We start from the raw sequence: 288358 nt of genomic DNA on the forward strand, positions 1-288358 counted from the left end.
TACAAATACAGAGCACCGGGCAGCCAAACTCACGTGTTACATGCATACACACCCATGCAGAAAGAAAGAGTGAGAGAGAAGGGAGGTGGGGGGTTCGTTTCTGCTGCAGCTCATTTTCTTGAAATATTTCATATGAATATTGGCAGCAGTTGTGCTGCAGAAGACAAAAGGAAATGAACCATGCGTGTCGGAGCCAAAGACAACATACAGTGTGAGAAAGTCTTGGTGCAGTTGCTGCTCACAGCACAGTGAGAAGCAATCTCAATCTAAGCTATTAAAAACTGCCAGGGGATATGTGAAACACAAGGGCAGGAAGATGAGCTGGTGAAATGATATTTGGGTTGTTGCAGGAGATCGGCTCGCGTCCCATACAGCAAAACAAGTGAAATATAAAACGCAGGTTGTGTTAATACTACATGACAGTAAGTTGGTATTCTGAGGGGGGGGATTTAGGGGTTGTGAAGTTCTCCACACAAACAATAAGGCAGAACTTCTACATCTACAGTGTTTATCTAATCTCTGTTTCAGTCTTACTATTTCAGGCTTTTTTTGGTTCAGCCATTTCAGGACAGAGGAGTAAACATTCCCTAAAATGAAACCCACGCTCAGTTTCTAAAAGTCAGGAGATTAGCTGAGAGACTGAAAGAAGGATGGGGTGATACACAGAGGTGGGTGGTGGAGAGGAGGAAAGTAGGGTGGGGTGAGGAGGTGGTGTCTTACTGTAAATGACACCCACTCTGTGTTGAGGTAGAGCAGAGAGCGACCCTGTGATGGGAACCATGACACGAAGAAACAGTCCTGCTGTAGACTCTGACATCAGTCTGTGAGTCTGGGAATACAGCATGAGCCCATCTATTCATGCGTGCTCGTCCTATACACATGTCTGCATTGTTATATTCAAATTACTTTCTTAGCATCAAAGGGGGAAATCCAGGAGTTTTAAACATGCTGGTCAGAGCAAAAGTCTGGGGAATGTTGCTCATCTGGTGAACACATTTTTAGATTATCTTGAGTAACTCAGAATGCATTTACTGAAGTGGCATGACTTGAATAAGCTTAATTTGTCCGTGGGAGAAAAGTCTAGGAACCCAAAGTAAGCCTGTACTCTGAAAGTACAGTTTTACTAGGATGCACTATGAGGTCTAAGATATGAAGGTGGCTGATAATTCAAGACTTTTTATATGAGGAGAAGGATTAAATTATTCATTTGTCCAGAAGGCAAGGTAGAGAAGTTAATATGGGATGTATATCTGTCTGATCTCTCTATTGCACGTTAGCACTCTTTTTTTCTTTTGGATCCAATTAGGTTTTTTGATAGTAATGAACTGCAACAGTCCAGCCTCAAAGTAACAAAAGCATGATGTAATATTTCACCATCAATCTGAAATGTCATGTTGCCAGTTTTAGTAATGTTGCAAATATAAAAAAGACAGCCGTGCATGTGAGTAAACCTGAAAGGATATATAGTGATAAAAATTATCAAAGAGTTCCACATGGTAGCAATGGAAACCAAGGCAATATTTGATTAAAACCATGTTTCTAAAACTTTTAGAACCAAAAACAAGAACTTCAGTTTTGTTTTTGGACTAGAAAAGTACAGATTATCCAGGTCCAGAGTTTAACCAAGTAATCTGTAATACATATACCTGAGTATAGCAGTGGAAATTTATGCATTGGCCCTGCAATGGTTACCTCTCCAGGGTGAACCCCGCTTCTCGTGTTAAGAATCGCTGTTTTGCAGGCAGGAGTTGGACCCAAAATGACCGGAACCGAACAAAAAACAAAAAATAGGAGCACAAGGAGTCCAAAAACAAAACGTGCACAAAACACACTGGCGCACAGGGAGCAGTTCATCAATGATTCAGGGGGCCGGCCCGGAGGACGGCAACACAGGAGTCCAAAACAGTTCAGTTCAGGAGTCCGGCCGTGCGGAAGGCAGCGGCGGCCACGCAGTCGAAGGAGATCTGGAGTCCGGCCGCACGGAAGGCAGCGGCGGAGACACAGGTGAAGGAGATCGGGCGGCGACGCAGGTGAAGGAGATCCAGAGGCTGGCCGCGGGGAAGGCAGCGGCGGCAACAGAGCAGGTCACCCATGATGGTTATGATGCCCAGCCAGTGGCCTGGAAAGCGGCCGGCATTGTTGAGGCGCTGGATGTAGCTTGGACAGCGGCATAGCAACCGCAGGGGAACTGAACTAGTGGCTGCTGAGCTGCAGGGGAACTGAACTAGTGGCGGCGTAGGAGACTGAGCTCAGAACTGAACAGGCAAATGAGCTGCAGGGGAACTGAACTAGTGGCAGCGTAGGAGATGAGCTCAGAACTGAACAGGCAAATGAGCAATGGACTGAACCGGTAGGTGAGCTATGGACTGAATAGGCAAATGAGCGACGGACTGAACAGGTAATTGAGCTATGGATTGCACAAGTGGCCGAACTAAAGGTTGAGCTGAACACTGATTAGCAGACTGGGCTAATGGCAACATAGGAGGCTGAATAGCAGGCTGAGTTAATGGCTGAAGTGAAAATAGAGCTAGTGGCGGAGTAGATGACTGAGCTGCGGGAAACACTGGAGACTGAGCTAGGGGGAAACACTGGAGACTGAGCTAGGGGGAAACACTGGAGACTGAGCTAGGGGGAAACACTGGAGACTGAGCTAGCGGGAAACACTGGAGACTGAGCTAGGGGGAAACACTGGAGACTGAGCTAGCGGGAAACACTGGAGACTGAGCTAGGGGGAAACACTGGAGACTGAGCTAGGGGGAAACACTGGAGACTGAGCTAGCGGGAAACACTGGAGACTGAGCTAGGGGGAAACACTGGAGACTGAGCTAGGGGGAAACACTGGAGACTGAGCTAGCGGGAAACACTGGAGACTGAGCTAGGGGGAAACACTGGAGACTGAGCTAGGGGGAAACACTGGAGACTGAGCTAGCGGGAAACACTGGAGACTGAGCTAGGGGGAAACACTGGAGACTGAGCTAGGGGGAAACACTGGAGACTGAGCTAGCGGGAAACACTGGAGACTGAGCTAGCGGGAAACACTGGAGACTGAGCTAGCGGGAAACACTGGAGACTGAGCCAGGGGGAAACAGTGGAGACTGAGCTAGGGGGAAACACTGGAGACTGAGCTAGGGTGAAACACTGGAGACTGAGCTAGGGGGAAACACTGGAGACTGAGCTAGGGTGAAACACTGGAGACTGAGCTAGGGGAAAACACTGGAGATTGAGCTAGGGTGAAACACTGGAGACTGAGCTAGCGGGAAACACTGGAGACTGAGCTAGGGTGAAACACTGGAGACTGAGCTAGGGTGAAACACTGGAGACTGAGCTAGGGGAAAACACTGGAGATTGAGCTAGGGTGAAACACTGGAGACTGAGCTAGCGGGAAACACTGGAGACTGAGCTAGGGTGAAACACTGGAGACTGAGCTAGCGGGAAACACTGGAGACTGAGCTAGGGGGAAACACTGGAGACTGAGCTAGCGGGAAACACTGGAGACTGAGCTAGGGGGAAACACTGGAGACTGAGCTAGGGGGAAACACTGGAGACTGAGCTAGTGGGAAACACTGGAGACTGAGCTAGGGTGAAACACTGGAGACTGAGCTAGCGGGAAACACTGGAGACTGAGCTAGGGGGAAACACTGGAGACTGAGCTAGGGGGAAACACTGGAGACTGAGCTAGTGGGAAACACTGGAGACTGAGCTAGCGGGAAACACTGGAGACTGAGCTAGCGGGAAACAGTGGAGACTGAGCTAGGGGGAAACAGTGGAGACTGAGCTAGGGGGAAACACTGGAGACTGAGCTAGGGGGAAACACTGGAGACTGAGCTAGTGGGAAACACTGGAGACTGAGCTAGGGGGAAACACTGGAGACTGAGCTAGCGGGAAACAGTGGAGACTGAGCTAGGGGGAAACAGTGGAGACTGAGCTAGGGGGAAACACTGGAGACTGAGCTAGGGGGAAACACTGGAGACTGAGCTAGGGTGAAACACTGGAGACTGAGCTAGGGTGAAACACTGGAGACTGAGCTAGGGGGAAACACTGGAGACTGAGCTAGGGTGAAACACTGGAGACTGAGCTAGGGGGAAACACTGGAGACTGAGCTAGGGGGAAACACTGGAGACTGAGCTAGGGTGAAACACTGGAGACTGAGCTAGGGGGAAACACTGGAGACTGAGCTAGGGTGAAACACTGGAGACTGAGCTAGCGGGAAACACTGGAGACTGAGGCAGTGGCGGGGAAGATGACTGAGCTTTAGGCTGGGCAGTTGACTCAAAAAACACGGCCTCGGAATAAACAGTCCCTAAGTCAGAAAACTCTTGATTATTGTCTCTTTCACTTACCACAGCCGGCAACTCAGAAGTCTCGGGGTCCAGCTGTGGCGAAGGACGGCGGCGCTGCTTCTATTTTTATGACAGCACCGATGGGGCGGGCAGCTCCACATCCGGCGAGTCGGGCAGGTGAGCAGTAGCAGCTGGGGGATGAAGGTGGAGCTCGTTTGGGATAAAATCCTGTGCGAGTGGGTGGAGCGTACCCTAGGCACTAGAAACTAGACTCAAGGAAGTAACTAAAGACCAACAATGAGAACATAATTCACAACTCAAAGTGACAAAAAACACAGGAAACTCAAAACACTCAAAACAAACTCAAAAACCCAGGGCCCTGACATCTCGCCCTATGATAGCTGGGATAGGCCCTAGCATCCCCACAGTTGTTTGAATGCGATGGAGTATTGTTGCCTCACAGCAAGAAGGTCCTGAGTTTGATTCCTCCATCTGACCGGGGCTTTATGTGTGGAGTTGTCTCACTTTAAGTTACTTCCTGTTTTACTCTGAAATGTATCTTACTTATATGGTTTGCTGTTTACTAACATTCTCCCCTTGTTCTTTTTGCCAACCGTGTTACTGTACTAAATCACCAGAATCAGAATAACTGGTATGAGCTCTTGAGGCTATGTTTTGTATCACTGCAGTCTTATACCCTCGTTATTCTCACCCTCTATATCTGGTGCTCATTGCAGCATTATACATGGACAATGGTGGTTTAATCTCATTTATCTAACAGCAGCATATTGAATTTCTTGAATTTCAAAATGAGAAACAACCACTTTACGTGCAATACTTGAGTGAAGGTAGGCCTAGTTTTACTCACCACAACTGACAGATGGCTGCAGCAGAAGCCTGGTGATGGCTAATGCCAAGAGTTTTTTGGTGTTGAAGCCAGTGAGCTGCCTCCGACTCCCTTTAACTCACCCCCAAACCACTTGGAATCAAATACTTAGAATTCAAAATCTAGTACTCAGAATTTCACCCTCATCTCAGCTTCTATCCAGGTCACACTTCTCTTGCAGAGGGTAATTCAATTCAATTCAATTCAATTCAATTCAATTTTATTTATATAGCGCCAAATCACAACAAAAGTCGCCTCAAGGCGCTTCATAGATACAGAGAAAAACCCAACAATCATATGACCCCCTATGAGCAAGCACTTTGGCGACAGTGGGAAGGAAAAACTCCCTTTTAACAGGAAGAAACCTCCGGCAGAACCAGGCTCAGGGAGGGGCGGCCATCTGCTGCGACCGGTTGGGGTGAGAGAAGGAAGACAGGATAAAAGACATGCTGTGGAAGAGAGACAGAGGTTAATAACAGATATGATTCAACACAGAGAGGTCTGTTAATACATAGAGAGCGAGAAAGGTGACTGGAAAGGAAAAACTCAATGCATCATGGGAATCCCCTGGGCAGCCTACGTCTATTGCAGCATAACTAAGGGAGGATTCAGGGTCACCTGGTCCAGCCCTAACTATATGCTTTAGCAAAAAGGAAAGTTTTAAGCCTAATCTTAAAAGTAGAGATAGTGCCTGTCTCCCGAATCCAAACTGGAAGCTGGTTCCACAGAAGAGGGGCCTGAAAACTGAAGGCTCTCCCTCCCATTCTACTTTTAAATACTCTAGGAACAACAAGTAGGCCTGCAGAATCTAACTGTAATCACAGTTAGATTCAGCAAGAGAGTTAAGGGTCCAAGATAACCAGGGAGAAGCAGTTTTACTGTAAACCACTCCAGCCCTGTTTGCCAGTAACCAGTCTGTTATCTTGGTGCAATATGAAGTTCAGCTTTAGATGTCGTTCACTTTTACCAAGCATACTCAATAGTACTTCCAGTATTATTCCTATTATAATGGAGCACATAAATGTGGGTCCAAATAATATTTAAGTGCAAAGATAATGTTTGAGAACAGAAAAGCTCACATGGATTTTTTTTTTCAGAGAACTCAGGGAAAACAGCAGAGAGGAGAAATGTTGAGTGAAAAGTTGGGGGAATGGTATGGTTGATACAGTTATTTATGTTTGAATACCATTAAAATAAGCCTGCCTAAAACTTCAATAAGTTCTGTTACTACCTTTGTAAGAAGTGGCTCATGACGGCATGACTACATGATAGAAGAGACTGATTTAAAGCTTAAAAGATGATTGCCCACAAATATGTGTAATGACTGAAGGGAAAAACTTTTTGCTTCAGTAATACATTGTTAAATGTACAGTTTCAACATTTTTATAAAAGTTGAACATAGCCAACAAGACATCATCTGTTAGTTTTTTTTTATTTGCTAAGGTGTCAACTCACACCAGCGACCTCATTTAGCTGACTGTATGAATGCATAGACACAGATACCTGCTAATTAGTGCTAAATACCACACAAATAAAATGCTATAAACACTGACAAGGAGCAGGGTGCAAATCAGCAACCGAAATGAGTGAAGTTGAAGCCTGGCAGATAGCTACCAGCCACAGACACCTCAATGAACTTTTATCCAATTATATACAGTTTTATAAAATTACAACATGTGTATGTGGAGGATTTAGCTACTTTTGGAGCCAGCCTCAAGTGGCCACTCAAGGAACTGTAATTTTTGGCACCTCATAGTTTGTTTTTGGTTAGGTTTTCACATAAATCCCTAATTAACTTTGTATATCATTTGTATATTTTATCTACCCATACTTTCTCCACAGTAAAACATAGAAACATATGTTCATACTGAGAAAATGTAAATGTTAAAGGTACAGTCAGCTGTTTTTTGAGTTTATTTAAAAGAAAAGAAATGCTGTACTGATAAATATACCTCGGTCAGTGTGTAATTATGTTTTCTCGGTTTGTGGAAGTCCCCATGTTGGTCGCCACCTTGAAAACAGTGGCTTAGATGAACTGTTCTGCCTATTCCCTTTTTATGTGTTTGTCTAGAGACCGATCACATATGGAGTACACCAAAGGTGAAGGAAAAGAGAAGTCGTAGGCATTTGCATGCTGTGGAGACAAATGTTACTGAAAAAATAAAAATAATTTATTTATCTTTGTTCTTGTCCTATGCGCACAGAGATTTCTCCAAATCCTCTGAATCTTTTCATGATATTATGTACTATGACAAAAAAAGTGTTTTTTATACCCAGTTATGTTACTGACTTACTGCCAATTAACTGTTTCTTTCGGTACCACTTAGTTTCCCTGCCTTTTGTTGCCCCAGTCCTATGATCAAATTCATGAAATATTAAACATATGTTTGTTTTAAGCCTTTTTAAAGGAAGGAGTCTTATATCAATAATTAACAATTTGCATTTGGGTATTATTAACATATTATTAACATAATCCTGTGTCAAGAATTAAAAAAAAAAAATGTTACAAATCTGCAATCAAAGCCAAAGGAATCAAATTTGGGCTATGAATTTGTGAAGCACATTTTTCAAAACCTGTATACAAAAGAGAGCACTGGGTGGTGGAAAATGTGAGTTTCCATATGAATTTAAATAGTGAAAGTTACACTTAAGATAGATCCGCCTGCAATATTTTGGTGATCTGCTTTGAGGTTCACAGTATTTATAGAGCGAGCTGCAATAGCCCAAATTGGACAGTGAAAGCAGATGCCTTTTAAGATGCTTTTCAAAGACACTGATTAGAAAAAGTTGGACTGGATGAAGCTATTTAAGATCAAACCTGCTCTCGGGGAGCTGCCTCACAGTTGGTCGTCTTGAGGCAGACGCAGATTCTTGGCAGTCCACTGAGGAGCAAACGTGGTCTTGTAGGCAGTGATGAAGAGGCCTTGCAGAGGGCAGGACTTTCCAGAGTAAAGAAAAAGCAGCACAGCATTGTTGAGACTAAGTTTGAGTTGGTGGGCAGACATCCAACTGGCGATGTCAGCAGACCTAATGGAGATGTGTGCCTCAACCTGAGTGTCAAAGAAAAGAATAGCTGTGGAAGCTGATATAAACTGTAATGCAGATCAACTCCACATAAGGTGGGACACCTGTTGGAGCAGCTGAAGCAATGTCATCAACGTCTTTACAGAGGGAGGTGAAAATGGACAAAGGGTTACATAAAACACGGAGAATTTAGTGTGTTGTCTCAACCTGGCAAAGGCAACTTTCTGTAGTGATTTCATGAGGCTTCGTTCAAGCTATAAAATCTAAAATGCAAAACTAATGTGTAAGACTGGGCTGTGCTCAGACTCGTGTGAAAGGAGAATGCGCATAATAGAAGGAAAAAAAGACAGTGATGAAAACCAATGCAATGGAACACATAACCTATACAGTGTCAAAAACCTTTTTTGTTCTTCTTGGTTTTAGAGGATAGCAGACTGGAGCGAGGAGCCAGTTTGACTCTATATTTGCTGGGTGTGGCTGCAGACATGAAGCAATGCGTGTGAAAACTATCACCGGACTGGACAAAATTCCTCAAATATGGACAGTGTAAATATCCACCGGACATATATCAAGAGGAATAACAGTGACTTAATTTTTTATTTTTTGAGGGGACGAGCGAAAGAAATTAAATTTCTTTAATATTTATAACTACTAGAGAGAATGGTTCGTCTGATTATCGTTTGGAACTGTTCTGTGTCACCACGTTTAAACAAAGGAGGAGCAGGTGTACTGGTTTCAAAGATGAAAAAAAAAAAGATATTATGTTATTTATATTATTCAGACTTTAAACAAACATATAGACGTCTTCATCCTCCCGTTTTTTTCTGGGCTGACTCTGTCGTTATAGTGTCGCTGCATGCTGAAGGTCCGCGGCTTAAAGTGCATTTTTAAACTCAAGATTTTTATTGTATCGCGAGAGCAGGGCACGGAAGGGGGGAGTTTGGGGAAAGTTGAGCTGAGCAGGGATGAGGAAAGACCTCAGCTGGAAAGGAGAGACGCAGTGAGTTTTACCATTCTCATCCTCTGGAATGCATCAGCTAACTTATCTGTGCACAATTCACGCACAATTGGATGCGCTCGGGCAGACTTCAAAAGTTGCATCTATTTATAGCCTAGGAGCCTGAGCGACGGTTTTCAGTGGCTTTTCTTCTTTTCCACAGTTTGCTCCTACACGTTTTTTTTTTTTGTTTTTTTGATTGTTTTTGTTTTGTTTTGTTTTTACCTGCAAGTCAAAGTGCAGACAGTCCTCTGTCGAGTCCCAAGCGAATCTCCTATTCGGGAGACAAGGTAAGGAATTGGCTGGTGATGATTTTTTTCTTTTTCTTTTTTGCATGCTTTTGCAAACCTATCACCACCAACCCAGTGACAACAGCAACAGAGTGTTTTTTATTTGTTTTTTTGCCCACCATTTCTTGCAGTCTCCACTGTCTCCTTTCAAAATGTTTTTTCCCCTCCTGCATTTATTGTTGTGCAGCTTTGACTCCAGACAGGAGAGGTCGACGGGGCTGGGAAACTACATAAGGTGATTTTTCTTCACTGAAGTCGTACGCTTGAGAGTGGAAATGATAGAAATTAAGCGTGGAGGACGGCTGCTGCAGTTGGCCGTGACTCTGGCTTTACTGTCGCTCTGTGCCGACGCTAAAGACGCAGCAGAGGTGGCAGATACCGAAATCACTGAGTTGGCGACGAAGCAGACCGACACCAGAGCCAGTAGGGCCAAGAGGAGGGGAGGGACGGACGTCCTCAGAGGGTAATGTGGTTCTAATAATCCGGCAAAGTCAGTTTTGGAAATCTTTTCTTTTCTTTTAAACTTGGAGCAGGTGTCTGTCCTCACATGTTAATTGGTGTGTGTGTGATTTTGTGTATTTTTAAAAAGGCAGACTGGGACCCATGAGTGACATTGTCTGTGATGGGAAGTTTGGAGAAAAGGTTTAGTAATTAAATACTGGCAAGAATATCACATTCCTGCTGACTGCAATAATAAATTACATCCAAACAAAGGAGGCCATTGGTCGTGTGGCTGTGGCAGAGAGAGAGAGAGAGAGAGAAAGAGAGTAACAGCCTAATTCTCTTTCTAGCCAAAAACACCACACCCCAGTTGTGGATAAATCACATCTGCAGCTGTACACAGTGGGTCACTGCTGGAGAGGTTTTGTGTGTGTGTGTGTGTGTGTGTGTGTGTGTGTGAGAAAGAGAGAGCGACAGAAAGGAAAGACAGACAGGAGGAAACCAATACAGAAAAGAAAGAACGTTTGTGTTCAGTGATGACAGCAAACAGCTGATGAAGGTCACACAACTCAATGAGCATTCTCCACAGGCATTTTTATTTGACATGCTTTAAGTTAATCTATCTGAACATCTGGGTTCAGTGCAGGAAGTGCACACAGGCTGCATACTGTGTCATGCAGACTTACCACTGTTTCCAACATCCAAATGGCTTCATTTTTCTGGGTTGAGTTACAGTGTACATTATGTATATACTGACCCCTGGGTCAATGTATGCCAAGTGATTATAAGTTCACATATGTCGACCTGCTCAACATCTGTAGGTGGGAGGACGGACTAGGTGTTCACTTTCATGTCAGATAAAACATTGTTGTGTACAGGTGCAGTAAATTTCTAATAGTGGCTGTGCTCACATCATAGCATGTTCCAGTGGTTCCCTACATTGTTTTACACACGAACACCAGACAGCTTTATTCGATACTTAAAAAGTTAAGAAATGAAAGAATTAGTTCTGTCATTTGTGCAAAGGAATATCAGATCCATGTGAAAAAAGCTTGGGAACCACAGGCACACACAAGAACTTTCTAAGTAAAAGCAATGGACAGCTTGTGGTTTTTTTTGAGGACTGTTAGGATATGATTCAGGCAGTTCCTTTGTACATACAAAAGATTGTGATTAAGATTGTCATTTACTTCTGCAGTAATACATGGCTTATTACTGGCACATGGTGACAAAAAATTTGGTATTAAGTGAGAAACGGGGTGACAATAAGAAGTCGAGATGAAGGTGGGTTGCAAAGCAGTTTGCAGATGTGCAGCTACTGTTTCTGGGCTAAAGAAGCATAAATAGTCCACTCTGTGTGGTTTTTACCAAGTGAAGTTCTACAAAGTATGTTGAGCCTTGTTACAGGTGCAGTGGACTTGGTTTCAGATCAGCTCATCAGGTGATCAGCAGGGATTACAGGTTATCTTTACTTTGTGGCTCACCTGATCTATCACTATGCCTGATTGTTAGTATTTTTGGGAGGGTCTCAGTGTTTGTGTATTTAACAAAATATGGATGCTGTGCTTGGACAACACAGACAGATTCCAACTACTATTCTATTAAAGTGTCCATGAGCAGTGTGCCATTATTCCTGCCACCTGTTTTAAAAGCTTCAAGAAACAGACCATCAGTTTCAATAATATGTAGACAAGTAAGTAATATAGAGTAATTAGTGTTTGGTGTGCCAAATTTCAAGGCCACTTGGACAAATCTTCGATATATATCTTAATTAAAGGACTTGTCTTGAAAATACTTGAGGTTTTTTTGACATGGATCATCACTTTTTGATCGTCTGCAGCCCAAATGTGTGCGGCTCAAGAAACAACGCCTACTGCTGCCCAGGTTGGAAGACTCTGACTGGAGGAAATCAGTGCATTGTTCGTGAGTATCACCTCTATTACTCTACTTGCACTTCTCATTGTCAATTTTAAATCAATTTTTGCCATAAATTTCAGTTTTTATTTATTTTATCCAAAATTTATTTGGTCTATTTCTCTGGCTGTGGTTACTTTTTCAGGTATATTTTGTCATTAATTGTATTGACTCCGCATTTTGCTCTGTCAAACTTCACCCGCCTTCACTCACTTAGTAGACAAGAGAGTCTGAGAAGCTGTGTGATTGCAGCGCTGGCTGGCTGGCTGGCTGGATGCCGGTCGCAGCTCTAATGACATTGTTTAGCAGTGGGGTTCATGGAGTAGGGTTCAGTGGCTGGACTCTACCTGATGGGAGCTGGGGGGGAAGTGGACCATGCCAACAAAAGTCTGTGGGAAAGAGAACAACAGAGCTACACAGACGACACCAACTGAAAACACATAACATTTATGGTTCCAAAACTCACAGAAGAAAATAGCTCAGCAACGTTGCCAGGTCAGCTTCTATAAGTAAAGCACGATCAGGGCAAAAAGAAAGATTTGGCCTTCTTTGGACTGTGGTCTGTTTTTGAAATATTACAGAAGAGAGTTTAGCATGAGGTTAAGATCAGCGCTTTAGCTGCAACAACTGAAATTCTAACCTGAAACCGGCAGCGGACAGGCTGACAAGCAGCAGACCCACAACATCAGAATTTCTCGAACGCAAAATAAAGTCAAGTCCCGGCGCCGTGACGTGAGCGTCGCTTTGTTATTTGGCCTTGTATTTTCTTTGACCGAGTATCATTTTCTCATTTGCAGCCATCTGCCGGAGTTCATGTGGAGATGGTTTCTGCTCCAGACCCAATATGTGCACCTGCCCCAATGGTCAGATCGCACCATCCTGTGGATCCAAGTCAGGTCATTCATTCACCTCCATTTTCATATACTTTCTTCTGAATCAGCTCCATTGAAGTGTTATTAGTTTTGTAATATATAATGTGGGTGGCTGGATGGGAAGGGGTGGGGGGGCAATAGACAAAGATAATTATGATTTATGCAAATAGGAGTATAGTTTTTTTTCCTAAAATTATAGCTCTGACTACACCGCTATCTTTGCATATTTTTTTTTTAAAAAGTGTCTGTTATCTGAAGAAAAACATTTCACCACATGACAAGTCGTGATGACTGATGGATGACAGAAAATATGCCATCTTATATAAATTTTCTTTTATTACAGAAATTGCAATCAAATAGATTTTTTGGCACTTAAAAAAATCACAGTTGTTTTTCTCTCCTTATCGTGAGTAATGGGCACCAGCTTACGTGTACTAGCATATGAGATAGCAGGGCAAAGAACCTGAACGCATCCCTTTTAACTGCCTAAGACTGAAGCAACTGATATATGTTGCAATCACATCCTTGATTTTAGCGGCCGGTCCTGTGGGTTTTGTGAACGGGTGTGTGTAAGTGTCGACTGGGAGTGTGTATGCCTTGGAAGATGTCCATCATCAACATCTTCTCTATGTCGCTCCCTTGCAGCTCACCGCACTTCAACCTGGTGTGCTCATCTGTTTACACACCATAAATTTTTTAGGAAATATCTAGAAGCATAACGCTTAAGAAACATGGTTCAGTGTCAGTTTTGTTGATGTCGTAAATATAATCTGCAGCATGTGTTTGGATACACTGAACTGAACCCTAACGCTGCTCTGTGTTCATGTGTGTGTATCTTTGTCTTGTTCTTCCCACAGTCCAGCACTGTAACATTCGGTGTATGAATGGGGGATCATGTGCAGAAGACCAGTGCTTGTGTCAGAAGGGCTATGTGGGAAACCACTGTGGACAACGTAAGGCTCATAATAAAACACATTACTCTGAATAACTTCATCATTATCTGCCTCCTTTTTAATTCTATTTCTTAGAGTTTCTGTTTTACCCTCAAGCTTGTAATAGCGCTATTTAGTAAAACTTAGCATCAATAACATTGAGGCCCTTTAGAAGCAAGTCTGGCAACTCTTATTTGGGTGGAAATATAGAGCTAATGAATGCAAGAACATAATTTATTGTCTAATTAAAACACTGTGTATAGTCATGTGAAAAAGCCTTACTGCTTTCAAGGGAAATGGGAGAATAAGGAGCACCCAGGTGCTGCTAATCAAATGAACCTGATTAACTGATCATCAGCAAGTGTGAGCACTGTGGAAGCAGAGGTTTTGGCAGATTTCTGTTTTGAGCATTGAGATGTGTGTTAACACAGCGCCACAATCCCAAGACTGGACAGACAAGCAAGCTAATCACAAGGTCAGAGAACAGCACAGATTAAGGTTGAAAATTTGCATCTTAACAAATCAAAGGAATTCTGGAATAATGTCTTTTGTGCAAATGAGACCAGAATGGAGAGGTTTGGCCGTAATTTACAGCACCACATTTGGTGAAAACCAAACACTTAACACCAACTGTGAAGCATGGTAGAGGAGAGGTGATGATTTGGGCTTGTGTTGTGACCTGGGTGCCTTGCAGCCATTAAGCTGACCATGAACTCTGTATATCAAAGTATTGTAGAGTCAAATGAGAGGCCATCTCTCTGACAGCTAAAGCATCATTATTCTGACAGTATACAGCATTGAATCTGCAATAAAATGGCTTAAAAAGAAAACACTTGAGGTGCTGCAGTGGCCCAGTTAGAGTCTAGACCAGCGGTCCCCAACCTTTTTTGCGCCACGGACCGGTTTATGTCCGGCAATGTTTTCACGGACTGGCCTTGAAGGTTTCGCAGATAAATACAACAAAATAAACCAGTACCGGTACCAAAAAAAAGAAGATTTATTCATAACACATGGGAAAAGACCCAGGGAAACCGAGTTAATGATAAAAACGATAAAAAAGTAATGATTTTAAAACGATAAAAACCCTGAAAAACCATGAATTTCACAGCCGAGCCTCAACTCTCGTGGCTCGGTACCAAACAACTCATGGACTGGTACCGGTCAGTGGCCCGTGGGGTTGGGGACCGCTGGTCTAGATATCAGCCTCCTTAAAATATTGCTGCAGGACCTCAAGAGAGCAAAGTATAATCAGATGCCTGCAAACCTCAATGAACTGAAGCAAACACTGTAAAGAAGAGGGGGTCAGAAATTCTACACAACAATGTGAGAAACTAATAACATCATACAGCTTATTTGGTATTAAATCATGAGTTATGAGTCCTGTGAAAATATTCTTTTTCTTTTTCACTAAATTTCACTATAGAAAAGGATCACTGTGTGTAGGTTGGGTGTCTTTTTCCCATGGTTTTAAAGCTAAGAGTATGTGCCTAAACTTTTGATGCTCATTTCTTGCTCCACCTAACCACAACTAGTGACATCATTGTGTTACTGAATTCCTTCACTTTGCATCAGTTATATTTGGTACCCTACAAAAACAAAATCCTGGCCCCGTCTACACAGCGGTGTCCTCCTGTTGTGACATTGTCGATTGCTCTCTCTTCTCCAGCGGTATGTGAAAATGGCTGTCTCAATGGAGGAAGGTGCGTGGCTCCCAACAGATGTGTATGCACGTACGGCTTCACCGGAGCTCAGTGCGAGCGAGGTAATGAGCGCCACACCGCATTACTCTGAATTTTCCTCCTTCACTTTACATGAAACTCTTCCTGTGCTCTACATTCACTTCTCACTGCTGCTGAAGTAGTTTTTAAAGGCACACGTGCTGCTTCTTTAAAAACGTGACTTGATGTTGAGTGGTGGTTGTGTTTTTTTGTTTTTTTTTTGACTGAAGGCAATTCCTGCTTAGTCATGCCATCGGCTCCAGGAATGTGGTTTGTTGTGGAACATTTGCATTTTAAGCTCAAGCTCAGAAATTACCATTATTTTCCACATCTGCTCTGAAACAACGCTTTGGGGAATGTAATGTCTTTCTAAATGTGAGCTGTTTGTTAACTGAAGACCTCCCAACCTCCTGTGGTTGCTCTCTGGCACATGTGAGCAAAGTCTCCAAAGTATACAAGCACACGCAAACCAAGGGCAGCCTGCAATGTGTTTGAAGAAAAATGTGAGCATTTTTTCAGTGTACGTGTTTTGTGCTTGTGCTGACGACCTTTAGAGGTCAAAATGGTGACCTACTAAAACTAATATTTGGATTAGAAGCCGAGATCCTAATTATGCTTGGGAGGCCTGTCAATTAAGTCCAACTGAAGATGTGCCTATTGGTTTACTTTAGTATGTTCATTAGCCTGTATCTAATAACAACTTATCTGGCTGCTCAACACTTGTCTGGGGAGTTTCTACTCTTTGCTGCGGAGTCTTTGGAGTGTTTGTGAGATTTTGTCAATAGTCAATAGTCATATTTTTCAAGAAACACAAAAAAGCACAAGATAGCAGAAAAAACATGTTTTGTCTTATATAATTATTTCTGACAAAATAATTATGCACTGGGAGGGAAGGGGGCCATAACTTTTTTTAACTGTTTGATTCGCCATGTAAGGTGATGAGAATTCAAGGAGATGATGCATTTTTAAATGAATGAAACAGGTATACTTGCGTATTTCAGGCAGCTACTTAGAGACCACCTTCCAATTTCAGTCAGGTTCTTAACATAGTGTAATATACTGTATGGAGTTATCCATTGATGCCATTGCCAGTTCATGTTTAGCCGAAATCTAAGATGACGAAAGCCAGAACAAATCAATAAAAGTGATGATTTTGTAGTGATGAGTATAAATAGTGGAAAAATAAAAAATAATTCATCTCTACATTTTCTTTGATAATATGCATCTTTTTCTGTGTGTTATTGTTAGCTTCAACTTTTGTCAGCACTTTGAAGATGTGCGTTTAGGATATGATTGAAACAGCTCAGCATTACATGCTAGCTGACTGTATTTCACTGAATTAAAATGTATTTTCAACTTTTAAGGGTAATGTGGGATGTGGTATTTTCCTCCATTTGATTAACTTTTTAGTGAGAAATAGTGGATAGAAAATAAATAGAAATCCATAAATTTGCTTTTTGGCTATTCTTCTGGTATTTTGTTGTCCCCAGTCTGGGAACTGTTTGGCTATCATCTGATGATAGAGCCTTAAATAGTATTTCTGGGCTTGTGGTCTAGCCAGGCAGATATCTGACCCGAAACCTTCTTCAGGTAACTTTTTTTTACACTCACTAGCTACTTTGTTTGGTACACCTATTCAGCTGCACAATTATGCTATCTAGTCTGCCAATCACATGGCAGGAACTTAATGTATTTAAGCATGTAGACATGGTCAAGATGACCTGCTGAAGTTCAAACTGAGCATCAGAATGGGGAAGAAATGTGATTTAAGTGGCTTTGTCATGTGGCATGCATCAGAAACTACTGATCTACTGCGATTTTCCTGCAAAACCATCTCTAGTGTTTACAGAGAATGGTCCAAAAAAGAAAAAAGGTACAGGGACTGGCAGTTCTCTGGGTAAAATGTCTTGTTGATATCAGAGGTCAAAGGAGAATGACCAGACTGCTTTGAGCTGTCAGGAAGGCAACAGTATGGGTATGCAGAAGAGCATTTTTGAATGCACAACATGTTGAACCTTGAAGCAAATGGATTACAGTAGCAGACGGCCACACCAGGTATCATTGTTTAAAACTTTGCACTAAAAATCCAGGTAGTTATGAGGGCAAACGAGGCTCCAGTCCAATACTAGCAAGGTGTACCTAATGAAGTGGCCAGTGAATATATATTTATAGAGATTAGGTCATAATTAAGTGAAGCAGAGAAAGTTGGCTGACGCATTCAGTGGCATTTTTGGTTAAGCTACTTTCCCTGGAATTTCCTTGGCTATAATCCATTACCTCCCAAGAGAAAGACATTGTGCTCTCACATAAATACAAACAGATGCATAAAGTACATGTGTACATACACCCCACAGGGTTTTCTTAATGTAGTTTACAGAACTGCGTCCCATTATGGCTCTATCTTATCGCATTAGCAAGAACACAAGCTTTCCACACACGTCATGTGACCAGAAGTCACTAAATTCAGGAGTTTGAGGTTTTCACGGCGTTATCACGTCGTTGTCATGGCTCAAGCATGAACATACTGAGCTGTGTGTGCTAAACTGGCTGGCGATCTGCTGACCAGTCGTCCCACCACCAGGCACAGCTGACTGCAGTGGAAATGCAGTCTGGTACATGAACGTGTTCTTTGTTCGTTGCAAATATGATTAAGGTTGGAATGTGGAATTGGTGATTGCATGCAGGGCTCCGTGCTCCGGCTGTAGAGTCATTTAACTGTGGAGCAATAAAGTCGAGCTTTCAGTATGACACCATTGAGACGGTGGGGAAAGACTGGCCTGAAACGGTGCTACACGTGAGTTACACAGTCAACAAGTCAGCAGCCAGAGCACAACAGGGAAGTCGGTCAATCAGCTGAGGGGCTCTCTTAGCATCTCACTGACACCCCCAAGTGTGTATGTCTGTGTGTGTTTGAGTTCAATTTGTTAGTCCGGGGAGGATGAAGAAATCTGCTGACATGCCATTAGGGAAGGCCCCACCCAAATATTAAGACCCATAACACGTGCAATGAAACGCACACATGCACAAATCTCACAAACATATGCAAATTACACACACATAAAAGCATGTAAGGTGTATGTAATGAACACCATCTGCAAGGGAAAAACTTAGGAAGGGTGGATATGGAGAAGGTGTGCAGATATCTTTGTGTATGTGTTCCTGGAGTTAATCCAGGAAACTCTTTTACCCACTTCCCGTCGTGCTTTCCCTCGTTTCTTTTCTCGATGATGCTGTTATTGTGCATAAACTCGCCGGGCACTGAGGGAGCATTTCTATTGTGTTCTAAAAGTAACCAAACCTCAAAACAAACACTAAAGAGCTAACGAATCAGAGTCAACGCAAAGTCTTGAATCTAAGATACTTTTTTGCTGAAGGAGCTAAAGCAGCTACTCACCACGTTTTTCCAAACTAGGGCAAAAACAAGAGTTACATTTTGCAAGTTTTGCTGTGTTTTTGAGATCATCGCTGGCTGGAGTGGGGATGAGAAGTTGGGACATGGGCAGAATTTTTAAGTGTGTGCATGTGTGCGTGAGTGTGTTTGTGTGTGAGCACGTGCGATTACTCCCAGATGTACAGGACATGGGTGGATCCCCCAGCTGTATGCAGTTCACAGAGAGACAGTAAGATGACGGATGAAATGACACCATTTTCACCCTACAGCTGTCTGCCTCTCCCTGTTTACCTCAGCTGACTGTTTAAGTGCAGTGCTTGGATCTACTTTATCTTGTGCTCAGATCTTTCGCCTTAACACTCACTCACTCTCCTCAGCTAAGAGCTGTAATAAGCAGATATCAAGTTAGATTGTATACTTAGAGCATTGTGAATAAGACATAACAACTTTTTTCTCTTTTGATGAAAAGAGAAACCTGAGTTCTCTTTATACAGCCTGTTGCACTCACTCAGCCTGGGCTCCATGGGAAAACTTTCCATAGCTCCTCAAACTGCTTTGCCTACATAGAGATTTTCGCTTTGTTATTTTAGATGAGGCACACAGTGTTAGATACAAAATAAGGCTCACAGTTAGTTAAAACAGAACATTCTTGATTAGTAGATCCCTTAAGTAAAAGTACAATAATCCAAATTTCTGTGTTAAGAAAATAGAGTGAAAGCAGGAAACACTGGAGAAAATTCCCCCCTGAATATGTCTTTTTTAAAGCAATCTTTGGCTTTCTAGTCTAGATTTTGATAAAAAAAAAATCAAAAAAAATCATTCCACTCCTGTCAGCACTGGCTCTTTGATCACTTGCAAAATTATAACCATTTCCTTCTGTTCGAGATTTCATAGTTCATGCTTTTTCCCCTCTCACCTCGATTATTGCAGTTCTTTTTGTGTAGTCAAGCCTTATCTCTCCTGCAGTTTGGAGACCATATCACCCCTGTACTGGGCTCTCGTCACTGGCTACCAGTGAAGTATAAAAATTGGTTTTATGATTTCTTCTTTTGTTTTTAAAGCATTGGCACCTATCGATACTGATACTTATGAATACTTGTATTGATAACATGCAACATAGGCAACATAGCTGTGATTTTAATAACATCATATAGCTGGTTTTGCAACTCTTGATAAAACCGAGTTAAGCACAACTTTGCCAACTTTCAAGGTGACTAGAGAAGATGATAACATTTGAAGACATTGAAGCGTCAGCAATTTTTGAAGTGTGATAAACAACTTTATTGCTTGACGAGCACACTTCGGCTAGTGGTCTTCATCGAGATCATCATGTTCTCACTCTTGATGAGTTAGCAAGCTAATGTCAAGCAGGTATTGAGGTTTCTTGCGTGGCGCAATGTACAATTTGTGTTTGTAGACATATCCGACAATTCTGATCAAGCTACAACAGCAGCAGTATACTAGCAACCAAAGTAACGAAAAAGAGCTTTTTGCCAACTGGTGCAGAAATACTAATTTTCCCCTCACGACCATTGATTGCCAGATGGTTGCAGACTGGTCTCTAGACCAGTGTGACCGGAGCCTTATTTAACTGATTCTACATTGTTACCATGATTATCACGTGTCCATTTTATAGCAATTCACAGTTGTTGTTAGCTTTTGGCTCCTGACCATACAATACTTTCACAATGCAAAAGAATCTAACTTGACTAGTTGTGTTTGTTCCTGCTTGGTATTGTTTACCAGTTGTGGACAGGTTGGTCTTGACTAAGCTAAAGCTTTAGAAGTGAAGCCTGATTAATCATTACTGCCTTTGTTACTTATTGAAGTTCAAGCTCTGGCTGCCGGGCTGAAGTCTGCATACCTTTAGTTCTACCATCACTCTGGGTTCTCTGCTAGCTTTGTGTTAGCATGCTGTCTTTGCAGATGCTTGCAAAGAGCTGATGTTGAGTTAGCAGCAGTGGAGTTGTTTCTGTCCTGGACTTTTCTACTTTACCATCACATTCTTGTCCTTCTGTGCAATAAAAAAAATAAAGGTTATGTACACATCTCCACTCTTCAGAAATTACAGTCTGCTCAACCATTTTTCTCCTCCAACATATTTTAACAATGACTGCAAATGATGAAATTTTTTAGTTTCACAAATCCGACCCACATTAGAACTGGCAAGCTCTGCTAGAGCAAGCAAGCAAGCTGCACAGCTTCGCATTTACAGAATCTCATATTCGCAAGTGTCTTGTTAGGTTGCTGGTGTAACTTGTTTTCCACTGCTATCTATCTGCAGTCTAGCTGCTTTTTTCAATAAAAATGTTATGAAGAGACATTTATTCAAATCAGATGTGATCGCTTGACTGGCAGCTTCATTATTAGAGGATAACTTGTAAAACATGAATTATGTTAGAAGGGCTAAATATTATAGATGAATTGATATCAGAATTATTTATCTAGGCTTTAATACTGACATGCTTTTCTGCTACCTAGTTATTTCGATATTTCGTTATTTCTGCTGTGGCTAGCCAATCAACTGCTGGAAGTGCTTTAATTTACTACTCACATAGGTGAGTTTATAATAATAATAATAATAATAATGGATTGCATTTATATAGCGCTTTTCGGGGCCCTCAAAGCGCTTTACAATTCCACTATTCATTCACTCTCACATTCACACACTGGTGGAGGTAAGCTACAGTTGTAGCCACAGCTGCCCTGGGGCAGACTGACAGAAGCAAGGCTGCCATATTGCGCCATCGGCCCCTCTGGCCACCACCAGTAGGCGGTAGGTGAAGTGTCTTGCCCAAGGACACAACGACCGAGACTGTCCGAGCCAGGGCTCGAACCGGCAACCTTCTGGTTACATGACGAACTGCCAACTCTTTGAGCCACAATCGCCCGTTTTTTATCAGAGCACTCCTAAAAAAATATTAATAGTATTAATAACTTTTTCCCCCTAACTTTTCTATTGATGACATTACAGGATAGGATGAAAACAGGTTTTATGTCCAGTATTGTTGATGTCATGATGTTACAGTGCGCTCACACAGAGGTGTTGCTGCTTCAACAGCCTGGCTTGTCATTAATCGCTTAATAAGACTTTCATTGCTGCGGCAGAAAGAAGACGAAGACGTAATCTAATCACACAAATCAATGATGCAGATTTAAAACACACTTTAACTGGAATATAGCAAAAGTTCAAACTCTTCTCATAATTGCATTGCTGTGCATATAAAGTGCCTGTTTTGTTTAAATTGTTCTCTAAATAGTGTTAATATTAGCTAACGTAGAGTAAAACATATTTGGAGTTGCCAGCCATGGAGCTGATATACTTTATTACTTTTGTTTGCTAAAAAATGTTCATTCCTGTTCTGATTGAATTGGGCTTCAGTATTTGTTTACAGTACAACTCCAGATCCAGGTGACAGCAAGTTAAAATGATGTTACTTGTCTATGTCCAGCAAAAGCCTGTATTCAGTTTTAATATTGCTATAAACTGATATCGATCCGTTCTGTATGTCTTTTATTCACTGTAATGTTTAGTTTTTGGGTGATAGTACAAAGAGTGACAGAGGAGTATAGAGAGGGAAAAAAGGGAGAGAGCAAAATGAAAATAGCAAAGAGAGAGAGCAAAAAGAAACAAGAGTAAATGTAGACAAATTCACCCAAAATTATAAAGCTGTAGCTTCTGTTTGCCCACATTCATTGATGATGATTTCACAGAACTAAGCAGTGTATTGGATCCACCACTTGCTCTTGTAATAATTACTATAAGATTTATATTTTTGGTATTTTCTAGTTTCTAGTTGAGTGAAGAAGATGGACAGGAAGAATGAGGGAGCAAATCGTGAAGTTAGCTGGAAAAAAAAAAGTTATTTTTCACAAAGTAGTTTTTCATGTACTTCATGGATGCTTTGCATGTTTTGCAGTAGGACATTGTAAACAGAGCGTATTGATATGAATGGTAGCATTTTACAGGACTCATACCACTGTAAACATGGCATGAACAGGATGGTTGCCACTACACTGATGTGACAGACTGTAACACTATTCTCCTGTGCTGATTCTGCATAATAAATGAAGGGTTTGTGTGAATTGGTAAAAGAACTTTGTTACCAATTTGCTTCATGTGCAGGTCTGGGGTGATTTTCCAGTGTCTGTACTGAATATTGCTACTTTATGTGACTGATGACTTGGTGGGCTGCTTCTATGTGATTAAAACACTGCATGTTTTGTGCATGTTTCTCATCTTGTCTCCTTTGGCACAAATGGTTCCTTATCTTCTTTAACTAAAGGCTCCACCCTAAAATAGTTTGCATTTGAAGGTAACACTGTAATGTGTATCTAAGTAAATTTAGGTTTGTAAATGTGAAAAGGGTTGATTACATTTGTAAACAGCATATTCCATTAATAATAATTACTAGGAACTGCTGACATTATGATTGGGAGCTAAGCCCCCCTAAACTTTTGAACCTAGAATCGCCCCTGCTGTACAACATATGTAAGTTATTTCTTTTTCATTATATAGTATTTTTTGCAAAAAGGTGAAGTCGTGTTACAATGTGTGCTTGGATTTGTTTTTATAAGGGTACATGAATGTACTACAGCATGAAAAATTAAACCAATGACGAGGTAGAGCCCTCGTTTGCCTTTCAGATTGCATCTAAGGTGTGGGCTGCAGCCCAGCCTCTCATATCCTATGAGCAATCAGGGAGCAACATTCAGCACAAATTTAAATCAATTAAACTGGAAATTAAAAGTGGCAAAACATGGGAGTGTCGCACTGGGACGTGTTTAGCCTGCAGTCTGATTGTTGACTTTTTGGTAACTTTCAGGTTATTATTGTTCAAGAAAGAGACATTATCCTGGAGTGTCTCATGGAGGTTTTCCAAAATAGAAATACTCAAGTAAAGTACAAGTATCTTCAAATTGGGCTTGAGTAAATGCACTGCGCTACTTTCAGCTGCTTGTTGGAGGGAGAAGTAGACAAAGAATCAAAAGCATTCGGTCTCCAATTGAGCCTGAGCAGGAGGGGAGTGAGAAAGAGAGATGACCCAGTTCTGTTTCACACAGTACTGGTGCCAGAGGCAGAGAGACGGTGGAGGCTGGGGTGCACGTGACGGGACTGGGCTGGGCCCCGGTCCACATGGGAAACTCACAATGTCTCGTTTGTTTTAAACGACTGCGCTGTTGGAACTGGTCTCCCTTTTTCCTCTTACTGTCTGTTGTCTGCTGTGAAATGTGGAAATGATTTTTGTCTTTGGCTCATGTCCAGATTCTTTTGGGAAAGATGTATCCCCCTCCTACCCTTTTTTTCTGTGCCCCTATCTCTGTTCCATCTTCATCTTCCAGGCCTTCACCTGATAAGAGTAAATGATTGTGTAAACTCCTTGGGGACTTGTAAGGAGAGAGTGGAAAAAAGAGGGGTTAGATAAAGCAAGCAGTCGGCTCTAGGAAATCTGATTTGAAGGGAAGGAGAGATGAATAGTCTTGATGGAGGGACTTTCTTTACACTCTGATATTTATTATTAGCCTTTTAGTTTTAATTCTAGGCTGTAGTAGCTAGTGTGGAAATCACCTACTGTGTTCCACAGACACACCCTTACCAGCCAGCCAGCCTCCGGTGGCTTTAGGGATGATGATCTATACCCTAGATTGTGGATTATTAAGAAAATCGCAAAAGGTAGCAAACTGCTGATGGTAAATGTGACATTTTACAGAATAGCAGTAGCAAAGGTAACTAATGAGCCGGTGATCATATAATAGAAGCAACAGACTGATTTTTCTTGTCCTTGCTTGTGTCCGTTGCTCTCCATAGCCGCCCACACAACTTTAAAAGGTTTTCCAGACCTCTTCCCTATCTCTTGTTTTTTTCTTTCACTCACTCACTCACTCACATACACACACACACTCACACAGACAAGCGCGCACATACACACACTCACAGAGACACGCGCACACATACACACACTCACGAACAGTGCACCTGAGAGCCAGACCAATTAAAATGCCAGGAAAATACAATGCATGCTTTATGGAGTGCGTTAGCGTCTGCTCTGCAGGCCCTTTATCACTTATAATCTAAGTGTGTTGTAGATGTCATGTGAGATTACATTGAGTTTGAGCGTTTGTGTATGCCAGACAGCCATTCGCTCACTCACTCAGGATAATGTTCATATTCTGTGATTTTAAGCTCCAGCTTCAACCTTTTTTTTGGCCTAATCTTACAACCTGTCTTTTTGCTTTGGGTTTAAAAAAATCACCCTTTTACCTCTGCAGACTATCGCACCGGGCCGTGCTTTGCCTCAGTAAATAACCAGATGTGTCAAGGACAGCTCACGGGCATTGTGTGCACAAAGACTCTGTGCTGCGCCACAGTGGGACGGGCGTGGGGTCACCCCTGTGAGATGTGCCCAGCCCAGCCTCACCCCTGTCGAAGAGGGTTCATACCAAACCACCGCACCGGGGCATGCCAAGGTAAAGTCTATTCCTCTGTGTCTCTGCCTCCCAGTCTGTTTTCCTATCTTTCTTTTTCTCTGTTACTCTCCCTCTACCCTCTGCTTTCTTTGAGTAGTGTGCTGCTGCTGCTGCTGCTGCCATCTTTTCCTTTAACTCCTTCTCCCTCCTTGTCTGCCTTCACCCCCTCCCTCTGTCACCCCCTGAGCTCTGCCCACCATCCCTTTTCCAGAGGATTAGCTCTAATTGGGTTAAATTGGGGTGGGTGGCAGTGCCTCCCACATGTGTATGGAATGCCCGCAGACGCCCGCTGCGGCGGGACTGTCAGAGTCAGTAACACGGGTCAGTGGTGGTGCCACGTGGGAGAGCTCATTTCTGGTAAGACGGCCCTGTGTCTGCCTGCTCCAGACCCAACAACATCAGAACCTCCGCAGGGGAGGCGGACCTGAGCCAGGACCCAGTGGAACATGGAGTACTCTGAGACAGCATCAGGTCACAGCCTCCTGTAGGTTTCCAGCCTGAGACCTTCGTTTTAGTCTGTCACATTCATTAAATGAATTTCATTTAATCATCAGCGTCACTGACAAAGTAACAGATTAGAAAGCTGCACAAACCTGATGGTCTGGGTCACCTCACAAATGGCGTCATCATGGCCCTCCTTTCAAGCAATATCTTTATGTACATTAGTCTTCATGTGCGTGTGATCATAAATGTATCGAACCTGATGCTTTACTGTCAGCCTTTTTTTTCTATATTCACTTCATTCCTGTTTTTTTTACCAGTTTGGTTGCAGTTTTTGTTCATTCTGCTGGAGAAATTCCTCTCCCCCTGTTTCTTTTCGTTTGTCATGCTGTTGATCTCAGGAAAGTCAGAGAGAGACTGTAAAAACAGACCCATGTACATCCAAGGCTGTTCACATTTGTGCGTTAAACTCGGTCAGCATGTGTATTCACTTCCTGCTCCTCTTCTAAGTTTATTTTACCACAATAACGTCTGTGTCCTTTTGCTGTTTCGCCGTTAGAGTATTCATTCTGTGATATGCATGTACAGATGTGGATGAGTGCCAGGCCATCCCTGGCATCTGTCAAGGCGGAAATTGTATCAACACTGTTGGATCGTTTGAATGTAAATGCCCCGCTGGGCACAAGTTCAACGAGATCTCGCAGAAATGTGAAGGTAAGCAACAGTGAAGCCATGAACTGTCTGGTTTTCGGTGTCAGCTTGAATGACAGAGTAGACTTTTGGATATTTTTTAAATCCGTAAAAGTTGAGACAGTTAAAAGCCACATCCGCCAAGATGTGGTTAACTTCACCTCAGTCGTGGTAGTCTGATTATTACTTTGTAAGGAAAGACCACACATAAGCCACATTTTTGCCCTTCCCTTGAAAAAAGCCTAATTAAAGCAAAGCAGCGCTCTGGTTTCTCTCAGTAACCCCATGTAACACTCAATTTTGATGTTTGAAAGAAATGCTGATGAATTTTGAAAAGAATTTTTCCCCTTCTATACAAATGTTAAAGCTAGACTATGTAAGTTGCTGCTCCAGACTAACTCAGTCTGGTATGAACATTAGATTTGGGAGGCTAATAATGTGTTAGTTTTATTGAAATACTCATCTTTAACTTACGTCTCTTCTTTACAGTACTTCTGTTTTATTGCTTTGAATGTTTCACCATATTAAGAATCATTATTAGCATTAATTATTGCTGTCAGTTGTAATCAACATGGTTAATCTGCACCATGAATCCTAATTAGACTCAGTTTCAGGATTATTTGATAAAAACACGTTTTTCTCCCTCTGCTGTGGGACTCACATGGATTTTAATGCTTTTGCTGGAAAATTTTTACTACTCGTCCACAAATATAGGCCTAAATCAATCCTGTGAAATGTATTGTCCGTTAGACGTGTATACAACAATTTCAAGGCCTAAGCTCAGAGAAAGGTAATTGGGCACTTCTTTACTTTATGTGTGCTATTTTAATGCCCAGAAATAATTACTGGAAAACGTCTGCACTTTGTAAGAAATATTTCAAATGTGTCGAAGTCACAGCGCTATTCCTGCAGACTTTTGTGCTCCATGGTGTGCGCTTGGAGTTTAATGGTGCTAACAGAAGAGGTACGGAGGTCCCTGGATTTGATATCCTGTGACAATGCCTCATTTCCATTGTTCCTGCCAACGCACGCTCTAGTTTTGGAGAAATTCACGTTTCAAGATAGTTTTCACTTTCCTCTCCTCTCCTCTTTCGCAGATCTGGACGAGTGCTCAAACATTCCAGGTATTTGTGGTGTGGGTGAATGCTCTAATACTGTCGGCAGCTACTTCTGCAAATGTCCTCAGGGCTTTTATACCTCAGTGGATGGATCCAGGTGTATAGGTGAGTCCCCCGTCACCTTTCCCACTCCAAAGAGCTGCAAGTTTCATTGTGTGTGATTTGCTTTGGTTTATAGTTGCTGTCATTATTAGGCATGACAAAATAGGAGACAAAGCAAAAGATGCTGCTTCATTCTCTTTCCTTTTTTCCACTCTATTTTGGTTCTTCTTGGCACTGAAAGCAGAGAAAGGAAACTCTCCAAAGTTCCAGCTGGTAGAATTTAGGTCAATAGTCGCTTGTTGAGTTAAACTCTCTTCAAGCTGTGGCGAGCACGTGATGAGAGAAGTAAAATGAAGTCTTATTTCCAGGTGACTTTCTACACAGCTGGAAAACGCTGTATGTGCGTCTTCGTAAAGAAAACTCCTGTATGCTTCCTAGTTAAGCTCACTTTCACCCTAAAACCAGAGCAGAAAAAAAATTAGGTCAGAGCAGCCTCTTACACATACACGTGCATACAGCACACACGCACAAACATATGCAACCATGCAGTCACATTACTCCCCCCAGGAGAGCGTGTTCCTGAGGAAGGAATGTCTGTGTGTTTCGTTTCCAGAAAACTTTTGCCCGAAACATTTTCGTCTGTTTCTCATGCAGTCACACTTCTCGCCCGACCCCCTTAAGACCTCGTGGTTGCTTGCGAGCAGTTCTGTGCCTGACATCTTGTCGAACTGGAGCAAGCGATCTGTAGTTTAGGCTGTCATTTTCTCCACATGAAATCGGCCCCGGATGGTCTGGGTGTGAAACAAAACATGATATATTTATGTTAATGCGCAACTTGAGTGTGAGTCATGCTGGCACACAGTGCCAAAAACTGCAGGATGAAGGAAGGGTTCATATAAATAGGAAATGAGGACTATTGGAAGTGGCTTCCACCTTCCAAATGACGGAAAATCTGAAGCAAAAACAACATTTTTTTTTCTGATTGTACTCTTGCCAATTTGCTCAACACGCAGACAGCACATGCCATATTCCATGCGGCGCGGTTAGTTTAACCGACTTCCTGCTGTGTTGTTTCCCACAGATGCTCGTGGTGGGTATTGCTACACCAGCCTGCTGAACGGGCGCTGCGCCAACCAAAATTCACAGCTGTTGACCAAAATGCAGTGTTGCTGTGATAGTGGACGCTGCTGGTCTGATGGGTCCATCCCTGAAATGTGCCCCATCCGTGGAACAGGTGCAGTCATTCACATGGCTTAAGTATTGTGATCTTTGTGGCATTGTTATTTAATTATACTCAAAATCAGTGCTCTTAATAAAAATGTAATAAATCTGTAAGAATCTATGGAGATTTACAATGAAAACAACAAAAACAAACTTTACAAAGAATAAAATGCAAGTTAACATACAAACTCACTTGTACACACATATTCGCACACACGCTAGACAATTCAGCGCTAACCTCTATCTGTTTTTCAAATATGCTTGTTATAGAAGAGCACCAGAAACTGTGCATTCAGATACCCAGTGCACCGATACCTGATCGTGTCCCAGGGAGCCCTGACATACCCAGCATCTACCCAGTTCCATATCCTGGACCTGACATTCCTCAAATTCCAATCAAGGTCCCTGTCCAACCTGTGCAGCCTGATTATCCTAGACCACCTGTAGAACCTATACCTATACCTAGGCCAGGTATGTCCCAGCTTTCTGCCCGTGATTGCTTCATGTTCGCATGTTCAACCTGCAATTGACCTTGGGTTGCCATCAACGTCCAACTTTTGATATACAAACAACCGGTACCGTTGAACTAAAAAATTAATGGCAGTGAGTGTGCTTTCTCAAAAAAACCATCCTTACCCAACTGCATAGTAGTATTTAGAGTTCTATTCAACATGTCCAAAATCTTTGGCTTTAAAAATTCCGACACAACTGTTTTGCACAACTATTATACTGTGCTAATGTAGTGTTCAGATTTATCTGGCAATGTAAAACTATATGTGCAATATGCCAGAAACAGGTGTGTTGGCTACACTTCCTGTAAATTAAGATGTCGAACTAAACAAAAATAAGATTTTTCGTTATATTACCTCATGTTTTATTGACGAAACGCTCACGTGATGTTGTTCTATCAGGTCCCGTAATTATCCAAACCCAGAATATCACCAACATGTGCCAGGCCTTTCGTAACCTCTGCCTGAATGGCAGATGTATCCCCACGCCAGGCGTTGGATATCGCTGTGAGTGCAACATGGGCTTCAGGCTGGACAGAAGGGGAGAGTGCATCGGTGAGTTCTGACGAGTTTTCTTAACACGAAACTCAAGGTGCATGCGTTTGGCTGTTAAATTTCATGCTTGCTTTCCAGATGATAACGAATGCGAGAAGAACCCATGCGCGCACGGAGAATGCGTGAACACAGACGGATCTTACATCTGTCAGTGTCCTGCTGGATTCCAGTCGACCTCAACCAGAACCGAGTGCCGAGGTTACACATTTACATACATGCAACATATGCGCACTTTAAGAGTGTGTATGTTTATTGTGCTGTCTGTTTCTTTTTTCCCTGCCAGATCTGGACGAGTGTGTGGCCAATGGTCGTATTTGCAACAATGGCCGCTGTGTGAACACTGAAGGCAGCTTCCACTGTGTCTGCAATGCTGGATTTGAAATTTCTCAAGATGGCAAAAACTGTCAAGGTCTGTTAACTTCTCATGTTGGTCACTTACTACTCTATGGAGTAGAGATTCCTTTAGTATTTATGACAAATGGACCATGGATATGTTAGAGGTGGTGGAAGCATGAACCATAATGGGTGAAATCATGCACAATCACTGAAAATAATTGTTACTAGAGTAAACCTCTAGTGTTACTAGAGTAAACTAGGGTAAATCATTTAGTTTCCCTTTGTCCACAGACCTGGATGAGTGTCTGATCAGGAACATGTGCCTCAATGGACTGTGCATCAATGAAGATGGGAGCTTCAGATGCATCTGTAAACCTGGGTTCTATCTCGACACCAGCGGACGCATGTGTGTAGGTACGTTTGTCCAAAAGCCCACAAAGTGAAGCATCAGCAGAATGCATTTTGAGTAAGATATTCTCTTGACTGCATTTTCGCCTAGCTTGGAGGATGACTACCTCTCTGGCATGTTAATTGCTCTGTTATATGACTCTTAACACACAGGGCAAAAAATCCCCCTAAAAAGCCTTGGAAAAATCCCTTTGCTTCCTTGCACGCCAGTTGGACATAGTTGGATAGTTGGGACCCGCCTGTTTTGAGATTTCAGCAGACAGGCCGCCCTAAACTTGTTGAGTGCAAAGAAGAAAAAACAATTTGGCTTTTTCTTGTTACGTGCTTTAATATGCTGTAATAGCCAACAACTATTGTATATGCCAACATCAGAAGCTATATCGAACCTTAGATGCTAACTAGAGTTTCATGGTCTCAGACACAGACGTTTGATTTCAGAGACACTGACCTGGTTAAGTCATTACAGAATAAATAAACAGGAGAGTAGAGTGCGGCTGAAATGTGCCGATGTATGCAGCCATTAATGAAATGTGTAGTCTGAAGAGGCCCTGGGGCCTCATTGTCTCTCTCCGCAGTCTGTCTGTCCTCCAAGACACCCAAACAGAACACACACATACACATCATACACATACGTACATAAACACAGACTTCAGCATGCATGCTTTATCACGGTGTATGCTCGTTATCGTAATTATTGTAACACAGTGAGAAAACAAAGAGAACAGAGAACGTTTTCTTAGCTGGAGTCAAAGCTGAAATTTTAGGAGTTGTGGCTGCAATTTTTTAATCAGTTATTTATTTCCATCTGTTTTATCTTCTTACTTCTTAATATTGTGAAGAGAAAGGTATATAGTTTGATATAGATATTGTTTTTTCTTGTCTCTATTTGTAGACATCGATGAATGTGAGACTCCGGGCATGTGCATGAACGGCCACTGTGTCAACACTGAGGGATCCTTCCGCTGTGAGTGTATGGCTGGGATGGCAGTGGGCCTGGATGGACGGGTCTGTGTTGGTGAGTACATGGAACTAGAGTGAATTGCGTGATCAAGAGTCAAGAATAATCCCACCTTTTTTTCTTCTTTTTTAAAAAATAAAGCAAAAACTTGAGTTTGTACAATTCTAATAAGTCAATATTTGGTGTGACCATCTTTATTCTTCAACACAGCCTGAACTCTCTTATTTAGCTTTCTTGTAATCTCTTTGAGTAGTCTCCAGGAATAGTTCTCTGGGCTTCTTGAAGGACATTCAAAGCTCTTCTTTCAAAGTTCTTCTGCCTTTTGGACTGTACTCTGTCAAGATGATCCCACACTGTTTCAACAGCGTTGAGGTCCGGGCACTTGGGAGGCCAATCTATGACGGTTGTACCTCTTGACGTTTGTACTTACCAATGAACCAAAGAACCTAAAGTTTCAAATTTGTACTCATCACTCCCAAATACCTGTTGCTACAGATTTTTGGTCCAGTTCTTGTGTAATTTGGCATACCTGTACCCCTTCCTCAATAATGACTTCTTGAAAGCCACCTTTTCGCTGAAGTTGTTTCTGTGGAAAGTTCATTCACTTCCTCAAGTTTCTAAGAACACTATGCACAGCATACCAAGATATGAAAAGTGCTTGGCTATATATGGAAATCACCTTGTTGGTGTAGAATAACAGTTTTATACCCATTAAACTTTACTATCTTTCACATTTTTTGTAGATTGTATATTTGATAGACTGCTAGTAACAAGGTGCATAAAGATACACTTTAAAATTGTCTCTTTGCTAAGTTGTCTGTTATGTGTAGACACAACACTGGTTCAACCCTTGAGGTGCATTTTTTATTTAGTATGTGCCTTTTCACTCGCTGGGCCCACGTCCTGGAGCTGCGGTTTCGGTTTTTCGAAGGCGGACTGGCGGCGGCTCTCGGGCCTGGCAGATCCCCATGTACTACATAGAGGTGAAGAAGTGAACGAATCGAAAAGGGGAGGGAGGCTGGGGCACGAAAACCTTGTCGAACTGGGGGATCATATATATAGATAAGAATCGAAAGGAGCGTGTTTGGAGGTCCCGCTCCTGAAATTCAGATACTTTATCTCCAAACCAAACAAAAAAGAAAACAACACATAAACAGGAGTGTAGAGTGAAAAAGAAGCCAATGTTCAAAGAAATCTCTGTAAGACCTCCATTAAGACTGGACAACTACTGCTCAAGAAGACCTTAAAAAAATACAAGAAATCTGGCTCTTTGTAAGAAAATATGAAAAATGATGGTTGGCTCCAGACTTTGTACTGCACAAGTCCAAGAACAGAAAACATTGTCTGAAACTGTTTAGAGCAGACTGAAAATTTGCTTTTGATTACTTGTACATACCATGATGTCAATATTTGAAAATTTGTTCATATTTAATAGGAACAACCAGCACATTAAGAAAGAAATAAGTAAAAGAACTTAAAGTCCTTTGGCGAAGACTTCAGTACATGTGATCGTTTTAACCAACAAAGGACAAGCCGGGGATAAAAGCGTTTGTTCCACTTTTCGAAGAACCTGAAAGCACAGACTGAACGTACTTGTAAGATGGGTTCATCCCACAACTGTCTACAGATGTTTACCAGCAAGCGTACATATTTTTTCCCATTCTGTGCTAAAATTCAGCAAAGATGAACGTGATAAAGCAGAGAGTATTCACGTCACATTAACCGTTACCATCAACCTGTGCTGCTGCAGTTATTGAGCACATGTTGATCAGCACTCAAAGAACTTTCTGTCCCTCCTTCTGCTCCGGTCCCACGGAGGAGCCCTTTGAAAGATTTGTTTTGCATTTTCATAAATGATATCTCTTTGTGTGAGAAATGTCGAAACGCTGTTGTTTGGTCTATGTGAACATTTGTCAGAATGATATCAGTGCGAGAGAATTCCTCAAATCCCTGGATATTGTGAAAAGAGAACGACCATTTGTTTTGCCAGTGTTGTTGTTTACGGAGCTGCGGCCTCTTTCCTCCCTTTCTCTCGCTCTCTCTCTTTTGCTTGGTCTTCGGTCTCTTTCGAGATCTCTTTCCTCATCTCGGTCTCTCACACACATGCTGTCTGTCTTATTTTTGTTTCAAACAGACACGCACATGCGCAGTACGTGTTACGGCGGCTACAAGCGAGGGCAGTGTGTTAAGCCTCTCTTTGGGGCTGTGACCAAGTCGGAGTGCTGCTGTGCCAGCACAGAATACGCCTACGGAGAGCCCTGCCAACCGTGCCCACCACAAAGCTCTGGTACGGCTATTCAAATTGCCCCAACCTTTACACATATAGAACCACCTCCTGCTGCTTGACAGATGCAAACGCAGACAGACACAGTTTGCGCATAATTCGAAACACACCCGTTGATGTGAGGATGACCAAACGAAACACTGCATCTCCTCTGCATGCCAGCTTAGATTTCACAAAAATATGAAGTTAAGTTGTTTGACGGTGATTCCCGCAGTTTGGAAACACTGACAGCCACCAAACACACAAACCCATGTCCACAACCACACACACACACACACATAATCCAGTCACTTCTCATTAGTTGTGCCAATTAAGGTTTCGGTATCAAAAGATGCCAGAGCTGCACCACAGTAAGAGCCTGTTTTGTACACATCTAGGCTAAATGAGAAAGCGTGTAAATGGATAATGACATGGTATTAAATGGCTTTTGGCAAATGTGATATTACTTCTGTTGCTGTTGTTGCTGCTTTTTTCAAGCAAACTGTGGTGTGTGTGTTTGTAGCCGAGTTCCTGGCTCTGTGCCCCACTGGCATCGGAACGACCGGTGATGGACGAGGTAATGTAATACATAAGCTCAAACCTGACAACCTTGAAACCAAGTTGTTGTTTTTTTTTCCTGCCGATATGTTCAGCGGTTTATTGTTTTTGCAGATATTAATGAGTGTGCCCTCGACCCTGACATCTGTCAGAACGGAGTATGTGAGAACATGCTGAGGACGTACAAATGCACCTGCAATGAAGGTTTTGAAGTAGACCTGACAGGGAAAAGCTGCGTTGGTGGGTGGACTGTTCTGTAATGTCCTTGTCTACAGCCTCGATCTCAAAAGCCAGTGTCGTCACGCGTCCCTGTCTGTGATTTCAGATATCGATGAGTGTCTGATGAACCGGCTGCTCTGCGAAAATGGTCAGTGCCGGAACACGCCGGGGAGTTTCTCCTGCCAGTGTTCGACGGGATTTCGCTTTGATCCCGAGACAGACGTCTGCGAGGGTCAGAGACCCCTTCATTCCCTTGTGCGGCACAGTGTAGCTGCATCTGCCGTGTCTCAGATTTGTTGTCTCATTTTTGTGTCCCACAGATGTCAATGAGTGTGAGTCTAGCCCTTGTATAAATGGGGATTGTGTGAACAGCCAAGGGTCCTTTGTGTGCTTGTGTTCAGCGGGTAGCTCCCTGGACAGCACCGGGCTGGAGTGCATAGGTAAGTATTATACCAATACATTACCAATAGATTTTATGGCCAAGCTTTTTTGTGTGTTTTAAAAAGGTACACTGTAGTATGGATTGATTCAGTCCTACCAATTATAATTAGATCATTATAGATGAAAAATGAAAATTTGCTTCACTTTTGTTGAACCTTAACCCAATGCATCGCCCCCTAAATTAGTGCTACGCCACCGCTTGCAAGCCAATCAGCACATTCCTTTTTTTCCAACAATCAAAGGAGATTAATTGAATGTAAACGATATTATGCACTGTGTCATACTGTATATAAAGCCAAATCCAAGTTACTTCATGTAAACTGATTGTCTAGTAACTCTGAGGTCTGTTTGATAAACCAGAGACTATTAAGAGCACTTGCTGGCTGAAGATGATCAATGATCGGTGTGAGGTCAACATCAACGGGGCCACACTGAAATCCCACTGCTGTGCCACACTGGGAGAAGCCTGGAACAGCCCCTGTGCCAAATGTGAAAAAGGTGGACAATCGCTGATTTTTTTAGATATGAGTTTATGTTATATAGTTTTTATTTTAAGCAATGACTTCATTGATTTGGAACGTGTTATGTGCCCTTCTTTGTTTAGATCCAATCTGCAGTAGAGGCTTTGCTAGAGTCAAAGGAAACGTCTGTGAGGGTAAGTGCTGCTTTGATGCTGGGTTCTGGAAAATCAGACGTCCACTCTTGTTCCTGTAATGTTCAGATTGATGATGCTTTTTTTCTCTGCTTACCTTCAGACGTGGATGAGTGTCAGGTATTTCCTGGAGTGTGCATCAATGGCAAATGCGTTAACACACCGGGCTCCTTTTTCTGCCAGTGTCCTCCAGGAATGACTGTTGACATGAGTGGCAGGATGTGCATCGGTAGTAGCTGTCCTTTATACTTGTGCAATCTATAGCGCGTCGTAGTCTTATATCAAATACATGTTAAATGTGTGTTTGTGACATCCAGACCTGCGCACGGAGCAGTGCTACCTCACTCATGAGGATGAGCGCTGCGGGACTCCTATCCCGGGGCGGCACCGTGTAGATGCCTGCTGCTGCTCAGTGGGTGTGGCCTGGGGCCCTGAATGCGATGAATGCCCGGAAAAAGGCACTCCGGAATTTAACCAGCTCTGTCCTCGGGGCCGAGGCTTCTCGCACAGGGGTGACTTCATTAACGGCAGGCCCTTCCTTAAAGGTGTGGCACTGTTCACAAATAGCAAAGACTGCTATTGGTTGTTGCATCAACTACCTCTCACCTGTGTCTTTAATCTCTCTGTTCTGCATCTCAGATATAAACGAATGCAGGATGATAAGCACGCTGTGCTCCAATGGGAGGTGCAGAAACACTATTGGTAGCTTTCGTTGTCGCTGTGATAATGGCTATGCGCTGGACTCTGATGAGAGGAATTGTACTGGTGAGTAGAACTGAAGCTGATTGGTCATATCATTTGGTTAAGGCATGAAAGCAAATATTTTTTTGCTTCTTAATTTATTATTATTGTAGTTTATACAGGGTGGGCCATTTATTGTTTTTCTTGTGACATTACCAATAAGTTTGATGTGTCACATGGCCCTCTTCCTATTGAAAAAACAAAAGTTGTATCCAAGATGGCCGACTTCTAAATGGCCACCATGGTCACCACCCATCTTGAGGAGTTTGCCCCCTCACATATACTAATGTGCCACAAACAGGACTTTAATATCACCAACCATACCCATGTTATTACGGTGTATCCATATAAATGGCCCACCCTGTAGTTTAGGTCCATTAAAGCAGCTTATTTATGTGATATTCAACCTCTGATTCAACCTCTATATTTAAACAGCGAGCGTCTGTAGGTCATTTGCTTATTTAAGCGTTCTGCTTTCTTCTGATTGGCTGCCCCTCAGCTGGCTTCCACAAGCAATACCCATTACTTAAGAGCAACATCTCCTCCTCATTGTAAAATAAACTCTTAGATAGTTTCTTAATGGATTACTTGATGGGCTCTGGTCACACACTGATCAGCTTGTTTCAGTATTTCTCACATATATGAAAGAATGATCTACTGAACATTTTTGACAGCTAATCTGTAATGAAAATAATCTTTAGCTACAATTAAAATTATATTTTTGACTGGAGTATGTCAGCTGCTCCATTATGTCTCTGCAAGTCTAACCATCCTTCATCAGCTCCGCTTTCTCTGAATCCCTCTGCCAGCACTAATTACAACAAAGTGCTGCAAAGACATTGCCTCCATTCATCTCATTCAGTCTAATGGGAGTCTGGCTAGCTTTGGGGACTTGTTGGAGCCGGTCCTTGCAGTCTGGTTAGCTACATTGCAACACTGTTAAAATGTGCACACATCACTTTAGGTTTAAATGCCTTTAAGTTCTATTTCTTTATTCTGAAATAATTTATAGGCCCAGACTGAGTAAATGATATCTGGGACCCTTTAACCCCATATGAGAGAAATCCCAGCCCAAATGGTTTGAGTTAAGTGTTTCGAAATGTGGATTCAAGTCAAAAGGGATCAGACCTTTAGCTTACTTATATTACGATAAATAAATACATTAAATATGCTCTCTTTACTCGTGAATGTTAGTGCAGTTTTATGGATAATATCTAACTTGCTGCATTGTTCTGTTCCTTTCTTATAGACATCGATGAGTGCCGCATCTCACCGGACCTGTGCGGACCGGGCACCTGCATGAACACGCCTGGAGATTTTGAGTGCGAGTGCTTTGAAGGATACGAGAGTGGCTTTATGATGATGAAAAACTGCATGGGTGAGCACTGAATCCCCGCACAGCAGTACCTGAGGATTCAGACTATGCATACCCCCTCATCTTCATATGATCCGGTTCAGTAACATGCAGAGACGACATGCTTTCATGTGAAATCATTTCGTCTGTCAGGACATAACTGAGCAATTTGATGTCCTTAACAGCTCTCTCATATACCCTGTTAAAGGGACAATGTCTGAGTGCAGCACAGCCAGGTTGAAAAGTATAGTGACGGCCTGCCAACTCCTTCACGTTCCCCCCATGGGTCATAATCTCTGGATGAGGTGCCTAGGCTTGTATGCCAGACCAGGACCTCACTGTTGAAGAAGATGATGTAATCTAAATGAAATGAAAGTTTAGTTCACTTAATTTCAGTCCCCGCGGGGTGTTGAAAGCATCTAGTCTGGGCACAACTGCTTGACAAAGCTGGTCCATAAAATCGTAAAAATAATAGCTCTTTATTACATGCTATACTTGACCTGCACGCGAAGTACCCGCACACAATCAGCTGCCCAACCAAAATGAATTTTATTTGAAGCTTCAAGTTCTAATACTCTAGTGAAAAAATGGTCTATTTCTGTTCTGGTCTGCCTTTTGATGCCGTTTGATTAAATATCTTGGAAAAGTCATACAAACAAAATGGCGAGACTCAATAATTTTGTCGGTGAAGAGCCGTAATTAGCCAGAAATTGGCAAAGCAAAATTTACTGCTGTGGCAAAAAAGCAGCTGGAAGTGGAAATAATGTGGGCAGAACTACAATCATAAACTGGTGGCACTGAATGGGTTTGCAGGCTGATGTGAAATAACGTAATCATGCCGTTATATTGACTGAGATATAACAAGTACTTTGTGACTGCCAGTCCCACAGTCTTTGTTAAAATGGAAACAGAACTTCTGAAGTTGTCAGTCCGGTGGGTTTCTATGGTGAAGCAAACATGTGCACAGACTAGTGTTGCCTCGATTGCTGATGGCTAGCGCTGAATGGCTGTACTTGCATCATTGTGTCTACTGTGTGTTCTGCCATCCCCAGACATCGATGAGTGTGAGAGAAACCCGTTGTTGTGTCGAGGAGGTGAGTGCATGAACACAGAGGGCAGCTTCCAGTGCGTGTGTCCGGAGGGACACGAGATCGCCCCCGATGGATCGGCCTGTTTAGGTGAGTGTTGAGAGAGAAGAGTTTCTTCCTCTTTCCTGTTTTTCTCCCTTCATTGATCACTGCACATTAGGCCCTTTCTACTGTATTTTCTTTGGATCCTTGGATTGACTTGGATCATGCTGTGTGTGGGCTCATTAGAGAGCGTTTGTGTCCTTAGATAGACGGGCAGACGTGAACTCTGGGCCAATGTGCTCTCCTATATGCTGGCATTCTTGCAGTTGTTGAGAAATGAACTAATATGATGTTTTTTTGTCTTTACAGACATCAATGAATGTGAGTTGAGTGACAGGCTGTGCAAGCATGGTCAGTGCGTGAATATGATCGGCCGGTACCAGTGTTCCTGCGACACAGGATACAAATCTACTGAGAACAGACTGGAGTGCGTCGGTATGTTCTGACTGTCATGTGACTGTGTTTTAAAGAATAGATTTTATTTTGATTTTTGCCAACAGTATGTGTGTTTTGTCTGCCGCTTAGACATTGACGAGTGTACCATTGAGAACGGTGGCTGTGAGACTTTCTGCACCAACTCAGAGGGGAGTTATGAATGTAGCTGCCAATCTGGGTACGCCCTGATGCCTGATCTAAGAAGCTGTACTGGTGAGTAGCTGCGTTACCCGTCTGTCGTTGTCTTACAGTTGGCATTTTTTGTACACTGCATGCAAAATGTAAAGAAAATACCCTTAATTTTTGTGTTTACATCAAAAAGCCTGCATGTACAATACAAAGACGTGGCTGTGACTTGGCTGGCACATGTTTAAAGAAAGCTCACACTGAGCCGGGTTATGGTGCCAGAATTTTTTTTTGCTTCAAAGAAGTTCTTTTTGGAGAATGAGAGCAGGTTTCAGGCGCTGCTTATAGACTCACTCTTGTGATGCTTATTCCTTTAATTAACAGAGACGGATTTACAGACAGAGATCCAGGCAATAGAGGGGTTAATTGGAGAGAACTGTTCAGTTTCTTGCAGAAGTGCTGTCCTGAATTGAACTTGTTTATTTATGAGAGACAAAGTAAATTCAGTCCTGACTTCCTCTTTGAAGCTGATGTGTGCTTTTCCCTCATTGTTTGCATACCTAGCTTTAAAATATGTTTTTTTTTTCTTTCCCTCTTGTCCCTCTCTTTTCTATTCCTATTTCCTTTCTGCTTTCTCCAATCTGCAGATATCGATGAGTGTGAAGAAAGCCCAGACATCTGTGACGGGGGCCAGTGTACAAACACACCAGGGACTTATCAGTGTCTGTGCTTTGATGGCTTCATGTCATCCGAGGATATGAAGACCTGCCTGGGTAACGGACATTCTTTTTATAGCCCAAATAAAACACTGCAATTGTAGCTCTGCGCTTATTAGATCCAGGGGATTCTCGCATTTACTGAAACTACATAATGAGCATCTTCAGGGTTATCCAAGATATGAGTCATGAGAATAAGTCTTAAATGACTCAGACCAATGAGTCTGTGCATGAGAGAACGGGGCAAGTGCTGTTGTTGATTTATAAAATATTGAACATTGTGTTAGCCGGAGGAATGTGTGACATTTAGACGCCTGGTACCACTGAGTGAGAAAACAAAGAACCGACTTCTAAATGGATCGGCACAAGCTGACTGTTATTGCTGTATTTATTTAAAGTAAATGTTTTAAAGCCTCAGTGTAACTCATGATGTCATTTTTTGTGCTTTCCTAACACCCATGTTATAGCTTATTTAAAACCATATTTTTGTCTGGCTGAACATACAAAAGCGAATTCATCTCGATTAACTGCCATAAACCTTTCCTTTATTGTATTCATTTTAAGCAAGTTCTTGATTTTTATTTTTTTAAATGTCATCGCTCTGTTCTTACCTCACCTCATAGATGTGGATGAGTGCGAGTTAAACCCGAACATCTGTCTGAGCGGGAACTGCGAGAACACCAAGGGATCCTTCATTTGTCACTGCGACCTGGGCTACTCTGTACGCAAGGGAACCACAGGCTGCACAGGTGAGTGAAACAAGCACACACAAGCATACAAAAACCTACCAAACCAAAATGCTCTAACTGTGGGGGAAATGAACAGAAGTGAAAGAACGGTGAGTCAGTCGGAGCCGGCTACTAATTAATCAGTGTGGAAAGAGTGTGAGTGTGTGTGTTTGTGTGTGTGTGAGAGAGACGTTGTTAAACAGCAGCAGTGAAAACAAATTGAAGAGAGGTCAGAAATGAGAAGACCCAAGGAGAATGCCTGTCTAACCCGAAGCAGCTCTAACATTACTCATCACCATTCGAAAGCTGCTGTCTGAGTTGATAAGAAACACGCTCACACACACACACACACACTCACGTGTGCAGACAAACATGCAGCATCGTTAACAGCAGCAGGAGCAGTGAGGTCACCGTCTTCCATCTAATGCATGCATCATTTTGCACCTTTGTTTATTCTTTTGTTGCTCTTTCATTAGGGTCAGTTAAACATTACGTGATGGTTGGAAGAGTTCGGCAGCGCGTAATCACCTGTAACGTCTCCAGAACACATAAATACAATGTCCGTCCGCTAGAGTCTTTTGCTAGTTTGGACTCGCCTCTCGTCTAGAAAAAATTAAGTCTTGATTTATGAGGCTACTTAAAAAGTGTGCGGTCGAAGGCTAGTTGTGACTTTGGCCAGTGATTTCTTTTAATCTAACACACTCAGCAGCAGCAGCAGCAGTGCATTTTCTTCAGACGCAAATAAACAGGTTTTTCTGAACTGTTACACCTCCACCTTCTCCACACACACACTTGCAAACACATAACTCCTGCTCATTCTAATCCCATTTAAATGTTCATACAGTATTTTCCTTGTTTTCCCCGAGGTTGTAGCAAAAGCAGCCGGTTCTGATTCACAGCTTTGGAATTTCAGCCCCAGACCAGGGAATCGAGATGCTAATTCCTCTCGGACAGGCATGATGTCTTCTTATACACAAGAAACAAAACCTGCTACTCTTTATTTTGGAAAAAGGTCTCCACCAAATAAAAAAATTCGGACAATGAAATTCACAAAAAATTGGTTGCTATTGTTCAGCTGCCTCATGCGACCTTGTTGGCATGCAGGGACTAAACCTTCTTGCGCGTGTGTGTGTCTGTGTGTGCGAGTGTTGAGTGAGTGGTGCTCTTAAGCCCAGATATGATCCAGCTGTTTATGTGGCTCCCACAAGAATTATTTCTGTCTTTATTCCACAACATTGAGAACTCAGGGGCAGGGTGTGAGTATCTTGAGTGTACACTCAAGCACTTTTGCGTCTCTACATGTGTATTGGAAAGTTGGGGCCTGGGTGGAGATGTATTGGTAGAGTTTATAAGCATGGAAGCATCTGAAAGGGGTGATCATTATCAGAATTTATGGTCTGTTGTCTTTATCGTCTCTCAGCTAAATGACAAAACAATGAAACAATTCTTGCTTTAACAATGTGTTGAAGCAAGACCATGCAACGTTGACAATAACAAGTTACACTATCTGTCATTTGAAAGTGAGAACTTAGATTCCAAAGAATCAGTGTGAACCCTTGGTCAGTTTTTACTACTGCAGCCGAAAGGTCAGATTGGCTATGTTTGAATTCCTAATCTAATCGCGTTATTAACCATGTATGGTATGACCAGCAGCTTTTGCTGGCTAATGCTTATTGTCATTAAACATGGGCTGCATGCTAGCAAAATGGATGCAGCCACAATTTCAGTTTGTGCTTTTTTCAGTTTGAGTGATAAAGGTTAGATTGGTACTTAGTGCTTTTCTTATCTAACTGAACACTCAAAATGCTTTTTACTACAAGCCTCATTCACTCAGTCACACAATATTCAATTCAATTTTATTTATACAGCGCCAAATTAGAACAACAGTCGCCTCAAGGAGCTTTATATTGTAAGGTAGACCCTACAATAATACATACAGAGAAAAACCCAACAATCATACGGCCTCCTATGAACAAGCACTTTGGTGACAGTGGGAAGGAAAAACTCCCTTTTAACAGGAAGGAAGCTCTGGGAGAACCAGGCTCAGGGAGGGGCGGGGCCATCTAATTCAACCAGTTGGGTTGAGAGAAGGAAGACAGGAAAAAAGACCAGAGATTAATAACACATATTCATACAAACACTATTTTCTATATAATCACCTTCTCTTAACATTCACGCACACTCATGCTCATGGATGAGGCAAATCGAGATTCAGTAACTTGCTCAAGGAAACTTCAGCACACAGCCTGGAGTAGGCGCAACTAGTCTTCCAGTTGGTACCTCCTGAACCACAGCCACCCCAGGAGCTCAGAGATTCTATGGTTTATGGTTCAAATAGATTTAGAAATAGGGTATAAAATAAATAAGGTGCATCAACTTGAAAAGATGAGAGTATCTCATAGACAGTATCAAAGATGGACTCCTGTGATTTCATTTATTGGTTTCTGAAGTCATGTTCTGAAGCCTTGAGAGAAGTATTTCTGCTGTCACTATCTTGGTGAGCAGTAATAAAAAAAACAAAAATAAAAGGAAGTTATTGAGAAGTTATTAGGAGTTTCTTTCCACATGTAATCCTACATTTTAGAAAAATAATCTTTTATTCATTTTTTAAGTCAAAATCAGTGACTGAGTCCGTAATCTCCAGTCTTTAAAGAGGTCATGGTGGAACATTGTTTTCCCTTTAGGACTGGAAATGTTTCTTTTTTCCCCTCAACCACAGGTATCATCGTCTCCTTCAGATAGAGTGCAGGTTTAAGGCTTGGCTTGGCTTGGCCACATTGGCTTCATTTTCCAACCTGGAAGCTATTTCCATGTTTTGTACTATGACGAAAACTCTGGTTTCGCTTTATGTTTTGGCTTCTTCTGCTCCTGTGCCAGTGTTGATGTGGAGGTTTTTACCCTTCAGCTGTAAAAGGCTCATGGGGAGTTGTCGTCGCCCTGCTGGGCGGCTGGCCAACATGAACACCCAAGTTTGTGAATGCGGTACCTTGAGAACGAATGTTACCGCTGGGGTTTCTTTAGATTTATGTGCTTTTGAATGTATAAATGATGGGTCTAAAAAAGGGAAAATAAGAATAGAGCTGCATTATTTTTAATGACCAGCAGGGGCAGACTCTCCTGGTTGCAAAAAAGCTTCTGATTGCATAGATATCTATGAGAAAAAACACCCCTCCGATCATGTGCTCTTTGACTTGGGTAAACACTTTCCCAAAGACTTTATGAGCTCATAACCAATACGAGTTAACAGTGGCTCTGTCTTTTGTACTGTGTATGGTCTGACGCAGCTTCAAACAGCCGATGATGGATGGCACTTTTGGCACTGGTACTTCTGCTTTGGCATCATTATTCCACGCTGGCTTTAGTTTAGTTTTAGTTTTTCACGACTCTTATTTTTTAACATGATAATATTTGTCTTTGTAAGTGATTCCCTTGTACTCTTGCTTTGATTATTTGACTAGTAGATCATGGTGATTAAAACAGTAAAAAGGCTTCAAAAACATGTTAGTGGTGGTACATAAATTAGAGGCAGATCCTTCAAATGCAGTATTAAGTATTAAGAGAATGCAGCACGTTAATATGGCAAATACATAAATGGTAAATGCTTGACAGTTGTCAAAACATGTTGGAATAAAACGGGACAAGTGGACACTCAGATAAACTGGCAGTCAGGCATGAAAACACACTAACAGCCAGCTAAGCAGCCATGTATAGGCAAATGTGTAATTCTCAACTTTTGGTGTCCATTTTTTTCATCTGTCAAACACTGTCCTAGTTAATTCAGCCTTCTTTTTTGACCGATGACACGCTTCTCACATGCAGCAATCTTTGTTTGCATTGTGTGTGTGTGTGTGTGTGTGTGTGTGTTTGTGTTCTTTCTTTCATCAAAGGCTTGGAGGAGCTGATCATTAGTTTTGCCTGTAATCCAGGGAGATTCGTTTGCCGCAAGCCCTCATATTAACCTTGTAATCAAATGTAATGAAAATATGCCATACCCTGTCCTTAGGAAGACTGTAAACCAGCAGCGCTAATCTCTAATTGACTGCGTCTTGAATTACTACCCTCACAAAGACAGACACACGCAGAGAGGAGTGTGTCTCATTCCCTGATAGGTCGTAAAATCTTGAGTACTCAGCATGGTTTCCCTTGAAGTACACGAAGGGAACGTGAACTAACTAACTTGCACGCTCTTGCTATTAAAGCTCCACCTCTAGCCCCAGGCCTCAGTCTTTGAGTGAGGCTACAGCCACACTCAAAGAGATCCTTATTGGTTCCACCCCACAGGATTTAATCAACTTTATGGGCAGGGCAGATTTTAATAATATTCACTAATTGCTCCCATGAATTTTTATTGCTCATTTATTAGAATCTTGAGTGGCAAACAGTAGGTCTGTACATTCAGAGAATAGATTTAAGTACCCCGAATATTTCATTGGTTGGGAGATATTATTGTCATGGTTTTGCTGTGAAGGAATGTTTATTTGTAGAGTTGGCACATCACACTTTTACCACATCACATTTAAAGAAATTATGCTTTGGAAAGATTACATTTCCACACTTGACATCTGGGGCGGTGAGAAACCCAAACATGACCATTAAAGGGGGGGCGGGGGTCGTAATGTGCTGTTCCAGAAGCTTCACATTAGAGGTGCAAAGTCTGTGGGTAAAAGGAGGTATCTTTGCCTAAAATAACCTGCGAGGACTAGTTCAGACGGTGCAGACAGAACAAGGCCTCAGCGTTAGGCCTTCGTTCCACCTCTTAGCCGTTTTATAGCTCTCAGGACACACTTGAATGACGAAAATCCAGAGACTTGCTGCGCTCATTAAACCTTTGTAGCAAGGCCATTAGTATCAGAGATCATGAGAATGCCTCGTTGCCTTGTGCTCTGAAATACAGAGACAGTGAGCCAGAAAGACTTAGCCCTGTCTTCTCCTGCTGCTATCTTTATACAAATCAAACCAAGCATCAACTCACTCTACAGCGCCAAGAACCCCACTGGAATGAGAAAGCAGACCTTAATCATTGGACCATCAGACCTGTGTCTATTTTTCTTTATGTTGTTTCTCGTTCTCTCTTTGTCAGATATCAATGAGTGTGAAATCGGAGCCCATAATTGCGATAGACATGCAACCTGCACCAACACGGCCGGCAGTTTCAAGTGCAGTTGTGCTCCGGGGTGGATTGGCAGTGGTCTCAAATGTACAGGTAAGGCTGATGGCCTGGAATGCGCAAGTAAATGGTAAAAATACACTAACCATCTGAAATGAATGAGCTTGTGTATGAGATGCGCAATTGCGAAAAGCAAACCTGTGCTTTTGGCTATCGTCTTTACTTTGATATTGATTTAATACTGCAAGGCTTATCCTCAATATTTGGATGAATTTGTTTACGTTTGCAGGAATGTAATCGTTTGTTGTGTTTCAGACCTGGACGAATGCTCAAATGGGACACATATGTGCAGCAACAATGCTGACTGTCTCAACACCATGGGCTCTTATCGATGCGTGTGCAAGGATGGATTCTCTGGAGATGGATTCTCTTGCTCAGGTCACACATACAAAATCAATTTCTTAATCCACACTTCAGCCCTTTAAAAGATCCACGAATGTGTTTTGTGCTTACTGACTCTGTGTGGGTGTGTGACTGCAGATAGCGATGAGTGCGCAGAGAACGGCAACCTGTGTGAAAACGGCCACTGTCTGAATCTGCCAGGAGGCTTCCGCTGTGAATGTGACATGGGCTTCATCACCACTCCTGACGGCAAGGCCTGTGAGGGTAAGGCAATACAACACAGACTATCATAGTTCCCAGGATTTGAATGGGTGCCCGCATCCTAAATTATGTTGACAGTTTCAAAAAACAAAACCCAAAAATCGCCCGGTGCTATTTGTTTGTTTTGTTTTCCTGTTTATGGAAATAGCAGATCCAAACAGACGCTGCCTACTAATTATATGGATGTTTGGACATCAAAGAGCACAATATGCTGAGCATTAATGTGATTTAGGCTGTGAGAACATTTCGAAGGACTGACAATAACAGTGGAACTCGCCTTGATTTTCTGTTCACATTTGCTCGATAATTTAGTGTTTCAACATCATGCTTCTGAAACTTGAAGCACACATCACAGCGTGCGAGCTCGTAACTACGAGATGTTTATCCAACTCAGGAGTGTATGTCAGTTGTGCAACTGCTACAATTTGGTTAAAGGTTGTATCTAAGCTTTGTGATGGAGAAAAAAATGAACTGGGTGGAAGGAATTCTTTGAAAAAACCAGTCCAAACATTATTTCCTGCTTACAGTGTAATTCCTCGTAGCATAAAAAGGCTACATATTAGAGTTGTAATGAAAGGCTGCTCTAAAAACAGTCTTATTCTTAAAATTAGTGCTTGAGTGTTGCTTACACAACATACAGCTGTGGACAGAATTTTACTCATCGTAGGCATAAATTGTAATTTTGAGCTTTTGACGATTTCTTTGAACGGTTCTTTTGCCAGGGTGGAATGATTGTACAGCGTACACCTTTAATGACCCAAGCAAGAATTCGGTGCACAATTTTCAATTTATTTTTTTGTTTTTCTAATACACACAAGGCCAAACTTATACATACAGACCCAAGACCTTATACATAGACCCCCACTAATATCTTGTTAAATGTCTCTTAGCAAGTTGCAACTTGACCAGATGCTTGTCAAAAATTGGAAGAGTTCATTTAAATTGGTTGGCACATTCTTGACTTTTAAGTGTAGTCCATATACTTCCAATAAAGAGGAGGTCAGGGCTTTGGGAAAGACATTCCAGAAGCCTAATGTCAGCCTGCTTTAGTCATTCCAAAACCAGTTTGGATTTATGTTCAAGATCATTGTTGTGTTGAAAGAAACCATTGTGTCCAACTTTCAATGGTCTAGCTGTTGTAGTCCAGCTTCTTCATTATTCCACCACTTTGTGCAGCATACCAGTACCATTGCTGGCAAAACATCTCCGGAGTATGAGCATTACGCTACCACCACCATGCTTAACAGCTGTTTCCGTTTTCTTAGGTTTGAAAGCCTTAGTCTTCCAAACATACCTCTTACCATTACGGCCAAAAAGCTTAAAGATTTTTCTCCAGAAGGCAGTGACACTGGTGTTCCAACAGTTTCCAGTTCATGACACACTTGAGCCGGGGAAGTTCCCAGGTTGTTCTTGAAATACTAACCAATTTACAAGTTACAGAAGTGGTGACAAATCAGAATAACTTGCATACAGTTGTTTGAACTGATAATCTTAGAGTCTGCATTTGTTTAGAAATGGCTTCAAGAGACCTTCGCAACTTGTGTAAATCTGCAGTTTTCCCTTTTACATCTTCACTGAATTGCTTGCACTTTCCCATTTTTCTCAGTTTTAAATGAGCAGTGTCAAACAAATGCTTTTTATGCTGGCAACTACCGGAAACTACCGGTTGCATTAAATTACAATCACTAAACAGAAGATAATGTGCCAATTTAAAAGACATGGTAGAACCTTCAGCACCACTCATTAAAAGATATGAGTGAGTGTATGTATATTTTTTTAAAACCCCTCTGTGGATTAGAGTAAATCCCAAAAGAAGTTAAACCAGTGAAACCAGTTATTGTTTTTTAAAGCCATTAAAGATGTGTGCTGTACAGTCATTTCATACAGGAAGAACAGTTCCAAGAAATCATTAAAAGTCCAAAATTACCATGACACTCATGCCAATGATGAATATAAGTCAGCTTCTGACCACAACTGTATAAATTCTGGATTCCTAACCTTCATAATATACTGACATATGATTCAGATTTGCCATATGTGGGAATCTCAACTGCAGGCTCTTTTTTAGGATGTTTTGATTGGGATGTAGTCCATTTACTCAAATTCTGAATAAAATATTAACTTGTTTTTAAGATTTCTTGTAAGCTGCGTATGAACACATTTATAACTTGTTGCAGATAATTGCTGAGTGCAGTGATAATGCACTGCAGGATTCAATTGAAAGAGCAGACTACACTGATGTGTCAAACATCCTGAAATAACCTGTCCAGTCCTCCCTCCATCAGCTCAGTCGGAGCTGGACAGTAATGACTTGTGCAGAGTGTAATGATGTGGAAGAGCACAATTTCATAACCTTGGCTACAGTTCTGATAGTGTATGTGTGCGTATGTCTGTCTGAGTATGTCTAGAGCTGTCATTCTGTAGCAGAGGTGAGTGGCCTTCGCTTCCTAAAGCCCACTGCCAGTTTTCCACCGTGATCTCATGATCCACTAATCACTCACAGCTGGCTCGCTCTTTATCTCTCTTTTTCACAGACATAGACGAATGTACCTTTGCTGACATCTGTGTCAACGGACAGTGCCAGAATATCCCGGGACTTTTCAGATGTAAATGTAGCATTGGTTATGAACTGGACAGAAGTGGAGGCAACTGCACAGGTAAGACTAGTCCAGCTCTCCTCCATGTTCCTGTGTTTAGGCCTCAGCAAACAGGGGAAATATATGCAAGTGCAAAAGAAACGCAACACACGTGTAAAGATAAGCGCTTTCATATTCTGTGATCCATCCAGTTGCTTTTGTATTGGCCAAAAAATTGAAAGCGATCATTTATATATAAAAAATGTACTTTTTCTTTCTCAGATATCAATGAATGTGCAGACCCGACCATCTGCATTAATGGAGTGTGCGTTAATATCCCTGGAAGCTACCATTGTAACTGCCCACCAGACTTTGAACTCAATCCCACTCGAGTGGGCTGTGTAGGTGAGACTGCAACACTAAACATATTTAAAACTGTTCTTAGCTTGTTCTATAACTAATTGCAAAGAAAAGGCTTAACCAACATAGCTGAAAATCTGTGTCTGTTTACGTGTGCGTTTGTGTGTAGACACTCGCTCTGGTAGTTGCTTTCGAGATGTTCGTTTGCGAGGAGACGCATCTGAAAATTTGGACTGCTCCAATGAGATTGGAGTTGGCGTCTCCAAAGCGTCCTGTTGCTGCTCCATGGGCAAGGGCTGGGGAAATCCATGTGAATTATGCCCGCCTGTAAACTCAAGTGAGTCATCACATCATCCCTTGTAACCACACATTATGTACTTTTTGTTTTCAGTTCAACTGCGAGGAATGTCTACTCTAGCAAGCAATACTTGTGCATGACGCACCTCCAGGAAGCCACAGCGTCTATAGCCCAAATACAGTGCATAGTTAGCTAACCTTAGCGTCTCTTTTTGGAGCTGATGTACTCAGTGGCTTGTGATAGTACATGAGAAGGTAATTTATCGCTAGCATTACTTACTTTGATAAAAATTTCCACGATTCAACATTTTTGTTCATTTCAGCTGTAGGCAGGCAACACAAAGATCTGATGAATGACGGCATGATAAAATTGGAACCATGCAGTGGGTTGCATAGGTGCATCACACAGATATAGTACCTGCTAATTAATATATACAAATAGAATGCTAGGATTTATCAAGTAGGCTACAGTTGTGCATAAACCAATACATGTCATTTGTCAGATAAATGGATTAAAAAGTGTTCTATGAGTCTCCAAATCCATAAGCAGAGCAAGGTGAAACACACCTCACAGTCAAACTACAGTTATGGGATAAGGCATAAGGGATAGATTAGCTATGGATTGCAACACCATTCTTTGTACCAGAATGTCTTCTTCTTCTTTCAGCTGCCCCCTTTAGGGGTCATTACAGCAGCTCATCTGCCTCCATCTCACCCTATCCCTAGCATCCTCCTTTGTTATACCAACCCTACATCCATGAAACGTCTCTGCGGTCTTCCTCTTTTCATCCTCCCTGCAGCTTCATACTCAGCATCCTTTGTCCAGTATCTCCACTATGCCTTACTGACTTTGTCTGAAAACTGCTCAACCTGAGCTGGTCCCTCTGATTTACCATCTTATAAAGCTTCCCTTTCATTCTTGCTGCTATCCTTCTGTCACAAATCATCCCTGACATGGTTTCCACCCTGCGTGCGCTCCCTTCTTCACCTCTCTTGTGTACACATTTATTTGGATGCCTGACCCCAGGTATTAAACTCACCTACCTTCACTACCCTCTACTGCATGTTCACCTTTCCACCTTGCTTCTACTGACTCCTCTTCTCTCTTGTGCATACCTCCACCTCTCCAGGATGTAAACATTTTTATATATGCTCTTACGCTCTTAAGCTTTTGCACCCTGGTCACTCCTGGAAATGCAATTTTTGACAGTTCCTTGTTGGCTTGACTTTTCACCCTGTATTCTTGTTGGTGGGATGGGTTGGCTTGTTAGCTGTTGGCTGTTTTGAATTGTGGTTTAGAAATTAGATTTGAATGTAGAGGAAAGAAAAAGATTTGGTGTTTATGTTTAATCAATAACCCTGTCAAATCCATCTATTTGCTGCAGGGTAAACAAAACAGACCTTAATTTCCTTAAACCAAACCTTAATTTCCTCAAATTAAGGGCATCTGTAAACTAATATGAAAAACCATATCCAAGATCAAAATATATTAATATACCAGAGTACATCAGGAGTCTTAAGGTGCAAACTAGCTGCTCTGCTTACATGCAGACTCACATGCTGGCTTCTCTTGCCATGCGATTAGTGTGTTTACTGTAATTGCTGTTGCTGGTAAAAATGAGACAGCTTTGTGCAACTTATTTGGAAATTGCCAACAGATGTTTTAAAACATTACAGGGAATGACTCATCCTTTTCAGCTCAGGGAACTGTTTGCTTCTGTGACAAGAACAAAACCTTTTTCTTTTCGCTTTGTAATTCTGAGTAGCTGCAGTCATGTCCGGTCCTCTGGGCTCTGTGGCTAACGCTGAGATCAGAAAAAGCACGACAGAAAACGAAAGGAAACAAGTGCATGACTAAAAATGGCTTTTTCAGGCACCTCGATTCATCGCAATTACTGGCAAATTCTGCTATAACGCACACCCTTGATGCAAGCTTGTAATTCATTTCTGTGTTTTGTGTTACAGCTCAGTACAAGACTCTGTGTCCTGGAGGGGAAGGCTTCAGACCAAACCCCATCACTGTCATCTTGGAAGGTTGTAGCAACATGCTATTATGCCTTTTTTTGTTTTTGAGGTCGCCCCTGGGTATACTTACAGAAACACCAGCCCACAGTGGTGCTGAGTTTTCCCTTTCTCTCTCCCACAGACATCGATGAGTGTCAGGAATTGCCCGGCTTATGCCAGGGAGGACGGTGCATCAACACGTTTGGTAGTTTCCACTGTGAATGTTCAAGAGGCTTTGCCCTCAACCTGGACACCAGAGTTTGTGAAGGTATTAAGCACACACATGCGCAAATGAACAAACAGGTGACCCATCCATCTCCAGCTCTGGCCCTGGGACATTTCACTGGGGAGGAAATTGAGTCCAGCCGTGGAGATGTTCTTTCAGTGACACATGGAGAGAGAAAGAGAGAGAAAGAAGCACTGGGAGCAAAAAGGCAAAGAAAATATTGGACCCTGTTGTCCCATAGACAACACTGCAGCTCAATAAGTGTCTGCTCTAGTTCCCGTTTGTTGCTAACCCAGCAAAGCTCAGCCAGAATGATGAGACAGCTGAGAGCGCTAACTGTGTCCAGAGGAGCGAGGCTCTGATGTGGTCAACTCTTTCCTTGGGGAAGTACGCAGTGTCCCCTGTAGGCACGCCAATGATGACGGAGAGAGGAATGAAAGGCGATAAAATGGTGTTTAAAAAAGAGAAAAGGGAACAGAGAAAGGAGGAGAGCAGGAGGCTTAATGGGCTTGACAGTGACACGTGACTGGTGGCATTTTAACTCAGCCGAAAGCGTGTAATAGACACGCCGGTCCACCGTGCACATTTCACGCTTTGCCCCCCCCAAAACGTGAAATGCACACGCATGCAGTAAGTTGCAGTAACAGCAGAGGGGGATGTTTTATTTCAAGCCAACATGAAAATAATCATGGGAAAGTGTTTAAACAGACATTATTAACACGTTTGTGTGTATATAGATGCTAGCCCCCTAGCTTAATCGATTCTGACAATTAAGGACCCTGGAATGTACTTGATATGTTTTTTGCTCACTGCCGGTAATGCATTACCTGCATGTGTTTCCTTTTCACGCTTTGGATAGGCAAAGTGCGAAATGGACACGGTGGACCGGCCTGTCTATTACATGTTTTGCCATCTAGGTTGTTTAATTAGTGTGTTTTTGTTGGCCAGAAGTACAAAACCAGCTGCTCTGTAAAGTCTAACACTGCAAGTCCTACTTGATTGTGGTCAATGAACTGTTCAGCTATGAGCTGGGCTCATAGGCACGTTCATGGCTTTTTAGGAGTAATGCTGATAAAGAATTTAATATATTTAAAGGCGTGGACCAAAATATGTTTCATAGAAGTAGCTGGCACCTTTACTGAAGGAATGTTTTTTCCCCCGTGCTGCTCTCTCTGTGTACAGATGTCAATGAGTGTGAACGGCCAGGCATCTGTGGCCCCGGCCAGTGCTACAACACCATCGGGAACTACACCTGCATCTGCCCTGTGGATTACATGCAGGTCAACGGAGGGAACAACTGCATGGGTAGGTAGACTTGCTGGGTTTTCACGATTGTCGCTGTCGTATTTAGGGTTACCTGCAACTCTGCATTTCTCATAAACGCACCACACACAGACATGAGGAAGAGCTACTGCTACAGGAACTTTTACTCTGACAACGGAACGTGCGACGGCGAGCTGACCTTCAACATGACCAAAAAGATGTGCTGCTGCTCCTACAACATCGGCCGTGCGTGGAATAAACCCTGCGAACAGTGCCCCGTGCCCAGCAGCGGTGAGGTCTAGAACAGTAGAGTAAATACGTAGTATATACCAGCACGCGGAAGTGGCGATGAACTCGTATAAACTCGTGCCTCCTGTCCATTCAGATGAGTTTGCGATCCTGTGTGGCAGCGAGAGACCGGGATATTACATCGACATCACCACTGGACAGATTATTGGTAAAGATTTTCACACTGGAACGCTTACGCGATGAGAAGGAACGCTTCTCTTTTCTCACGCCGCCGTTGGTCTCTCGTTCATTTGACAGACATCGACGAGTGCAGGGAAATTCCAGGAATCTGTGAGAATGGAGTGTGCATCAACATGATCGGCAGCTTCAGGTGCGAGTGTCCCATTGGCTTCATCTACAACGACAAGCTGCTGATTTGTGAAGGTGACGTTTGCAGTCTGCTGTAGAATCCCTGTGTTTTACTTTGGTCTTTTTATATTTATGCCTGCTGTATGAACATCTCTGTCCCTCTTGTTGTCAGATATTGATGAGTGTCAGAATGGACCGGTGTGCCAGCAAAATGCAGACTGTCTGAACTTGCCAGGAAGCTACCGATGCGAGTGTAAAGCTGGGTACCGCTTCACTCCCACTGGGCAGTGTCTTGGTAAGGATGTGCTGGTTATTAGCTAAAAATGTTTGAGGTTTCAACGGCACTCGAATTACACTGCAGTTGTATAATCAGCCTCCAGTTTAGTCGTCTCCTATAATGGCATAAAATGGAAATAGTACAAAATTAGTGGACAGATGGAATAGAATTATAGAAAACATTAGCCAAAAAAAGAGCAGCCAGGAATCCCTCTGTCATTCCCTTGAGAAAAATGCTAACTTCACAGGGTCTTTCTGTGGCCTCACGCTGATGCTGTCTCGCTTCTTCCAGCTATTTTATCAAACGCGGTTATGCGAAACTCTTTGAAGTGCACATTCTTGCCAGTTATTTGCCAGCGATAAAGCACACAAAGAGGCAGCACAGTTACAGTCAGCCTGAGACTGAATTCTTCATGGTGGGCTTGTTATTAAGGAAGAGAGAATGTGAAGCAGGTGTTGAGCTGCTGAACATGTGCTACAGCATATCTAAATCATGTTGCTGTCAGTCTGGAGAGTCCTAAACGATAAGTGAATGTTATGCCGGCATCCTGTTTTGCTTCCTGCTTTTCATGCAAGTCCTAACACCCAGACACGCTCAGGCTGTACTTGATGATGTTACACTGGTCTCATGCAGTCTAATTATTGAGTTATAGTGCAAAAGAATTTTTGGTCAGTTTCATGTATTATGAAGAAATATATGAATTTTAGTAACTGTTTGAGGATAAAAATATCTAAATACTATTTGAATATGGATTCAAAGTGTGACATTTGTTTTTCTCTTTTCTCTCAGACCGTAACGAGTGCGACGAGAACCCCGGCATATGCAATCCAGGCCATTGCATTGACACACTGGGGAGCTATCGCTGCGTCTGCCCCAATGGCTTCAAAGCAACTCGGGACCTGTCGATGTGTGTCGGTAAGCTGCGCTACTTCCCATCAGTCTCACCGGTGTTCCTCTGCCAGGTGATAAAACTGTGACGCTGCTCTCTGGTTTCAGACGTGGACGAGTGTGAGAGGCAGCCCTGTGGAAACGGGACCTGCAAGAACACCGTAGGCTCCTACAACTGTCTCTGCTATCCTGGCTTTCAAAACTCGCACAACAGCGACTGCATAGGTGTGTGTGTGTGGACGTGAGTAAATAAAAAGCGAAAAAGAAGAAGAGCAATAGCATCTGTGTTAACTATTGTGTTGCCTGTGTGCCGAGCAGATGTCGATGAGTGTGCGACGCAGAGGGGCTTGTGTCGAAACGGGCAGTGTGTCAACACGGTGGGCACATTCCTCTGTGTGTGCAATGATGGCTATGAGCTCACTTTAGACGGCAGACTGTGTGGAGGTAAGGAAATGCTGTTTGTCCTTTTTTATATTGATCTAATTATGATATAGATATGTTCTATAATATGTACATTTATATCATCCCTTTTCTTCAGATATTAATGAATGTGCAGTGAATCCAGGCACATGTGGTGCAGGAACTTGCCTGAATTTGGATGGTTCTTACAGGTGTATCTGCCCACCTGGCTACCACCTTCATGAGGAAACCTGTGAAGGTAGAGCGTCATAAATCCCGTTCATTCTGTGTTGTGGTTTAAAAAAAACCCTGAAATGTGAAAAACAAGAATTACTGAAGCAATAAAATGCACATAGAGGTGAATTTCTGCTAACATCTAACTTAGACTAGCTTAGATCAGCTCTACTGGAGTGCACCAGAGGAGGGGAAGCTTCGTCAGACCCCCTTTTTCTTCCTTTCACATGTGAGAATAAGGCTGAGCCAAAAAACACGGATTGTTTGTATAGTGGGGCTGATGAGGAGATATTCCGGAGACTTCAATACATTCCTGCTTTGTGCCGAGTTCCTAGAAGAAGGGAGGAACAGCTATGAATTCTCAGCATCAGAAGCAGCCACAGCAGCTGGTTATTGTGATAAGTGAACATGTAACAGTGAGGCAACTGCCTTCGTGCAATTATTCACGTGCTGACATTTAGATGTGCAGTGACATACTGAAATGCTTCTAATGGTACAAAATAGGGGCAGGTTTTAAACAACTGGAAATGTCATTTAATGAGGTTCACAATGTTGTTTCTCTCTTTTATGTCAGACACCGATGAGTGCGCCCAGTCACCTGAGATCTGTCAGTATGGAACCTGCTCTAACACTCAAGGAAGCTTCACCTGCTTGTGCCCTGAAGGCTTCCAGCTCTCTGCGTCTGGACGGAGATGTATAGGTAATTGCGTGTGCACGTGTGGGAGTGAGAAGGATGGGAAAAGAAGCTATGAAATTATAGCTTTTACAGTGAAAAGTGAGCACTAGTGGAGACTAAGCAGCAGCCAGTGGTGTCAGGCTTTTCCTGCTCTTTCATGATAGCACACTGTGTTCCAGCTGGTTCTGCTGCTGCTGCCTCAACAAGGCCAAGGGTGGCTCTGAACAGATCACTTTTCCATTTCCTCACTTGTGTGTGTGTTTATACAGTATATGTGTGTATTTTGGATTGGGTGGGGGTGCGCTGAGTCCTCTGCTAGGGAGTTCCCTCTCCAAACACTGAAGTGATGACATCACCAGAAGCGTTCGACTGAAGGTTAGGGGATAAACAGGAGGAGTTTGGTGGAAAGTGAGTAACACTGGCAGTAAATTAGTTTATGGTTTGTGTGTATTACTGAGGGTGGCTGTAGCTCAGGTGGTAGAGCAGGTCATCTACTGATCGGAAGGTTGGTGGTTCGATCCCTGGCTTCCCCAGTCTGCATGCCAAATATCCTTGGGCAAGATACTAACCCCAAATTGCTCTCCGATGCATCCATCGGAGTATGAATGTGTGTGTGAATGTTACTTAGAAAGCACTTAGAAAAATGTGCTTTTGCGAATGGGTGTGAATGGGTGAATGTACAAGTTGTGTACAGCGCTTTGAGTGCTCAGAAAGAGTAGAAAAGCGCTATATAAGAACCAGTCCAAAACACTGATGATGGTGAAATTTCCAAAATGCATGTATAGTTTCTATAGCTGCATAACCTAAAACAGCCCTTTAACATATTGAGAAATAACATTGTTTTATTTTAGATTATACTCTTTAGCAGACTGGAATAGATGTACATATTTAGATTTGACCGCAAACCCTAAATTTATTTGTGCTAACCGCTCTCCTCCGTGACATCTGTGTTTTACATGAATGCTACAATAATAAAGACGTAGTTCTCGGCCACAAAAGGGATTATGGCATTATGCAATATAGAGTTAAAGCAGCACAAGTTAAGAAGAGTTATGCAGCCTGCGTATGCAGTAACAGAGAGTACTGACGGGGACAAGAACGAGTAGAAAGACTCTCTGTTAAATCTGAAACCAAGTTTAAAATCCTTCTACTCACATCCAAAAACTTTCCTTTTTGATAAAGCTTTTAGGGTCAGGTGACCCTGAACTAGCTCCCTTTGATCGGCTGCAGTAGGCTTAGGCTGCTGGGGGCTTCCCATGATGCACCGAGTTGTTTCTTTTTCACTCACTATTTGTTTTCAAACTCCACTTTGACTTTAATAATTATTAATCTCTAGCTCTCTTCCACAGTGTGTCTTTTTCCTGGCTCCCTCCCCTCACCCTAACCCATCGTGGCAGATGGCTGCCCCTCCCTGATCCTGGTTCTGTCGGGAGGTTTCTTCCTGTCAAAAGGAGTTTCTCTTTCCCACTGTTGCCAGGGGGGTCGTCTGATTGTTTGGGTTCTCTCTGTATTATTTTAGCGATTATCTTGCAGTATAGAGCGACTCGAGGTGACTGTTGTTGTGATTTTGTGCATTGCTGATGGTCACTGAGGTTCTTTGACATCAATGATTTATTAGTGATCACTGTCACTTGTCCTCTGTGCAGTTCTAAATTTAATCTATATGTATAATGTGACAGATATTGTGACAGCATAGGTGCCACAGTGATGCTTTTGATGTCATTCCCATTGACGTCTATTGATTGGCTGGAAACAGGGAAAGAAAATGAGGCCACCCATGAAAACAAAGTCAGCTTCAGCACTGCAGTTAGTAACATTCCCAGAAATGAACCTCACAAGTTTAAAGTGGCTTGAAAGAACAAATGTCGAGATAGGGTGAAGGATATCAGTAGTTTCTCTATTAGCAGGATGTTTGTTTAACATTCTTTGGTAACAGAATCATTCACAAAATGCAGATATGTGGTGAAGAAAGAGGCTGTGAATTTCATGTTTTTTCTTGCATCACAATAATCGATACTGGTAGGAAAACAGAAAGAGAGGATAGGAGGGTGATGACACGCATGATTAGTCCTTGGATGGAACCATTTCAGTGATTAGGGGAGTTGCATTTGCAGTATTTGGTATGTGTCTTAACCACTTGGCTACCAGCGCTCGCCAATTAATGATATGTTTTAAATTATAATGCTTCAGTGGTTTTGCAAATGAACATAATTATAACTATTAAATATTTGTCACCACACTTCAGACCGTTGTCCCTGCTGTCATTGTTAGCCAAGAGATGATTTATTTAAAAGCTTTTTTTTTTTTTATCAGGCGACTCTCTTGTTGATTTTAAAAAATTCTTTATTTCACAATTTTCCTTTTATAAAATACAAAATATGAAGGAGATATGCACTTGGAGATTCCAATGCACCCGTGCATATGTGTACATATACTTGCAAGGGGCTGTGCACAGAGCTCCATCAATCTCTTTCGCAGAGAGGCTGACAAATCGGTTTCATGGAGGAAAGTAATGTGACACTCTTTGACATTCTCCTCACAGCACCAGGTGTTCATGTATGTGATCTTTGCTCCTGAGCCAGGTGTGTGAGTGATCTACGGTGGTCAGAAAGCTTATTTGTGTTGAGTTCACTGAAGGCCATTGTTAGCAGGAGAGCGAAACCATATGCTTCCTATTACAAGTAAGGAGCTGCTTAGTCCTGGAGTAACCAGACACACACAGATTGGTGAGTGGAGATAATTATGCAACTTCAGTCTGTACAATTAAAAAATGGTTGAAAACAAGAACACTTTTTCTCATATCGAGGTCTTGTTTTGTAGTTTTGATGAAATAGCCCCTCACACTGATGTAATAATCAAGTCGTAGGTACAAGCACTACGTAAGACTTTACAGCTTTTACATTGTGGCCGCAGAATACATAATACTTCAGCTGTTTCTAATTCTGAACTTTTAACATGGTTGTTGTTCAGGGGCCCGAAATGAAGCTTCCTTCTTTTTCATTTTCTTCTTCATATTTTTCATGTAAAAACGTAGGATTTTGCCACACTGATTAGGAATAGTTTATTCATTCTTTTGTGTTAGTTTCATGTCTTGCCCTTGAGCACTCTGGCACCACCAATTGCTCAAGCTCAGACCATTTATGCGCATAACTTTTGAACCTCATGACTGATTGTTTTCCAAACTTTTCCCGAATTGTCACGGATGATTTTCGGACTAAGCCTGCTCATTATTCATTCATGTGGAGTTTTGATTCTCAAGCTCTTTTGTCTGTTACAGCCAATTGTTTGTGGCAAAGCTTCCAGAAAATGAAAGGAGACTGAAACCAACAACAGAAACAAACAATCGGGAAGATGGTGATCACAGCGATTAACTTGCCATAACGACTCAAGACCCCAGTTTGAGAAAGCACAAAAAAATTTGAGTTGTTTGAAAAAACAGAGTTTTGTCATATTTGCCTTAATCAAATAATCTTTGTGCCTGGGAATATAGCAGGATTTCTTCAGGCTGAGGCTATAGTGAACCAACCAGCTATGGATTTATTTATTTATTTATTGAATTATTCAGAGGCAACAAACTTTTCTTACAATCTTTACGGTTGTCAAATAGTTTCTCGAGTTATCTGAAAGGTTTTAGATTTTCAGAACCAGTTGTCCTCTGCCAAAACAAGCCAGACAGGATCCTGACTTGATATAGATTATTATGACGACATTGCGCTTCTAGATATTTCATCCATCTGTTCACCATATCACCATTCACTGTTCTTGCCTTCTCTATGTGTGTTATCCCATAGATGTCCGTGTGAACTACTGCTATACCAAGTTTGAAAATGGGCGCTGTCAGGCTCCAAAACCTCAAAACACTACCAAGGAAGTGTGCTGTTGCATCGGCATGCCAGGTCAAGGCTGGGGAGACCCCTGTGAAATCTGCCCCATGGAAGGACAGGGTGTGTATTCTACACATAAAACAGACACTGCTGCGCAAAACGCATCGATGCGAGAAACCGCTCATATTCATGTAAGCTCATGATCAAAACCTTTGATGACTTTTGACATCTGACGGTTCCAGAGGGGTATCGCGATCTCTGCCCTAACAAGGGATATCAACGTGGACCAGATGAACATCCAAAAGGTAAATAGGCTGATAATAAATCTGCATTTTTTTAATATCTCTGTTATGGTTGTGCCATTTAATTTCAATCTGTGTTGACATTTCTGATTGTAGATATTGATGAATGCATCAATAGTCCTTGTGTTAATGGCCAGTGCATTAACACAGACGGCTCTTTCCGCTGTGAATGTCCCATGGGATACCGCCTTGACATTAGTGGAGTCACATGTGAAGGTCAGTCAGGTCATTTTCTTTTTCCTTATCCTCCTGATTGCTCTTTTAGTCATTCTGAGTCGCTTTTTTCTTTTTTTCTTCAATACAGACACTAATGAGTGCGACATCGGAAATCCCTGTGGAAACGGCACATGCACTAATGTTATTGGGGGATTTGAGTGTGCGTGCGATGACGGCTTTGAGCCTGGGCCAATGATGACCTGCGAAGGTATCCGAAGCTGTATCTGAGCCCCCGTTTAGGTCATGGGTGTCTTTATGTGTAACTTGTGGTTTTTCTGTTTCCGGTCCAGACATCAACGAGTGCGCCCAGAATCCTCTGCTGTGTGCCTTCCGCTGTGTTAATGTAGTGGGTTCGTACGAGTGTAAATGCCCAACAGGCTACGTGCTGCGGGAGGACAGGAGGATGTGTAAAGGTATAACAGTAAAATGACTCACCCGCGTAGTCAGAGTTCGCAGGTCCATTAACTGGAAAGCTCTGGTAGAAATTCTCACAAAAAGCCATGCCAGCACCGTCCATAAAGTTACATAACGCACTCTCGCACTATTTCTGTGAGATCCTCAAGGGTTCTCTGTCTGGGATGAACTTAAATCACTCTGACAACTGTAACCCGCCGAGTGTCTGTTTACACCTCTGATCTCTCATATATTTCGCACGCCATAGCAACAGTTGTATTTGGAGGGAAGCGGTGAGTCAGGAGGAACATGTCAGTGTCTATAACGTCACTGTTTACATTACAGCTCCAAACAGACCACCAACTACCCCACTACAACCCTGTTATCAATCCAGAGCTCAGTGTTGGATTTAGTGGTTAGATTAAACTCTGGCGTACTTTGTCTGAGTGTCTGTGTTACGTCACCTGTTGCACAGGCATGAATGCACGTGGGCTTCTTGAGGCTTTTGCATCCACTTACTCTTACTATGGTGTTTGTCTTCCAGACCAAGATGAGTGTGCAGATGGTATAGATGACTGTGACAGCAGAGGCATGACCTGCAAGAACCTGATTGGTACATATATATGTATCTGTGCACCTGGATACACACGGCTGCCCAGTGGAGAGGGCTGCATGGGTAATTATCATGGTGGTGTAGGTGGTTTTACCTTGAGTACATTTAATCTAGTATGCCTCTTTACACTGTGTGTCTGTCTGCTTTAGATCTGAATGAGTGCATGGCCAAACCGGGTATCTGTAAGAACGGCCGTTGCGAGAACACTGTCGGAAGTTACCGATGCAGATGTGACCAAGGATTCATTCCCAACCCCACTCAGACAGAATGTATTGGTATGTACACTGTCATCAATTTAAAAAGGCTGTAAGGTTATTATCAGAAGAGAACCCCTTTATTTAGTATCTTCTTTATAGATTTACATCTTTAAATTGCTGCCAGATAGATGAGATTAGGAGTACATAATTAAAACAAGTGTTTGCAGTGTCTAGCCACAGAGACAGTAATTGATTAAAAATCATCCATACTACTTAATAGTTTATCAATATAAATAATTTAGACATTAATGTATTGTATGTGTTTTGGAAGAACAGAAAATGCTGAAGCTGAATTTAATGCTTCCATGGGAATTGAACTTTACCATGATGGTGTCCAAATCTTCCTAAAATAAACAAGGGTCTGTTACTATCAGCAGAGGAGGAAGCAAGGAAATACTGCTCAAAGCCTTTCTTCCTAGTCTAAATATATAGTATAGCTCTGGATAGCTGTTATGTGTTGAGCATGGTGAGAAAACCTCCAGTGGGACTTTGTAACTGTATGGCTATCTTCCTCTTTATAGACAGTAGTGATAGAGCAGTGTGGCTTATCTATTTATGTCTGCTGTGTGAGGCCAGGCCCTGTCTGGGTGGTTTGGTCTGCTTGCTGTTATTGTCTCGCTCTCACGATCCTTTCTGTGCGTGTGTGTCTCTCTTACCCTGCAGATAACCGTGAAGGCGTCTGCTTCACCGAGGTTCTGACCACTCTGTGTCAGATGACTTCTACTAACAGGGTCCCAGTGACCAAGTCAGAGTGTTGCTGTGATGGGGGCAGAGGATGGGGTAACAACTGTGAGCTCTGTCCCCTGCCAGGGACGACCCAGTACAAGAAGATGTGTCCTCTGGGACCTGGGTACACCACTGATGGAAGAGGTAGCTTAATGAGTATTTAGTAATCCACATTTACTTTCTGCAATTCAGAGGCGTTGAGCTGGAAGTCACCAGATTTGGACGACACCGTGAAGTTATTAGCTAGTTCTAACTAGCTTTTCTAGCAAGGTTCATCGACTGTAAACAGACACAGACACCTTCTAATTAGCGCTTAAAATGCTAGATTTTCACTCACCAAAGCTGAAGCACTAACTTCTAGGACACTTTGTGCAGTTAGCCAAACAATAAACAATCATCATTTGAAAGATAGTTGAATTAAAAAAAAAAACATCCAAAAGGTAAAAAATCAGATGGACAAAACATCAACACAGCTGTAGAGCCCATCTGTTCCTCGTGCTATACAGTTATCACTTTACTGCTACTAAAATATGAAGACACTGATTTGATGTCCTGCTGAAAATGAACCAATTTTTGTGGTGAAGAAGATCAGGGGAATGTAATCAGAGATATTTAACTACACAACACACACTGCGGTGAATAAACACACCATTGTGCCATTTTTTCCTTCAGTTACCAAGGAGATTGGTGATTTTTTTTTTAAATATTACTCTGTGGTTTATAGTTACTCTGTGATTTCCACATTGAAAACCACAAACATGGTTCGGCGCTTAAGTGACTATAATTAGCTGAGGTGAAGCCTAGCAGAAAGCTTCCGCTTACAGCGGTTTATGTTCATCCACCTATCAGTCACAATAGACATGGGCTTAATAAAGCTTAACTTTGAGTCTTAATACAATCTAAACAAGTAGATTATCACTAAATTCACACCCCATTCAGTGAGCACAGAGTAGAAAATTAGCTATGACAGATTCTTTTTTTGTACCAGGTGCTAAATGTGTGTGTGTGTGTGTGTGTGTTTTCCCCCAATTCTAATTTTAGGCATTTTAACACGAGCTGACTCCATTTTGCAGCCTCAAATGGTCTAATAGAGGAACTTTTTGACACTTTGACTCAGTTTTTCAGTCCAGAGAAAATAGTAATCAAACATCAATTGATGAAAAGAAATACTATGTATCTTTTTATCTGCTTTTGCATTAAGTATTCCTGTTGGTGTGAGTATATGCCAGCAGGCAGTTCCTCCCTCGCTGAACTCCCTTGACATTACAAGGCACAAAAGCAGCATTATTTTAATCATTCCCTATATGTCTGTATTTGGTCAATACAGATAACAATGACAAGGTCAGTGATCATTGTTTCTAAATTATAAGGCTTTCTGTCAATTTTCAACCAGTAAATTGTTAACTTGACCTTGACGACCTTAGTGGTTGTAAGCCAAATTTTAATGGACTGTTAACATGATCTCATTCTACACTCCTACAAGTTTTATCAGAAGTCATTCAAAACTTTTCAAGCTATCGTATTTACAGACATAAAGAATTACACACACGCACTCAAACGCTGCAAAATAGTGCAAAAAACACAATACGGGACACAATACGATGAGTTGAGGCCCTAAAATTGGGGCCAGTGATTAATTTTTCTAAAACTGCCATTGCGTGTATGTAAACCAGAAACCAGATAATTATGAGTAGTGAAGGTTAAATAATATAAGATGGTTGTTGTTATCTGTGTTGACATCACTTGCAAAGCATTAACTTTTTTTCTGGTTAACAAAATTTGTAAGATCAGTGATTTTATACCCAAAATACATGCATACGTGCGTAAAAGAACGCATAACAGATATTTCCTCCAACTTTTGTGGAACTATTTGGTCTTTTGATATGTAATTATTGTCAAAATCTGAAAGAAACCAAATCTTGAACTAACTTGAAGTAAGCTGGGGTTTCTCATTTCTGTCCAGATATTGATGAGTGCCGTGTGATGGGGAACTTGTGCAGGAATGGTCAGTGTATCAACAGTCTGGGCTCCTACAGTTGCATCTGCAAACCTGGCTACACTGCTGACATCACTGGCACGCAGTGTGTGGGTAAGGCTTAAATTCACCTCCAGTGTTTACACGGAATTGAAACCTCTCGTTCTCATTCCTGCTGTCTAGTAAAGAACCCAAACTATGTGGGTGGACTGCCCACACCACTCCTATGAAAAATGCAGCTCGGGTCTGTCTTTCTCATGATCTCTGTTTATGGAATTTCAGCTACAGGATCTGTTTCTTTATTTTGAATCATTCTGCCTCTTCCTCTAGATGTGGATGAGTGCATACAGGCACCAAAGCCTTGTAACTTTATCTGTAAGAACACGGAGGGAGGGTACCTCTGTTCCTGCCCCCGAGGATACATCCTTCAGGAGGATGGAAAGAGCTGCAGAGGTAACTTGCACAAGCACCAAAAGAAGCCCGCAATTAAGCCCAGTGGTTGTCACATCACTTGAGTTCAGCGATTTTCATGCTTGATTTAGTTTCCAGGTTGGAGCGGCTACATTCTGCGTTCTGCTTGCTGTCCTAAGATGCTCACTTTTAAATGCTCACTGCAAGTGTGCCCTTTGCCTTTGACACAGTGCATCTGTCTGTATCTGTGTTTATCAGGCGTGTTTATACGCCTAAACAAATAGTGCTCATAGTGTTCTTTATTTACCATAGTTTTAGCTTCCCCCTCTACAGTACCCCTCTATGTTTCCGGTGTCTAGTTCATTTGTAGGTCAGTGACTGTAGAAGGACTGGAATTTGCTTGAAAAAGAGCAGTCCACTTACAGTAGAGCAAGTAGTAGTCTTAGATGACTGCGACCCCTGTATCTTAACTATGAAGTATGAAATAGGTTCAGTTGGGAAATTCATTCTTTATGTTGTTCTTGTTTACAGATCTGGATGAGTGTTCGACCAAACAGCACAACTGTCAGTTCTTATGCGTCAACACCATCGGTGGCTTCACCTGCAAATGTCCTGCTGGCTTCACCCAGCATCACACTGCCTGCATTGGTAAAAACACATATACAATCTATACAGGTGTATACAACATCCGGTGATGTTTTTCCCTTTAAATTCTGAATTGTCTTTAATCAAACTGCCTGTGTAGCCCAAACAGGATTTCACACAGACTGTTGGTCTTTTCACAGAAGAATTTTTTAAAGTGTCATCCTGCCCAGCTCATAATAGACACGGGAAGCACGGTTTTGTCTATTTCTTTATATACCCATTAAATGTTAATGGACTCTGGCGGATATCACACTGATCTTATTAGGCCGGTCTGGTTTGTAGTCATGGCAGCTTAACAATGCTTGTTATGGAACATTGCAGTAGATCGCCATGACAACTCCAAGCCTTTTTTCCAGACCATAAAACGGCACCCGAGACCTCACATCAAATCAGTGTCAGGGAATCCTCGGGTTTGGCTTTTTTTAGAGTGTAACCCAAATGGCACACAGCAGGTGTGGATGTGCTGTTAGTCTACGAGTAATGAGCTGGGAAAAACATGACTGTGACGTAAAACTGTTGTTCCAGTCATACTATGATCGCTGTTTGCCAATATTTAAGAGAAAGTGGTACAAAATGAACCTCTGAGTCATAGGAGGATAGTGTAATTTGGCTGTAGATTCCAAATATGCTTCAAAGTTGACCTAAATTGTTTTTCCTTATTTCAGTCATATGTGTGATTCACTAAGGTGCATGCTCATCAAACAAGCTGTTCAGTGGGGAAAAGTAGTGGCCGTTTCCAGACATATTATAGATACTACTCTTCTTCTCTCTGCAGCACATCTATTTTGCGCATGTCCATCATTTTTTTGTTCTTCAACTCTGCTAGACTAGCTTGTGTCATTTCACGTGTCGACACAATCTTTGTTTTAAATGACCCCTCTTTCAATCAAGCCATTTTGATCCTTTCCCTTTAAGCCATCTTTCCTGTAATTGGCTGCCCCTCATAAACAGTAGGTGGGTGTGTCTGCTATAATCACCGACCAAATTAAGAATATCCACTGTCCTTGACATCTTACAGAAACAAGAGTAAATAAAACCGTTTGAGCATTTACTAACATGCAGTTTGCTTGTACATGCACAGATCTTATTATGTGAATCTCTACCCATGTTTAGCATGAATCCACAACTGTCATACTTTACATCCACTGACACCAGTAAGGAAAATCATGTCCACTTTAAATCAGCTTTGAAACCCATAGTTGGGTTGCCTGGGGACAAAGTAGACTATCCTGCTATGCTTTAGCATTATGTCCCACGCACTGATTGTTTCTTCAAATGGAAAGCTAAACTGCGAGTGTGTTAGCAGTCTTTCTAAATCTCAACCAACTGTGAAAAATAACAACACATTTAAAAGCTGAGATTTAGAGATTACTCTGTTTCCCAGCCTGAACTTCAACGTTGTGTTCAGATTTACACAGATTCCAATCACAACAATCAAACCTGTTTCTCAAACACCCACTTCTACATTTTTTTCCCCGAAAACTTGTTAATGAGCGCTGGCTTTTCTTTTATTCCCAAGGTCAGGAATCCAAATTTAAATATTTGTTTTTGCCACTTCTGATCTGATCTTCGTTCAGCTGATTAGGGATTTTATCCTTGAACCCCTTTCAGACATCAAGACAGTTTGTACCAAGAGTTTACAGTAACCTGACCTATTTTTAGAGGCCGGTGCCAACTGTGAATGAATTTTTATTGACTCAGCAAGTCCAAATCAGGGTAATGAGCCTTTATGCCATGTTTCCAGTTTTACCCTTGTCTGAACCTTCCCTTTTTGTCCATGCAGACAACAATGAATGCGCAACAGACCCCAATCTGTGCGGCTCCAGTGGCGTCTGCCAGAACACGCCAGGCAGCTTCAATTGCGATTGCCAGCGGGGATTCTCATTAGATCCTAGCGGACAAACCTGTGAAGGTCTAAAAACAATTTGTTCCAACCAAGCATCAGCTGATTAATCACAGGAAAAGACTGAGTAATTTTGTTTTGTGTGTATCTGCGTTTGACAGATATGGATGAGTGTGACGGCAATCACAGATGCCAGCATGGCTGTCAGAACTTAGTAGGTGGATACAGGTGCAGCTGTCCCCAAGGCTACCTGCAGCACTATCAGTGGAATCAGTGTGTTGGTAAGTTATACCGCTGTCCTCTTTGACAGCAAATATAACAATTCTTTCATTTCGGAACATCCTCATGAATTGGTTGCTGAAATATCAACCATATAGCCTTGAAGTTCTCCAGTGGAGTCTATTTTATTAGAAAATCTTCTCAATTTATTGTGTTAGTACTAATGAACGGTTGAAGTAGGTAAAAAATCAAATAAAAGGTAGGGTAACATCAAAAATGCATTTGGTATGTAAAATAAGTAGGAATAGCTAAGTTATCGAGAAAGCAATTATATGTACTGTGTGTGTCCTGATGTGTGCACCGCCGAATAAACGAGTGGTGATTAGTTAAATCTCTAATTTTAGTTTGAATGTCTGCACATATTTACGACATTCATTGCAGGCTTTCCCAGTATTGTTTGTCTCTTTTAACTGGAATGACCCCGTGTTTGTTTACTTCCCGTCAACTTCCTGTGACCCAGATGAGAACGAGTGCCTGAACAGCCAGATCTGCGGGGGAGCGTCGTGCCACAACACCCTGGGGAGTTTCCGTTGCCTTTGCCCCACCGGCTTTAACTACGAGCAGACCAGCGGAGGCTGCACGGACATCAACGAGTGCTCCACGAGCCAGAACCCATGCAAGTTTGGCTGTTCAAACACGGATGGAGGCTACTTATGTGGATGTCCACCTGGGTACTTCCGTGCAGGACAAGGGTAAGTAAATGAGCGACTGCGGTGGTAACGTTTCCTCTGTGTTTATAGGTTACTGATGGCTTTACTTTTGCTTTCAGACACTGCGTCACAGGTTTGGGCTTCACAAGTCCTGGACAGGGAAGTGAAATGGAGGATAATTCCCTCTCTCCCGAGGCCTGCTACGAATGTAAAATTAATGGCTATACCAAGAAGGGACGCAAACGTCGCAGCATTAACTCAACACAGGAAAATCCTCTGGAAGACATGCAGGTATGTATGAAGCACACTGTCCCCTGTTTTTTTTAAGAGAAATTGAAGGTTTTGAAAAGTTGATGGATTCTGTAAGAGACACTACGTTTATATTTGACTACTTTAAGTCTGAATAAAATAAATAAATGAAGGTCCCTGATTTCTTCCAAAGAGTTTTCCCCTCTATAGCAGGGAAAGGCCTTGTAACAAAAATGGGACCAAAACCTTCATGTAAAAAAAAGGAACAACTTTGTGTAAATCAGTATTAAATGACAGATCTACCAACCGATTACAAGTCTTTTTTTTTTTTTCATAATGTCTCCAGCGTCTAGTCAGACTTTAATTAACACTGATTCACAGATTCACTCGACTTCGACTTTACTATTGGACATCTTTAGCCTCTAAACTCAGCCAGACCACATTTTCTCTTTGCAGCTAACTGAGACAGAGGCAGTCAGCCTGGCCAGTGTGGACATCGAAGACACTCTCCAGTTCCACCTGAACATCAGTGACCTGAGTAACCGCGACCACATCCTCGAGTTTACCCCGGCCTTAAGCACACTGAGCGACCATGTGCGTTACAGCATCGACTACGGGAATGAGGAAGGCTACTTCAAAATCAACCAGAGGGAGGGTGTCAGCTACCTGCACTTGAGCAAGAAGAAGGGCCTCGTGCCAGGCGCATACCACCTTCAGATCAGCAGTATGCCCCTCTACAAGAAGAAGGAGCTGGCTGAGCTGGAGGACCAACATGATAAAGACTACCTCACAGGACAGCTGGGAGACATACTGAAGATGAGGGTGCAGATCATGCTCCATTAACCATCACAAGACTGAGAGAGGCAGATGTTGCCAGCAGCTGCTAATCCAGTGTCAAGCTCACAGTCCCCCCTGAAAAAGGCCAAACATTTCTGACTCTGGTTCAGCAGCTAAGCGTTAACGTCTACTCACTCTAAGGGCTCGCCACCAAAGCGACAAGACGGGGGTGGGGGTGGGGGGGATGGACTGTTCTGTGTCATTTGATCACCAAAGATGATTCTGCATATCATAGGTACAATTACTGTGGAAAGTATCCACCGAAGGTGTGAAAGATTCCAGTCGAAATAAAAAGCATATCACCCCGACACACCACTCCAGCTGCGTTTAAAGCACTATTGAGGGAGTGGATAGGGTTTGTAATTGTATGGTTTAATCTTGTATAATGATATGTGGAATCGGATGCCACATTGAAGGGCTTGTGGACTGCCGAAAGCTCTAAGGGCCAAGTTTGTTTGTTTTCTTAGAACTCAGCTTAAGTGGCGGGGGGATAAAAAGAAAGAGGCGAGTCCCAATAGTCTGAAATAAATTCATGTCCTCCCCTCAGGTAAATGACTATCGAACCTGGATACACACATTTCTTTGTTTCCCCAAATAAGGCTTAGGAGAGGAGAGGAACCCATTGTGGACTATTGAGATGTAGCTATGTCGGAGCTTGAACAACTCCTACCGCGTATTTGAACTATGCTTTTCCATTTTTCCTACTGACTAGAATAATTCATATTTACTGGTGCTAGCAACACATCCACATAGACTTTTGAATGCACTCAGTAGTGAACAAGGCGCAATCCCATTGGCCTTTCTGAAGGTTTCATGTCTTTGCAACAGTAACAGCTAGCTTCATAGCCTGCCTGCTCTCCTCTATACTACATGTAAATTGTGTTTATACTGTAATAATCAATGCCACTTTTAATCTATGAAGCTTTTGTAAACTAGAGGAAGCCCCTGGAATAGAGGGGAAGGGGTTGTAATGGTGCTTATAATGACCAACTACTTCCTTTGTAAACTGTGTATACATACAGACACACACACACACACACACAAAACACATTGATGATGCCAAACCTGGGCCTTCATGATTATGCACTGAGGTCTTCATGGCCACATATTCTCTCACAAGTCAAAAATCAGTGCTGCATTGCAATGGACCAGCCTGACACCAGTCTGTGTTCCATGTTCACATCAGTGAGGGTTTAGATGTAAATTCACAATAAAAACATTTTTGGAGTACATGTACTTACTGCTGTGTTTCCCCCTTTATCTGAATTGTATTACCATTGAAACCAAGTTGAGCAGGCACCTATATGTCCTCTTTCTGCACACGTCTGTATTAAGTAAAGGGAAGTTACCAAGTCTCTGGCAGATGAAATAGTTTGAGCAGATTACATTCTTGTGTATGACTGCCCCCATGTGGCCATCTGGAAGAATAGCTTTGTTGAGAATTTATAACTTTAGTGAACTTTTACTAGGAACACATGGTTTTCAGTCCCAGCAAAACTCTAGACTCAAATATAAAACAAAACTTTATTTCTTATTTTATCAAAGTTAAGACTAACATATTTTAAAAACACATGAGGGTTTCAGTTGGTTCCAGTTGATCCAAAACCTCCAGCGCCACGGTCTGTTTCATCGAGTGTCTAAAACAGAAAAGATAAATAAATAAAGGCAAACACTTGGATTTAAAGACTAAAACTAATCTGAAGAAATACACAAGAAAACAAATGCATTATTAAACCGTTATTATTTCTACATAGTTTTCTTTTTCCTACTCTGAACACTCAAAGCGACTTCTTTAAGCAACCTTAAAGAAGACTAATTTTCTGGTTCTGAAACTCAGAGGATGAGATTCAGCTTTATGACAATTTCTGTGTCACTTGTAGTGCTGTTCAAGTTCATTTTGTTTCACAGACATAAGCCTAGACATCTTTAAGTAGAGTAGCCTATAATAATTCAAGAGCAACAAAAACGGCAGCTTCTAATAGCCACAAAGCTGAAGCTTCGCATCTTTTCATGACCATTTATGTTGCACCGGTTTTAATTAGATCTACCCAATAAACTCAACTTTGAATTTACCTCTTGCTGCACCAGATCTGGGTAGCAGATCCTCTCACACACCAGCTGAGCAACTCTGTCGCCCTTTTTCACTGTAAGATTAAAAGGAAGCAGATGAGATAACCTTTAAATCTGACTGATCGATAAAAGTCTTCATATCAAGCGTTTATGTGTACACTTTCATTATTAAGCTCCAATGAGCTCCAATAGGCTGAAAAGTGTCAACAGTAAATATATTATTTATTTTTGGCTTAAATGAAATATAAGCAATATATGTGAAGCTCAATTTATCATTCTCAGATCACTTTTAGACCTTTTTTTGGTCTTCAAAGTGAAGCCAATAGCTTAAATAGTCTTTCACACAAATACCAATTCTTTTTTTTTTTTAAATCACAAATTTTACTGATAAATAAAAGCTGATAATTGCATCAATCTTTTAAAGTATCCAAGTCTACTTTTGTACCATACTGCATCTATATTGAGTGGAGCGCATGGATGTCATCCCCTAATCTGATTACTTTCACTGGTTACTGTGGTTATGAAAGACTGACAATATACATTATTGTCACCATAACTCACCTTCAAACATCTCTTTGCCAAAGTTGAACAGCACAACACCCACATTTCCTCTGTAGTCCTCATCTACAACTCCAGCTGAGGAGAACATGCGACACATAACACAAATTAAAATGTCATGTCTGTACACTACTGGGGTTAACTTGCAATGATTAGGTCAGATAGCTAGCTAGCTCACCACCAACATCAATGAAGTGTTTTGCTGCCAGTCCAGATCTTGGTGCTGGGGAGGGAAAAAAAAAAACAACAACACAAAAAGACAGTTACAGACGACCTGGTGTTTTACAACTGGTGCACAAACAGGAAAGACTAACACGAGTTCACACGACAGGTAACTCAAATTTAAAAAAAAACCAAAAACCCAAAAACAAATAAAAATTGAATAGCAGAGAGACACTCACCCACTCTCCCATAGCAGCCATGTGGAACTGCTATCTGAATGTCTGTCTTTACAATGGCCTTATCCATAGGAGAAATGGAGTAATCATACGCACTGTTAAGTAAAGACAGTAAAGGTAAGCTTATCTGCATTTTTAAAATAATACTTTAAGTTAAAGGTACAACCAGACTTAAATATACATGCACACACATCAACAGTCACAAATTAGGCATCTAGTGAACCTAACACAATTTCAGTTTAAAGAGTTACTAACCTGTAGAGGTCATAACCTGCTGCTTTAGCTGAGCCTCTGGTCGGGGTCGTAGCATGCTCAGAAAGTTTTGCAAATTTGAGGACAGGTCTTTCCTGTGCAGGGTTTGTTTCTGTCTTTGTTCTCTTTGATGGAGAAACTGCAGAAGCATCTGTGACTTCTAGGACGGGCATGTTGGCAAAGTATGCACAATTAAAAAACTACAGTACAATAAAAAATTAAAACCTACTAAAAACTAAGTAATTGATAATTAAAGGACGACACTACAAACTTCCACTAACAATCTGCTTCAGCGTGTTCCCGGGTCTGCGAGATCATTTGTATGAGATTCGCGCGTTCAGTCAAAGTAGTTAACGTGAGTTTTCTCGCGAGAGTTACTAATATAAACATTTCTAACTTCCGGTGGAAAAATATATCAGCCTACAAAAACAAAAAGGAAATCGTTGACATAAGCCTTATACATTATATATCCGAACAAAGCAGAAGGACTGTTTCGCTTACGTGGTTCGAACACGACAAACAAGAAAGAAAAGAACGTGACCAAACCAAAGCAGACAGTTATAAAACGCTAGGCAGGCTAGCAAAGCTAATGCCATTAAGCACTTCCTGGCGTGTCGGTCATGGTGGTGTTATCGCTCGTAATTTCTTGCTTGCCTTTATTTTTAGTTGTCATTTGAAAGTGCAGTTCTTTCCTCAAGAAACGTGGAGCGGCGTTAAAAACCCGCGAGCATAGTTGAAAGTCCTTTAGCAGTATTCGAGCCATACTGTTAATAATTTCGTTTGGCAGGTTTCTGAGGTTCACGAACGCCGCACTCCCCCCCGTGTCTCGGAGCAGCTCTAAGCTTCAGCAGCGTATAAAGTACGCAAACGATTTTATAGGCTAGAACCAAGGAACGAAACACGATTGATATACTCTTCGTCGTATCGAGTCGCAACCCAGTTCTGGTTGATAGGGTATGTTTTTAAATATAAATTTAATTTGCTGTCACAGCAGCTGGGCTAGTTCAAATCGTGGCATCAGCACCGAGATTTGGCATTATCCCCAAACGCTGCTGCATCATACCCAAAATGCTGTGCAGTCATCTCCAAATAGCAGGACAACATCTCCGACTCCATATGCCACAGCATGACCCCTACATGCCGTCATAGCATCTGAACGTGCTGGTATCACGATTTAAATCAGAATCAAAATATTTTATTAATCGCCAAGGAAATAATGTGGTTACAGTTGCTGTAAGACAATAACAGTAACAAACTGAACTAAATTTAATAATGTAAAAAGAGCATGTGCAAAAGAGTCTAACTATTGCACTGTGTAGTGTGCATTAGATGGGCAGGATTACGGTGGCCCTTAGAGAGTTTGTATATGCTTTGTCTCTAGGGGCAACCGTACAGGATTGATTTCTTGCATCGTTCTTTGGTGCATTTGGGTAATTTCAGTTTTTCACTGAATATTCTCCTGTGACTGGCCAGCGCGTCATGGAGAAGGTGGGAGGTATTATCCAGCATTGTCCTTATCATGGACAACATCCGCCTCTCTGACACCACCTTAAGGGAGTCCAGCTCCATCCCCACAACATTACTGGCGTTGCGGATCAGTTTTATTGAGTCAATTGGCATTTGCGACTGACCACAATAGCAGGATGGTACTGACCACAACAGACTCGTAAAAAATCCTGAGCATTGTCTGACAGATTTTAAATGACCTCAGCACCTCAGAAAATAGAGACAACTCTGGCCCTTCCTGTAGGCGGGGCTGGTAAGCAAACTGAAGGAGATCCTGATGTGGCCTGACAATAGGTCAGAGTTGGTCAAGGATGAGTCTTTCCAGGGTCTTCATGACATGGCAGCCAGCTCTTTTCTCCATCACAGTGCAGATCTGTCTTAATTGTGTTAAAGTCAACACAAGCCAACCCTCATTCTTTATATTTTGCTAGCAAAATGGGACATACAGATGCAGTAATTTATATACTGAGAGACAGAGAGCGATATAGATATATATTTATATCTGTAAAACAGGTTTTGTACAGTTCTAGCAACCTTGAAATTCACTATTTGGTATGATTACCTTAATTCGTCAACACAGCCTGAATTCTTCAGGCATTTTGAAGCTGTTTTTTGGAAACAGCTTCGCTCTGTTCTCTAGCAAGATGATTCCGTGCTGCTTAAGTAAAGTTAAGGTCCAGGATCTGGTGAGGCCAATCCATGACCAGTGGTGCTGTTTTTCTATCTAGGTATGCGTTTACTGGATTGGCCATGTGTTTGGGATCTTTGTCATATTTAAAAATTAAGCTATTGGCAATCAGATGCTTTCCAGATGGTACTACATAGTGGCTCAAAATCTGATTTTTCTTGGTTCTTGAGTGTATTGATTTTGACAGGATCCCATATATCACAGGCTGAAATGCAGTCTTAAACCACAGCCTACGGATGGCTATAGACACTCATTGTTGGGCTCCTTGCCTTCTCTGTATACAGTGATGATTTGAACCAAAAGTGTCAAATTTGTTTCTTCAATCCATAAGGCCTGGTACTACTGATTTGCCCTTGTGTCATTTGGCATACCTCCACCTGTTCTCCCTGTTCTCAACTGAAAGGCCAGATGCATCTCTCATATTCTAGATCAGCTCTTTAGGAATTAAGTTGTCTGTTACAGTCTTTTTTATGCTTGAATGATTCATAGATCACTGTTAAACAAGTTAAACAAACAAACAAACAAACAAAAACATGGTCAGGTACAAGGACTGGCCTGAAAATGACTGAAAAAACAGCCGATGTTCAAAGATCATACTCAGAGTATCTATATCTCTTTATCTGAGAACAGAGTTGAAGTTTAAGATTTTCTCCTTTGAATATCACCATCAGTTGAAAAGTTTGTGTTGGATCACAAATTTTAGCTCTTTCTGTGGGTTAAAAGTGGTTAAGAGGGGGATTCACATTCAGTGTAATATATTCATAGACACATAATATGATCAGGGAGTTGTGGCCCAATACTGACCAGTTATGCCTGTATAGGTGTGTTTTTTTTTCTTTTTTTTCTTGTTTCTTTAAACTGCAAAATTGCAACTACAGCAATTAAAATAATAGTTTTAAAGTGTGCTAAATTATGTTTGAACTCTGTATCGTTGATGTGACACAACAGATAGACTCTGGGTTATGGCTACTGCCAACGGTAGAGGTCGTCTTATTTGCTGATAGCGAAGGCTGATCTTGATTTGGCTGATATGTAGGTGTCATGTGTAGCTTTACTTTTAAGTCAAAAGATCTTTTATGGTTTGCAATGAATAAATATGTCTGATGAAGGGTAAACGTCATTATTATTAAACCTTAGGTTCTGCTGACTACTTTAAAAGTGTGCACACTTTTTATTCCCAGTGTGCCAAACTGTATAGAATAATCATCATAAAATGAGAAAATACCCAAATGATGTCTGTAAGGTACCAAGTAAGATACTATACATTTAAAACGAATAGACATCTAATTTATATACTGCAGCAAATACCCCATTTCCCCCTCCACTGACACATTTCTCTGGACAAAGAACATCTGACACTATAAATAAATATAATATATTCAGATAAGGAGACATCACAAATGTTTTTAATCTTTATTTCAGCTGATTAACATTATGTGCTTAAATAGATAGACTAAAATAGGAAGGGTAAAATTTACAGAATAATCTGATTTATAATGTTCTACCTTATTCCGTTGCCCTTAAAAAGTGTACTATGAAAGTAACATGAAAAATATTGAAAAAATGTCACGTGAAAGGTAAACATCTGTATAATGGCAGCAGTGTATTTTACACAGTGAAAATAACAAGTGTTTAAAAAAGAACTGATAATAAAGTTGCCAATAACAAGATGTTGATCATTTCTAGAATACACACATCTACTATATACAATTATTTTACAGTCTGACCATTGCACAGCCGTGGTTGTGTCTCTGCCTTTGTTTATGAACTGATTTGAATTGATTTGACTATGTGTTCTTCTAAGCTGCTACATTCATATTCAGACACATTCACATTTACAAATTCAATTTCGAAAATACAGACTTGTTGTGTGTGTGTGTCCTTTCTTAGAGGACATATATATATATCTATATATATCTCTATATATATATGCTTTCAACTGGAGTTATCCACAAATGCTTGATTGTATTACACTTTTCTGCTGGCCTGGAAGACTAAATATTCTTGTACATTTTATTTAAACATGGCTTGTCATTATGGCAACACCATTCCTTTTCCTTTCTAGCTATATCACACTCGGATTGTTGGCATGGAAAGTGCTCAAGAGTAGAAAGTTAGCACGCTCTTGTGGTTGCCTCTAATGAGCAGGGTGGGTGGAAGGTCCTTTGTCAGGATGTCCAGCCAGGCCATGTAGAGGAAATCAGAGATCGTTTCTTTCCGAGCTATGGGCATGCTCCTACAGGGGGTCAACAGTGTAAACAAATATGTTAGACATTGTTCTTTCCACAATGGATTAAGCTTGGTAGTGTTATTCAGACAATATATACTTACACAACGATTAAATTGGCTGATCTGGAGTGTTCCTTGAGGAGCTCATTCAGTCGTACCTGGAGGTGTGTCTGTAACCAAGCGACAGTTATTTTTTTTTAACAATAAATTTTTTTATTTTGTTTATATTGATATGAAGATAATACGTGATATATTCACTGTAGCCTGTGTAAGGTTATTACTTAGCGTCAGTGGTTTTTACCTTCTCCTCAAACTCGCTTAGCTCTTTGTCGGTGACCTTCCAGGGCTGCTGTTTCTGCAAGGCTCTAATCTGATCAGCGTCTTTGGACCCTTCATGCAGACGGAAAGGCTCAATCATCTCCTGTAACTCCTTCAAGCTGGAGAAATGCAAATAAGAACATGAGCTTTCTCTATAAATGTTCTTTTTCTCCCCTAAACTTGTAGCATGCTGATATTACAATGTGATTTAATTTTACTATTACTACTTCAGCATCTGGTTCGCTGTTACTTGTGCATGTGAAAAGAAATGGCAGTTACCTTTCAGACCTGGGCTTGATATGTAGGTCATCAAAGACATTAATGTCACTGCAGTTGATTCTAAACTTCTTCAGCAAGCCCTTCATCCTGCAAGTCAAATCACCACGCACTGATTAGCTTTCCTATACATGTACTTCATTATGTTGGTGTTAATGCTAAATAGCATTCCAGTATCGTTAGCAGCACATGAATTTTCATATCTTGCCAATTAAATATTAATTAGTTTACTCACTCCTCCTTATCCAGATCACTGCGTCCAGGCTGTCCTGCGATGAAGATCCTCATTTTGCAGTCTTTCCACTTCTTCCTGGTAGTGAGGATGTAGGGGAGGAGCAGTGTAAGACCTGAGAGAAGAGAAGCACATTTTTTTATTTATTGCTCCATGTTGCATCTTTCAGAGACTTCTACTTTTTAAAGATTTGGCTTGTTTCATATATTTTTGTCTCCAGTGACATCGAGGAGAATGTTATGGATTTGTGTGCACCTATCTGTTACGAACTTCAGGCAGTGTTCATAAAAATGATCCAAGAATTACCTCCGTCATCAAACAGCCACCACACATCAATGGTGCCTTTGGGCTGTTTCTTCTTGAACTGAAGACTGGCTTCCACCAGCTTCTCATTCATTTTGGCAACCTGTGGCGGTGGAGAGCCACACACCGACACTGGGAGAGAGAAAGAAAGGGAGAAAGATATGAGAGCAACAGCAGGAGGGAATATGATTGACTGTAAAGTTGGATATGAGAACTATCACAAACCAACATTAAGAGATGACTCTACATCACCAGAAATGGCCGTCTCTCAAGTTTAATGCTCCAATGAGTAGTGTGTATTTGGTATACTAATGACTGCCTTGTCTCGCTGTCTTGCCAAGATGCAGCTCAGGGATGAGTGTGTGTTGGCGTGTGTGTGTGAAACAGAGAAAGATTAAGCTACAGGCTGCAAGCCTCTGCTGTCTGGGTTAAAGGAACATTCTTAAAAGATGCTCTTCAAAGTGGACGAAAAGGAGTGTATTATTGGATTACAGTCTCAGGGGCCTCTTTAGTGGGAATGGCGGATTCAATTATGTCTCAATGTGAGCATGACCCTCCCCCCCAAAAAAAAAAAAAAAAAAAAAAAGAGTAATTGGTTTCATTTACTAAATGTAAGCTATTTGAGTCTGTGTGTGGAGGAGACTGAAAAAGAGAAACGTGCTTCCACATATTAAGAGATCACATTCATCTTTCGATGCAACGTTTTCTTTAATCCTTTCAGGCATAGTGGTCACTACAGTGGACGGCTATTCAAAGGCTGTTTTCTTATATTTGTGTGAGTGTTGATGGTTTACTTGCACATAAACCACTACATTAGACACTAATGTGTCACTCCATCCCCTGCCACCCACTGGTCGTTTAACGTTACTGTAGATATATGACGTGTTTCATTGTAATTATTGTTATTTAACTCTGTCATGCACAAATTATGACAATCTCAATCTGGATTTTTTTATTAAGTATTTTTATTCATCTTTTCATGTCTGAAGATGAATGTAAATGTGAGGTTGTGATAATTGGTGCATGAAAGGGTTAAATAGGAGCTAGAGACAGTCGTAAGATGGGTACCTCTGGTCGTGAGCACTTGCTGAGATGACTTCCTGGATTTCCTGAATAGTCCTTTTCCCTTCCCTCCATTTGGCATCATCTCATTATCCAGAGCCTCTTGCTCCTTTGCTGCCCTTAACATCTCCTCTGAAAAACAGAATGGGAAACATGGCTGTGAATATGTGTTACACAAGGTAGGATCCCTTTTCTTATTGGAAAACAAATCTGCAGAGACACAGCTATAAATTGCATTTTTTTTAATATCTTATCTGTGAACTACCTGACCGTTGTAAACCTTTATTAAAAGCTTCTAATCTACAGAACAAAGTATCTTGGTTTATCAGTGTTTTTATTATTATAAAGGGCTCTTGTGGGTTGTTGTGACACATGTACAGCAGTTTCTTACAACAGTTTTTCTTAATTTCTTGGTGGTTTGTTTTCTCTACCATGGGTATGTTGATGCTGGAGCTCTTGCGGGTTAAATAATTTAAAGCCTAAAGACAATATCATACAGACCTTCTGCCTCGACAATGTGAGACACATCCAGTCCCTGGTTCACCCTCAGCATTGCGGTCCCATATTCAAAGTCAAATGCATCGCTGTCAACAAGAGAATAAGAATGCTAGTCCAAACACAGATCTCCTGTTTATGCTTAATTACCTTTATGCTTAATTAAGGAGGTTGTGCTTTCAGTAGTCTGTGGTGAACATGTGTGTCATATACAAATACAATAGCTCAAAAACTTTTGAATGAATTCTAATGAAAAAAATAAAAATTCTGGCTTACATCCACTAAGAACTTCAAGGTCAACTTCATGATTAATTCGCTGAAAATTGACAAAAACCCTTATAACCCAGAAACTATGACACTTACATTTGGTGTGTACAGTTGGTGTGTGTGAAATGCATAATTAAAAATATGTCACATTTGACCTATGACCTCCCCTTTAAGGTCATTAGATTGATCTGAAGGTCAAAGTGAGAATAATGCTATATAGAGTTATTAAATGCTAAGTTTCTAATTGCCATTTGCATTAACAATGTGTAAGCATATCGGGATATATGGGCATTTGAAATATCACATTATTATGGCTTTGTAATGTACATTATAGGAACAGGTTATAAATGTTTAAGAACATAACAATGTGAATACATCCACAATGTTTATTTGTATGTTCCTAAAGATTTAAATGGAATTTACTGTGAAATAAATGCTACACATGTATTATAATGACATATTAAAATAGATTTCAAATGATCAAATAACAGAAGCCTACACTTTGCACTGGTTTTTTTTACTGCACTGCAAACTTCATAAAGTACGTTTAAAAAGCACATAGAAAACAAAATAAATGAAATGATAACTTTCAATGTGCTTCCCATTACCGAGTGTGTTATTGTTATAAAAACACACTATGTGTGTGTGTTTATTCGGCACTTACTGAAGTATTCCCACGTAACTCTGAACTGCTTCTGCCCCGGCAGTCCTCCAGTTTTTCTTGAAGCCTATCATTAATGTGTTAGGCTTCATACGGCCAAGACCAGAAGCCTATGAGGAAGATATAAAATGCCAAATCACAATGAGCTGTTAAGTGAAGCAATACAGGCACCATGTTACCCTGGGGTTATAAAACCGAGTGTAAAACCTTGATTAAGAGAGGGAGGGGGGAATGATTTCTAGAAAGCTTAAAAATTTCCAAGCGAAATAGACTGTAAGGCTGTTTTACTGTCAGATCACTCAGCAGACCTCACTTTATCTTTGCCGGAGCTCATCCAAATGCAGTGTTAATCAGTTATAGCTTTAATCTGCTGTGTTGTTTGAAGTAAGCTATCCGGACAATCATAAGAGGCCTTATCTCGACGGTGCAATAGTCTGAGCCATACCACTGTTTTTCCCCTCCGAACTTTTCTACTGCACATATGTCCTGGCCAGATTTTTAAGACAGCTCTAGATCAACAGATGTAGGGTGTTGTTTGGAAGACATGGGCCAATAAAACCTGCTTCTGTGAATCTGCTATCATATTCTCATCAAAACTCACGTTACACATTAATACACTGGATTATTGTGCGTTAACTAGATTTTTTTATTTACCTCTTAAATAAATTATGACCATACTGACCTGCAGCAGACTCTCAGCCCCTTCTCTGAAGTTGTCACAGGCCACGGCAGCGTAAAATGCCTTGCGTTTTTGCTTCTTAAGCCACAACTGGTTCTTCTCCATTGCATTGTTCATCTCTTCAACGGTCTCTGATCTGGGGCCCTGAGGGGATCACACCATACGGCTGAATGTAAGCGTTTTTGTAAAAGGGAAAAGCGGTCCATCTTTTTTTATATTCAGAAAGTGCACCTGACCCTAAACTTTAGTCTCAGGCGCCCAGACAGTTGGCATTTCCCTGATCCCTACTTCACATTCTTTTGAACACCCACTGCATGCTAAGTCTGCACTCTGATGAATTACATTTGCTTGATTTTGCAAATCTTAATATAAATGTGAGGTTGATTTTTTTAAATCAAGATTTTAAGACTGTCTGAGATTGCAATATTACATACCACAAACGCTTCGCAGGTGATGCATAGTCCATAGTTCTTAGAGAAGGAGTGAGCCAGGTCAAGGAGAGCCGGCCTGCTTCGTGTTGAACCCGTCAGAACTAAGATCTGAGGCCTGACGATGGGAAATAAGAACATTATCTCCTTTTGTTTTTAGGTTTCTGAAAATCTCCTTGATTGAAAAGTTTTACCTAACGTAAATTATCTTTGAAACTATTATGATAATAATGTTTGTCATGTGTGCTTGCAGGAATTGAGTGCAGGATTTTACCTGAAGTTCTTGACATGATCCTCCACGCCTGACAGAGATAGAGCATTGCTGACTGCACTCACAAACGTCACCGCTTGCGTGGACGAACCCCAGTTTACATCTGAAGATAAAATCAGTCTGGACAGATTAGCTCTACTTCTCCTGTCGCACAGCAAAAATCCTTCCAAGCAATCAAATAAGCTCACCGGGCTTCTTCACTGTGACATATATGTAGAGGAGGAATTCAATGCCATATGTGAGCAGAGCAGCCCACCAGTTGATAACAAACATAACAACGCAACAGAGCAATGCTCCCATCAGGGACAGCCACATGTTATAGTATTTATATGCCGGTCTCCAACCTGCATTAAAACAAAGAACAATGTGAGAAAAGTGATGGAAAACAGACTACATATAACATTAAACATAATCCACTGCTGAAACAGCTCGGTTTGTCAGGTAGTGCTTTATTTTTAAAATATTTGAAGTCACTTATACAAAGTAATGGATTACAACACTAACAGCAACAAAAAACGGTAAATGAGGATAGGGACAAGCAGAACTACCTGATTTTACTAACAGAATTTTTCCTTTATAAGCTACTTTTTAGACACCCACCTGGAGATTTGGCATAAGATGCATGGAAGCAGGAGAAATTGATGAGGGCATAAGATGCGAGGAAGAAGTTTGAGATGATAGGAGCGATTGTGTTGAGGTCACCTGCACAGACAGAAAATCTCTGTCACATTAAATTCTTTCACAGAGCGGGAATATCAAACTTAAACATGAACCAATATGTATCTGAAACAGGTTTGTGAATATACACAATAAGCAGATTGCTAAGAAGGAGTTTTAACTGTATCACTTTGCATGGACACCACTTGTCAGATGAAATCTTCCTTTAGTTGTTTGGCTTGTTTAGTTTATGTCAGTGATCTGTTGATGTGTGAACGTGTTTTCTGATTCATTCAAATTGGAAGACTTTGTTAGCTATGTGGTTTGAGACAAAGCATGAAATGTTGGTTTAAGGTTGGTGGTATGGTACAGCAGCAGTGGGCTCACCGATGAGAATGAAAGCAACAGAAATGATGAATGTGAGAACATAACCACGGATTGGCTCGTTGTTTTTGCCGTGTCCTTTGGCAAAGAAGTGCAGGGCCCTGTAGATGTTGTCTTTACACAGTGCCTGAGGAGAAAAGAAATGATGTGAAGAAAAATATTTTCAGAGGTTAAGAACAACATGTTTGCTTCTCTAACACTTTGCATTTTATTGTAGTACATTAAAAAAAAACAAACAGTGGCGATCTACTGACCTGGAAGACTTTAGGCGCACTGACAAGGGAAGCCAGGGCTGATGACAGGGTGGCTGAAAATGTTCCAGCAATAATGAGAGGACCAAACCCAGACACCAAGGTCATGACCTGAATCAGAGGTGATGAGAAGATGAGAGCATTACAGATGAAGAAATTGAATTCTTCTTAAAAGTTTCTTTATTTAGAAAGTTGTGTACCTGGAAGTTATTCATCAAGCCAAACTTGCATTTCTCTACTTCACAGGAAGAGAAATCGTAGCCGAGTTCACAAGCAACCGCTGTTGAACCGTTGCAAATTACTGGTGTTGTGTGATTTATGATGCTGGATGAGTTGCCTGTGGCATCACGGACAACAGTAGCAGCTGACCAGTCGAAGAAAAGAACAGATGGATTGATAAGCATTTTTTAGATAAAATTTGTGCTTTCAGGACACATTTCTTTCACTGGAGCTGCATTTAATCAAACATGTCACTTACCGACACAAAGAGCCATTGCCAGATAGGTGAGACCAGTGATCAGGATGGCTAACAAGGTACCTTTGGGTAGTGCAGCTTGGGCATCCTGTGAAATAATAAAGATTTGTGCTAAATTATGCAGATCTGTGCTTGACAGTTAAATACAATGACTTTAAAGAAATGTATTTATGTAAAACAAATAGGTTTGAATTAAAAAAAATATCAAGACAGTTAAAAACTCTTTATTCAAGCCTATGTTACGTAGCAGTTAATGACCCTCATGTATTACTCTTCTCTGTATGAAAAAATTACCCGCAAGTCTCCAGAGATGTTAGCTCCAGCCAGGATCCCAGTTGCCGCGGGGAAAAAGATGGCAAATACTGAAAAAAATGTCTCACCGTCCCTAAATTCTGGAGTAAAATTCTCTAAGAAGATTTTGGCTGTGAAAAGAGAGAGTGAGGAGAAATGGCAGGGGTTAGCAGCACTTTGTGAGTGAGTAGGATTATTTGTAATGAAAAATGTGTATCGGTTTGGAGCGGATGTCTCACATCTGTAATTGAAAAACCCTTGGGCTTTCTTTTCGTTGGTTGCAGGAATGACTGTGCCTACAAAAACATTCACTATGGCCACCAGCAGGATAACCAGAAGTAGAATTTGCGCCTGCGGTGAGAAACAAATGCAAACAGTTTAAGCTTTTGTACAAGTAAATGAGACTGTTGAACAAACAGCACCGTTTTTTCTCTCTAACCTTTGCCTCCCATTCCATCCCAGCAACTGATATACCCAAGAGCAGCACAATAGTAATACAGCCAATGATCCTGATGTCGTTCATTTCATCCACCATGATAGCAGAGTTCTCCTGTGTATGACAAAAAACCCCCCAAAAAACAATATATCTATATCTATATCTATAATATAATATAATATTATATTATATATATATATATATATATATATATATATATATATATATATATATATATATATATATATATATATATATATATATATATATATCCTTCTACAACAGCCTAATCAATATAACATGTCTCACCTTGAGCAAGTCGACCACTGTCTCAGCAAATCCCACCACATACATGGATACACCCACTGCATTGGCAAATGCGAAAATAAGACCAATAGAACCACCGAACTCTGGTCCCAAACTGCGAGATATCATGTAGTAGGCACCTCCTGAAATGGCAATGTAACGCACACAGACACATACAGTAGTGAATGATTAATAGAAAATTTAGTGACTGATTGATTTAATGTCAGGATAAGTTAAATACAGCTTTAAAAAAAACAAAACAAATAAAAAACGCTTCAGGAGATCATATTCAGGTGTTCTTTGGAACTTTGTGCCTTTATTTTTATCTTGAAATTTCGCTGCCTTACCTCCTCTCACCACACCATTAGTACAAATAGCAGACATGGAAATGCCAGTGATGGTGGTGACCACACAGCTGAGCGCGATGATCACAATTCCCAGACCTGAAATGCAAATATGCAAATAATCACTTTTGTAAAGTCCACCTACAGCACTGCTTAGTTAGGTGTAAAACACTGTGTGTGTGACATGAAAGCTTCCTCCCCACAGTTAGCTTTAAAAGTGCTAAACTTTAACATCTCATGGGAACCCCATGGGTTACCTCAGCTGATCTACAGTGGGGCAAAAAAGTATTTAGTCAGCCACCGATTGTGCAAGTTCCCCCACTTAAAATGATGACAGAGGTCAGTAATTTGCACCAGAGGTACACTTCAACTGTGAGAGACAGAATGTGAAAAAAAAATCCATGAATTCACATGGTAGGATTTGTAAAGAATTTATTCGTAAATCAGGGTGGAAAATAAGTATTTGGTCACCTCAAACAAGGAAAATCCCTGGCTCTCACAGACCTGTAACGTCTTCTGTAAGAAGCTTTTCTGTCCCCCACTCGTTACCTGTATGAATGGCACCTGTTTGACCTCATCATCTGTATAAAGACACCTGTCCACAGCCTCAACCAGTCAGACTCCAAACTCCGCCATGGCCAAGACCAAAGAGCTTTCGAAGGACACCAGGAAAAGAATTGTAGACCTGCACCAGACTGGGAAGAGTGAATCTACAATAGGCAAGCAGCTTGGTGTGAAAAAATCAACTGTGGGAGCAATCATCAGAAAATGGAAGACATACAAGACCACTGATAATCTCCCTCGATCTGGGGCTCCACGCAAGATCTCATCCCGTGGGGTCAAAATGATCATGAGAACGGTGAGCAAAGATCCCAGAACCACACGGGGGGACCTGGTGAATGACCTGCAGAGAGCTGGGACCAAAGTAACAAAGGTCACCATCAGTAACACACTACAACGGCAGGGAATCAAATCCCGCAGTGCCAGACGTGTTCCGCTGCTGAAGCCAGTGCATGTCCAGGCCCGTCTGAAGTTTGCCAGAGAGCACATGGATGATACAGCAGAGGATTGGGAGAATGTCATGTGGTCAGATGAAACCAAAGTAGAACTTTTTGGTATAAACTCAACTCGTCGTGTTTGGAGGAAGAAGAATACTGAGTTGCATCCCAAGAACACCATACCTACTGTGAAGCATGGGGGTGGAAACATCATGCTATGGGGCTGTTTTTCTGCCAAGGGGACAGGACGACTGATCCGTGTTAAGGACAGAATGAATGGGGCCAAGTATCGTGAGATTTTGAGCCAAAACCTCCTTCCATCAGTGAGAACTTTGAAGATGAAACGAGGCTGGGTCTTCCAACATGACAATGATCCAAAACACACCGCCCGGGCAACAAAGGAGTGGCTCCGTAAGAAGCATTTGAAAGTCCTGGAGTGGCCTAGCCAGTCTCCAGACCTCAACCCCATAGAAAATCTGTGGCGGGAGTTGAAAGTCCGTGTTGCTCGGCGACAGCCCCAAACATCACTGCTCTTGAGAAGATCTGCATGGAGGAATGGGCCAAAATACCAGCTACTGTGTGTGCAAACCTGGTAAAGACCTATAGTAAACGTTTGACCTCTGTTATTGCCAACAAAGGTTATGTTACAAAGTATTGAGTTGTATTTTTGTTATTGACCAAATACTTATTTTCCACCCTGATTTACGAATAAATTCTTTACAAATCCTACCATGTGAATTCATGGATTTTTTTTTTTTTTCACATTCTGTCTCTCACAGTTGAAGTGTACCTCTGGTGCAAATTACTGACCTCTGTCATCATTTTAAGTGGGGGAACTTGCACAATCGGTGGCTGACTAAATACTCTTTTGCCCCACTGTATTGGTTCTGAAGCAATGAACAAATTAATGAAGTCATACTCAAAGCCCCACCCCTTTTTTTTTAAATTTCTCTCACTTTCTCTCTTATCCACACATACAAACACTATTATCTACCTCTACCTCTCCCAACAGACCTTGAGCAGGTATAGATCATTAAGGGAGCTCATTAATTATCCTTTAATTATCTCCAGTCCCTGCAATTACATGGAACAGCATCTGTTTTTGCCCCAGATTATACATTTTCACCAGGTAAATGGATTATTTTTTATTGCGTTCACTGTTTGATAAGGGCTGGAGTTACAGGCGGACTCATTTTCAGCAAAAGTGCTCACACACACAAAAAAAACATTACTGTGGGCTTAGTGGCTATTTATGTGTGCGTATGTGTGTATCGTTGCCCCACTCACCCCAGCCTGCTTGACCAAAAACCCAGGACAGACGGATGAACAACATGACACCCCAGATGTTGAGCATGCATCTCACCTGTGGAAGAGAGCAGTGTAAATCTATTTTTCTCACTGTGTTTCATGATTTATTGTTATTTCAATTTATGGAGTAAATGTCACTGAGCATAATTTGGCTTTTAATTACAAAACAATCCAATGAAAAATATGTTGGGGGCCTTTTCTGACCTTTGTGCCCTTGAAACACAAAAGCAAGATCAAAATCATGTCCTGAGCAAATGCAAATCATTCCCAGATTCTGATCTCGAAAGCGCCACTGGGCCTCATTGTGTTATCGAAACCCACAGAGCGTCATCTTTGGTTTAGTGAGCATGGTTAAATAAAAAAGAAGTAGCTTACCATGACCTAAAATAACTTACCAGGACTCCTCTTATCCAGCCAAACTTTACCATGCCCTTCATATCGTCAGTGGGAGCAGCAGACTCTAAATCGTCAGAGGGGGTTCCACTGCTCCTCTCGCCATCGTCCTCCAATGTGTCTGGGACAGAGATCGCCCCGTTCTGCAGGAAGAATGAAAACACAAAAGGAAACATACATTTTCACAGTAACTAGATAGCATTTTTGGTGTTTATATGCATAATCTGCTGCAAGAAAAGGGGCGGCATTATAAAAAGTTGTGGTTTTTGTTTTCTTATGGCAATAAATAGGTGGTAGTTTTTTTTCCATTCTCTGCTGGCAAGGGTACTAAAATATCATTTTTTTTAAACCATCCAGTGGTGCAAACCTAATGCAGCCAATAAACCTAAATAATCTTACACATTTCTTTGACAATGTAGCCTTATAATAATTAAAAAACAATAAAACTTAAGTGTGTCAAGAGTGCTGGTTGTCATTCAGTTGTAAGAATAACTTTTGTTGTCCTTTTTAGTTTCACACGTTTTAAGATAAGGCTCTAATAATTGGACGGTGGCTACTGCACGGTTGTTTGAAAGAATAAACATCTGTAAAATATATCACTTCACTTTCTAATGAAGTGTGTAGCACAGGAGGAAAAAAAAACCCTGCAGTTAAAACGTCACTGACTTGAATTTGGAGAAAAATGGGTGCAAGCTATTTTCTCCAGAATGGCGGGTTGTGGACAAAACAGGCTTAACAGAGGAGGAGATTGGGTGCCAACCATAGTGGAAAAACAGAGAGATCTCACACATCTACATTCACTCACCTTCTGAAACACATCATGGAGCTCCTGCAGGGAGGGTCGCACAGCTCTGTGGCCACTCATGCTGCCTGCATTGCGGTAGAAGTCAATGTGGGGCACGCGGTCCAGAGTGTCATGACCGAAGGCGCTGATCACGGAGGGTCGCACTGTCCTGTGGTCATCGTTGGTCTCCTCATAAACTGGAGGTTCATCCAGGTTGGAATCATAGGCAGAGTTGATGTGCCCCCCCTTGTTAGAATTGAATCTCTCCATCAAGAATGCTGAAGGAGACTCTCAGATTTAAACCGTCAAGGATAAAAGAACAGTCTAGTCTTCAGACATCCAAAAGTTTCAAAAGCGCAGAGAGCTGGATCAACTTGGTGTGGTTGTCCTTGTTTACTGATGACTAGGCTATGAGCTATGATCAGACTTGCAGAGAACTCTTCTGATATTCTCAACTCCTTGCAAATGAGCTTGGTTTCTTTCAGATGGCTTACCTTTATACCATGTATCCCAGGGTCATACACTGGCTGTCAGCTATTGGCTAACTTACTGGATCAACCCTCAGAAATCCGAACAAGGGGTGTCAGATATGTCCTTGCTCCATCGTAAGGGACACAAAGACATTGCTTAACTATTAACCAAGTCATAAACACCAAACGAGAGATAAAGGTGCTCATTGCCTGAGTGCTGGAGAATTGATTACTAATATTATTGTCTGAAGAGCAGGGTAGCAGCACATGCTGTTCTGTGGTTGAAGTTTAAGTATAGTATTTCCTCAGACCTATGGATGAATCATTTGGAAACATCCACATGGAAGTTCTCACTAAACAGGTTTCAGACCCATTATGATGTGTATATTGTAAAGCGTCTGAAAAAGATAAGGCTAGTGTAGGCCAATAGAAAAATATACATTTCATAACATATGTTTGCAATAAGATATAATCCCGAGGAACGGTGTGATAACGGGAGAATCTATGTGTGACTAGTATACTGGGCCCAGAGTTGTATAACGGATTAAATAAATGTCTCTAATGATTCTCTTTGCTGCAAATTGTTATGGGGGAATGTTAGTGAATTGGTGAGCTCAGAAGAAATGGCCATATTAATGGGGAAAATGGGAGTTAATATAAGACCATGAATTACAGGAACATGCCGGAGGCCTTTCACCAGAGCCACATGACTTCTGAAGTGCCTTTAAAAGACCTTTTAACAGGTAAACTTCCTTATTACCGATACACCACAGTGATTTATGCACCCAGTGAAAGGGTGGCTAACGACTTGAGATCTGACCTTGGCTGTATTGCGGGCTGACAAAGATACTCCAGCATGTGTTTCTATATCTAAGTTGAAAGGAGACAATCAATTGTTCATTGCCTATCAAATCAGTGTTTCAACGTTTTTATGGTTTAACAGATGAATGATACTGACTGAGTCATGCTGGAGAAAAATTTCCATGCGGAGTGTAAAAATCTGCACACTAGATCTCTCCTCTTCCCTTCTGCCTCCCCATCTCGTTTTTTTTTTTCTTAATCAGACTCCAAAAGGCTTGTACACCTAATAAATAATAATAATAATAATAATAATAATAATAATAATAATAATAATACATTTTATTTAAGAGAGCGCCTTTCAAAACACTCAAGGACACTGTACACAAGCAATAACAACAACAAACATAATCATTTACAAAATAGTAAAGATAAAATGTAGAGCAAATAAATAAAATAAACTAAAGTAGCAGGATGGAAAGGTTTATGTGGATTAGGCTATTGTGAACAGGTGAGTTTTGAGTCTGGAGTTAAAAAGAGGGAGGGAAGTGAGGTTTCTTATCTCAGGAGGAAGGGAGTTCCAAAGACGGGGGCAGAGCAGCAGAAAGCCCTGGACACTTTGAAGCTTATGGATAGATTTTTGACTAAGACCAAAAAGAAGAGAGTTGCAGTAATCGACCCAACTAATACAGATATTAGTCTTTAGCTTTGAGACACATGTTCATTCCCAGGTTTACAGTGTTTTTTGTGGTTAAACAGACCCAGGCCTTGTCTCATTTTACACTGCGGCTTTCTTATTAGAGTCAGTGATCCTCAGGCCTTGCTGACTCTCCCGCAGCCGGGACATGAAATTGCTGTGATTCTTTTTTATTATCCAGGCTGCTTGACTTTTGCCAGATCTGCTTTAGTAAATTCACAGTATACAGCTTTCCTCAGAGAGCTGTTGAGCGGACACTGTGAGCCTGTGGTAGCAGGTGCATATGCACCAATTTGTACAGAGAACAAGGGAGTCTGCACTCTCGTTAACATCCAAATCGCTTGAAAAAGGCAGAAAACCCCTTTGCATAATCTATCAAGCCTGCAATGTGAAAATATTAGCAGACAAGATTCTCGGCATTACATCTTAAACAGGAAGCAATAGACTGCAAATGAAAGAGTGGTCAAACCTTTTAGCTCCACTCATCTATTGTACTAATTGTACTGCATTATGGCATTCAGAAACAAAAATAAGTGACCTGGACTCAAATATGGCCTATTTAAAAAAAAAAAAAAAAGACAAGAAAATTTTAAGTGCTGGATAAATGGTCTCTCTTTTCTATAATCTAACAAAGACCAAATCCTTAAAAATGAAAAGGAGAAAAAGCCAAACGCGAAATAACTTGCAACTTCTTGCTTTGATGGCTGTAATGTAGCCTTTGATCCAAGAGTAGCAGCACTTCTCTGAAAATTCAGCCTTTTCAGAACCATTATTTTACATAACTACTACACATAGAAGTGTTTTCTTGCAATATTAAACTCAGGTAATATATACCGTTTCATTATCATTAATAATAATGATAAATATTCAGGTAAAATAAACTTTCTGTATATATATTATCTTGTATGCCTATTGAATCAAATCAATTCAAACCACCCTGGTTTGAATTGATTTCAGTGTTAGCATTAACATTAACTTGCAAATAACTAAGAAAAGGGTATCCAAGAATCTGTTTTTTTAATCATTTAAAAGTAAATTATTAAAGAACCTTTTAATCATTAATAACCATTATTAAACAATGATATATATCGAGGTAGGTAATCATTGATATGTTCATTCATACAGGCTTCCACACTTGTTCAAAGCACTTATTTCAAGCCTGTCCACATTAAGATTATACATGCAAAAGCAACCCAGCAAACCCAGCGTGAACTGTGAAAAAATAAATAAACACCTTGAAAACTTTTATGATTTTGAGTTTTCTATACAACGTGCCATTTTTAGCACCACTGCTCTTTATCAGAAGCAAATGCAATTATGGGGAGGCTTGTCAAATTATGTAACTCAAGTCACGAGTCTAAAATTAAATAGTCTTAGATAAAGCATTAGATCTGACCCCAAGGGCACTGACAATAACCAGTGCCGTGTTAAAATGAGGCATTTAAGTTACAGTATTCACCTCACTAAAATGATTTCCTAAAGCTCTTGTACTAAAAGCAGCAGATTGTGTTAAACTGCTTTTGGTTTAAACAAAAATGTAACTTTTTGGATCTTCTGGCCTTATTGCGACATCAAGGTCATAGCTGTGAAGTCTGAAAATCGCAAGTTCTAAAACTAATGATCGATAATCAGCAACGCTAAGGTACGTTATTCAGCGATGCCATCAACACATGATCTGTGCAATAATAATTGTGTAATCACTCAGCTCCTATTTCCATCAAACCCAGGAGCCAAAGATCCAAAGATCTGTCTCCTTGTTTTATTCCAGTCAATGAAGGGATAGCGATTACGGTGTTTAAACGAATAACGGACACCGTCGGAGCTGACAGCAGAGTGACATATTACAAGACAGTGCGACGCAGAAACGTTTCGAAACACTTCCTGGGTAACCTTTTTTACAATGTCGGGTTCGTTTTTCTTTTAAGTGGTCTTGTAGGATTGAGGGCAAATTGGGCCTTTTCCTGCTAAGAATAGATTTCAGATAAGGATGTCACGTAGGTGACAGAGATAATGGCGCAATAATGATTGCATTCCTGACAAATGATGCGTGTCAGAGGGGATGAACAGGGTGGCCTTTCATTGTAAATTGCATGTGGGTTCTGCAGATCTGCTGTTGCATTAGCCACCATTTCTCTTTAGACCGTACCATACATGCACATGCATATCATCAATTTCTGCATGAGGACCTATTTGTAAATGTTTTATTTAAAAAAAACCATAAAAGTCTAACTGCTTCTAAATCACTGTGATGGCATCAGCCACACAGGGGCGTGGCTGACTCTGGGAACAAAATGCCTGCTCAGAAGGACCAACCATGGGCTTACCAAGAGCAGGGGTGTTTTAGGTTTAGTTAGGTTATTCTGTGCTTAGTTAATATTAGTGTGTGTTTTTGTTTCCCCCCTATTGTGTGTAAATGGTTTGGCCAAATCAATATAAAAGCTACCCTCACGTGTCTTTGTAATTAGGTCCGTTTGTGAGTTAAATTGTGTCTCACTTTGTTTTATTTCTGGAAATTACTTCTCGTAGAGTTATATTTAGTTGACCTCTTTTATGGGCCTGCTAAGTATGTTTTTGAATTTTGTTAATTTTGGACTTTTTGAGGGTTAAAATAAAGAAAACCCTTTTTGAAGATACTTTTTTGCCTGTGTCCTCTTTGCTTTGGCTGCTTGGTCCCTCACAATCTCCAATATTAGCCTGTGGCGCTCTCTTGCTCCCCTTCCCTCTGTTGCTGCAGCAATGTTGCAAAACTGCTCTCCTAGCTTACAAGCGGGCCATGTAAAAAGGCTTGAAATTTTGTAGCGTGTAGCGTGCTCACATGTAAAACAGATCTCCCCGCATAAGAAGCAAGAGGCACAAAACACAGAGACTTTGCAAGCAATATTTTAAAGTGAAGAAAATTCTATTTATTTTTACATCATTGGATCCAACGAAAATCAATGAGAAACCTCCACCACCAGCTGAGCAAGCAACAGGCCTGTCGTCATGATATGACACTCAAGCACACACACGCACGCGTACGCGGGCACGCACGCACAAACAGGTGCTCTAATGTTTTCTAGATGAAGGCACATAAACCCATTGAAGGTCACAGTAAGGCAGAGTCACAGCGCTAAGGAGAAACCGTAGACCATAGAAATTAGCAAAGGAACACTCCAGACTTTGAGCAGTGGGCCGAATTACAGAATCTCTGTTTAGGACTGTTCTCTCTTCCTCTGTCTGGAAGAAAGACTGGAGGTGAGACCGAAACTACAGGAAAAAGATGTTCAGGTGCAGCGGGACGCACATCCCACACCTGTTTTCCATGTGACCTTTTCCTATGCAGGCAGGCGAGCAGTGAGAGTTTCTCCTTGTCGTCAGAAAACTAGCAGTGCTGAGAATGAGGAAGTCCTTCCAATTTATTTTCGTCCTCATTTCGCTTGAAAGCTAAACAATGGAAGTAATGCTTGACAATAGAGCAACACTGCCACATGTATCAAAGTAAACAGTTGGGGTTGTTTTTTTTGTTCCTTTCACTCTGACACGTGATTGTGGCAGGATACAGTATACCATCATTCAAAAAAAGCAGCAGTACAAACTCTTGAGAGTTGATTTTGCATCATTTAGAAACAGTAACACCATAATGTAAATCACAGTTTGTCGTGTTGCCTTTCATTACATGACTTCAGAGAACAAGACACCACAGAAAGGGACCGAGGGGCACACACACAGCAGCAGCAGCAGCATCCATTTGGATCATCCACAGATCGGATTTGATTAGTCTACAAAGCACTAGTTAGACATATTACCCTGTATCCACTCGTATACATTCCTGTGCAGAACAATTTAGCTGTGCAGAGTTTCAAACACTCTCTCTCTTCCATTCTAAGTTCACATGAGGAATCTTGTCCCTGAGTCTTCAAACTATATCTGAAAAGATCCATTGCATCCTAATCTCCCACCCACTTCCATGAACATCCATCTCTTATTATCTACAGACATTCATTCATCTCGCAGGTATGGGTTAAAGGGAGCTTCAGCCAAGTTCTGTGTAAATCGATGATTTGAAATACACACCCCCTGGCAGAAGGGCGGACAATATGACCACCTCGCACACTCACACGCACACAACAAACATGTAGTCGCACACGGACACTGAACAATTCACACACATTAAACAACACACGTGGCTTTGCTGTTGGAGTTTGGTATGCCACAGTAATGTCTTAATGGCGTTTCAGCGTGCAATGGTTGTGCGGAGCTTGTGTGCGTTCATGTTTGCAAGTGTGTGTGTGAATATGCATATGGATTTCCATGGACACTTCTTGTTTGCCAGGACATCTACTGATGCGTGTGTCCCTGTGTTAAGTAAGGGCGTACTCAAACGTCCCTTTCTCCAGCCCCTCAATGCCATCAGCCCAGTTGGAGGAGGGCATACTGCTGTAGGGGTCCAGCAGGATCCTGAAACACCTTACTATTAGCAGCCCCAAAAACACCAGTAGCATCCCCACGAAGGCAAAGGCTGTCTTCTGCTCCAGAGTCAGAGAGTGCGCCATCATGTCGTTTCCGCTCATGGCAGCAAGGGAGTGGTTGTAGTGGACGCTGCTCATGGTAAACCAACATCTAGGTGCCTCATCTCTCCTCTGATAGGGTCAGGCGTTTAGAAGCCTGCATGTTACCTGGACAGAGTTTAAATGATGGTGTCAGCTATCGGCCATCATGTCTTGTGAGCAGATCCATTTCAATCAGCCTGTTTAAGTGCAACAGTTAATGCATAGACTGTAGAGAAATTCATTCAAGGTTTCCTGTATCTACATAAATGCCTCTTTTGAACGTTCGAAGATTGATCTCTCTCATTCTACAGATCACCCCCCCCCCTGTAAATTTTGCAAAGAAATTAAAAAAATAACAACCCCAAAACCCAAAGAGCATACGTGAACCGAGGAGAGAGACAGGCTCGACTCACTGAAAGCGAGGCATCACTACATGTCTTTAAGTCAGGTTAGAATTACAGTGTGTCGCAGTGCATAGCCAGCCGTTACACATAAGCAAAGCAGTGAGGAATGAATGACTACATCGCATCTTGCGAAGATGTGACGCTATATATGTTCAGCTCACAGGAATGGAATCTCTACCTGTTGCATGTAAGCAGATGCCTGCGCGACAGTGCAATTCCATTAGACGGTGAGAGGGAAACCGTAAATGACCAAACATAATCAAAAAATTGGTGTGGTCACGCAAGTGGAAGTCTGCACTTTCCCAATCCCCCAACCCCAAAATCTTTCACATGAACACAAGCAGCAGGTGGCCAGAGTGAGAGGACAGGAAGGGGGTGAGGGGGTAAAAGAGAAGGGGGATACATACAGATAGGAAAATGAACAGGAAGGACAGGGAAAGACAGACGAGGAGGAAGGAAGCAGAATGATGAGGAGGACACTGCACAAGTGTGGATGGTGAGAGAGAGTGAGAGAAGAGAGAGCGAGGCAGTGAGGTAAGGTAAAAGAGAGAGGGACTGCATTGACAGATTCTCTAGTGAGGATGTCTTAGGGAGAAAAAACAGGCGTCTCACCATCATTATCGTGCCATCCTTACAGACCTGTTGCTGCTGTCTCTTCCGAACAACTCCTCCTTCTTGAAGCCTTCAGATGTATATCCATTAATTCATCCATTGCTGGCATTCTGGATGTGCTAGGCTAACTGCTCATCTAACCAAAAAGCCAGAGGTGAAGAGATTAAAATAGAGGAAGGGAAGCGGAAGGCTGGATCTAGCTATTATATGTCTATTCTGAGAGATAGAGCTCCTGTCCTCATGCTCCTTTACTTGCCGCCCGCTGCTCATTATCATTCTGTTTCTCTAGCTCTCTCTCCAGAAGCACGCGCGCTTGCTCCTGCTGCATGGCAACCACTTGTTAGTCTCACTCAGCTGCTCTGCTGCCTCAGTCATTCACAACATTCCCTCCCACCCCAACCTCAGCAGCACCAGGATGAATGCAGCAGCATAAACAAGCAATCTGCCTAATCTGCTTCTTCTCTCTTCACTGTTCCTTCTCGGGGCTTATTTGGGGGATTTCTCCAAAAAACAAAACGTCTCCAGCAAAAATCAAACAGGGATCTCCTGCTTTAGCAGGCAGGGGGAGTGCTCCCTCTGACTGCCTCTGGGCTGTAAATGCTGCTGCAAAGGTATTTTTGGTACAGCACAGCACTATCCTTCAAGCTGAGTTTGATGATGTGTCTTTAATTGGTGCAGTTGGCTGTGGCCAAATCGAATTAGCCCCCTCTCCTTAAAGGCTTATCTGAATGCAAGCTGCCCTGACACGGCGAAGGAGAAAAGCCTGTCATTTTAAGAGATATTAATGTAGTGAATGAAAAGCAGTTTTGCACAGAAAACAAAAAACAGACCAAACAGCAAGTACTCGATTATTAACTATAAAGGAATGCAACAGTGAAGCATCTGGCCATCTGTTTCATTGTTATTCAGTAGAAATTCAGATGAACAATGTTGTTTGTTGTCACAGTGGTGCAGTGGCTCGCATGGATAAGGCATGTCATGAGGGAGATTATCATCACCGATGCAACCTTAGATCGGAATAGTTTCTTCATATTGGATTCGTGCCTCTGCAGTATAAATTTTAGTATTGCTTTTCTTGGATCAGCAGCTATTTTTTAGAGTTATTGTTAATACTTTGCTGTATTCAGGTAGAAATAGGCAGCCTGTTTCAGTATTTCAGACAGTGTTTCCAATTTAGATGCCACACTGCACGGGCAGTTTCATCATTAGTCTTTTTACCTCGTTGTTCTTATCAACTTAAAGCCCAAAGGTTAAAATGAGTCTCTTAAGAGGTGCTATTGTGAAGATACAGTGGAGTAGTGTGTGGCTATCAGTGATGAAACGCATGTAAACTGCATGTTATTATCAATCCATTGATTGATAACAAATTTGCAGAGAGGATTTCACAAGTCCATTCATGTCAAAATTATCAGAAGTTCAATTACTTGCCTTTGTCATATCATTAAATGCACCTTTACTTGTGCGTCAAGGTGAAAGAGGAACAGCTGAGGCATTAACTTGTTGCATAAAGCATATTAGAATATTATCCAGTGTTGGTTGTACATATGGATAACGGCTGTTGGATGTTTATCTCAGTCAGACAAGCGATCAGGGGAAAGGCTGATACTGAGAACTGTAAAACAATTATTCTAAACTGTTCTAAGAGAAACTTTAATGAATGTCTTTTTGGGGGGTTATACAGTCTCACAGTCTCAGTACAAAGACTGATTTGCAAGGATTGTAATTACTCCAGTTGGCTTTCCCGTCAACCAAAACTGCTGCAAATACTACTTCTCCAGGGAGCTGCAAGTTAATCAAAATGACACTGAAAATTGTATTTAAAATTTAAAAAAAAAGAGGTCTGGTACATTTTTGCACAAATACACAGGGCGATCGTGGCTCAAGAGTTGGCAGTTCGTCTTGTAATCGGAAGGTTGCCGGTTTGAGCCCCGGCTCGGACAGTCCTGGTCGTTGTGTCCTTGGGCAAGACACTTCACCGACTGCCTACTGGTGTTGGCCAGAGGGGCCGATGGCACGATATGGCAGCCTCGCTTCTGTCAGTGCGCCCCAGGGCAGCTGTGGCTGCGACTGTAGCTTGCCTCCACCTGTGTGTGAATGTGAGAGTGACTGAATAGTGGAATTGTAAAGCGCTTTGAGGGTCTCAAAAAGCGCTGTATAAATGCAATCCATTATTATTATTATTATCATAAATAATATATTTGTTGTGTTGAGGTGGTTCGGTCATCTGACTAGGCTGCCTTCTAGGTGTATCTAGGAGGGCACTGCTACCGGGAAGAGGCCCTGGAGCAGACCCAGGACGCACTGGAGAGACTGTGTCTCTTAGATGGATTGGGAATGCCTTGGTATTTCCCTGGAAGAGCTGCCGGAGATGGCTGGGGAGAAAGGAGGTCTGGGCATAGACTGCTGCTCCTGCAACCTGGATAAGCAGCAGAAAATGGATGAAATACTATTATAGAATTATTTTAGAGGGAGACACTAGTAAAAGGTCTTTCATTTTAGGATGTGCAGATGTGACTTTTAGCTGCTTCCTTATTCACAAGGGGTCACTTCACATGTTTGATTTGGCAAAACTGAACCAGAGATCTTTTGCTTGTTAGTGTAAACCACTACACATGAACTACTTTGTCGTCGTTGTTACTTTCATTTGGTACTCACACTCCAGCTTTAATTTATAGGTCTTGCTCCAATAATAGTAAAAGTAAATGTGATTAGTGATTGTTCAGCAGGCATGGTATGAATCGTGCACCAATCATTTGTGAAATGGATGTTATGCCATCAAGGAAATGAAGGATCAGTTTACTGATCTGATTTTTCATTTACAGAGTGATGCATGCAATTCACTGTATGTTAAATTTTAACCTATGTGCTCAGTTACAGGTCAACCAGACGTACGGTTGTTTGCAACTTGTACTCTGTCACTCCTACGTGTAGCTGAATGAAGTGAAAGTGTTTTTTTTTTTACAAGTCAGTTTTTGAGTTAGCGTTTAGTATGCCAAAACCAAAGCAGTGAGGTATATATATATATATATATATATATATATATATATATATATATATACAGTGTTGGGGAGGTTACTTTTAAAATGTATTCCATTACAGAATACAGAATACATTACTCAATGAGAGTAACGTATTCTGAATACTTTGGATTACTTAATATATTATCATGCTGTTTACAACTACATGAATGTACTATTGCTGTGATTTATTACTGTTACTGAAGGTCCGCGGCTCCGAACCGTAGTAAAGGGACCTCTAGCTAATACGTCGAGTTCGTGTCAGGCTCGTAGCCGAAAACTAGCTTTACTTTGTTGTCTGGGTCAACTTTGCTAGCCAGAGACAGAGAGAGGCGTTGAAAGGCTGCTCCAACGGAGCTTATTGTTTTCGGAGGAAAACACGAACACGGTGTACAGTCGAGTCTTAATAGCTTACTTACAACTGGGCTCGTCAGGCACTCTTCTTGGCTGCAGTGGTTATTATTATATTTACATGCTTCCAGCTCCCGTTTTTGCTTTATGACAGCTCGTACTTTTCCTTTTTCTCCCTCCCTCGCTCACAGACACATAACGAGTATGGCAGTCCATTCTCCCTGCAGCACGGACTACACTGCCTATGATGCTAGCATTCTTTGGAGCTATACCGGTAGCATTCTGCCTATTAGCTTAGCACAACAACAACAGGCGCTCTCTCACCCAGGAAACACGCAGAGAGAGAGCGTCACCCTGTAACCATGGCAACCGTAACGCTGCCGCCTGGAACAACAGAACGTAGCTGTCAAACAAAACCCAAACAGGCCTGACCCGCCGCAATATGAAACAGGGAAGTACCGCCGTGTAATCCATTTATTTCAACAAAGTAACTGTATTCTAAATACCAACGTTTTAAACGGTAACTGTAACGGAATACAGTTACTCATATTTTGTATTTTAAATACGTAACGGCGGTACATGTATTCCGTTACTCCCCAACACTGTATATATATATATGTAGCTGCTGAACCAAAATGCAGAAGCAGTGTGTGAAAAACAAAGTACAACCCATGATTGAGTAGCTTGTAGAACCACCTATAACAGCAATAACTAACTTGTGTGTCTCTTCAATTCATTGCGGTTAGCAAGGATTTCAATTATGCACAGCTCTCTTAAGTTCCTGCCACAGCATTTTAATCAGGTTGAGGTCTGGGCTCTAACTGGGCCATTGCAGCACCGTGATTCTTTTCTTTTTTGGTCAGGCTCTTGTAGATTTACAGTTTTGCTTGGAATCATTGCCCAATTTCAGCTTCATTTGTCAGACAGACAGCCTCACATAGTTTGGCTTATAGAGGAGTTCATGGTAAACTTAATGACTGTGAGGTGCAGGTTCTGTTGCTGCAAAATAGGCCAGATTATCACCCCTCCACCACAGTGCTGTGGTGATTTGCTGCGCTTGGTTTTCACCAAAAATTGTGCTCTACATTATGTTCAGACATCTCCACTGTCTGGTCTGGACATGACAAAAGACATGTAGACTCTGAGATGCTATTACTGTGTATTGCATCGTCTGACTTTGGGGTGAATTTACTGGGTTATTCACTCCTGGGAAGATTGTCACATATCTTGCAAAAGCAAACTGTGAAAATGTTTGCAGGTGCTCACATTTATTGATGATCAGTTGATGATCAGTTAATCAAGTGCATTCGATTAACAGCACCTTGCTGTTTCTATAGGACTACAAACCTGCTGGGCAAAGAGTTCTGTACAACTGTGCAACTTTAAAGTGTGATGTTAAAAATTAGCTTTCAAAGTATTTCTCCACTGGTGGAATCTCCTCAGGGCTCGCTGAGCAGATTCCCTTCAAACGTTAAAGCTGATTGTGTGATGAAATTGAAAGTATTCCTGCAGTGGAGTAAAAGTGCATTAATCAATAGTTTCAGGAATGATGAATAGACTTGGCTCTAAATGATAATCAATAAGATGGGACGTTTTAGTCGGACACTGTGAGTGTGCTGCCTGGAATATTGTAGTTTATAGATAATACTGGTATTGCTTTATGAATTACAATTTCTGAAACAGGAAAACAAATGTATTATAGCACTGGCCTTTCTAACCAGCAAACAGATATAATAATAATGTGTATGTGTTAGTCCCCATAGGGAAATTGCTCCTCTGCATTTAACCCATTCACCCAGTGGGCAGCCACCAATGCAGCTCTGGGGGAGCAGTGTGTAGGGACGGTACCTTGCTCAGGGTTACCTCAGGGTAGCCGTTCAGTGGAGTCGAAACCCCGACCTTCCGATCATGGGGCCACCACTCTACCTACTGAGCTACCCACTGTCCTTCATTTTTAATAAACTTAAAGCAAAACAAACCAAACAGTTTGAGGATGGAAAGCTGCCATAAAGATGTTATGGAGATCAAATTAGTGGAGCAGGCAATTCTCTGGGACCTGATGTGCTTGATGGACCTTGGAGCTTTATTGGATCATATTTTAAGAAAGTTTAAACAGATTCTATAACACTGAACTTCTGTATATTCTGTACCCGAACATCACCCCAATTTATGTTTCTTTTTTGTTTTGTCATTTTATCTGGAAAGGGGACAAATACGCATATAAAATAGTTGTTGCTCTATAATACTTTATAAGAAATCTTTTGCACTATATTGTTAGAAGACATTTTCACAGTATCCAACGATTTTCATTTTAGTAGACGCTTGTTCGCACGCTGTTGTGTGGATGTATAAAGTGGCTTTGGTGGACAAACAAAAGTTTGCTCATGGTTTTGCTCAATTTGGAATCCTTTTTACTGCTAAAATAAAGTGGGGCACATAAGAAAAAAAAAGGTAAGAATCGCTACATTAGAAGCGTTTACTTTCTTCACTTCTCAATTTAGAGAGAAATCGCGTCCACATTCTTTTTAAAGGATTTAATTTTTTCTTTTCACCCGTGTCCATTGACAATTCTCCCACGATGCCTAGCAACAGCGCCCAAATCTCGCGTTGGAATCACATATCTTCCCAGCACATTTTGAACTGCGTAGCGATCGAGTTATCCTGCGTTGTGTGTGGGGAAAATAAACATCAACATGGCAGATGTTGAAACGGCTAAAGTGGAACCACAGGAGGAGGAAATTTCTGAATCAGTCAAGTCGGAACCCGACGAGACATCTGAAGAAACACCCAACGGTGTGAAAATGTGAGTTAAAAAGTTGTAATATTGTCTGGTCCTTCTGCGTCGCTGTTAGCTAGCTTAGCTAAAATGGAGTCCTTGAATATTAGCTATTGTTAGCAAAGAATCCTCTAATCTCTTGTAAGAAATATAACGTCGAAGTATATGTGTTAAATTTAAATATAATGTAAGACTTTAAGGTATATATGCATTTCCATAAACTGTTGCCACAATGTTACAAGGCTGGTGCAATGGGTCATTCTCGGTTAGGTGCTACTCTCCATTGTGTTGTGCTTTCATATTTAGCTAAAGCTAACGAAACTCTGAAATTCAGCGCTAGTAATCAACAAGCCAGCCTTACTTTAATTAAATTAGTTAGGTTAACCACAAGCAAAATAAGCTGTGCTTTTACTAGTTAGCAACCTATTCTAATCTTAATGCAATTGTTCATGGTCATTTCACTTTGCTATGCTAACAAACCTGCGGTTAGCTGCTAATGGTCGCGCTGTTGCACAAAAATTAGACCGACTCAATACATTTAAAGTGCTCTATACGCATTAAAGCATGCGTTCATTTAAAATGTGTGCTGTATTTTCACAAGGATTTATAAAATGTCACATTTGGTTAAAATCCTCATTATGTTGGTCTTTAGCGAAATCAGAAGTTGCATGAATACTTTTTCTTTTAATTTGTTCATGCATTCATCTATTCACGTAGTTGTCATTTACACGCAAAGAAATCCAAAGTTTGTCTAGCACGTATGCATGCATATTGTTGGCTATTTTAGATGATATTATTATTATTGTTGTTGTTGTTATATTATTATTATTTTAGATCCATATTATAGAGTTTTTATGTATGTATAATGTTAAAAAAGGTATAAATTAAATTTGTAAAGCAAATCACAAAGGATGAGTCTGCTATTACAAACAAATTTATTAAGGGTAGATTTTTAATTTGATGCCCCAGTGATCTGTGGAAGATGTTTAGAGATGTTGACCTGCACGTCTCTGTATTTTGTAGGGAAGAAGAAGGCAAGCCTCCCAAAGAAAAGCATGATGGTAAAGAGAAATCCTCTGGAGGCAGAAGAGGAGGCCGCTACCATCCCTACAAAGACAAACATGGTGGAGAAAAGAAGGGTGCTCATAGGAACAGAGTGTTCATCAGCAATATCCCGTATGATATGAAGTGGCAGGCAATTAAAGATCTAATGCGTGATAAAGGTAATCTACCCAGTGATGGGTATGGCGTCTTTCCCTCTGTCTCTCTCTTCAGCTGAAAAGAAGATTTTGACCTTTTGTTCTGTTTTGTTACAAGCTTGAACGTCTGCTTCTAACGCCAGCTAATTTGTGTGTAGCTTTTGTGGATATACTTAGTGCAGATATTAAGGAACCACCATATTGTGATTTAAGGTTATTGGAGTTTTAATTCTTTTATTTATGTATTTATTTTTGGATGGGCACCAATTTAGCTTGGGCTGATATGTATGTGAGGAAAAAGTAGGATTTATGTAGTTACATTGTTACTTGTTTTAATGGATTGTCAGCTCCAAAATGTAACCTCAATCCAGCAAGGAATATTTTGATTGTTGAATGTTTTTGTTGCATCTGAATTAAGGTGAATCTTGCTAGTATCAATGAAAATTATTCCAATGTTTTACTTTATGAAATACAGAGTTCCCAAAAAAGATATTTTGAAAGGTCAAAGGACAGCTTAAACATCTCAACTGCCTTGAATGGAATTTGTTGCTAAACTGATCACGTTGAAGTCTTTTGATTTGAATTTTGAAATCCCCAGGTTTAATATAGCTGTGTTTTTGTTTTTTGCTGTTTTTGTTTTTATTTTTCTGGCCTTGGCCTTTGGGTGTCTCAGTCACTGCCCAGAAAGGCATGGTGTTGTCTGGTGGGATGTTGGTCTGGGCTGGCTGTTGATCAATGGGGACATCTCCATCTGTAGCTGTATTGCCAAGGCCAGCGGTGATTTGAAGACTTGGTGACTTAAATTCCTTTGTTCTTTTGGTATTTTCCCTTTGTATGTCTCATGTAGTTGGTGAGGTTACATACGTGGAGCTCTTTAAGGATGCTGAAGGAAAGTCAAGGGTAAGTGATGTGGCCAAATTGCTGCACGAGGTTTTAAATGCCCTCAGCAGGCTCTCAATAATGTAGTGCTCTTTTAGGCTCTGATCCTTTGGGTTAAATGAACTGGAGACACTATAGGTTGTGTTTAGAGCCTGAAAGATGGCTAATGATTGATTTTTCATTTGAAAGGGAGATGTCCTGTTGACTTTTGGAAATGTAGCCAATGAACTCATCTAAGAGTATCCTTTTGCTTTTGTTGTTGTCATTTCAATTGGTTTAAAAGTTTGTTTGTTTGGCCATTTTCCAAAGGGAAATGCGGGGTTGTGTGATTGGTCTTATTGATTGACCCTCATGTCTCAAAATTTTATTTTACAATTCTGTTATATGGCAAAGCTTTCTGTTTAATGGAACAAAGCAGTTGCAAAAGACCACGTAGTTGTTTTTGTTATGTCTTTATGTTAAATTGCAACAAATGATGCAATAGATTTAAAGATGAACCACACAATTTTTCTCTTAAAGTCACAACTTGTTAATCCTAAACAATGTACTAAATACATTTGTTGTTGCTTTTTTCATCTATCGTGGTAATCAATGTCCAGTTCAAAACCTAAATATTTTCAGGTAAAATAATAGAATGTTTAAATATTACTGACAAATGTGTTTTGTTTTTTTTAACCGCAACCTTTATATTACTGTTTAGATATTTTTCTTCTTGTAATATCTTTAATTATTAAGAAATGTGATGTTTGTTTTTGTTTTTTTTTTCAGCATTTTTTCTTGTTTGCAGTAAAGTTAAAAACCAGCCGGCTCAAGCCAGCAGGGAAAATATGGCCAACATGCATAAAAAAACATATTAAAAACTAGTTGAGATGTTATATTATGTTTTTGTTTGTAATATCTTGTTTTTAACTGTATTTTGTTCCCTCCTTCTGTGACTCCTGAACTCCTGTGATGCCACCTTCGTAGGGGTGTGGGTAAGAAACCCTATTTTTCTCAAAGAAAGAACTTTTTGTTTTTATATGTTGTGCTCGCATTGACTCATGTGGCGTCTCCGTTTGCCTTGTTCAACAGTGTGGTGGAGTTCAAAGATGAAGAGTTTGTGAAGAAGGCAGTATTAACTATGAATAAACATGACCTGAGTGGAAGGCCACTCAACATCAAGGAGGTGTGAATCATAGATTATATTTAGCTGTTCTTTTTTTTTAAGAAAAGCTGATCTTATGTTGTTATTTTCTGTTGATTGTGGGCATATGAAGCAGTCATAAAAAGATTGTGGTGGTAACCATGATGTAGCATTATTACATTACATATGTTTTTGTTAACATGAGATCTGAAAATATCCAGTGATGTACCACCAAATTAAAATGACACTGTGCATTTTTCTAGTTTTAGTTGTTTTTCTTAAATGTTATCACAAATTTAGCATTTGTGATAATGTAGAATATTGATTAAATGGTAATGTTTTCTATTTAAGGACCCTGATGGAGAGCATGCCCGCCGTGTGTTGCAACGCATGGGAGGGGGTCAACAGGGAGGCCGTGGGCAGGACATGGGGCCTGGTGTGATGAACCTCCCGCCCTCCATTGCTAACAACCCTAACATCCCACCTGAAGTCATCCATGCACTGGAGGCTGGGCGACTTGGCAACACTGTGTTTGTAGCTAATGTAAGGAAATGTTATTAAACATTAATTACCACTGTGCAATTGTAGACATCTGCAAAGCAGACTCGTATACATAGTGAAGGCTTTAAAGTAATTTAATAGCTTGGCACCAGAGATTAGTACTACTAATTAAATATTGGACCAGCTGTGAAATACATCCACAATCATATGTTTCTACAGGATTTGTGCCAGTCTGTTTTAAGCCTGGCAGCCCACCGGAGTTTAATGGACCTTCAACTGGGCCTAAACATTGTGTAATTTAAAAAACAAAACAAAAATGTTTTTTATGATATGTGTATATGCTGTAGCTACAACTGTTTAGCAAGCAAATCCACTTTCACCATTACAGTTACCGTTAACTGTTTACACACAAACATGTAATTTAGAATTATTGTTGGGGGAGGGCGGTCAACCTGGAGAGAACCCACACAGGCACTCGGAGAACATGCAAACTCGACACAGAAAGGCTTTAGCTGGCCGGTGAATTCATACCCCTTTTTGTTGTGAGGTGACAGTGCTAAACCCTGCACCACTGTTCTACCCTGACCAAAAGAGTTAGTAGACCCCTAAGTAAGCAAAAATAACTAGATAACTACTGACATACGGTAGTATTGTTTTAACCCCTTTCATGTGATATCCATCCACTAATGTTTACTATTTACCATAAGCAGTAGTATAATCCACTTTACTTTGTCTTCGTACTGAAAATGGGAAATGAACTCCCCACCGTACCACCGTCACCACCCTCCATAAGAAACGGCTACAAAAGCTCTGCTTTGCCATCTTTACCACACAGTGTGCACAGTATGGCTGTCACTGATATGGAGGTATAGCAGTTTCCAAATCTGTGTAGTAATCTTTTTTTTCCTGTTTATTAAACGCACTGGTGTCTTTCTGTTGTTCAACAGCTGGATTTTAAGGTGGGGTGGAAGAAGTTAAAAGAGGTGTTTAGTATGGCCGGTGTGGTGAAGCGAGCAGATGTAAAGGAAGATAAAGATGGCAAGAGCCGTGGGATGGGAACAGTGACTTTTGAGCAGTCACTGGAAGCTGTGCAGGCCATTTGTATCCTTTATAATTAAGTATTAATTAAAAAAGAAACAAAAAGAAAAAGAACTTATTCTGTACAATATTTACCACAGCATTCTCCTTGATGTTGATTCCAGCCATGTTCAATGGGCAGATGCTCTTCGACAGGCAGATGCACGTAAAAATGGTACGTGTGTGTTGTTTTTGTTTGTTAAGTTACAATGTGCTTTAAGCTATGCAGAGGATGTGAATATGTGGACAAAGAAAAATGCTTGGTCTTGCAGGATGAGAAATCTCTACCCGCTGAAGACTTCCGGCAAGTAGAAAAAGCACCTCAGTTACCACGTGAGTTTGCTGTTATTCCCTCATCATAACCGAAAAAACTTAATTAAAAAAAAAAGTTTTATTATCATTAATCAAGTAAACGCGTCTTACCAGAACAGGAAGTGAACAGCTGCATTTTAACAAGATGGTGTGTGAGTGAATAAATAATTTGTTCACCAAAATGGCAGTGCGTCTTTAGTATGTATGAAGTATGTCTTGAGCAGTTCTTGTGGTTGGAGACAATACAGAAGGAATTTTTCTTCTTTGTGTAGGTGGTCTAGGTGGTATTGGCATGGGATTGGGGCCAGGAGGTCAACCCATCAATGCCAACCGCTTGAGTGGTGGAGGCGGCATGAGCGCTATGGGACCTGGAGGTCAGTCACCTTTTGAGATATTAGGTTTAAATTATATTCAGTACAAAGTGTGTCATATATATGCCGAGTTGCAACAGTTTGTCTTTACAAGCCAATATTTATCAGACAGAATTACATTTCCACTAGCTGATCATCAAATTAGGGTCTCAAGGCAATATTAACGGTGTTCAAGTTAGACTGACATATATGCAACATACCAGTGTCTGTTTTTCTATTAGCCTCGATGTGCAAAGAAATGAAATGAGCAGAGCTCTGTCCAGATAATATTTAAGCGCTTTTACGTTGTAGATTTTATGGAATTACATCAGTTTCTTGTAATTCGATATTCCTTTGTCTTTGCCAGGTATGGATGTATCAGGTTATGGTGGAATGAACAGACTTGGGGGAGGTGAGCGTTTTGCTACCTATGAGTTTCTTTCCTGTTGAATGACCATGGTTACCTGGGTGTTAACAAAGGAGATTTCTTTTTTCTCTTCTGCTTTTGATAGGAATGAGTAGTGCAAGTGGAGGCTTTGGAGGCATGGACAGCATGGGCAGTATGGGTGGCTTTGGAGGGAGGGACATGGCACCAGTTGGCAGAATGGGAGGTAAGTCTGTGTTTTACCCTCAGTGGGCCAAAAAAATCAGGTTTTCTTGTTTGTTATTGGTAACTAATGTGTCATCTCGTTTTATTGTTGATTTTTTTTGTTTCTCTTTTGTTGTATTTTTGGTGTTAAGATATGTACCGATCAGGAATGGGTGGAATGGATCGGGACTTTGGGCACGGTGACATGCCAATGAATCGAGGATTTGGGGATTCTTTTGGAGGAATGGGTAAGTTATACTCTCACTTCAGTGAGGCTGTGAGTTCTACTGCATCGTGGTATAATCGGATTTGCATCAACTTGCACTCTTCTTTAGGTGGAGGCTTTGGAGGAGGCATGGGCAGTGGTGGCATGGGGCACATGGGAACTGGATTAGGCACAGGTTAGGAAAAAAAAATCTTAATACACAGTGTTTCCAATTATCATTTTTATAGCAGTTCTTCGGTAATTAAAGGTACATGAGACTCCATAACAGAACTCTTACTTAAAGTTTGGGCTGCCCCCAAATCATCCTTTCCTTCCAGTAGTTAATATATTTAGTCTTTTCCAAGTATGACCCTTTTGGTAAAATGTAACTCTTTTACTTGAATTTAAACAGTGTAAATTGATAAACATGGAAAAATTAAAAAATGAAACAAAATTAACAGGATTTCCTGCTATAACATAAGTAACATCTCTCATATCATGCTTCCTACCTGTTTAAAGCAGTAGCCTTGTTGTTGCTGAATGTTTGCTGGTAAGCTTTACAATGATGTGGGAAGCATAGAGTCATCATCTTTGCAGCATTGCATAAATTGGGGCTCTGTTTTCTTTCTTACAGGAAAGGATAACATTTGAATAGAGAAACAGAAGCTTAGATCTTTATGGCTGATTACAGCAATCTAATCTCCTGAACTGTCATACACTTAGCAGTGGGTGTGGAAACGTGTGGTCATGGTTGTCACACAGATTAAGAAAGTAGTGTATTAATACCTCTTACTTATTAAGAGTCACAACAGACTCAGTCACCACACGCATTTTATTTTTTGTAAGATAAATAAAGAATAAGATATAAAAGTTTTCTTGTATGAATTAGATTACTCTAAAACAGTGAGGAGTTAAAGAAAAATAGAAGAGTTAAATTCTTTCTTTGTGTGTGTCACTCATATTTGTGGAAATGTATCGTATTTATGGGACCTTAAGGCGCACTGTCGACAAACGGGTCTGTGTTCATACATAAGGCGACCGCATTATAAAGCGCATTAAACAAAACAAAACAGTCAGATAAGTCAAACTTTACTCAACTCATTCCTCTTGCTTCCTTCACTTCCGTACCATTAATTCATTAATGTTGAATTCTCTGGTAGCTGCTCTATAAACACCAGAACAACAGTATGTGTTATTCTAGTGTTTTTCTAGTTTTTGCTATGTAACTTTGCACTGTCCGCTTTATGCTGTAACAAATTTCCCTCGTGTGGGACTAATAAAGGTTACCTTATCTTACATTAATGACTAACCTCATATTGTGCCTGGAGTATCTCAGTTGTTCCCCTCCCCTACTGAAGTTTGGTCTGTTTTCCATGTGATTGCATTTGTCAAAAAAAACATTGGGAACTTTTATCAAGTGGAAAAAGGTTAGCGTTCATTCTCCAGGTTCACTGTTTTATGCTTGGGTATGCTAACATAGCGGTGTCGCTAGCGACCACTAGCACAGCGTTATATACCATCTAGCCCAACTTCAGCAGTGTTGGGGAGGTTACTTTTAAAATGTATTCCATTACAGAATACAGAATACATGCCCCGAAATGTATTCTGTAACGTATTCCGTTACATTACTCAATGAGAGTAACGTATTCTGAATACTTTGGATTACTTAATATATTATCATGCTGTTTACAACTACATGAATGTACTATTGCTGTGATTTATTACTGTTACTGAAGGTCCGCGGCTCCGAACCGTAGTAAAGGGACCTCTAGCTAATACGTCGGGTTCGTGTCAGGCTCGTAGCCGAAAACTAGCTTTACTTTGTTGTCTGGGTCAACTTTGCTAGCCAGAGACAGAGAGAGGCGTTGAAAGGCTGCTCCAACGGAGCTTATTGTTTTTGGAGGAAAACACGAACACGGTGTACAGTCGAGTCTTAATAGCTTACTTACAACTGGGCTCGTCAGGCACTCTTCTTGGCTGCAGTGGTTATTATTATATTTACATGCTTCCAGCTCCCGTTTTTGCTTTATGACAGCTCGTACTTTTCCTTTTTCTCCCTCCCTCGCTCACAGACACATAACGAGTATGGCAGTCCATTCTCCCTGCAGCACAGACTACACTGCCTATGATGCTAGCATTCTTTGGAGCTATACCGGTAGCATTCTGCCTATTAGCTTAGCACAACAACAACAGGCGCTCTCTCACCCAGGAAACACGCAGAGAGAGAGCGTCACCCTGTAACCATGGCAACCGTAACGCTGCCGCCTGGAACAACAGAACGTAGCTGTCAAACAAAACCCAAACAGGCCTGACCCGCCGCAATATGAAACAGGGAAGTACCGCCGTGTAATCCATTTATTTCAACAAAGTAACTGTATTCTAAATACCAACGTTTTAAACGGTAACTGTAACGGAATACAGTTACTCATATTTTGTATTTTAAATACGTAACGGCGGTACATGTATTCAGTTACTCCCCAACACTGAACTTCAGTAATCCTACAAACGTCACTATTGTGTAGTTTTCTCTCTACATTCATGTTGGAAGTGATAACAGAGCTGTACGTTTTATTTTTTTCCAGAAATCTTTCAGTCAGAACCTGATATATCATGTTTAGGTAACTAGCGAAACCAGCGAGCTAACTATCTGCTAACTTCTAACTCTGTTTAATTTAATAAATTCTATTTTCTTGGATGCCTGGATGTTAAACTTAATTGTTAAACCTGGTAAAGCAGCAACGCTGATCATTTTATTAAAGATGAAAGAATTTAGAAAGTTTTTAACTCTCAGTGATGCTGCAGTGTTCGTTTGACTTTGGGACCTGAAGCGGATGGAGTTTTGGGCCCACTGTGTTATGCTTTGTTATGCTAACATCTCTGTGTCGCTAGCGAACACTAGCACAGCATCATATACCAGCTAGTCCAACTTCAGTAACCCTACAAACGTCACTGCTGTGTAGTTTTCTGTCTTCATTCATGTTGGAAGTGATAGCAGAGCTGTATGTTTTATTTTTGCCCAGAAATCTCTCAGTCAGAACATGCTATATCATGTTTAGGTAACTAGCGAAACTAGCGAGCTAACTATCTGCTAACTTCTAACTCCGTTAAATTTAATAAATTCTGTTTTCATGGATGCCTGGATGTTAAACGTAATTGTTACACCTGGTAAAGCAGCAACACTGATCATTTTATTAAAGATGAAAGAATTTACACAGTGTTCGTTTGGGACCTGATGCGGATGGAGTTGTGGACCCAGATTACTATGAGCCGTGAGGCTCCTGATTACGGTAGCCATACGCTCAGACAATCCATCAAGCAGTGCGGCTTCGTAGCTTAGTCCTACTAAAACATTTTTTGACTGATTTTTGAGCGCCGTGTACCACATAAAATTGGTTCGAGGTCAGTAAACACAACCAGAATTCATAGATAAAGCGCACCAGATTATAAGGCGCACTGCCGATTTTTGAGAAAATTAAAGGATTTTAAGTGCGCCTTATAGTGCGGAAAATATGGTACTTGGAGAAAAGAGATGCATTTTGAAGACCAAGAAAAAAACAGCAGAGGGCCATGTGCCTGGCTGGCCACAGCAACCCACAGAGAAAATATGCACTTTCTCTGTTTCATGTATGCCAAAAAACCCACACAAACCTGAAAACCTTTACAGTTACAGTGTAAGGCGGAATCTATGATGGAGTTGTCAAGTTTTGGTTGACCAGCCTTATGGTATTTTTCCATTTCATCCTGGGCTTGTTTAAATTATTCGACTGAAAGTATTCAGAACACTGCTGCCTGTACTATAGCAAATGCTATAGTATTTATTTTCCCAGAGATCGGCAATTACTTGTTAGAGACCAAAAAGGGGTATAGTGGTTTGTCAGTAGTTAAAATGTTTTCTTTTCACAAAAGAATGAAGTTTTCCTATTGATTCTTCGTGCAGTGTGGTGACTAATTATTTAAACTGGTACAGAGTCTGCACCCACTGTATAAACAGTGTCATGGCGACATTGGCTTCTGTGATAGCAAGTTCGGAAGTGGAAAATCAATCCTCTTCTGCACTGTTTAGATACACTTCGGTTACATTTTATTAGAATAAGTTAATAAAAATCTATTCATAAAGCGGTGCAAAGTGTTTTTAAAGTCCCAGTTCACAGAAATCTGTCATGAGGCTTTGTAGTTCTGCAGCAGTGCAGGAAACTGCAAACATGACCCTGTTAAAACCTAACTGTGCATTAGGTTAAATTGTATTGTGTGCGCTTCTGTGTTTGTGCTCAGGTGGGGGAATGGGAAATATGTCGATGGACCGAATGGGCTCCAGCTTTGACCGTTTGGGAATGTCAGGAATGGACATGAACCGTGGCTTTGGTGGCTATGGCGGCGGGGGGCCGGGCCACATGGGTGGTGGCATGTCGGACAGAGGCTCAGGGTCCAAAGCAGGTTGCCAGATATTTGTGCGAAATGTAAGCAGAAATAAAACCATGTTCATTTATTCTGATTTGCAGAGCTGTTACATCTGTGGACATCCTTATCTTCCTATACAGTCAGTTGTGATAGTAGTCACTATAATATGTTGCCACTCAAAGTTTAAAATGTTAAAGGGGCATTCAAAGGTCCAGGTTTAGCAAACACTTGTGTTAGAATTTCTTGTAAACACCCCCCCCCCCCCCCCCCCCAAATTTACTGCTTCTTTAATCAGTTCGCTGTGCTAACATGATCGGTTAAACTTTAACGTGATAAACGTTCATTAGATGTCATTAAATATATTGTTGCTGGGCCTTTGATTGGATAGCTGCATAAGCACACAAAGTTATTAATAATATGTGGTGTGCTTCGATGAATCGTTAATTTTTGCTTGGAGGATTTATGATCAGTTCAATGTCATCTTTGACATGTTTGATTCCTGTACAAAGATCCAGCTATAAATGTGTTAATGCTGACTAATGTAATGACTGAAGTATATTTTTGTTTTATAGCTGTCCTATGATTTGACATGGCAAAAACTGAAAGACAAGTTCAGTCACTGTGGTAAGTGTTTCACTTATTATAGACCACTGAATTAAATATTCTCTGTTTAATTCATGAACCACTGGAGCACTTTTAGCATTTCACCACAATTGATTGCTGAAAACAAAGGCCAAAATCTAAGATTTAATCAGCACATTGTTAAAGATTCTGCTTTCAAAATTCAGCCGTTGCTCATTCTTTTCTGCTACAGGTCAGGTAATGTTTGCAGAAATCAAGATGGAGAATGGAAAGTCGAAGGGATGCGGAACGGTGAGATTCGACTCTCCAGAGAGTGCCGAGAAGGCCTGCAGGATGATGAATGGGACCAAGATAAATGGCCGAGAGGTGGACGTCCGTATTGATCGAAACGCCTAGATCCTTTGTAGAAGTGAAGCTAACACGTACACATTCAGTCCCCTTGCCAATGATCTTTTGTTTTGTTTTAAAAACACAATTACTTCATATCTTCACGTGTATACTGTTTCTTTCTTTCGTCCTTTTTTGTTTAATGTAAACTACATAGCTATTTTGTTTTATAAACCCTTTTTAATTTGTGAGACAGTTTATTTGACCAAATAAAGTTTGTAATTTTTAAACTTGGTGGTTGTAAATTCTCCTGAGATCAAAGTCTCGAAGTTGTTCTTCATTGTGTAAACTTTTGCTGTAGTTCTGCCCCCACCCTCCAAGAACAGTGTTCTACATTGGCAACTTCAAATCTAAAAAATACCACAATAGTCCACAGATGAAACTCAGTATGAGCTTATTTTATAGGAACAAAAAAAATTCAAGTATTTAAACCTTCAAGCTTAAAGTTATTAAAGTTTAGTATTTTTAGTTAGATCGCGGAGTGGGTTTGGCATAATCCTGACAAACTGAGTTACCTGCTGTGGCGACCTGTTGTTATTAAGAATACAGCCAAAAGTAGCTGTTTTGTTTAGATTTGTTTTTTTTTTAAGTTATATTATGGCACGTGTATGTCGGGGGAATACGATACGGACACCTAACTAGACATCAGTGCTGCAAAAAAGATGCATAACAGTGCGTCCTCAAGCTGTTAGAAAGATTTCATCAAAGCTACAGATTAAAACGGGATTTTAAACTATTTTTATTTGAATTAGGTTTGCTACAGTTTTGAACAAATTCTTTTTTTGGAATGTTTTTGTGCTTAGCTTGAACTAAGCTTTGTTGGGTTTGTTCTGGGGGTAGATTAGTGTCTAAAGTCCACGTAAGCATTGCAAACTTGGTTGTGGAAAAAAAATGCGTGACAGTTTTAGGGAACTGAAGATGAGTGGAAAGTTTTTCTTTCTTTCTTTCTTTCTTTTTTTTTTTTTTTAAACTATTTATGGCTCTAACCCTTCTTTCTCGCTCATAAAAGCTTATCAGAGAAATAAGTCTTTGTTTTAGCTCAACCACCCTCTTAAAAAAGAGGACAAGGCCAGATGAGTTCAGTTTAAACCTTTTATTTCTTTTCTTATTGGAAATCTGCAGTAAACCTGTGGGAGCAGTAGCTTTTTGTTCATGACCCTTATGTAAGACAGGGAATGTCTTGCAATGTGAAGATGGGCCTTGTGATGATACTGGTCTTGTCTGGATCTTGGTGTACACGCCCAAAAGAATGATCCTAGGAACATTGCCACCTTTGGTAAAATATATTACCAATAGATCATTCACTGAGGTGACCATCACGTATGCGTGCCGTAGCAACTTGGTATTTGTACATTTTTAAAAGCTTAACATTTTTGTTTTGTCTCAGAAAATATGGCTTTAGTCCTGAGAAGGTCAGATCTCAGTCGCTGCACAGCCTTAGGGGATTATTCCCAATAATTCCCAGCTCATACAGGATGGACAGAGTGGCAAAGAGGATGTAGCAGATGAGAGAAACGATTCCCAACTTCCAGTCCAACTTCCATCCGTTGATGTGCACGGCTACGAAAAGGAAGACAATTGAAAGGAGAAGTGTGCAGGAAATAAACACCAGTCCGGTGCTGTTGACCTCTACAGGCTTGTTGGTGTCCACAAAGGCAGTTTTGATGAACCAAGGCAAACCCAGGCACAGCATGTCAAACACGTTAGAGCCCACAATGTTGGACATGGCCATATCGGCTTTCCCTTAAGAGAGAGAGGAAAAAAAAAGTTTACATTGAAATTTTAAAGAATTCAACATTCCTGTATTTTGAGTGAACAAGCTGTGGAAGTTTAAATGTACAGCAAGCAGTTGTTCAGGAATTTTAAATGAAGTTAATGAAACTGGAAATTAGTGTTACCTTCTCTGGCCACCATCACACTGGCCACGGTGTCAGGTATACTGGTTCCAGCAGCAAGCAAAGTAAGTCCCATAATAGTATCGGGGATAGCAAGGGTCTCACCTGCATAAACACAATGCCAACACAAGGTCAGATTACCTTACCAATAACTTCAAGATACAGTGTTGTGCAAAAATATTGAACTTCTACTCATTTTTTTATGTCTTGCAAGGGAAATAGGTGCAGAGATGAATGGAAATGCAGTATATCAGGCAAAAACAGTACAATTTCTGTCTAACACACCTGACTGAAATGAAGCGCCAAACCCATGACAGAGCCTCCTCTGTGTTTTACAGATGGCTGTGGAGAATTTTCTCCATTTTCCAGCCTTAAGAATAGCTTCTTGACATTCTCAACTAAAGAGATACCACTTCTGTAGTCAAGTCAGTGAAAAATGTGAACAAATTAAGTTTTGCGACAGGCTGCTAGTAACAAAGTGCCTAAAGATACAAATTAACATTGGTTCTCTGCGAAGTCGTCTGTAATGTGTAGACACAACACTGGTTCTTCCCTTAGGTTGGATACTTTTTTTGTTTGAATGACTCATACGTCAGGGTCAAGTTGCTCAACAGAAACATTCCCTTGTAAAGGGTCAGGTAGAAGCGCTGAAAATGACTGAAAAAGCAGCTAAGGAAACCCTTCAACCTGAAAAAAACTGAAGGAACTATTTCTCAAGACCAAAGCTAAATATCAAGAAATGAGGGGTGGCTCAAAAGTACATAGTACTGTGGATTTTCCATAAAAATGTGAAATCCTATTATCAAGTTAAGTAAACAGCACATCTGCTCCTTGTCTCTTTTTGAAAATTAAGTGAAATTAGACATTGTCCATTATCCAGAATCCACATTCATCATAGGAAAATAAATAGATTTCAGGCAAAGTGATCCAGAAAATAACTCGCCAATATTAATCACCACCTTAAATGAATCCTTACAATCCTGCCTGTGAACTGTGACTGAGTTCTCTGTACTGTCCAATTCAGTGCAGAGCCTACATGCCTGGTATTTCCTAAGACTCAACTTTCCCTACATGTGAGCCTTTCTGAGAACTATTGGATAATAATCTCATTATACATTAAGTAGACCTGCCACTGTCACATGATAATATTGCCTTTTAACCCTAAATGTGGATCCGTTTTATAGTTCATTCTTTTCTAGATGGAAGGTGGAGGGGTTCTTGAAGCCCTGTATACACCCGGTCCTCATGTGACTGTGTTTCCCTAGGGGTGAGCCCCCTGTTAATTGCTGTGGCCGGCTAGGCACATGGCCCACTGGAGCTACAATAGGCCCCCTCTGAACCTGCCTAGACAATGGCATCCCAGGAATTAACCAGCAGACCAACATGTGACTGTACTCTGCAAATCAAACATTTTTCTCACAAGTTTCAACACTTGTGATCTGCCGTGGCTCAGTGGGTGATGAGCTAATTTACACCTGCAGCTAATCTGCAAAAGTTTAATGAAAACTGAAAACTCAGAGTTAAAACAGCCATCTTACCAACTACAGTGACCATCCACACCAGCACATATGTAAAAGCTGAGATCCAGACTGCTGACATGAGGAAAGTGATCACGAACCACTGCTTCCAGAACCTTCTCCTGCAGTCAGGGATGGTGAGGAAAAGCAGAGTGATGATGGGCAGGGACAGTACCCACAGAATCCGTTTCAGGTCGCTCTCCGGGACGGCAAAGACACTTTTATGCTCTGCTGGTATGAGAGAATATACATCATACATCTCTCGTAGATCAAACACGAAGGCGAATGACTCAAAGTGGTGTTGAAGGAAAGCAGTTTTACTGTGCCACTAAGAAGTGCGCCTTACCTTCAGGAATCTCATTGAGTCCATGTAGGCTGAGGGACAGGTGAGAGTATCCTGACTCATCGTGGAAGATCCCACTGTCTGTTCTGGAGCGACTGTGGACTCGCAAACTGGTGTCGTCATTCCAACCCAGCAGACGCTGTGTCTCAATCTTTTCACACGAACCTGACCCCAGACACGTGCAGCAAGGGCTCAGCTTCCTCAGGACAAACTCACTGATGCGAAGGTCAAAGCACAGAACCACAATGTAAACGCCGTAGACCAGCAGGAGACAGGCAGCATCATACCTGTCAACAAATTACACAGTTTGAGCATTAATAGTTCATTGACATACTGTAAATGAAAAATATTGTAAATAAAACATACAATGCTGTGAAAAAGCATTTGTCCCCTTCCCGAGTTTTTAGTTTTTTTGCATATTTGTCAAACTTATATGTTTCAGAACATAAACAAATTTTAATATTAGACAAAGATAACCTGAGTAAATACAAAATGCACCTTTCAATTATTATGTCAATGTAAGTAATAGCAGTGATGAACCATGGTGAGAGCCATTATCCACAAATGGAGAAAACATGGAACAGTGGTGAATCTTCACCAGAGTGACCGGCCTACCAAAAATACTTCAAGAGTTCTTCGATGACTCACCCAGGAGGTCACAAAAGAACCCAGATCAACATCTAAAAAACTGCAGGTCTCACTTCCCTCAATTAAGGTCAGAAAACATACTTTTCAGTGGCTTTTGTACCACTGGATTATTTCAACATATTTTCCATGTGTAATTCTCCAAATTGTTGTTGCTTTTTTTTAGCCATGGATATAGTTAAGACAGTACCATAAAAAAACAAACCTGTAAATACCTGCACTGTACAAATTGTTTTGTGATCTCTTTTCATTTGTTTTTCTCTACATCACAAGAGGCAATAAAATGCTGTAAATGACTTTGTATCTTGTTACCATCCTTTGGGTTATAAAATAGAGTCTCTTATAAAAGGACAAAGTCTTTTACAACCCAAATTCAACCCCTGTTTGTATGTGGTGAAAGGTCTTAAGATGATTCATGTAATGATGAGTCAGTACACACAAATACACTCACCAGTAAACTTTGTTATCTGAAATAATCCCAATGACAGCAGCAACACTGATCCCATATGCCAGGCAGTCCCTGAATAGTGGCCAACAGGTGAGACGCCCAGCCTGATAAAGCGAACAAAAATAAGAGGTTTAATGCTCATAAAACACAACGATCCTTCTGTTTTGGCTGAGCAAAAGTGCAACTGCTACACACAAGTAGTTAGCAGAAGTGTAATGTTTGTCTGTATCTTATGTGTTATCGTGTCAAAATGTACCATAGAGGCTAAAAGTCCACAGGCACCACAGATTCCTAGCAGGTTGTAGACAGCCGATCCCACAATGGTGCTGACCCCAATGTCCCCTTTTGTCACAAACACACCTGACAGTAAAGAGCACATTTTAGCTTTGAAGCCAGGAGCAATGAGGAAGCATGGCAGAGAAAAGAAATGAAGAGCTGAAAGTTAAAATAGCCTAATTCAAGGACACTTTCCCTTTTTGTTCCCATGTGGTAAAGTCACTGTGTCAGACTGGGGAACACCACAAGGACACAGATGATCATACTGGGGTCATCGTTATCATAATTAGGTTTTTTACTTAATTTGCGATTACCTAGGAAGACTGTGACTAGTTCAGGTGCAGAACTTCCAGCTGCCATAAACGTGGCTCCTGCTACGTCCTGTGACAATCCCAGACCTGAGAGAGGTCCAAAATAACAACAACAACAAAAAAAATATATAATGCACAGTTTTGTTCAACAATAGCACAATCCCTCCTCAAATGGCCCATTAAAAACAGATTGATATATTTATTTTAAGGATTTGTCTGTGATATTACATTTTATATCCGCCCACTGTGGGCTTGTTTAGTCAGTCAGTTGATTTCATGATTTGATCGTCTATTAAAAAAGGATATGTTTTTTTTTTTTTTTTTGAATAAAATATACTTAGGTGTTGGAGGGATAGTTGCATAAAGTTGAAAACTTTCACAATGTTTGTAGACTTTGAAAAAACCAAACTACTAGTTTACATTAACTATACCAAAGGATTAACTGACTAAAAGCGTTATTTATTACTTAAAATGTTCGGTAAGTTAAATATTTCCTCACACTGTATGTGTAGATTTGGCTCCCACTTTGTAAATCAAGAAATTGTTTTAGAATCTGTTGTTATAAATCCCGATTACTCTGATAATCATACAGTGCAAAAATACAATGAGAACATCCACCCAAGCCTACACCTACACTTTACACGCAGATGTTCTACTGGAAACGTGTGTGTTATGCAGAACTTACGTTCACTGATTACTTCTAATGATGGCAGAAAGTAATCGTCGCAGACTATAGAGACAGCCAAAAGCATGTAGAAAATAAGCATAAAATAAATGATGAGCCCTCCGTCCTTCCTCTCCTGCACTGTGAAGAAGCCTTCAGGAAACTCGGAGGACTGTGGCGGGATGCATTCCGTCTCGTTCTCTAAAACAGCAGAAACAACACGCACACGCGTTCAAATCAAGGCTGTTATAGTAAACTAATGCAAAAAATAAGGGAGAAAAAAATATTTTAGAACATTTTAGTAAAGTGAACTAAAATCTAATTGTACAGAAAAGTTTCAGTCTGGCCATTTTGGTCGAATACGTCAGTACAGAAAGCCTGAGGGAGATTATCTTTATGGAGACTGGGATGAGGATGAATCAGTCGCCTCTAGTAACGGTTGTGTGATAATACCTATTTTCAACTTCTTAAATCCAGCTCCTGACAAATACACGCGAGAATATTATCAAATAAAAGACGAAAGCACCGACTCTAATAACGACAATTAACAACTCATACACACAAATTGTCACCCCAAGAAGCCAGCAGTTGCTAGAGCGCTCTGCCAAGATGGTTAGATCTCTTTTCATGGCAGTTACACGGTCTTTCACGCCGATAACACACGACGATTAGTAGAGCAAACATTGCCACAGTTGCTATGCCACATGATTCCGCACACATTATTACCGTGACATAACTCATGACACACTGAACAGATTGTCACTATAAAACAAAACTCCCTCAGATTATTGTGGCAGTTCTAAAATGTTACAAAGTAACCCAAAAATCCCGCACGCACTTGTTTCAGATATGCTTACCCACAGCCCGACGCACCCTGACAGAGTAACTTTCCTGTGCTGTTTTTGCTGTTACTGACAGGAGACTGACCGTGCAATACAAAAATATTACAAATCCCAGAAAGTAAGGTATAAAATCTTTTCTCTTCTTTGTCTGCACAGCTACAGCAGTACCCATGGTCATTTTAAAATTAAATAAAACAAAAATAAATAAATAAATACGAAATTAGCGATTAATCCAAGGACGCATGTGTGTCTTTACAAGCTTGTAGAAATGTACTAAGGACTAAAATTGGTTGTGAGCGCTGCATCTAATACTACATACGGCTGCAAGCTGCAAAGAGAGATTATTGGGAGGGGGGACATTTTAAAGTCTGGTGCTACTAAGAATGGGGGATCACGAGTTGCGAGTCATTCCAGTCAGCTTGAGCACAATCCAGCCTGAGGCGCAGCAGGGGTGAAAGCCAGATTTCTTTAAACACAGTTTTAATGCAACTTTACAATTGGAAATGTAATGTTTTCTTGACTAAATACACATTTAAGCAACACACTTGCTGAATTTGGAGATGATCATCTTCACGTCAAACAGTGGCACTGTGCGTACATGCAGGCCACTCAACTAGGCCTTTGCGCACATCTGACTCGTGATTGTAGACAGAACATAACCATAAACATGATTTAGTGTAGTTTTAGTTACACCGTAGACTGATACCCATACTACTCACATGTGAGGAAAAAAAAAGGGGGTGTGAATATGTGGAGGGACGGGGTGCCAGGGCTTGTTTGGACATGCCCCAAAGTTTCCCCCGGAGCCACAAGAGCGTCAGTCAGGAGTGCTCTCTGTGTGGATCGCCTTCGTGCTCCAAAGACATGAAATGAATGGATATTAAGATGATGGATAGTTTATCCTGAGTCCAAAAAAGATGATTTGAAAAAAGGTGAGTCAATTCAATTACTGGTTTTCTGAGAGGCTGCTCTGTGTCTATTGCACGTATTTCATTAAGCAGAAGATTTAACATTATGCATTTATATTATGAAAGCAACTTTAAGGTTGACAAATGCTTAAATCATCAGTCTGGCATTTCTGTTGCACCAGTGAGCAGTGCACACTAGCCGAACTAGCTGAAATTGCTTGTTTTGTTGTGCTAATTGTGATGAATGATGCTGAGCCTAGCTGTGAGTTAATGGCGCCCCTGTGTGGCATTGACTGGGTTTGTGGTTTGCTGGTCATCTTGTGTAGACTGATAAGAGCCTAGCCTGGAAGTCATGTAACAAAGAAATAAGGCAATGTTAAAAAAAAAAACAACCTAAAACAAAAACCAACACACGTATTCTGGTAAATAGACGGTATGCTTGGAGATATTTTTTTAAAACACTTGCTCTTAAAGTTTTATTTTTTTATTTTTATTTTTTAATGTTTATTTACAAGATTTTAACTTAAAATGACATAAAATCAAATAAAAAACAATGACATCCAAGCGCAGGAAGTAAGGAAAAAAACAGAACAGGAAAACAATAAAAGAAAAAAAAAACCCCACCAGTTAGCCAGTCCAAATCAAAAATTAAAGAGAAATGCTAGTGTCCAAAGAAGATGATCTTCTGTATGAAGTTAGACAGGGCAACAGAGTTCAAGTCCAAAAGATATGGGCAACAAGTCCAGGAAGGGATCAGGGTCCGGCAGAGATGCGGTTTCACATAAACACAAAGTGCAGTCAAATGGGTTAAAATTTATGTTGAATCCCCATAATATGATTAAGAAAAGGGCCCCAGAATTCAACAAATTGTCAGCCAGACGATAATGAACCTCTTCAATATACAATCATGCAATCCTCTCTCATAGCCAAACCCTAAACAAGGGAGGAGATGGTGATTTCTAGGCTCTAAGAATAGCTACAATAGCTTTTAGCTACAATCATGTCAAACATTAAGGGTTTCTGAAGAGGACGTCTAAGTGCCAGTGAGGTTAGAGAGCAGCCTAGCACTGCAAGTATACAATCCAGCTTTAATTTTAAGTCATAAATCCAGTTATACATATTAAATATCTCGGCCCAAAAAAGTGTAGGGCAAGACCAGAAAAGGTGGCCAGTGGTTTCTTCCATTGCTTTGCATTTCATGACACAATGAGGAAATAGATGGAAAGATGCTGCCTAGCTTTATTTTAGAGAAAAGCAAACGATAAAGGACTTTGGACTGCGTAAATTGTAATCTGGCATTAGCAGAGCATTCTTTAATCTTCTTTAACCCATTGGCCCACAAAGTGTCCGATATATCTACTTCCATGTCCTTAACGCAAGCATCCTTGGTGAGGTTTGTAGGTGGTTTAAATGTAAAACGTGTAGTAAACTGGCTGATTAGGTGTTTGGGATTTCAATCAAATAATCACAGAAGTCACTATGAGCAGATAGCTGATTCAGATGGGAGAAAGAGTGTTTAACAAAACTCCTGATTTGTAAGTATCAAAATAAATGAGTGGAGGGAAGCATAAATTTTGATTGCAACTGAGCAAATGAAGCAAAACAACTGTCGATGTAGACGTCCTTAATAGTGCGGAGACCTAATTCTGACCAATGCTTACACACAGGGTCCATCAAGCCAGGTAAAAAAGAAAGGTTTGGAGTTATGGGGCATAAATGGATAGGTCTGGCACAAAGCACCCCTAACTTGTTTTAGGATCTGATGAGAATTGAACTAGGACAAAATCTTTGCTAAAAAAAATTGGTAGGTATGTTTGGCTTAGAAAACAGAATAGCATCAAGTGACGTACAAAATATGGATTTAGCGTTGTGCTCCTCTATAAAAGGGCAGGAAGGACCACAGCCCTTCTGAACAGCAGGAACAGCTGAAACACTGTTCCAGAAAACCCACGTTCTGGTATTGCAAGCCCAATAATATTGCCTGAAAACTGGGAGGCCTAGTCTGCTCTCAGAGGGTTTCTGCAAGTGTGCCTTTGAAATTCTATGGGGTTTATTTACCCAGATGAAAGACATAATGATAGAGTCAATAGTTTAAAAAATGATGATGTGAGAAAGATGGGTATGTTTTGGAAGAGATGAATACATTTAGGAAGTACCACCATTTTTTTAAGTTTTATTTTTTTTTATCATTTCATTTACACTCATAGACCACACCTGTTCAACAGCTCCTTAAAGCAAATATCTAATCAACCAATCACACGATAGTTACTGCTGAAGTTCAAGCTGAGCATCAGAACAGGCAAGAAAGGTGATTTATGTCATGGTCTGGCTGGCAGACCGTGGGGATACGGGGGAATGAGGACCCAAAACGCATGCTTCTGCGATGTAAACAGTGCACTTTATTTACAGTGAAGGTAACAGATGCACAATAAATCCCCTTTGCTCCCTAGACTCCCATGTGTGTGTTCCCCTCCGACGTCCGTGCTCGTGCTCCCGGCAGTTGTGTTTCTGCACACCCTGTGCGTGCTGCCCTTCTGGTCCCTCGTTCCACCTGCAGGACAATAACAGAAGCAGCCGTTAAACACCGAACCCACGCGCACACACGATCCGCACTTCCTACTACTACGCACACTGACTTGGTCTTAGCTTAATGATCCCACGCCGGTGGGAACTCCAACACTCTCCTAAGTAGCTCCCCCGACGAGCCCTGATCACCAACAGGTGTGTGGCAGGAACTTCAGGTGTGACCAGTCCTCCTGCAGGGCCACACCCATCAGGCCTGCATGTGGCTGCCCTCCAGCCACACATGTACACACCCTGCCTCTACATATGAGTGGAACACCGAACACAGCATAGTGCAGAAAAACACACATCCCCAAATAACAACAACAACAACAACAACAACAACAACAACAACAACAATAATAATAATAATAATAATAATAATAATAATAATAATAATAATAGTAATAATGGTCCATCCTGCTCACGGACCCCCGAGTCCTCCAGAGCCGGGTCCGTGACAATTTAAGTGACTTTGAACATGGCATGGTTGTTGGTGCCAGACTTGCTGAACTAAGTATTTCAGAAACTGCTGATCTACTGGGATTTCCCACACAGTCATCCCTAGTGTGCAGCATTTCTCTGGGAGAAAATCCCTTGTTGGCCAGACTCTTTTCAGCTGATAGGAAGGCAACAGTAACTTAGGTAACTTTTTATTACAACCAAAAGAGGAGAGCATCTCTGAGCATGCAACATGTCAAACCTTGAATAAAGGAGCTACAGCTACAGAAGACCACACCGGGTCTTGTCAGCCAAGAACAGGAAACTGAGTTTGCACTTCACACAGAATCACCAAAATGCTCCAAGAGAAGATTTGAAAAATATTGCCTGGCCTGTAAAGTCTCAATTTCTGCTGACACAGCTGAATGCTAGGGTCAGCATATAGCATAAAAAACCTGAAAGCGTGCATCCATCCAGCCTTGTATCAGCGGTTCAGGCTGATAGTGGCGTAATAAAAACTGAGTGTCATTAAAACACCTCAACCTAGCTGTTGATGACCATAGCCATCCCTTTACGACCGCAGTGACAGCATGTTCATTGCTGTCAAATGGCCTCCACAGCCACCAGATCTCAATACAGTAGAGCACCTTTGAGATGTGGTGGCACATGAAGCCAGCCAACATATCTGCAGCAACTGTGTGATGCAGTCATATCAATATGGGCCAAAATCTCTGAGACATTTTTCCAGCACCTTGTTGAATATGCTACGAAGAATTACAATAGTTCTGGAGGCAAAAGGAGGTCCAACTCAGTGCCAGCAAAGTGTACCTAATAAAGTGGTTGATAAGTATCTATCTCTTTTAATGACTCTGTTCATTTATTGGAATAACAACTTAATACTGTTTAATCTTTTATTATTTAATTAACCTTTTAGGAGTGAATTAGTACAAATTCATTTCCCCCGTAATGCTTCCAATAATTTCTTTATAATTTAATTTTTTTTATTCTTTTAATTTTTTTTAAGTAAGTGAGTTTAAGTTCATCATCAAACTAACATCACTGAATACTGTTGAAATCACTATTCTTTTTCGGATTATAATATAAGCAAATGCACACGTGTCCAGTGCTGACAGTTTGAACGTCTGTCTCACTCACCTAGCTTGGTGGAGGTTTGTCTTTTCCTTTGACGACACCACTAACCAGCCAGCAGATGCCAGTATTAGATCAGAAAGTCTCAGGATACCTTTAGAATCTAACACCAAACTTCACCTGTACAGAGGAATGTCTGTTTTTATTAACTTGAACAAGACATGAGATCTTTTTTGGAGTGCGTGTTCATAACTTGACAGGGTAATATTTCTGGGATTTAAGGGTCAGAGCAGAACCATTGTTCCTGTTATCAGAAACTGCGACTTCTAGCTGTGCTAAAAGGAAATATCTCACAGTCTTTTATTTACAGAGCTAGCCCCAGTCAAATGGATTATTTAATAGCGCATTGTGTACACATTCTTTGTGTGTGTGTGAACTAAGGTAAAAATGGCTCAATGAAATAGAGCAGATCTCAATCCAGTCTCAATCTCAGGTAAACTATCAAGCTGGACAACAACCTCACCATCGAATTTGTCATTTGAAGCCTTTCTGTCTCTTAGTGTTTGTGTGCTTTCACTTGTGTGTAAGAAGATACAGCGGAAACTTGACAGTGCCTATTTCAGTTGTCACTGGTATGCCTGCAGTGGTGGATGAGTCTCTAGTTACAGTATCAACACAATGGAAAAACATTACTCTCATGTGCAAAAGTCTCATCCTCTTCACTCAGTTTTTTACGTAAGCTTGTAAAAATATTCAGCAACATTAGTCTACTGCAGTAGAATATGCAGTAGACTATATTTGTAGATTAGAGACAATAGCCACAAGGCAGAGGTGCAAAACTTGCCTGTCACCTTAACAAAACAATGATCGCAGCCGCAGATAAAAGAGGAAGGAAACCAGTCAAACTAGAAAAACTGGCTGAGTTGCTTTTGTCATCATTATGCAAGGAGAATGCGGGAGTTTTTACTGCTGTCACAGTCCTGCCTTATGAAAGTCTCGTTATCATTTGCTTATCATGTCTTTCCTTCTCGAATGTTGTTCCTTGGCTCTGGAAACAGCATAGGTCTGTGCGTTTTGTGTACTTCAACTTGTTGAATAGCAACACCCTGCCCTCTGCGGGGAGTGTTCAGTGTTCAAGGTTCAGGAAGATAACGAGAGGTGAGTGGCTGACGCGTAGCTTGTTTTATGTTACCAAAGGCTCGTCTCATATTACTGAAGACAGCAGGCTTGGTGAAACTATCGCCGGATTGAGACTGCTGAGACTTGAACAGACCAGGAACTGGGAGGTTTTCTTTTTTAAAAAAAGAAGTTTTGAAGAGGCTAAATAAGCCTAAGTAAGAGGACTTCCTCTTGTTCAAGAACAGTGTTACCATGGGTAAGAAGACACAACCACCTCTGCTGCTTTTGCTGTTTTTGTCAGGGCTTGTTCACTGTTCAGCTACCTTTGTATTTTGGACTGCCAACGTGGAAATAAGCTTTGTGAACAGCTACAATGAGACTGAGGAGAAATATTGTGAGTGTGGGTTGTATGGCCGTAACTCTCTGAGGACAAGAGCTTTTGGCATCGTTACGCTTCCCGTGGGAGACCCCAAAGGCTGTGGCCCAGATCCTGTGTACAACCGCAACGAAACCTCACCACCGTGGATAGCCCTGGTGAAGAGAGGCAACTGCACCTTCGGTGAGAAGATCAATGCTGCCAAACGCCTCGGAGCAGCTGCTGTTGTTGTGTACAATGTGGACGGCAGTGGAAACAGCACTACACACATGGCACACTCAGATGCAGACGAAATTGTGGCGATCATGATTGGTAACACTCAGGGCATGGAGATTGTCAGGTTGGTGAAAAACGGGATTGATGTTCAAATGATAATTAGTGAAGGCATGGCTCACGGACCCTGGATGGACACATACTGGCTTTACTTTCTGTCCATTGCCTTTTTCATTGTAACCGCAGCGTCCATCGCCTACTTTGTGTTCATCTCCGCAAACCGTCTCTACAATATGAGCATGAGCAAGCGCAACGAGAAGCGACTGAAATCCGAGGCGAAGAAGGCAATTAAGCGTTTGCAGGTACGCACGCTCAAGAGAGGGGACGAGGAGACCAGTTCGGACTCCTCGATCTGTGCCGTTTGTATCGAATCCTACAAGGTAGGCGATGTGGTGACCGTGCTGACGTGTGATCACATCTTCCACAAAACCTGCATCGAGCCCTGGCTGCTGGAGAGGCGAACCTGCCCTATGTGTAAGTGCGACATCTTGAAGGCCCTGGGCGTTGAGGACGACAGAAAAGAGAGCTTCTCTGCTGAGTCACCGCCAGATGTCACTGTGATCACGGTGACAGGAGACGCCCTGTATGAAGTCCCACTGACTGACCCAGGGAGCCTCGACCCGGAGAGACAGCAGCATCGCTATGACAACAGGGCCTTCGAGGAAGACTCAGAGGCTGCGAGGGGATGAGCAGCAGCAGTGGAAACAAAACAAAACACAAATCAGGACACAGTTAAATTCCCTGTTTCAAAGAGATATTTTTCTGGCACACGGTGATCCAGTGGAATCAAAGTTTAATCTATCAATAGAGGAGACAATGTGGACATGATAAAATGATTTAAAAAAGAATCCAAGGATTTAAAATGTCAACGGATGTGTGTCATTAACTTAAATGTCAGTACACCTTTGTTTTCTGTTCTGGTGGGTGTGTTCATAAATCCGCAGCTCATTAGAATAGAATTGAGCAGTCGTGGAGCGACACCAATGTCAGATAGCTGTTTTGCATAGGCACAAAGCAGCTGATGTTGGTTAGGAAGGAATATAAATATCAGAAAGTGGGGCCAAATTTCTTCCAATAAAAGGCTCAATATTGGGCTGCTCGCAGTAATATACAGCAAACGTTTCTTTTTCCTTTAAACTGAAATACAAATGTATTTCTCATAATCCGCTTTGTCCTAATGACTGTCCTTTCTTTTTCTGAGTGTTTTCTTTTCCATTTGCATCTGGGTTGTCATTCTGGATTTGCAAACACACCCTCACCCTCACGCCTTTGTCTGGAAACACTGCATGTCATGCATTTCTCGGGCAAATAAAACACCTGAGGGCCAGAAGCTCATAGCATGACAGTGTGCTGAAAAAAGGATTTTCATGTTCAGTCAGATCACAACCAGAAGTGAAATGTAATGCAGTCATGTTGTAATAGACATATCTACCTATCTCTCTATCTATATATATCTATATATATGTATAAAGCAGGCATCTGCATTGTAGATAATTTTCTTCCAAAGATGTTTTCTTGGCTGCTGGACGGGGGAATTACTGTGTAATTATTGTGATTATTTTGTGTACTATCTTTTTAAGTAATATACTGAGACTGGCTTATCACTCAATCAACTTTATGTGTTAATATAAAGGTAACACACTATGGAAAGTACAGCTGATTTTCATTCGCAGACATAAACTGTTATTGATGAACATGTCTTCCAGGTTTTGCCCGTGCTCTACCTCTGATCTATCACACGGTTAAATATAGGAACGTGTTTGAGATTCTTCCACGATCCAAAGTGTGTCCCTCCATAAAGGATAAAGCTAAAGAATTGCTTCACTTCTTTGTTTTCTGGTGGGATGTGCCGACCATGGTACTAAAAAGATTTTATATCGAATCATTTTCATGGCTGTTTTACAGATTCCAGGAGTCTTAAATTGCAATGTAAAAAAACCCGAATATTACTTTCTGTATTAAATCACATTGATGCTTTTTAGAATGAAATAAATCCCTCAAAATGAGGCCAACTTAATGAGGACACATACTTGTGAAGTGGTGTTTGTTTGCGTGTGTGTTTTGCGGGATATATATACGAACATGAACGTGAAAAGTATGGTAAAGGAACCTCTCGCTTTCAGAGATGTGTCTCTACAGAGATAACTGTAGGAGAGAAGTGAAATTGTAATTACTCCTGCATAGGTGGGAGCTGATACACACATACACACCTTAAGCGTCAGTGGGATAATCATTATACCACATAAGTATACGGGCTTGAACGAACAAGCCGAGCAAGCTCAACTACTCCTCAGGTGATCACATTTCCTGAGTTGGAAAAATCCAAACATGGAAACAAAACGGAGGCTCTGGGAAGATGTGTCATATTTTTTTGCTCAAAACAAACAACATGCTGATAATCAGTCTGTTTAGCTAATAAATAATGTCAATAGGTTATCAAAATGGACCCAAAGTAGCATACTTAATACTGTATTACAAGCTAAATAGTTGCACAAATACATAAAAAAAAAAAATGCTGTATTTGTTCCATTAATGAAAATGCTTTCACTGTCAGTGGTTTGGGGCCCGAGTGAGCCGAGGTCCAGTACACTTAGCAGCGAGCTCTTTCTGTTGAGCAGAGATTCCCAAGCTTTTGGTTTTGTTTTCGATTGAATTCCAGTAATGACCGCATGTGACACCTGATGAAACTCAGTCAGTCAGCCTTATAACTTTACCACGGACCGTGGCTTCTGCGTGGCTGTGAATAAGGTTGAGCCAAAAAGTACGTGTTTGGGTTTGTTTTTTCCTTTTCAGATTGCTTGATTTTAGAACCCAGAGGTATCCGATAGTTGGCAATAAAGCAAAATCAGAAAGATATAATCATGAATTTGAGTTCCCGTGCATTCTTGAGCTTGTTGCTTGCTTTGCGTTTATTTGCTTGATTTCAAATGTTATGTTTTAGTTTTCTTTTTAAATATTCTGTGCCTCTGGGCTTTGCCTTGTTTTGTAGTCCTTATGATCAGAGGCTACACTAACCTAAACAGCAGTGAGTAATTAGTCCTTGGTGCTCATATTTTTCTCTCAGGCAAGCAAGCAGCATCTGTTTATGTCATACTTTCCACTTGCGAGGGTCAAAGTGCGCATTGTAAAACTAGCTTATAACACACCCTTATAAAAAATCGAATACAAAAACTAAAACGAGCTTTAACGTCTATGTGTTTTATTATATTGTCAGAGAGTGTCAGAATTTCCGTGAGTTGACCAAAGAATTGATTGATTTGTCACAAGAGGAGTTTTTAAAAAAGAGAAATGTAAGAGTGGGGTCAAGTTGTGCAAGGCAGGCATGGTTAGAAGTGCAGAGACTAAAGCAGCGATACTAACAGGGCATGAGCCAAGGGCAAGCGTTTTCGGTGAAAGTCCTGCAGTCCTAAGCCCAGAGGGTGAGCTAAGTGTTTCCTCACATGGCGCTCCCTCTCCCCTTGGAGGGCAGTGTGTGCTGGATTTCAGGCCAGTACTGTGAGCTCAGCTTTCATAGGTCAGATGGTTATAGTGGTATAACAGCACGACAGAGAATCAATACTGAACTAACTGGCCATGTTGGGAACAACTGGCTGGCTTTGGGTTAGAGGCATGATCTGCTCAGCGGCAGTGCTCTTCTGATTTATTGTAGTTGTTCTGAGAAAATTGAGTCAGAAGGTTTTCATTTAATGGCACACTAGTCGGTGGCTGTACCCTGGTACCACACTTGACCTTCAGTTCCAGATAAGAATCAAACAATGGAATTAACTACCGTAGTAGCCCGATAGCTTATCTTCTCCTGCGCAGCCTAATCACGGTAAACATCTCGTGTTTTTCTATGGCACCAAGTACACTTGGCTGGAGGCCTGCAGCTGGACGAGACAGTGGAAGGTGTTCGGGCCTGCTGTTTGTCGCAATTAAACAAGAACACACTGCTCTATGTTCAGGCATGAATACAATGCTTCTCTGTAAGTCTCCGTCTGTCCTTGTGAACATTAGGATCGTACTGCAGCACCACCTGGTGGACACAGTAAATGCTTGCAGTGACTTTAAATTGCCTCCCAGAGAAGGTAAAACTGCATGGTTCCACCCTTTCATATTTGATCTTCAGGTACTTCAGGACAATTTCCTGCTTGAGTGGAACATACAGAGTAATAAATCCTTTCATAATGAAATACAGCACTTACTTGGCAGTGTGCTTTAATGGCCCAGTTGAGGAGTTCTGCTTTTCCACTTATTGAGGCATTGATATGCCAAACACACACACATACACACAAGTTCAAACACTAGGATTTTGGATTGACCTTAAACTAGATCTACACTACACTACACTATCTATCTATCTATCTATCTATCTATCTATCTATCTATCTATCTATCTATCTATCTATCTATCTATCTATCTATCTATCTATCTATCTATCTATCTATCTATCTATCTATCTATCTATCTATCTATCTATCTATCTAAGAAGCTTCAGTGGAGCAAAAGAGAGTCTCTTTAATCAAATTACAGTACTTGGTGGTTGTCCATGGCTCTCTTGTCCCAGACTGTCTGAGTAATTATCTTAACGAACGAGAGAAATTTAATTATAAAAGCGCACTAAGAAACAAATGAATCAATTTAGCGAGAGAAGTACAACATAAAACGTTTCTTATGTTGTGCTTACACAGACAAATAAATCACAAAGCCCCCTTCTTAACATCTCACTGGCTCCGTGATGAAGTGAAAATATTGAGAATGCTAGTCACAGCTCTTCTCTGCAGGTTTATGTTCAAAGTATTAAGAAGACTCAGACTCTTCTGTTCAATAAAACCTACTTGATATTTTACTGGTGACTGATTTGGCTCATGTCTGGCTACTTATCGTGTTGTGCATATATCTATACTCCCCACCCCAGCGGCACTGTTTCAGGTTTGTGCAGGTGTGAGTTGTAGCTGCCGCTCGATGTTGTCAGGCTTTCCTTCCTCTTGTTGTCCCTCTGGTAGATCAGATAGTGCTGACTGCGCCCGACTAAACAAATCCAATGCTGTGGCATTGTTACTTCTCTGTCATGTCCTTCCTGTCCGACATGTCGGCTGGCTCGCCATTAGTCGCTCTCTTTCCTGCTTGCAGTAAAGGGCAGACAAGCAAGGTCAAAGGAAGAGAGATCACGTGTGGCTAGGAAACATTTCTTTCCCTCTGACTCAACGGAAGAAAGCAATGTCACACCATTTTCTGACCGTGTTACACCAGGAACAAACAACTCATCGGATCTATGGATTGCAGCTAACAGATCATCTGCAGAGGAATGGTTTATTTGAAGAGTTTCAGTCAGGTTTCAGAGTTCATCACAGCACAGAAACAGCTTTAGTGAAGGTTACAAATGATCTTCTTATGGCCTCTGACAGTGGACTCATCTCTGTGCTTGTCCTTCTTGACCTTAGTGCAGCATTCGATACTGTTGACCATAATATCCTATTAGAGCGATTAGAACATGCTGTAGGTATTACAGGTATTGCACTGCAGTGGTTTGTATCATATCTATCTAATAGACTCCAATTTGTGCATGTAAATGGAGAGTCCTCTTCACACACTGAGGTTAATTATGGAGTTCCACAGGGTTCAGTGCTAGGACCAATTCTGTTTACATTATACATGCTTCCCCTAGGCAGCATCATTAGAAGACATAGCATACATTTTCACTGCTATGCAGATGACACCCAGCTCTATCTGTCCATGAAGCCAGATAACACACACCAATTAGTTAAACTGCAGGAATGTCTTAAAGACATAAAGACTTGGATGGCCACTAACTTTCTGCTTCTTAACTCAGATAAAACTGAGGTCATTGTACTCGGCGCTGAAAAGCTTAGAAATATGGTATCTAACCAGATTCTTACTCTGGATGGCATTACCTTGGCCTCCAGTAACACTGTGAGGAACCTTGGAGTCATTTTTGACCAAGATATGTCCTTCAACGCACATATTAAACAAATATGTAAGACTGCGTTCTTCCATTTGCGCAACATCTCTAAAATTAGAAATATCCTGTCTCAGAGTGACGCTGAAAAACTAGTTCATGCATTTATTACTTCCAGGCTGGACTACTGCAATTCATTATTATCAGGATGTCCAAAAAACTCACTGAAAAGCCTTCAGTTAATCCAAAATGCTGCAGCAAGAGTACTGACAGGGACTAGAAAGAGAGAGCATATTTCTCCTGTTTTGGCTTCCCTTCATTGGCTTCCTGTTAAATCCAGAATTGAATTCAAAATCCTGCTCCTCACATACAAGGTCTTAAATAATCAGGCCCCATCTTATCTTAATGACCTTGTAGTACCATATCACCCTATTAGAGCACTTCGCTCTCGCTCTGCAGGCCTACTTGTTGTTCCTAGAGTATTTAAAAGTAGAATGGGAGGGAGAGCCTTCAGTTTTCAGGCCCCTCTTCTGTGGAACCAGCTTCCAGTTTGGATTCGGGAGACAGACACTATCTCTACTTTTAAGATTAGGCTTAAAACTTTCCTTTTTGCTAAAGCATATAGTTAGGGCTGGACCAGGTGACCCTGAATCCTCCCTTAGTTATGCTGCAATAGATGTAGGCTGCCGGGGGATTCCCATGATGCATTGAGTTTTTCCTTTCCAGTCACCTTTCTCACTCACTATGTGTTAACAGACCTCTCTGTATTGAATCGTATCTGTTATTAATCTCTGTCTCTCTTCCACAGCATGTCTTTTATCCTGTCTTCCTTCTCTCACCCCAACCGGTCGCAGCAGATGGCCGCCCCTCCCTGAGCCTGGTTCTGCCGGAGGTTTCTTCCTGTTAAAAGGGAGTTTTTCCTTCCCACTGTCGCCAAAGTGCTTGCTCATAGGGGGTCATATGATTGTTGGGCTTTTCTCTGTATCTATGAAGCGCCTTGAGGCGACATTTGTTGTGATTTGGCGCTATATAAATAAAATTGAATTGAATTGAATTGAATTGCATCAGTCTTTTAAGTTTTGACTTTGAATTATCATTTTACCTGTTCAGTGTGGTTCAGTGTTGAAAGACTGAAGGGACCGCAAGCCTGCCATCTAGTGGAGAAATATTAATCCAACATTATATTCACTATCTGAGAAATCAGGGGAATCTTTGTCATTTATTAGATTCTAGAGAAGCTGTGCTTTTTGATTTCTTGATATATGTGTTAATGCATTATGATTGTTAATTGTTTTTTAATTAAGACAGTGTGCCGAAATTTAAAAGCACTAATACAAACATTTGTCGGGTCCACCTTTTTAAAGCTGCAAAATTAAGTAAGATTGCAACTCTTTAAATACTAAAAATGTGTCAGGGTTTACATGCTCGCTTAACAAGCAAAAGATCCCCAGTTCAATCCTGGGAGGAGACACACATCCCTTCGGGGATGCATCAGGAAGGGTATCCGGCATAAAAACTCTGCCAAGTCAAACATGTGGATCTGCTCACAACGGCGACCTCCTGTGAATAAGGAAGCGGCCGAAAGTAGCTTCCTCTTCTTCCACCATGTGAATTTGAAGAATTAACAGCTTTGATGTTATTACTGATATGTCTGCATATGTATTGCATATGTATTAACATGCTAAGCAGCTCCGATAATGCTTCGTGCAGGCTGAAGCATTATGTGGTGGAAGATTTAAACATCTGCTGCTCTGACGGGAATGTGCTGCACAAATTTACAAATGTCACTCACAGAAAAAATAGTTCTTCCTAGGATGTGTGCATGCTTCTGTAAAACATCTGTGACCCCACCTAGTGTAAGGGATTCTACTTATTGCACCCTAAAAATGGGAATTTCTGTTTTTCCTAGACCTTTGTAACAGCTTCCACACGACCAAATACATGTATAGCAGATTGAAGCTGCTACAGTTGAATAAACTTTATCATGGGTCTTTAAAATTCCACCATGCGGTGTGGGATCTGGTGATGGTTTGGTCTTCTTTTCTCTTCTGCATATTCCAAAAGCAAAATCCCGTCAGTTGTTCATGTTATTACCAGAGTGCCACCCATCACACATCTACAGCACAGTTGCACACGCAAGACAAAGGGGAGAGAAACAGAAAGACAGATAAAAAGGGATGGTCTGCGTGCCCTCAGAGAAACCAGCGTTTAAATTAGAAAAGGGCTGAGAAACACGTCTGCATTCACAATCAGCCTCTGTCTCCAAAGCTTAAGTGACTGCTTAACACTGAGCTCACACCTGTCTGGATACGGGCCGCGTACTCATCGTATCAATTGGCCCAGGGCGAATCAAGCATCCACAAATCCTATGTGGTTTTCCCATCAATAGTTGTATTTGTAAATACTTCATGAAAATGATTTGTCAGCAGTCTTCAACCTCGGTGATTGGGCCGCGCACCATCACTTGCTGGAAAAATATCCTCTTGTCTCCCTCTGAATGTTGATGGCCCGAGGCAAGGATTCAACCGACGTTTCCTCTTGAAGAAACTGCCACTCAGCACAGTTTGACAACACGAATCAATGATCAGGCCGCTTTTCATCAGCTGCTGCCATTTTGTGTAATTTTATGTATGCGCGTCTTACTGGAGGCTAACTCTTCAGAAATGTCAATAGCTTGTGAAAGCGGGCATGTGCTTCTGTGAGCAGATACATGCGCCTGTGCGCCGGGCTCCTTGCAAGTGGTCCATCAATCCACTCTGATTAACTCCTCGTGTGTCCTGTTGCCCGTGGCGTTTAACTAATGACCCATTTGCTTAATTGCAAAGAGTAAGCAGGACAAAGAGAAATGCAAAAGAGCCTTTACTTTGGGATTGATGGGAGGGCCAGGATGTCTGGTTTGGATTTGGGAGTAAGGGAAAATGCATATGAGACTTAGGGAAAAGCTAAAGTAAGGCCATTAAACAAAGAACTGGTATGTGCAAGTCTTGTGGTACTAGTGTTAAGCGGGCGCTGTTTTGCTGTGCCGCTTGTCTTGTTGTGATAGCAAGGTATTATACTGAGTGTGTGTATCTGTGTGAGCCTCCATCCATTGTTGAGTTTCCATATGTCTAATGTAGCACAACAGAAACTTCAGGTTCTTCTCTGTTTTTTTTCTTCTTCCTGCCATGCGCTGTCCCCAAATACAGCACACACTGTCAACAGTCACCCGTTCACTCTGACCATCTGTTACAGGCCTGCCTGGGCTTCCCTCAACAGTTTGTCCACAAGCTGTGGCTGCCATTTGGTTCACCAATAAAAGTCACTGGAAGAGGTTTGTCCCAATTTTTAAATGCTAAGGGTCATTGCTTGGACATGGCTCAATTTCAGTTGGATTTTGCAAGAGATGTTTGATGAAATGAGAGCAAATCTGAATCACAAGAAGTGATGTTTATTCCTTCCTTATCATGGAGATAAAAAAGGATAAACTCTATTTCATTGTTAGTGTGATACAGCCTTCTACTCAGTTTTCCAGTTCATCTGCATTCCCTGCTGCCTGTGTGCTCTGCGTCCACCATGTGTCTCTTACAGCAACACTAGGCTCTTCTCCATTTATATTCATGCAAAGTCTCCATGCCAGTGTGTGTTCTGTCCATTGGCATCCACATATATATATAGGTATATCTCCCTCCCTCCTTCCCTCCCTCCCTCCCTCCCTCCCTCTCTCTCTCTCTCTCTCTCTCTCTCTCTCTATATATATATATATATATATATATTTACATATTTATTTGCCTATGAGTAAGTTTCCTAATAATGTCGGTTAAACCTAAGAGAAGCAGTCAGCGTGCGTGATTACATTGCTCCGCCCATCAAAAAGCTGCACCTGCACTGTCCTGATTATATCGTCTATCGTCGGTTATTGGACGGACGGGTTGTTGGTTGGAAAGATTTTACGTATCGCCCAACATTATTTGGAACTAGCTTGAACAAAAGTAGAAAAGTGTATTAAGTTCAAAGGCTGATGTGCCGAAGCCCAAAGAAAATACTTTTATGAAAACGACTGCGCAGAATTGAGCTGTTTCTCCAGATTATTACAGCCTGCATCTAGTTTTATGACTTGAGCTGTCCACAATAGTTGACCTGACACACTGGGGGAAAACAAGGGGGAAATGTGTTCCCTAAATGGTTGAGGTCCTGGCTGTTGGTAGGTGAAATTGATTGGAAACAGGGTGCGAAAATCTTCTTGCATTTGCTTTGGTCACTAGCAGATTTCTGCGGTTGCCTGTAGATTTTATTGAAGATGCCGTTCTGCCTGCAAACTACTGACTATCTAACTACAAACCAAGTATCAATAAAACTTAATAAGAGCACAATAGAAAATGGAAACCAGGAATGTTTGCCTTCAAAGCACGCATTGAGCCTCAGCATCGCAGACAACGCAACTTAAAGAAAGAAAGCTCTACTTTGAAGGCAACAATGTCCTATTTCCATTTTCACATTTCACTATCTCTCTGAAAGTAGTGGACAAGTGTTTGTAGACAATTTAGCATGCTCCACGAGCAACCGTGGGAACTTGCATGCGAACAACGCCATGGCAGGGAGGTTTTTCATAACTTAACAGTGAATATGCATTTCTCCCCGGCAACTGATGGTTGCAAGGCCTGGGGTCACTAACCACTATCTAGGCCCATATAACACTTGATCTTACATTGTCATATCCAAAATAGCAGACAGGTTAATGTCACATAGATAACGATCACGCATCTGCAAAGCCTTAGTATAACAAGCATGTGTTATCAGTCAAGTCTCACGTGTAAAAAATAGAAAAGATACAAAACGACTGTTACTTCTTAAGAACTTATGACATAGAAAACCTGCAAAATAATTGCTTAAATCAAAATTTTATTTCAATACTACACACAACTGGTCCTGGCTGGTGTGGATGAACCATGGTTGTTTTATGGGGTTGTTTCTTTAAAATGTTTCTGTTTCGAAAGCCCTTATCTTGTTTATGGAAACAACGTTATGATCATACTGCTTCCTTGTGACTGTTTGTGTGGTGCAATGCAGTTTTACAGACGTTAGGACTCCATCAGATAACTAGCAAGCAGAAAACAAAAGTCTGTGATATGATCTTAATTGTAAAATTTGGACAATGACTTCTTTTTCTGTCACGCTATTCAAAGAAACATTCACAGGATATGACTTAAAAGTGTACCTGGTGCAAAGTGATTTAATTACTGTTTTAAGTTTTTATGCCAGCTAAAATAACAGAAGGCTATTAAAAGAAATAAATCAAAATATTTTTCATGGTGTATTTGGCATCTTGTAGTTTTCAAGACAAGAGGCGCTATTGTTGCTAGAGGAGAGTTGAAGGCTTTGTTCTGACTGTATGTGCAAGCATGAGTTACATCCCCGTGAAGCTGCCTTTGTCCAAGCAGTGGGATAGCTGGCCTGTGGCTAAGCCAAGGCCTGAGCAGGGGGAGGGATGCAGAGCCGGAGCTGGGAAATGGATACGAGCCCCTAGCTTCAGGTAGGGTCATCTAGGACATCATGTGATGTTACATAAACAAAGAGGATCTTGGCCTCAGGCTGGAAAAGGATTGTTACACTGATGAGAGAGAAAGAGGGAATCGCTTGGCAAAGTTTGCGTTCACCTTCTCCAAACCGCAGGCAAAGCTCTTTGTGAGAGTTTGCTGTGTGGTCTAGAAAGAGCTGTGATTTGTGGCTTAGGAGAAGCTGAGATGCAAACAAAAAAAACAAACTCTCCTGATGTCAACATTTTCTCAAAATAATGACGTGTGAAGTAATGAGTTCATGATATTATCATGCGTAATTCAACATATATGCTTTGATCCTAAGTATGGATATAAATTAGATATTGTTTTAGTTATTGTAAAGAATTTGTAAAGCGTAGACTGTATCCAATAACAACTAATACTTTACAACGAGAAGAAAAATGTAACCTGTGTAATAATTATGTATTATATAAATATAATTTAAACTCTAATTTATATACAAGTAAATATATGTGTGTATACATGACACAAATAGTGAGATATTTTCTGATGTTGAGTGGCTAAAATATGGAAGTAGAATATGGCAAAGTGCAGTTGATGAATATCGATAGCATGACAGAGCACAGACTAATTGAAAACTATTGCACACTGGACCCCACTGTGTGCATATGCGTATACATGTGTGAATTAATACATGTGGTTTAGTGCTGGTCTGACAGCAGCTGGAAGGAACAACCTTGCTATGATGTTTTTTAAGATGATATAGGTGCATAAATACTAAAAGCTGACATCGTTATGTCATAATATGTGATATAGATAATAATCTTCAGGGGCCTGAGATGCACCTGTGTGCCAAGCTTGGTTGCTCAGTTCTTGAGTCTAGGAAAAATGGGCCATTATGACAATGTCATAATGTCTGATATTGAAAAGAATCTTCAGGGGATAAGATTACAGCATTATGTAAAAAGTACTTTTAACCCTTTAAGACCTACCATAGAACCAAGTCCGCCAGAGCTTATATTATATTTTTACATGCTGTGGTGCCATTTTTGGGAGCATTTCAAGTTGCTATACATCAATACAACCATTACAGCCTAAATTTTAATAATATGTATGCATTAAGTGCATAGTAATTACATAAATTGCAAAAAAGTACAATAAACTACAAAACAATTGAAAATTGTTTTTGTTTTTTTAACATATATTTCTAGTTAGAGAAATTTAAGAGGCTTATCCCTCAAAACTGTAAATACAAAAAAGTTGCACAAAATAGTTTCCCACCACAGGAAATTTATTTTGAGTACCTTCATAGTTTTATTTTTGAAATATACCAATTGTTATATACTGCAGGAAAAATGAAAATAAATATTATAGTGCAAATTTGCAAAAAAGCAGCATATGCATCAAAATAAACTATTTCCAGCAGTGCAATATGAGTCCTAAGCATCCCAGAAACGACACAGAAAGTCATAAAGTCAAACATAACTTTTAAAAACACCAGTATAGGCTCATAAGGCCCTGATGGTAAAAAACTACATTTCTGCGAAAATGACGTCACTTCCGGTTTCGGGCAGGTCATGGCGGACATGCGATAGTTCGCGCTGACGTCTATTCCAACATAGGAAGTGTTATGTACAGCTGATGGATCGGCAAAGCGTGTTTCTGGAATATTATGTTTTTGTTGCTGCAAGTGCTTTTTATGCAGTTTTTGCAAAGCTATATGTGGAAGGAAACTGTGACCGTCTGACTGTATTGGATCTGCTGGTTGTTGTGTTTTGCCAACAGGGAAGTTACAGAGTGCCCTCTGGTGGACAAGCTATGCAACATCAACACTAATAACATGCTTGAAGGGTGTTTCTCTTTACAGCTGCACAGACTTTCCACGGATGCTCCACCTTACCGTTCCACATGCTGCAGACATGCTGCAGCGCCTTTTACAAGCAGCTCTCTTCTCCACATGGCTTAAATGATCACCAAATCTGTTTTTCACTGTTTTTCACAGAACCTTCATCGAGTTGCATAGAGCATATAAGGAGGGCTGGAAGTCAGACACCGAAATACCATAGAGTTTCCAGTGACTTTTCAAAATAAAAGACCCTGTGCAGACTTATTGCTGTTTGCAGAATGGAACAAAACTGCTAATCCACGCATCTGGCTAACTCTCTTACATTATTAGTATTTCTGACAAAGTAACTTTAATACGAGCAAAACTGAAACATCGGCAGATGGTTTTCATATGTTGGAAACCACAAAGTTATTCCATTAATGGTCTATAGCTCCAGCTTTCATACTCTTTATAAAGCAACTTATTAGAAAGAGTTACCGACTGGGTTTGGACAGATGCAATGTGAACATAGATAAAACACCCCCACATTTTTCTCCCTCTTGTAAATAAATGTAATTTACAGCCACTGAGACAAATTCCCCTCAGAGTTTTAGGTCCGCCAAGCTCAGCTAAATCAACCTCGACAAGAAGAACTCTAACAGCAGGTTGGTCATCAAGGAACTGTTTGGAATGCAGGATCAATGAGAGGGGACGCAGCAGTGAGAGCAAGAGATATTGCTCAACACAGGGAGGGATATGCTTCCTTTAGTTACATGCAAGAAGATATACACACACACGTGTGCGCACATACATGCACACACACTCTTTTAGTCTTATCTGTAGTCTGAGGGCGTCAGTCAGAGTTAGTGAGGTCCCCTGCACAGAATCAGTCGCCACAACTCTCCATGCCTTTTGATTACTCCTTTAGATCTCAGCAGGTGGAGGACAATATTGTTCAGGCATTGTATGAGGAACCTAGCTTCAACCCCACAGCTGTACCTCACATTTGCATTTGTTTCTTTCCTGCTGAGTTCATAGCCTGTATGGCTCTGCACTGAAATCTCCTAGGAGCATATATGTGGATCATTATTTATAGGAAAAACATTTCCTGGATTTAGCTTGATTAGATCAAATGATGTGTATATATACAATATACTGTATATGTATATATCTGTGTGTGTGTGTGTAAATCTGACATTAAATGGAGCAGTGTTTATATCTGGTCATGCGAAGTGATGTGTGACACTGGTAACTGCAGGCTATGATGGGACATTTTCCTTGTGAGTGACCGAACCAACACACCAATCTCACTCTCTGTTTTTTTTTCTTTTCTTTGCCCTTCAAGTAGATGCGTGTCTGTGTGTGTGTGTGTGTGTGTGTGTGTGTGTGTGTGTGTGTGACATGCATCATGTGTTTGTATCACTTCACTTGTGTAGGTGCTTGTTTGCGTGTGTGGGTGGTGGGGCTAAGAAATGGGCTTGTCAGAAGTGAATGATCAGATTAATCAGGTGGAACATACCAGACAGCAGGATTAAACACAGCGGAGAGAGAAAGAGCTCAAATAGTCAGGATCAAGGTGCACCTTGAATGTGTGTGTGCCAGTAGTGCTATGTTTTCCCATAAGATTTTTTTAAATTAGTTTTTTTGCACTATTATACGGAGCCCCGCAGGGGACATGGGAGAAAAAAAATAAGACGGACTTTTGCGAGATCTCGCAAAAGTTTTGCAAGACCCCGCAAAAGTTTTAGCCGCATTCTTCGGAGGCCGCCAGCTCGAAGCCGACCGGGAGGTCGAAGCACGATGTGCCCGTTAGCTTCGAGCTAGTGGGTGTCAGATCTCCGAAAACGTCGGAGCACTTTTGCAAATATGTGATGTCTTGTAAACCGAGCAGGTATCTGACGTTTACACAACTACATTCACACCTCAAAATATCTTAAAAGTGTATTTTGTGACCCAGAAAGAATAATATTACAACTAAGTAGCTGCCGCCATTGTTGGAATTCAACTTTTGCGAGATCCCAAGTTAGTTTTACGAGATCTCGCAAAAGTTGAGAAGTCCGTCTTAATTTTTTTCTCCCATGCCCCCTGCGGGGCTCCGTACTATTATGCCATGGGTGTCTGGAAAAAAAAAATCCCTTTTCTACTTCGCTTTGTGCAAAGCCTAGTCAGGTGAGCATATAAAGGCACACAATCAATCAGCAGCAGCATTTATAATGACATCCTTTTGATCACCCTTCCACTTAACAAACAAGCAAGTACTTCAAAGACGAACCATTTCACTAGCGGGCCTTAATGGCTCCGACTACTCATTCTGTTAAGCAAAATGAGTTGTTCTGGAATAAGACTTGACACGTTGTTTACCTCCTATAACAATCAACCCATTTAACATTAATGAACCTTACAAGCTTAAACGGATAGATCATCAGTAGAGGAGATAACAGCCCGTGTTTATCTCCTCCATATATCCATTTAGCTACCCAATCACTGATAAACGTACATTCTCGCTCTCATTTGCTCTGACAAATATTGATGTTGCTTCGGTTTGTAATGCGTTGGGATGAAAACAATCATCAATATTAATGGCCACTTTATTTGGAGATAATGCTCACATTCATTATCATCCATTAATGTTTGTTTGCCTAATTTGATTGGACTATAACCTCCACAAAGGCACATCATGCCCGTTTGTGTGAGGATTCCTGAAAGAGTTGAAGATTATTGATTTGAAAGTCAAATGCACTCTGGGAAAGTTACTTGTATTAGCTTCTATTTCCAATCAGTGCCATGCCATAGAGATTCTCATAATTCTACCAGGCTAATCTTTATCATATCTCACATCATGTTGCTATCGTGTACCTCATTACGCTTCCAATCAGACTTGCACAGCATTGCCAAACGGTGTGAATCCAATTTTCGTTCCTTTCCCCCTCTTTCACCCACAGTTATGTTTTTTTTTCAGAGTTAAATCTGACTCTTTCTTATATTCATTGCTCGTGTTCTTCCCTCTCCAGGCTGTCTCTCTAGAGCTGCTCTAATTAAACATGGGGTCGGTGGTGGTACAGAGTCTTCCAGTCGAGCAGAGGAGAAAGCCTCTAATTCCAGCTCTCAGGATGGAACTATGACACACAATGGCCCTGCCATCCTCTCTGCCCCCCATAGATTCCCAACTGAAAGCCCTCTCCTCAGGCAGCTTTTTAATAGGCCTCCCCTCCCTTCGCACACACCCACGCGCACACAGATAAACACAAATGCACAAGCACACGCAAACATACGTGCACCTATGCAGCAACACACATGTACACAACGCACTTACACACACAAACACACACAAGCCATTGACCCCCTGTGTGCGTCTGTCACTTGTGCTGCCGCTCACACTGCTATGGGCCTTTTGAAGTGCTCCTAAGGCCAGACGACGCCTTTTTACTTTCCAAATCATGCAGAGGTGCAACCGCTAAGCTAAAGCTACTACTCTAACTAGCCAGTATTATAAGAGCTGCTCTCAAGGGCAGACCGATGAGGACTAAAGGGTTTTGGCCATTTTCCCCACATGATGTCGATTTTAAAAGCACTTGATGCATGAGGATTTACATGAAAAAGTAATGTGAAAGCAGGTTGTTCCAAATGGATGAAGATTCTCTGTGCTAAATGGATTTCAGGCTGTATGTACTAAAAGAAAAGAAAATCACCACATCTGATCTGGGGTTTTTCAGAATAGTTGAGATACTTAAGTATATTAGCTATATATAGACATTTGTTACAACAAAAAGTCTATATTGATTTTTTTGATATGATTATAGATTAGTTTGGAAGTCATTTTCAAAACACGTAAACAGGAAAGTACACCCTCTTTCATTTCTCAGGTTTGCTCATCAGGACATTATAAAGAAATTATTTATTCCTTACCAGGTCTTAAAATCAGGTAAATACTATGTCTGACGTATTAGACCATGTCAAGATTTATTTAACAAAACCTAAAGCAAAATGCAGAAGCAGCTTTTGAAAAACTAAATGCTTAGTAGCAACCAGATGCTCTTAATTAAATGTATTCATTTAACTGATCACCAGGAAGTGTGAAAACCTCTATATAGAAGTTTTCCTCGTTTGCTGGCATTCAGGTGTTAGCGTAATGTCAGCTGAAAGACTTCAGCCGTGATCTTAGATCAGCTGCTGCACTTCAGTCTGGGAAGGATTACAAGACAATTTTCTACGCAATCTGAATTCAATCATTCTACAGTGACAAGATTATTCAGAAGTGGAAAACATTCAAGTCAGTTTCCTATCTACCCAGAGTGGATGTCCCACCAAATTCCCCCCAGGGTCAAACTGCGTAAAAATCGGAGAAACTCCAAACAACAAAAGGTTCCATCTGAGCCTCAGTTAGCATGTTAAATGTTAATGTTTATTAAATTATACATACAATTGAAAAAGGAACGACTTGTTTGGAAGGGCTTACAGGAAAAAACTTCTCTCTATAAAGAACAGCATGGATTGCAAGGTTTGAAATATTGCATCTGAACAAGCCACAAGACTTCTGGAACAATGTTCTTTGGACAGATGAGACTAAAGTGGAAATGTTTGACCATATACCATGTACTAGATACCAAATTTGGTGAAAACCATACAATATCAATCACAGTGGTGAAGTGGTGATGACTTTGTTTCTTTTGAAGCCACAGGACCTGGGGGCCTCAACCATGAACTCCTCTGTATACCAAAGTATTCTAGAGTCAGCTAAAGCTTGACCAAAATTGGGTCATGCAACAGGACAATGATCCCATGCTTTATGGCTTTAAGAGGGCTGTGTATAAACGGATGCCAGCAAACCTCAATAAACTGAAGCAACGCTGCAAACAAAACTGGGCCAGTATTCCTCCATAATGACGAGAGAGACTGATAAAGTCGCTTTCACTTCAAGTTATTGCTGCTAGAGGTGGCTCTAAAAGCTACAGACTAGGTTTCACACACTCTTTCTGCATTCTGGGTTAGTTGTGGTTAAATAAGTAATGACTGCTGTCGTTCATCTGAGGTTGTATCTGAATAATTTTAGAACCTGTTAAGGACCTGATGACTTCTATTATTTCTGAATAGTAAAACTTTAGATCTGCAAGAGTGTGAGCTTTCCTTTCCACATGAGTGCAACTGCTTCTTTGAGTTTGAGTAACATTTGCAAACAGCTACAGCCTTTCCCGCAATATTACAGAGCCACTTTTTGCTCGAAAGAATGAAACCATACGTTTTAGACATCGTTAGAAGATGTAAGTCTTTAATAGTAAGGAATGGTCTTAGGGATTATTCCCACCAGGGAAAAAACAAGGAAACCCAAAAGCCAAATGAATAACTTCATATCCTGTAAGTGCTGCTATAACTTCAAGGTTATGTGTGGGTATGTGCTGCCGGGGATGGGGGTGGCGCTAAGCTGTATCCTCCTCGTCCAGGGTATTGGATCTTTGTTGATGTGTTTTTGCCCTGAATGATAATTCTGCCTGTTGGAAAGACTAGGGGTTGTTGTGCAACATCTTGGCACTCATCTCTTCCCTCATTTTCGTGCCATCTTCTCCCCTCCGTCACACTCTGTCCTCACTCCTCTTTTCCTTCAGTCCTCTGCGCCTTCTAAGACTGTAGATGTGCCTTAACAAGACAAAAAGACAGTGTTCACACAGGGTGGTTAGAGTGTGAGAGAACACGAGAGAGCTCATCTGCTCAGTGTGACGCCCATTAGGTATTGATCTGTTTAGGGCAGGAAGGGCAAGTTTTATGTTTGTAACTATACGCTGTAGACGGAGGAGAGGAGACAACAGGAGAAGTTTGGCTCCACGTTGGCCTCTGTGTGTTGATCTGATTTCTTTTCAATGATAAACAAGGTTGGTCGGGGGGGGGGGGGGGGGGGGGGGGGGGGGGGGGACTGTGGAAGAGAGGGAGAAAATTAGGCAGCTGATACATCAGCCTGCTTGTGAAATCGGTCCGTGCTGATGTGTATAGACTATAAGCCCATTGATCTGGAGGGAGACTTAATTTGCTCTGGCACTAATGCAGGAGGGAGCTAACTTCATGTTGTTAGCCAGCGTCAGAGCCAAGCTATGTTCAATTAAACCTCGTAACAAAGGCAGGGAGCAGCATTTACAACTGCCCTGTATAATCTGATCCATGAGACAGACTCGTATTATGGTACTTTTTAGTCAGTCATGACTTTTCTTTAAGCAGGTGCTCAGTTATTTATGTCTGATTTTGTATTTCTAATGTGAAAAGTAATTAAAAAGCTCTTTGTTATATGAAGACATATTGCTGCATGTGGTGCAAGCAATTTATCATTATTATAGCTTTCTGCTTATTCAGACAAGGTGTCTGCCTGGGGGTAGATGCAGGCTGTTTTTGTGTGAGCATCAGGGGCTTTCCCAGGCTCAGGGCTTCACAGGTGATGAGGGTCCCACTGGGTGCCGTGTCACCCCTTGGGGATAGGGTGGGTGCCAGGGTGTGTAATGGGTGCGTGTCTGGGAAGATGCGATTTCCCAATGACAGAGCGCTGTAATAGTAGGCTTGGCTTTAGTCATAAAGCAATTGTGCTAATCCACTGTTTTACCAGCAAAGCTATGAGAACACCCACACTCTAAAAGGGTCTGAGTCAGGCTTCAAAGGTGGGGGGGGGGAGTAGATAAAGACCGTGGAAAGATCCAAAACAGAAGAAAGAGAAGAAGAGAAATGAAGTTATTATGCAAAACAGGTGGAGGGTTATTTAGTTGCCAGATGTACACTTTGTTGTGATAATCCCTAACCTGAACACACAGTATCCACGCAACAAGAGTTAGATTCAGTCAGGTGTTTAGAGTCTTGGTAAGTGAATGTACGCTCGATAGGCTTGCTACAACTTGCTCCACCAACCCAACTCTTCTCCAAAACACACTCTTTTATCCGCACACAAGCACACAGCCCGGTGAGCAGATTAAATCTGACAGATAAGCACCTTTACTTGGAGGTGTTGGAGCAGGGTCTATGCATCTTAAAGAACCACATTGGGCAGATATTCATCTCACTCTCTCCTTTTGCTCTTAGCACTGTTGTATATCTGTGTCTCTAGACTCTTTCTCCCAGACTATCCTGCATTACTGACTTGATGCTATGCATGGTAATACCTAATGGCATGAATCTAGATTCAGTACCATGTTGCACTATCTGGGACTGAGACGCAACCCAGATGTGGCAGTAACCCTTCTGTGATCTTAATGAGACACCTGATACTCCTACATCAAGTTTAGGTGGAAATAAATCTCAAAGATTTATTTTGCAGCTTATCAGCGGGTGGTATCTTTGAAGGTGATTTCAGAGATTTGTGTAGCTTGGAAAGAATGATAAATTCTTTCTTTGTTTTTTTTTTTCTAGTAACATACAATAATTGCAAACTTGATTTGATTTCTTTCTTCATACCATTACTGTGACCTCAGAGCAGAGTGTCAGTCAACAATTTCTATGTTTATTGCCTGAGTTTAGCATAATGATGGGTTATTGTAGATAAGGGTTATAAAGGTCATCCAGTAATATAAATTGGCACAATTGGCAAACATTGTAATTGCATAATTTTGTTAACCAAGTGGATGTATCAGATTTACATACTCTAAGCTTTTATTTACTTCACAGCTCATTATTCTGTCATAGACTGCATATGAAAGATTGATGGTCCTCTGGGTCTAAAGAGTAAAGTCAGGTAAATTAGACCTGCAGGTGATAACTCCAAAAATGAAACCAGAGGCACACAGGTGCATATGCAGAAATCTATGAGAAAATGATCCTACTGCTCACTTGTATTATGAGCTAAGTAAAAAGTCCTAATAAATGCAGTTTGATGTCTCTTTTGTCAATTATTGTTCCATTTAGAGTGACATAAATAATAAAGGAGCGTGCGCTTTAAGGTGTACCTACCTTGTGACTGAACAGTATTTGTTGTATGAGTTGCTATCCTGCAACCAGGATAGCAACCACATTTAGAGATGCTCTACTATTCAATTCAGTTCAATTTTATTTTATTTATACTGCGCCAAATCACAACAACAGTTGCCTCAATGCACTTTATATTATATGGTAGACCCTACAATAATACATACAGAAAACCCCAACACATGACCTGCGTACATTAATTGTAACAAGTGGTTATTTGAGTTACTAATGCCTCGTATCAGTTTGAAGCAATCTCTTTTTTAAAAATTTTTATTATTTAATAAGGAACGTAAGATAAAATAACCTATGAGAACACAAATAGACCGAAATAAACTAGTAATCGAAAATAAACAAACGGTGTACCATCTAGTCATATATACATATATACACACATATATATACATATATACACACATATATACACATATATATACATACATATACACATGCATATACATATACATACCTATACATACACACATATACATACCTACATGCATTCATATACGCCTATACATACTTGCATACATACAGACATACACATATATACACATAGCAGTTCAAAAATATAGCATACAGAATTACAGAGATTCAAACAAAATCGAGTCTCCTTGACGAAATATAATGTTTCCATTTATCCCAAATCTCAATGAATATGTCATATTGAAATCTGTTAAAGAAGGTAATTCTTTCCATTTTAAACAACCCACAAACAGTCTCATGCCAGTCATTTAGTGATGGAATTTTCACACTTAGCCATTTCTTAGTATTAGTCTTTCAGAAGTTCATCCCATTTAAAGGGGAGTTGCAGTTTGAAGCAATCTCGCCAGTCTCCTCTGACATCAGCAAGGCATTTTTTTGCCTTAAGAACTGTTACTCACTGGATATTTTCTTTTTTTCAGACCATTGTCTGTAAACCAGCTGTGTGGGAAAATCCCAGTAAATCACTAATTTCTGAAATATTTAGACGAGCCTGTCTGGAATCAACAACCATGCCAAGTTAAAAGTCACTTTTCTTTCCTATTCTGGTACTTAGTTTGAACAGGTTAGACCTTGACCATGAATAAACGCACTGAGTTGCTACCGCAGATGTTTGTGTTAACAAGCAGTTGAAACATGTGTACCTAAAAAGCTTCTGTGATTGTGTATTGCTGCTAACAAGCTTAAAGGCCCTACTTGGCTGCTCTGTGTTGCTGAATGCCTCTCCTTTGTGCTCGTTGTGTGTAAATGTGATTTTTACTTACACTAAAAGACATAAAACATAATCACATCAATCACGCTGAATATCATGGCTAATTGCACTATACAGCTGTGATGTACTTGAAACAAAAGCCATCCAGTGCTAGGAACAGACTGTGAAAAAGATGGTAGATATTCGTTAAATTAATGGTTCACAATCTGTGGCAACAAAGCATCTGTGAACTGTAAGAAAACAAAGACAAAAACTTATGAGTGAAGTTCTATTTTAGTAATTAAGCAATTTCTGGACATCTTTGCATATGTTTCTACAAAGACTTGGGGACCTCAGAATAATTGTTCCCATATGTTTCCCAGTCAGTATTCCTCCCTAATTAATATGCCCCTAAATAAAACACAGGCGGGAGTGCAGATACAACAAGGCTGTCATAGCACATTCTGGATATTTATGAGAACGCAATAACTATGGACCATAAGTACATCATGGTAACTATTATATAATACACAATAAACTAAAAGCTCTGTCAACAAGTTCTCTTCCTCCTGCCATCTCATCACACAGCTCTCACCGTCCTTCTCTGAGGTGTCAGTGTGATCTTGATTGTAGAGGTTGGCTGAAGGTCACTGGGGAGAACTGGGAAGCCATGCATTTTTCACCCATCACTCTATTTTGTTCATCTATGATCCAAATGCCTGTATTTACTCGTAAAGGCGGGGGAAATACCGGTCCTCATCTATCTGCGCTTCCATTCCTCATATTTTAACAACCCCTCGCTCTTTCGTCGCTTTTGCCTGCCTGGCTTTTAAGTTACTTTTCAAAGCAATGTGTGCCATTAACCAACTGTTAATGTAAGGTCGTTTGGCGCACAGATTAGATTTCGATGGCTTTTCCCGAATGTGGAGGCTGTACAAGTGTCAAAACTTTTTTCGATCCAACTTGGAGAAATTTTAACTTCCTCCCTGTCATTTAGTTCCATTTTCAAATGAGTCAGTTCCTGGACACTGGGTCAGGTTTTAATACATCAGAGAGAGTGCATGTACTCGCTAAAGCCCACAAAGAAACCCCGTGAGCACCTTTTCCATGACTGAAGCTTGCAAATGGAATTGCTGGTTTCACCTCCAGGCTTTTAGGAAAAGAGGACAGGAAGGCATACAGATGGATGATTTTCAGTCTAATCACTATCCTTAAATTTCTAAAGAGATGCTGCAGAGAAAGCCAAAAAGCAGAAAATGGGCCATATCACTCTGCGTTAGTGTGTGTCTCTGTACCCGCTGCTACTGTTTTAAATCAAATTTTCATCTGTACCTTCAGCTCTAGCAATTTACGTTCATCTGCCTGCATCTAGATGAGTGGCCTCGCTGTGTTCCACTTAGACTTAACCAAGATGTATTTTTCTTGTTTTTTTTTTTCTACCATTCGCTTCCCCATCCCACGAGAGATAGAATAAACACACACATGCACACAGACGCGTCAGTATGACAACAAACGCTCGCTTTTTGTCCGAGAACAGTCGCTGTCTGTAATGAGACTAAGTGTGGCCAGGCGGACGGACAAATGAATGAAACGGCTACAGAATCATTGGCTGTGTTTGATTTGCCTCCACTAATTCAAAGAGACCATCTGATAAATTGAGAGGATGGGATGTACATCAGAATAGCAAGAGGTGCCTCTTTGTTGTTCCCCATTCCTAACCAAATCACACCCCAACCCCCGCTAGAACACCCAGAGGGGAGAATGTTTCCCTTGTGTGTGTGTATGTGGGAGAGAAAGGGTGGGTGGGGGTTGCTAGGAGGTGTGAGTTTTCTGGAGGTCCTGCAGAAAGCCAATGAAGGAGTACTTGTGTCAACATTCTGCTGGCAGTGATGAGCCACAAAGCCTCCTAGCCAAACATCCAAAGGGCCTCATCACCTCTCTGCAAAACAAAGCAGGGCCCGCGCTCTTAGAGCCCTCCTACACAGCTTCTTTATATGCAGATTAGTAAGATGAGTTGGCTTCAGATGATTCCGGTTATTGATTTGAGCTTTAGTAGGACGTTAACACTTGAAATTGTGGTTGTATGTATAACTGATATTACATTACTGTATGTGTTTAAAAAAAGAAAGAAATTAGAATAAAAGAGAAGAGAACGCCCCCGGGCGTTGGATGGCTGGATGGCTTTGGAACAAGTGAGGAAGGGCATACATTTTGGACATTTTTGTTTCACAGCTTTTCCTGCTGAAAAACAACTCCCTCATGGCCTTTCATACCACACTTGAGTATTTAAGTAATGGGTAAAGATTTATATGACAGAAAAGTTCCTGTTTTTTTTAATCTATCATCTATCAACTATAGATATTTCTGTTCGTACAGAAGGAAAAAAGTAGGATATTTTCTGTGTGTTTTATAATTACAGGACAGTCTGGGCAATGAGCTGGCAGAAAATGTTCACATTTATTTATTATAATTTCAGCCCAAAGAACTGTGCTGACATACTTCTTTGCTACAGCAGCATTTCTTTATTATGTAGATAAACTGAGACACAATGTTGGAATTCAACTTACTGTTCTTATATTAAGATATCTCAGGACTTTAATGTGTAGTTAAACTTGTAACACTGACAGAAAATTCGCTGATCTGGCCCATTTAAGATCAAAGTAGGCTGTATGCGGCCCACGATGTAAAATAAGCGTGACACCCCTGGTTTAGAGAGCATTTTTGCCCAGCTGGATTCAAACCGGGGATGCTGGCGTTTCGTGATACGAGTTGGACTGTGACATCTAACGGCTGCAATAGATTCCCCTGCATCCACGCTGTCACGTTTCAACACTAAATCCTATGATAACACGTTTTATTTATGAATCTTTTTGTATTTTGATTGTGTTCATTTTGCAGTTCTAGACTTATTACTTACTTATAACTTACTGTTATTATATGTGCATTAGTTTCATATATTACATCCTTTAAAGGTGAATGAATAATCCCACTTCAAAAGACAATCACATTTTTTTCGCAGTTCAACAAACTGGATAACATGAACTCGTGATTGCCTCTTATCCAACCATCACTTGTTTATTCTTTGTTGATGTTCCCCACAGCTTTATCAGTGCATAACATAAACGAGATGTTTGCGCTGCATGCATCCAAATGTATGTGGGTGCTACTTTTGTGTGCATTCCACCACAGCTCATTGGTGGCTTAGATCTTATCCCCTGGGGAGCAGTTAGTCCAGATGTTCGGTGTCTACAAGAACATACTAATTTGGAAACTTTCCCACATGCTATCTGGTGTGGCTGACTCTGTGCTGGCCCCAGACATCTAAAAATAGTCTTAATCATTCTACAGTCTGCTCCCAGAACCCAGCTAGCTACTTCCTTCCCAGTCATGTTGCAACAACCTACTACATTTCACCACCAGATTCACAAGGCCCTATCTCTCAAATCTGAGCCTTCCTCAGTTGTCCAGAAACACGATAAACAAAGAGATGGCTTACGAAACCCAGCTCTGCTGAGTTCATCAGCAGTTTGTTGTGGAAAAACACCACAATGCCACCATTTCTGTGCAGTAATGTTTTATTTCAACTATACATGCCGTGTTAAAAAATGGAGAAAAAAAACAAACAAAAAATATCATGAAACAAAGACCATCATTATTATTTACACATTCACAGTACAATTTTACAACATATCTACACGCTCAAATACTCTGGAGATCAGCTGGCCTCTCATCGCCACGTTGCACAGTATTTAAATTAGAATTACATGACAAAGTCTGGTTCATCTGCACGTACACCAGACTGAAATATAAAGGCTTCAATTTAGATTGCAACTGAAAGACCCAGTTCATATTGCAATGTACAAGGCAGTTGAACAGTGTATGCTGAGTGTGTGTCTGTGATGTCAGTGTGCATGTGTCGAGTAGAAAAGAGACAGCCCAGACTCTGGTTCGATGACAGGCAGAAAGTCTTTACATACAATCATCACTTGTAAACAAAATGTGGCTTTGGGCTTGAACAGGCAACTGACGCTCGAATGAGATTTCAGAATTCACCCCCCGCCCTCACAAAAGGAAAAAAAAAAAATTAAAAATAAGTACCCACTGCTACGAGAAATGATCCCTTGGTCGTCACTGCTGGCCAATAGAAACAATTCCTGTCCTGCAATCCTGGGGGAATTACAGATTCCGGGCGGCCATGCCAAAAGACGGCTTTTGTGTGAACACTGTTTTAATACATCGGCTGTGGGCAGGATATGCTGCGTTGAGCTGACTGCTCCACAGTGCAAGGTCTCACCACCCTACCTACATCCCACGTTCAAGAAAAATACATTCACTGCATGGCACCTTTACCTGGTGGATTAACACCACTCATTTCAACACCGGCAGTAAAGGAGGAATGAACCGATTTATATCCCAGTAGGTGTTTTTGCTTTCCCTTTGTGTGACTCGCATCCACAAATGGAATGTTTGTCAGTGTGTTTTCAGTATCGCTTCAGTTTAGATTTCCGATGCGCATCCTGCTAAAATTTCAATTTGCTTATGTAAAAAAATCACTCATATAGCGAGCATATGACATAACATACAGAGGACCAATTGACGTTGCCAATATTATATACTGTATTCGTGAATAAGGCACACAACGCACAGATTCGGGTTCACTTGCCTAAAAATATTTATACTCCTTATTTATAGTATTTTTTAGTATATACAGTATCTTGTCATTCCCAGCATGACTCATTTGGACACATTGATAAATGTAGTGTTGATTGTACACGGGGCCACTCGCAGGAAAATCTGCACAGGGAACATGGGCTGCAGAACTGGACAGAAGACAAAGATGGTACATCCATGTATTGTTCTAGGTTCAGTTAAATATGTCGCAAATAGGATTTAAAGTGGGAGGAAAAAAAAACTAGCATTCTTCTATCAGGGGACACGCACACACAGACATTTAACAGAATAAACCTGCCTTGAAATGTTGAATTCAAATATATGGGCTAAACCATTGGTGATGCTTTAGTTTCAAAATGGTAACTTCTTTAAATAAAATAGTAAAAGATTATAAAAGCAAGTCATTTTGTTGGAAACCCAGTTACAGAATGAGATGAAAAATGCATTTTCTTTTAATACCATTGCTACATAAAGACAGAAGACTCTTGAACCACTCTTGAATTCTTACAAAGGGGCAGTGGAGGTTAGAGGAAGTTTCAGTCCCAGAGAGAGACATCTTGCTTCATGTATCAGTGCGTTTGGTTGCTTAAAATTACTCCTTGGCCTCTGTCTACAACACACACACACACACGCACGCACGCACGCACGCGCTATCCTCGACTGGTAGGGGGAATACATGCATCAGGGACAAACTCCTATATCTGAAATCAATAGCACAAACCAGTGAGCAAAATTTGAGTTGGCCATTTCTGTGTACAGCCAGCATGACCAATTCACCACAACCTAATCTAATTACTAAGTACACAACAGAGTGACAAAGAGGTATGACCTCAGCTCTGTCCAGGGGGGTTTAAAGAAGATCAAAGAAAATATGTTGTTTTAATGAAAGACAGTGACTTAGGTCTTAAATGTCTTAAGGTGCATTCTTGGGCAAGTGGCACTAATATAGTTCCTGCATTTACACAAATCTGCTTTCCTGTCAGCCAACACACACACACACACACACACACACACACACACACACTTTCTCTTTTCTTACAGTTTTGATCAGCTGTTTACGGCCACGTGTATCTTAAAACAACACACGCGCTATACGTTTTGATCTTCCCCTCCATCTGCCTTATGCCATCTTACAGCCAAAGTTATGGCCTCTGGCTTCTCTCTGTTCACTTCACATTAGTGGGAAGACAGTGCTCAAGGGGAGTGACAAATGAGGCCCATTCTTCAAGTATTCCACTGTTTTTTTTGACCTGGTCCCACATACACCATCGTGGCCTCTGCTGGTGTCCTAAACCTCGCTCCAAATGTGGTAACGGGTGAGACCTAAGCCCAGATACACTGGGCAGCAGCAGATTCACCACTGTCCACTGATCATATCCTGTGGCTACTGTGGCAAGGGAAGGAGGTTGGCTTGCGGGGTTGCAAAGAGGCCCCAACGAGTATCTTTGGCCATATGTATGACTTTCTGGTTTTAGTGTGAGTGAATGTGCATATCATTTAAAGGGGAAATACACCTCAAGTTGATACACAAACACACACTAGGCCTTATCCCATCTGTGCTCCCTCCCCCAAGCCCTCAGGGCTCAAAGCTCTACAGTCAAGGCCAAGAACTCACTTTGAAGTGTCCATGGTCTTTTAATAGCTGTACTTGTTGACTACTCGCATTTGTGGAGTCTGTGGTGAAAACCCATTGGGTTTAGGCGGCACATCTGGCTTTATTGAAGGGGTCCGTTTAAGCCCGGTGCGAGGAAGTGAGCCATGCCCACTGTAGCTGCTCTGTCTGGATACTGAGGGTGGGTGGGCTGAATGCATTCCTGGTGCCATAACTCCACCATGTGAATCAAGTCTGGATGGGGGTGTCGGAGGCATGTAACCCCCCCTGTTCATACTGTGTTGGCGAGACACAGACACCCCCATGGTTACCCCATTTGGTGAGGTGGATAAGGAGTGCCTGTGAGATGCACTCCGCTGGAGTTGGTACCCCCCTCTTTGCCTCTCCAGGGTGCCCCCCATGCTCAGGCTTCCCGTTGGTGTAGTGGGCATGGGCACATCAACCCTCTTGGTGGGGCTGTGCCTTGGCAGGGAGGAGGAGGGAGAGTACAAGGAAGCTTCTCGACTGGGCACCTTGGGGGGTATTTCAGTCAGTTCCTCCATGGGCTCGAGTGTGAGGTGCTGCCTCGGGCGGGGTACTGATCCCTCTTGAAGAATGGCCTTGGGGTTGGCCACAGAGTCATTGAGGTGCTTTAAAAGGTCATTTAGGGTATTTCTGGCATCCACAGACCTCTTCTGGTCTTTCTTAGTTCCTTTAGAATCTGGATTCTTAAGCTTCTTTTCAGATGAATGTGGTAGTGTATCTTCCCCATTTTCATGGCTGGGGTGGTCATGTGTAGCGTTGGGCAAGACCACGGCGCTTGGGATGTGCGAGTGTCCCAGGGCGAGGTGAGGGTGGTGGGAGCTAGAGTTAGCAGGAGTAGGAGAAGAAGGAAGGAACTGAGGACTCTTGGCAGATGAGTTGGACTCCTTATGGGACCCACTGACCTTCCCATGTGCCCTCTCCCACTGGTTTTTAATGGGCTGTAGACCTTTCTGCTGAAGCACAGGGGTAGACTCTGGTGTGGGCAGAGCAGCCAACTCAGGGGGCTGACATCCATCCCGCAAGATGACGGTTTTAGTGTCACCGTTGGGCGCGTTCAGGTCTTTGCCAGTGCTGAGAAGATTGGTGTACAACTTCGGAGAATCATTGTTGGTTTGGTACTCCTAAGAATGTGATAATAAAACCAAGAGTAAGATTAGACAGTTTCACATCTTGTTCAATGACTCTTCTCCACAAAAGCGGTATGATTGAAGCTGCTTTTTAGTTTGTAGTTTGGCTGTACCTTTACGGGGCTATCGAAGAGGCCATTGAGCTTGACAAAGCTTCCAGTGGAATCAGAGCAAGATGGTGCAGACTCTGCATCCTTGTGGACATGTCTTGGTTTACGGAGGAATGAGTCTCGGTAGCAGAACACAATTAAACCTGCCAGTAGGGCACCCATGAGAAAAGCAGCAAACACGCAGGTGATCAGGATGTTCATGTGGACCATCTGGTTGGTCTCACCAGCTTGTATATCCCACACACCTACAAAACAGTGAGGCATCAGTTAACCCTCTGGCGAAAGGACTCCGTGACGTGTACCCACAGCAGAAATGATATAGTATTGTGTGAACACAGCCATGCTTAAGCTTCTGCTTTTCAACCTCCACCATACAACGTAGTTAACCACAAATATTGTTACATTCATCCTAATCTAAGATGAAGAAGAAATATGGTGAAGAAGTTGTTATGTACCCACACCCAATTTGTCCTTCTTTAAGAGGAAATGTTATGTTAGTTCAGCCGGGAAGACTCAAAGTGTGGCCTTGTCCCACATTCCAAGACACTTTGTCATGCATGCAGCACTAAAGGGTTAGGAGTGCGCTCTTATCTCAGATAGAGAGCCAAGTCAATCTCTTCCCGCAGGAGATCAACCAGCAGGAAATTGATCAGAGGAAAGTGTTTTCCATCCAGGTGTTCGGATAGCTGCTGCTCTACAGAAAGTTTGTTAGTAACCACAGACATTGAAAGAGTTAGTCATCCACCGTGCGGCCATGATGTGGCAGAGCTGGTCCAGTCAATGATTTACCAGCCAGGGTAATCTATTACTAGAACTAGGGTTAGAAAGTCTAACCTGCAAGAGGCCATTCCTAACAAGAGCTTTTAAAGAAACTACATTAGAGCAGTGTTGCGTAAAAGAAAGAAAGAAGATGAAGGAAATTACCATTTAAGTAAAGAAAAAAGTTATTATGAAAATAAAATATTAATCATAATATAAATGTTTAATGAAAAGACTAATATCTGCCATGCTATCTAAGGGAAAACCGTATTAGCAACCACAGTGTGTTTGCATATATGTGTACTTTCACATTAGCGTGGCTTAGTGACATTTCCTGGCAGCTATCAGATCAGGCTCAATGCAGCATGCTGGCTGCCTCCCTGTGGGCCTTACCCTCTTGGCCCCCTGGGATAGAGTCTAAAGAACGGGAGGTGGCTGGGTCATCCTGCAGCACAAAGCGTGAGCCGTAGAGCTCTGGATCAGGCCCAGAGCTGGGGCTCTGACTGGGTATGAGTACTGGGGGGAGTATGGGCCCACTGGGCTGGATAGTGACTGGCGCTGATGAAAACTCCATGTCTGTGGTGACAAACAAACTGTTAAACTGTGCAGACGAGTGAAAAGCATACTGTTATCATCCCAGTTAGTAGGCATCGGTAGAGTGTATGGAAAAACAAAAGAGTAAACTTTATCACAGTTTAAATGATTGTGTTTTCAAATACCAATAAATGTACATTTTGAACACAATTTAAAAAGGAAATAAGTGATGGTTAAAAGAGGAGTTGGTACACAACAGGAAGGTTGCCAAGGTATAGTGGAGTAGGCATGCAAGAGGGAGGATGGATCAGAACAGGAGGTGATGGGTGAAAAGGAGGAAGTCAATCGTCGCCCAGTTAGAGTGCTGATGTTGCGTGGTGGTTCGGTTATTGATGGCGATGAAAATGAACACAGGGAATATAAGCATTCGAGAGGTGTTTGATACGAAAAGATGAAGGGAAGCAGGGGTTGAAAGAAAAAGGCAGGAGATGCTGAACTCAAGGAAAGAAACCATTTGAGTAAAAGATCAAACTAACCAGAGGTAGGATCGCCAAATGATTTGTAATCTGGCGCTGAAGTAGTGCCCAAAAATGCTAAAAGAATTAAAAGGGACAAGAAATCATTATAAGGAAACTCTGAAAATTAAAAGAAAAGAAAAATAAAACTCCTGAGAGACACTAAGAGTGCAGATTAGTTTAGATTTTAACAGGAAGTATATTAAGCACTCGGCCAGCAGTGTCATTTTCTTACTGGAGGCACTCTGGTTCTGATCAATACTGTGGTTCAGCCATGGGTCATGTTTAGCTGATACATATGAAGGGACAGGTGCAGTGAAATCAGTCAATGTACATTTTCTAGCCGTGACATATCACAAGACCTCTGTCATTTGCACCGGCTGAACATGACCCTCAATTGTACATGTCCATGTTTCCGCCTCACGGGCAGTATTAGTTACAGGTGGCCATGTACTCTGTGTAGATATGTGTGTTAATACTGCACGTAAGACTAATGTAGGGACAAGTTACTGGAGTGGTTACTGATGTGAGTGTGCAGGCTCATGGTGTATGCAGAGATGAGTTTGTGTACAGTGTGTGTATAGCTGCATGTGTGTGTTTGTATATGTCTGAGGACAAATAGCATGGCATGGAGATGAGATCGATACCTTGACAGTCTCCGAGGTGGGCCGTGTTTCCAAATTCAACATCCTGCTCATATCCAGCCCTGAAAAGAGAGAGAGGGAAAGACATAAGATAGAAACAGATATTAATCCAAAATAGCAACAACAACAAAAAAATAAATAAATATTCTTGTCATTTTCTCATCTGTAATATTTGCGCTTCATATTGCAGGTGGGCTGTGAACTCACAAAACACCCGGCTGTATCCTCTCACAGGCTCCGTGAGGCTTCCAGCCACAATAAGGATCCCTTGATGCAATGCAGGACCTGGTATGGCAAAAACGTACACACACACACAAACACACACATCAGAACGCCAGGTTTAATCATTCTGGAAAGAACGCTATAATCACTTGTGACTGACTGAACATTAACCACAAGGCACAAGGTAAAGCTGTTATCGTTGCTTTTATGACATTTAGCCGAAGAACAAAACAATAAAGCTATGACTGGCTGTGCAAAGGACATTTTTATTTAACCTCCTACGTGTGCAGCAGTGCATCACTTACTTGTGGCAGGAGGAATGCCTTTCACAGCGGCTCAGGGGAATACGGATGACACAGCTTGAAAAGGCGACATAAAGGCTGTGTGCGTCTTTGTCCACATGCAGCGAGAGGACACGCTTGTCATCCTCACGGTTAGACAGGCACCTGGACAGGGTGGAGAGAAACCTAATCAGAGGTCTATCAGATCCGTCTGTCTCCCGTTTCAGTCTCGGAAGATTTAATCACTTGTTAGGTTGACGACTCACAGAAGCTTCTTCTTACAGTTTAACAAGAATTTAACCCCTGACTCCTGGCAGTGTGCATTTTAGCTTCCACAAATCACACACATACCAGACTCAAAAAACACAAAAACACACACACACACACACACACACACACACATGCACATGAGCACAAAGCTGACAGACACTGCCATCTGTGCCAGGAATCATCACTGTAAGAGTTGCTGACTCCACAGCCAAAAGACAGAAAGGGAGGAAAAGAGGAAAAGAGAAGAGGGAGCAGACAGAGAGAGGGTGAAAAGTGCATGTGTGCCTACTTGGCCCTGTTGAAGATGTCTATTTCCTCCAGGAGCAGGCTGTCATTCAGAGACACGGTGGAGGTCTTGGCTAGAACCTTGAGGACGACCCCCGACTCAGCCCCGATGAACACCACTGTGTAGTTCTTGTGGGGTCCTGCTTCACTGTCCACAGCCAGCGCTGTCAGCCTGTACCTTTATACGTAGCAGAAGGCATGTGTTACTCACAGCAGGGGTTATTTCATGCAAAATAGGAAAGACTATTTGAATACACAAATCCCTTATGCTCACTGATCAACATAGGTAAGGCCTGTTTTATATCTTTGTGTCATCTATGAATACTATTTACCAATTTTCCACTGAAGGACTTACTTCATCCACATTTGAAAAATACCAACAGATTCACAACAAATGCTCAACTATCATATAGATCTGGGTTGTGAAAGATCTTGGCAAGATTTTTGATTACTTTTTATTTTTAGGACTTTACTTGGTTATCCTTCCAATAAAAGGTATGATCTGAAATCACAAGTTTCAAATGTAAGATATATGCTCTTTATGCGTTTACCTGACCCGTGTCTTGGTGAACCAAGGCTCATCTCCTATAGAAGGCACAGCTGTGTCCATGAGGGGGTGGGACTTGATGAACTGCAGGGTATCGTCCGGGAACTCGACGGAGCTCTTAAAGGACGCAGATGGACCGTGACCTGCACAGCTCCCGGGTCTAGGATAGAGAGTGCCATTGCACGGAGGGCAAAAGGTCAAAGATCAGCCTATATGATCGCACACCAGGGAGTAATAATAATGTGTTCTGAGATGGATGGAAAAGTGCCACGAGAGGGTGGGGGAGAGTAGCAGGTGCTTATTAGGATCACAAAAAGACCTCAGCTGGAGGCATAAAATATACATATGCATGGTTATCCTCCCATAAATGATTTACTGGGGTAATTACGTGCTTCGTGGACTCTGTGTTTTGTACGCAGGGCAGGGCTGCAAATATAGGCGCTGACTGTAAACAGGTTAAATATGCAGCGCATCTAATTATACTAAATTAATTATTTAATCGTCAGCAGATGGTAAATGTGTGTGCTGGGTCAAAACTAATAACCTGGTGCAAAAGATTTCATTTCACTGGGTTTAACCTGGACAAAGAAGGGTTAAGACAAGGTGAAAAATGACAGGCGGTAAACAGCTGACGAGTCCAGCACCACATCTGCTCGAAGACGTGCCACGTTTAAAATCTAAAAAAAAAAACATCTTTGTACATCGCCCTCTTAGTTTAGTTTCTTGGTTCCGCATTTGGATTTGGAATTTGGATATTATTCTGAGGTAGAGAAAAGATGAACCGTTACCGAGGTTTGGGTAACTTCTCCTCTGGGAACGGAGTCCACACAGAGTCAGGGGTCTTCTGCTCCTTGAACCGGCCCAAGAATACTTTTTCTATATCAGCCATGGAGAAGGCACACACCGCTGACCCTGGAATACTGCAGAAAAGGAAAAATATCTAGATAAAATCCCCCGTTTGTTTGAACTCTTAATTCATCCCGCAGCAGCAGCAGCTACGGCTCACCTGTTCATCTGCGTGGTGAACACACCCACCACAGAGGGAACCCCGTTGATGTCGATGATGTCGGTGATGGACTGGAGCACATCAAAATAGAAGAAGGACTCCCCCGGCACGGAGCAGTTCAGCCTCGCCTTCACGAAAGAGGTCCAGTGCTTCTCCAGCACCCTCTGTGACCCACCCACGTCATTTTTACAGATTCGGGCCACGCGGGAATACACAACCTGTGAGGTGCAGAGGTTTTTTTGTTGTTGTTTTTTTTCCCCCAGAGAGGACTGAGGCGTGTGGATGAGGAGGGCATCTCAGTGAATGCCACTAAAAACACTTCAACATGCTGAATAATGCATCTCCCCATCCTGTAGCAACTCAGCACAGATGACTTAACAAACAGACTCTCTCATATTTAACTTGTTCACTCTGACTGGAGCAAATATTTAAAAAAAAGAAAGAAAAAAAAAACACATGCAATGGGCCTATACTGACTTAAAGCTGGGCCATGTGTAAGTGTGTCGGACTGCACATACTGCCAAGGCTTAAAGCATAAATCAAGTACGATAAAGCAGTTGGCTTGGATAGCTTTAATTATTTACCAGTGCAAACCTCCATCAGAGCCCAGGTGTCACCCCAGCATTAGTTGGGTTGAAATATTCATAAGCTGGTGGCTGATGGAGGATGCCGGCTTCCTGTGGCCCGGCCAGCTCAGGATGAGGCATGGTCAAATCTGAGGTTGGCCTCAAACCTGGGACATTTATAATGCCATCTGCGTGTGTGTGCCTCACACGGAGAGGCGTACACAAAAGCGTGCAATCTCTGTGAGACAAATCCTCTCCACTGTGTAATGGTTTTACGTTAGTAGAACATCCCTACCAAACACTTGTCGTGAAATTTCTCGGGTATTCTAATTTCATGTAGTGTCAGCGCCTGAATGGGCCCCCATTACCACCGGGTCCATTTGTGGCAGAAACGCAGGCACTGAGGGAGGCGTAAAGCTGTAGTCTTGGATAAAGGCATGCATATGCTGTCTGTGTGGAATATGTGATGCATTATAAACGGCAGGTGCACGGTCTTACTTTTCCCAGATTGCTGTGCTCCACCGCGATCTCCCGGTAGAAAAAGTACACATAATTCCCATACTCTGCAGCATGCAGGAAATGAGGTTCTGAAAGAGAGACAGAGGCAGAGAGTTGAAGTGTATTTCTGCATTGTCACCACCACTGTGCATGTTGAATATTTCAGGGATTTGTACAAGGCTGTATATGACTGGGGGTGACCTAGATTGCCTGTGAGAGAACAGGCCATATCCTCCTGGAGCTTGGCAAGGCAGGGGAGCTCTCTATCCCTCCAAAAACAACCCTGACAGCCAGCGCACATACATATACCACGCAAAGGCACCATGAGCATCGAGCTAGCTGGCAGGTAGACACATGTATCTCAAGTGAAGTAAGAGGAGAGAGAAACAAGGATTACCTTTCAGCCATTTGGAATCATACTTGATGGTTCTCAAGGCTGATCCATCACCCATACTCCGATAGATGACAGAATCGCTGGCCTGGAAGTCAGCTACAGTTGCAGAATACAGCTTCCCTTCTAAGAACAAAAACAAGAAGGAAACAGTCACCAAAAAGTAGGATGCGCTGCTCTTGGATCCTTTGTTGTTTTGTCTTCTTTTATAGAGCTTAATTGGCCGAGTTGCTAGCGCTGCAGGCACAGTTTTACCGTGGCAAAGACACAGGGGTGATAATGAGAGCGTAAGTAGGAACACATTAGTTGTTCTTTGGCGAGATGAACTGCGTGCGTGGGCGGGTGTGTGCTTGACCCTTACCAGCGAAAAGGGCAACGTTGGTTTGCTTGGAGTCAAATGGGCACCGTGCCAGTCCATTGATCTCTTCCCCATCAAACTCTAGGTTATCCAGCTGAAGGGAACGGAGCGATCACCCACACATTAAAAAGAGCTTTCTCAAGAGGCACGGTGCAAACAATCACACACAGAAGCACCGGTGCACACATAAATCACTGAAAGAAATCTTGCCAAATTTCTTAAAAAAAAAAAAAAGATAGTACAGGAAGTAAAACATTGCTGTTTATCTAGTAACAGTCCACATTTGGTGTACAGTGGTCCCTCCCTATAACGCGGTTCACCTTTCGCAGCCTTGCTGTTTTGCAGATTTTTTTGGTACAATTTTGCATTTTTTTTCCCTCTTTTACTACGCGGTGTTCTGCGTCCTGATTGGCTGTAGACTGTCAATCAATCTCGTGCCGTGTCTCCTGTACAGTACAGAATGCATTCAGCTTGTCGAATTTACATAAATCTTCGATCGATACCAGTGTGACTCTGAAGTGCTGCACTGTATGTTTGTAATTTTTCTCCAAAACGAACACAACAATGTCGACGAAACGTTTTGCACCATCAAAGGCGACCGCGTGTGCCTTTGGCTTCATTTGATAATACTGGATTTATTTTTCTACGAAGGTTTGAACTGAGAGTGTTTAAACAAGAGAGAAAAAGTGTGAAAATGTTCATGCCTGTCTGAGAAAAGGGTATAAAGGTGTTGTGAGGGGTTTTACTGCCTTAAAGCATCTATAATAATTGCAAAAAATAAAGTTGGCTACTTCACAGATTTCACCTATCACAGGTTGTTTTTTGAACGCAACTCCTGCAATAAACGAGGGACCACTGCATGCTGTTGTACACAGCCTGCATGAGCTTTGACTAATGAATCACAGGCTCTGACCCTGAATACTGACCCTGTAGTATCTGCACATTGGGTTGAAGCCATTAGTACCACAGATGAACACCAGGTCATCATTTCTTGGAACCAGAACTTTGATGAAGTTGTGGCACTCGTCCTGGAGGAAAATGCACAACATTATATTGTGTTTTTAGAGGTTCGCAGTTTAACTTTCTGTCCATGTCATGGGTGACCAAACAAAAAGTGTGCAGGTTAATGATTTTTTTCCCCCTACTTACTCTGTGTTTTCCCTTCACAGCACACATCTCTCTGTCAGCTTGGCCCGATCGCCATGTTAGTTTCTGTAAAAAAAAAAAAAAGAACAACAACATGAGGTATCAGACACATGCGTGCGACATAACAAGCAGGCACGCACTTTTTCCACTCTCTCATTTCACCACCTGTCCACTCTGTGATGAATGGTTCAGTATTTTCTATGAAGCCCTTTCAGTATTTGCGGATTGAGAGAGCAGCTTGTGGTGAGAATCTTACCCGGTAAGGAATGATCTCATTCCTGTAGGATTCTCTCAGGCTGACTAGGTACACCTGATCTCTGTGGACGAACAACAAAACATGCAGCTCAGTGACAACAAGGAATATATACTTACTTACTGGGTCTTTGTGTGTGTACATTAATCAAAGTATTTTCTTATTCTCCCAATTATGAGAAAATTTTGTGTCCTTATCATTAGAAGGCCTCATTTACTATAGAATAAATAAATGAATAATCGTGAAATTTTACATTCTTGTCAACAAATACACAACACAATTTCACTTCACTTTCAGTAAAAACACGCACATTTCTAGCATACCATCTGACAACACCGATACATGTGGTGGTGATTACAGGGGCTCCAGAGGGGGAAGGTGTTATACTGTTAGATGTCAAAGTGATTTCCTGCTACAATATTACAGTAGTGCTAGTGGTCAGATTAATCCCACTGCCCATAAATAGCAAAAAGAAATGTAAAGATGCCAAGAAATCCCTGACAGCGCGTCAGGCCGGGAAGATAGACGCCTTTACTGGATCAATACCAGCCATATACATCAGATGCACGACCAGAAGCCAGAGATCCAATAACGCTAAGAGCTCACCCTCCCCGCATCCCACCCCTTTATGCCACTGTTTACCTGCCAAGGAGTGACTGAGTATATTGGTGAGGGGGAGAAGTGTGTGTATGTGTGTGTGAAGACAGTATGTGTGTGTGTGTTGGATTTACCTGCCAGCGATGAACAGAGTGTCCTGTATCGTGGTCATCAGCTGAAAGTCAAGGCGATGCTGGGACTCGTTGCCAGAGGGCCTGCCTCTGAATACAGGGTACCGCCGTGAAACTGCAGTGACAACAAACATGTGCTATTACCGGGAGGCTAATGGTAAAAGCAAACAGTGATACGCTGATAAACCACCCTGTTCTGATTAAACATATAGTTAGATATGGGAATTATGTGTACGTAGACTCAACTACAGTCTCTCCAATCAGACCTGTGCGTCACTGTAATGTTTTTGTGTGTTCGATAACAGCTGCCTGTGCCAGCATACCACTCTGTTATTCCATTACATCACAGCAGATTGATTTTATTACGGTGGATATGGGATGCTAGCGTCTAAAGTATGGACCCGATGAGAGGGAGGAGGCGCTAGTGTTTGTCTTAAGTTTTTGTAACAATATTCTGAGTGGAGCAAGTAAAAGGTTTACATGGGGATTTATTTATAATTTTTGAGTGACATTCAAGTAATTATAATCTCAACCCGGTCTCTGTTGAGCTCATTTACGAGTGTACTCACAGTGCGCGTCAACGACATCGAGGGGTACGATGTCCTCCGGGAAGCTGACTGCGAGGAGAGTGCGCGAGACTGTCAGTAACAGCAGCAGCAGCTCACTGAGCAGAAGCGCAGCTTTCTGGCCCATGTCTGCTCACAGACGACACTTCCTGTTTCACACTGGCGGAGATGTTACCTGGAAACGCACACAAAAAAAAAAACATGACATGCTCTCGTTACTTGACATGTGCTAAATATAATCTTTTGTACCGCTGTGAACTACGCGAACCGAGTCCAAACCCTTTGTTAAACTCGGAGCAACAACTGTCTCTTTTTCAAGCTTTTGTGATGCAAACATACAGTAAAACGCTCTCGTGTTTATTGATGACTGAGCTCTCAGTGGCAGCGCTTGGCACTTCCCCTCTACCTTTTCCTGCATCTGTTGTCTAAGGGAAGGTCAGCCAACTGACCGGTGGGGTGTCTCTGTGTGTGTTGCAAAGAGCGGAAGTCGACTCTGTTAGAAACGTGGCAGGCCTGCTGTCTCAGTACATCTGTGCTCTGATTGGTTTGTACTGGGCCAGGCTCAACACTAATCAGCACATTGCAACTTCATCATCATCACAAGTGTAGCCTCTGCTCTAACCTTAGCACGCCTCTATCAGCGCTCTAGTTGTGGTTATTGCTCGAGCTTTTCCTTGGGGTCGGTGTGCTTTATTGCAGCGCAGTGATTCACTCACAGTTGTATTATGAGCTCCTACTCATGTACAGCTGTTTTGACATTGTAGTAATTTTTGTGGATAAAAGCTTGTACAGGATCTGATTGTAGACATGATACACCAGCAGTTACTTTGGCAATAATTTATTGTAGGAGTGGCAGGGGTTTAGTGTGTATGTTAGTGTCTGAAGGAGTACTTTAGAGACAGACTGTGTCTGTGCATATTAATGATCGGTGTACATTCAAATATTTATAAGGCAAACAAATTATTCATGCAGGCAAAGCCTGAACGGATATAAACAATTTACTGGGAGACGTCACACAGGCAGAGGGATGGATTAGCCAGGAGCGCACTTGGATGCGCACACACGCGGCTGCACATACGTAATCACTCTTTCAAATGGTGTAATGCAAAGACTGATGTGTGTGTTCCACGCGAACACACACATGTGCGCGCGCGCACACACACACACACACACACACACACACACACAATATTGACTCATTTTTCAATTAGCCCCAAAGCACACCTGCTCCAGTGCTGTCTGTGAGCCCTGCCTGCCAAGCCATTAGTGCTTTGATTGATCCACACAGGAAACATGGCAGATCAGCAGCCAGAGAAGGCAATCCATGGACTTCGCCATATTCACTGTAGCCACGAGTGCTTTGTAACTATAAATCGAGCCACTTTCATCTTGATATTTTTTGAAGAGCCTCGAGCTTATGAAAAAATGTCCAGAAGCTTAGTTCAAAAACACTAAATAAACTACAATGCATATGGCAGTTAAGTGAATTAATTATAAACAAACATGGCTGTCAAGTAGAAAATGAGCCGCCGCGAGGTGTTTACCTGACAGCAACAATCAGCATGTCATCTTTTTGTTAGAATGTAGATGGCACAACTAATATGTTGCACAACCTTTGTGCCAGCATGTTGATGTAAAGTGTGCTGTGTGTGTGCGTGTTTTATTTTTTTTCCAGGCATTAATAATCAAATTTTGGTCTAAACAGCTACTGTGTGATGGCATGTCACTAAAAAGAATGAAAGTAGTGGTGAGATGGAATCGGGGTAATGCCAACATGTTTTAATCATCACCAGTGTGTAATCATGGCTATTCAGGACTCTGTGGGATACTGAGGCCTTTCAAAGAGCAATGTCATTATGACTGGATAATGTGAAGCATGGATGAGACAACGCTTAATCTCAATTAGTCCACTTAGTGGTTAAATTACGGGTTTGATGTTTTGGCAAAAAAAGGGGGGAAAGGGAAGATTTTATGAGGACCAAAAGGGTTGTTTGCTCTCTCTATAACTACAAACATTAATAATGTTAAAGCAGGCAGTAATTCTACTGTAGTCACCAATGAATCACTGGGCAGAACCCATCCACAGATCTATGGATGCAGTTTCCCCGATCTGTGCAGAGCAGCAAATGTAAGAAACTTGATCCTAACGAGGACTGATGACGCGACTCTGAAAATCCTTAAAAGCATCACAGCTTTTTTGTTTTCTTTCTTTTTTTACTTCCTCATTCAGACGCCTCTCACACCAGGAAATCTGCTGCGTTAAAACGCAGGCAATAAATAGCTGAATTTCTAGAAGCCGGAGACAGAAATAGATACCAAATACTCGACGGCTGAAAAACAGAGGCCCTGTGAAAGTAAATAAACCGAGCTCCGTGTTTCAATTCTATAGCGCTATCGTACACACTGCAGGCTGTACCTGTGGTCAAAAACCTGGCTGTATTCACAGGTAAATGGTTTCCTTACCTGTCAGAATTTTGTCCTGCTTAACACGAGCTCTTCAGAAGCACTCACATTCATGCCACTTTTGCCCCTGTACCATTCTCCCCCACTAAACAATTCAGATGAAAAGAACGGGAAAAAAACACTCTAAGGAAGGGCGAAAAGCTCAGTGCCAATCTCCCATGATTCCTTGCATGGTAATAGCCTTGCTGTGGAAGGCAAAGGCTTCCCTCAGAAACTTTAATGTAAAACAGCAACAGAAGACATTCAGAGGTCAGTGATCTAAAATTACTTCTCAATCTCTAGCGAGCCCAGCATGTTTTCTATTGACTATTCCTTTACGCTCTCTGGCTCCTGCCCTCCTGCGTGTCCATGTGTGTGTGTGCATGCACACATATAGGCCTCAACAAGCCTGGAGACGCTGGGCTTGTCACGCATCTCACTGCCATTCAGTCTTGCCTTACTCTACCTCTGTTATTACAGGCTTTGCAGTGTCCTACAACCACGCACTTTCCCTGCTGATGTTTTTGGCTCAAACCCATGGTGTTAAACATGGGGGGAGGAGGAGGAGGGGGGGGGAATCAAGTGAACTGCTATTTCTGCTGATGGTGGGTGTAGGGGTCTGTAGCCCAATTCTGGTAGTTACAGGGGACGCTTTAGTGCTCCTTTAGCTTAAAATGACAGATTAACACATACCCTCCTCTTAGCTGTGCTTTCGTTGGCATACAGTACGTAAGCCATAAAATCTCCTCAATTGCAGCACTGGATGAATGTGTTTTTGCAGGGAGGTCCTATTGGGAGAATTTAGGGATAGTAAAAGGATAGCAAACAACAGTAGTGCGTGAGGATTTTGTAATTGCGTGTGAATGTGAAGGGCGGATGTAATCCCAGCAGAACAAAAGGCTGCTGCTGCTGCTGCTTGAGGCTGCCTGACTTGCACAACGGGAAATCGGATGACCCGGGAGTTCTTTTTTTATTTTATTTTTTTACAAAGTTAAATTATTTAACTATGTTTGTCTAAACTGGAGTGGAACAAAATTTTGTGCTGCTATATATGGCTTTGATTCCTCTTGTGACTGATTTATCGAGGCGCTGTTGGCAATTGCGGCCACTTTGAATGGTGAATTGACCTTCCAGAGTTACTACTTCATGACCACTTGTGTTGGCACTTATCAATGAATGAGGTTGAAGTAAGATTAAGTGAACTGACTCATGGTGGCGAAGAAACTTACAGACAGAAAATGGTGGACAGAGATGGAAGGAGAGCTATTTGGCTAACTGGACGCCATAAATTTGAATCCTGATGAAAACACACACACACACTTATTACCCACAGTGATTTTTATATTTACAAGGGTGTTTTTCTCCTTCGTATAACTTTAATATCATGCCATAGTTGATTACCTAACAATATATCATGTAATGCATCTTTGCCGTGTCAGTTTTCTAATGATTGGCTCCTATCGTGACCTAACCTGTATTTCTGCACCATCACCTGTCCATGTATGACTGTCTGTTTCAAACCCACATGCGTCCAGTGACACGGCTGTTAAAACTCTCAACTGTGGCCCTTGGAAAGTAATCAAGATGCAGCCACACAGGAGATTGAGCCAGCCAGATGATTAGAGCAGCTCCCAGACATGCCCACAAATGATTAATACTCCTTTTCCCCACTTGAGTAATAACAAGCACCCCCTAATCACAGGCTGTGTACCTAAGGATCCCTTCTGAGGGGCTTGGTTGGACTTGTTGCTTCAGAGATCTGGCTGAAGGAGAAGGCTGTGCCACCCTAAACCGTGCTTCCCTCCCTTTTGTTCTCTACCTTGGCGAGAGGAGGAGTGAAACAGGAGAAAGGCTGTTCTCAGCAGTAGTTCTACTATTATAGAGCACAAAGAGCCTGTGCTGCAGGTGTGACCAAGAAACAAAAAGGGCTCTGAGCAAGTCAACACAATAGAGCCCCACCCCCGGTCCATGGACCCATGTTCCGAAGAGCTTTTTCGAGGCTGCAAAAGCGACTAAGAGGGAACAAAGCAAAGTATAAAACCGTACCCACACTGAGCGCATCACATAGGGTCTAACTTTCATCTCTCAGCCAATTAAGTATGGAACAATTTGATTTGTGAACAGCAGTTTAGGAACCTATAAGGCTACAAAGGGTTAATACTGATCACTGTATGGTTTAATGGTGGTTGTTCCGGGGTTAAGGTCGGCTGTAGAGGAGGTCAACGGTGATCGTTCTGGTCACTGAGTTCTAACCCTCTGGAAAGTGAAGCGAAGTGAGACACACAAGCCAGCTGTGCTGTCAACAAACCCATGGCTTGGTTCTGATGTCTGACCCGGCCACAGTCTGATGGCCTTGCCGATATCTCAAGTTTGTCATTTTAGCAGTTAGGCCGAGCTCTCTGATGTCTGAGACATGGTTCAGCCAGCTGAAAGTTTCCAGGGAAATGCAAACATCCTCCTTTATCCCTTATTTCTATAAAAACTTAAAGCCTTTGGGAGAATTTATAGCAGCAACATTTTGACCACAAACCAACCATAGTTAAAAATGAGTGAACACTTCTGTCAATAAAAAAACATATGTGAGTAGAGCAGGTTAGTATGGCAACAACTACAAAATAAGCACCTTTTGCTCTTTTACTTAATTTATCCACATGTTCCTAAACCTTAAGACACAAATAATTAAACTCATCACGCCTGGATAGCTCCTTATGAAACAAAAGAACTACCTCGACTCCCTTGCTTTCATCATTTTTCCTCCGTTTCATTTTCTATTTTTCAAGTTTTGCCTTTGGATCCTCTTCTCCTGTTTTACGCACACAGTCCACGCAGCAGCCCGGGCTCGAATGCATGCATTATATGGACTGGAGCATAAAGGCATTCAAGTTTGGTCCGTGGTAAATCATTTCAGACCCCTTTTAGTCCACATGCACAACTCATACAAAAGACAACAAAGACGCGGGGGACATCTGTGAAGTGACAACAGTGATGGGGCTTCGTTTAACTGCCTCCATAGCACTTAATCCATTCACAGGGCAGGGCTTCCGTGCCACTCTGCCTCCAGAAAGGTTACGAGCGCTTTTGCAATTTATTATCCAATATGTGACTTTAGTAATGGATCAGGGCATGTATTATATGTTTGATGATATTATCCCAAGTTGTTTTTTTTTTGTAAAGTCAAAATGCCAGAAAACACTTTTATTCCTGCTCTGAACAGTTTAACAGTTCAGACTAGAAACGCTTTGTTATTGGGACTGAAATTGTAATAAAAACAGGGACACTCGCCTGCACGAAAGGTTAAAGGAAAACGTTTGCGTGGCTCCAATTATATTTCTATCAGCATGATTATAATCAGGAACCCATTTGCACTCGTGCATTCGATAAGCGGGACGTTTTACTCGGAAACGTACTTGATACTCTTTTGTAGATTATAGTGACTAAGTATAGCGCTCCGGATAGATTGGCCAGTAGCAATAGGCTATGCCCTTTATTCAATCCAATAATATTAATACCAACATTTAAAAAAACAAAAAACACGTATTTTTTTCTAAAAAACGAAAAAAAAAGATGCGCTTTATCCATGGTTTAATTGCAAAAACAAAACACTGGGCACACCTACCTCAAGTATCCGATTTCACACATGAACGGGGCAGTCCAGCAGAATGTCATATTCCTTTGGTAATCCATTTGCGAGAAAACCCCCAGCATGTAATATTCCTGTTATTTTGCGCTCCATCCGGACCCCACTTTTCTCTTTTATCCAGTTGCGCACAGATTTCAGCTCCGCTCGCCACACATTATTGTGACTCTTGCCTCTGATGAGTCTGTCTCCGTCCCCGGGCCCCTGCACTCTGATAAGTGAGCTTCAAAGCTCTGCCACGACCGCACCAGCCCCCCTCCTCCTCCCTCGTACACTGTTACACCAGCCCCTTTTTCACTACGATTAACTTTGGAAACCAGAGGGAAAAGATATAAACATTAACGATGCGATATCCTTACTACGCCTCTCTCTGACTTAACTGATCTAAAACAACAGAGGGTGCGCGGAGAGCGAGATAGCGCATGTGGGATTTACGCAAAACTATCCTCTGTGATTCTTCTTCTTTAAAAAAAATAAAAATAAATACAGATATTGATCGCAGAAGTTTGAAATCACCGGTTTCATAGACAGTTTTAAAAGATCGGAGGAGGAACTGTAACAACTACAATTTTCCCCCCTTTACTGGGAGTGGAAAGCTTTGGAGCTGGACGGATTCATTTTGCCAGCCCTGTAAGGAATGAATGAATAGTGTGCTGCACGAAAGCACTAGTAAAAATAGTCCGGACCTCAACTATTTCTGTCCTGCAACCATCGGTTTTGCAGAGCAGCATAGCGACGTGGTCAGAAGAAATATTTTGTTTCCCAGCAAAGACTTCTCCTCTCTAGTTTTTTCTCCCCCCCCCCCCTCGACTTTCACTGCAAAATACGGGCGCAACAAAGAAGCCTGTGTCCATATAGCTGCAAGGAACTCACCTCATCGGAAATGATTATTTTGTATCCTTTCGCGTTGCCGTAATCTCCCAAAAAAAGATTCTGCGCGTCTCAGTGAATCAACTTCTCCAGGCTGGGAGAAAAACAAACTAATGCACGGCAAATGGTGTAATTCGACCCGAGCCCTACCAATGAACAGCGCTCTTCCTCCAGTCCCTCCCCCAATCATCCATCTCTCCTCACTTGGTTCGGGCTTCTCTTCCTTGCTAGGGCTTCCTTCCTTTCTTTTCCTAAAGCATAGAGAAAGAAAACAGCGACCCTCCTCCCTCTTCCATTTCTCCTCCTGTGTGACCCCATATTCGCCCCCCTTCCCTCTTCAGTTAAAACCCCATCCCCCAACACCAAGTCAGCAAGAGCTTCTAGTTAAAATCTTTACAGCTGAGTTGTGGCAAGTGGACTGCTTAGTAAAACACAGCATTAGCCATGTTTGGATTTGAGGAAGAGATTTAGCTCAAATCTGTGCTTAATTCAGCAGGGCATGGTGAAACTCATGTTTTTTTTTAATCATTAAAGATTACAATATTTTTGCAAAGTAGCATAAAAGTTTTACTCCTGTGCAAATGCATGCAACGCAGCCAGTTCAAGTTTTGCATGAACATTATTCTTGTAGGGAAAATAAACAGCGAACCTTGCTGCATGCACAGCAACTCTGTAGTGATGTTAAAGTATCTTTTCTGTATATGCATATGCAAATATCATCGTGAGCGTCTTCCCCAAACTTGACATACATGTGAGAAGTCATTCCGGCCAGGTTTGCAAACCTGCACAGAAGAGGCTCATTTTCACCCCATTAGAAAAGCAGGTTGGCAGATGTGTGAGGATCATTTCCAAATGAACATCCTCACCCACATACACACACACACACAGAGTCCTGACAGGCCCTATTATGTTGCAAAAGTTAGATCTGCATCTCAATACTTGTGTAGGAAACACTACTTTGCACTTCTGATATGCCCGATCCTGCACTTTGGCTTTCGTTGTGCGTCTTTGTCCGTGCTTGTCTCTCACTCGCTCTACCTGTTTCTGTAGAAATATTGTTCCTCAGTATTGCGACCTTGATTCCATGGAATTTTTTTTCCTTTCCTTTTTTGTCTTCAGGCGTTCTGCAGTTTTTGCCCAATCTAATCAGTGTTATTTCAGCTGAAACACATTTGTTATTTACGTGACTTTCATTCCCCTTCTTCTTGTCTCTCACGCCTCAATTTCTGCTCTGGGTTACTTCTGTTAGCAGTCCCCGTGTCCTGTGGGGACTGAATCAGCACGAGGATCTACGTGAGAGAGGCACAAGATGGATTGATCAATGTGTCTAAGGGTTGCCAGATGCAGGTCTTGAGTGTCATGGTGGATGAATAGATATATGGATTTGTCGGCGTGTGGTGATTGGTGGGCCTATTGATTGGTCCTTTTTCCTGTGAATTGGCAGTTTTATTGATAGTGTAATGGCTATGTGACACCATTTCAGGAGAATTCGATGGCTTTTGATGCGAGACTGTTAGCCATCACAGTCAGCTTTTTCTCATAGTTTCTTTAATTTCTGCAAATTCAGATTAATTTCCACCAACGCAGTCAGATTTTTAAAAAAAATACTTGCAGGCTTTATGACTCTTTCCATCTGAGTTAGAAAAAGGAGCATTAAAACTTTGATTGGCCTACTAAATCTTGGCTCTTACTATTGTTTTGGATGAGACAATTCCCATCTTTGAGCCACTGGAGAATGAATGATTTAATGGAAGCACAATGACACTGTCAGCAATGAAAGTGGAGCAGATGGGTGAATGACAAAGATCTTTAAATTTTGGGAGCATGTTTGGGTTGGATTGATAGTGGGAATGGTCAGATGAATGGTCTGTTTGATGGAAGATGGAAAGATGGATGGCGGGAGAGAGTAGTAATATGTGTAGGACGTGGGTGGGGTGGACAGAAGACAGAAGGCCTGCCTTCCTCTTAAATTTAGACATGTTCCCTTGGGGACCTTGCAGTGTGTAGGTCAGCCTCAGGGAGTGTTGGTGGGTGGGCCTTAGGGTGCAGAGGAGAATGTACACCCCTGGCCTTAGGCTGGGCCTACAAGAGAGGTGCACTACCCTCCATGCCCTTATTTACTGCCTGAAACACTGGTACAGATGGCAATGTGACAAGGATAGAGGCCGCAGGGTTAAGCAGGAGCTGAGGCCAATCTTTTAAAGCAACATGCGATTGTTCTCCAGGACCTTCAAAATAAAAAATTAGAACATAAATGTGACATGTTTAAAATAATAGGTACACAATGAAAGTTTAAGGATTAAATCTTTAATTCAACTATTTCAACTTTCTTCTGTTGTAATAATAAACCATAAACTGAAGGACAAAGATGTCTCTGCACTGAGCTCTCATGTTTTCTGAAGTGATGAGCATGGCAGCAACAGTGATTCTGACGAGAAGAAAGAGCCGTGTGCTTCTTGGCTTGGCATTAAGTGTTCCATCAGATGGCTGCCACTCGGGGTGGAGGCAGTCTGGACTCAGCCTGCACGCTGACCTCTGATTGATTAAGAGGCCATTCTTGGCACTCGACTGGCCCGGAGCACCATTTGTCACCTGACAGCGCAGTCCTGTTGAGGAGCTTCTTGTCCCCCAATCTACATTCAGACTTTTTTTCCCCCTAAATCCCCCCAACTCAGTCAGCTCCACCAAGGTCACCCATGTCAAAAAATCTGTTCAGTCACTCTGGTGCTCAGCCTTTTGGATTAGAGTAAACACCAAATGGCATATTAGAACATAAAGAAATGCACATGAAAGATTCTCTCTTCTGTATTTGCTTCAAGTGACAGACTTTTGAAAATCCAATTTTTAAAGTTACATTTTTTTAGTTTACTATTTCTGATTAAAATTTAAGGTCAGCATATGCAATGATGAGGTAACGTGACTTCTTGTTGTGATCTGTTTTAGAGACATGCATCATTTGCCATCCCCAAATGGGGAGCACATGAGCACAAATGAGGGAGAACGTATTGCGTACTGTAAAGAGAGGGTGAAAACTGTGCCAAGTGTGCAGGAGCTGTTAGAGCACTGGTTCTCAAATTGCAGGTCGGCTGTGAGCGGCCAGTTTTAAATTTTGAGCAACTATGGAAAGTGAACATGACTCATTCAGGGAAATGAAGCAAACAGGGGTTTTCTGATGTTGTTGTGCTGATGTTTATTTGATTAAAATTCCTGAATTCAGAGTTGACGGTCTTTTCTCGATGTCTAGTCATGGTTGAAAACGAGTTCAAAAATGAAAGTTGACCAGGGGATGTTAGGTTGTGGGTTCAAGGTGTGTCTACAACACTGCCTTCACATCCTTGTTGGACTTTCTAGCAAGCGAAAGTTTGTGTTATAGAAATGCTGCTGTCTCATTATCGACTACATTGAACATAAATAAACATTTTTAAAACGTTTCTTGCTAAAAAGAATAATAATAAAACACCTCAGTGGTGGCTTAAACTGTATTATCACTTATCCTAATGATTCATTTCGAGTTGTAGCATTGCTGAGTTTATGATGCTAACATCACGACAGAGAGGTGATATTTCAATTCAATTCAATTCAATTTTATTCATATAGCGCCAAATCACAACAAAAGTTGCCTCAAGGCACTTTATAGATACAGAGAAAAACCCAACAATCATATGACCCCCTATGAGCAAGCACTTTGGCAATAGTGGGAAGGAAAAACTCCCTTTTAACAGGAAGAAACCTCCGGCAGAACCAGGCTCAGGGAGGGGCGGCCATCTGCTGCGACCGGTTGGGGTGAGACAATGTTTGACAAAGTCCAGTGAGTTCATGCAAGAAATCAAACATGTGTTAGATGGAGAAATCATAAATATCTTGAAAGTGTTTTTTTTTTTTAAGAAACAGGTTCTGGTATCACTAATTTGTGAACGCGGAGAAAGAAGATGTTGTGTGGACGTCTGTTCACGACCATGTAAATACCAGACAATGTTTGAAACAAAGCAACAAAACAAAATTCCTTCTTTCGCTCTTTGTAAGAGAAAATCTGAGTTAACCTCGTTGACCTCGTAAACCGTCTGTTCACGGTTCAGTTTTTAGCGTCACTTTTGAGTGGGAAGATTGATGCTGGGGTTTCAACCATGTTTGCTGGGAACATTTATATTGTTTACTGTTGATAAAAATCACGAGTAACCTGTTTTTCCGGCTCTGATGTCCAATATTCACCTACTTGATAATCAGCATTGCTAAATATGTGAACGGATAGTTGTGAAGCTCTAAACCACCAACTTTTCTTTCGCAATTTAATGAATAAAGAGCGAGCAGAAATTGAAGTATGCAGGCAACTCTGACATATAGTCCATGACTGCTTAGTAACCGGCAGAGTCCAACTCATATAATTACTGCTCTTCAGATGAGCTGTGTGTCACGGACTGTCAAATTCATGATAATGCCATAAAATTTACCTCGTCGGCTGCTTTTATAGAATGTTCACCTGTTCATCAAAGGTCAGAGGAAGGCGGCACGTTTTATTGCCAACAGTTTAATGCACCGGCAGAGAATAGGTTTGAAACATATATTAGTAATTTGCAGTGAAATGACCTGTGCTCTGTTTGCACATATTGCTACTTCAGCTACTTCACGAGATCACACCGGAGCAGATCTATTTTGTCACAATGTGTTTTCTGCTTTAAATTTAAGGAAATTACGATATGTGGTTGGCTTTGATGCGGTCCAGATGATTGCTACATTTGCACAGGGAAATGCTGTGAAATAAGTGCTGATATAATACAACTGTATTTATTAGAATTTTCTTGGGGAAAATGAGAATGCTAATCATATTCATAGCCGGTGCTGTGGGTAATTTGCAGCTTCTGATAAGCTGCTATATCGGTGTGAAAAGCAGATGATTGAGTGACACACGTGACATTTTTGACTCATTATTTATTGATCCCATTTCATTTCCCATCTAAATGGTTAATTTGCTTGGCTACCGAAGCACTCACATAGGGGCTGTATGAAGCGCTCCCAGATTTGTGCTGATGATGACACAGTTTCCTTCTGTCTTGTGTCTGAAATGAATGATGATGTGCTTATAATGCAGTGCCACCTTGACACCATTAGGACAATGTTTTCACCAATTAAGGTAGCCCGAGCCTAACACTCACATCCACCGGCGTGGGTGGAAGCCCATTGTTAAGGGGCAAAAGTTTTATTACCTCTGATAATGATAATAAATGCTTCCTCCCACACACTGTGCCCTTCATTACAACATTGATCCCCTAACATCTCTGTTAAAATCCATCACTGGAGCTCTGTTAATGAATGCTCCAAACATAGCAGTGAACCATGCCGATGTTCCAAGGCCTTCTCACGTTCTCCGTAATGAAGTTAATGAGGTATTGGAGAAGTTAACATTTTCAGCAGGAAGGAAGGGTATGACTTTATTCGAGGTGGAAGAGGATAGAAGTGGGATTTAGTTGGTTGAGATGAAGCGTGAACGGAAAAAGAGAAACCAAGGAGGTTGCTCCATTCACACGCTCCAACAGGTCTCGATCACGTGTTTAATCTGACTGGGATGCTTACATACACACGCATGTGCGCAGGCACATATGCAGACAGGTGCTGTGTGGGGTAGTGACTGTGCGGTGAACAGCTGTGTGTAGGAGATTCTGGGCATGCTGGGAGATGGCTGTCGCATTCTCCGACTACTGCCGGATGCAGCATTTGACGCTCACATGTGCAGACAGAGGGCAGCTGCGAGGTGCCATTTTAGCCCACACACACACACACATACACACACACACACACACACACAAACACACCACACAAGAGTGATATTGTCTCTTTAAGCTAACATTGAGGTAACTCTTTCTCTGCTGTACATCCCAGAAAAGAAAAAAATAATACAGCGAACGTCCTGCGGGCATCACCTGTAATCTAACCAGCTAGCCAAAGACAACTCACCAAAGGGAGCTTTATACCTACAGATGCTGGCATAAATATTTAACTGCCCCTTACCCGACCTGAGCACAGGCCATAAGCCCCAGCATCAAAACCCCGTCCCTCCTCCCATCCTGGCTGTCAGTCGCCAGCTAAGTCCTTCTTGGAGCTCGAAGGCTATCTGGGATTTAAGGGAAAAGCCTTTTATCCTGGACTTTCTCTGGAGGCTGGGGTGAGCACATGTCTCATGTCAGCAAAACACCATAAATGCTCCAAGTATCATCTTTTCGGCTTCTCGGAGGTAGCAAACAAAACTTTTCCGAGAGTGCAAACACACGGTGTCGTTTGCTAGTGCAATTTAAGCCATTAGTGGGCCTGCGGTGCTTATGGTTAATTTACACATTCGATTTTTAAAAAATGCATGTTTTTGAACCCTTTTTCATATGCATGCGTTTCTACTTGTGTGGGTGTACATAAAGGTTGCTCTTGAGGGATTTGATGCTAGATGCTGATTAACCCTTAGGTGGATTGTATATGCTAATCTGGGGAATTAAGCTACCAGCTCACAGGAATGTCATTAGTGTCTAGATCCAGACCAGGTGTCCCTGGCTACAGGGGGGCATTGTGCTTATACCCATTGTGTGTGTGTTTGTGTGTGTGTGTGTGTGTGTGTGTGAGTGTAGAATGTATTAGTGAGGAAATGACAAGAATGGCTTGCCTGGATCACAATAGCAAATGGAGGGTATCACAAGAAGGACCAGTATGCTAGAATTCACTGGACCGTCTTCAGCTCTTATCACATTTACATCAGCTGTTTATATGAATGCAGATGATTTCAGCGATTGCTGAACAAATGTTTATGCTCACACCCACATGTTCTCTCTTGGCAGCTACACAGTCACTTGCAATGGACTCTGGCCACTGTATAAGCGCCATTTACTGTTTTATCATTGCCACCGTGGCTCCTTCACGTATCCAGTGTGCGCACGAATGTTGGGTATAGATGCTGACTCTTCCAGATAGCTCAACTGTGACGAGTGGGAGATCGAGCAAGCATTACCTGTCCCTTTAATAAAGGTGGCATTAGGAGAGGCAGCAGGGAGGACAGCAGCTGGAGAAGGTAATCCTGTCTCTCCAGGTCAACTATCAGACAAGCTATAGCAGGCCCCACTAACTCTAGCCTAATTAACACACACCAAGAGGGAAATCTTTCCCTCTCAAACCCATAGAATAGCAGACACACGCACACACACACATACACTTCTCCAACCAGACACTTCAGGGTTAACACTTTCCAGCCTCCACACTCGGGAGTTTGACCGGCTCCAACATGCTTTGGCTCCTACTTCTTCACTCTATATTACATCTCTTCTGGGAATCAAGAGATTAGTAGATGGAATTAGATTGCACGGTAAACCATATAAGACTTTTGTTTTGGCATTTTATGCCATTTTATGTTTTGCAAATGCCAAACTGAGTTCTTGCAAAGTCTTCCAAATGGGCTAAACAGTCATTTTAATAATAATAATAATTTCAGCGACACAATAAATTTATAAAATGTGGAATACTATTTCTACAATGGGGTGTCAATGAAAATTGATTAGTCTGTGGGTTAATTAGAGCACTGAGAGGTTGGAGCTAGAGTGAAAGATTGCATAGCAAGATTACAGTATGCCACTGGCACCAGGTAAATATGTGTATTTTGCAGCAAAGCAAAAGCTGATACTGGCACACCAGTAGTGATGGATTTCATTTCAACTGGCAATGTGGGGTGCAACCAGATTGGACTGTAGGAACTAGAACTGTTGTCCAAGGAAAATTTCTGATATTACAGATAAAATAAAAATGTTAAGGTCTCAAAACAAAACTGGCCATGAGAACAAGATTATTGTTGTTGCGGTTTTTCGTCTCGGGGACACAAGTCGTAAATACACATTTACTGTGTTTGTGGAATTTGTGGAACAAAACTAAAACCTAAGATAATGAGATAAAAGGAAGCTAATGTAAAAGCCTCAAAAAACTTCAGTTTCTTGAAAGACCTCTTGGGATTGGGGATAACCAATCCCCATAGACCATCATATAAAAGGTCCAACTTTACAGCAAAGACGTTTGGACAGCATTTTGCAAAAAACAACTCTGGTCTTATAGCTAATCTCTCCTTTTGTATCAACTGGACATAGGGAATTAAAAAAAAATCTAATTAAATTATGTTAAAGCTTAAAGTTATGCAGGATATGTGACAGGTGGATGCATTTAGGCCGCTAGCTGACTGATAGGTGTCACCTCAGCTAATTGGAGTCACTAAAATGCACCTCTTCACTGTGTTTCTAGTGTTGGTGCCTTTTGGAGGATTTTAATACAATTATCTGACAAATTACATGGATTGCTGTGCGCTTAATTGCGCTAATAGCCCATCCAAGAAGAGAGAGAAAGATGAGCATTAGCTGGCTGCGTAGCGCTTTGCATGCTCATCCAAATATGGTCACTTTTTACCTCCAGAAAGGTAAGATGGCATTTCAGGCTTGAAAAACAGAATACATAAACCTGTGCATAATATACTACATCCATTAAAAAAACAAACCCTATCAATGGCGCTCTGGATGCACCACTTGGCTGTAACTACCAAAACAGCCAGTCTGAGACTTTCACTCCGAGTGTCACAAGCCAGGAGGCATGTAACACACACTCCCACAAACACTTGGAGACAGTCGTGGGTGTGCGCGGGACAGGGGTGTTGCAACCTCGGCGTCTGACCCCTCATCTGCAGCAGTCCTCCTCCTCCTCCCATGCACACCCCCTCTTCAAGTGTGTCTCTGGCTGAATGATGGTAAGGGGGCACTGGGGGCGTGATGGTATCAGGTATCATTTAAAAAAAGCAGTTGTCAGGGCTGGCTGAAAATGGAGCATGACTTTATTCAGTCTAAATTGTAGCCTGGTGAAAACAGCGTGGCCTCTCAGTGCCCTCCCTGCAGTGAAGTGGCCATTTCTGTAAAGCTCTAAGAGTCAGTTTAATGGAACTCTATTAAGTGCTCTGTTTTTATGGGATTGATTTCTCCTCCCTGTTGCGCCAAATGAATATTTCGATAGATTTCTCTGCTCCTGCTGGATGCCAACTGCCATTGAATAAAAATAACATCCCACAGGTAGATTTAATTTAAATGAAGTAAGCCTCACTCATTTTCTAAGTCATCTGGCTTTAGCAGCCTTACAAAGCACTGCGCATTCACACAGTCCACACTTATTTTCCCCCCTCTATTAGTCTCACACATAGAAGTGCATGTATGCACATACACATGCAGCTGGCGGGGATTAGAGGAGAGGAAGCAGCGTGAGCACACAGGGTTTCGGAGTCAAAACAACAGAGCTGGACTTGACCTCTGGCCTGTATGGCCATTCATCTGTTGATAACATCAGTCAGTTCTGTACGACAGCTCCAGAGTGTGTGCAGACCCTTAAGTGCACCACAGACAGACAGACAGACAGACAGAGTCTTTAGAAAGAAAACCATATCTTTGACAATTCCTCCCTCCTAAAGGATTTAACTTAAGATAGTGATGACTGGAAAGCATAAGGCTATATGATAATTAATGGCTTCCATTAGAGGGAAAACCCTTCCTCTGCAGTTTTCCTGGTGGATGGAGTACTGAAGTAGCTTAGCTCTGTGTTTCTGCCCTACCTGGAGCTACACACAAGTGCTATCCTGCATGCTAAATAAAGTCTTTCCCTCTTATGAAATCCCTCTCTATGGTCCCCATAGCTCAAGTTAAATCAAGTCTCTCCTTGCTCTTCACATCTCTGCCTCCTCCCTCGTTCTCATCCAAGCATTGTTAATGGGATCATTTCTTGAATTATAATATCCCAGTGTTCTACATCGCACATTCTCCCAGTTTGCGGAGTAAGGCGATAGAACTGGGGCAGTAAATATTGCTCTGATGATGACTGATGAATGTTGTCTCTTCATACTGCACGTAATGTGTGTGAGTCTATGCTAAAATTGTGTGTGTGTCAGTGCACTGTTACTGTGGGATGTTAATTTTATCTCCCATCGGGGTAGTGGCTGGGTCGTGGACTAAGTAGAGCCATTTACCAAAGGTTACAGCTGCAGTCATGGATACCAGCAGATGATAAGTCATAGCAATGAACCTTATCCGAGGCAATCACGCTTTATATTCAGGGCTTCTCTCCGTTTGATTGTTTCTCTCGCTTTCTCTGCTGTCCTTTTTTTCTTTTGTCTGTCTGTATTTTTACTTTATTTCACTCTTTTTTCATCTCCTGCTAAGTCTCAAATCTTTTTGCCTGATAGAGAAGCACTAACCAGCATGTAGCTGTCAGTGGGTTGTTATACCGTCTGCCATCTTCAGTGCATCATGGTATCAGTTCTCCTATATCATACCCACTGCCATGGGGATATGGAAATGAGACAGCACCTCTCAACAGGAGATCTCAAAACAATTATCTATACTTCATACACAGGGATGGTGCTGGGCCACTGCCCAGTGCCCTGAGCTTTCTCATTTCACTAAGAGGCAAAAGCTGCTGACTTGCTGCATTGCCCCAACACTAGATGTTGCCATGTGATGAGCAGAGCTGAGCTACAGACTTTTTTTTTTTTTTTTTAGTCTGTCCTTGTGTTTGGAGCCAAACAGCAGAAAGAATAGGTATTGTGCGACAGTCCAGAGTTTTAGGAGAATTAGCTTACAGTTTGTTTTGCTGAGTGTCACCCTGCCATCTGTTTAAGGAAGCATCCGGAAGTATGATCACTATATTTGTCACTTTATTTGTACAAAACTATTTCTATTCGTGTTAGATAGGTTCAAGAGCACGTTATGATACAGCTTGTAAACTGGCAGTGTTTGCTGTAATTCCAAATTTGAAAAGCTATTTTTAAAGACTTTATGTGGGCTTTAGCCAGCGTTATTACCGAAGGCTGTTTGGTGTCGGTGCCAGCCTTCTGAAGCACTTTCAAATATCTATTTTACTTGAGTGTGAGGTAGCACGGCCAAACTGGGCCTCTTAGACATACTCCTAACCTTTTGGGTGTGCCCCCGTGCTGCTCGGCCCAGGTGAACTCGTCGTCAGGAGTAATTTTGTAACATATTTCTGTTTTGGTGTTTATTTCTCTGCTTGTCTGTCTGAGCCTGTGTGTGCACGTAGGGCCGTGACTGTTGCGCTGCCAATCCCTAGACTCTGGGAGGATAAATGTAGGTGAAAAGTGAATTCAGTAATAAGCACTCTGAGCATGTGTGTGAGAAAGATTCTGACTCTTTGCTCGCAAACCGGTCTCTTGCCCAAGGGGGTCTGGTCTGTGGTTTTTAGGCTCCTGAAAAGAAGGAGTGATTAGACAAGCGAGTCAGACTGAGCTGTGCGTCAGTTGCATGACATACCGTGTGTGAGTATAGGATGAATGTACTCTGTGTGGTGGCTGGAGTTCCCCTAGATCAAGCATATGCTGTTTTCAGATGACTGTTTTTAGCAACAGCTGTCAGCCTCTGCTCGGGACATAAAAGTCAAAGATGGAAGGCAAGAAGGACAAGATCTAAAGACTAGGGAGACTTCAAGTAATTCCAGCTATTCTGTTTAGGATTGACACTTTTGATTATGTGGGTAGAGACGACATTGCTGCCTCAGCATGCCAAAGCTTTAGGCGGTAGCACACTGACACACCTGCCTGAGTCAGCTGAGTCAGGGCATGTGTGACAAGAGCATGTGGGTGCGTATATCTTTATTCATGGGAAGACTGAACGTGGGATCAAAAGTTTTTTTCTGCTCTTTGGTCTCATGCCCTTTCTTTATCTTTCTCTCTCTCCAGATAGTTTTTTCCTCTAGATTGTTTCCTCCTCCTCCTCCTCCTCAGGCTGCAATGTGTTTCTTGAGGCTCTGTAGGAGGCAATCAGCCCACCTGTCCTCTCTGTTTTTGTCCTAACAGCCCCATCCTGCCCTGCACACTAGCTCGTCGCAGGCAGTTAAAGAGAGCGCTGCACTAATTGTGCAGGTCACTGAAGTTTTAAAGTCATTCAGCTCTTTCTTTGATGTGTTCACCCACCCCCTTCCCTCCCACCCCCTACTCAGTTACTGTACAATAATGCATGACATCACAGTTTACACTGCCAAATAAATCCTGCTCCGTGATGCCTCGAAACTGGAAACTTACACCGCGTGTCTTCCTTTCTTGCACGCTAGAGGTTAATTATGTAGGGAATCCTTGAAAGCTTCCACATTTTTTTCCCCAGCACCACTTCTGCTCATCTAAAAACGTTTAAAGCTTGTTTTGTTTCCTCTCTTTTTCCCCCCCGCTGTGTGTGATGTAGGAAATGTAGGAGATGTTTGTCTTTTCAGGCGGGTTCCGTTGTCTTTTGTGTGTCTTGTCTGAAACAGCATGTCAGCCAGGCGGGGCGGCTCTGAGAGGATGTGTGTGTGAGAAAAAGAGGGTGTGCGCGCTGAGCGAAATGTAAAAAGCAGTACGCCTGCCTGCACACACACACAACAGCCTTTGGCCTAATGGGAGCTGACACTCTGACAGGCTCTCTGAGCTCTTTATCTGGGCCTCTCGCCTCACAATTTGTGTGTCTTAGTGCGTGTTTGTAAATTGTGTACTGTGTGTTTTTCCCTGCCCGTGTGTGTGTGTGCATAGATGTGCATGTGTGACCCCAGCGGTGGTAGTCGCCAGGTCCCTAGAGAGTTCTTTAACCCCCTAACAGAGTCAGACTCATTTACATTGAAATGGGAGAGTGGCAGGGCCTCTTTATGGACTGTTTGCTTTTGCTCTATAGAAAAGCCTCAACTCCACCTCTCTCTCTCTCTCGCTCTCTCTCTCTCTCTCGCTCACACACACACATACACACACACACACACACACACACACACACACACACACACACTTTGCTTGATGTTTCCACCCACATGCATATACACACATGTAGAGTCATACTATGGGAATTTGCTCTAATGAAGTGCATACAGTTGATTTTTCAACTGTTGAGCTGTCCTGAGCCTGTGTGTGTGTGTGTGTGTGTGTGTGTGTGTGTGTTATGAGGGATCGAGAAGGGCTGCTGGAACAGGTCTGTGTGACTGGAACCATGTGGTTGTTAGCTGAGTGTTTTTCAAATTACACTGGAGATCTCTTACTCTCATAATGAGAGTTGAAAACAGGGATGATGTGAAGTTCACCAGAATCGCCTCAACTGGGTGGCTCCATGAAGAGGAAGTTCTAAATCTGAGCCCAGAATAGCGTCTGTGTCAGCTCAAGGCAGAGGGTTTCCAAAGTTGGTGGTAGCTGCTAGAGAGAGAGTGCAGTTCTAATTATAGCTAGGCAGGAAATGAGTGGAGAAAAGTCCTTTCATGATACATGTGATTATAATGTTGTAAGGAAAGTACAGTGCTGATCAGACAGCGCACAACTCCTTCTCAAGCCTACCTCACAGCCTCTCACATATTACAAGAACTCTGTCTTCTTTGCGAGTTCACTTCAATGTTTCTCCGCTATCTCCCTTCTTATTTTTCCTCTAAGGGCTTTCTATAAAAAAAGGAGAGAAGAGTGCGCTGTTTGAAGTCAAGTTGCTTTGGTAAAGAGCAAACAGAGTCGATGTTTTCCACCTGTCTTGTTCTCTGTTCTTTAATTTCTTCCTGATAAATGTTAACTTATACCAAGTACCCATCTCTGCGGCTGCAGCCTCCACCTTCTGAGTAGGCAGGAGTATTTCTTTTAGAGATCACAGAGGATTGTACAGTGGAATCTATATTTAGTCACTTTCTCTGTGTATTTTGCATGCTGTAAATGAGCACAAATGAATATGCAATTGTGTCTATGTTTCATTTAAAAGCTGCGTGTTGGTAAACCTAAAGAAACAAAACTTCTTGTGATTTTTGTTGGACAAATGTATGTTTGTCCATAAAAAGTACAATCTAGTAAGTACAAATTGAGTGTGACAGGATTGGGTGTCAAAAGACCATCTTGGAGAGGCAGAGTTTCTCAGAAGTAAGATTAGAGGTTCATCAATCTGCAAAAAGTATATTTACAAATAGTGGAACAATGTTGGAGCTTTGAGAATTGAGAAGACATTGAATATCTCATCTGTAGCACATAATATCATGAAAAGATTCTGAAGAAAATCTGAAGAAATCTCTGTACGCTGTAACAGTCACAATTGCGTGGTGTCTTGTCGTTGGCCAGCTGCCGCTCCCGATCCTTTGATTCTGACCAGGTGAAAACACACGACTCGAGACAGACTTCTTCATTTCAACAGCTTCTTTATTATCCCATGTACAAGGGGGAACATCACAGCGTAAAAGCCTCCTGCAGATTTGAAGGGCAGTCCCTCGATCTGTTACATTAATACTTTTTCAGAGGTCCTCATTTAGCGCCTACTTTTCCTGTTATTTAGTGCTCTGTGTTTCTGTACCCTTCATACACAGTTTTGATCAAAACATCTCCTCCTTCCTTTAACATGCTTATCTGTCCTTTGTTTGGTCTTATACATCAATTCATGTCTCCTTCTCTGCACTTCCTCATTTTCTATGCACGTGGGTGGCTGCAACCCCAAGATCTCTACCTAGTTCGGCTTTTTTGATCTATACTTATCAAGATGTGTTAGATGGCAGTTAGTGCTGCCCTTTGAACCCACTCCTGTAATGCTACTTCTTTACCCTTTGCAATGCTGTTTTGTTATAACTATTTCCTCCTGCAGTTACACAGGGGCCTGCTAGCAGTATAATACTATCTACAGTTCCACAGTCTCTTTACGAAAACCTCAGTTAATGCTAAGTGATGTCACAAGTGTGTGTCACTGCCCTCTGTTAGAGCATGGGAGAAACATGCTCGCAAGTGAAGGTATGGACTGAGACGGACCTTAAATCTTCACCTTGCTAACTCAAGGTAACGTTACAGGTTGTAGGAACACTGCGCTTCATGTATGATAAGACAGCAGCCGTTCAACCAAGCCTTGTAAGGTTGGTGAAGATAGTGTGTGTATTAAAGGACAAGCACTGTGGAATTCCCATTACAAATGTGGTTGTGAGTTTTTGACTGTCCTGCTAAGTGTTTCTGCTGCCTCCTCTCAACCACTGATTACAACCCACGTTGTAATACTGAAAATCTACATTGGACGCCTGTGCACTTCAGGCCCTCAGGAGGGTACTGCATTAAATACTGACATGACTCTGTCATGGACATGACTGCAAAGGCTCAGGAACGCTCCTAAAAATCATTGCCCGTGAACATGGTTCACCATGCCATCCACAAATGCAGTTAAAAGGTCCACTATGCAAAGAAGAAGGCATATGTAAACTAGATCCAGAAATAGTTGGGGTCCATTATTGTCTATGGAGCTAGAAGCTTGCACATCTGGGAAGGCACCAGATCTCACCCTGGGTCAACACACCTGAATCGAACGATTAGTTCATTACCCAGCCTCTGGAGAACGTCATGACATGTTGAGGAGGTAATTTAGCCATATAAATTAGCTGTGTTGGCTCAACGACACATCTAAAGCCTGCAGGACACCGGCCCTTGAGGCCTGGAGTTCCCCCACCCCTGGTTTAAAGCAACATATGCTCCCGTTCAGACATCTTTTTCAGGGAAAGGCTTTGCAGACTTCAGCAAAACAATGCTAAACTCTATACCACAGCTAACAACTAACAACAGTATGGTTTAATAGCGCAAGGGTCTGAGTGTTGAATTAGCCTCTGTGCAGTCCAGAGCTTTCACCAACTAAAAAAAATGTGGGCATCATGGAACAAAAGACACAACAAATAAGACCCAGGACTGGTGAGCAGCTAGAATCCTATATCAGAGAAGACTGGGACAACATTCCTTTCCCAAAACTCCAGTAACTGGTTTCCTCAGTTTCCAGATGGTTACTGTGGTTAAAAGAAGAGGAGTTCCTACACAACATGGCCGTACCACTTTTTGAGATATGTTGCTCCTCAAAATGACCCCATTTCTTTTTTAAAATATCGTATTTTCTCAGTTTAATCACTTGATATGGTTTCTATGTTCTGTTGTGAATAAATTATGGCTTAATGAGATTACAAAACATTGCATTTTGTCTTTATCTACATTTTACTCAGCATCCCATACTTTTTTGAAATTGGTGTTGTAAATCTTTGCCAAAACGAACATATTCCAAAAATCTTTAATGACGATAAAGTTAGGAATAAATATGCTAAGGAGATAAAGAGAAGGAATAAAAGCATCTTAATTCAGCCTTAAGCTCCTTTGTTTTGGTAAATTTAATAACAATGACAACTAGAGAAAATATTCAAATAAAACAGATAGCAAAGACCTAAACCCTAATTTCCTATAATGAAAGCATGAATGAAGCACCTGTGAGCCCCTTACATGCTCTACATCAACAGCCACACACTATACGAGAGGGACCATGCCCCTCAGAGTAACATCTATGGCTATATTGACTTTTAAGTATGGTTTTAGAATGCAAAAATTAATTTTAGGTACAGTTTTACATGTGTGTACCACTTCCTTTTCCCTCCTTAGATGAGTCATCGCGTGTGCACGTGTGTGAGTGCATGTGTGGTGAGTTAGTCACCGCAGCAAGAGCAAGGCACTCTCTTGCCTCCCTGTGATGAGATCCAGATGGAAATTTTCAGTGGATTGCCCACTCTGCTAACCATTATAGTTCCTAAAATGTTCCCAAAATATTTTTCTTCTTTCTCCAGAAGTCTCTTGTGCCTTAAGTTAGTTTTATGCTGCAACGGGCGGTTTTCAGCTGGTTCGTGCACTTCATGAACATGCGCTACTAAAGCCAGCAGTGACATGTACTAGATCAAAAGGTTATTTCTTGTTATAAAGATCATCCAAACATTACCTGAATCCACTCACATCGAGACAAGGAACCATTTCTGTTTTTTTCCAGACTCTCCCTCGGATGTTTCATTTGCATCACCACAAACCAGATCAAAAGGATCTCTCTATATCCACAGTCTTTGGTTCTAAGGAACTCATGCCAGAAGCTTAGCGTGCACTCACTCACACACACACACACACACACACACACACACACACACACACACACACACACACACACACACACACACACACACACACACACACACACACACAATCATACTGTACATCCAAACAGAGTCAAAAAGAGTGTTTTGAGTGGTGACAAACAGACCCACCAGGGACCAAGCAAGAAGGCTTTCAAGTTTGGCCAAGTGGTCTACCACTCATCCCATCCATCAGCCCCCCTCTGGGTATGGGACACAGATCCAGGGTCAGCTAGTATTCACAAAAACTCAAAGCCATACACAACAATAGTCCGAGATGTTATCCAAACTGTGTGGTGATAGATTTGTTTTCTGTTTTGTGTTTGGACTTCCTGGTTGGGATTTGGTGTTTTTGGCTGTACTCAGTGACACCAACTCAGGAAGAATAACAAGGGTAGTACTCTTTATGCTTGAGAAACAAGAACCAGGCGTGGGGAGGGCTGCCCAGAGATAATACCGTGTTTCTGTATGAGTCAGAAAAGTTGAAAGACAGGGAGAGAAAATTGCTACATATATATTTGTGTTAGTATATTAATCATTTACATTGCCAAATGGTCAGGTTTGGACTTTGTAAAATATCAATATCAACAACATAATTCTATTCTATTTCGATTATATGATGTTCTGTATGTCTGAGTCTAAGAAAATTTTCAATCAGGGTTCCTCAGCTGTGTTTTGATGCTTTGTTTCTGTGGTTAATATTGTACATTATGCTTAAATTTGCGAAACTGTGGGAAATAAACCTTTTGTAAGTCTTTACACATTCAGATAAATATGCAACGTGTGCTGGTACTGAATCTGTATATATTTATGAGCCACTATTATTGTGTGGCATTGTGACCTCTGAGCAGAGCTTCATGTTTGCATAAAAGAAAGCTCCTGCTGAGAAAACACCTACAGCTCATGAATTCTTTCCCAGTGCAGCAAGGTCAAGCAGTTACTTCAGCAGTGTTCACACCTGGCATTAACATGCATCCTGGGTGATCTGATCAAACTCAAAGTACAGGTTCGACTGCTCAGGCCACATTTGGAAATTGTGTTTGTGACATATGGCTAGATTGTTTTCTCCTGTAATAATTAAATAAATAAAATATGATGCCTCAAACCCTGAATTGGAATAAGCAAAAAAGAATGGCTGGAAGATACAGACACTTATTTATGCTCCAGGTTTGCAATCAAGTATGTACGCTTGGTGCTGGTAAGTGGAGAGGCATGCTTCAGGATCGGCTGAAGTCTTGGCCAAATGAAACACAGGGATCATAAAGAATGAGATTTCCCCACCATCGGCCTAGTGGTTACTGGTGGGAATCTGTGCTGCCGCTGGCTGAAGACAATAAAAGAGGAAGGCGTGTTAGAAGGCAGCAAGAGAGGAGGAAAGGCAGTAATTTGGAGGAGAATAGGGACTTGGATGGTGCGTTCCTGAATAAGTTGCAAGTGGGAAATTCTGAATTCCCAGTCAAAATCTCTTTTGTGGATCACCCCCTCAATTCGGATTTCCCACTTGGAAAATTAGAACAGAACAACATACCTGAAGTCAGCAGTCCAAGGTGGCAACACTGAATGTAAACAGTAGTAAATCTGTTCACTTTTAATCTGTGCTGCCACTGTTGTGTATTTTCTGTTTATGGCTGATCAAAAAAAAAAAAAGCACAAAAAAGAAGTATTATTCTGTATTGCTAATGATACATGAATGGCTAAACCATGCTAAGAACCAAAACAAATTCTGTTTTTCCTTGTTCTTTCTGGAATACACTGCTGGAACTGACATCCAAGTTCCATGGTATCTGGAACGCTGCATAAATGGGTTAAAAGCATAAAGGTTAAAACAAAGATGAAAGTGATGACCCCTAAGAGGAGCAGCAAAAAGAAGAAGACTGTTAGTAGTTAGCCCTGTGATAGACTGGCAGTCTGTGCAGGATGAGCCCTGCCTCCTACGATACCTGTAATATTCTCTTTTGGAAAAGTTAACTAGAATTTCTTAATAAACTGAATCTCAGTAATTTAAACCAGTTATGCAAGAGTGTGTTGGCAAGTCCCCCCATAAATACAGGTGGGTGGCTAAAATAAGAATTTTTCAAATTAAAATAAAATTCTGCCTATTCACATACCTGACAAAGTAGTTTGAGTGACTAAGAATGATCAAACATGGAGTAAATATATATGTAAGTTAAAAGTCTAAAACTTTAACCACCCAAGAAGGTTGATCACAAGTCTTGATCGACATTCTTTGGGCCTACTGTCTGTCTTTTTATTTAAACAGTCTGTTTATTTAAACATGCCCCTTGAAACATTTTATAATCCGTGGTCACACTGAAGCACCGCCTACTCAAATGACATCTGCTTAAGCCCCATTCATCTGGCAATATTATCATATCAAAGTGTGAAAACAAGCAACACATAGAGTACCCCCCAAAAATGCTTTCACATCAATTAAAATGGAAGACAGATACATTGTGCTTTATCTTTGCAAATCTTTTATGTTTTTTGCATATAGAGAAAGGAGGTATCACAAAATCTACTCAAGACAAAGGCCGAGATGCATTCTAATGTCAGGTGTGAACAGTCACACGCAGAACTATCCTCTTCTGTTTTACGCTTCATTTATGCTACGTGCTCCCCTGCAGCCTTTCAAACGCCTAACTGCTTGGTGCTCGGTGTGAATGATGCTGTGGATCAGTTGAATGCTGATTGGTTGACAAATAGACCGCTAAGGGTAAGGAACTGCTGAGTTTACCAGGAATGGGAGAAGTGCCAAAAAAAACCCCAACCCAAACCTAAACCCCCCCCATTAAAGATTAAATAACATTGTAAGGACAGCACAGAGAGTGGTTGCAGTCAACACTTTACGTTGTTTTTAATCACTTGATTCATATGTTACAACTTCACAAACAAGACCAGCTTAGAGACCAGTTGAACCACCCATTTTTGACACTTCCCCCATCTGCCAACAGACACTCTCTGCAGGTAGACGGGCAGTCTAAAGCTGCATATACACTGATAAATCCCCATCGGAAGACCAGAGTGAAAGTTTAAAGTTGAACATGTAGGCAATACATCACTGTTCCACACAACAGCAGGGTTATAAAGCTTATTTTATACCTCTGTACTGAATCTATGTAGAGCCTATCACGTAGCTTCAGCAAGCAGCCACTGCCAGCCTTTGTACCTGAGCGGCTGCATCAGAGGCGTCATGCAGTTGCATTTGGAGGGAGGTGCACGGCAGGTTATGCCATAAACTTTCAGGAGGGTGTGTGGTTATGGCATACGACACAGGTTTAACACAAAAGTATAAATCATGACTTTCGGTGGGTTGAACGGGGTCATCATATCAGCAGAATCACAGACAGCCACCAATGCTAAAATTTACAGAGAGCAAAGTGAAGCAAACAGAAAAATGAAAGCAACACATGAATCTGTCTTTTATCTCTTTTTTACAGCCAGACTTTCTGCTTATCTCCAGTCTGTTTCACCTCTCCCCGCCTTTTACTGCCTCCTAAAAACTGCAGCTGCAAACTTTGCTCAAACCACTTTACAGTAGTGACCTCAAATCTCAGCAGGCAGGCAGGCAGGCGAGGCACTTGAGTTGAGTTGTTGCGTAAATTTGTGTATGTTTTTTTTTTCTCGTCAGACTTCACTTGTATTGAATAATTCACTGGCAGTCCATATATAGGGTTAAGACTGCTGAATTCTGTATTTTTAGCTAGCTCCAGGCTCTTTATGTAAGGCTCTTTATATAACCACAAGGTTTAATGGTACATTTTGCTGTTAGACCTTCCTCATGATGAAGAGATAGAGGGCTCACTGCCTATCATTTTTTGTCACGGCTGTTTATATTGTCACATCAGTGGTCGAATGGCACGATAAGCACAATCTTTTTTATAGTTTCGTAAATTTATGCAAAATTGTGTTCCTTAAACATGTCTCTTGCCTTTTAATACAAGCTATACACACCACTGGAATATCACACCTCTGCCTCTTCTATGCTGATGAGAATGAGTCACCAGCCAGCGGGCACTGAACAGCCTGAATGGAGGCTGTGAAAGAGGTATTAGTAAACACATTTATCTTCCTGATGTGCCCTCTCTGAAAAGGGTCTTAAGTCTGCATGTACCGGCATCCAACAGTTTCTTATCTGGAGCTAAATGGAAGTCGTGGTGACAACCACAATTAGGCAGGACAGCACAGGATGCGAGAGGGTCACACACATAGTAATTACTTAGTCACTGCAGTGAGGCCAGTGACACCAAAATACTGGCTACAGCTCATAGCGACACACTACTGAGACAAATATATGCATCATTAAGACGAAAACAAAGCACGCTGTTTCCAGATACAGCTTCACCGAGAGGGCGTGCGAGTGTGTGTCGGGTACCAGCAGTCAGTGATGCGTTTTGTAACGTGCAGCATATGAAATGGGCACATTTTTCTCATTAAGCTACAGAGTACAGTTTGCTGATCGGCTTCAGAAATAAACTCTGAATGACTTGTATTTAATTAAAATGGGGTCTGAATTCTCGACTTCCAAAGCAGCGACGCGTCTCCCACCCCGCGATACCTTATACTTGGCCCTCTCGTTCGTTTGCTATTCGACGGCGGAGGTGAAAATATTGAAAGTTATCTCAAGAGTGAGTTATTATTGCAGCATGGGTCCAGGCAGGTCCTCAGAGCCAAAACAACAGTGCTGGGTGGAACGTCCTTTGAAAACAAACCTGAACTCTCTCTGGCACAGGACATTTATTTATCCCGCAGACACAGGCTCTATTGCTCCAGGGAGGGCCTGACACAGCCACGCTCCATACTTCATACATTCACTATGGATAAACAACACTGACTCTGATGGTCCTACTCGTACCCAAGTATGTCAAGATGTTTCTGTGCGTGTGTATGAGAGCATGCATCTACTGTATGTGCATGATAAATCTGTGACAGAACAGCTCTGCCTAGAGCAGTCCTCGAGAAGCTGCTACTTTGTTCAATGATTGAACTCCCAGTTCAGTTTTTTTCTATATCTTCCCCTCATCTTCACCCAGTGTCTGTCTTACTTCTGAATTTCTTTTGTTGCCCTCCCCTCTTCTTTGCTTGAAACCTGGTACGGTGCTCAGATTGTAAATAAGAACCGCACTCTAACTCCTTGGGCATATTGATCTCACACATCAGTCAGAAGCCAGAAAAAGATTGCAATTAATGGCAACTAGAGCAGTGGATGCGTTTGACAGAGTTTGTGAGTTGCTGTGTCTGGATGTGTGTTTGTGATGCGTGCACATTTTCCACTGGGCCCAATATGTTCTCTAGGATATTTACACCCGGAGTTGACTGATAACATAATTAAGGTCGTGTAGTGATCTGTGGCGGCTGTGTTCCCACTACACGCCAAACCCGGTCAGTAAATAAAGCCCTGGCCCAGGAGGCGATCCTGTGACACAACATATTTTCAGTAGAGCCACACATACAGCCACACACCGATGCACAAAGGAAAAAATGAGGAGCTCCACAGTCGTGACACAGAGCCAAAATGTAGCTGTTAGCTGGTGAGATGCAGGCGCTGGTGCTAGTTTGTAACAAAACACGGCCAACAGAGACCGCTTTTTAGCAATGGGCACTCTGTTTTTTTAGGCGCTCTCTTGAGTATGGTTACTGATAAACAAGACTCAGGTGAATAAGTAACTCACCAATGTGGTGTAAGCAAATATTTTTTCAGATTTTGTTTTTTAATTTAAACATATTTGTTGCTGTTAGCGCATGAGCGATATGATTTAAATACACATGTGCAGTTTTTATTATAATAATTTGTGTCTACTTGGGATGAGACAAGAATCAGTACTTTTTTAGTATGATAAATAACATTGCCTGGATTAGATACTCATTTGTCGCAGTACTGATATCAACACTGCCCTCCAGGAGAGACAAAAGTTAACAGCAGTGCATAGAGACTGGTAGGAACACAGCCCCTCCCCTCACTAGCAGCTGAACAAATGAGCAGTAGCGTAACAAACTTCTTAGAGCATCTTAAAGACTGACATGCTGGTCTTGATGATGGATTTTTGTGAGATTAGTAAAGCTCCCATTTCAACACCATTTAAGTATTTAAATAGTTATAAATGTTACCTGGGCAAATGCACATGCCAATGTTAACCACAGCTATTACCCGATTTAACCACTGTCACTGTCTTTGGAAAGTACTTTGGTCAACCATGTTGTTTTTAAAGTGCTTTATAAATACAGTGGGATTAGATTGGATTGGACTCTAGCAGGGTGTGGTTCGTGGCGCAGCTGCGGGGGTGGCAGACACACCTGAGCTCGACCAGCTCATCACGCCTCCCCTATTAAACGTGCTGGGACCTGAGGAGTTTTTGTTATTGTGTATGTGTGGCTGGCATCTGAAAAGCTACAGCCGAGGTGTGTTGACTAAAGAAAGGTGTTTGAAAGAGTGAAATATGTGGTCGGGTTCATCATTACTGCCACAACCACCTTATGCAGGCGCTGTCTGTTAAATTATCATGAAATTTATAAAAATCCAGTATAATGGTAATGTTTGTGTTGGAACTAGGCAGCAAGCCTTTCTGCATATCTGCAACATTAAGTGTTAATTTACCAGGGAAACAGTTATTTCTCTGTAAAAAGTGTTCTTGTAAACTCCCAGATTGAAGTTGATGGACGTTTGCCAACAATTAAACAGAAATAGTGGTGACTTAACTAAACTCTAGGTAATCAGCAACGAATTGTGGAGCCAGTCCACAGAAAATAATTAGGGCCTGTAGCTGAATACACTTGCATGAATCAGCATTGTTCTAAGCCTCTTATTTTTGTATTTGTTTTTCAAATGGTATTTAAAATTATATTCAGTATTTTCCTGTATATCTTTATTGAATTTAAAATTCACCCAGTGTATATCAAATGTTACACGGACCCTGGATGACTTTTCACATGAGGCTACTGTCTAAAAATAATGACAAATAATTCGAACATTTATTGAAGACAGATTAAAAGTTTAGTTGGTAGGAGCTTAGAAAAACAACATTACACAAAATATTACACAGTTCTAAGAGCTTTTAAAATAATGGTCTTTAAGCCTCTTGGTTTGACTTTAATTACCTTCCACCAAGGCAGTCATGTTTTTAGTGCTATTTACATGCGTGTGTGTGTCTTTAACATGATAGCGCAAAAGGTTCCGATAAAACATTGTAAGGATGTAGAGTAAGGTCATGTTAACAATCCATTAAAATTTGGCTTTCATTCATAATGTGTTTCACCACTGGTGTGAAATATCTTTTTCTTCAGAGGTTTTATCAGCATAAATAGCATATTATTTATCATTTAGCATAGGATTTGTACAGATTAGATTTGTTTAATCTGTACAGTTAACTTTAAAGTTGTGTCTCAGGCACTTGGACTTTCACAGCACTAGGGGGTATTAGCTAAGGTTTTGCCTATTGACACATCCCTCACAGGAAGTATGCACTTTATATGAACTTCCCTGTCTGGTCTAGATTTTGCTGTTCTCTCACTTGTCCTGTCAGATATGTGACTTGAAACTTGCTTCTCTTGTTGACTGGTCAACAAAATCCAGTGAGTGCTTGCTGTAAGCCAGACTGGGTGGAAACTAAGTCGCTGAGTGGTACACTCAATGATGTATTAAGCTGAGACATTGTTTTAGGTAGTAGGTAATATTTTAGATGAATGGATTAACATGAATAATGTCCCCAAAAGAATATTTTTCCCCTTCACAACGTTGCACAGATGAGAAAGTGTTGTGAAATGTATAGTTTGGATCACTTGTGGATGTGTAATGGTTTTGTCGGCATGGTTTCTCTTCCAGTAGATCTCTGGTTGTTACCCAGTGACAGATCCCTTCATTATTCCCTTCAAGATTAATTACACAGTCCACTGCAACTAATAGAATATATGAATAAGTGAAGATTTGGTTCATTCAACTTAAATGAGCTCCTGAACTGTAAGAGAAAAATCGCCACGCGTTATAGACACTGAGCATGTCTGCCTGACAGCCAGCACTCCATCAAAAGATCAGAATAGCATTTTAACTTGCTGACGGCATAATAATTGTTTTATAGCAGAGCCTGTACTTGCCCCTAAACAATCCCTTGTTAGCCATTTTTTTGCAATCCAAACTCCGGACATTGTCAGAAGAATTAGGTCAGGACATTATCTGAAGCTGCCAACACAGGAGACAGTTGCTGTCTCATGTTTTTAGTACTTAAAATGCTCTGTTTGGTCCAACCTCAGTAGAGTGTGCAAGAATCAGAATGCAGGTTTGGTGTAAATCAAGCTTAATCAGATATTAGACACACTTCCAGTGGGTTCTTAAATTCATAGCTCTACCATGTAAGGGCTGCACGGGTGGCGTGCATGTGAAAAAATGTCTTAACTACTACCCACTTAATGGGGCTCTTAGCCTAAATCCACATCTGCATCATCAAAGAAGTAGACACATGACCAAGACTGACCGGCCAACTGCTTTCAGACTTGTTAGAGGATTAAAGTCACTTTCAAACTAAACACAAAACCTCCACATAGGCAGACAAGTAGGGTGGAAGTGTGGGCTGAGCTCTCTGTCCTCTCGGCTGGGAAACCAAAAGGGAAACTAGGCAAGAGAGGCCAGAGGGGCTGTGTATGTCCACTCTCCTTTGTTACGCAGAGAGATGATTTTGCTTATGTGGCTACTGACAGGTCTAGAATGGATTTGTCAGCTACCACAAAAGTGTGGATACATAATGCCACATTGTGCTCTTAGCGATTTAGCTGTCCTCACTGAAAGACGAGCTCTGGATTACACAAGCCTTCAAAGGCAAATTGATCGTGCCTACATTCACAGGAAGGTGTAGAAATCAGACAACATAAAGATTTCGATTTTTCTTTTCAGCAAAGCCAAAATAAAAACAGTTAAATCTCTCCTGTTGAGTGGCAAACGACAAACTTGTGCATCAGAGTCATCACCCAGTATAGAATGGGACACAACTGATTCTGCTGAGCTTTAAAACTTTAGTCCGCTGACTCCTGCTTTCCATTAACAGTTTGTATGTTTTGGTCTTTTCTTGGCGTGTATGTAGGTTTAAAAAAAATATGTAATACTGACTGCTGCATTGATCAATAAGTAGTCGCAGAAAGATAAGAAGGTGGCAACAAGCTTTGCACTTGTGCGCCTGTGCTTAAGCACGCAATAATCAGTGTTACGCGCCTGTTTTGCACATTTATTGTAAAATTTAACACATATGCTTCAGATTGTTTTCAACTCCATTTTTGTGTGTGAAAATGTTGGTTTGGTGGGTGTAAATATAAATGGCAACTAAGCAGCGAAACATGACATGTTTCTACATTAAGACTGCTTAGCACAGCATTTTTTCAGCAAACTTAAGCAGCCGCAGTTTACCACAGTGGAAAACTCATTTTACCAACCTTTACTACTACACAAAACTAGTTTTCCTTCAACCATAACCTGACCGTGAAAATTTCAGTTAAAGGTGTGATCAGGAAAGGATCGATAGGGTTGCATTAAGCAGTGCACATCACAGCATCGCAAAAAATAACAAACTAACAAATAAAAAAACATGTTACAAAGACTTTAACCTCTGCACAACATAGTAATCATGCTTCTTGTTACATACCATTCACGGTTTAACAATGAATGTTAAAGTAAACCGTCAACACAGTGACTTCCTACCTTGTTTATAAGTGTCTGGAAAGATGGTTTCCAATGCCACTGGAAATCCAGCATTTGATTTGAACATGTTCCTAATCCTGCCTAAGTCAACAGATACATTTTTAACATCAAATCTATAGTCATATTAACTCGGAGTGCAGAAGCAACTTCAACAAGCAGCACCTTTACCAATTTGTCTTCTTCATAAAAAAAAAAAAAAAAAGCACCTCGGTATTAAAAGCTGAGCCGTTAACCGAATATTGACATCTTGTTTGTTTCTTCTGTGGTTACATCACTTAAACTCTAAGCCAAAGCTACTGCATGAAGAGGACAAAGTTGAATTTGTAATCTCATTATAGCTTCAACCCTCCCAGATAAAGCCTTCAACTGAGCCACAGCAAATCCATGTATCCACCGCATTGTCCTCCAGAAGTCAAACACTGCCTTTCTAAAGAAAGACAATAGGCCTGCCAATTGAAAGGAGGCATTCTGAAGTTTTGAAGGAGGCCCTCTGTTAGCACATCTAGTTTTGTGAGACCTGTCTAGAGCTCAATTCACAGAGCTTGAGGGTCTTTCATCTCCCTGCGCCTATCACTCTAAGCTGGGAAACAGGAGCTAAGGGACCCTCAACTTGTAATGCCCCAGCCTGGCTTCCTTGCCCTCAGACCCCTCCTACTCCTGCTTGCCGTACTGGCCCTCTCAAAGGAGTCTTTCAGTATTGTGTTGAGGCCCAGTTCCAGGTCAATGGGAGCCCAGAGATTTAGAGTTGCCATCTGAGTGGGGAATAAATGGTTTGTTTGGTGAGCGGTCTGAAGTAGCTTTAGAACTTCCATCAGACCAAAGGTATTGCTGACTTAAGTATTTAGTATTACTGCAGCAGAGCTAATATGACTGTGATGACAGAGCTGTTGGTTTGTGCTTTAAATCTTATCGCTTGGTTGCAGGCAGAGGTTGGTGGGTCGGTCCTCAAACAAAAGTTCACTTAATCTTTTATTTTTTTATTGATATAGCAAAACTTATTCAACACGTCTCCACAAAATGCCACAGAATGTCCGAGATAAATTAAAGCCGGTGACACCTGCTGTGGCATTTTCAGAAACACAATTATTCTGACCTGCAAGGGACTGGCATTTAAAAGAAACACATTTCCACCCATCAGCGGGATTACTGCAGCAAATCCAGTTTAATAGACATACAAATGTATCAAGCATTGAGGAAAAACAATTTGATTGCCACAGGGACCATAAGTATGGTTGAATCAGCTTGCGTCCATCAGTCGGCTCTTGTTTTTGTTCTGTTGCCATCGTAGAAAAGCTTCAGCATGTGGAAGGTCGTATCCTTGTGCGGGGTGTGTTTCGTCTTGTACACCGTCTACCCTGAGTGGCAGCTCGGCTTCATTTGGGAGACATCACCTTGTACTCTATCTCTAGCTGTCTCTGTTCTGGCCTTTGTGTGAGTCTGAGCCTCTGATTGGGCTGTATAATGTGACTGATGTCCTCTGGGCAATCTGCTGTTGGGACAAGGACGTGCTCAGGTGATCCAAAGGCTGATTGGCGCCTGGCTAATGGAGAGGACACTGTGACCTCTGAGACTGTCAGGTGCCAAACCAGCCTGTTAATTATGCATCGAGATGCTCGTCTGCTGTTGGAACCAGCCTGCCGCTTGCATGGCGTCTAGACTTGTAAAACCCAGCATCCCAAGCTTACCAGTCACTGGGCATGTGTATGCGCACCAGCATGTGTTTGTATGTGTGTGAGAGAATTTTGAACCATCTGGTCTCCGGCTGAGCTGTCTCTGTATTTTTGTGTGTGAACATCAGGGCAGGGGATACTTCAGTACTGTTCATAGGTGTGTGAAATGTCCACATTTCCCCAAGTTAGGATTTTATGGTTGAGCAATATGGACCACCTGACCATAACATTTTTTTTTCTGTAGCACTACACCTTGTCATCCCTGTATGGAAGAGTCAGCCAACACTGATATTGACTAGCGCATTGTTTGTGCTCCTTATCACCTTCCCCTCATAATCCAGCCACATCTCTATCTTTAACTGGGATCCATTGTGCTTCATCTACCCATCCCCCTTTGCCCGTGTCCTACAACTCCTTATTTCCTTTTAGCTTCAGAGGGTCTGGTGCGTAGGCTAATTTCTCGCAACTTTCATGCTTACCATAATCAGACAGGCGTAAAGGAGTCGTGTTCTGCCAAATTACATATAGTATAGTGTATGTGTGTGTGGCCTGTTTGGTTATTGCCTCGTTAGAGGCTCTGCCTGCCAACACAATTTCTTTTAGATAGACAAAAGCCTTGTTTTGGATGTGCCATTTTTATTGTTCATGCTGACATTGCTTTTATGACAGAATGACTAATGATTACAGTCTGTGTGTGTGTGTGTGTGTGTGTGTGTGTGTGCGTTTGTGTGTCATAGACAATATCACAAGGCGCATTTGGTAACGATCCAAAAATCCTAGCAAAGTGAAATTCATAGTTTGAGTGTGGTATGCATGTGAATGAAGGGTAACTGAAGGACTTCAGCGTGCTGCATCCTAACAGCTTTAGTGAAGCTTCTTCTGAAAGCGCTCATTATTTTGCTGCAAAAATGATTCATTTTAGCGCACAGCATCATCTGTTGATTGAACAATCACTTTTTGTCTACATCAAAAATACAGATTTTTGTTGCCTAAAATTCACACTGTTAGAAACGCAAACAAAACACAGTCACTCACCTGTAAAAGTTAGGGTCCATGCTCCAGTCGACAATGTAGACGTGTCTGGACTATCGACAGAAGAGAATTGAAGGTGGCGTCAGTATTGCCAGCGAGAAAAAGCAACAGTTACATGGGTCAAAATCACAGCACTGTAACAATATTGTAAATAAAGGAAACATGACCCTGCAGCTTCACTTTGTACGGTGTGTGCTTGTAACAAGTTGAAGACTGCATTGCAGGATAGAGGGACTGATTATTTACGGATACTGTATTTTCTTAGTGGCTAAGCTGGAGGGCGCATAAGGGATATTTTGTAATGTTTAAAGACATCTGAAGGTCCATTATGTCCCTCACTCCCAGACAGGATGATGTCATACTTGAGGATGGTTAAGATGGCTGTAATGCCCTGCTTTTTTTCCTTTTATATTCAACAGCAGATAACCTGCAATCGATTGTATGTTTATATTTCTAACTTAATATGGCGAGTTCGTTAGAAAGAGAATATTAAGTGCATATATAGTTCCTGTTGTTCTTATAGGGAGCGTCCCCCCATATCTCCCCTGATCTCGGTTTCTAATATTAACTCTCAGAGAGGATGAAAGAGATGATCTCAAAGACGGTGCTTAACTAATAAAAAGTTGTACTTTCACAGAAGTAAAGCCCATAAACCGAGCCAAAATCAGCATCTCATACAAAGTATCTATGTACACCTGTTGTTGCTTCATATTGTTTTACCAATTCAAACTGCAGCGAGGGTGTACTCGGGGTGAGCAAAGATTAGAAGGTAACTGCAAACCGGGAAAAACAGAAATAGCAATGTCAGAAATTCAGTAAAACGGCGACGACTAAGGTGAAAAAAGAAACGAAATGCCCCAGAGTGATCTGCAAGCCGCCGAACCATTATAAAGGTGCTCGTGTATTTTAACAAGTAGTAGAACTAGGACACTAATCAGAGATGCAGAAACTATATCAGCCGGGGCATTTGTTCAGTTGGCAGATCTTGAAACGAATGTAAAATGTTCTTTCATCACTAGTGCTCGGTACTGTCGCGTGGACCTTTGATTTCACAAGTTGTATTTTGTGGTCTTCGGGCTTTGAAGGCGCACGTGCTGCTCAGCTCCTCTCACTGAGCCACTCTTTACACTCTGTCCTTTTTTCACTTAATTTCCAATTTTGTTGGCAGCTCTGTGTGCAGCTGGATGTTAGTGAGCAGACAGCAGGCACTAGAATGCATCTTCTGATGGTAAAAGAGAAGAAATGTGAAGAGAGTGAGGGAGCCAGTGAGAGGCTGGGAATTTAATATTTACTGCTTTATATACATTTAGATGCCTTAACTGCAGTGTGATAGTGTCAATGCAGCAATACCATAGTGGTAATTACTGAAAATAATCGGAATTTAAAAGTATATGAGCCTAATGTCAGCATTGGGAAGGTCCATATCTGTTTGAATTCATTTACTTTTAGATATCCTTGATTTTTTTCCCCAGATTTGGAAAATTCTTTCATTGAAGACTTCTTAAATAAACTAAAATAGGAAAAAGTGACGCTAAAGTTACAAACTGAATCATATAGTTCAGTATCATTTAAATGTTCTAAACCAAGGTCATGAGCTTGTCCCTTTTAAAATTTCTGTTAATGAATTAAAAACACAGGGCTCAGCAGTGAAGTGTGCGCCTGTCTGTCTGCTTTTAGTGTGAGTTATTACACAGGTCTGACCTTTCTACTGGTTAATGCGCTCCATCCACTTAGACAAACAAAACCATAAATATAAAAAATAACCCCCGCCACATAGTGAAACGCCAACTATGCCACCTTTGTTTTATGCAGTCGGAGTGGCAGATGCATTTTGTGAACGCAATCAAAAAGGGACAGCACTAAGCTCAAACTAGCCAATATTCCTCCCATGTCCACGTCTCAGTTTGCTGATGATCTGTCCACCAGCTTCCCACTTGAATTTCCTTCAGATAGATATAAATATGAAATGCAAGTGTACATGCTTTAGCTAGACACCTCAGTAAATATGAGGTGTTTACACAGTTTAGTGTAGATTAGTTCATTCCAGCAACTCTTTCATGGTCTGTTACTCTGTTATTTGGATGTCTGTCCCAGATTCAGTGTGACGTGACAGTGGCCTTTTTGCTACTTTGTTAACACGCTTCAGAATCTGTGTTACTGTCACAGGATATAAGGGTTTGTTTGTGCTTTGTGGAACGTACCCGAGCAGAACCAAAGACGTTCTATTTAAGAATTGCATAAAAGCTTTGAGTTTGTGATCAGACGTGACATAGGTTAAGCTAAACCCTCCCTCTAACTGGAAGCATTGGCTTGTTTGGTTGATCTGACTTTAAGTCAGGTCCTGCAAGCATGCTTTTTTTTTATTGTGCTTTTCCATCTGTGTCTCCCACAGTCTCCGTATTGACTGATTACTAGGGGGAATGGTCCACCCAGCCTCTTTAAATTTCAAATGAGGTTGGGTTAATGATGTCATCAGGAGATTGGATTCTGGATAGCCAGACAGACTCTGCAACATTTTCTGAGTGAAATCGCAGAGGACAAATAGAAAATGGCAAAAATTAGGATTGCTATGGAAAACAGACAATATAAACACACATTATTTAGTTGAAATAATGTTATTAATAAAACCTACATATTATCCATCCACTTATTTCCCATAACTACTGATTTCTCTTTTTGGGGTCATGCTGAGATGCCTCTAATTATAGCATGCAGTAGGTGAAAAGGAGGTGAATTACGTTTCTTTTTAATTGCTCACAGCACTTAGTGTAGTATTTAAAAATTCAACATCTCTTTCCAGAAACAGTGGCACAATTATTTCTAGATAATCCAGGGAACACGCTTTCAGCAGTTTTCATTATTTCATCATTTGTGGGAGCATACTAAATATCCTAAACTTATTTTTGTTTTATTATACCAATTTTTTAAAAAGCTTTTTGCAGTAGAAATAATACTTGCTGCTTTACATTACAGTTTAACACTTTGTCTAGGGTTTACACAAGAATCAACTCATCCTTTTTATGTATCATTTATTTATCACTGCTTAAACAGGGTGTACAACAACAACAATAATAATAATAAGAGGTTTCATGTAGTAGTTTTAGTTCCTCATTAACTGTCTTAGTCATTCCCAAAAGCAGGCATACAGTCTGCAATTTTCCCAGGTCAAAAAATAGTTCTTCAGCGTATGCATATTGCGATGGTGACGTAGAATATGATGTATGTATTGTGCAACCATGCATTATGAATTCTTTTAGCGCCCCATCACTACTGCTGTTTCAAAATATACCACTCAGGAGGAAAAAGCTGTCCGCGTGTGCGAAAGCTTTTCCTGTGATGCCGAGAGCTCACGTCACTAGAGACAGAAATAACGCACATAATCTGATTCAAATAGTTATCCTCAGGGGAGACAGGAAGAAGTGCTGCACCGTTCACCGGCACCGCTGGAGTCCTAACATGAGCTCTGCTCCATTCCTCTGTATCACTCTAACGAATCAACAGATTTGGCAAATATATGTGAAAATGATTTCTAATGGTACTTGTAAGGTTGTGGATATTTCCAATTCAGTTTCAACTACAGTTTTGCAGTTTACGTTAATAAAATAACAACCAAAGCTGTTAAGAATTCCAAGAAATGAGAGGAAAGCCAAGAAGGTTGTTTTCAAGGACGAGTGAGCAGGAGGGATGGCGTACATATTTGCGAGGTACGCCTCTTTCTCTCTTTTTCTTTCTACTTCTTCTCATCTGTCCCACACACACACACACGCACACACACGCACACACACACACACACACACACACACACACACTGCACCTCGCCTCAAAAACCAGGGCAATCTCTTCCTGTCTGTGGAGATTGAGCTGCTCATCAGAGCCCATTAATTACATCGTTCTCTAAAGGGATGACAAGTTAAGCCACTCTCTTTTTCTGGTTAGGTCTAACGCGTGGAGGCGGACCTAAAAGCTAATCTCGATAATCCATTGGGTTGAAGAACACTGTCTTCTGCCATCAGTCATCAACGATTTCAATGCATCGGTGGAAAATAACTGTGTCTGTGTTCTGCCAGCTGATACAGGAATACAAGGAAATATACCTGTCCTTACAGGGAACTTCACACTCTGACCCAACACACCTCCCTTCACCTTAGTGACTATCCCACACACTCCCCTGTATCCTGATCTATTGCAGCATGAACAAGGACATAATTGCAATATAACACGGTTACAAGCACAGAAGAGCTATATATGTCTCATGGTACTGTGGGACTCTCCGAGGTCTCTTCCCCTGACAGGAACAACATAGCTGACATGGCAGCGCTGATGTGTGTATGACTGGACTACCACAATAGAGTATGAACATGCTTTGCTTGTCTTACATGTAACACATTATATGTGGTGCTTCCTTTTTCTGCATGCTGTGTTGGCCTGTCATTAGGAGGACACCATGTTGCCACCATGACATGTTAATATTGTTTACTGACACTCAGCATTTGTTGGTATGCTATGATGTTTGAAAAAGGTCAACAGATGCTTCTGCTTAAACTAACCTTTCACCAAGAGCTTCTAATTAGTATCAGTGTCACTTAGCATATGGTGTAGTTTGTGTGAATGTGGACATGTCGACGAGCACGTAGAGAACCGAAGGGGCGACGTCATCAACATCGGCAGTCTTACCCGAATCCTTATACTAGTGTTTGCAAATCAGCTGGAGCAATGACTCATTGTTTGTGTTGTGATGATGGTGTTGGCGATATGACTGTAATAGTGAAAGACAATGAACACAGCTGCGTTTGATCTTCCAAGGTCTTTAAGTTGGTTGAGATCTGGAACTGAATCGGTTTCCATCCATTATCGTAACCACTTTTGCAAAACGATATCTACTACTTCCCTGTTTTCCTTGAATTATTACCCTTTCATGTGAGGTTGTTGATCAAATTTTAGGAGTGACAATGGATAATGATATGGTGAGCATACATGCTTATCAGAGCGTGATTGTGTTTACGTGTGTGGCCGCTCATGACTCGACTCGAGAGTTTGCCTTATCGCCTGGTACACCTGACAGTGCTACAGCATGTTTACCACTGGTTGGATATTAGTTGGTCTGATAAGAACAGCAAAGAATAACTCCCTGAGAAAACAGACCAACCCAAATCACCCCTTTTTTTCCCCAAACATACTCCGATACTCTATTGTCTCGTATTGTCTGAGGTTTTGCTTTTGTGCCATATTTCAGTGATTCATACTAAAGAACCTGCACATATGGCCTTTTTATCCATTTTGTTATTCTGCTGTTAAAGTTGAAAACTTTTCTTCCATTTTTCCCTTCTGTTTTTCCCTCCTTACATGATGAAGTTTGTCCACTTCAGCCATTTTCTCTATAACACAGTAAATATCAATAGCATCTGGGTGATATTTACTGGTGTGGGGAAGATGAATGTCCTGCTCTAAATGCTTCAACCTCATTGCCTAGTGGAGTATTAGTCATGTAAACAACGTCTGCTTATTAATGGTAAAAGCTTTCCCTAATGATCCACACCTCACATGAGTCTGAAATATCAAGTCAGGGCATAAAGAGCAGCCATTGATCATCATAATGAATGATGGGAGGCTAGCGGAAGGCTGGGGGAGGAGACCTGTCCCGATGCTAATTCGCTCTCTATTTCCCTGCCTGATTCATATGCTATTTGGTCATAATACATCAAGGCTGTATGATTCTTCCATTACAGCAGCAAGCTTTGCCTTCACTTCACCGCAGAGTATTTGTCAGCATTATAGGACACTTATGTATTTGGAAGTGATGCCAGACCTTCTAAAAGTAAACTGCAAGGGGGATGCACACGTCACTGTTAGCGCACACAAAGATAGAATCACAATGTGACATATTTGCATGTCAAGTTGTTCCATATCCTGAAGGCAACTCCACCAGGAATGCAAGTAATTTACGAACCTAATCAAATGTGTTCAAAAGAAGTGGTATGTGTCTTTTAACTAGTGTTCTGTTATCTGGCTGACATGATCAGTCCCCTGAGAGAATCCATCAAAGCCCTGTTGTCTTTAGCACGCCGGATGGTTTCAAAGAAAATTGGCATGACTGTAAATTTGTTCTTGTCAAATGTTGAGTAATCAAAAGCCAGCCAGCTGTAAATAAACAAATTCACTTCAGTACACCACAGCATGCTAAGTAGCTTCAACATAATATTGTTCATAATGAGGTGTGATTATTATTTACGGCAGCGCTGAATGGCCATTGACAACATTAATTGCATAATGAGTCAGAAGTGTACCTGCGAATTTGCTCTAAATGCTTCTTCCACTCATTTACCAAATCTGTGAACATGTTGACTTTAATATGTGTAAAAAAAGAAAACAAGCAACTGAGTTCATATAACATCAGTAGGATAATGAAAGTGCTTCAGGGAATAATAGTTAGGGGTTAAACCAGGAGCGGTGCATTAACGTCGCTATAAGAGCGTAACACTACCCCTGATGCAGGTGCGTGCGTCTTTTGAGCCTCTTAAATCGTATTATTTGATTCACCAATTAGGTGTGAAGGTTTAAATGGAGGGGCTAATGGATCGATGACTTAAGTGGTGCTAAAACCTTCTGACGCTGCTGAGAGACAACCCTTCAGCACATGGTGATAAACATGTAGGGGAGATCGCATAAGAAAGCATTTATTTCAAGTACTCTATTTTTACTTTCTATATAAATCTCTGTGTGTAAGAGAAACTTTGGGTGTCATGTTTGGTTATTCCCTCGCTGTTCCTGGAGTTTACTCTATTTAAGCATAAAAGCATAGTGTGAATAACATGTAAAGAACAAGAAAAACAATTTTTGTTTTTCATATGTGATTAGGTGGGCGACCCACTGCTCAAAACACAGAGGTCAGAAGCAACAGACTGCTGTGTCTCTCAGAGAGTGCAAAGGTGTTCGACTATTCATCTCAGAGCAAAGCCATAAGTAAATAAATTACTGAGTGTTTTGGTTGGTAAAAGTGGTTGCTACTTCTGTTTAATCCATTGGAGATTTTCCCTCATTTGCATAGTTTCTGACTCGCTGCAGGGCACTGAGACAAAGCCTGCCAGTGAGTTTGTGTATTAAATTTTCAGTTAGAGATGATATGATATTTGCATGTTCTTGTGTACTCTTGTGGTATAACTGTGCTGTATGAGAAGATTAACAACATGAAAATAAACTCTTTATTTAATGACTAGACCAGGGGTCGGCAACCTGCGGCTCCGGAGCCGCATGCGGCTCTTTAGTCCTTATACTGCGGCTCCGCGTGGTTTGGGAAAATAAATTAGAAGTATTTAGCTGAAGTGTATTTTATTTATGTTAGTTCTTTTTTAACTTGTAGTTCTACATTGGAAGATTATTGTAATATTGAAATATAAAAATAAAATTATATTCTATTATTTTTTCATCTCTCAAAATAAGCGTCACACTCACAGAAACGCTATGCATTTATCGAGACTTTCGACCCCAGGTAGGCCAATTATGGATCTTCGGATCCACATTATGTCAGCAGCTGTTCTCCACCGTGAACTATGTTAAAAACAAACACCACTCACGCCTCACAGATGACAGCTTACAGTCCTGCGTAAAGATGAAAGTTACTTCGTACAGCCCCGATTTGCAGACGCTGTGCACAGAGGTTCAGGAGCAGAAGTCCCATTGTAAACATATCACGGCAGACCCGACGATGTTTGCATGAACACGCTTTTCAGCATCTCTTTATTGACCACTTTTCACACACGGTTGCTGTACGCATACAGCCGGCTGTAGCTTTTCAGCTCACAGCCCGACACACACCAACACAACAGCATAGATAGCACAGACGTTAAGGCAGCGAGGCGTGATTGCGGGTGCCGCTCAGGTGCGTCCGCCTCTATATTTCTTCAAGAGTTCAAAATGTGTTAATTACATAAATAAAATATGATTTTCTCTGTAGCACTTCATGGATTTCATAAGCAACACACCTTAGTTGTTCACACAAAGGTAAAAAAAAGGTTAAAAAAACAATGCTGTGTACAGCGTTATCTTCATTTTAGATGTCAAAAAGTATTTGCGTCTCCCAGTGTTTTCTTTTGCGTGGAAACTGGGTCCAAATGGCTCTTTAGGTCTTAAAGGTTGCAGACCCCTGGACTAGACTTAGACGGTGAGGCGTTTTGTGAAGATGTTACAATGTGTGTTAGTGAAAATGAACTTTACTAATTGAATATTTTAGTCTTGCTTTTAGCGTATTAGCATTAAATATAGCATTACTTGTAATCAGTGTTTTTAGAGGCACAGCATTTTTTGGAGACAGTCTCTGTGTGTGTGCTGGCTGTGCTGCTCTTCAAGAGAGTAAATGTGCAGATGTTGACTCCTGCTGTTACTGCTCTTCTTCAGCATGTAGAAATATTACAGCTGGTCCATATGGGCTGCAACAAATAAGGGTTTTAAGTTTCCACATAGCAAAGTTGTTTATAAGGTGTAATTATGTCAGGGATTATTTAAAAGATAATCTCAGAGATACCTGCCACTTACTAGCTAGCACCTCTAAACTATGATTTGCTACTAATAGGCTATCAGGTGGTATGTATCACACAAACAAATGGAAATATGTAGCATGGCAGGCAAGATCCAGGCCTGCTTTAATAGTGGGTGACACAAAGGCTTGGTGTTTGTATGTTTCTTGTAAAAAGTTACACCAAACAGATAATTGCCCTTAAGCACCAAATTGCCCATTATTCTCCCCACATTATAGACCAAGACTAAGTCTTTGCAGCAAACTAGGCACATGATCTTAACATTTCTGTTCTTATTAAGCACATAAAAGATGTCCTTACAGTACTTTTTGAGCTAGTGACTCATAGTCAGGATATTTAAGATTTGTATTAAGGTTGGGAGACTTAGGTTAAGAAGGGAGGACTATTACTCGAGGCATTTTCAGAAATGCACTGTAGCCCTGAAATGTTTTAGACATTACCTGCACTGTTAAAAAAAACATCTTAAAAAAATGGTAATATTCCGGCAGCTGGGGCGCCAAAATACTACCGTAAAATAACAGAAAATAACTTCCTCATGAAAATACGGTTATTTCCAGTAATGACAATACAGTTTGTTGCGCTAATTTTACATGGGATTCTGCCTTTTCAAGTGATTTTAAACATTAAATTTGGAACATGTTAATGTGATTAAACAATGAAATTATCTATAAATAGGAAAAAACAAATCCTAAAAAAACAGTAATATTCCGGCAGCTGGGGCGCCAAAATACTACCGTAAAATAACAGAAAATAACTTTCTCATGAAAATACAGTTATTTTCAGTGATGAAAATAGAGTTTGTTGTGCTAATTTTACATGGGATTCTGCCTTTTCCAAGTGCTTTTAGACATTAAATTAGGAACTTTTTAACGTGATCAAACAAGGTCAATGAATGTGGCAATATGGATTATAATATGTAAATGTACAGAAATATACAGTTAACAGTTGGTTTAAATAATGATGGATTGCATGCCCTGGGACAGACTGACAGAGGCAAGGCTGCCATATTGCACCATTGGCTCCTCTGGCCATCACCAGTAGGTGGTAGGTGAAGAGTCTTGACCACGGACACAATAACCAAGAGTGTCCGAGCCAGGGCTCGAACCGGCAACCTTCTGATCACAAGGCGAACTGCCAACTCTTGAGCCACGATCACCCTAAATAGCAATGATAACAATACTTATGTGATGTAACACAAGCTTATAGGAATCATGTTATATACTTTTCCATGGCATTACATTTGAATTCAACAGTTCAATCTTTCAAATAACGGACAGATATTTGTGAAATCGTGATACATTTGTGAATGTATTTTAACAATCTAAATATGGATATGTACAGACAGATACATTTAATAATCATGAAAATTATGTTTTATTACATTACAGTGATTTAACGTTAATTTACATTTGAAATGTGAACTCACAGTCTATTTACGTAACTTTAATGATATTCTAGAAGAACAGTAAAATACTTTTATATTAGGATTTTCCTACAGTGCAGCCATACCCGCGACCTTGTGGTTGTTAGTCCACATTCATTGACCGATGCTTAGCGTCATGTTATTATGTGTCCCAACATCCATTGGCATGTCACATTGTTTTCATGGCCACACCCTCACCCCAGGGACAGGGCCCTATTTCTGTTCAGGAATATTGTGAATACTTTGAGATTTATATTAATTGCAATTCCTACCTCTACATTTATTTTTTAAAATATAACATTAGCACAGCGTGGCCGTGCAATGTTTTATATGTTTTTTTTTAGTTTTTATTCCTATTAATTATATTTTCACTTGTTACCTCTGAATTTATTTCTGTTCAGGAATATTGTGAATACTTTGAGATTTATATTAATTGCAATTCCTACCTCTACATTTATTTTTTAAAATATATCATTAGCACAGCATGGCCGTGCAATGTTTTATATGTTTTTTTTTTTGTTTTTATTCCTATTAATTATATTTTCACTTGTTACCTCTGAATTATTGAATCAGACCTAGATGACATGACATTTTCAGCAAAATTATAATTCAAATACTCCTTTAATTATTGATTATTCTCATTAATTTTTGATCATTTTATATATTTTTCCATAGTATTACATTTGAATTTAACAGATCATTCTCTCACATAACAGACAAATATTTGTGAAATTATGATACATTTCTGAATGTATTTTTACAATCTAAATATGCATATGTACAAAAATATATTTAAAAAAACAAGTAAATTGTGTTTTACTATATTTACAGTGATGTTATGTTATTTTACCTTTGACATGTATAATCACAGTCTACTTATGTAAATTTAATGATATTCTAGAAAGACAGTACAAAACTGTAAAATATACAGTAAGATACTTTGACATTACTATTTTTTGGAACAGTGTGGCAATGGTGAATTTGCAAATGTCTGATGCTGTTGCGTGGGACATTAGCTGGTCTTTTACAGGCCAGCTCCTGCAACGTCTGTGCAATACTGGTTTGTGCCAATTTGCAAATAGCACGGGTAATACTACATTCACCACCAGGAAGTGGGCATCATGTGTGCTGCCTCCTGATCCAGGTATCTCTCTCCCTTAAAACACACTGGAGTATTTCCAGTAGTGCAAAAATGTTTGAATCCAATTTTTTCCAACGTGGTAAGAAAGAACAACTCTGCAAAAATATAGCAGCAAATCCTAAAGTTTAGGTATGACAGTGGCCTCTATGACTGAATGTTAAGTTGAAATGGTAATAATAAGTGTCTGCAAGTAACTTCTGTGTGTGAAGAAGCATTGTAGTGTGTGAATGTAGGAGAGTTCAGCCATAGAATTTGTTTTAGAGTTGTAGACAAACTGTGGTTTATTAGTCATTGGTTATGAGCATGGCTTTATGTTTCAGATACAGTTACTCGGTTCACTGAATCTGGATCTTTCAACTTGGATAATCATCATCAGCTCTGGGTGCTGGAGAGTCAGCGTGAGCAAAGAATATTAGCTGCTCACTGAGCACTAGATCTTATTTCAGTGTCACAGCTAAGTCGTAGCTCTGATGTAATTCTGAATATCTCTGACTAAATATGGACTTTTAGCTGAAGCAGGTATGTATCACAAAACCAAATGTAATATGTGTATGCAAGTTATTATCATACTAAAATTATCAGAACTCTTAAGGCTGGCTTGTTTGTTTAACCCAAATATCTACTTTATTTATACCTGTTTTTTGTATATAAAACGAAAACAGGTATAAATATCCAGAGGTCCACAGTGTATTAATAGTATGGCATGGTAAATGGACTGATCTTTAATTAGGCTATAATTAACCAGAGAGAGTCCTGAATATATAAGAACTAGGCATAGGCAGACACTGATGATTTTAGAACAGTTTCTTAATTATAAATATAACTGATTTAACTGTAAAATCTTATTACTCCTTTATAGTTGTTCAGCAACACATTTGAGGTCATATTCTCATGCACTTCAGGACCATTGTCACTATTCCTGTTTGTTGATCCCTCAGGAGAAGATCTTTTTCAACGTGCTGTGTGTCAAAATAGCATTGTTCACTGTGTTTTTTCAGGAAGTGTGTGCATTTGCAAGTTGGAGAATCTGCCGAGTTCTCCGTGTTTTGCAAAAAGTTTGAATGTGAACAAACAAAGTTTCTGAATTCTGCTGAACGTTCGATGTTGGCCGTTGTCTGGAGATGCCAGACAACATAATCTCAAACAAGAAATTGCCAAATTTAAGGTAAGGATTCTTAATCACATCTCATTCAACCCTTTATAGGTTAGGTTCAGGGTTTGCATCATGACTACAATTTCGTCTTCTTACATTATCTAATTGCCTCTGCTTTCAAGTTTTTAATAAAATGCTATCTGTTGTAAAGATATTAAAACAACTGTGGTTTGAGCTAGACAACCAGTGCTGATCCTTTTTTAACCTCGAAAAGGACACTTTTTTATTGTAATTTTGCCTCTGTGCAACCCTACAGAGGCAACCACTTAATGTGATTGAAGGAGTTTAACAAGAGTCCTGAATTCAATATTTGGGAATTACAGCCATTTTTATAAGTATTTTCAGAAGCTCATTTGTAATCAAACTTGACTGACAAGTGAGGTGAGGCCCGCTGCTTCATTTTGCCTGGAAAAAAAAAGAACTTAAAATATCTGAAGTAGAATACAAGTGTTGAACCTGTATTTTGGCACTGTCAACTTCTCAGCTCCAAAGAGATTCCAATGCTATTGAAGAAGAACATCATTAGACTTACAAACCAAACTAAATCAAATTATCTGGCATATTCTTAAAAAGAAGGACTGCACCGGCCAGTTCAAAAAGCCCCGAAAAGCCATAGAGCAGGGCCAGTATATAAAACGTTCAATAACAAATTGTACAATAACAAAAATAAGTACAATAACTGCAAACCTTTTTTTGGTTAAGACTCTTGACGGTAGTCAAAGTCTACAATTAAGAGACTCCTTTGTGAATATACATACAGAAGGTTTATGACAAGAACAGGGAGGCCAGATTAGACTTTGCTGAAAAACATCTAGAGAAGTCTGGACAGTTTTGAAAAAAATACTTATTTGGACAAATAAAACCATGATTAACTTGCACTAGCATGATGGGATGACAAATGATCCAGGGCATACCAGCATGGTAGAGGCAGGATCCAACTTAGTAGATAATTTGTCATTAGATAATTTCCATATGTTGCAAGGATAATTTTTCAAATGATTTTCAAATAGTCCAAGAAATCACCAGATGAATAAACTTGCAGGTATTTCAACTTCAGACCAAGTTGTGCAAAAACTCTGGTTCACAGGAGAAAACTGCATTCACAAAAAATGTTACTATTGTGGGATATAGAGTTAAGAAAACTCTGCACAACTTGCAGTTCAGTTCACTTTTCACTTTGGTTCAACTTTTATCAGTACAATTTGAGCCTAAGTGCATCCTGAAGCACTTAATTCAAGCAGCCACTGATTGCAAGCTATTAAGTTAAAGCTAGGATTCCCATGCAACCTGACATCTTGACTGTGTTTTTCTGTGGCTACGAGGCCAACATTCACCGGTCAGCTGCCCAGAAAATAATGCCACTCCTGACCTGGGCATCATTTATTATTTCTACTCTTACACAACAAGAATCCTGCTCAAGAAGGGCTATCATCCCCAAGAACCCAGATCAAATCACCCAGACTTTCACATAGTGCATTACGCATGACACAAAAGTGGTCAAGATTATTGCTTTATTTGTGGCAAGAGGATGTCATTTGAGATGCAGCACAAGTAGCCAAGCTTTAAAAGCACAGTGGCTCTCAGATTCCCACTTGTAAAAGTGCTATCAGCCCTGTACAGCCATCGTTGGCGCCTGGGCTCTCCTTGGCACTGGCACTAGGCTAGAACTGGGGCATGCCTGGGGCCGACTGCACATAAAACGCAGGCAATATATACTTAGTGGAAATACAATACTGCAGCCCCTCCCCCTCCACTTTCTCCTTTACCAGCCAGTGCCTGGAACTTCTCTAGTGAAAGTGTAGCTATAGGTGTTGGTATGCGTGTGACTGTTTATGCAATTGGTTTCAGGGGTTTCTGTGTGAGACTTGTTCCTGCATTCCTTTCATGCTTCTTAGTAATTATGGAACAGTTTTCTTGTATGTATGCATTTAGGGGCGAGCAATCTGGCCAATGATCTGATCTGAATCACAGATTGTGATCAACAGATTGCGCATATGGTTGCCTGTGACTTCAACTCAAGGCTAAAGGCCAGAATCACAAATGTCTGTTTTGTATCTGGCGCTGATTGATGTTTTCACCGCTTTGACAGTTGAAATTTTTTTTTTAGATAATATAACACTTTCACCATTATTCAGTTTAAGCACGCCCATCGCATAAGATCATTTGATTGCCTTCCTTGTAATGCATTTGCCATGTCTATCACCTGTCAAAAGAGATATAGCTGTAAATGTGACTCTATCTTTGTTAAAGCCTTACAGCATGCTGATCTATGGAAAAGCAGAGCTGAAAGTGATGACACAAGATGACTTTGTTTCACCCTGGAGCTCCAGCCTGACCCAGGGCTGTATCACAATAATAGCTCTGCCTGACAGCCATACTGGTCTGCTCAAAGCAAATGCTAACTGACAGTTTTTCTTGCGTGTGAAGTAGTGGGCGCTGGTTGCTGCCAGTGGCCTCTTTTTTTTTTTCTAGCTCTGTTGTACTGTAGGTACCAATACCACTGAGTACTGTGCCAAGGCCGATGATACAACCCGGCCAGGTCTTGTACACAACAGCCAGTGCAAGATGTGCCATAAATAATGCAGCTGGGCCAAGGTATCGGGGAAAGGATGTATTCAAGGCTGACTTCACCCTCCAGTGTATATCATATAAAACTCATATAGCAAGGTCCTTCCTGGTAATTCTATGGGGTTAATGAGGAGCATGCTGAGCCAGGTGTGTGGATGCACAACTGGTCCCATGTCCATACATTTTCTTCATGATAAGGGGAATCCCCAAGCTTCAAAGGAGCGATCTTGTTCACTACGGGCTGGCCAGGTCTGTTGGCTTTGACAGGGTCTTTGTTTGTAATATCCATTTTGTGGTTGCAGGGGACGTAGGAGGGTCGAGTATCAGGCCGCCTGGGCAAACAGTTACCCCACTGTTCTCCATCAGAGAACACACAGAACAGCCTCAATTAGTTTCTCCAGTAATCTCCCTCCCCTGTCACATGATCTGGGCTGTTTGTAATAACACACAGGGGGCCTGGGCCGGCCCGGTCAGGAAATGAGATGATCCATGGCTGACAGCTTAGACACACAGCAGCCACTTATCTGTTATTTCTATGCTGCAAAAACAATCTCACTCTCCCCTGTGTGTGAATATGTTTGCGCACGTGTTTGCCGATGATCGCAAGGATACAAACAAAATAAAATGCGATATCAGAGCAGATCAGAGATCGGAAAATTTGCAGTCGAGGCTAATCGGAGCTTTATGTGTGGGTCTGCGCTCTGCCCGTGTGCACAAAATTGAAACATAATCGCAAGTCAGTGCTCAAGTCACAACTTGTTGATACTCCTGCCGACTTGACAGTGATTTAGAGGCGTATGAAGGTTTTTATAAGGATGCTGCTGTTAAACCTTGAACAATCGTTTCACTGTAATGGGCCTCAGTCAGCCCACCAGAGGCCCAAAGTCCCAAATAATAAGCATCAACATCTCCAGTGTCATGTTCTATGTCAGTGATGTGGATATCCTGCTCCTCCCTGTACCATCTCTTCAATGGTCTGCTGAATATGTAGGCAGTATCAGTTGTGCAGCATGATTGCAAATGATGTGTGGAGTGTACCGATCTCCATAAGAGGGAGAGAGAGAGATACCTCATCTGAACAGCCTTAGTTCAAAGGCTGAGATTTGCTTCTTTTTGGCTTTTGGCAGAGTCAGAGATCAAAGCTAAACGCTGAGCAACAAATGTGTGTTTCTGTCACTGGCGATTTGTCTGTGTGTTTGATCAGCAGCCTCCCTTATCTCGCTGCCTCACTCCACTGCTAATATTCAGTAATGGACTGCCTTTCATGAGACAAGAGACGAGGGGTTGATGTGAAGGATGTGACTGAGGTGAATGGAATAGATGGGAAGACACTTTGCAGACAAATCACACAGATCCCTGAAACCTCAATAGTGCACACATAGGCTCCATCAGTGCATGTAGACTGGGGATAATTCATGTGAATCCGAATTAACTCCGACAGCGCGTACTCTATTTTTTTAATTGAATATCGAATATCCCTTAAATAGAGATATGCACACCACCTCCTTACTGACTCCAGATAGCTATCCTTAACACTAACACCCTCCCTCATCCTCTGTTTCTTTCCCTCCCTTCTCTGTCTTAATTACGACTTTGCATATATTAAGACAGCAATAAATAAATAAACCACATTCTCTTGGTTATTTGTGCAAAAGAAAATCCCAGCTTTGACCTTCTTATGTTAAAATCCATGTGGTAGTTGGTAAAAGGAATACATTTCCCACAGGACGGGCTGAAAGGCCTGTTTATTCTGTCCTGGCTGCCTTTGGTCTTGCAAGGGAGGAAATAGCTTGGCTTTTCCAAGGGCTATGTAAGCACTAGAAAGAGTGTGCCACTGTGCTTTAACAAAAAAACAGCATGCAGTTTTTACAGTTCATACTTAACTTCACAAGCTCACACAGCTGACCCACACAGTGTTTCTTTTGCACTCACCCTTTTTGCTGGATACAGATTCTAAAATTTCAATGTTGTTCACTGTTGTTTCTCGTATTGACTTAATTTAACATAGAAGCTTTCACATCAGGAAAGGCGGTGGTTCAAAAGTGTCTACCGGACATGCGGGGACAACCATAATAGCTTACTGCCCCAAAGGTAAAATGTGACTTGGTCAGACTTTGTACCGATGTCTTGTTATCTCTTACCTTTAGAAGTTGAATGATGCACCTGATTAGAGCAGTTAGATATAGCTACAGGTAGGATTTCCTTGTGCAAATGTATTGGTTTGTGATTTTGGAGAACAGTTCCCAGAACAAATTACCCGTAGACTGCATGTGAAAGTGCCTTGCTGATAAAATGACTCCAGTAAACTGTGTTTAAGATGCTAATTCCATGGCCTCTACTGAGAAATCACCTCTGCGGTCCAAGTCAGGAAGGATCCAATGACACCAGCTGGCTGGCTAAAGTACAGACCACAGGGTATTGGGACTGTCCACCTCCTTCTTCTCTTGCCAGCTTCACCTCACACTGTGCACAGCTGGGCAGGAACTGGATTAATGTTGTTTGTGGGGCCAGCGTTAAATGAGAGTTCAGCGGCGCTGTGAAGGAGGATGGGTTTGTTGTTGTTGAACCAAAGAGGTAATAAAATGCCGCTTCTAAATGTTACTGCCGATTTGTGTCAAGGTCCTTGATGGTTAAATTAGAACTACCCCCTCCCCAAAATCATTTCCTTTTGTTTGGTTTCTTTTAACTCCAAACAACCACTGACATCTCAGCAACACGTTACAATTCATAATCTTTGTCACCACAGCAGTGCCCTTAAACGAATGCGCTGTGGTGTCCACACAAAGTGGAGCTACATCATTACAACAACAATATTTTTATATAATAGAATTACATAGGGCTGTGCGATATGATGAAATGAAAACATCTATCGTTTCAAATAATACGTTATCGTTTGTTTCGTGGTGTCGCAAAATACACCGTTTATGGCAATATTTTTTCATCAGGGCACAGAGAATTCCAGCATAGATGCTGAAAATGAGGCAGAACCAGGTAACTCCAAACAGAAGGACTAGTAAAAAAGTTCCCCGAAGCACGCCATGTAATAAATACTCGCAAAGAAGATGGCGGCTGTTACAACTTACATCTAAAAATATATCGTTTCATGCATCGGTCAAAACACTCGACTCCAGGTACACCAGCTGAAAACACTTCACACAAGTCTAGTCCGAGATTCACAGAAAAAGCACTATTTTGTAGTATATATCGTTATCGGGATGAGAAACGGCTTATATTTTGGTCATATGGTACAGCCCTAGAATTACGTCTCAAATACACTCATGGTACAGTGTAACATTATATAAACAATCTAACGTGAGAACTGGCTGACTCTACTGTTAATCACACAAATAACAGCTAACTTGAACATATTTCTAACCAAGTTTACTTTTACACTGACTCATATCATGAATTCAATGAAATAAGCAATCTTGCATTAAACATGGCTTCAGTACATCTCAGATATCAGTGTGCTCATAAATCCACACCTTGTTTGTTTTCTAGGAGAAGCATTTCATTTAAGCATAAACGGGCATCTAACCTAAGGAAATAACTAGCGTTGTGTCTAACATGACACACACGTTAGCAGGCACTTTGTTACTCGCAGCCCATCACAAAAACGTCATTTGTTCCAATTTCATTAGTTAAATCAATGAAAAATAGCAAAGCTAACATAGTTTGCCAGTCATAAAATAGTATCTTTGTTCCAACACGATGATTTGTAAAAAGTTATTAGGTCAAAAACTATCTACAGCAGATGAACAGCATCTGAAAGTAATAAATAAGAAAAGCTCCAACACAGAGCTGACACGGGAGCTGAGAGATGGATCGAGCCCTTCAGTTGTTCCAGCCTGACGTATTGCAAAGTATTCAGGAACTGGACTGAAAATCAGTGGCAGCAGGTCTTTACTCTCTTTATGTAGAGTTATAAATCCAAATTGTCATCAACATATGATGCAACAGTGTCTACAGCCATCTGCACCACACATTGGAGGCTCTGGTGTTGAGAATTCTGTCAAAGTTGTTGGAATTCTGAACATTATGAGTACTGTCAGATTTTTATTGACCGTGCAATATAATCTGGAAAGCATCTGGTTGACAGCAGTTTTATTTTTCAGCATGACAGTGATCACAAACACACCGCAAATGCAGTAAAACAAAATACCTTCATAGAAAAACGCTCTGAATGTCCTTCAAGAAACCTGGAGAACTATTCCTAAAGACTACTTAAAGAAATTACAAGAAAACTACCTAAGAGAGTTCAGACTGTGCTGAAGAATAAAGGTGGTCAAACCAAATATTGACTTTCAAGCTCATTAGAATTGCACAAACTCTGCCTCCTATATTACATTTCCACGTATATTTTTGCGTGTTTTGATAAATCACTGCAACAGAATTTAATATAGAATTTTTAATAGAATATAAACTTTTAGGCTACATTAAATGTCATGTTTTTTTTAAAAAAACCTGCTTATAAATCGCTGCAGTATATTTAATATAATAGTTTTATTTATTATGTTGCTTTTGGTTTCATTTGTCTTCTCCTTCCTTTTTGCGCTGTTTCAGAACGATTGTATTCAATCATTTTTCACAGAGCCCTTGGAGAATGCCGTACTGCATTTGAGGACACCTCATGAACGTATTTTTATTCGAGTTCTTTTGTAATGACAGTGTATTTTTCATTCATGAATGAAATGACACTTTTTTTCTTTTTTTGCTGACATGGTATTGTTTTGAATAAATGAATGTTCGGAGTAATTTTTGTTATAGAGAGTGAAAATAGTGGAAAAAAACTGTAAAGGCAGGCATGAAAAACATGGGTAACTATTGCAGAGTGGATTACAAATAATGGCATCAACCTAATGTTTCAATGGACAGGAGTTAAAAGCAGTGATTAAAGCACTGAGATTTATTCTTGAGATATCCTCAACATTTTTATTCCACTGTGCATAATAACCTTTGCTTTTTAATAACAAGGAAAAAATTACTTTTTTAAATATTTTATTATTATTTTTGCCCTTATGTGGGTATGATCTGTTACAAACCTCTGCACGGAATAAGCCTGCAATCACATGGCCCAATTTTTTCCATGGTACAATGGATCTGTGCCTGATATCTTTGATGGTTGAATCTCACTCTGCTGGGTTTTCATGAGATTTCCTAGTAAACTGAGTGTCTAGTTCCAAGAGGGAAGGGGACAGAGTTAGTGAGAGTCCCAGGGGGGATAGGATAACAGGTGGGCTGAGTGCCATTCAGAAGGGTCAGACAGCACAATGCTAGCATCTCCCTTTGATGCTGATACCATCTTCTGTGTGTCTGCTCAGCCCTGCTCCCTATTTCACTGCTCAGCGACTTTACATCCAGTTGCCTCCGACTGTGTCTGCAGAACGGCCCCCGGATCCAATAACACGGCACCGCTGTAAGACAATTACCCGCTTTAATAACGGCCATCATTACACACCCAGTGGATTGAATATAATATACGAATTCTGAACGCGAGTGTGCGCATCTGTGTTTGTGTGTATGCGGCAGTGGTGTGAGCGGCATCCAATCCCATCTGCACTCTCTGATCATTACAGGAAGTCTTTATGAGTTTAGTTTCATTAGACCCTTTAAAGTTCTCTTTAATGACAATGTTTAGGTGGGAATGATTTTCATTATGTGAGTGATGACTAGTTTATCATGCCAGAATCCCCTGTTTTATTATTTGCAGAGAAAACGCATTTGGCTACCTTCTTAAATGTGGTTTTGTATAAAATCCAGGTGTCGTGACACACAGCCACTCCAACACAAGCACTACCACGAGCATCAAAACAAACCATTCATTAGCAAGTTGGAATAGCTGTAGAACAGGTTGCATTTTCATTGGCTTCGTGAAGTGCAGACCATCCATAGCGTGCATGGAGCCATAACATAGAGAAAAGCAACTGAGAGATGGAGAAGGAGCTGATAAGTCATTTATGAGACATGAATTATTAATAAGCATCATGATGGCAGAACAGAGACTGAAAACACACAATGCCATCTGGACTATGAGGATGGTTTGTCAAAACTAAATGGATAAATGAAATTTTGATTAAGTTTATTAGTAGATGTAGATCTAATTTACAAAGTCATTTGTTGCCTTTTCCTAGACAGCGTTAGATTCAAGACAGCAATTAGCATTCCAGAAGAACCAAAGACTCTGAGCTACTATGTTAAAAGTATGATCATTACAATATTATGATAATATGCTTCACTTTTATTATATGGTAAAGATTTAATGGAGCTGGGTGGGGTTTACGAGATCAGTGAGCACCATCTTCTTCTTTGGTGCAATAACAATGCTGGCCAGTGACTTAGTCCATAGTCTAAAATAGTATTAGTAGAATTACTCTAAGGCAATAATACAGCCTACTTTTTTATTGCTCTTATAAATATGAGCCTGTGTTTTTTAGCACCATGTTAACTGAGTAGAGCACACCTCTCATCATTTTAATTGCAACACCTTAAAGCTGTAGTGACATTAAAAGTGAGACACAATTAGCAAAAAAGTGCATTAGTGAGATTTTGTTTCTAAAGGGATCCTGTTGCTCGCTGTTGGTTTGTGCAGAAACGATCGTGCCAACTCTCAAACTAATCAGTAGTGAAATGCTCCGATAGCACTTATTCTCACTTTACTCACAAGCAACTGCAGCATTAGCAACTATTCAGCTGAAGTAAGCAGGTTTGTGGACTGGTGCGATGAACATCATTTGCACGTCAGTGTGGGAGAAAACAGCAGGAACTGTGTCACATCCTAGATCCATTGAAGACCATAGTTCTTTAACCAGAAAATGGTTATGACTTAATGCTGATTAAGGGACACATACAGGGTTTTTTTTTTTTTTTTGATGCATGCTTACGTTTTTTTGGGGGGGTTTTTTGGCTGGAGTTTGTATGTGGATATAGATACGTGTGTTTTTATGTGTGTGTAAAAAATAGGCTTCCGGAAATCCTGTACAGTGAAGGCAAAGTTCGGTTTATCTGAATGAGGTGAGGTTGGGAAACACTGCCGTCCACTATTATCGTTTTTGTTGTTGCTGTTGTAGTGATTCTTTTGTTTCGTATTTCAGCCAAATCAATGGGTCTCTGCAGAACACTGGATACCCTACAGTGTTCGGGGCTCGTCTTGCTTGTGCAGGTGTTTTACATCTGTAGGAGAGCTGGCACCCACCCAGACACCCAGAGAGAAAACGAGAAAGTGAGACTGAGAGTGAGAGAAAAGTGAGAGATTCTGTCATGCACTGGGTCAGTGGAATGCCTAACTATAATCATCTGTGATGGTATAATCACAGCTCAGTCAAACTCTACTCCAGACTCCATATATCCCTCCCATCGGCTCTCTCTCTCACTCTGATCTGAGCGAAACTGGCAATCTGACTTTACAGAGCCAAGGCTCAACTTCGTCACAAGAGTCTTTATCATTCCAAGAGTTTCTTTTTTTTCTGGGCTAATCTACGAATGCTTTCCCCATTTTAATCTGTGTCTGTGTATGAAGAGTGTCCCAATGGAGCTGCCATACACTGGAAGATTAATGAACCCAATTTGCAAAAGTGACCTTTTGGCTGCTAAAGCACATCCGCTGCTAAGCCTCTTAATGCCTGCCTTTTAAAAAATGTTGTTATAGAGAACAAGTCTTCAGATAAGAGCATGGAAAATAAGCATATCGGAAGTTAGAGGAGGAGTCTGGATTAAAGTCAAAGTGATGTGGCCACCACCCTAGTCCTCAGTCTCAGTGAAGAAATGTATAACGATCAGAGCATTAAATAACCGAGTCAGGAGTTTAAATGATGCCGACAAACCCTGTTAATATTTAAAAAAAATGACACTTAACCCAGTTAAGAAAATAAACAGGCGCCTCGGGTTGACGTCATTCCAAATGCTGTATCCTTATAATACGAAGGACAAACATAATGCTGGTATTAATATTCATGAAATGTTCAATATTTAAAGGACCTCCTCTTTCATTTCATTTTTCTTTTCAAATGGAGTGACAAATGGCAAACATGTATAAATGAGCTCCATGGCACTCCTGTAGGAATGTGTATCTCACTGGTTTTTAGATGTTTTGGCTGTGCTTTAAAAGGAAAAAGGTGAAATCACACAATATGATTGATATTAATCAGACAACCAAAATACTCAATAAGGTTATGCAGTTGGCTTCATCCAAGAGACACCATTACCCAATCTAGTTTTTTTTGTCTGTAAGCTGAATTGTTATACCATCTCAGCTGCTGTCTTGAAAATTTGAGAATTTAACAGATTGAAGCCTATCTTTTATTTTGCATACTGCACTTTCAGCCAAGTTAAGCCATTAGAATTAAAGATTACTGGCACAAAGCCCAGACAATTTGTCGCTGACAAAACAAACAAATGGACTGGATCGCAGACAAAGTGAAATAGGAATTTTACAAATGGGTTTCAGTCTTTTTTTTGTCCCAAAACAGATAAATGAGCAGACTTTGAATTCACTTGGAAATGCGGTCCTTTCAGTGTCCAGAATCTAAAATGAATGTGTTGCCTTCGCTTTTTGAAGCTACATTTAACACAATAATATGGATTTCTCAGCCTTCTGAGCAAAGAAAAAAAAAAGAGATGGAGGAGGCACCTTAAAGAAGCATTTTAGTGTGAGCATCTGGCGTTTCAGGTTGGTTTAAAGGTTTGCAACAAGCAGTCTCAAGCTGTTCTTTCTACCCCAAAGTCCCACGAGCCATCACTCTTGCTGTGCGGCCATATCGCCCAAGCTTTTAGAGGAATTGTAAGTGCACTAAAATATGATTTAGCTTTGGAGCACAGCTCTAATTCTTGAGTCATTTCTAGTATTCCCTGTCATATTTATTCCGTTAAAAGGAATTAAATGCATTTAAAGAGAGTAAAAAGAGCAAAGAGGTGCTGTGCTATTCTCCAAATTATGAGGCTTAGTGGTTATTTAGCAAGCCCTTTGTCTGATAGTAAATAGCTGAGTTTAAAGAAGCAATGGATGTGTGTGTCATTGGCAGAGAGATTGATTGTAGTGTTATTCATCTGACACAAATGTATGTTTTAATGCAAATGAGTGAAACAAAGTCTGTGAGGAATATAGATGAGGAAGCTGTCACAGAGTTGGTCTGGAGCAGATATATACCACAATCATGGGAAGTATTTTTATCCCTCTTACAGGGGTTGTTCTTACTTCTTTGCATGTTATGTGTGGGTTTGTGTGCATGAGTAACCAGACCTTGTCACTAAGGAAAGAAATTTTGGCAGCACAATACTATGTCAAATATGCGAAACTCGGTCAGCAGACGGCATTCTGTCCAAAAAAAAAAAAAAAAAGAAAAAAAGAAAAAAATAATATTAATGCTCATCACTGTTTCTCTGCTTCTTTCTTTGGCTGTCTGTCTTGAAATTGTGAGCATCTCGTAAAATCTCATTTTCCACTTAAAATGATTGAAAATTCAGCTTATTTTCCCAAATGTGAAATACACTCACTATCAGTTTAGGATTTATCTGTTTCCCGGAAATGCAGCATTAACGGCTGTTCCGTCCCCCCTACCAGGGTGGAGGCATAGGTAGGAAGGAGACAGCAACACCGGGCAACCACAATCAATGAAGGAGGAAGACAACAGGACAGTTAAGAATCAGTGGGGATTTATTGGAATCTATAAGAAAAAAGGTGGGGGAGGAGGACTGGGCGGTTGAGCCCAATCAAAGAAAGTAATAAAACAAAAAGAGGTCGAGAGCTCCCAGGGCCTAACTAAAAGAAAAATGCAAAACACAAGGTCTACCTAGCTGCTCGACAAAAGGTCAGTGAAAACATACAAAAGTGGAATCAACCGCATAACCTAGTGTGTCTAACAGTTTAAAACCTGCAACCAGTGTATAGGGTACCCCAGCTTACCTGTCCAGCCTCCCACCACACATAATACAAAGAAGCCTGTTCACAAATGTTTGTCATAGCAGAAGCCAGCAGCCACCAGCTGGCCAGGGAGCTGCTCATTTGTAGTGATCCTTGGAGTGTGATTGGCCAACTGTGCCAAGACCAGCCAATAGACACATGCCAATCAACTTTGAACTGGCCAATAGGTGGAGGCTTGACACCTGAAAGATAAAAAGAACACCAGCAAAGCCACATCTCTTGGCACGTAACAACGGCGCATTAAAAAGCGTAAAAAGTGACCAGAAACAGACAAACACAAACCAAAAAAACAACAAAATCCAGGTAGCTTTGCACAATTTTGAGCGTTGTAGGACCAGCCGTGTAAAAAGAAAAGCACTGTTTTCTAGTGAAACCATATTATTAATGGATCTGATCAGGTCATCCCACAAACCAGCAATTAATGGATACAGCAAAAAGGCTTTTTGGGGGGGAGGGGCTTGGAAATAAAACCTGCGCAATGACATGATGACTAGTGTGGCTGTCCTGAAGCTGTGAGCGTGCCAGCATGCAAGTGTCCCGAGTGAGCACTAAAAACCGTGTGATCGTCCCCGTCAACCAAGCATGATTAGACGCTGTGCTACACCTGTGCCCTCATAAGCACCCTCTGCCAAACTGCACTACACTGGCACCTGTGGTGAACCAGGTGCAGCCTTATATACACAATGACAAATAATATAACCCCAGTAGAGATCACACAGGCAGAAGATCACCATTGTAGCATATATAGACTCGTAAGTACTCAGGAAAGTGTGCGTTGGTCTGTTTTTCTACCTGCGTATGTGCTGGATTAATAAATTCGTATAAATATAAATGAACATTAGTTCACTTAAAAATGTCTGTGATGGTCTCTGCACTAAAAGTGGGGGCATCGAGGCTAATGCTGCTATTGGTATTGGATCTATACTAGCACAATAGGACAAATTCTTTGTTTGTAGCCCCTAAGTTCAGTATATAGTGTTAATTTTATTTTTAAGAAAAAAATATACCTTAAACATGGACTGTGAAAAATGCCTGAATGTGTTGTGTTGAATGTCAGGTGTATATTATTTATAGCCTGTAGCACATTTAAAAAATATAAGTTGATCCAAAGTGCTTTAGACACGGGCACGTTTACATTTCAGGTCTCCAAAAAACAAAAACAGTTTCAAAATGCATGAAAAACTGAAAAGTGTGATATGTAGTGTTAACTAGTTATTGTAGAAAGTAAAAATCACAGTGATTTAGGGATCATTAAATTCTGTCAGAATTCATCTAGCTGTCAACTTCGTCTCATAAATCACGACGCACAAAGCTTCCCATTGAAGTCAAAAGCATCGGCATTGGTATCAGCAACACTGGCTCCATATTTGCTTGGTGTCCGATCAATACCAAACTTCGCTGGATTGCACGGCACCACGCCACTGTTGGCAAATTTCTCTCATTTTTAAAAAGTAAATCACCTAAAAAAACATCCTAAATGAAATGAATTAAATCAAAACAATATTTACTGACGTTAGTGTGATTTTCCCTGAGGGCCATTGCATTGTTAGTTTTTTTTTCACATTGGAAAACATCAGACACATGTTGAGTGTTAGAGCTTTTCAGCCTGCCTATTGCGGTGTGTTTGATTACATTGAGGAAGTAGCATAATGTTTTTTTTAACTGGACAAGAGCAGTCTGTTGAGAGTGTGGTCATTGGGTGAGGACATTAGTTACCCCCGCCTCATTCACACAGCGTTCTCGCAAGAGCTGAAGCCATCACCTAGCAACCAGCCAAAAAAAAAAAAAGTTTACGCAAATTCCTGTGTGTGGTCATATTCAGTCAAAACAGAGGATGATTCATGCGTCTGTACCCTCTCGCTAGGTAAGGTTTGATCCAAGAATGGATGTAATACATTTACACTTCTGTTCACCGATCGTAGGGCAGTAGTCTGATTTAAGAGACAACCAGTGTGTGCAGTCTGCTTGTTATTTAAGTATTTGGCATCTGTCTCTCAATGAGAAATGCTCAAAACTAATTATTACCATCTGAGAACAGCGTGCAGAAATGCTCCCATGTCCTCACAGTTTGAGGCTTGTTCACAGTGGGGATGGGGGACTGAGAGACTGAAAATTAATTTGAGACAGGGGCGTGCAGTGGAGAAAAAGGAAGGAGGGGCAAAGACATACAGAGAGAGAGAGAAAGAGAGAGAGAGGTAGAGAAAGAGTTCAGAGAAGCAAGCGGTCTGGCCCAGGCGGGGTCCCTGGGTTCCCCCTCCCTCGGTCCTCTGTTTACACACAGAGAAATTTCGGACAATTTCACAGCTCCCCTTTCAGTGGCCATTGAAAAGGGACAGATTCCTTCCTGGTTACTCACCCTCTATCCAGTGAGAGTGGTTGCTATCATGGGAAAATCCAAACCTTTGGCATCCTCAGTGGGTTACCTCTCTGCGTTGCGCTATAGCCTCAGTGCAAATAGCGGCCCTGAGTAACGCCTGTGAAATCTGTGTGTGCGTGAGGTTCAGAGCGCAGTGCTGGGATTAAATCAAACAGGACCCCTCATTCAGGGGGTCCACTCTGCAGTGCCGGGGTCTGTTTGCATTCATGTGCTTCTTTCAGTAAGGTCCAGTAGGAGCGTCTCTCTCTGTTTGCTCTGTTCTGGAGAATGTATACGGCATTGTTTCTCATATTTGGACTGACCCTGCCAGATGCCATGGCCACAAAAACCTCTTTTCCTTAATCAGACAAGGTTGCTCAAAGGGCAGAGTGGCATGCCGCCATCCATACCCAATGGAAGGGAAGAAGTGCTTACAGAGAGACAGGAAGCTGGTGAAAAGGAGAGATAGTTGCGAATGGATGTGGTGGAAGGGAAGAGTCATGAGAGGATGGAAGTCTAGTCGGGAAAAACAACAACAACAATACTCGGCATAGATCATATTTCAAGTAGATGGAGGAGGAGGCCCGGCTGGCTTTATGGTCCCCTTAAATATGCGTAAACTAGCTCTGGTCTCTTTGCTCTGCCTCACTCAGACAGGAGCTATGGGCCTCTTTATGCCTCGTCCCAGGTGTCTCATCACACAGCCACCTTAACACACACCCGAAGAACAGACTCGTATAGAGTTATGACCATCTTGCTGGTGTAAGCTGAACTATTAGAATAACATTAGGGCCCAAGCACAAAGGCAGCCACAGAAATTTCTGTGGCTCTCTGTATTTGTTATAAGGTTATGGAGGCACTTAAGTGTGCGAGACTGCATGCAGCAGGGTTTCAGCTGAGGGTGAAAGCTGCAGGGATCCTCATGTAAGTCCCGCCGATGCAAAAAAAAAGAAAGCACTTGGAGAGTGCGTGAAGGTTTATGAGTCGTTCATGTTTCCATGCATGTGAAATGAGCATCTGAATACGAGTAATCAGGTGTGCTTGTCAGTGGCGTCGTGTGCTTTCATTGCCGAATATGGTGAAAGTTGGGGAGTTATGTTTGTGGTTAGAATGAGACAATTTGAGGCGCAGCTTTGAGTTGGGTATATCGATCGTTCCTAGCATCAAACAGAGAAGGCAGCTGGGAGACGGCGGGAGGGCTCGGCGTTGTCGAAGCCCACTAGTTTACTTCCTCTTATATTCCGCTTTGTTCGTGCACTTCCCTCCAGCACCCCGCCCTGTCCCGCAGCACCACCTCCCCCATCTCCATCTCTCTCAGCAATGGCCACTGAGAGGGCAAGAGAGATTGGCAGAGGAGGGGAGGAGTGGAGGAGAGCGCAAAAGAGAGCACTTAGTCTGTAGGGCATTAATAAGCATAGCTCTCGGCGAGCAAGTGCTTCCTACACTCCCACACAAAATTCACACGCACAAACACACAAGCACATAGCCAGTCACTCGCACGCTCAGTGATGGTTGGCCACTTGCCAGCACCTCCCTGGGGCTGAAAAGAAGGGATGTGTAGTGCAGACTACTGCCGGAGCGTCTGTCTGAGGGAACGGCAGAGAGTGTGCAGAGCACTGTGCCACTGTGGGACAGTCCATTATCCATACCGCTCGGCCCGCATTTCAATGGTTCCTGCCAGAAAATGAAGAGCCAAAGCGTCAAGCAACAGGCAGAGGCTTCCTCTCAGGAGATTCATATGTGTCTGCACATTCACATATCCAAGTTGGCTGCATGATTCATATTCAGTCCGAGTGAGAGAGTTGATGTTGTTCCTGTTTTAATGACCTCCCCTGTCATTTGTCTTATCTCTAGCCACATGTAGATGTGGCATCCTTTTTTGCTGGCAAACACTCGACTGGGCTTAGATGGCCCGCTTGACCGACGTGAACAATAAGCTGCTGGCATGACCACAAGCAGAACAACACAGCGATAAATTTTGCAAATAGTGTACCGTGCCCTCTGTGTCAGCCACGCTCACAGATGCCAATCCCGACACCGTGCTACGTCCACCTAACCCAGCATGCCTGCTGTCATCTTTAGCAAGTGACATGACCCAAGAGAAGGCCAACGGTCACAGCGAGTTACACAAAACAAGGCTGCAAAATAAAGACGCAGTCTGGCACTGCAGAAAACAGGGAGGAAGAGAAAGAAACACACACACAAAAGGGTCAGAAGAGAAAGTCGGCACAAACAAGAGTGAGTCAGGGATTTATTTTGAGTGACTGAAGATGTAAACACTGAGCTACTATTTGCATTCAGTTTTATCCTTCAATGACGCAACCTAGTGCGCTCAGTGCAAATGCAGCTTCTGTTCAGTTAAAACAAAGGGGGAATAAAAAATAAAACCAAATTATCTGCTTTTTAGTTAAATGTGTGTTTGTTAAGTGTGTGTTAAGTGTCACGAACCAGCTGAGTTCACATGGATAATTAAATTCCACTAGAAATCTGAAGAAGAGCACAATTATGGCAAAAAAAAATAAAAATAAAAAATGGCTCACTGAAGCATCCTGTGCTGAATAAATGGTTCCATTTCAAAAGGTTTTTTTTTCGTTTGAATTCGTCCCATGAAAGAGTTAACTACATGTCATGTCATGACAATACTGTTTTTGATTGCTCTCTTTTAGGGGAAATCTGTACTCCCAGTACTGCACATGCTCACTCGCTCCCTTGAGATGGTAAAACACTTTTGCGCTCATTGTCTGTTATGGAACACCGTCTACCACTTTTCAGAGTTGTGTGTCTTTCTCAGGGGAGCCGCCTTTGAATAGGTGATGTTTCCTGGTTTTGGGGAGATAAAGAAAAAAAAAGAATTGCATTATGTTTAATAACTCCAGAAGCATCACGGATTTACCTTGGAACGCCAACACAGTGAAGGAATAAGAGTGCTCCAGACAGGATTTTGTATAAACGTCATCAAACATTTGCATATTGGAAAGTGCTGGATTCTGTGTAATGTGCAATTACTAATTCTTTAGTGAATTACAGGTAAATGAGACAGCTTTTGTATTATTTACATAAGAAATTCCTATGGAAGTGATTCAAAACTGTTTTTGACCCAAAAAAAGGCTTTTGGAAACAGGATTATAGAGCTTATCCTTTTATCTTTCTTTGCAATAAGGGCAGCTTCTTAGGAGAGACAAAGAGACTTTGTTGGCATCACCTCTAGGGAGCCATTTTAGTGTGAAGTGTCTGGAGCAGTATTTAATTTATTATTGATCTTCAGGTTCGATTAGACCAGTCCGTTTGAACAATAAAGAAGCTATGACTGTCCTTCAAAACATCCCGTGTGACATACAAGACATTAAACTTAATGTATTTTTTGTTGGATACATTTCCAGTCAAAGAACTGACATCTTATGAATATAGAGACAAATAACGGAAAAGTCATTCTGATTGTTGTCAGTAGTACTGTACTGGTTTGACTAGAGATTTATTTTATAACACACAATCCTATTTCCTCACACAACGCACTATTGTGAACAGGCCACATTTCTTATCTCAAATTTCTACCAGAGGTCATGTATTTCCAGCCCTGAGTGTCAATTCTCCACTACCTGTCAACCAGGGAAACCAGAAATCTTCAGGATCTCCAGTGAAAATGTGAAAGCATAAAGGTGCAATAAACAACATTATGCCTGAAGGCCGTGTTTGCGTATATTAAGGTCTGACCTCTTCCTTTAGATGGGCAGTTCCTATTACTAATACTTGTCATGTTGATGAGCTGTCTACCTTGATATGTTGCCTTCCCTGGAGCTGATTAAGAGCACCAGAACCAGAGCAGCTGAAGCAGATGTTGAAGACATCTCATGTACAATGAAAAAAAAAATGCTTAGGGTCATCTTCATTTTGAAATCACAGCCTTCGCTTTCTGTACATTTGCTGCATAACACAACTTGCTGCTTTTTGCTGCCTGTGTTTGCTCCAGCTTTCCTTGCCATGCCTTAGAGACTGCTACTCAGTGTGCCTCAGGCCACGGCACGCAAACAACAAATTTTATACCATGTGTATCCTCCCCCACAAAACAACCTCATAGTTCCAGCTGTTACAAAGACTTATGGTTATGTTTTAATATTAACCGAACTCTTGCGGCTATGTAAAGAAATACATGGAAAATGTGTGACTGTGTCTTCTTAAATGTGGCAGTAGTCTCTAACCTAGTAACCTTGAAAGCTTTCTAAAATGTGTTTGAAGTTGTTAAAGGGTGTAATTTACTCAACCCTTTTCCTAACAATAACCGACTAATTTTGGTGGCTTAACTTAACCGAACAGTAAATAAAGACTAAACTAAACGCAGGGTGAAAACCAAATGTAAAAATGTGCAGTCTCCTGGCTGAAAGGGGCATTTTTGCCTTCTAATATGAAAATGAAAGCATTTCTACATGCCAAAAACACTTACAAAGGTTGAGAGGCATGAATGAGCCTCCCCTGAAAATTGTGAAGTGACCTGAGCCTTGTTCTGCTGGAGGTTTCTTCCTGTTAAAAGGAGGTTTTCCTTCCCACCGTCACCAAGTGCTTGTTCAAAGGGGGTCATTTGATTGTTGGGGGTTTACTCTGTATTATTGTAGGGTCTTTACCTTACAATGTAAAGCATCTTGAGGTGACTGCTGTTCTTATTTAACACTATATGAATAAAATTGAATTCAAATGAACAATTCTGACTCTTTGAAACCATGGCCCACAGAGTTCATGGTTTGTAATATAGAATGTTTTTAATATCTGTGGGTCAGATATGGTATGGCAACAACAACTCGTGGGGCCTTTACACACTGGATGCATATATTCACGGGAATATTATAAATATGAACATAGTATTTAGTATACTGGTCTAAAATAAAATAAGGGAAAATGACTACATGTAGGTTAGATTGGCTTTAGATACGCTATAAATACACTCTATAATATATTGTGCTTTATATGTTTATCGTTTGGCCATTACATGCTTCATAAACCTGCGTCACCAGGCTCTACAGATTACACAGAGGGATGGACAGTTAACAGACATCGGTCTTGTGGAGACGTCCACTGTGGATCATTTAAAGATCTTTCTATAGACACTAGATAGCCTTACATGTGATTAATATGAAAGGAACCCCATTAGAATCACTTCATTACGCTGTATATCATCGGACAAACATAATCACACACATTCTCACATGTTAGAATTTTAATTAGACGTATTCCTCTCAGTAGTCCAAACATGCAGCACTTCATTAACATACCACACTGTTTCAGAATATCTGACATGCATTAAACATAGCTCCTAATGAATCTGGCCAAATTGGTGCCGGCTTGCTTTGATACATGAAAGATCTCTGAACATAACTATTCATAATCTCTGTTTTGTGTGCATGGGTATGTTATGTGTCTGTGAGTTGGACCATGATCTGCTACATGCGGATCTGAGCTCTGGTGAGACAGAGGCACTCTGTCAGCTCGCATCCCTTGCCCCCCTCCTCTCCTCACATTCACATGGAGGGGTGTTTGGAGGCCAAGCCATCTGCCTGCTCCTCACCCACTGTGGAATTCATCATTTATGGCACCTTAGATGACCGAACAGGCCAGGTAGCCACCAGAAATCTAGATAGTCAGCCAGCCAGCTAGCTACCGCGCAAACAAGCATGTCAGCCAGCTTAGAATACATCCAGCCAAGTATTTGAGTTGCGGAAGCAGCTGAATACATTTGGAAGGAAGGGATTTCAGAAAGATAATCATTGTTTTTCTGTGAAAGGGGAGCAGAAGGCCAAGCAGAGGGTCTGGCTGAGAGGGTAATGGGGCTAATAGGGCTGGTAAATGAAAAGCCAGATGATGATAGCTCTGCAGCTGATTCTATCTGCGCTCGTATGTAACCCTCTTTTATGTATGTGTGTGTGTGCAAAGGAGACGCTGAGTGAGAGAGGAAGAAAATAGATGCCAGGAACTCAAGAGGAAGGAGTCGTACGAAGGCCAGAGACCTCCCCCTGGATTTGATGAATCCTTCACAGTTCTGAGAGCTTTATGAAACATTCATGATGGACATCATTTCTTTCTATTTCTCTATCATTGTTTCCATCCCTTTATTTGCTAGACTCGCTGAGTCTGCCTATCAGATGGTAGCATGAATTTCTAAATTTACTTACCTGTGTGTATCTTTGGATTTTTATTCCTTAGGAGTCAATCAGATTTCCTTTTCTTACTGACTTCCAGAGATAGAATATGGCCAATGAAAATTAATAATTCATCCATGCATTAACCTCACAAGTTATGAAGTGCAAAGCCTACACACACACACACACAGACATATATATATGTATATATATATATATATATATATATATATATATATATATATATATATATATATATATATATATATATATATATACATACATATATATATATATGTATGTATATGTATATATATATATATATGTATGTATATGTGTATATATATATATATATATATATATATATATATATATATATATATATATATATATATATATATGTATATATATATATATATATATATATATATATATATATATGTATATATATATATATATATATATGCATATTCCCCTTCTCTCACTGTCTTACACACACCCAGGCACAAATAAAGAAGAGCGCAGATCTGACTGGGCTTTGCTTTGGATTGACTGAATTGTTTATGATTTATTTACTACACTACCGGAGATGGTTTATGATGTGAGGTTTCACACACATGCACACATACACAAACATCCACATTTGAGTGCACTGTCAACAAACAGGGGATCAGTCTCTGTCCCATCTGCTGAGTGTGCCAGTTTGCCGCAGGCATTAAGACACCTTCAGATGCTTCAAGCACACATGCACGCACACACACAGAGACTCATGCACAGCAGTCAGGAAAAAGTCACACCACAATAGCATTCGCTTCAAAATTGCAGCAGACAGCCCAGTAAAAAAAGGCATAAATTACACCACCTTCCCATAGGAGACAATCCCGAATAAAGATGTAAATCCGATTCCATTGAGAGAATGCAGTTTTCAGTAAAAATGTTGCAATGACTTCCTCTAAATATTCCCGAACTGTGGCTGCTTCTTGAGGAAGCCCTTTTTCTTTGATCTTGCTACTTTGCGACTTATTTTTAAAATAAGACATAGAGTATTTCTAAAAAGAATAATAATAATAATATTACAAAGAAGAAAAAAACGACACACTAAAAATGAAGTTGCTTCACCTCAAAAGACAACCTCATATAATCAGTCATTTCTGACTTTGCACCACTGCAATCCTGACTTTGTACTCAAGCTGCATCAGATGGTACTGTAATGATTCGGAGGGAGGCCAGCTCAGGCTGTGTGGCGATAATTGTGGCTGTTTCCTTGCCTTGATCTCATTCCAGCTCATATGCATCGACAGTGGCTCTAGCCTCGATCCCTGAGTCAAAATGGGATATGACATCTCTGGTGCCATGACCTCTGTTCAACTGAGTATAATGGTATTAGTGTTAGCATTAGTGTGTTCCCATTAGTTTATTTAATATATGGATTTTTCTTTGAATATACAAAAGTTGGCTCTCATTGTGTGATACTGAGATACTGAGCTAACCCCTCACTCATCGAACACTGTGAAAGCTCCCATTCTGTTTGATTAGTTCCAACCATCATCATCTATTTACAGATTGATACATTTACCTGGGTCTGACTGCTGTTTTCTAACATCTAACACAACATTTTCAAAAATCTTCTAAACATTTTCATGTCTTTGCTTCAGTCCATGTCCGAGTTCTGATAGGGTTTGGTTTTACAGACAACTTTAAAAAAAGTTAAACAAAACAAGTTACATCGTTTAAAGTACTCATCAATATATACACTTGATCCAGAATTACTTTCTTAGTCAAAATCACTGATTTTGCTGTAAAACTAGAATGCTTTTTCACACAGGTTTGCAATTTCACGTGCAAAGTCAAGGAGGAAGTTGCCATATATGGAACCGATTACTGGACTGTTATGCTGTTACATTTTTGTTAAACAGTTTAAAATGAATGTATGACATGTATATAATTTAAGGTGAGCAGTCTTCACCTTTGAAACTAATCTTACATCTTTCACCATCTCTGTGTTTTTTCCTATTCCTGGGAAAAAACGCAACTGTACATTTAGCTCACAGACACATTTTTGACAAACTGTGTGGAAACCATTGTGTGCTTGGTGATATCTGTTGAGCTGTTTGAAAAGTTGAATTTGAAGTTTCTCAGCAAATAAACAAAACAAAAAACTATTTTTCCATAAAAGCTCGCTCATTTTCTGTAGCTAGATAGATAAAGTACTGCAACCACAACTTTACATCTAGACCATGAACAAACTGATGTGTTTACATTGCAGTAGGCCATGGGATGTCATTATTTTCTTAATACTGTGCAAGCGTCCCTTTGCCGTTCAGTAGTAATATTATTAACCTTTTTAACAGACCTTATTATTCATTAACTAACATAACATTCACCCCTGATTAGAAACAACAAAATTAGACAGCACACTTAATTTGAACTCTGCTGTTGATGTAATATGAGCACCAGAGTCGCCAACTTAATATTAATTCATTATTTAAGACTTTATAGAACAACTGTAGGAAGTCGTGATACTGCGTTTTCTTTTTAAGGCTTCTGAAAGGTTTTCCATAACAGAAAGTTTTCTTACTTATTAATCTTGCCTGTAACATCCTCAAAGCTCACCAGGTGATGTGCTGAGAGGGCTTATCAGCTGTTTAACCGGTCAGGCAGCAAGCTAGTTAAGCCCCTTAGCTTGTGACCACAAGCACCCCTGACGTGATGCGACTCCTGATACTGACATAGATAAAGCTTAGAGCACTTACAACGGAGGGCTAATTTAGACTTCTACAGGGAGTCTTCCAGAGCCTATGCGTAACCTACATGGGTGCTCAACACCATTATGTGTTAATTACCTTGTTGCCGTGATTATTATTCCTTATACTGAGATGATTGTTTATCTCTTATTGATCATTTCAAAAACTGAAGAGAAAGATTAGCAGGAAATGCACAGGAGGAATGAACAGTACTGATCAGGCCAGTCACAATAGTTGAAGGCTGTGTTGACCAGATGTGTGGTTACATTTCTCTGGAGGTACATGGTTATTCTGTAGGTTACAAGGAAGGGGTTCAGAGGGGTTTACGGTTACGACGTAGCTGTGGTGTAGATTTTCCGCCCAAGCATAAATCCCCAGTACTACCTACACTGCAGGGCATGTCTGAATGTACGTGTTTATGCATATGATGACAAGAAGGCAAGTTTGTTATCCATCTGTACCGTGTATGCATCACTGCCCACTTAGTATTCTCAGGTGTTGTCTTTTATGCTGCATGTAGTTACAGAAGAAATAACAAGGGCGAGCTGGCAAAGAGCTGTAAATAATGCATGTGCTATTGAACTACATCTTGACACAGTTTAGAAAATTTACAGCTAACTAGAAAGAAACCATGAAGGTCTTTGTGCGCATGCAAGTGCATGTGTGTGAAATGGTGGGTGGTTGCAGGTAATGGTGTATGACATGGAACAGCTGACAGTGCAACAGGGTCCATAAAGGGTGCCAACAGCAGAGCAGAGGCCACCGCTCCATCCTGCTGCAGAGCCTGCAAGCATACAGCCATTTAATTTACTTACTGCACTAATGCAATTATTGCCACGGCAATTTACAATGTCCAAGAGGGCTCTGTCTTTGTGTGTGTGTTTAATTAGTCATATTGGAGCTGCTGCCTCTTGAGAGAGATGTTGTGTTCCTGGATCTTTTTGAGTGTGGGATGAGATAGCGGTGTGTCTCGGTGTGTTTGCTAGTGTGAACGCTTGTGCATGTGCTTTACAGTCTCTTGAACTGTACATCCTGTGTGTATTTCACTCTGTGTGCGCATACACAACACCATCTGCCTGTAGCCGTGGAGCTAAAATCTCTGATAGCCTCTTGTTCCCAATTCAGAAACAGCTGATCAGTCATCCAACTAGCTGGCTGGCAGCTACATCAAAGACAAAGTTGTCCCTGGTGAGTCACTTGTTATACACCCAGACACATCACCTGCAATAACACATCCACTTGTACAATATGATTTCAGTGCTGGTAGCAGAATAGCTTTAGTTATAGCAAAACTGCTCTGAAGTGAAGCCAAATGATGTTTAATGAGGTAAAGAAGAAACTGAAGGATAAGATCAGAATTAGGACTGGAGTGATCAAAGGTTGCTGACACTGTCTCAGTGTCACTTACAGTGAATTAAAACAAAAATATTTTTTTGATTTTAAGGAGCTGGAATCTGCCCAAACTTGTCCTCTGTCACATTTAAAGACAGTAGTAAAGTATCCGTGTCAGTTTTGCTGCTGGAAATATTCCCTTTGGCTTGGGCGAGGGTAGTGCCTGAGTAAAGAGAGCAGGGATCAAGACACAGAACAGCCTTTCTCGAACTCTGAATTCACTGTACGTGCTTTTATAAAATCCGTGCAAAGTGGTGCAATCAGAAAATATACAGACTCTAGTAGTCCTTTATTTTCTGGACATTTCTGCTCTCATAAAAGTTCAGGGCTGCAGTGGATATATGGGAATGGCTTAAAATGGCTCAAATGAGCTCTTCTTTTGTCTTTCTGTATGGTAAAAGCTATAATGTTTAAAGATTGATCAAGTTCATGCACCAGTCATAATTATTTGATAAGGCGTATCGCTAAAAATAACATTTTGCTGGTTTTGGTCACTCATCTCCTCTAAAGAAAAAACAAACGGAGCCATAAACTGATCTTTGGTTTTGGAGAATTGAAACTTTTTTATAAGGTTAACTGTCAATATTTAGAATGCCACGTGTCAACATGAAGTGCAAAAGCAACCTTGCTTCCAACCTACAGGAGGAGGAGCAAAATGTCTAGATGGGTGAAAAACCAAACTGAAAAATATTCATGTGAATTAGATCATTTTCCCATCTATTCTTGGCTGGTTTCTCCCTACTTAGAAGCATCTGTCCATGCAGAAAACTTAAGCCACCTAGGCTAATACCTTTCCGCTGTCTTGTGCATGAACTTGGCATGCTAACCCTGTCTGGCCATTAATGAAATGTGACATCCTGATTGGGAAAGTTAGACTAGTATCTCACTGTTAGCTCTCAGCCTAAACTGAGCAGAGGCCTGCTGTAGTCAGAGGCATATTATTAGACCCTATATTACCCAAGTCTACCAGCTTGCAGTGGAGACTTACCTCGCCCACACCACGCTAAATAAATCTCCCAAACGCCCGGGCTGTTAATAATGCCTGATATGACAGCTTGGCCTGCGCATTTCAGAGTGACCTAATAACCCGGAAGCTGACTTGTGTGTTTATATTCATGTGTGTGTATGTCTTGTGAGTATTTGACATTCAGGTTGGGGGTCTTGACATCAGGGGAAAGGGCAGGCACCTGTCTCCGGCCCAAAGAGAGGTCACTTTCCCAGGGTATGGGAACAACTGTGACTCAGCAGCTTTGCTGCAGAGGGCAGCTATATTAGCAACACAAATCATACCCAGGGGAAAGGATCATCTGATGATTTTTTCCCCTCATTGGCACTTACTGTACTTTGTATGGGGAAGTGAGTGTGGGCATTGATTCTTAACAAAATATATTTTTCTTTCCAACTTGAGAAGATCAATAGCTTTTCATACTCTCAACAAATGGAGACTGCAGTTGGTGTGCTATTCAGTGCCCACTTTCCAGAAGAACTTCATTGAAAAGCTGGATGGATGGATGGACATGAGCAGTGACTCAGTGGTGACATGAATTTAAGCCAACCAGTGTGGTGACATCTGTTAGAAAGAGAAACCTTCTAATCAGCTTTTGTGGATCAACAGCAAATGGTTAAACACGGTTAGCATATGGATAAACAGTGTGTGTGTGCGTGTGTGTGCATCAGTACTTTTAACCACATTTGGCAGAGTCTATTGCAAGGCTTTGGTCTTGTCATTAAAAAAACAAGCAGAGTTTGATTTAGTAACACAAATATTACGTTTGTTGTACTTGTCCTAAAGTCACTAGCTTTATACAACTTCCTTTGTGAGAGATGTGGGTGTGGGTACCATTTTGTTTTGTGTTATATTTTTAAGTTTTCTTAAAAACTATTTCTTTTGAAAAAAGAAATAGTTATCACAGTGATTTTAATAGTGCTATAACAGCGATTAGGTCTTTTGAAGGCAGCAGTTATGAATATTCATCCCACTATACTGACCTGGATAAGTGTGAATATGATTGTATATTCACTGCTTAAAAAAAAAGAAATAAAACAAAAAACATTCATATGTCAAGGACAATAAGCAGCAAGTCATGAATGCATTCTTTACGAGCAAATTAACTTCATTACAGAAGCATCTTTGTGCTTATGTTTGATCTCGTTTGCATGTGTATTTATAAGTCTATGGAAATTTTATAACAAGTGATAATTAGTTGACTCACATTTGAGCATGCAATAATGGTGCTGTGGAAAAAAACTAGTAAACTGGGTTATGTGCTATAAGAGTGTGCTTTGACCTATATTCAGCTGTGTTTAATAGAGCAACTCTTCCCAAACACTTGTATGTTGAAATGCTTATTATGCCACTGGTATGGGCCTGTTCCTCCATCTCTGTCTTGTTCTCAGTGCAGTGTGATTTAGTTTTGTCATTTTACTTTTGAAATTCAGTGTGTCCAAGACAGCCAAGATAGATTGCTCTGAATGGGAGTCTGTGCTCGCAGAACCCATTCCAATCAAGCCTGGCTGCCACACCCACAGCTGTTGCTCGGGGCCAGTGCAAGAACAGCAGGACAGAGTAGAGCGGTGGTGAACTATGGCTGCACGGGGCCAGACTGAGAATATAGGTCATTCAGCCCCTAGGATAAAAGACGCATAGCACTGACTGCCGGGGTGGAAGCAGGGTGGAGATGGAGTAAATATAGAGATGCTTCCAAATGCTCAGCATAGGCATTTTAGATGACCACAGGGAGGGAAAGAAAAAGGGCATGTGCAGGGTATTGGAAGAAGGGAGGATGGAGGATGAGAATATAGGAGATTTAGTGTAGGGAGAGGCATGGGTGGGGTATGTGCTGTGGGTAAAAGAGATTCAGAGAAAGCGGAGTGCGTTCAGTGTCTGTGGGAAATAGTATCGACTTCTGGTTGCAAGCAGCCTTCCTTGGTGCAGCTGCGGCTAGCGCACAATATCATCCTCTGTTCGCCTGTGGCTGGTGGTGATTGAGGGGCAAGCATAAAGATCACACTCACAGTGCACATATCCTTTTGTTTTCTTCATGAGTTCAGATGGATGAGCGGCCTTTCATTGTTTGTTGTATTGTAATCCCAGTGACACTATTCATATATGACCCAAATCAACAGTACGATTTGTCTAATGTGTCAAATTACAGTTTTTTTGAAGGAATTTTGGTCGTATGCAACGTTTTCTTTTGCCTACACAGATACCAAAAGCTCTGTATCTAAGGAAAACAAATATTTGGATCTAACTGAACCAAAATTACAGGTATAAAACCTTCCAGAGTGCAATCCAGACTTTACAAGTTAGTCTTTGTCTGTCAAAAAGTGTTGTTATTAAATGAGGTCAAACTAAAACTAAAACATGGTTTATTTCTAGTATTAAAACATTTTTGGATGGTTCACATTTACAGCCCATTTACATGATAGGAGACATATTGTGCTCATTTTGCATGCTTCACATTTTAAAATAATCCTCACTTATTTTATACTGGGTCTTGGTCATTTTATCTCCCTTTTTCTTTTCCCTCCTTCTTGCTTGCAGCTGGGAAACAAAAGATCGGAACAGCAGGTGTGTAGCGCTGCTACAGAGCTGTGCACCTGAGATGACTATATTAGGGATATCCCATCTCTATGACATTATTAAGGCTGGACAAAAACATGGAAAACTGAGCCTTTAGAGCAGCCTGAAGCATGAGCTTCTTCTGTTAGGGATCACCCTGTACCTATGCTGACCTCATTATTTGAAACACTGGTCATTGTTAATACGAGCATCTACCAGTGTGTATATATACGTACATGATAGAAAAATGTAATACTTTATTAGGTAGTCCAGATTGTTAGTCTGGAAAAAAGAAAAATGAGCTGTGGTAGCAATCGGAGAGATGAGAAAACCACATTTCCACTGAAATATGGATCCACAAAGTCATATAAAGCCAAATGGAAAAACTCATAAAAATGCCGACATTTACCAGGTATTTTTGCGGAGGATGACAGAGAGAGGATATGAGAGGATGAGAGAGGAAGGCCACATCAAGATCAAGACACTGCAGCAAGTTATATACAGACCATATACAAAGAGGTAATAAAAGAATCTGTCCGTTCATTTTCCTGCGTTCATTCAAAGGCGACAGAGGTTACCAGCTACCCCAAAGTGGCAAAACTCTGAGGTCTGATGCTCAAAGTTTACAAACCAAGCAATCCCAAATGATCGCAGCCTCTCTAGGTCATCAGTACAAGGAGTAGGTATTTTCTGCAGAGCTGTGTCATGCACTCATGTAATTGTAAGGTGAAACCACAGCTAAATGGATGAAATATATACTACTTACTAAGTATATTAAGACAGGTTAAGCCTTTCAGATTACCGAGTGTTATTTCTTAAACCTACCCACAGTATGTGAGATTTTCAATCTCACTCTCAAGTTGTCACATGCTGACTCTCTGTCTGGGTCTGTAAGCAACACATGGCAATGCACTAGGTTCACTTTTTGCTTCATTTTTCAGTGCACAGGTTAGTCAACAGGAGTTTGTTAATATCTGAAATAGACGTGATGAGTCACGCAGCCGACATTACTGTCACGGGAACCCACTAAAACAAAGCTTCTGCTGCCACAACTAAATTAGATTTTCATCTTTGTTGGACCCGCAAACATTTTGGTTTTTAAGTGAGTTTGTTCCTGTCACCTTGATTTATCCAATATTTCATGCTGGGTTCCTATTGGTGGTTTGTTGGTGTAGGTTGTAGCGGCAGATGGTCATCTTAAAGGTCTGATCTTTGATTACAAAACCTAGAACAGCCCAGTCACACAGCTTATCCAGCTTAACATACTGTCAGCTGATGTCTTTTCTTTGGCAGGGATATCATTGCCTGGAAGCAGTTTTGTAGCTTCTTTTTGATGAAAATTTCCACATATAAATCAAAAACCTCACTGAAGTGACAATGCTAGGGCTAGAAAAATCAGCTATCCATCCATCGATTTTCTTAGACACCATTTCAGGGTCATGGGAGGGCTGGAGCCTATCCCAGCTGTCAGTGGGTGAGAGGCCATAGTAAATACCACCAGAGGTAAAAGCATAGATATATGTTCTGTTATTTAGGGGAACAGCAGTGAAAGGAAGTAGCTGCGCTTAGAAGACGAACATTTAAGAAAGTTTTGTGTGTGAGAAACAGTGAAAATGCAGTCCACCTCAAAGTCTTGTGAAGAGAATTCTTGCTTGTTACTTTGTATGTCTCCCTCTCCCAGCAGCGTTCTGCTCCACTCGAGGTCAAACTTAGGCATGCACTCATGATAAGTGGGCTTTTGTTAGGACAAATTCTTCAAGAGGTGCTTGTCAAAATGTCTGGTTCTAAAGGCAATGGCTAATATATGTGCATAACCAAAGAGAAGGCTCTGCAATCATTCACCAACTGTACGTGCGCAGTTTCCTTATTAAAACATAATTATGCTCATTATTCAATCAAATTAGTACCCCTCCATTGCCCGTTGTCTATTAGTCCCATAAGATAAAGTTTGAAACGACCTGTAAATGTGGGACTGGGATAAAGCGTGGTTATTATTTTTCCCATGATAGTCAATCATTCTGTTATTAGGCAGCACTTGTCCTCAACACATCATCCCTCCTCCTGCATCCAAAGCCGGTTTGTTAGATGGGCAAAACAAAGAGATCAGTCAGTCCTTAGCTCAGTCCTCCACCCCTGCAACCCCAAAGAGATAATGATGATCATTTGCCTACCTTAAAGACAAAGAAAAATGACTGAGAAAAAAATTGGGTGTGCTGTGACCTTATCATTTAAATGGTGACACAATTATACTCACAGTTATACAAACTGAATAACTGAGTGAAGGTTTTTTTTATAGACAGAAAAAGGGTCTAAGAAAGGAATACATCTTAGCCAAATGACACCCAATTATGTGAACAGTGAAGGCTGTTACAATGGGGTTGGGGAGGACGGAGAAAAGTGGGGCGACTTTGTGACGGATAGAGAAAGAGCAGTGAGAACAGGCCGGTGACTTGAGCATGGATTTGCGCAATTTTGAGGGGGAAACGAAGGTATGAGTGCATGGTGAGAGGTTAAGAAAGGGTCGTTCTAGGAAAGACTTCATGTGAAGGGTCATTGCTGAGCGGGGAGCAGTGCCTGCTGACACAGACAGACTGTCTGAGAGTTTAAGTAGCCTCAGAGACTTTGCTGCTGGTTTAGGCGACAGTCGGAGATAGCAGAGGCAGACAGGGAGAACTCTTTCTAACCCCCACATCTAGGCTCTTACTGCAAGTGCTTATGCACACAATAGGCAACTATTTAGAAACCGTATACATCAAGCAGCCTCAGGAAACAAGTCCTTTGCAATGCATCATGTCACTGCATGTCCAACCCTGTCCCCTAAGATCAATCTCTGAAAAACTACCAAATGTGCATGAGCATTTTTTCTTTTTTTAGGAAACATAATGCCACAATTGCTTGTTCAGAAATCAACCTGAGGAAAAGAACAACAGCGTTCTTCATGCTGTCACTGCAGCTAAAGCAGGATTTGTCTCTTTATGGTCTTTTTATGGATTTTTAGACAAACAGAGGGGGGAAAGTGGGCATAGTCAAACACGGATGAATGTCATTGTCTTATTTTGAGTACTTATGTAATCCAGATCTAGTGTAGGTAGAAATAGACAACCTGACAATGAGAAACTGTGTCAGTGTCCTCAATATAAGTTGAATGTTGATTAATTTGTAAGTCACATCTTTACTGGCACAGCCACTGCCTCATCTGTTCTTGCTGCTACCTCCACGATGACAACCATATGGGTCTGGGACAGAGGCCAAGCTCTTAGTTTTTTGACAACCGTTTTAAATGATAGTGATTATTTTAGCTCTGTAAGGACAAATACTGAAAGCAAATTCTGGTTTATTTTACAAGTTTGATTTTCTACCCTATATTGTTTCAGTGGGATTAGGGGAAAAAAAGAAAACAATTCGTTGGGGATGAACAGGAGTATCTTATTCCTATCAAAGAATAAGATTGTGAGACTTTCTTGCCTGCCAGCTGTTTGCTATCATGACCCGCACCTGCTACATAGAGAGAAGGTCATTGTCAATCGAATCAGTGTAATTTAGGGGCTTCTTTGTGTACCCATGTGAGAACAACTAAATGTATTACGTTCAGCATCCTGCTGGGTATGTGGGTGTGTCCGCCCGCCTGTCTGTCTAGATGTCTTTCTCATTGTGTCAACCAGAGTCTCTTTCTGTTCGTCTTTGTGCGAGCCAGCTAGATGCAGTGGCCCACAGCAGATGAGCCACTGCAATGATTGGCTGGTCCCTGCTGTGTGCTGATAGGTCGTTGTCTTTTTCTGTTCAAACAGGGGTCTAATCAGACACTTTAACAGGCTGCCTTGTTCAAACACACCATGCTCTGCACTGGGAATCTGGCAAACACAGACTTGTATTTATATGTGTGTGTGAGTGTGTGTGCGAGTGCATGCTGGGGGTCAGTATAATTAGTGTTGTCGAGGAGATAGAAGTAGGATGTAGAAATCTGTCTTGCTCAATTTTTTGCAGCCCGGACCTCATTCTCTCACACCAACCTGTCTTGTAATTGCAGTTCACTTATTTCATCTGATAATGAAGTGTATAAATGTGTGACTTAATAATCAATAACTCTTCCGAATACTTTTATATCTTAGAGTCTTAGATATGGTACAATTACAGAAAGTTGTCATAATACACCTACTTTAGGATTTCATGAGCTGCTGTTTGAAAACACTCTTGGGTTACTGATAAGAAAAAGAAAACGCACATTTGGACTAACTGCCTCCCACTGCATCATTGCTATAATAGCCAATTAAATGCCCCCTTCTATGCCTCAACTGTATTTACCAATCTGATCTTTTTTTTTCTAATTGCACAGCTCACCATGATCATCTTTTTTTTGGCCCATTTTCTTTGTTCCACCCTACTTATCATGTTGACTGACAATTACTACACATGTGAGGATGCATGTGTATGTGTCCTAAATGTGTCGTAATAGTGCGACACACCATACACGATACACCTAAGCACCTGTTTTGAACTTTAACTGAGCAGTAGGGGAGGCACATCTTTCTGTCATAAAAGCTTTTTGTTTTGACTTTTCTGTAAATGAGTAGGTTTGGTTACTAAAGATGGTCTGTATATATGTAGTTTGTGCTTGCTTGTTTAGGGAGCAACAGCCCATGGTCAACGTGAGGAAAAAGTCATGTTTTTTCAAGAAGTCAAAGCTTGAGATGGGAATTTATAAGAATTTAGGGATTGCGATTCCAATTCCAGTATCACTATAATTTATCTGTATCAGTATCATTTGATTCCTTATTGATTCTCTCATCGATCGGCTTATTTCCCCTCCTTGTTAAGATGAAAGCTCTGCATGTGCTTCATCTTTTCTTGTGAAATACAACCATGTTTTAGAGAACTTCTGCCTCTACACCATGTTGGATACGTTCTGAACCAAAATATAGACCATGTGCATGACGCCATCATGCAAGTGTGTCCTGACGCGTTACTTGTAACGCGTTACTGTAATCTGATTACTTTTTTCAAGTAACGAGTAAAGTAAGGGATTACTATTGCAAAAACGGTAATTAGATTACCGTTACTTTCCCGTAGGAACGCTGCGTTACTGCGTTACTAAAACCGTGATTTTTTTTGTGAGAATGTCTCATGACATTGACGTAAGCAAGTGCGACGTTCGTGACAACAGCTGTGTGCAGATCAACAATGGATAATATATCGAGTGCGGGAGAGAGTATGAGCGTGCAGCATTTAAAGCGTGGAAGTACTGACCTTACTTTAAGTTTGATTCCATAAAAAGTGACAAAAACATTAGTGTCCGTTGGGAAGAAAACTTCTTTTTACAGCAAAAAACCCCCCCTAAACACTGCACCCTAAGCAAGCTCCGAGTGCGTTACGACATAATGGGAAATTCACAGAGAAGCTCGCGGATTCTTCCACTGACCGCTGCGGCACACCTGCACCAGGGTAAACCTCCGCCTACCCAACTCCTGCTTTACAGGTGAAAATAGAGCAAAAGGACCGCTGAGTCTTTGACTTTATTTATTTTCTGCTGTGTTTTACTTGCATCTATTTGAAAGAGTGAGTGTAAACACACACACACACACACACACACACACACACACACACACACACACACACACACACATATATATATATATATATATATATATATATATATATATATATATATATATATATATATTATGTGCTGGAATGTGCAGAAAATAGGTTTAAATATTAAACAAATTTCTTCCAGTCAGAGAATGTTGCATATAATTAATTTTTTGCTTGATGTATAGTTAAAAGATTAAAACTAATAAAACAAGTTTTATACTAAAAGGGATTTTGTATGATGGATTATGTAGAAAAAGTTGAATTGGGCTGAAAAATCTATCGCTTTATCACCTATTCAGGTTGTAAATCGTGTTTTTAAAAAGTAACTAAGTAACTAAGTAATTAATTACTTTTGAAAATAAGTAATCAGTAAAGTAATGGGATTTCTTTTTTGGGGAAGTAATCAGTAATTAGTTACTGATTGCTTTTTTCAAGTAACTTGACCAACACTGGTCCTGACATCAGTGGAACTGATGAGTGGAATCGTCGGGCAAGCAGACTAACAATTCCAAGGAACTGAACTACTGGAATTCCCATCCCTGGTCAAAGCATGAGACCCAACTTCTTAACTGTGACAGTGACCAAAAACCACTAATCAAAGTGCTTTTGTTGCCTTAGCTTTGATCCCTCTCATGTTGCTAACCTGTATTTCACTGGCAACGGCCAACAATTTTTTTTGCTGCTTCCTGATAATATTAAAATGCCATACAATAATCGAGACAACACATTAGCCATATATAAATGTCCTTAAAGAGATAGGATTGCAGCTGAAACAGTCCGAAGAAGATGATAAACAATCTTTAAGTTACTTGGGCTAAATTGTCAAACGTTAATACAACAATTGCTACTGCGTCACACCGCTAGAGTTGGTTACACTGCAGACAGCAGCAGACACGTCATAGTGGGTACCGAAGCATCTCTCGCATCCACGCCAGTAAAAACTGCGACGAGTATTTTTTTTCACATCATGCTGCAAGGACCATATGAATAGAACAGGAAGTCAGACAACAAGTCAACAAAGAGAATCTTGTCAAATTTCAAAAAATATTCCAAGCAGACTAAATGTTCTGTTTCTGAAATACAGTGAAGGACCGAAGAAAACATGCCTGATCGTGACATCACAGACACACAAGTTTTCATAATTTGTCCTTACTTCAAAAGTGTTTCTGACTTGTGTACACCAGTCCACAACATGTGCATTGTTACTTTCTTTGGGAGCATTTTAAATGTTTTAGGACTTTTAGGTAAATAGCAGCATAATTGTCAACCTCTAATAAAATACATTTGTTATTTGTCTTTTGTGGTTAGAATAGGTTATATCAGTTTATCTGTAACTTTCAAAACATCTTACCACCATTTCATTGTGTAAGTCATCACTTACATAATAGATTTTCTACTTGTCGAAATCTGCTGAGCCCACCGGTGTAAGTCATAACTATGAGTAATGCAACATATTTATAGAACTGGAAGAGTTACAGCAATTTGTGAACCTAGAGAAACCTGCTGGGATAAATGTTTTATGGAGAAAACGGTCAGTCCAAGGAGAAATATGTGTGGTGTGTAAGAGAAAGACAACATAGTATAAAAAATGTATTCAAAGAATTGATGCACCACCATGATTCACACCATATTTTGTTAATTTTACTAACTGGTTTGCTTCTACATTAATGTTCTTTGGTGTTGATTTTTCTTCACGTAGGAGAACAGAAATTTATGTACATTTGGAATCAGTATCTGAAAAGTTTCACAGACAATACAGGTCAGTTAACCCTGGAAACAAATGGGTGTTGTTAGTGGGCATGCCATGTTGGTGAAAAGAAGTAGAACGATACTTTGAGGAAGTCAGAAGAACAAGAACACACAAGAGTCCGCTGCTATTCTGACAAAATAACGAAGCATTTTCACTTTCTAGGTTTACTTAACTTAAAAGAAGTTGCCATTTTTTGTGGCACTGACTTATTCAGTGGAATTAAATATCAATTTTGACACATGAAATGAGGTTTTATGGGGAGTTAAAGCAGAGTTTGCAGGTTAATTCTACTGCTACTGAATTTATGAGAAAAATCTGTGAGGTCAAATGAAAAAAAATAACATAATTGTAAACTGTAGCTGTAAATACCCTCAAACTTCTAACCTAGCTTGTACAAATGTACAAATCTTTTTATACTGAAATACAGTCTTTCAATGGATTTGTCACATAGTCAAATAACGTTAAGCTCGCTGTGCTGTGTGAAACTGACATGACATTACAACACTGAACCCAGCAGAGTTTTTTGCATCAATTGGCACCATTAGCGAGACCAGGACTGTATCTTTGTGAGATAATAGATTGTTCCTGAATGAAATCAGGGCAGGCCATTCAGAGCTCTAAAAGCACCATCTGGAGATGAAGTATCGTTCTTTTTTTCATGCAATGCTATTGAACACATTATTTAAATTCTAATCTTCCTTGGAAATCAGAATTTATGCCACACCGAAAAGCTGATAATATTTAACGCATTAAATGTGTGTGGCCCTTAGACATTAACTTAGTTTTGACTCACTCGCTTTAATTTTACATGTGAATTGCCTTGGCACTAATTGCCTTGGCACCTGAAGCATTTATTAATTAGAGACATTTTTTAGTTATGAGAATGTTAATGCTTTAGTGAAGTGGCAAGTCTTTTCTCTTTAGCTAAAGCCTATTTCTCTTCCTCTCTTTCTTGCTCCGTTTCACACTTCATATAAACATAGCACAAAAAGTAAGGAATTTTGTATATGGTTAATTATTTCTTTGTTGTGATACTGTTTCTTGGCAATAAATCTTAAATGTTGGAAAGCCTGTTTGTGGCACCATTTATGCCACATTTGTAAGAAAAACACATTTGTGGGTTGAGCAGCAGAGTTGAGTATGTGGGTTGCTTGGTGTCATTTAATGGATTGAATGATTGGAGTCTAAAGAAGTAAGACATATTGGTAATTTAATACATTTAACAAACAGTGGCCCAAGTAGCACGTGGAAGAACCATAGAACAGCCTAGCACCTCCTCCTCATGCTGTGGGATGATACTGCTGTGGGATGACATCCCATTCTTGAAGCAGCAAATGTGGACCATTTAAGGGGAACTAAACAGGATTTCCAATGGCATGAGATTTATTGGTAGATTATTTCTTGGTAATAACGTCATTATCACCAAGAAATAATCAACCAAACACAAATTTCCTCACTTTTTGTGTTATTTTTATATACATCAGTGTGTGTACATGAAATTGTTGGGACACAAAGTGAATGTTCACGCATTGTGAACTTTTGGCTCTCACTTGCAAATTGGAGACAACATGTTGAACTAAGGTACACAGTGTGGACAAGTGTCAGGCATGCTGTCTTCTAAGTGTTCATTTTAGGTTAAGCTTGAGGTTAGAATTAGGACTGAAGTCATGACTAGACTGGAGAAAGTCTTCGGGAAATCCAGCTTTTTCTTTTTCATTTTTCGGCCGCTCTCTCCAGGCGTCACCACAGCAGATCATTTGCCTCCATGTCATCCTATCCCTAGCACCCTCCTCCGTCACACCAACCCTCCGCACGTCCTCCTTCACTACATCAATAAATCTCCTCTGAGTTCTTCTTCTTTTCCTGCTCCTTGTCAGCTCCATCTTTTACATCCTTCGTCCAGTTTATCCACTAACCCTCCTTTGCAGATGTCCACATCATATATGAAGGCAATAAACAAAAGTGTTGAATGCAGTATACTAATAAGTAACAAAGTTAACAAAGTAACAAAACAAAAAAGTGTATTTCAGTTATATCAGATATTTCTGAAGAACTCGTATAGAGTGATGGCTCCCAGGAAAAACATAACTCATGTCATTGATGGGGCAGATGTGTGTGGGTGTGCAGTGTGGGTGAGAAAGGGAAGATAGCTCAGAGATTTACCTGAATCAGGTAAAGTCTGGACTTCGGAGTGTGTCACTTAAAGAGAGGTAACTTTTGTCTGAGCCCACAGACTCTCTCTGTCTGTCTTTCTCTCCTTCTCCCTCTCTGCCTCTTTCTGTATATCGTTCTCTTTTTTTCCTCCCCATGCTTAGGTTCACACACATGCATTCAGTACCCCCCAAAGATCATACGTGCCTCTGTGTGCTAATCCCTCTGTGCTTGGTGCTTCAATTCCACAGAGGTTAATTAGAGATAATCAGAAGGAACCAGTGTTCTGCCACAGAGCAAACTCCACTAATTTGTTATCACTGAACCCTTTTCTTCTTCACAGCCTCCTTTTTCTTTTTCCTCGCCTTTCTACCTGTTTGTGTGTGTGTGTGTGTGTGTGTGTGTATGTGTGTTTGAAGGAGAGACAGTGTGTGTCGAGTGTGTATAGCATAGGGTATTGTGGGATGGGGGAGTGGGGACGATTGCAAGTAGAAGAATATGAATCTGTTTCGGTCACATTAGCAGCCTTGAAGATATTTATACCAACGGATGCACCTCTCAACATTTTTTCCCTTTTTCTTTTGTGGTATTCAAAAGGAAAAGCAACAAAATACAAGTAAATTTCCAAAGCTTCATAAAAAATATGACCTCAAAATAATTTAACATAATGAGCTATCTGATATATGACACTGTAGGAGGATTATCTTCAAGTCCAGAAAGCAAAAAATGGTATGTTAGTTTACGACATTTGAATGACTGAGGGGAAAATGATGCTGGTGAATGATAATGTTGCTTCCAAATAGTTACAGGTCACCTGGATGGAAGACAGAGTGACAAATTGGATAGTCTGGACATCAGTGTGACTTTTGCAGACATGGGAACTTCTAAAGTCCTGTCTTATTACACCACAACATCACAACATGAAAGGGTTGGTTATAGAGAGGGTTGTCCAGCTAGCACCGAGTGTTGGCACTGAGAGATACCCAAGTGTATAGAGAGGGTAAATGCTACTGTGCCTTTCATTCCTTTTATTGTGATGAATTTGCCCTTTAGTCTGACACGTAAACACAACTTTAATTCTTGTGAATTAATGTTGAGTCAAAGATTGTCGTTGTGCTCCCAGCTGAGAATCTGTGTAATGATGCTAGGTTGTAGCAGAGTTTAGCTCTGAAATAACAAGGCACTAAAAGCAATATAAATAGAGGTTAAAAATATCCCTGAGCATGCTTCTGTTCTGTCATTACGCTGCCCATTGATTGATGGCAGTATGCGTCATTCGTATCACTGTTTCTCTTCTTTTTTTTTTTGAATCCCTTCAGCTATTTCATGACAATATGTTAATTTCACATTCCAATTAAGAAGAAGTCACTCAGTGGAGGTGAAAGGAGGTTTAATAAGAAATTACTGGATATTTTTAGTGCTATCACACAAAATTCAAAGGCATCTTGACTAAAAATCAAGTCAATCAAGTCAAAAATCAATCATTCAAGTTAATGAAAGTCACCCATTGCTGCAATGTAAACAAAAACATGGAAATTCTGTAACCCACCACATATTCCACTGTAGATTATTGATAGACTTATACTGATTGTGTGAGAGCTTCATAGGTTTAGAGACAAAACAGTTCACTTGAAATCTCCTGTACAAGTCACAACTATATCAGATAGACCACTGCCCACCAGGACAAACTGCAGGCAGTGATTTAGGAGATGGTGGGCACGTCTGCTTTCTTCCCTTTTGGCTTCTGTCTGTGCTGGACAAATTAAAGAATGTAATGCAACCAGTTACATCCAGAGCAGAGTGAGCTTTCTACAGCAATTTAATCACTTTAATTCAATTCAGTTTTATTTTATTTATACAGCCTCTGTTCAGAAGAAGATGAGGTTGGCGTTTTGGGAACAGAAAAAACAGAAAGCATCACTGTCTACTCCTATTTGAGGCATGTATTGTGAAGGTGACTCAGAATAGCTAACATGTCTCTCTCTCCTCGCCAAACACTGGTTCCGACAGATTGCTGCTCCTCCCTGAGCCTGGTTCTGCCACAGGTTTTCCTCTTTTAAAATGTACCCTTTTCCCATTGTCGCAAGGGGTGGCTCATAAGAGGTTGTGTGATTGTTGGAGTTTTCTCTGTATTACTGCAGAGTCTTTAACACCATTTTCTTTTTTTTTTTTTTTTTTTTTTTTTTTTTTTTTTTTTTTTCTTTTTTCTTTTGCCTGTCCCGTTTGGTTCTTTTGCCATCAGAATTATTGTCTAAAGGCGAAGAAAGATGCCCAACGGATTTTCTTTACCAAATTGACCATCCCAGCTTTGCCGTAATGGTCCATTTGATTCACCTTTTATTCTTTATTTTATTTTCACTTGCTGAATACGGGACAGACTTGACTGGGGGAAAGAAAAGGGAGAAAGAAAGAGGGGAAGAAAAACAGTTGAGAAGAGGGACGGGGGAGAAGGGCAAAAAACAAAAACCAACAGAATAAGCAGAAGAAAAAAAAAAAAAAAAAAAATACATATATCGATCACCTGGATCACCTGTTGAGAAAGAAAAAAGAAAACAAGCAGAAGAAAACGAGAGTAATACAATAAACCACATCACAATGATATATGGGAATATGACAGTAAATACTAAATATTAAACATTATTGTGCAGCACGTAAGATCGACAGCACAGTGTGCATTGAGGTAGGAGCCAAAAAGGGTGTAGTTTGTGTGTGTGATCACCCGTGTGTACACCTGTGAGCATGGACGCGCTTGTTTTCTTAAAAGGTTCCCTCATGTAATGATCTGCTAGAGGGTGTGGGGGGCCACTGCCCCGTCCTCCAGGGCATGAAGCAGGTATGGAGGAGATCAAAACCCCAGACATCCAGAGGCCCCCAGAACACAAGAGACCAAGGAAGACCAACAGAGGGGCAGCCGCGCCACTGTCCCAGAAAGAGCTGAGGAGAGTCCCAGATGAGGGGTCACCCAGCAGCCACGGAGCAGAAGCCAGGGGGGGCTGCAGTGACGTGCCCGTGAGCTCCGCCGGCAGCCAGCTGTGCCTGAGTGACCGAGCCCCAGGCCGAGAGGCCGGGGGCACCCCACCTCCGAAGTGGCCCAAGCGAGCCCCAGGCTCCAGGCCCCGATAAGCAGCCGCCAAGGAGTGAGCCGGTGTGTACCCGGACGCCCACCCCCGGACACAAAGAACCACCAACGCACCGACGTCTGAGGGAGTCCGCCCCCGGCAGGGGAAGTGGTGGGGGGAGATAGGCCTCCAAACCTTGGAGGGCCTGAGCTGTCCTCAGAGAGGTGGCATCTGATATCCAACCTGACATACAGACACAGACATACAGGCACACACAGATACAAACATCCATTCCCACCCTCATGCTCTCATATGCACTTACTCCACACTCAACCAACGTGGAGACAGACATAAAGAGACGCTGTACACACAATCACACTCCCCAAGCGTACTCTACGAACCGGGTCTAGGTACCCTTGCCCCTGGAGGGGGGAACTGCACCCAGACCCAGGTTGTGTTACCCTTTTCCCTGCAGTGGGGAGAAGCAGACCGCCCCGACTCCGCAGCAGCAGGGAGGCCCCACACTCCGGACCCCAGTCGGACGGCCAACTCCTCCTCCTAGCCCCCCTGCTCCAGCAGAAAGCAGAGAACGAGGGTGAGAGAAGACTCCTAACCTCCCTCCACCCGCTCATTGTAGTGTTGATGTATGTGTGTTCTAAGGTGCGTTTAAAACCCAGGAGGGCATGGAGCTACCTGCCAGAGAGCAGCAGGTAAGCGCATAGTCCCTCCTGCTAGCCCTCAATGTCTACGTGTATTTAAAATTGAGAGGTGGGCAACGACGCCGGGGGTGAGGTGTACACCCTGATGGTAATTGGGATTCCGTGTAGCGTGCCCACCCCCAAGATCCTATATTTATGTGTAATGAGAATGTGAGTAATGTGAATGTCTAAGTTGCGGGATAAAATTGAGGCAGAGGCAGCCAGAAGGGGACAGAGGGGGGGGGGTTACCTCCTCTGCACCCTGGTGACACACCCCCACTCCAAGGCCCTGCATGTGTGGGTGGTTGTGGTGGAGCGGGAAGAGGGAGGCAGCTGGAGATGGGGAGGGAAGGAAGGGAGGAGCAAGTGACCCCTCCCTGGGGCCAGCTCCCCCGCTGACCCCAGTAGGCACCCCCATACTCCGCGACCCACCAGGGAAGGGGGGCCCAGGCCCATCCGAACCGGGGCCCAGCGCAGCGGCGCCGCCCGGCCCCACAGAGCCCGGGGCAGTCCACTCAACCCCACAACAGAGAAAACTGCACCCACCCCATCATCCACTCATCTTCCAGACTACATAAGACAATAGACGCCCAGGCTGAGATCTTCCTCCACCTCTCCTGTATCTCCCCCTCTTGCAGAGAGAGTTCCTGAGAGAGGAAAGCCCCTGCAAGATGTGACAACCCCCCCCCCACCAGTTGAAGAGCCCCCCAGCTGGCTCGGCGCACCGGCGGCACCCTGCGCCAGTGGCGGGCCCCCATATACCCACCGGCCCACAACCCCGGCAACACACCAACCAGGACCCAGGCCCCCGAGGCCCGGCCAGGGCCCCAGGCCAGAGCCGGAGCGCCCCCAGAACCTCACGCCCGTCCCGGACCCACCCAGGGGCAGCCAGGCTACCAGGTCAGTAACCCCCGTCCGCCAGCACAGACCCTCCCCTAGCCCCGCTGCACGTAGCCACGAGGAAGCCGTCACCTAAGAGCCAACAGAGCCCCTAATTGGCCATGACCGCTACCCCGGGTTGAGCCCCCCAAGGAAGATGCTCCTGGGGAACCCCCCGACGCCCCAAGCCTGACCCTACCCCCACACCAATCACAACAGTGAAGGCGAGACCAAAATATGACCCCCCACCCCCACTAGGTGATGGAGCTGATCAGAGGAGCCCAGAGCGATTGATCTGATGTGGTGGCAGAGGCTGTATCAAGACTAATGTAATCTAATAGATAATTTCTATATTGGTTAGAATTAAGATTGTTTTTATTTTTCCAGTTCATGAGGACTGTTTTCTTGGCTATGCATAGAGCAGTGAAAACCATATGGGCTATATTCTTTTCTGAAGTGACATTATCTAAGCTGCCCAACAAACACACTAAGGGGGAAGTTGGAATGTTACATTTCAGACACTTTGATAAGTCTTCACATATCTCGCGCCAAAACTTCTGAACTGGTGGACAGAACCAAAGAGCGTGGATATAATTGTCCGGTGAATTGGTTTGGCAGTGTGAGCAGTTGTTGGTAGATGCAAAGCCCATCTTGAACATCCGATGACCTGTATAGTGCACTCTATGTAGTATTTTGTATTGAATTAATTGAAGACTGGGATTTCTGATTAGATGAAAGGTTTTTAAGCAAATCTGAGACCAGAAGTTTTGGTCTAAGTTAACTGATAAATCCGCTTCCCATTTTGCAATAGGAAGTGATATTGATTCATCTGTTTTAGAAAGCATTCTGTATATTTTGGATAGTAATTTGGGGGTTTTAAGAGTAAAAAATTGAACCACACTTGGTGGTGTTTGTAGTTCAACTTGACCCAGTTTAAATTTCTTTTTTATTATGGATTTAATTTGTTGATATTCTAAAAATCTTTTCTTGTTGATCCCATATTGTGTAACTAGTCTGTCAAATGAAATAAATTCTGTTCCTTCTAGTATATGTTCTACATATTTGATTCCTTTACCATTCCAATCTGAAAAGTTTATCATATTATTGTTTTGTAATATGTCAGGGTTGTTCCAGATAGGTGTACGTTTGCATGGGATTAATGAAGACTCTGTCAACTTCAGAAACTCCCACCATGCTGTCAGAGAAGAGCTGATGTTGATGCTTTTGAAGCATTCATGTCGTTGGATGTTTGAGCTGATAAATGGTAGATCTGAAATCTCTAGATTATTGCAAAGTGCTTGTTCTACATCTAGCCAAGGTTCATCTAAGAGGGTATGTTTTAGCCATCCTGAGATAAACTGAAGCCTGTTGGCTAAGAAGTAGTGCTGAAAGTTAGGTAGTTCTAATCCTCCTTTATCCTTGGTCTTTTGTAGTGTTTTTAAGCTTATACGTGGGGGCTTATTTTTCCAAAGGAATTTGGAAATATATGAATCTAGAGATCTGAACCAATCTTGCGGCGGTTTAGTTGGGATCATTGAGAATAAATAATTTATTTTTGGTAATACCATCATTTTTATAGCAGCAACCCTTCCCATGAGTGATATGGGTAGACATTTCCATCTAGCCAGATCACCTTCTACTTTCTTTAAAAGTGGGGTATGGTTTAATTTAGTTAGATCTGCAAGCTTGGGAGAAATATTAATACCTAAATATTTTATATTTCCCGATTGCAGTGGAGTAGAAGAGGAATTATGGAAGCAGCAATTAATAGGAAGGACTGTAGATTTTGACCAGTTAATTGAGTAATCTGATATTCTTGCAAAAGAGTTTATCAATTCAATCACCCCAGTGATATTGGTTTGTGAATTTTGGAGAAAGAGTAACACATCATCAGCATAAAGGCTGATTTTATGTTCTACGTTCTTGCATTTTATGCCCTTAATTGCTGAATTCTGTCTAATTGCTGCTGCTAGTGGTTCGATAAAAATTGCAAACAGTGAAGGGGAGAGTGGGCATCCCTGCCTGGTGCCCCTCAGGAGACATAAGCTGGAGGATGTCTGGTCATTTGTTCTGACACAAGCTGTTGGGGAATTATATAATATTTTTAACCAGTTGATGAAAGAAGATCCAAAACCAAATTTGTGTAAAGTTGCAAATAGAAATTTCCAGTTAACTCTGTCAAACGCTTTTTCTGCATCTAAGGAAAATATTGTAGTTTCAAGGTTTTTACTGTATGAGTAGTCTATCAGATTAAGTAATCTACGTGTATTTGTTGATGAGTGCCTACCTTTTATGAAACCAGTTTGGTCAGGATGAATTAAGAGGGGGGTTATTTTCTCTAGTCTCTTCGAGAGAGCTTTGCAGATTATTTTGAGGTCTACATTAATAAGGGATATTGGACGATAGCTTGAGGGATATACAGGGTCTTTGCCTGGTTTTAGCAGGAGATTAATGTTTGCAGAATTCATATTTGATGGAAGTCTGCCCTTTTCTTTGATTTCTAACAACGTTCTGTAAAAAACTGGTGCTAGAATCGTCCAGAATTCTTTGTAGAATTCTGCAGGAAAGCCGTCTGGACCTGGAGCCTTATTATTGGACATATTTATCAGGGCTTCCTGGAGTTCACCTGATGTCAGTGGCGAATCCAGTGCCATTGCTTGAGATTCTAATAATTTTGGGAGAGTTATGTTGTCTAAAAATTGATCAATTTCCTTTTTAGATGGGTTTATTTGTGGTGAATACAACGTTTTATAGAAATCCCTGAAAATGTTGTTTATTTGTTTCGGTTCATATATTGTGTTCCCAGATGAATCTTGAACAGCACATATAGTTGTTTTTTCTTTATTTATTTTTAACTGGTTTGCTAGAAATTTACCGGATTTATTACTATGTTCATAATTTTGTAAGCGTAGTCTTTGTACTAAGAATTTTGTTTTTCTATCAATTATCTCATTTAATTCTAGTTTTGTTTTGCGTATTTTGTTCAATGTTTCCTGATCTTGGTGGGACGCGTAGGCTTCTTCTAGTGATTTGATGTTTTTTTCTAATTCCTGAATATTTTTGTTTTCTTTTTTCTTTTTATGTGATGAGAAAGAAATTATTTTACCTCTCATCACAGCTTTCCCTGCTTCCCATAAAACAGAAGCTGATGTTCCGGGAGTGTCATTAAAGTCTAAATATGAAGTCCACTCTTTTTTAAAATATTTAATAAAGTCTTCATCATTAAGCAGTGATGTATTAAATCTCCAGTTTTTACTTGGCATAGTATTATTCTTGTGCATTAGTGTTAGAGATACAGGAGCATGATCGCTGACAGCTATAGGATGAATCTCAATGTCTGAAATGTCGCTCAGCAGTGAGCTGCTGACCAAAAAATAATCCAGACGAGAGTAGGAGTGATAAACATGTGAGAAAAAAGTATATTCCTTACTGGTGGGGTGAAGGGAGCGCCATGCATCGCAAAGACCAAAGTCGCTCATATACTGTTTGATTATATTTGTGGACTGCCAATTACGCTGAGTTCCTGCTGTATTGAGCCTATCCATTTCTTCATTCAGTCCAAGGTTGAGGTCGCCTCCAAGCACAAGTGTGCCATCTAAGTGTTCAGAGAGTGCACTGAAAAAACCGTGAAAGAATGAGGGATCATCAACATTTGGACCATATACACTTACAATACATAGATTTTTATCAAGTATAGATAGTTTAATGATTAAGAATCTGCCCTCTGGATCTATAACTGTATCGAGTACTGTGAAATTAATTTTTTTATGAATTAAAATTGCTACTCCCCTTTGTCTAGAATTATAACAGGCTGAGAACACATTAGGAAACTCAGGTGTTTTAAGTTCATTCGAACCTCTAAGAGGTCTGTGGGTCTCTTGTAAAAGGACAACATCTGCCTGTAGTTTTTTGAGTTGGTTAAATATTTAACACCATTTTCTTTGTCTTTTCTTGAGCCTCTCCAAAAGCTTCCTAACCTGGTCACCAGCAGGAGAGTACTCCTCAACAATGCTGTTAAGTCCTTGTCTTTCTCTCATATCATCAAATTTGGATTCGTACTCAGGAAGAGTAATCCTTACTCCCATGAGTGTCGTCTTTGAGCTGGAGTGGGTACTCTCAAGTATTATTTATCATTGTGCAGTCTTAAAATTGTGTAGTTCAATTCAAACCATGATATTGCCCTAAAACAAGTTGATTAGCTGGATGTGCTGGAAGTGAAATCCAGCAGCTTCCAAAAAGAAGAAATCACGATATTCTCCTGGTAGAGCTTCTTATGCCACCACGACTCCTCTTACCTCTGTTTGTGGACTTTGAGTAATTAGGTTGTCACTAAAGGAAGTTTGAACATATCCCTCTGAATGACAAAAGTGTTGGATGAGTCTTTCTACATGGACCTGATGGTTCGTGTGGAGACAGCCAGAAGAGAACACTAACCAGACTGCTCTGAGCGAACTGAAAGTTGTAGAGGAGTTGAGTTGCCACTAGTTGGGAAGCTTTTATTACACTTAGGTTAACACATGTTGTCATCAGCTCATTTGAAATTGTTTTACTTTAGCTGTGTGTGTGAAGAAATGCCAGAAAAGGAGAAAGAGACAGCAACTGTAAATGACAGCAGTATGAAGTAACCTCATGAGTAATGACTCTCACTTTGAGCTGAAATTAAACTAGTGCAAATTAATCAGATGAATTGTGACAATACTTTTTAAAATTTCATTTACATTCCAAATAAAGGAATGCATCTCTTTTTCAAAGTGGGAAATACAGCTCACTTTTCTTCTTCCTTTCTTTCCTTTGTTTTTTAAAGAAATGCAGTCTACTTATTTAACAATAGTATTGAAAGCTACACTGACCCAAGATATCAGTATTGTGCTGGAAATGGGAGTAGGTTGGTTGGTGTATGCCTAGTTTTTCTTACAGTAGACTAGTTTATTGATTTTTATAAAAAAAAACAATGTTATTTGTTTTTCCTTCTTTGTATGTTTTTGTATTTTGAAAAGCACTTTTATGTTGTTTTTTTATGTGCTCTATAAATAAAGTCAGATTGGATTAAAAGGACTAAAATTGACTGAACAATCTTAGATGTAAACCTAAGGAAAATCAACATAACAGTTATTGAAGTCAATGAAATGGATGACTCATAACTTACAAATATCCTTTGTTTGTTTGACATTTGTGATCTTTCTTTAAGATAAATATCATTTACTATCGAATGTACTGTAACTGGATTCACACATTTTCAAAGGTGCCTTAAATGTGCAAATTATTTTTGTTGCCAGTGTACAGTTCATGCCCAGAACTTAAATTTTCCATGCTGATGCATATACAGTAAGCTGAATAATGGATGCTTTATATGTGCAGTGTCTGTGTATTTGTGCTTGAGCTTGCATTTATGGTTTGTAAGTGCATGTGCATGCATATCTGTGTTTGTCTGTGTGTGTGTGTGTGTGTGTGTGTGGTTGGTCATGCAATGCTACGGATCATCAATAATATATCAGCTCTACTCTCATGCATTTAACACTTGGTTTCACTTGATTTACTCATCTGGCTCTTCAGCCACAGGGGGATGAAGTTATCATTAAAACATCTCCTTCTTTCTCTCTGTACTGGAAGAAAAAATAAAATCACCTTTAGTTTGTGTGCACGTAAGATGCTTTCAAGTGCAGCACTGAGTGTATGACCCCTGCATTTTGAGGAGAGTACAGGAGAATAGACTTGAAGCATAAAAATAAGTTGTGATTTTCACGTGCAGCAAAAATATCCTGTTTAGATGACTGCATGTGATTCTACCTCAGGTTTGCGAAAGATGGAAAAACATCTCATCATGTGAATCATCCAAAAAGCTTAGGACATATTAGCCTGGCATGCAATACAGCTAAGCTACACAAATTAAAACCGGAGCCAGCTTAATTAAATTTAAAATGTGGAGGCAAATTAAGTGTAATCATGTGGATGCTATGCAGATATACAATGTATTATATGGATTTATTTGTATATGAAAAAAAGCAAATAAGGATGTGTGTGTGTGTGTGTGGGGGTGGGGTGGGGTGGGGTGGTGGGTGGAGACATCTGATATAACTGAGCCAGGAAGCTGTGCGCATTACTGCACAAACAGAATTGCTTTGGATGTCATGACTTGCTCTTCCCTAAACTTTCTTGCAGGTTAGAACAGTTCAAATGCCTCACACATGACTTACAAGCTGATAAGCTGTTTTCCATCTTTGGAGATGGCATTTTAAAGTAAACGTTGAACTCAGAAAAAGGTCTCATGAGGTTGTGGGGTTAATGTGCTTGCAAAACAGGCATCATGGTTTTCTGGCTTAAAAAAAATCTAAAGTGAATATGTGTTCATCAGTCATTTGCGGGGAGACTTTCTCAGTCATGTCCAGTATAACCGATTTGAAATAGGTGCCTTACCCTCTCACAGAGCCTTACATGAGCACATTAATAGACATTTTCTTATCATGTATATAAAATAAGTCCAAGAATATTGATTCATAAAATGTGTGCAGGGCAAATTTTGTTCGTACAGTGTGTCCATTAGTGTAACAGAGATCAACAGACCCTATCTGCAGTTTACATGTTCACATGCCTCAATTTCCTTATGCAGCGAAACATATGAACCTCCTGGTATAGCAGAGACTACAGCACTAAAGCAATAATGGAGGAGAATTTCCAAATGGAAAAACCAAAACTATAGTTTCTAAAGAGGAAACCAGGAAATGCAAATGTGTTTCCTTGGTTAAAGGACAGAAAGAAAAAAGAATCGAGGCATAGACAGAAATAATATAGATACAGAATATTAGACACACTCATTTAAAACTTGACAGCATAGTATATATGAAAAAATTGGGGAACAAAGGTTCTGAACAAGACAGGTGTAGAACAAGATGAGACTTTATGGATGTAAGAATCAGCATCTGTGGGACAATGGCCAGAAATTACACTGTGATGGAATTCAAGCATTTTTGAATGTTGTTTTGGACAACTGTGCAAAAAGTTTCTGATCATTATGCATATTAGAATAATTCAATTCAATTCAATTCAATTTTATTTGTATAGCGCCAAATCACAACAACAGTCGCCTGAAGTCACTTTATATTGTAAGGTAGACCCTACAATAATATACACAGAGAAAAACCCAACAATCACATGACCCCCTATGAGCAAGCACTTTGGCGACAGCAGGAAGGAAAAACTCCCTTTTAACAGGAAGAAACCTCCGGCAGCACCAGGCTCAGAGAGGGGCAGCCATCTGCCGCGACCGGTCGGGGTGAAAGAAGGAGGACAGGATAAGGGACATGATGTTAAAGCATGTGTTTAAATTCTCTTAGACAACCAAGGTTTCAACATTTTTGTGCATTTATGATCTGAAATTGTTGCTGAAATTAATCCTGGATTAATCCTGGATTTGTGTCTGAAGTGCTTGTAGACCTAGTTTATGCAGAGATTTGTGCATGCCCTCCCAATGACAACACAAGGTAGTTTGAAAAGCACATACACACAGGAACACAGTAGCATAAATGACTGATTTATTATACTTTTTGCAAAGGCCTAACTTGTTCATGAGAGGATTTATGCTTTATCTTGTCTGAATCATCATGCTTGTGTCATAAATTGTTGCAGCACTCACACTTATTTTATCCAGAGCACCGCACAGTTCTCTCTCAATGTTTGGTTCTGTACATTTGTTTCTAATGTACAGTATACCTCTAATATCTTTGGATTATTATGTCAATCAGCTATGCACTTTTTAATTCGGAGGTATTTTCAGCCAAATGAGCTGGTTTCAAGTAAATTACTAGACATTACAGTCATTATTTTTTTTCTACTCATATATTGGTTAATGCCTATTATAATCCAATTTTCTACAGCTTAAAGAGTCAAACTTAAGTCACAGCTTGCAGACCGGGATTTGTTCTTATTCTTGCTGGAGGAAAAAAGCAAAGCAAAAAGATAACAAAATAAAAGAACAGAAAGTGGAGAATGACAAATAACACAATAGAAAATAGATGACTTAAAGAGTACAGGAGAAAACAGATAACTGAGAGAAGAGAAGAGAAGAGAAGAGAATAGAATAGATGGTGTCTGGTGAAGGGGATAGGTAGAAGAGGCGGTGAATAGGTCTGTTTATGTGCAGCAGCATTAATCTCTGTCAGTCTGTTGGTCAATATTGTCTGTGGTCTCGACTGTTGGATGCCGGTGTAAATGATTGATATGGCAATAACCTGTTTGCCCAGGTGGCTTAAAGCAGTGGTGTTCACAGCAATATCGAATAAGCAGCACAAATGCACTGTCTTTAACAGTTTTAAAGCTTCTTGTGTGCACATGCAGATTGGGGAATACGCTCAGCATATCATTCACCGGTGGTGGTAAGGGTCCAGGGTGATGCTGAAAAAAGTGCTCCGGGAAGAAGCTGAGCTCCTTTAATGAAGGATTTATGGTCATGTGTTGATGGCGGTTTCTGTGAGACTGGGCTACAAGGACGGGGAGATTGTGACCCAAAGGCTACAGGGACACACATTCTTTGCAGTTTTTCAAAGAGACAATAAGAGCATGGGTTGAATCTGACTGCTGGTTCAAAATTTGGCTTTAAAAGGAAGGGGAGTGTGAAATAACAGGAAACAATGCAAATATACCCATGAAAGATGATCAAAAGTACCTATGAGAAGCACAGACAATACCTGCAATGAAGTTAAAGTTAGAAATGTTTGGGTTAATTCTCTGTAAAGTTCTTTGTATATTAAAGTTGCAACGAGCTAAGCTCGACAACCAACAACAGCGCAAACACAAGTAGGAATATGCCCAGTTGTTGATTGTTCCGCTTAGTTTAGACACTGCCCCCCTGGTTTCAGTTCACAGCAACAAAATGTAGACAATGGTCTGGAACACCTACCAACTACCAGTTCACAATAGTGCCGGGCACGTCGTTCCACTGCTCACACTCCTTTCAGAACGCATGTAAAACCTGACTGCCGCTGAAGCTGTTTGGAAGTCCACCACGATGTCACCTTAGTTTTATTTAGTTTCCTCTCGTGTTTCTGAGTGTCTTCTTGTTTGTGCACTTTCTGTCTTTGTTGTTTCTGCCTTACTTTTAGTCACTTCCTGTTCTGTTGTAGTTTCCATATCTCCTTCTGTGTTTTTGTTTCCTGTCTTTTTCCTTTGCCCATTCTTTTAATTGTGTGATCGAACACACCTATGCCATATTATCCCGCGTGTTTCTTTTGTCTGTGTCTTCCCTCCGGTAATGTAAAATGATCGAGTGATCGGCTTCCCTAGTTTGGATCATTTGTTTACCTGTTATGGGTCTATTTGCTATTTTAGTTTTTGAATCTTAGGAAAACTGCGGCACTTTGTTGTTCCACCACATAAGTTTTAGCAAAGTTTCTTACTGTAACTACCTGTCGTCTGTCTCCCTTAGTGTCAGCAGCCAGGTACGTCTAAGACGTTTATCATGCATGTCACACAGAGCTAACAAATTCTAATTTGTGCCACAAAGAATGTGAAATTCAAATAAATTAGTCTCTCTAGTCCCACTTTGCCTATTTTACCTGTTTGTCTTGGCAGACAGATACAGAAAACTCTCTGAAACAGTAAAAAAAAAAAATACTAGATTTTTGTCAGGTTGTAAACTTTTGAGCAATGGTACCATTGCTGACATTTCTCCTCATATAAAGCAGCATCTCCGAGGATTCTGAGAGGCCAGTTGCTTTGATTGAGAGCCTCCCTCCTTGCTCTAAATGACCTGCATCCGAATCAGGGCTGCAGGTCTACTGAGAGGCAGCAGGAGATAAGATGTAGTGCTGCTCCTGAGGCCTCAGCCCTTGGCAGCATCACTTTGACTTTTCTGATGCTGTCTTCACCTTCTCCACCTACCTCAGGGCCTCCGGTGCCTCCTGTTTCCAGTTGGTCAGCTTATCAGCCAGCACAGCTACCCCAGACTAGATACGCCTAGATATATTAAAATTACTACTGACCATAGTCACCCATTGGTCAGTGGACTTCTGTTTCAGCTGTCCTGTTTTTTTTTTTTAAACCAGTCATCATCAGGGAGGGATGTAGACTGCACACTCATATGGCAATCAAAATGTATCCAGGCAGTAAAAAATACCCCAAGTTTGTTGTCTGTTTTACTCTAAATGCCAGCCCCTGCTAGCCAGATCAAAAAAGAAATAAACTTACTTTTTATGAGGACAAGTTTATGTTTTGAAAACTTTCAGCAATGGTGCAACCTGCATGATTTTATCCATGCTAAAATATTTTTTATAGCAGCGAGACACGTAAACTTATATTTTTTATCCTTTTATTTAAGAGTGTTGAAGAACAATAATACAAGGGAATATTGAGACTGTTATGCATTATATCACAGAATATACAAAGCATTTTCTGTTTGGCTCTTGCCTGCATGCTGTTTGTCTTAAAAAGGGGATGAGAGTAATCAGAATGCCCTTTGGAAGTGAACCCTCTCTGCTATAGAATTGTAAGGTGTCACATATATATATATACTTGGTGTGGTTATAAATGTTTTATGACACCTTTATTTCCTAAGCACAGATAGTTTAAATATGCTAATGTAATTTTATTCAACCAATCTTTTGACTGTGAGAGTGGCAGACTGGGAGACTGTGCTAAACCACCTTCCATTATATATTTCACAATGTGCGCCTATTAAAGGAGATCTATTGCTGGCAAGACACCATATGCAAGGACATTAATTATACAAGTCTTAGTCCCCAGTGCTCTCAAGTATTGAATTTTTTTAACCTCCTTTTGCCAATTTCTATTCAAGTTAGTTAAAACAAATTTTTTTGTATGAATTCTCATAATGCATCCAGACTCTGCTCATCTGCAATAGATGGAACAAAGATGCAATAAGACTCCCTTAAGACGACACTTTCACTATAGCTCTTAACTTCTCCAGCTTTTGCTGCATGTGAGAACACAAACATCTAAATCAGGTCAGATCATACATTAAACTGACATTGCCATTGGTGTAATGTATGATCGCAAGCGCGTGAGCTTGGATATTACCAGCAGTGAGACGGCAGTGACACAGACACTTTCTTGTCAGTAAATGTCCAGAGTTCACGTATAAAAACAAATTTAGAGAATAAGGCTGTGTAACAATCTAACTGTCCTCTTCCTCATCCATAATCTAGAACCTGCAATAAATAGCTAATGGGGTTCATTTGTTACAAACAGTCGGTCTTTCAGAAAGAAAGCTCAATGCATTTTAAGTGGCTAATCTGCTGACAGAGCATGTGGCAGCAGAGGAAGTCAGGTAGTGCGAAACACTAAGTGACTTATTTAGTAGCAGTAATTTTATCCTTTTGCTTCTCATTTATTTGACGTGTTCATCCTTTTGTATTGTTCTCCAACATGCAAAAATTTATTACGAGTTGTTTTTTTGGGGTTTTTTTCTTTTTCAAACTGATTAGCAGTGGCCCTACATGACATCTGAGTTTGCAAATTTGGTGAAAGAGACATCAGAACACCAACACATGACCGGTTAGCTCTTGTCCTTTAAGGTCAGTTTGTGCTGTTAGGGAACAAATAGCGTAGGTGGAATCATAAACCACACCTGAATGCTTTTACTGATATGAAGCAGAGGTAAATGACTTAATATACCATTCAGTTTTTTTCCCATAATGGCAAACGATTGCAGGTAAATGTGTGTGTGTTTTTGCACGATTGCAGTCAATATCTCACATGCTTGACTACCTGCGTGCCTGTTCCAACAGTTGCCATGCGAAAAAGAAATGGCATTTCTATTTCCCAGAAAAAGACATGCCTAAATTGTTGGAGTACATAAGCAAATGTATTGGGAATTTTTTCTTGATGAGAAGAAAACCTTGTAGTCGGTATCTTTGTCTGATAGAAGATGGAAAAGAAGAAACCTTATAACCTAATCTTTGTGCGGATGAGAAGAGGAAGAGACACAAAATCCATTTCTTTGTACAGGATTTTTCTTCTTTTTTTTTTGACAAAGAACTCCTTACTTCAGTCAGAGAGCTCAGTTAATGTGTTTTAGAGAAAAAGCATTTCAGCATGCCATAGTGGATAGTTATAGACTTCTCTCATTCAATGAGCATTCGTCCAAATAAAGTCGTGCTTGTTTATAATTTGCATTGTAAATTAATTCAAATTTACGATGTGCATGAATATGCACAGCCTTTTCATTTTCCAACCAAATGAGGACACTTTTGATTCCACGTCTTATAGCCAATTTAAGCCTCGTCTCTTGTTGTGGTTAAAAGGGTCATGTGGTTGTGGGATGTCTGCATAAAAGGAGAGCCAAATGAGAAGTGGCGTGGCTGAGATTCTTGTAGCAGGAAAGCAGGTCAGGGCCAAGATGAACCACAAAACAAAACAAAACATAAAAACTCAAAACATTTCAATAATGTGCTCACAGTAAGAAGAATGATTATTACAGTCAGTAATATGAACCAAACAACAACATGCTGCTACAAATTCCCAGCATACATGATATATTAACCTAAATGCTATTCCTACTTTCAGTTATTTAGGCATTAATCCTATTTCTGATTTCCGTTATTATTAGCAGTATTATTAGGTGTGTGGTGAAGTGATGTGGAGATGAAGTTTGTTTGTAAATATGAACTGAATTTTTTTTTAAATTTTATATTAATTACAACATTTTATTACCGTAGCCATCATTTTTGCACTTGGCTCAAGAGATGAACCAGCATTGTGTGTACAGTCATGTGATATTATGCGTACAATGCTCAGGATTTGGCTGACATATTGAATGTAATACAGTCAGTGGATGCTAGGGAAATATGTCTATTACCGACTAGATGGCAGTGTTCCTATAGGTTGCTTTTACTTTGAAGGCAAATGGTCCCTGTTTCTGGTTTGTGTTGCACTTTTCCTACTTGTTGTTCTGATGCAAACAAGTGCAACAATATGCTAGCGGCCAAGCAATCACAAGCAGGTTTTTGCCAACTAGCTGGGGAATACACATTTTTCCCTAGTGACATTTGGTTGCCAAGGGGTCACTGACCGGTCTCTAGGCCTGTGTGACTGGGGCCTTATTCACTTGGGCTCTATTCAAATGACTGATAAGTTGATGTTACGGGGTTAGTGACCACACGTCTGCACAATCTCAATGCAATTCCACCCCATATAGCAAAGAGATAAATGTAGCTATAACAATAACAGATATATCAGTAACTTAATTTGTTGTATTTTATTTAGGTTTTTGCTTCTTTGCTCCAGGCCTGTTATTATTAACAGAACACTTAACCTTGTCACTAACCATATAATAGAAAGCAGCATGGATCCATCATGCATGGGTTACACTGCTGACAGGATGCTGATCAACAATGTAAAAGTTTGGGAGTGTCTTTTGCTTGGAGCTATTCCTCTTAGAGATAGTGAGCCATCTTTTATTTTGAATATTTGAAATCCACTGTATCAGTTAGGTCCATGTATATTTGGACACTGACGCAAGTTTTGGTTCTTTGCTTGCATTTGGAGGATTTTGTTGTGAACTGCCAACATGTGATCAAAAGAGCTTTCTGTGCAGGTGAAACAAGCCATCCTTAAGCTGTCTAACAGAAAAAAACCATCTGAGAAATCTACACTTTGGTACATCCTGAGAAAGAAAGAAAGCACTGGTGAACTCAGCAATGCAAAAAGACCTGGACGTCCACAGAAGACAACAGTGGTGGATGATCACAGGATCATTTCCATATTGATGAGAAACCCCTTCACAACAGCCAACCAAGTAAACAACACTCTTCAGGAGATAGGCATATACAAGTTTACCATAAAGAAGCGACTGCATAAATGTAAATACAGAGGATTCATTGCAAGGAGCAAGCTACTCATAAGCCTCAAGAATAGAAAGACTAGATTGGAGTTTGCTAAACTTTGCCAGAATGATTGCAAGAAAAAAGTATGGAGAAGGCGTGAAACAGCTCACAATCCAAAGCATGCCACATCGTCTGTAAAACATAGTGGAGGCAGTGTGATGGCTTGGGCGTGCATGGCTGCTAGTGGCACTGGGACACTAGTGTTTACTGATGGTGTGACACAGGACAGAAACACCCGAATGAATTCTGAGATGTTCAGAGACACACTGTCTGCTCAAATCCAGCTAAATGCAGTCCAATTGATTGGGCGGAGTTTCATAATACAGATAGATAATGAGCCAAAACATACAGTCAAAGGAACCCAGGAGTTTATTAAAGCAAAGAAGTGGAATATTCTTGAATAGCCAAGTCAGTCACCTGATATTGGCCCAACTGAGCATGCATTTCACCTGTTGAAGACTAAACTTCAGACGGAAAGGCCCACAAACAAACAGCTACTGAAAACCGCTGCAGTAAAGGCCTGGCAGAGCATTAAAAAGGAGGGAATCTAGCATCTGGTGATGTCCATGAGTTTAAGACTTTAGGCTGTCATTGTTAGCAAAGGGTTTTCAACTAAGTATTAGAAATGAACATTTTATTTTTAGTTATTTAATTAGTGCAATTACTTTTGAGCCCGTGAAATGAAGGGAATGTGTTAAAAATGCTTTTGTTTCTCACATTTTAATGCAATCTTTTTGTTCAGCCCACTGAATTAAACCTTGTGGCGGGGCGTGGCCTGCGATGCCGTGCAGGTGCGTCCGCCTCCTCTGTGCGGCACCGCAGGCCACGCCCCGCCACAAACCTGAAAGTCTGCACTTCAGCTGCATCTGAGTTGTTTCATTTAAAAATTATTGTGGTAATGTAGAGAACCAAAATTGGAAAAAAGTTATCTCTGTCCAAATATTTATACACCTAACTGCATGTTACATTCTGCTTGCAGTCATAAAACGTAGAATAATTTTAGCAATATTTTAGCTAATATCAGTCTTCTAATGCTGAAAAGGTATGCATATTCAAAACACAAATATAGATATAACCACTGCCATTTCCTTTATTCTCTCCCTAAATTTGTTGTATTTTATTTATGTTTTACTTCTTTGCCCCAAGCCTGTTATTCTTCAATTTCTGGCCCATACATAATGGATGCTGTGTGAGTGAGTCAGGGTGGAGTTTGGCTCTGGGGCTTGTGGGCACTGCAGCGAGATAGAGTATGGGAAGGAAAGAGAGACATGGAGAGCGGCAGACTGACCAAGAGTCTGAGCCAAGCCTTGGCAACTAAGCAAAAAGAGAGATTATTTGCCTCATGAAAAGAAAATAAATCATGGTAGACGGTCGCAAAACCACTGTCAGGGACCTATGTCTGGCACAAAATAACATGAACGTCCACGAATAGTATAGAAAAATGGAATAAAACAAGAAGTATGCCTTTCTAATCAATGCTTATTATACCTGCCCTATTTCAGGATAAATATTATCTTCATCTTGTTTTCTTATTGAATGCCCTAAAGTGCATTATGTAAAGCCATCATTAGAACCAGACATAGAGGAAGAGGTTTATTATGACAGAATCTCAATCAATCCCCCAGACTATGCTGCTATTTAGCTACTTGACTAGCAAACACTCTGAAAAGCCTAAATAAAAACTTTAGATATACTTGGAAAAAATACCTATTGACAAGTGAGCTAACAATACTGATGTGACTAGAAATGGATTCTCCCTCAGTAGGGATTGAACATGTTTTTAGTGCAGCTTTGATTCACAGTACATTAGTTTGTCATTGGCAGCGTGTTCACAGACCACAAAAGCTACAGAACACAACAACCTGAGAACTTGGTAATGGATAAAAGTCTGTTGGGATACTAATTTTATGTCAAGTGTTGGCTGGGTTTGTCCAAATAACCATAGAAAATGAATTGACAATAGTCAGAATCAGAGCAGAACGCTAGGCACTCTAAATGGTGATGTTTTCACTTACTGTTGTGAGTACTGAAAGACCACAGAAAATGATAGACTGGAGTCACTGAGCACAAATCTATGACTAAACAAAAAGGACTGAAATAAAGTCATTGTTGGTGTCTACCTCTAAAAGGAATCAGACAACTACAGGTTGGGCTATATCAAGTCAGACATTGTCGTTGCATGAATCTTCCTATTTATTAAATAAAAGCACTGTGTTGGCACAGTGATGTCAGAAATATGAATACCTACAAAAAATGCAGGGCCATCTGGCAAAAGAAGTTAAATATGGCTCAGCTTCAGAGGCTCCAACACAATGTGCTGCCATGCGCTACGTAGGCATATTTGATATATTCTATTTACCCTGCCATAACCTGCGACAGAAGAACAAGAAATAACACCCTGATAACTCTCCAGAGTTGTAAAGTCTTGACTCAGAGTGCAAAAAAAAAGACTTGTTCAGTCTTGTACAGTGTAGCTGAAAAGCTTTCAAAACTCATGAATCTAATACTCGAGCTGCCTGTGTCGCGTTGCTCACCTGTACCGAAAGTAACACACATACACTGATGGCACCACGTGTTTTTGCAACACAGTGCTGTTTTTGATCTGTATGGCTTTCTGTCTTTATCTCAGTTGGTTACAGTTTGCTCACACAATCACAAAGTACTCTTCACATTGTCACTAATCATTAGAGAGCGGCGAGGAGCCATCATGCATGGCTGACACTCTTAACAGGAGGCTGATCGACAGTCTGAAAGTTTGGGAGTGTCTTTAGCTCGGAGCTATTCCTCTTCCAGGTATTGATCGAGGGCAAGGCTAAAGCTGATAGCTGAGCTGCAACCAACTTGGGAGCTAACTCCTAGTGCTCCTGGTGCTGACAGGCCCAGACCAGCATCATTATTACAACACTAAGCATTGGCAGTCCTCTGCACTCTCCCCTCTTTCACCCCATGATAAAGTACTGACGGGACTTGAGGCAGATAGGTTTTTCAGCATACATCAGCTCCAAAAAAGCACATCAATTATTCAACTTCACAGTGGCCTATTGTAATTACTTTGCATTGATAGGCTGCCAGCCATCACAACCATAAGTCAATGAAATAATCAGTGAGATGCAGAAACTGTACTCCTGCGGCATTGCCAATTGCTGCCTGATTAGGTCGCCCTTGTAGCCAGCAGGACACTAAGCCGCTGAGACAAAGCCTTTTTTTTTTTTTTTTTTTAAGGAAAGAACCATGCAAAACACTGTATGAAAGAATTGATAGACGATGCTACGCTTGTCCTGCATGTAAATGCTACTTCTTTTTCCTGGACATTCATTTTTAATGTAACCAAATCTCATTTGTAACTTGCTGGGCATCTTAATGCACTGCGCCTAGGAAAGAGCAGAATTAATGTAGCACATTCTGAGAGTAAGGGCAAGTAATCACAAGTCATCAACAGGCAGACAGACAAATAGACTCATGGCATGCACACAGCAACACAGACACATAGACAAATTATAAAAAAATAAAAAACACACCGAGTTCAGGAAGCAAATCAATGTCTCCCTGTTTACATTTCACATGACTATCTCCTTGCCTTCACTTTCACAAAGCCCCTGTAATCTCCATAGAATATAGATGGGTTGTTCACCAGTCGGAGCACGAGCTAGTCATAAGAGACAGCAAACAGGGAGTGAGGAGTAAAGAGAACAGAGAGCGAGAGAGAGAGAGAGTGACGAACTGTATGACATCCCCGTCTCACCTCCTCTGTTTTATCGGACAAGCAAATGCGCACTCAGTGGAGAGAGGGGGAGAAAGAAGAAAGGAAAAGAGAAAAGTGACTTACTTCTGAATGAGGGTGACGGAAGACAAAGAGGAGGTGCTCCTGTGCGTCTTTGTGAGCCTGATTGAGATGTAACAACCTTCACTGACACAGATGGAGAGAAAGAGACAAAGTGTGTGTGTGTGTGTGTGTGTGTGTGTGTGGGGGGGGGGGTAAAGAAGGAGATGGTGAGAAGAGGAGATGAAGAGGACGACTGGAGGCTTGACTCAGAATGCTATCTTAGCTTTGTAGTGTACACTGTGGAAGTGTGTGTGTGTGTGTTGGTGATTTCTTGGATACACTTAATCAACTTGCACCCAAACCTTTTGTTCATTCAGCTTGCAATTTCCACCACATGCGTGCGAGCCCACATGAGTGCATAGAAACACAAACACAACAGTCTTTCCAGCTGGTTAATACCACTCAGTCTTTCTACTCAGATAATACCATATTCTGCTGGCTTTTCCCGCTCCCTAAATACTGATTCATAGGCAAATAATGGAAGCATCTCAGCTCACAGCAGACAGGGAGTTTCAGTGTTTTGACGAGATAAGGAATTTGGGATCCATTCACACTAGAAGCAGACTGAAACAAATCGATCCCCTCATTCTTTTGGTCACTTGTTTGTAAGTGAGAATAATGCTGAGAGCTGCCAGCTTAGTATGTGAAGATACATTCACAGATACCCAAACACTGTCATTATTGCTAATTTTGCATCTAATTTTTTTGTGTCTGTGGTTTGTGGAACATCCTGCCCTTTGAGACAGACACAGGAGGCTTCAGAGGACCGGACACTTTTGAAGCATGCAATTAGCCTTTCGCAAGATTATTGTTGTAGTAAATGTGGCGAAGCCATAGAAATCTGGAGCAGTATTGACGGCAGGTGTGGAATTAGTGCTGTCCTGTTGTTTCCCATCACCACTGCTAGGGAAGCGCTTTCAAAACAATCTTGGATCAAATTTTCGCTCCCAAATGACAAAAACTTCCAAACAAAGACTTCGGCTATGACTGCCGCCTGGCACAATATCATGAATGTTAAGCAAGCATGGGTGAATTTTATAGTCTGCCTGGATCCCAGCTTAGCGTGCCTTGCGTGTGCAGAATCCCCATGTTCTCTTCTGATTTTTAAAATGTCTATAAAGAAGTGCCTTAATGCAGACTTTCACTCCTTTTCCTTTTTTGGTTTTGTATTTCCAGTGTCGCACACTTCTTGTATACAGGTAGCTTTCCCCTGCCACACCCAAAGCAAGCAGGGTGAATCAGATAAATCTCCAATGATGACTCCTCTCCCTTCTTTCATCCACAAAATCTTTATTTGGGCTGTGGTCCACTTAAAGCACGGACACCGCTCAATAACAAGACCAATATTTTTCCACTGGGACACTTGCGGCTTTATGGTGAGGTCCTAGCTGGTGATGAAACCTACCATAAACACACATGCACATGCAGAGATAAGGTGAGGTACGAAATGCTAATTCAGAGACACACAGACGCAGGGTGTAAATCCAGTCCTCATTGTGAATTCACCACGTTGGCTGTATTGTGCAGCAGTGAGCCTCTTTATTCAATTGAGCTGCCATCCATCCTGACTATGGCATTGAGAAGGCACGTACAGGGAGCTCCCACAGGAACCTTAGGCTCACTAAAATACACAAGGGCTGTTTGCATACACATCACCAGGCAGTGTTGAGTGACAAAAACCCATTAGGACTATAATGGTCTAATGTAGCTCTCTGGAGGGTCATTATTATCAGCTGAGGTATGCTAAAATTTCAGTTATAGAAGGTTGGGTGCTTGTGCGCATTTGTTGCTCTCTCTGAAGATATCTTTATAGCAGTATACGCCATTATGAACATACACTCAGTTCAGTCTGTTATGTAAAAAAAAACAAAAACAAAAAAAACAAAAATTTTCAAATGATGGGGAAACAAAATAACTCAAAACCAAACCAAAAAAGCAACTGAGGAAATTTATTTATTTAATGAAAAGGGATATGCCGCTCATATATTCGTATAGATAACATGCCTTACAAGTGAAACAGCAAAATATGTTTAATGTCTGTGCTCTTTTGGCATAAAGGGGAGAAGTATTTATTGACCGTATGATCTGCATCAGCAGAATGGCTTTAATTTTGTACCTTTTCAGTGCCTCAGGTTTACCAGGTAAAATGCTATGATTAAAGTTTGCTTAGGTTTGCGAATGAAAAGGAGATTAAGGAGGGGGATAGTTTAAATTGGCATTTCATCCATGTAAGGGGACCTGAAGCACCACAGGTACAACAACAGGCATTTGTTAAAGGTTAGGGGATGAAAAGCAGTAATGCTGTTTTGTGTTTTGTGATCCATACAGCAAGCTCTTCTGTCTGCAGAACTAAATATCATAGCCCAACTTCAGTATGTATTGAAATCAATACTCAGACCATAACATTTTATTTGTGGATCAGATGTACTGTATATGTAAAACCTTATTCTGCAATGTAGTAGAAGATACTACCCGATGTAATTGTCATATAAACGAGCTAGTGGAAAAATACTTCTGTTGTATAAGCAAAACATAAAGTTTCTCAAGACTGTTCTGCAGAATCACATCCGATTACAGGTTTGCCAAGATTTGTATTTATTTTCCTTTTATATAGTGACCACAACTACTGTTTAAAATATATCGTTGAATCTTAGTGGTTGCCAAGAAGAAGAAGCTGGCACTGGCCGAACCTCTATTAAGCTTGTCAGAGAGAGAGGGCACATCAACGGCATCTTTTCTCTTGTCTGCCCACTGATGGAAAGTGAGAACTATAATTGGGATGATAGGTGTGAGAAGCACATGAGGTCCAGAGAGCATATGAGAGGTGTTTACGCTGCAAAGGTGGACTGTGGTAGAGCTGCAGCAAGGTGAGCCACGGTCTCTGGCCTCGGTTATTATCATGCTGAGTTATAGGCCTCCTCCTTCTCCACCAATCTGCAAGTGTTACAATGCCAAGCCACGACACACAATCTTTCCTTATGCTCTACCTCTTGGCTTATGCGCGCTTGTTCGCTGTCTCTCACGTCCCTTCACTTTCTCAAGTTTATTTCTGGAACCTTTCTCCATTTGTAGGAAAATAAGAAATGTAATGAGATGGAAATTCTGATTTTTATTTATTTTTTTTACATTTTTTACATTTTTTTTTTAGCAAAGGGTGCGTATGATTTACGAGGATCTGGAAGTAATAGAATCAGCAATAAGCAAAAGCTGATATCTCTGTGGGTAACCATTCTTCCAGGCCTCAATGAAAAGTGTGTTTAATCATGTATAGCCCACTTTCAATGCCGAAAAGTGGTTATATATAAATCTTATATATAACACGGGGGAAAAAAAACTAAATAATTTACAATTTCCTTTTTTTTTTGTTCCTCACACAGTTTTGAACATCATTAATCCCCAAAGTTTTGTCTTGTGCCACAAAAGTGTAGATCTTAAAATTGAAACAAATGTCTTTGTAATGTCAAAGGAAGATCACAGTTTCAGACAATCACAGGGATAGACAATCCCCAAAATATTACGGAAAACTCCAAGAAAGCCGTTACTTTATAACGTAGTCTAACTGAATGACCATACTTGAGTGACAATGAGGCATCGTTGCTCATGTGACCTTCATTTTGTTGCCGCTTGATAGTGCACTGTGCTGACATGCAGTGACTGGCAACGGTCTGACTCGACGAGCCCTGCTGTCTGTCACCCTCACCTCCTGCTGTGTAAGTCTCTGCGTGCACCCTGGGGGTGGGGGTTAGTAGATGAGGTGGGGTGAGACAGACGGAGAGGGAGAGAGTGGAAGAAAGTGAGAGAGGGAGAATTAAGTTAGAGCAAATGGGACACCAGGCCATATCCATCTTCTCCATCCCCTTATGAATATGTAAACCAGACAGGTCAAGTAGGCATCAATGACTCTCCTCCCTCTGGAATTTTAGGCAAGAAGAGCAGAGGGTGGGAAGGAGCGCTCCCCCCTCGGTGCTCTCATCCAGTAATGACTGCTCTCTCTGTCATGATATAGATACCTGTGTGTGTCTGAGGGTTAAAATGGGAATCCTGTTCATAATTAATTGAATACAAATAAATGGTGGTTAAAACTATTTTTTTAAGTCAGAGGAGAAAATGTATGCAGCCTTTAACATTTGTTTGTTCTTTGCGGGGCGAAAAGGGTTTTTGGGCTTCTCCGTTTTCATCTTTCTCCCACATACTGAGGGAGGACTTGAAAACCTTATTATTATGATCCCTGTGCAAAAACCACTCCCTTCTTGTTGCTTTGCGCCTTCCCTCCCTCTTCCACGCTGCCCTTGGCTGTATGTCTTTGAGAGAAACATTGGCACAGCATCAGTGACAGAGCATACCTCAACACAAGTTCTTTTGATGGTCCAAGGAGAGAAGGAAGCATTTGGTTTTATTTTATTTTGTCTCCATTTTTTTAAACACATACCACACACACACAGAATCCAGTGTGCTAGATCAAAGTGAGAGGTCAAACCAGGTCCGTTCTTCATTGCTCTTATCGCTATCCCGGCCACGCTGTCTCTCAATCCCCCTTGACTGTTGTGTCTTGTCATGGTGTGCAGACGTCCTCTTTAGGTTTGCTAGTGCAGTGAACCTCTCCCCACTAATTTCCACTGAACAGCCTTTGGAAGTTCAAAACTTCCTGTACCAGTATTTCTACCAAAATCTCTCAATGTTCACCCACCGCCACCGCAGCTATTTTTATTAAAGTATAACTTCACAAATGACCCTTAATCCGTTGAATATTTTTAGAAAAGAAAGAAAAATGTGTTGAACAAAATGCTGGGCAAGGACCTGTGAGAGGGCAAGGACTGACAAATTGCAAGGAACCCATCCCACAGAGCAGTCTAGGTGCTGACTTTAGTGTGGAGGAGGATTTATTATAAGGCCTGTGAATGCCTGAAGTTGTAGCTGTGGCAATACGAAAGAGAAGCTGTCGTAATGGAAGGACCGTCCTATGATCTGTGACTGTAGCCAAACTATATGAGTCTGAATGGGAAACAATATTATTAGACTAAAAATATTATCAGTACTCAGATCAATACTCAGATACTAATTAACACTAATTAACACTAGAAATTACTGCTGGATGAGATACTCATTTGCAACAGGGCCATCTTGACCTCCTCAAGTTGACACACAACTTGACACAGCACCTCCACAGGCAGCAACAACAACATTTGAAAATTCAGGGTTAACAACAATATATTTTACCATTTAAAATATCATTTTGTGAAAACGCTTGTGCATACTGATGGATTAAGCATTACAGAAGCATAAGAACTTAATTACTGATTACCAATAACAGACTTAAGAGAAAACATAAGGAACTATAATAACTTCACTTCTTACTTGCGACTCATATATTTTTAAGATATTTTAAATATGAATTCATTTTTGTATTTCACTTAAAGTTACATTGTCAGTTTTTCATGACACCGAGAATATGTCTTTATTCTTTATCCTCTATAATGTTTAGTTTTTAAAATATGCTGTTATATTTTTTTCTCTACACTATCCTTTTTTGTTGTAGTTATTGGAAAAATCTCCACTCAGATTACTGAAATGTCATCTTTCATCAAGCTAATGGAAATGTCCTGCTTAGCAGAATGGCCTTTGAGACTATCAGTGCTCCTATAGAAGCTCAGAGCTTCAAGGTAATAATAGAGGGATCAGTGTCTTGTAAAAGTTAGCTTAATATAAACCACATCAGAATCAAGTGTGTGACGTCTGCTGCTGCCTATCTATGTCCTGTGGAGGTCAAAAAACACATTTCATTATTTTTCTCTCATCCTTTAATCCTCTTCTACCTGATGCGAGCGTTGGGCTGAGTAGTGCGCTCACAGATGAATGGTCAGCAGGCATTTTCATGTCATAAATACTGATGTGCAGCATTTGTCTATAAAGAGAAAACATTTGTCTAAGCCTCTTCCCCGGAAGAGGGAGAGGGGTAGTGGACAGAGAAAAGGAGAGCTCTGACGGGGTCAGATTTGTGAAGGAAAAACCGCGGGACAGATAGTGTGCATTCATGGCTTTTGGCAACATTGTCATCTTAATCCCTTGTCAGAGACTGAGCCTAGGTTTACACGCAGATTATAGCTCAAGACCAATTATTACCTGAGAGGCTGAAGGAGAAACACAATGTCAGACCTTGGATCAGAATCATAATGTGAAAGGCTTGCAGTAACTTTAGCCACGAGCGGTCAGCATACGGTCAAAATAGTGGTGAGGTAGCAATGTGTCAGGTAGCGTTAGCTGAGACTTGCTGCTTTATTGTATAATAGCCAGTTCCATCATATCTGTCAATGCCACAGACACCTGCCAGTCACGAAGCCAGAATCCTCCCGCGTTTGTATTTATTCTCTCCCACGTGCTCCTGTGTGTTTGCGTAGCTGACAGAATTTGCGCATTATTTCCACACAACAGGTGACCTTTGTGTTCCTGCTGACAGTATTATTCCTGCGCTGTGTTTGGCTCTGACACCTCATGAAACGTAAATTGGATTGTAAGAAATTTCATAGAGCCACAGTTGGTAGAGAATACAAGTAGATGTCAGTAGGAGGGAGCCTCTTTTAAATTCTGCCATTCTGGCTGCCTTGATTCAAGGGTAATGTATGCGGAATCATGGCCAGCCTGGACACATGCAGAGAGAGGGGTCATCTCTGCCGCAGCATATCCAGAAGCACATTAAGTTGTTCTTTGTCAGACAGAAGTGATATTATTCGCTAAGTGTATTCATTCATTGTTCCTAGATTCTCATCTGAGCAATCAGCTAGTCACCGCTAATCAAGCAATCAAGTCTTTGCATGTATTAATTCGCCAATTACATATCATGAAATCCAACTAAAACTGCACAGGACTGAATTTCCTGTGTTATCTTTTTGCTGCCTGTATTTGTGCTCGTGAGTAAGCAAAAGGGTCTCCTACAAGAGGCCAAAAATAAATGCATTCAAGAGTGCCAACACTAATCTATGCCAATCAACACACGTGCACACACTCTTTGAAGCTGTGACAATGGCAATGAATGAGTAGGAGGACTTTATAGAGATAGATTCTTTATACCTATTAGTCCTGAAATGAAATCACAACTGTACTTATGGAAAAACACTCCCAAAACCTTCAGAAAAGTTAAGTCTTCAAGTCTGGTATATTCAGCTTTGATTAAGACTGCTGCTTGCAATGATTAGACCTGTGATATCACAAGGTTAGTCTTGTAGGATTTAATTTGGAAAAAACCAATAGCTTTCCTTCACTTTCTCCTCATTCTCATTAGATCCCCTTCTGCGGTAAAAGAGAAGACATACACAAAAAAGACAGAAGGTCATTCACACGAACAGAAAGAAAACAAAGAGAAGAAATGAATGGCGCATTTGGCTTCACTGTGATATCTTTAGATAAATGACCCGCATATTCAACACCAAGAAATCTGCCCTTAAGTCCTGGAATTCCCCAGTACCCACATGTGACGGTCATCAAATAACATCAAGCAGGATCATCTAAACTGCACAGGTAATTTTCCAGCTGAAGATCTTGCTCAAATATTCTATAATTTATGCAGAAGCTATTGTTAAAATCGTCAGATTTCCAATTTTGCCTAAGGATAACAGGTATCGTCATCTCAACTGCGGGTTTTATTTACTTATTATTTACTCTACTGGTACATCTCCACAAATAAAAAAAAATCCTGTGTAAAGAAAGATTACCTTTCAGTGTTGTGTGCATGTGAACACATTCCAGCAATAGCTCTGAAACTGATGGCTAGCAGCTGAGACACTATCCTAAGGGTAATGTGGGCATACACAGAGACAGAAGTTCCACTGTTTACTGGTGCTATAGATCCTAGGCAATAATACTTTAGTAATTATGTAGATGGAGTCAGGTAGTCCAGCTCTTGCAGTGACTCCTGCGTAGCTGCAAGGGCTGGAAGCATAGACGGTAATGATTATGGAATTACCATGGCAGAGATTGTGATAGCTATTCTAATGATTTCATGTTACTGTAATTAGCATTACGAGAAGAACTGGTGGAGGAGGGGATTGGAAATTGAGTGAAAGGGAGGGAGTCGTTGCGAGCGAGAAAGTCTGAGAGTCGGAGAACCAGGCAAAGACAGCGAGGAAGAGGAGGCAGTGAGTTTGTCAGAAAGGGAGATGGAGTGCAGAGAAGAAAAGAGATGGAGAGAGGGTGGCGGGTGGCGGGGAGAGACAAAAGAGATGGGAAGTGTAGGAGGATGTTCATTAGCTAAATGAGGATGAATTGTTAGCATGACTGTGGGCTGGTGAGGTTCTTTAGCTTCAATTTCAGAGATGCTCATCTCACACAGAGAAAGAAGTCAGCCCCCTCACAGCCTGTCAGCTCCAAATCCAGTAGATGAACATCACCTCATCAACATTTTTCTCTCTCTGGCAACCTCAATAATGTTACATCTCAACTGAAAGCAAGGCTAAAATTACAGATTGCTGCATGGCTAACCATCAATTAGCATATCAAAGGAAAGTGTAATCGAACATTCAGTCCTGTGACCATTCCTTAACATTCCTTCCTAATCTGCAGAATGTAGTTGCTGCAAAATAAAGATATCTATATGTGTATCTGGATTTGATCCTTGTTTCGGTTTAGTTGTCTTCTGGTTTGAATTTCTGTTTAGGTTTTCTTTTCCTGTGATTAAAGTTTAGATTATTTGTGCTTATTGCATTTTTAAATTCCTGATTTAATTTCCTTATTGCTCTAGCCTCCCTAGTGTTTCTTTATATTTTGTTCATTATGGGTTTTCTCATCTCTGCAGTAGTTGGGCTCTTTGTCATGTTTTCCTGTATTACTTTGAAAATTAGTTGTCTCTTGTGCCTTTTTTTTTTGAGTTCTACTTCCCCCTGGTATTGTCCTGATTATGTTCAGCTGTGTCTCATTCCCCTCCTTTTTCCTCTCCCCTGATTAGCCTTTTGTACATAAATAGTCCCATCCCTCCCTTTACTCTTTGTTTTAGCATCTGCGTATCTCCTCTCACGTGCTCCTTGTTTTGCCTGCTTGGGTCTTTGTTTTGGAGGTTGCTTTTGGATTTGATTTCGGACTTGGGTGTTTTATTCTGTCCACCATGAGTCTGCATTTGGTTGCACTTGTGAATCAAAACTTTAATACAGATGTATATGAGCCTATATAGTGATGCAGGCAGCTGTCTAGGTTTTGCAAATGTAAGAAACAAAAGCAACATTCTTTAGTCGAAAACTATTAAAGTATTAAGTAAAAAAGAGAGATTATAGGAATTATAGGGAAGAAATACACTCTACAGTGTAACTCCCAGATTAAGTCTACTCTATATGGATAATGGATATACAATTTATAACATTTTGAAAATTTTAAGTTTTGAGAAGAAGTAAAAGAGCAAATCTGTAAGTGTAAGCTGTAAAATAGCTAAATAAATATTCATGTAGAGCCATGAAGGCATATGAGAGTTACACCATAAAATGATCACAGCAGAGTTTTATTCACAAACCAATCTCTTTTTTTTCCCTTTGTTTTGCCAAAGTATTTAATGACCAACTGGCAAATGATCTGCAGTTGCACTTGGGCCCGTGTACACGTTTCTAGCCATATTTTCATGCGCACACGCTTTTGTCTTGCTGTAGTGTTTTAATTAGCACCTTATTGTGTGCTGCCAAAGCTGTGATAATATTAGATAATTCCTTTTCTCCCAGTGTCTGAGATTATTTCCCTAGTGAAATATTTAAAGAGGTGGATGAGTTATTAACTGAAGGTGGACATACATGCGAAACAAAGAAGGATGAACTATTTTTTGCAGTGTAGTCCCCCCAGTAGGTGTGAGGAATACTGTTCTATAATACCACACTCCTGAGAGATGGTATTAAAAATTATAAAGTGGAAGTAGTCATTGGTCAATAGCCAAAGAAACGATAACATAGTACTGCAAACCACAATTCAATTGAATATTCAGTACGAGCTGTAACAGCTAAAATGAAAATGGAGGGGATTCATTCATTGTGTAAAAGTGCTTCTTCCATCTGTTCTATGAACAGCAAAATATAGTTTGGTATTTAGTTACGTGTTGTTTTCCATGTAATATATCATTGCAGTGAAACATGGTAATAAAAATGAAGAGCATACATTTAGCCCAATAGTGCAGGTTTCTTCATCTCTCATTTCTCACTGTGAGCCATGGTAACCATTTAAAATGTTTAATACCATAATTCCTGTTGAGTCACATAAAGCATTTGTCAGATCCTTGCTCCGTGTTTAGGATTAACGTAATCCAACCGTTATGAAAATTAAAGTTTGAAGCTTCATATGTTGCTCCTGTAACAAGTTTCTGCCACTTTATTTTCATGTCAGACTACCAAAGAAAAAAAAAGCATCCATTTTTTTTCTCTCCTCGCCAATGAGTGAAGGGATGGTTTATTCATTTAATGAAAGAGCAGAGGATACTTGCGTGAGAGAGAGTTGAGGCAGTGAGTTAATCCTACTCTGTCTGTGTAACTACTGCTCCGGAGACCTCTATATGTCAGTTAGCATTATACAGTAAATACCTTCTTATGAAGCGGAGAGCTAAGCAGAGCAGACTTGTAAAATTTCAGCAGCTATAATAATGACCTGCATTAATGTTGTGCTAATTTGGTGCTTATCTAGTTCTTTGCCATCGTGAAGCTCTTATTGCATGGTTTAATCCACAAACTCATGAGCGAAACTCGGGAGAAGTAAGCCTAAATTTGGACTAATTACTAACTGACATCTCTGGAGCCGGCTGCAGGTGTTGGATAACTAACTCATTACAGGCTGCTCTTTCTCTCATCGCCCCATATTAACAGACTCCCAGAGTGACTTAGTGTCCAGTGTTCTCCAGCATGTTCTTATATTTACTGTCTTGCATTCAGCTTGGTCTTCTTCTGGGTAATTGCCTCATCTGTGAATTGAATTCTTCTTTTTTTTTTTGGTGTGTTGTAACTTTTAATTATTTTTATGTTTGTTTTCACTGATGATTGCCAGTATTTGCTGCTGTCCAGTTTAAAAGGCAAGTAGACTCGATGACCTCTCTCTTTCCTTACCAAACCGTCTTAATGGGCAGTTTAGAACTTTAACACACCAAACACACAAATGGAAACATATCATTTTGTAATTTTGTTCTACTTCAGCTTCCTGTGCCTACAAAATGTTAGGTGTATTATAATTATTACTTTGCATATCAAGTGTTTAAAATACACAGTATTTGCTGAAACTGTGCTTGGCTACCTGGCACTGCAGATTCAGTGGTAGGTAGCCTAGCCATAGGTTTAAGAGACAACTACAGTCATAAGATAGCAGTAAATACAGGATCAATGCAAATGCGAAATCTGGCTAAACTTGTGAACAAATGAACAAGGCTCCATTCACACAGCCTTAGAGACTAGTCGCAACCTCATTCTTTAAGCAGTCGGTGTTCTAAAGTTTTAAAGAGTTCTAAAGAGGGCGCTGTACCAAAACGCTCCTTATGATTGGTTGCTAGAAGATTCCCAGAACTGCATGGAAGATACTGACTTGTCTAGAAACAGTCGTCACATATTCTCCGACCTGTATTGAAACTTGAAACAGCATGGTGCAAAATGGAAATGGAGACTTTTTGAACTAAAAGTTATACTGCATCTTTTGCTAGTGACCAGAGCAATCACAATGAAGGTTTTGGTACAGCACCTCTTTGCTATCAGTTTCATGCTGCCACCAACCTTCAGCAGATTGTCACCAACCGGTCTTTAGACCTATTCCATATAAATGTGCACCTAGGCATATTTATATGGAAGATGATGACGAATGAGTGGGGAAGTTATAACAATGCAGGCTATAGATATAGATAGAGGATATGTTTATTGCCTGCTATAGCATGAAGCATTATATAAGCCTTTGTCAAATGATGGGAGGACAGTTCAGTTGAGTCTTAGGTGCTTAAGTATGGTCAGCGTCCTGTACAATAGATGAGTTTAAAAATAAAGTCCCACATTGCTGTGCATTAGTGCAAGCTCAAATTTCAAGCACACAAACTCCCACACATTTCTGTATGCAATA

General features: G+C 41.1%; 8 protein-coding genes and 1 long non-coding RNA gene across 15 annotated transcripts; 3 read left to right on the forward strand and 6 right to left on the reverse strand.

The window, feature by feature from the left end:
* Positions 1-9137: 9137 nt before the first annotated feature.
* On the forward strand, positions 9138-72527 carry fbn1 (fibrillin 1). Its single transcript, XM_085152890.1, has 66 exons — positions 9138-9477; positions 9665-9940; positions 11759-11841; positions 12630-12728; positions 13562-13657; positions 15303-15398; positions 25016-25213; positions 26243-26368; positions 27442-27567; positions 28586-28738; positions 28996-29196; positions 29637-29789; positions 29868-29987; positions 30073-30198; positions 30417-30539; positions 31426-31548; positions 33626-33778; positions 34278-34331; positions 34427-34552; positions 34638-34763; positions 34852-34971; positions 35333-35470; positions 35577-35627; positions 35728-35853; positions 35942-36169; positions 36264-36389; positions 37615-37743; positions 38772-38897; positions 39159-39284; positions 39375-39497; positions 40058-40183; positions 40750-40875; positions 45935-46057; positions 46277-46399; positions 46502-46627; positions 49159-49281; positions 49483-49605; positions 49730-49897; positions 51823-51891; positions 52004-52129; positions 53270-53392; positions 53483-53641; positions 53736-53807; positions 53897-54022; positions 54120-54242; positions 55014-55139; positions 55221-55337; positions 55431-55556; positions 55651-55770; positions 56320-56445; positions 60213-60365; positions 60488-60550; positions 60644-60763; positions 60852-60971; positions 61054-61176; positions 61701-61832; positions 61919-62044; positions 62690-62896; positions 64716-64841; positions 65058-65180; positions 65670-65786; positions 67567-67695; positions 67788-67907; positions 68366-68597; positions 68675-68846; positions 69261-72527. Exons 2-66 carry the CDS (start codon positions 9753-9755, stop codon positions 69645-69647), a joined length of 8664 nt encoding a protein of 2887 aa, XP_085009016.1. The 5' UTR covers positions 9138-9477; positions 9665-9752; the 3' UTR covers positions 69648-72527.
* On the reverse strand, positions 55013-58801 carry LOC146525390 (uncharacterized). Its single transcript, XR_014872751.1, has 2 exons — positions 57171-58801; positions 55013-56884 (listed from the first exon to the last, which is right to left on the reverse strand). It is a non-coding gene; the product is annotated as an uncharacterized LOC146525390 (long non-coding RNA).
* dut (deoxyuridine triphosphatase) lies at positions 71147-73699 on the reverse strand. Its single transcript, XM_085152945.1, has 7 exons — positions 73574-73699; positions 72923-73079; positions 72671-72762; positions 72448-72492; positions 72273-72347; positions 71715-71785; positions 71147-71278 (listed from the first exon to the last, which is right to left on the reverse strand). Exons 1-7 carry the CDS (start codon positions 73680-73682, stop codon positions 71222-71224), a joined length of 606 nt encoding a protein of 201 aa, XP_085009071.1. The 5' UTR covers positions 73683-73699; the 3' UTR covers positions 71147-71221.
* A 2840-nt stretch (positions 73700-76539) lies between these two features.
* Positions 76540-90404, reverse strand: slc12a1 (solute carrier family 12 member 1). The gene is made up of 26 exons (XM_085152932.1): positions 88983-90404; positions 88180-88320; positions 87764-87839; positions 85482-85577; positions 85138-85277; positions 84832-84942; positions 84632-84743; positions 84396-84523; positions 84105-84189; positions 83827-83990; positions 83630-83737; positions 83379-83502; positions 82935-83036; positions 82523-82678; positions 82338-82437; positions 82070-82181; positions 81639-81779; positions 80960-81066; positions 80035-80117; positions 79540-79665; positions 78475-78603; positions 78172-78283; positions 77940-78026; positions 77644-77779; positions 77445-77512; positions 76540-77349 (listed from the first exon to the last, which is right to left on the reverse strand). The coding sequence occupies exons 1-26, from the start codon at positions 89229-89231 to the stop codon at positions 77214-77216; spliced, it is 3129 nt and encodes a 1042-aa protein (XP_085009058.1). The 5' UTR covers positions 89232-90404; the 3' UTR covers positions 76540-77213.
* A 1521-nt stretch (positions 90405-91925) lies between these two features.
* Positions 91926-97525, reverse strand: ctxn2 (cortexin 2). 2 transcript variants are annotated; one of them, XM_085153120.1, is made up of 2 exons: positions 96499-97525; positions 91926-95581 (listed from the first exon to the last, which is right to left on the reverse strand). In XM_085153120.1, exon 2 carries the CDS (start codon positions 95510-95512, stop codon positions 95267-95269), a length of 246 nt encoding a protein of 81 aa, XP_085009246.1. In that variant the 5' UTR covers positions 95513-95581; positions 96499-97525; the 3' UTR covers positions 91926-95266. The 2 variants fall into 2 exon arrangements, with proteins under 2 accessions (XP_085009246.1, XP_085009172.1); XM_085153046.1 differs by having other exon boundaries at positions 91997-95581; positions 96472-97517.
* A 4916-nt stretch (positions 97526-102441) lies between these two features.
* myef2 (myelin expression factor 2) lies at positions 102442-114447 on the forward strand. The gene is made up of 17 exons (XM_085158532.1): positions 102442-102642; positions 103639-103838; positions 104662-104714; positions 105660-105667; positions 105765-105858; positions 106168-106359; positions 107265-107418; positions 107520-107569; positions 107667-107727; positions 107979-108080; positions 108424-108468; positions 108569-108667; positions 108798-108893; positions 108981-109046; positions 113123-113307; positions 113821-113872; positions 114063-114447. Exons 1-17 carry the CDS (start codon positions 102533-102535, stop codon positions 114224-114226), a joined length of 1731 nt encoding a protein of 576 aa, XP_085014658.1. The 5' UTR covers positions 102442-102532; the 3' UTR covers positions 114227-114447.
* A 700-nt stretch (positions 114448-115147) lies between these two features.
* slc24a5 (solute carrier family 24 member 5) lies at positions 115148-121685 on the reverse strand. Of its 2 annotated transcripts, none has more exons than XM_085158500.1 (9): positions 121174-121685; positions 120338-120517; positions 119656-119739; positions 119322-119425; positions 119069-119169; positions 117976-118259; positions 117651-117857; positions 116116-116217; positions 115148-115960 (listed from the first exon to the last, which is right to left on the reverse strand). In XM_085158500.1, exons 1-9 carry the CDS (start codon positions 121334-121336, stop codon positions 115638-115640), a joined length of 1548 nt encoding a protein of 515 aa, XP_085014626.1. In that variant the 5' UTR covers positions 121337-121685; the 3' UTR covers positions 115148-115637. The 2 variants fall into 2 exon arrangements, with proteins under 2 accessions (XP_085014626.1, XP_085014615.1); XM_085158489.1 differs by having other exon boundaries at positions 117651-117860.
* A 5417-nt stretch (positions 121686-127102) lies between these two features.
* Positions 127103-129956, forward strand: LOC146525396 (E3 ubiquitin-protein ligase RNF128-like). The gene has a single exon (XM_085158516.1). It carries the CDS (start codon positions 127530-127532, stop codon positions 128613-128615), a length of 1086 nt encoding a protein of 361 aa, XP_085014642.1. The 5' UTR covers positions 127103-127529; the 3' UTR covers positions 128616-129956.
* Positions 129957-153803: 23847 nt separating this feature from the next.
* On the reverse strand, positions 153804-174565 carry sema6d (semaphorin 6D). 5 transcript variants are annotated; one of them, XM_085154583.1, is made up of 20 exons: positions 174312-174565; positions 167363-167534; positions 166797-166908; positions 166069-166129; positions 165816-165878; positions 165593-165694; positions 164670-164760; positions 164315-164434; positions 163918-164006; positions 162854-163071; positions 162636-162767; positions 161852-162007; positions 161305-161478; positions 160770-160910; positions 160450-160527; positions 160246-160304; positions 159620-159676; positions 158943-159125; positions 157794-158035; positions 153804-157674 (listed from the first exon to the last, which is right to left on the reverse strand). In XM_085154583.1, exons 2-20 carry the CDS (start codon positions 167484-167486, stop codon positions 156553-156555), a joined length of 3324 nt encoding a protein of 1107 aa, XP_085010709.1. In that variant the 5' UTR covers positions 167487-167534; positions 174312-174565; the 3' UTR covers positions 153804-156552. The 5 variants fall into 5 exon arrangements, with proteins under 5 accessions (XP_085010709.1, XP_085010704.1, XP_085010717.1 ...); XM_085154578.1 differs by having other exon boundaries at positions 173418-174565; XM_085154591.1 differs by lacking the exon at positions 159620-159676 and having other exon boundaries at positions 173418-174564.
* Between the last annotated feature and the right edge of the window lie 113793 nt (positions 174566-288358).

Source organism: Neolamprologus multifasciatus, chromosome 1 (genome assembly GCF_963576455.1).
Source record: "Neolamprologus multifasciatus chromosome 1, fNeoMul1.2, whole genome shotgun sequence".
Classification (NCBI taxonomy): Eukaryota; Metazoa; Chordata; class Actinopteri; order Cichliformes; family Cichlidae; genus Neolamprologus; species Neolamprologus multifasciatus.

What these genes read in the sequence shown, in the direction of transcription:
- fbn1 (XM_085152890.1), top strand. Translation starts at nt 9,753, where the DNA reads ATGATAGAAATTAAGCGTGGAGGACGGCTGCTGCAGTTGGCCGTGACT. An exon ending in CACTCAGACAGAATGTATTG is followed by an intron (nt 62,045 to 62,689) that starts GTATGTACACTG and finishes CTTACCCTGCAG; the next exon opens with ATAACCGTGAAGGCGTCTGC. An exon ending in GCATCACACTGCCTGCATTG is followed by an intron (nt 65,787 to 67,566) that starts GTAAAAACACAT and finishes TTGTCCATGCAG; the next exon opens with ACAACAATGAATGCGCAACA.
- dut (XM_085152945.1), bottom strand. Translation starts at nt 73,682, where the DNA reads ATGGCTCGAATACTGCTAAAGGACTTTCAACTATGCTCGCGGGTTTTT. An exon ending in GCAGGTTATGACCTCTACAG is followed by an intron (nt 72,763 to 72,922) that starts GTTAGTAACTCT and finishes TTTACTTAACAG; the next exon opens with TGCGTATGATTACTCCATTT. An exon ending in ACACTTCATTGATGTTGGTG is followed by an intron (nt 72,348 to 72,447) that starts GTGAGCTAGCTA and finishes TGTTCTCCTCAG; the next exon opens with CTGGAGTTGTAGATGAGGAC.
- slc12a1 (XM_085152932.1), bottom strand. Translation starts at nt 89,231, where the DNA reads ATGGAGAGATTCAATTCTAACAAGGGGGGGCACATCAACTCTGCCTAT. An exon ending in TAATGGTGTGGTGAGAGGAG is followed by an intron (nt 85,278 to 85,481) that starts GTAAGGCAGCGA and finishes TTGCCATTTCAG; the next exon opens with GAGGTGCCTACTACATGATA. An exon ending in CAGTGGTCGACTTGCTCAAG is followed by an intron (nt 84,943 to 85,137) that starts GTGAGACATGTT and finishes TGTCATACACAG; the next exon opens with GAGAACTCTGCTATCATGGT.
- ctxn2 (XM_085153120.1), bottom strand. Translation starts at nt 95,512, where the DNA reads ATGAGCAGCGTCCACTACAACCACTCCCTTGCTGCCATGAGCGGAAAC.
- myef2 (XM_085158532.1), top strand. Translation starts at nt 102,533, where the DNA reads ATGGCAGATGTTGAAACGGCTAAAGTGGAACCACAGGAGGAGGAAATT. An exon ending in ACACTGTGTTTGTAGCTAAT is followed by an intron (nt 106,360 to 107,264) that starts GTAAGGAAATGT and finishes GTTGTTCAACAG; the next exon opens with CTGGATTTTAAGGTGGGGTG. An exon ending in AAAAGCACCTCAGTTACCAC is followed by an intron (nt 107,728 to 107,978) that starts GTGAGTTTGCTG and finishes TTCTTTGTGTAG; the next exon opens with GTGGTCTAGGTGGTATTGGC.
- slc24a5 (XM_085158489.1), bottom strand. Translation starts at nt 121,336, where the DNA reads ATGACCATGGGTACTGCTGTAGCTGTGCAGACAAAGAAGAGAAAAGAT. An exon ending in ATTAGAAGTAATCAGTGAAC is followed by an intron (nt 119,740 to 120,337) that starts GTAAGTTCTGCA and finishes GACCTCTCTCAG; the next exon opens with GTCTGGGATTGTCACAGGAC. An exon ending in GTGGACTTTTAGCCTCTATG is followed by an intron (nt 119,170 to 119,321) that starts GTACATTTTGAC and finishes TCGCTTTATCAG; the next exon opens with GCTGGGCGTCTCACCTGTTG.
- LOC146525396 (XM_085158516.1), top strand. Translation starts at nt 127,530, where the DNA reads ATGGGTAAGAAGACACAACCACCTCTGCTGCTTTTGCTGTTTTTGTCA.
- sema6d (XM_085154583.1), bottom strand. Translation starts at nt 167,486, where the DNA reads ATGGGCCAGAAAGCTGCGCTTCTGCTCAGTGAGCTGCTGCTGCTGTTA. An exon ending in ATGAGATCATTCCTTACCGG is followed by an intron (nt 165,879 to 166,068) that starts GTAAGATTCTCA and finishes TTTTTTTTACAG; the next exon opens with AAACTAACATGGCGATCGGG. An exon ending in GAGAAGTTACCCAAACCTCG is followed by an intron (nt 162,008 to 162,635) that starts GTAACGGTTCAT and finishes TCTCTATCCTAG; the next exon opens with ACCCGGGAGCTGTGCAGGTC.